This window comes from Pithys albifrons, chromosome 5 (assembly GCF_047495875.1).
Source record: "Pithys albifrons albifrons isolate INPA30051 chromosome 5, PitAlb_v1, whole genome shotgun sequence".
In the NCBI taxonomy this organism is placed as follows: Eukaryota; Metazoa; Chordata; class Aves; order Passeriformes; family Thamnophilidae; genus Pithys; species Pithys albifrons.
Window position 1 is genome coordinate 51469347 of NC_092462.1, and position 269517 is coordinate 51738863.

The 269517-nt window shown below is 40.7% G+C and overlaps 3 protein-coding genes across 13 annotated transcripts; 1 reads left to right on the forward strand and 2 right to left on the reverse strand.

Moving 5' to 3' along the window:
* Positions 1-1840: 1840 nt before the first annotated feature.
* UCHL1 (ubiquitin C-terminal hydrolase L1) lies at positions 1841-6985 on the reverse strand. The gene is made up of 9 exons (XM_071556573.1): positions 6840-6985; positions 6727-6738; positions 5837-5965; positions 4803-4953; positions 3528-3613; positions 3405-3452; positions 2957-3026; positions 2540-2598; positions 1841-2255 (listed from the first exon to the last, which is right to left on the reverse strand). Exons 1-9 carry the CDS (start codon positions 6870-6872, stop codon positions 2169-2171), a joined length of 675 nt encoding a protein of 224 aa, XP_071412674.1. The 5' UTR covers positions 6873-6985; the 3' UTR covers positions 1841-2168.
* A 13649-nt stretch (positions 6986-20634) lies between these two features.
* Positions 20635-207733, forward strand: APBB2 (amyloid beta precursor protein binding family B member 2). 11 transcript variants are annotated; one of them, XM_071556576.1, is made up of 17 exons: positions 20635-20753; positions 37927-38007; positions 79294-79390; positions 91655-91764; positions 105185-105985; positions 134065-134273; positions 139191-139253; positions 139679-139764; positions 139885-139945; positions 150966-151112; positions 161845-161972; positions 198164-198278; positions 200152-200239; positions 202065-202148; positions 202646-202761; positions 203519-203698; positions 204265-207733. In XM_071556576.1, exons 4-17 carry the CDS (start codon positions 91719-91721, stop codon positions 204430-204432), a joined length of 2292 nt encoding a protein of 763 aa, XP_071412677.1. In that variant the 5' UTR covers positions 20635-20753; positions 37927-38007; positions 79294-79390; positions 91655-91718; the 3' UTR covers positions 204433-207733. The 11 variants fall into 11 exon arrangements, with proteins under 11 accessions (XP_071412677.1, XP_071412676.1, XP_071412678.1 ...); XM_071556575.1 differs by lacking the exon at positions 37927-38007; XM_071556577.1 differs by lacking the exon at positions 37927-38007 and having other exon boundaries at positions 134068-134273.
* Positions 207734-209885: 2152 nt separating this feature from the next.
* On the reverse strand, positions 209886-232108 carry NSUN7 (NOP2/Sun RNA methyltransferase family member 7). The gene is made up of 12 exons (XM_071556574.1): positions 231959-232108; positions 226783-227142; positions 226349-226407; positions 224864-224994; positions 223716-223868; positions 222301-222484; positions 221151-221361; positions 220510-220653; positions 219861-219962; positions 219201-219318; positions 215794-215911; positions 209886-211560 (listed from the first exon to the last, which is right to left on the reverse strand). The coding sequence occupies exons 2-12, from the start codon at positions 227093-227095 to the stop codon at positions 210700-210702; spliced, it is 2394 nt and encodes a 797-aa protein (XP_071412675.1). The 5' UTR covers positions 227096-227142; positions 231959-232108; the 3' UTR covers positions 209886-210699.
* Positions 232109-269517: the final 37409 nt, after the last annotated feature.

Below are 269517 nucleotides of genomic sequence, written 5' to 3' on the forward strand. Positions count from 1 at the left end.
GCCTTGCTAGTGATGTTACACTTGAGTGGATGGGTAAGATTCATTCCTTAATGGTTCTCTTTATTTTCATCATTTGAAACTGCACCTTGGACCAGAATGTGAGAAAATAAGGAGTCTGTCACAATCATTTCCATTTTTTCATGATGCCAAAATTATGCAAATGTTGCCTTTTAGTAGATTCTTAACTTGGAAGCTTGAGCAAAAGAGTGAAAAAAGTTTATGAAACACTAAAATAACTTACATAACACAATTTATATTGCTAATTAAAACAAAAAGAAAAAAACAACAAAACTCAGAATGTTTGACTGCTGGAATCACTATAAAAATATAGTAATATCTCAGAGGTGTTTTCATGTTGCTTCAGCATTGACTGACCACAGTCATACTGTGTCAGTCACTACACAGGCACAGTTACAGCAGTTACCCTCATACTGGCCTTAAGGGCAAGGAAAGGGTGCTCTGTGGCATTAAAGCACACTGCCACAGGTATGGCATACAGTCCAGTGGGCTCTGCTCTCATGCCCCTCCTCCTCCTCCTGTATCTGTTTTTTATAGCTCTTTCCACTTGCCTGTGCTTATGCCACCTGCATTTCTTCTCTTGAAGGTTATGTTGCTAAGCAGCCTGAGCCACAGGCATGGCTCCAAGTCTGTGCTGAAGCAGGAGGCATTAGCAGAGATGCCCTCCAGGAGGCCTCCTTCCACTCTACAACTACCACTAACAGGCAGAAGATGCTGATGTAGAGAAGGACACACAGCAGACCTTTTCTCAGCCATAGCTTTCACCTACTGCTAACAGAAACCAAAAGACACTAGTGTTCAGAATTGAGGTAGACTTTGAGTTAAAATGTGTTGCAACTCTCTGCTAGCTTCAGCTATTGGGCAATTAATTATATGAGCCATAACATGGCCCAATACAAAACAACTTCAGCCCTCACCCAGCTTTACTCAATCTCCAAAAAAGCCTGGAAGCCAAAACAGCTTGCAGCATACAGAGCACCAGCAGCCATCTGAGACTGTTACCCAGCATCGTACAACATGGCTGGCAGACACAGACTGCAACCTCTTGCATTAGAACTAAGACCTAAGTTGAAGGGTGTTTATCCCTTCCTACAGCTACCTGAAGTATCAGCAAGGAGCTGCAACAGCAGCAAATGGCAACTAGACTCAGGGAAAAACAGCTTCCACAGGTCACAACTGAGGCCAAGAAATACGTAATAGAGGTTAAATCTCTTTCCATTGAATCCAAAATTTCATCCTGCTATTAGAAATTCATGTGATGTGGGTTCCTTCTTTTTAAGTCACTTTGGAAGGGACAGAGAAGTATAGCCTCTTTCAAGGTCTTTGGAACACAACCACAAGTTAGTAAACACATTTTCTAGCCAAGGATTGTATTCTGCCATCAGATTTGTTTTAGCTACAGGTGGGGAGAATACCTGTTCTAATACTGTCTCCTATACGAAACACACCACCAACTAACTCAGTGAGCATTCTGTTGCTTGTAGCACTAATATGGACCACATGAAGGTGATATTTGAGTGTTCATTTATCACACCTTACCCCTCTAAAATAAATGCATTCAGGGTGGCAGATTGCAGCTTAGGAGTTTCAAACTGGACATGAGGAAGAGCTTTACTAGAGCGGTAGTGCAGCACTGGAACATCTTACACAGACTGGTGTACCTCTCCATCCTTGAAGGCCTCCAAGACACTAGAAATTGTCCTGCTACCCTGAGGCCAACAATAATTTTTTGCTCAGAGGAGAGCTTTCAGGGCGTTTTGAAAACAAAGTTTACACAGAATGCCACACAACTCCTTTTGGAGAAATTTAGTAATCACTTAAGGCCATTTATCCAGCAGAACATTTTATTAAGGACAAGGAAGTATCAACCACCAACTCAATTAACATGACACAGATCAAACAAGCCCTGTTAAGCATTTTCTACTTAACATGTGAAAAAAGAGTCTAAAGATATCTGATGTGTCCAAACTGTTCACATTAAAACTTGAGCTCATCCTTTAGCATAAGCCCAGCTGATGTTGCTTCTGTGTATAGCAAAAGGTGGAAATAGTTACCAGAACAGCTGTGTTTAACAAGTACTGAAGCACTGGAGTTTAGACTGCATTTACTAGTGTGCTATTACACTGTTTTCCTTGCATCTCTTCAGAATCTCAGGCAGACTTGCAGAAAGCCACAGCAGAAAAACGAACTTCTCCTTTTTCACGTTCTGTAAATTGTCTGCAGATCTTAGCAGAATCCTTGGGGATAAAACAATGCAACTGTTTAGACTAAGAGAATACACTTTCTACAGAGAACAAGTCTTTGCAGTTCCTCTCTGAGTCCCACCAAGTTACCAGGCCATTTAGCACCAGCTAATAAATATCTCACTCTGGGGAACAAGACCTTTAATAGTCATAAATTTGATAGATATAAGAAGCAGATTTGTACAGCAAGTAGGTACAGCCACTATACACCAGATGCACACTTCTCACCCTTTGTAAGTCTGGCTTTCAGGAAAGAAGCAGCAAGGAAGGAGCCTTACCTTCAACAGTAAGTCATCTGAGCTTGTGCCATGGTTTACAGGAAATGGCATGCGGCCATCTGTAAAAGAAAGCCCTATCACTCAGTGTGCTTAATGCCTCTGAATTAGCAAACTGAGCAGAGTGGGCTCAAACAAGTCCATGATGATATTTGGGAAGTCACAAATTGCCAGTATATAATCTGAGATGGGGACTGAGTATTCTCAGCTCTACCAGCAAAGACATGCTTTACAAAAGGAGCCAGGCCTTCAGCGCAATCCACATCAGGTAAAATTTTCAAGTGAAGGTACACATCATGCATTAGCTCTGAGGGCCTCAGCAAACAGTTTAACTAGCACTGAATATCTTGCTCGAGCTCCCATTGCTGCTGTGCAGTCTGAAGTAGGCCCAGTCCAACCATAGAGTTTGCAAGACCTTACCCAGTTCATACAGGTGTCCATCCACATTGACAAACAGGATGAAGTGGAAGTTCAAACTGTTGTCCTCGACCTTAGAAGATACCATTAGATAAATTTCTTAGATTAAAGCTAGGACTGCAAACACTACTTGTGACTACAGAACATGAAACATCAACAACAAAGCAGCAGCAAAGGACTGAAAATTTCCGTTCAGCTGAAGAGGTCAGTGGCAAGATCTCTACAAGGTCAAGCACCAGAAATCCTAATGCAGAATCATGTTTTCAGACTGTATCTGGACTCAAATTTTCAATCCATGTTTAACAAAGAAATGCTGAACAAGTATTCAGCCACAAGTCACTCATTCTCTGTCCTCATGAACTGTAACAGCTATGTTACAGACAAAAAAGTTGTATTGCTCTATCACGTTTGTAAATCCCTTTCCCCAAAATATTACACATCCACATCTTACCCGACATTGTCCTTCTTGTGCAACCGAATTGTGGACTTCTTGTATAGCCTTAAGAGAAAGCAGATACAAGTTACTACATCCTTAAATGCTGATAGCTGTCAACAGTTTGCATAGTTTATGTACCTTATTATTTGCAAAATGCTTAGCTCTCTCTTCAGGAGACAAATCAGCTGTTTCATCAAGGAACTTCTTCAGGGCAGACCCCTCATCTGCACAAGATGATCAAGTATTTTTTTCAGTATTAGTAAAGCAACAGTGACAGTTCAGATGCAGCCCACAGTAATCAATGCTTGTTGCACCAACTGCAAGTCACTGCATTCAGCCTGTAACTATGTCCTACACAGGCATACTATAACTACCACTTGAAGTAAGCTATTTATCCAAAAGCTGTTAGTAACAATCTACACAAACAACTAGAGTGTAGTGCTTCAGAGTACACTGGATGGTTGTCTTGAAAGTCACTTTCAAATAGGATATAGCTTTTTTGATTTCTGCACATTTGGCAGAAGTGTTCAATCCTGTTCTGAAGAAATTCAAGAAAGGTTCCAGCTGTAAGGACACATAAGCATCGAGTAGCAGAATATGAGTAGTTGAAACCGTAATGCTGCCTTCAAATGAAGGCAGCACTTGCTCATGACAGTCTTACTTTGGTTTCGCAGAACATAAATTAGTAGTGCAGTACAAAGAGGCACTGAGTTCTTGTCTTCCATGAAAGATGTGCTGCATCATTGCATCACTCTTCAGGAGTGTGTTATTTCACAGAATCTTTTCAAGAAGGGCAAAGCAAAACTATGTTCATATGCTCACTATACCTTCCATATGTTTTCTTCTGAATAAGAAGAAATACCACACCATACAAATGGTTCAAGTTCTCTTGGAATAATGATAATTGCATTTTGCAGATCTCTAGTCTTCGAACAACAAAGTAATCCTTTTCTATAGGAAGTAAACTATCAAACCTATTATCTCAGCAGAAGAAGTCTACTTACAGACCCCTTATTATCTATTTGACTTCTCCAGTAAAAAGAATACATGTTATAGACTGATTTGCAGGATACTCTGAGCACATCTATTTACATTAGACATAGGTGGCCTGAAAAACTCCATCTCTTCAGTTGACATCAAGATCAATGTCAACAACTATTTCTGAACACAGTACTTCTTAATTAGACTTTGGTCAGTTCTATGTGCCCTTCTTGCATTGCTCACTAGAACAATACTTCTGCAGCTACCGAACACAAGTCAAGGTGAGTGCCCCCCTCCAAGAACTGAAAGACCCAGCGCAGCATGACTTAACTTGGCTTGCATGAAAGCCCCATGTTTCCCAATAAGCCCACACACATTCAATCTTCTGTCATAAAAATGTAACTTTAAGCACTTCAGAACATTCATACTCACCAAGCTTCACTTTGTCTTTGTTATTAGCAACTGCATGTATCAGACCAATTGTCCCACAGGAATTACTAACTGTCTGCTTCAGGAAATACACCTTGGAACTGATTTCTTGGTCCTTTATTTTCTCAGTCTGTTGCTTCCTGAAGTTCTCATGCTGTAAACATGTAACTGTTTTAAGCATTTTATTACAGCCCTATCTTTTTCTTGCACAAACTACTAGTCAGATAAGTTGTGCAGGAGAATCAATACCAGGATTGGACAAAGATTTACCCAGAAAGTCATCTTTGTGGCATAGGTCCAGTAAAGCACCATGTCTAAACTGGACTCAGGCCAGCACCTAATGGACTACCTGCATGACTCAGTCATATCCAAAGGCACTGTTCTTAGTGTTCCATCTGTTCTGTACAGTGGAAATAGCTTGGGATGGGAAACCATATAACAGTTAGGCTTTGGTTCATTGAACAGGACTACTCAACATGTCTCTGCAATAGTATGCCTTTGGACCTTTAGGTTACTTCCCTTCACAAGCCCCTTCCCATCAAAACTATGTATAATCAACTGTAAAATCCATCAATACTGACAGGTTATAATCCTTCACCTAAAGAACCTGTTAAATATACTTCGTTTCAAAGCCTATGTCCTCCTTCACTTCCCTACCATCAAGTGGATTGAAAAGATTAACCTTACGGAAGTAATTTAGGCCTCTCCAGATCCAGTGAGTCAGCACAGTAATGGAATTGCTATTCCTCACACTCAGGATTGGTCGTGTTTTTTCCTCACTCTAATACACACAGCAAAGTCTCACAGGACTATTGGGATGGACTAAGAGGCCTTGTTGTTCAGTGCATTTTAGTTCAAGTTATTTGGGGGGGGAGGGGGGAGGCGGGGCGGGCCATTCACCACAACAGCCACCTACAGCCCCAGTGCAAGCCCGATCCACGCCCAACCATCTGATGCTTGGGTGGATGACGCAGGCACACTCCTGGCAGCAGCCAGCGCTACCTGCGGCCTGTCCCCCGCGCGGGAGGGGGACCCACCTGCTCGGTGAGCGGGAACAGCAGCAGCAGCGCGCAGGCGGGGGTCGGCACGGCGCGCAGCGCCTCATCCTCAAAGCCCAGCACGTCCACGAAGCGCCAGCCGGGACCCACCCCGAGGCGGGACAGCACCTGCACGGGGCACAGAGAGCGGTGGTCCGGCCGCGACACCGCCGTCCTCGTCCCCGTCCCTGCCGGGTGCGGCGACCCCCGCCCCGCCGCGCCCGATGACACAGCACAACGCGCGGCGCCCCCTGCCGGCCAGGAGCGCCCGGGGCACGGCGCGGACTCAGCGCCCTCCGCGCCCCGGCGGGGCGGGATGCAGAGGGATGGAGGCGCCCTGCGCGCCCCCGGGGGGCGGGATGCAGAGGGATGGAGGCGCCCTCCGCGCCCCCGGGGGGCGGGATGCCGAGGGATGGAGGCGCCCTCCGCGCCCCCGGGGGGCGGGATGCCGAGGGATGGAGGCGCCCTCCGCGCCCCCGGGGGGCGGGATGCCGAGGGATGGAGGGAGGGAGGCGCCGCTCCGCGCCCCGGTGGGGCGGTATGCCATGGGATGGAGGGGAGGAGGCGACGCTCCGTGCCCGGGGGCGGAATGCCTAGGGATGGAGGGGAGGAGGCGCCGCTCCACGCCCCGGCGGGAGCGCGCCCCGCAGGTGCGGCCGCATCTCAGTAGGGTGGGATGCCGAGGGATGGAGGGAGGCGCCGCTCCGCAGGTGCGGCAGCGCCACGGCACGGGGGGATGCCGAGGGATGGAGGGAGGCGCCGCTCCGCCGGTGCGGCCGCGCCCCGCGCAGCGGTACCGCTCCACGCAGGCAGGGCAGGATGCTGAGGGATGGAAAGAGAAGTGGCGGCGCCCGCCCGCCAAACGCGGTCCTGCGGCGGCGGCAACTCACTTTGTTCAGCATCTGGAAGACAATGCACGGGGAGAAGAGTGAGTGCCGGTGAGACCCGGCGCCCCACCACCCGCCCCGCAGCCCCAGCCCCGTCTCCGCCGCCCCTCGCGCACCTCGGGGTTGATCTCCATCGGCTGCCAAGCCATGGCTGCAGGGTGGCGGGGAGCCGGGAAGAAGGCAGGCTGCGCCCCACGCACGACGATGTCCCCGCAGCAGTTCCGCTGCCGAGCCGCTGGCGACGCTGGGGCGCGGAGCCGCCCACCCGGCTCTTATATAGGGGCGGGCTGGCCCACTGCGCGCGGTGGCGGGGGGAGAGGGCGGAGCAGCGCGGGAGGCCGCGGAGTGCGGGACCGTGTCGGGGGAGCCGGGCCGGGGTGCGGGGCCGGGGCAGCTCCGCGTGTGCGGGGTGCGGCCGGTGGCGGGGGCGACCCCCTGACGTTGGTGTGGAGAAAGTGCTGGAAGTGGGCTGGCAGCGTGGGCAGGCGGCTGGCATCTCCCGGGGCAACAGGTTTCTCCTTCACCATCAGCCCAGCTCCTGGGCTCCGTTCATCCCGAAAGCCCATGTGTGCAGTTATGTACCTGACTGCTCTTCATCATTAGACTCTGCTCTGTGTGTGTTAAGCATACGATGGTTTTGACACTCAACAAAATCATTAAACACTTCTTTTTAAATTTTCAGTACTATTATAAAACCATCATGAAAATCTCCCATCTGCTGACTCTATCTGCAGTTTGAACGAACCTCCAAACCGGTCCAATAAAGCTGGTTTAAAAATAGTGGGCTTTTTATCTTTTATTCATGACCTGACAGTTTCTGTGCACAATATCTTTGGACTAGAATATGTCTGAACAAGAAAACAAAACCAACCTGCTCAAAATACTAGAAATCACGTGGACTCCAAACAGCCTTTCAGATTTTACTGGTAAACAGCCTGATGGGAGCCTTGTGGATAAGCGAGATGCTTCACAGTTGTCTTTCAAACAATGCAATTACTGAACAAAAGAGTCAGCTGAATGTCTGCAGTCTGTTTGGTTTTGATGACTTTCTTCCTTTGGTTTTCCACCCTGTTTCAGATTTGGACCCCAGTGCAGCAAAATTTCTAAATGCCTGCCTGATTTCAAGCACATTGAAATTAATTTTAGATCTATTGCACTGTAAGTTAGTGGGGAGTCATTCACATCAAGTGGTTGCATGCATACGTTTTTGAACTGAGACCTCTTCATCAACATTACTCGGTTTACAATGAACTCCTTGAAAAAGAAGCTTACAGTTTAATCTTTGAAATATGGCCATAAAAGGTTCAAGATGTGGTGTCACACTAGTTCTACCTGTAATGAGACAGTGAAGGAAAAACAGAATAGGAAGGAGAATTTTGTATTTTATGACCAAAGGTGGGATGTTTCCAGACAGGATAAAGCCTTGAGCAACCTGAGCTGATCTTGTGGCTGATCATACTTTGAGCAGGAGGTTGGTCTAGAGACATCCTCAGAGTCATTTCAACCTGAAGAATCCCATGATCCTGTGATTCAGTCTATCACAGTAAAGGGAAGAGCAGTGCATGGTGTTCAAAACCAAAGATTTTCAGGGAAGAGAGGGGAAGGTTTACAGTAAATGGCAGTATTGTTTATTTCTGCTTTTCCCCCCCTCCTCTTACTGTAGCTGAAAACAGTAGTTTATTTCTGCTTCCCCCCTCCCCCCCCTTACTGTAGTTTAGTCTTTTACTAAAAATGGCCCAAAATATTTATTTCATGTAGAGTATCTTTCACTATCTTTTTTTTTTTTATGACCAACTTCCCATGCATTGTAAGATGCAAGGATACCAAAGCAACTTGAATGAACAGGTCTAATGCTAATGGTCCCTGATATATATGCAGGAGAGACTGCATGCAGCTCCTCTGTGGGGATGGCAAAGCATACACGTCTTGCAGCCTACAAAAGAGAAGGCTAAAAAGGGCAAGAAAATCTTGTTTCTGAATTGCTCAGCAGCAAATGGTGGTTATAACTTTACCCTGCCTCAGCAATGGAACTGCTGAGATCCCTAGGTTACAGTTATCCCTGGAATGGCTCCTGTGTTTAGGTTGTCAAGAAAGACTGCAAACACCTGTGCAAGTGCAATTTCAGACTGTATGCCATGAGCAGCATACAAGAAATATGATAGCAGCAGTGTTTCTATGGGAGAATCTGTCAACTCCATCACTATGTTAACTTTAAAATAAACAGTAAGTGTAACAATAAGTAACACTAAAAAACTGCTACTGTTTCATAAAGATGTCTGTCTCCAGAGAATCATCAAAAAAGTGGGTGCTGTGTCATATGAAGTCCCCATCTACCTCCTTTCAAAGATGAAGTCTCTGGAACATCTTTCTTCAGAGCAGGTAGGTGTACCTAGCACATTTAAGCCAATTCATTCCCACTACTGCAATAAAATTGAAACTTACCTGGAGAAGTGACTGGACATACCTGTGTATTTTCTGCCCTGTCCAAATGTAGTAATAGTACTCGTGGTGTTCAACACTATGAACAAAGGTTTTGCTAAGATGTCTAATCTAGAAAGTGTGTACAGAGGAATTGTTGTTACATGTACAATCTTTTGGCAGATTTTTTTTTCTCTTAGATAAAGGACTTGGTGCCAGTATTTACCTTCTCACCATGTTCCAAGTTGAAACTTTATATAAGAGCTAGACTTACAGTTAAGGGCTGTTCCTGAGTTCAGGGGATCTCCTAACAAAAGCACCAATAACAAGCAGGGTAGTGAAGAAGGCAAAGCTGGCCTTAGACAATGCAGAGCTCCTGAATTGGAATCTGAGGTTCTGAACTATTCTTTAGAAAATAATTTCCATACTGTCCTACCAGAATTTAATCCCTGAGGTGGTCCAAGTCCACATCTGCTGTAGTATCTGCACTTGCCTAGCAAATACACTGTGCCTTATTTCTTATGACTCACTTCCCAAAAGAAGGATTCCAAACCCATCCTGGAAACTTCCTTGATTCCCTACTCCCTACCTGCAAAACAAGCAATAATTGTCCATAGCTGGCTGGTGGTGCCCAGGGCAGAAGGATGCAGGTACATGGTGGTGCGGGTGCTGAAGCCACAGGAATCCATTACTTCATGTCACCATTCTCCTGGTAACTGCCTAATTGCATTTACCCTACAGTGAGTGGAAAGTATTTGATATAATTGTGCTGACTTATTGTAAATACCTTTGCTGGCTTGGGGCTAAATCCTGCCTAAGCACAAACCCCACTTGAGGTAAATCCTGCAGTTAGAAAGCTCAGTTTGACTACAGCAGCGTGCTTGAGAAAGGTTGATTTACACAGAAATGCAGCATCCTTGAAGGGTTGCTAGGACGATATCTAAGAAGGATGTGGCCAGAGCAATGTCATGCTCCCTCTGGCATGCCTCCTGCTGCAGCAGCGTCGCTGCAGCTGTTAACTTTGTAGATCTCAACCCTAACCCTAAACCTAATGGCAGCTCTGGGCTGACGTTTGACCCAGATGAGAAAACTCAGAGGAACAAACATGACCCTGGAGCTGTAGGATTATGACTCTCTGAATCCTAACCCTAACCCTGTTTTGTCACAGATCCAAAACATATTACTATGACGTGCTATGGAGAAAACTAACTTCATCCCAGCCAGAACCTGTGCATAGTGTCGCAAGGCAGCAAACATAAAACATGACCAAAAGTATCTGAGGCCTCTGCAGGCATAGTGGGCGTCAGGGATTGTGTAAGGCTGCAATATTCCCCCTTCTCTTCTGGTAAATTGTCCAGAGCACAGCAGTAATTCCTGCACAAGAGTGCCCCAGCCTTTAATTAGAAGATGAGAGAGATCAATAGGCAAGGCAAGTGAGTGCTTTTATACCGGTCTGGGTTCATGAAAGATTTGAGCACAAAGAAAGATGTGTTTGTTTCTGAATTGCAGTCAGGTTAATTTAAATACATATATGATGAGTCTTGGTGAGTCTTGGTGACTGGAGCCCAGTATGTGGAGCAGTCTAAGTCCAATCACTACTCAGCACCTGGCTGTCAGCAGCTGCTCTCCAGATCTGTAGGCCAGGAGCTCTAGGCTGAAATGTCAAGCAGGAGGCTGGGAAGTGAAAGAAATTCAAAGCAGCTCAGAGCTGAGTTGAGAATACGGGAAAAAAAAACCCCAAATCTTTCTTTACTTCATGTAACAGTTGGAAAACTTTTGTTCTTATATTCTCTTGTCCATGAAAAGTGTATGTTTTGTCTAGGAGATGTAATAATTAAGGGCTGCTGAGGTGGAGACATGTTAATGGATGTGAACTCTCGGTCTGACCTGTGATGAAGACCAGCTGGAAAGGGTAACATAGAAGCAATGCAGAAAAAAAGGGTCAGGCTGATGAAAGGGGCTGCTCTGCCAAGGACTGACTTTGTGTGTATTGACTACTAGCCGTGACTCTGCAATTGCTCTGAACTACAGCCAAGTCCACCAGCATGCAAAGAACAAGCTCTATGGAATGTGATGGCTCTTCTGGAAGTCTGTAGGTGGAAGTGTTAAACTGCTAAAATGTAGTTTTGAAGGCTTGCCTTGAGCGTCTCAGTTCAGAAGAGTGTGGCCATGGCTTTCTTGATTTCAGATCTGTCTGGCAGGATGCTTATGACTCTTCATTCCTCTTCAAAATCATGTCTATCAAATGGTGATGGTGTCTATCAGAGGCACAGTGATAGCATACCTTGTTTCATGGTAGAAGTAGGACAGAGAGTGATTCCTTTCTCTTTTCACAAAGAAAGGCAGGAGGGACATCATTGTTGTCAAGGATGTCCTAGTTTTCAATGAAATAATATACTATCTGGTTGTGAAAGATATGAAAGCTTGCAAGACTTACCTCAATGGATAAGAAAGATAGTATATTGGCACTTGGGTAATTAGCATGTGTCTCCTTTCCCTCAAATGCTTTCTTTGACGATGCTAGCAATCCACCCTTTTTCCTCTATAGGCAGAAACAATCCATCTTTCTAGTCATGTAGGAAAGAACAATCCCTCCTTCTTTCTTCTGTCTTTGTTTTGTTGACTTAAGCATTCTTACAATTAGTGCTTTTATCTAGAGAGCTAAAATATACATTTCAAGAGGATCTCATTCTGTGCAATGTTTTAGCAAAATACACGTAATAACTAATAATAATGAATTCTAATTTTGATGTAGTACTTGGATGATCTAGGCAATGACTTACATACCTACCTCATTTTCATCCAGATTATGCCTTCCACTGATTAACAGGTGTTGCAGCCCTGATTTTGGTGGGTCTAAATGACCACCTTACAAGTTTCATTTTCACCTTAAAAGGACATGTTTTCAGCCTCAACCAATTGGAGTCAGACCACCGCACCTAGGGCGGGGTCACTTGAGGTCACATATATACCTGTGTTTTTGAATAAACTTGGGATTTGTTTGAACATCATATTGGTGTGTGCGATCTCACTAGCGTGGTCGGCAACAAACAGGCACAAGATAAAACAAGATGAGCACGTGATTTAAACTACTGGTCGTGAGAGACTTAAATAGCAGCACTTGACTCTTGTAAATACACTCTCTAGGACAACGTTATGCCTCTTCCCAAGCGTGGTGTTGTGCCAGACCATCCTGAGGTGACCCCAGTCTGCTTGTTCACTGCAGTCTTCACTTTCTTAGCAAACCTTAACCTTAGACTTCCTTTTGAACACTTGACAGCCATAGATAGCACCCAGAAAGCATTCACTTCTACTATGGGACTGCTAGAAGAGTCTACCTTAGACAGGCTGAGTTTCTTGTGAAACAAAATAATAGGCTGCTCCAAAACAGCTCCAGAGCCCTAGCCACCCTTAAGCTGGAAGAGAGTAGGGGAAAAAAAGATAAGAAATGTTGTCAGCCAGTTGAAAGGATATCAAGACAGTGACTCACTAGTACTTTTACAGTGGAAGAGATGTGCTTCGTCAAGTCTATGGGGTGCTGAGGGAAAGGCACAGTCCACCTCCCAAATACCTCTTTATGTCAGTGGTCTCCATTCTCAAGAAATAAACATTTTCAGGGAAAGTACAGAATATATGCCTTAAGGAGCTGCTGAGGAGCAATCTGGACCAAGTCTGTTGTCCCCTGCAGTCTCTTCATATGCTAGCATGGCTTTGCTGGCAATGTGAGGAGCAAATGAAGAAATTGGCTTGCCTGCTGTTGGATGAAGAAGTGAGAGGTACGGCTCTGCCAAAAGGGAATAGCAAGGACTTTTGTGTCTGTTGAAAAAAAAAAAACAAAACAAAAAAAGGGGGCTTATCCAACTTGCATGACTACAGAGGCACCTGTAGACAAGGACTCTTGTGTGAAGGGTTTTTCTGTGAAATCCTGTAACTTCTCCATTTTGGCAGAACAAACCATCTTACCGTATGTCCTGGACATTAGTTTATCTTCTTTTGGGGGGGAAGGAAAAGGGGACTAATTGTGATGGGCAGATGTAAAAGGTATTCTTTCATCCTGTCTTTTTTATGCAAATTGAGACTTTTAGCAGAATCTAAAGTAGTTGACACTTGAAATCAGGGAACAACAAAGGCACATAATAAAATTTTTTTTTTAAAAAAAATGGTTGTGCTCAGATCAGGATGTTCTCTAAAAACTCTTACTTCCATAACAAAATTGTCCTGCATAGTACAAACTACCCTGAACTCCTACACTTCAACAAGGACATTCATATCACAATATTTACACTAGCTTGTACCAAAGGATTTACTTCCCAATCTACATGTGCACACACTTGAGAAGTGTGGGCATTTTGTTGTCAGTTAGAGAATTGCCCTGATGCTGTCTCAGCTGCAGATAGTTTGTGAGAAGTTCAAGCATGGTTCTTCTGTTGGAGCTGCTTCACATGGGAAATGATGTTGGCACAGAGCTACTGTCAGTCCAGTGAGTGAAGCCGAGAGCCTGGGGTCCCTGGACTGCCTTGAGACCTGCCTGACTATCTAGTCCTATCCTATAGTGGACTGACTGGGGAAAGACATTTTCTGCATCTGAGCCAGTGTCAAACTACTTCTTCTTCATCACTCCTAAGGTCTATGGCATATCTTAGAGTTCTTAGCCACTACGTATATTTGCTGTGTAGGTCTGGCAGGCTGGTGACTCAGAGGAGCACAGCTCTGACACTTTCTCAGTGTGACCATGGTAGATAAAAAGCCTCATCGACCTAGATCTGAGCTGCTCTTCCTTCTCCACTCTGTAACAGCACATAGAAGCATTATATGATCCCTTAGTCACACTAGCAGATTGTGCTTTTTAGCCACTGAGATGTCCAAAGTCCAGCCTGTACCAATTTCTGTTAATTACAAATTAATAGTAGCTATTCACTTGTATTTACAAGTCAAGGCTTTGATTTCAAAATGTGTAAGAATGAGAGACTTAACCCCACATTAATAACCACTTTCCAGAAGTACATCTGGTAGAACATAACCCTTTGGTAAAGTTATAATGCTGACACAAAGCGTTTTACACGTGGTGACCACCCAGCGCATTCTTAATGCAAAACAGTTGTATGTGCTGCTCTTACCAGCTGGGTCATGCAGCAGTGCAGGGGCCCAGCTGCTCTGACACTGCTAGGGATGTTGCTGGTAGAAGGTTATTAGTCTTGGCTCAACTGCAAGCAATTAATACTAAAAACACAGTTAAACAAGCCCAGTTGGGAAACATCACCCCTTCCAAGCATGCCTTTGTCTAATCCTCCTGTACATCTTTAGAGGCTCCTCTGAGAGAACCAGCAGTGGGGAAAAAATGGAGGATTTTTCCCCTCTCTGGTCCTGGAACTTTTCCACACTATTCAAGGAGGAGGGTATTTCCAAACCTCCACCTTCAGAGAAGTGTTTAGACAGTGTTTGTCACTGATAGAGAATTTTTTTCTGAAGATCAGTTTAACAAGCACTGTTTTGAAGTGTTTACCCAAAGCTCATGTGGGTATGAAGAACGCCATCGTTTTGCCCTTGAGTTGTACTGTTTTAGCATTGGAGTTTAGCTTATAAAGGTACATGCTGAAACAAATCCCTGTCTCAGTGGGGAAAAATATTTAGATTGTGAGGGAAACTACACTATGGATCAGAGAAACAATGGGACTCTATCACATTCTACAGTTGCAAATATAAATGCAAAACGTGCCGCTCTTTCCCGTGTATGTTTATACACATAGGGCAAAATTTCCATTGAGTGCATTTGCAGCCTGGGCTTTTCTAGCTGCATTTAGGACATTAGACACCGGACTTTTGTCTCTCTTGTTTCAGACACAAAGCACTGGCCTTCTGCTGTTAGCAAACCTAGCATTTCCAACTTTATCTTAGCTTTCTGTACCTCTTAATGTGTATTGGTGGATGTGAATGTGTATATATGCATAACATAGAATCATAGAGTGGTTTGGGTTGGAAAGGGCATTAAAGATCATCTAGTAAAGATCACAGAATCATAGGATATTGATCAACTAGGTGGATTACCTTGTCATAAAAACCAATTAAGTTTGTGAAGCATGACTTTTCTCTCATGAAGCCATGCTGACTGTGACCAATGACTGTGTTGACCTTCATTTAATAACTCCAAGAACAATTTTCTCCATAATTTTCCCAAGCACTGAAGTGAGAATGACAGGCCTGTATCTCCTAGGGTTGTCATTCTTGTCCTTCTTGAAAACTGGAACAATGTTTGCCAGATTCCAGCCAATTGAGATTTCTCTGCATTCCCAAGACTATTCAAAATCTTTGAAAGAGGTCTCAAAACCCCTGCCATAGGCAGGGACACCTTCAAATAGACTTGGCAGGTTTCTTGAAACCCTATATATAGTATATGAGTGGGTTAGCCATCCTGGCCTGAGACATGGTTTTCCTGACTGCCTCACAGGCAGCTGTACTGATGCACCACCTTTGGCTGCCTGTTGGAAAGCAGAACCTCCAGCGAAGCACCTCCAGGAAAAGTTCCAAGATACAAGAACACCGGGGCTGAAACACAGCAACTGCTGGCAATGGAGAGGTGTTTGCCTAAAACTTCTAAGCTGTGATTTATTTTGGTCTGTTTGTACAACTGCCTTTTCAAAATATTTGTAGCCTCAAAGGCAAGCTACATTGCAAAGGCTCTGTTGTATTCCTGTTTCTCAATCATAGGAAAATTTTGGTGATCATTGTTTCAGTGCCCATCAAGGCTATAGTTCCCATTTTAAACAGCCAAGATAAGAAAATCTAGCTAGATATTAGCTTTGAAAGCATGAGCTATTATCTTTCTTTGAATACCTGTAATTATGGGCCTTGCTCTGGGGCAACTTTTCTGTATTTTTCTCCACTAGAGCCACATAAAAAAAGTCAATGGTGCTTGCAGAAAAGTCAGCTCTGAAAGCACCTACTGGCTTCTAGCACAGTGCCTAAGCAGCTGCTGTAACATATAGAAATTGCATCAATGTAACCAAGGAGTTTATATGCCTGGGGGCCAGGCCAGGCCACGTTTCCTTCACCTTGCCTGTAGGAAATCTCAATATGCCAATGTATGACAGGCAGGGAAAGGAGACATCAGAGAATTACATCTAGACAGATGTCTAAGAGATCATTTATAACTCATTTTACAATCATTCTTGGATGTAGTGCTTTGCATTCCTGAAGAGCTAGAAAGAAGCTTCAAAATTATCATTCTGCCTTGCTTAGCATGTCAAGAAATCAGAGAACTGCTGGCATACAAATTGCTCCACTTGCATTTGTTCCCATACAACCTTAATTAATGTAGTGGCAACGTGCCTGAGATAGCTAATATAGTGAACAGGAGAGGGCTCCACAAGTATAGCAGGAGGCCTTGATTTAGTTACTGGTTTGATTAAACTACAGGAGTAATCTTATCTGAGACTGATACCTCATGGTCTTTCTTCTCTAAAAATAACACAGGGATGTTTGTTCATGACAGAATTAGTCTTTCACTATATTCTTCCCCAGGAAGCACTAAGGACACAGGAATTCACAATAATGGGAGCAATACATGCTTTCATACAGGTCCTGAGGAGCAATGTGTCTGGGGGACTGAACTCTGTAAGCATGTTCAAGCCTGTAATTAAAAGTTGCATGTTACAAGTGTAATTCCTAAATCTCCCAGCTGCATGTGCACTGTGTGGTGGTTTAAATTCTTTCTGGAAAATTATTTGATTTCGTATTTAAAATGGAGAAAATGTAGCTGTGTGAAAATTGTTAAAGAAACAGTTCCAAAGAAAATTACCATACTGCTATAACTGAATTTTCCTAATTAAATTCCTGTGTTTAGGATCAATATATTCAGCAAAAATGGTATGGGTTCCTGTGTGATATGGAAGGGCAGTGGCACCACTAGATGGTAGCCTTGCTTATTTCAGGCACCTCTTTCCTACTTAATGCTGCAGGGAGAGGAACTGGTTTCTCGAGATGGGATCATTGCGTATTGTAACTATTCCTCTACACAGACTCATCATCACGGCCACTCTTTGAGAATGAAGATTTGGGAAGGGCTCTACCTGTGCAGTGGATTTTTTAGGTGAGGCACAGTATGCAGGGTACTGACCCCACCCTTTAACTCCTAAGGTTCATCTGCCACGGCCGAGCGAGCTTGGACAGTGACAGTGAAGTCCTCAGGACTAGAACCTACAGCCCCCACTATTCCCAGGAGGTCTCCCATCCAAGTACGAACCGGGGCTGAGCCTGCCCAGCTTCTGAGATTTGATGGGATCAGGCATCAGGATGGCATTTAACTGCTACATGGACTAACCTTTAACTAAAAAGCTGGTATATAGAAGAAAGCAGAGAGTACACTTGGGGGCACAGTCAGTCCTGACTCAGGGCCTCCAGACCCATGTGACACCAAAGGTCAGTTGACAATGGAGACTCCTATGGCCTGTCATTCCTTGTTCAGATGGATTTCAACCAAAATTTGTAGTCAATAGTTCACACATAGGAACAGCAAGATGATAATGAAATTATTTTGGTATGAGATGATAATATAGAAAGGCCTCTTTTCCCCTCATGTTGTTCATAAATACTATTTAGTTAAGTACAGAGCAGTAAGTGTTCCATATCAATTCCTCAAGACCATAACTGCAAAAACTGTTTTATTGAACTGGAAAAGTTAACACAATGGACTACTCTAAACCAAGAGATGGACTTCAGTTATCTTGTGGGTCCCTTCCAGCTCAGGATATTCTATGATTCCATGAAATATTTGATGAGACTTGCAGAGCCTAGGTCAGCAGTGTGCCTACCTGGAAATGTTTCCAAGAAGTGAACGTATTGAGCGGCTGTCCACTTAGGATGCATATGAAATTCCTTATTTAGATTCCACAACACTTCTTTTTTATGTCTCTGCTTTCTGCATTGCAATCCAAAGTGCATTATATAGACTATGTAACTAAATGTTAATCATAATGCTAACCACATAGTGAAAACCACAAGGCAGATTTATTACAGTTCTTATTAAAAGAATGTGAATTTCTAAGTATCTTGCCTGGGCATTTCTGCCAGGGAAATATATCTATAGCCTATTCGCTAATTATCTTGGTAACCCAACAGTTGTCCTTTATCTCTTCAGCAGATACAGTGCATATTCCAGAGAAAGTTCTGCTCCAGTATGCTGTCAAAGTGTAAAATTTCCCTCCTGATGGAGGATGTTCTTTGTTGATAAGGGAAGGACTATAATTTGAAAATGCTGGAATTGGATGAAATCACCTTTGGATGTCTCAGGAGGTTGTCGGTCCCTCTTGATCATGATGACACATTTTTATTACAGATCATTATAACTATTTGAAGGCTTAGTTTTGAATCTAAATATATCAACTAAATGTGAGTTTTAGCTTATAGAAGTGTTGCTCTTTTTAAATAGATTATAAGTCCAATTATAAGACAAAAGAAAAGATGTGGATACCACTACAAACAAGAACAATACATTTAAGAGTAAATTATTAAGTAGTATGGTATAATTTCCAGGTGCTTTGCTCTGAATTACTACATTTGCTTAATTGTTGTACATTTCCACCTAATTGTTGCTTCTTCTTGTTCATCACTGTAGTGCTTATAATTGCAAATATTTTTTTCTGTTCTTTAGGCTGCTGGATGTCAATATGATCTTCTAAGACCATAAATATTTCTGATTAAAGATGCTATATTCTGATTCATCTGAATGATTCCTTTAATTGTCCTTAGTTCATGAGTGTTCTACTGTTATCAGGAGCATAGTCTTAAAGCCAAGGAACAAAACTCATAGGAAAAATTCATCTCTTGAAGATAAATAGATTTACCATTATAAATGGTGTGATAAATTTTAAAGCAGTCTTGGGGACTTCAATAGGCCTACCAAATATGTTTTCATTTTACGAGAAAATAAGACTACTCATTTCATTGTTGTAGTAAGACTTCTTTGATATCCTTGAACACCTTTGGTCACTGCAATACAACACTATTTTACTGCTGATTGCTTTGTATCTGCTCTTCCAGGGACTTCCTAAGATTGTTAGAAGGTGTAGAAGTAAAAAGTCTGTTAGCACTTATGTGCTTTGCACAGAACTATCATCCCATGTTGAATTTTGGCTTTAGCAATGAGCAGTTTCTTTCCCTGTAATCTCAACAGCCTATCTTGGCAAAATAGACAATATCCCACATATTTGGAAGGTTTTTAAACAGAAATATCTTCCTATGGGTGTGTTCTTTTAAGTCTCACCACTAACTGTCTGGGACATTTCTGTGATTCTCTACTCACCCATCTCAAGATGTGCCTAGGGATTTATTCTCAACCTTAACCCTATAGTACTGTACACAGGTTAGAGCAGTGAAGTTTTCTGGCCTGGTACTTAACCTGTTTGTTTTGTGCAGACAAGAACACCCTGTTTCTCTCCATTCACACTGGTTAGCTGAGTTTTGAGACCCACCAGAACACAGCTGACTGGAGCGCTATGCTGATGCCAAACACACTCCATTAGTCCATCACTAGAGGGGTTCACTAAAGTTTATCAGCCACATGGGTGTTTAACCCACTGCTGTTGCTACTCAGAGTCCATATCCAGTGTGGAAAACGACCCATTCTGAGAATCACAGAAACATACAATTGTTAAGGTTTGAAAAGACCTCTAAGATCATGCACTCCAGACAGTAACTTGTCACTGCCAAATCCATCACTAAACCATGTCCCCAAGTACTACATCTATACATCCCTGTAGGTACCTCCAGTGATGGTGACTCCATCACTTCTCTGGGAAGCCTGTTCCAATGCCTGACCACTCTTTTGTTGAAGAGATTTTCCCTAATCCTCAACATAAACCTCCTGTGGCACGACTTCAGGTTGTTTCCTCTTGTCTTGTTGCTTTGTACCTGGGAGAAAAGACCAACCCCCACTTGTCTACAAGCTCCTTTCAGGTAGTTGTAGAGAGCAGTGAGTTTTTCTAGGTGGGCTTCCAAACCTTGGCTGTCGACCTCTCTGGCTGTCATTATTGCGGAAGAAGCACTGGGATACAGCAGGTGGCATTTTGGGAGCATAATTGCCACTGCCTCACCTTGATATGGGCATGACTACATTTGCCAAGCACATGCTAGATCCTTCTTTACCCCTAAGGAGAAAAAATTATTTTTCTTTTTTTATTTTCAGCGGTAGACCGGTCTCACACACAATCCCTACTCCTTCCCAGAGGTATATCTGCTCTGGAGGCTGCCGGTGAGCGGGTCACTGAAAGCCCCGGGGCACTGCCGCTCCGCCGGGGGCTGCGGAGCGGGAGCGGGGGCTGGCAGTGCCAGGCGGGGCGGGAGTGGGGGCTGCGGAGCGGGAGCGGGTGCTGGCAGTGCAAGGCGGGGAAACACCGCACAGCCCGGCAGCGGTCCGACTCCTCGCCCGGCCCCCTGCGGGCCGCGGCTCTGGGCGGCGGCCGGGGCGGAGGCAGAGGAGGGGCGGTGGCGGCCGGCGGCCGGAATCGTTTCCTGGGTAAGCGCGGCGGCTGGGAAGCGTTTCCGGCGGGCTGGCCGCATCCCGCAGCGGCTGCGGGCGCCTCGGGGCGGGCGGCGGAGCGGAGTCGAGCGGCGAGCAGGTGCGCTCCGCGGCGGGCCGGAGGGGAGGGCTGGAGGGAGGGCCGGAGGGGAGGGCAGCGCGGCGCGGCGTGTCCCGCGGCACAGCCCCCGGTGCGCGGCCGCCCGCGATGCCGCCGCTCCGGCCCCTGCCCGAGCGAGCGGGCAGGCGGAGGGCGGGGAGGGTCCTGCCGCCCTTGGCCGGGGCGGTTCCGGCGCATCCCGGCCCCGGGCGTGCGGGGACGGCGCCGGCCGGCGGTCCGCTGCCCGTCCCCGGCGCGCAGGAGCGCTGCGGTGCCGCTGCTGCTGCAGAGCTGGCCCGATCCCGGGGCAGGCGTGGGCTCTGCGCCCACGGGCGGCGAATAACTGCGGCGGCCGGGCTGGTTCTGCCGGTGGTGTCTCGGTAAAAAAGCCTGAAAAGTGGCGAGAGTGTCTGTAGAAGTACCTTTTTAAAAAGTATTAATAGTATTGTTAGAATGAGCTTTGCCAGTTCAGCTCTGTGATTAAATCGCAGTCGAGGGTTGCACGCAGGGTTGCAAATGGGAACGTGCAAAAAGCAGTCCTCGGAACAGAACACGGACCCCGTGCATCTCTCATGAAAGTTTTCATGAATTTACTTGGATCCCAAGGAGGCGACGGAGGTACTTTTCGGTGCAGCTAGAGAGAGAATGAATTCAGACAGATAAAATGGAAAGTGTAGTGGTTTGTATTTGTACTTCATTGCTTTGCCTGCTTGTTTACAATGTTTTATAATTCTTGGCTGAGGTCCTGCTTGCTAGGGAGGATAAGTGTAGTTCCTGGCTTTAAACTCAAAATAACTAAAACTAAGAAAAAAACAATCTCGCAGTGGTGATGGACTGGTAGGCTTTTTGCATTGTGGAGGCTGTTGGTCGCTCTACATTCTAAATGGTATCTGCAGTCAATTGTGCAGGATGACAGTATCTGCATCAAGTTTCAGTGCTTCACTGAAGATATGCTGTGTTGCCCCAGAAGCTGAGGTATGGGTTGCTGCTGAGCTGCTGCAGGTTTGCTCTGTCTTCTGGCTTGATGATGTGTTCCTCTAGTTTGTTCTAGATCTGACCTGTCATTGTCCTGCCATCTCTTGCTGTACTATTTTCTGAAAGACTGAATGAGTTATTTGTCTTGTGTTTAAAACTATTTTCTGCCTTCATAATTGCAATTTAGTTAAAATAAGTGTGCAGATGTCCTAGCACTTAAAGGGAGAGAGATCCTCTTATGGTGACCTTGGGACAAACTCTTGGCTGATTAATTTCCTTGCCTGGAACAGTCATGAGGAGTGTGGGTATTTTTATTCTTCCTTTACTTTACAGCAATGAGTGTTTGATGGAATACTTTTTGGCTTGCATTTTGGGGTTTTTTTTGCCACCCAGGGGAAATTGAGGTCTGGAGAGGACTCTTTGGGAGGAAGAATAATTTTAGCATGTGTTATGAAGAATATGTAACTTGGTTGTAATAAGGAGGAAGATTCTTGGCTCTGAAGCAGCATAACTGAATGTGCCTTTCCCAGCAAAACAGTCATCTAAGCACTAGATTACAAAAGTGGGAACCACTGGCTAAGAGATGGAGTGCATGACTTTGAAACGTGGATTATTTCTTTTGCTTTTCAGTTCTGCAGCTAAGTTGGGAATCAGTAACTGAACTGGTCATTTTTGGTGGAGTACTGAGTAGACTCTGCTGTGCCCTTCTTCGGGAGGGATGGGCATTTCCTTAGGAAATGCCTGAGTAGCCTAGAAAGGGCTGCTGCAGTGTTTGAGGTGGAGAGAGTGGTGACTTCAGGGGCTAGTTAAGGGACAGTTTGAGTACTTGAGATTGCCTGCTGTAAGGATTTCCTAGCAGAGATTGTGAAAATCTAAAACAAATCCTAGGTTGGTAGGTAATAGTGAGTAATCAACCGATTTCATCTGCGTCAGATAGCAAGCTCTGCCCTAAGATGTGCAGTCACACGTCAACAAATCATCCACGCTGAAAACACACTTACTCTATATCCCTTGCTGGTGGAACACAAAGTCTTGCCTTTGTTCCTGGTGCGAGCAAGGAGCTCCATTACTGGAAATGGTAGAGCAGGGGATGTGCTGGTCATTACTGACCAAGCTGCTGCTGCCTTGCTGCCATGGAGAAAGTAAAGGTGATGGTGGAGTATGTTAGGCCAGGTCACAGGCAGGAGGGATGGTGGGATGGGTGCGAGCTCCTGTGGAGTGCCAGGCACAGGTTCTCTACCCTGTGCTCTGGGTGGGACAGGTGAGGATGAAGGCTGGAGAACAGCAATGCCGACTGTTCCAGAGGAGATGAAGAAAACCTGGCTTGTTTAGCCTAGGAAATAAGGCCTGAGAGGGAATCTGATCACAGTCTGAAAATACAGCAGGGATATAAATGCTAGAAAGGGAGAGGAGCAATTTAAGCTAAGGAACAGTGTTGGCATGAGAACAAATGGATGGCATGAATAAACTTAAGATGGAATTTACACAGTTTCCTCCCTAAATGGACTGATGTTCCAGAACTACCTTCAAATAGAATAAATGGGAGCAAGCCCCTTAACTGGCTCTTGAGGATATACTGAGGAAGTTTGAATTTTGTGCTTGGCTGTGGCAGTAGGAAATGAGGCTTGGTGACTCAGGAAAAGCTTTTCCGTATGTTAACTGGATATAGATTTTCTGTGCTAGAGTTTCTTATTTTAAAAATCTGACATTCAAAACCAGCATAAAAATGCTTGCCTTACAGTTTGTATTGCTGCATCGAAAGGGTTGCAGCGTGCTTAGTGGCCACTTTCTGAAATGTTTTGCATGTCATTTTTTTCCCCCCTCCTAAATAATGTGTTGTCTAACAGCTCCATCTAATTGTGTGAAAAATTCTCTTTCTTTGAGTCAAAACTGTGCTAAAGGAGACTTTATGTTCGTGTGTGTGAGCTGTTTGAGCTTGCTAACCTTCAGGCTAAAAAATGAACTGCAGCAAACATTTTTATTTTTTTCCCCCGTGTACAAGTAATTCATAAATCTTCTCAAGAAAGGAAAGAAAGGAGTTCTTGGGGTGCTGTATAACAGACCCAGATGGTGTGAGGTGAGACCAGTGCTCCAAGCTGTACTGTGATTGGAAGTCTGGAATAAATGAAGTTAAAGCAAATTTGAAAACAAGTCTAGTTGAGCTAGTTGTGCATGGGATTTGTTTCAATTAGCTGTCATGCAGAATAGTTGAATTATTTGGCATGGTGGTTGCAGTAGTTGAACTAGTGTGAAGTCAGTAGTTGACTCTTAAAATACTCTGTGCAACATGGAATACAACTAGTTGTGGATAGTATATAAAGGGTACTGTGACTATCAGTAGTACCTTACTGCTTCTCAGAGATGTGGTGAGTATAGAAATGAAATAGCAGATGTGATGGGCCAAAGCAAGGCTTGGTCTCTCTAACCCAGTATACTGCACAGGACTCGAGCAAGCCACATTGGTGGCTGCTTTCACCTCCAAGCAGCACCTCAAATATGGCTCTGAGTGCTTCTGTGTTGTTGCCTTACCTTTGACAGAAAGTAGTCTCTTGCCATTAGAAGGGATGAGGATCTCTTGCAAGCTGACTTATACTTAGGCTGATCTAATGCCTGCTAAAATCAAATGTGAGAAAAATAACTGAGAAGTGAAAATCAGTAGATTTATGATTTGCTTCTTTGACTCACATCCCTTCTGCAGGAAAAAGGAGAGCTTGGGACATGAATAGCTAATGCATGAGGCTGCAGTTCCTCCTTTGCTTCTCCAAAGCCTCTTCCTGGGCTTATGGGTGGTTTTTTTTGGTTTGGTGTTTTTTTTTTTTTTGTTTGTTTTTGGTTTTTTTATTTATAGCTTTCCTATCTGGCACCTTGCAAAAGAATGGAATTTTCTTGTCAGCCTCTTCCTGCCTCTATTTCTGGTCTGGTGGGATCCAGACTTGATGATCAGTATCTCAGCACCTCTGTGCCTGTTTATCTGTCCCATGGTAGCTTTGGGCAGAGGACTAGTCCATGCTGTCCCCAGAGATTTAAGGAGCAGAGGGTGTGTTGGAATGCTCTGTGTGATGTCCTGCTCTAGTTTCCTAATTTTTTTCCCCCTTCTCCTTCAGCTTGCTCCCTTTTTAATCTCTTGTCTTCTACAACATTTCTTTTTCTTTTTTTTTCTCTCCATGTAAGTAGTTGTCCAAGGAAAAATAAGAACAGGATGCCCTTATTCAAAACCTCCTTTTTAGGTACTCTCTGAACCTCTGGCTGTTGTTGGCTTGGGTTTGCCAGAGTTGGGTGCAACCTTTCCCTGTTTCAAAATACTTGGTGGCTTCTGGTTCCAAATGCCTCTCTGGTCTGTCTGTAGCCCCATGGGACCTCATTGCAGCCTCTGTTGGTTTTGTCCAGGAGTGCTGCTTTCTGTAGCTCTTCTGGCTGTGTAAGGAATTCCCTCCTTCTATTTGGCTTCCTTCATGTGGGGACTCTTAGCTCCTGTGTGGCACAGATGGTTAGTGATCCTGTGTTTGTGCCACTCATGATTTCATAGGCCTCTGTCTTCCTCATCATGTTTGCTTTTGAAGAATTGCCTACTCAGATATTCTTTGTCTGGAGGCCATTCCTGACCGTAAGCAACCCTTGCCAGGAGATGATCCCAGTACTGCATGTCATTTTAGGATAGGAGTATCAGGGCAGTATATGGTTTTCAAAATGTAGGTGAGCTTTGGGACTATACAGGGAAATAACTATATTTTGTTTTCTTTCTTAATGATTAGTAATGTTTGATTTGGTTTTTGGACTGTTAGTTAATTTCATGAATCTGTGAAATTTCATGTTTCTTAGGAGCATGATCAGTTTGGAATCCCACAGTTATGTGTAGACATGGCTATGCCTTTCTGTGCATCTTCTTACATTTCTTTTGTTTATTTGCGTTAGCTTTGTTGTTGACTCAGTCTCTGAGGTTTGTATGCAATTCCTCACATCCTGGCCTTGCTACCACAATACATTTTTTTATCATCACACTTCCTCAACTCGCTGCTCATTCCCCTTTTCTTGTCTCACATGAATGTGTGAAGCAGTCAAAGTCTGAGCATGGGTCTCTGCCAAACTTCATTGGTAATGTCTGTTCACTCAAAGAAGAGGTAATGTCTGTTCACTCTTATCCTTACCCTCTTTCTATTTTCCAGACATCTCTCGCTCCACATAGGACTACTCTTTGCCTCATTTCCTCGAGAAAGCATTTCGTTTTTTGGTAAGGGACTTGGTTGACATCCTTTTGGAAATTCATACAGTTAGAAGGAATGGATGTACCTTGCCCATGTTTGGCACTTTTGAAGAACTCAGAAAGGCCGTCTCTCTTTACAAACCATGCATCCAGGTGGCCAAATTCTCTTCTTTTATCATTAGCACCAGCTGAGTTAATGATTTTCCCAGGAAAGGTGTTAGTCTTTGCAGCTCTCTATTCCCCTGAAACAGTACTGAGATTGTTGTCTCTTTTGCCACTTCCTATTCACGTTCAGCAAGGGATGTTTCAAGCGTGTGGTTGCAGAGCTCCAGAAGAAGAATTTGAAGGAAACATTGCTGAGAGTGCCCTGGGATTGCAAATGGACACTTGTTTATCTGTGCCTCATCTGAGCAGTCCTGGTTGCTGAAGTGTATTCCCAAGGGTGTAAGGCAGACCCTGCAGTGAGGCAACTGGAAATGAACATAGGAGTCAGTCCTGACAAAGGCAGCAAGCACTTGGCCTCCATCACTTGCAAGATAGTGAGTTGACCTTGTGTGGTGGGTTTTTTATGGTTTAAAAAGATGAGACTCGATTTAGCTGAAGATCTAAGGTCAACCTCAAAGTTCTGTCTGCTAATGTCAAAATCATTCTCTTTTCTTTAACTGAAATGCGCTGAGCTTGTTTCCTCTGAAAATATGTTGTTTGGATAAGCATTTAGATGGTGACTTTTATTGCTGAACAAACCTTGCATCTGAGTATAACACTGATTAGTGCCTTTTTAAAGTGCTCTGCATAACAATTAGGAAGATTAATTAGATGCAAATTTCTGCCTTTATCAGTAGTCTGCACTGCATTTGATACTGAACACTGATCTCAGATGAATGAAGTCAGCTGCAGTTTACTCTAGGAATTTATGAATGTAAACTACTAACTTGAGCAGTGCATTAAAAGTAATAATGTGAGACAGAGGAAGGTTTCCTAGAAAGTAAAATACGCAAATTTTTGCTCGTGATATCAATACTGTAAAGCCAGCTTCTGTAATTCTGATTTGTTTTACCTTATGAATAGTTCTGTGACTGTAAAGTACTTTAAGCAAACTCCTGGGAGACTTGTATTTGACAGTTTGATCTCTTGGACTTCACAATTTAAAAACCTCTGCTAAGATCTCAATGGTGTCCTCCTGTAGCTATGTCAAAATAAAGTTGTAACTCAGTGATTTATTACTATTTGGCTGTCCTTATTTTCTATAGAAAACTTAACAGGCATCTTTCACACTTTTCTTTGCTTTCCTTGCTGGATTACATTGCACTCCATTTAATGTATCCCATCAGAAAAACATTAGTTCTGTCTGCCTTTGGGAAAACCCTCCTGGAAGCACTAGTCATACTTTGGTATTATGTGCTTTTAAGCAGTTTTGCAATGTGTTTAGTTGTTTTCTTGGAGTTTGTTTTTTGTTTCCCTTTAGTGCAATGCATTTTATTTTTCCAAGGCACCAAAAGGAACATTTCTAAACTACTTCTGCAGGTTTTAAGTATGGATTATGTGTTTAAAAATACCCTTGGTTTTAATATTGTGCTAAAATAAGTTTCATGCAGTACTCTCTCACAACTGATTTTTTTCTTATGTCTGCTAGCCGGTAATGGAGGGAGTTTTCCCACTGTAATTATTGTGTGTGAAGAATAGATTCCAAAGGGAAGGAAACTGGCAGGCACTAAATGTTCCCTACCTTTATGAATTAACTTGTTTGAACAGAGGAAACTACCATAAGCGTTATATATTTTGTTGTTGTCTATTGTACAAACATGTCTTTTTCTTTCGCATTATTCTCGGGGTAGAAAGACCTCCAAACAGCTATTAAATGGCAATACTTCGGTGTGACTAATATTGTCACAAATTAAGCCTTTATTGGAAACCTCCCAAGTATAATTTCTCAGATAGCTGTAGGGAGATGCTGCTTTCTGGGCAGCTGCAGAATTCAGAAAATAAGAAACTTGACATTAAGCCATCCTATATATTTAATACAGAATTTCATTCTAAGGAACTGAAAGCAGTAGTTTGGGTAAATATGACAACTAATTCATTGCTCTCGTATTAATACTTGCCTTTTTAATTCTATTTGCAAGGAGGATTATTGTTAGGAAGAGGTATTTCTTAGCGTGGTATTGAATTGTGTAGCTGTGGAGGAAGCGGTGCAGAGAACAAGCATGAAAGATGAAAGCAAGGATGAGAAGCAAGGAAGAGAAAAAAGGAGGATTGCTCTCCCGTGGAGAACTTTGCACTTGTCAAGATTAAATTGGGATTTAAATGCAGCATAATGGAAAGACAGTTCAATTAAGTTGTTTAAATGAGTTGAAGATATATACATATAGGGCATAATCTATGAATTGTAAGAAAGATTCATCTGGAAGTAAATACAGTAGAAAACCTGGTTATTTGGAGTATATATACATGGCATTAAGGTAACCTCCAGCACCACATGATGACCTTACCTTCTTAGTGTCTTGTGAACAGGAGATGCAGGATCTTCATGTGATTTTTTAAAAAATTGTTTCCCCCTGATACTCACCTGGCTGTAAAACCTTTGGGGAATGTTAGGTCTTACCAGGCCAGATACTTAGATGGAGTGGCAGGCTGGGAGTGTCCTGGCAGTTTTGTCATGGAAAGCTGTTTTCCTGTGGAATGGCTGTCCCTGGATGTGTAGTAAGTGACTGTAGTGATGCTGCTTAGCAGAAAGGGGCACAAGGTTAAAAGTATTAGGACAGAGTTAAGTAGAGGGAGGGCGGATCTGGAGAACTGGAGGCTTTGAAGCCTATTAAAGATGTTGATAGATTAAAACCCCATCTTGATGGTACATAATTTCATGAGATAGCAGTGCATGTGGTGAGTGTGTGCTTGTGTGAAATGCCAATACCCCATTTGTGTTTTGTGTTAGCTCAGCTGCAGTGTAGTATGGTATCCTCCATTAGTTACTGTTAAATTCTTATTATGGTGTGGGACTTTTAGAAGAAATTGAAATGTTAAAAAAATTTTGCCCTTTAAGAAATAAAATTTTACTCTGATACTATCTTCTTGCAAAAGTATAGATGTAAAAGTCAACTTAAAATAAAAGAGAAATGGAACATATAGGTAAAAAGAAAGTAGAAGGTTATAAAGGTAATTTCACTTGAATCTGAAAGATAGTGAGAATTGCCTGCTTGGGAAATAACTCATATTTTTAGAATCCTGTGGGAGCCTGCTTGCCTTTTTTTTTTTCCTTCTTTCCTTCCCTCTCTGTTTGTTTTCCCATCACAATTTAATAAAACAGTGAAAAAAATATGAGAGCCATCAGTAAAGGAAGTAGTTTAACTGAGGCAGCTGTATATGAGAAGATGCGTATACTGAGGCAAACAGTATTTCTTATTTTTTGAGAAGTTCAATGTTTGTTACCTTAAAAAGTTCTCAAATTTAGGAAAAATGTTTGATGACAATTGTGTATCTGGAAAGAGAAGTATTAAACAAGAAACATGTTTCTAATCATTTGATGTTTGCTTCTTGGAAATGTTTGAGATCACACTTATTGTTAGACAACTTTATAGGCTGTAAGATAGGACTGACGAAGGATATTGAAATAACACAAAACAATGTTGGCTTTAAACATGTACTGTTACTTAAGCATGTGCAAGAGCTGCTAGCAAACCATGCTTGACTGCGTGTGTTTTAACCTTATTTGCTTTTATATTGCAAGTATATTTCCTTTTGCAAGTATGGATTTAAACATGAGTAAACATGATGGTCCTATATATGCCAAGTGTAAGAAGCGCTCTGGTAGAGATATATGACCATTTAGGGAGCAGTAATTCTTTTTTGAAAACCATTATAGGTATGTCCTAGTGTGATAAAGATGGCGCTGTTTGCCAGGGAAATTGCTTAAGTGTTACCTGGAAAATCTGTCTTTGCAGCCCAACAGCATGTCAATATTGTGATGCCCTTGTACTGAAGCATAACTCTAATGGCAGACCACAGAAAATTCAGATATTCTCACTGAGGGGTCTGTGAGGGAAAGGGGGATCAAGAGGGATGATTAGAAAGCTCTGAGGGATGTCAGTGAGGCTTAATGCCAAGGCAGTCCTGAAATGATGGGACCCTCACAGCAGTGTTAAAGGTTTGTACTTCAGAGTTATGTTTCTGTTGTTTCCTATCTTGCTTTGGGCTAGAAGTCAGCCAGCACTACTGCATGCTGGTTCTGAACTGCCATCTCCACTCTCTGGTTTGTGGACAGTGTGTAGTGACAGATGCAGTGATGTCAGTGAAGTGGTTTCACTTGTTCATTTTTAGTCAGAAAAAAGGGAGATCCCTCAGTACCTCCCTGGTCCAACCAGCAAGTCAGGAGGGGATGCTTGTTCTACTCCCTTCTTTCCAGTGATGAGAACAGCTGACAGGCAGGATATGGTGAGGTGCATCCCTAAATTTGCAACAGACCTTGCTGGTAAGAATTGTATAAAAGTGTAGCAGTGGATCTGGTGACCCTTGCAGCTCCAGAGGTGTGGCCACTGAGAGCTGCCTCTGTCCTTGCTTTGCAGTAATCCGGAGTCTTCACTGAGCAGTGTACCCTGCCGGGCTGTGGAGAGGCGCAGGAGTTGGCGGCTGGCTGCCTGCCATCCTGCAGCACAGCGCCTTGCTCTGCTGCTGCTAAGCCAGCAGGTAGGAGTGCTAGATGGGTGGAAAACATTTCATGGGATTTATCCAAAATAAATATCTAATTTTGCATGGGTGAGGCTGAAATTCTTCAGCTTCCAGAGCAGAAAAGAAACCCAGCTTCCTCGGAATGCTTTCGCAAGTTTTTGTGTGTGTGCAAAGTAAAATGATTATTTTCCTAAGTTTAAGCTCAGATTTTCCTTCCTTGAGTTCTGATGGATGTGTAGATCTATACCACTTTGAAAACCTGGTTGAAGACAGATAACCCAAACTTCTCTGAACCTTCCCCAAAAGGTTCATATTGAGGCATTTAGCTGGTTTCTTTGCTCTTGCTCTGTGCTTCTGCATAGTCCTTAAAGTGTAAATGTAGAGCTGGAAAAAATAGCACTTGATCTGGCTGACGCTATCCCAGCTTGCACTAGGACTTAAATTAAGAAATATGAGGTTCTGCTGTAAATCAGAAGTTTGAGTTTGTAACCTCTTACTTTTTGGCCCAATAAATCCTATTACTTCTAGAAAGCTGTAAAGGTTAATCTCTGTAAGTCCCAAGGATGTTTTAAATCTGTGGGTTATGTAACACATGTGCAAGAGTTTAAAATAAGACTTCTAGCCCACACAACATTCCAACTGTAAAACCAAGACTGGACAGTGTGGGGCTGATTCAGGAAATGCTGATCCAACTGCAGACCTAACTAGTGTTGAGCTTTAGCTTCTGCTGCCTGTTCTACTTTTTCTGTGGTACAGGGATAGAAAATGCACAGGTTGCTGAGGTTTGCACTAGTGTCATTAGTTCTCCCAAAGTAGTAGGATAGATACTTTCTGTGCAGTGGGGTCAGGCTCTCACAGAGAATTCTTGTCCTGAGTTTTCCCTGCTGCTGAGTGCAAATACTTGAGAACTTCAACCAGCCAGTGTTCAAGCAGGGAACTGGGCTTTCTGCATTCTGGAGTTGCTCTTTGAGCTTGAATTGCAAGAAAATGTTTTTGGTATGGATAAATGCAATGCACTTTTATGGCAGGATGTGAATCCTCCTTGCAGAAGGTGAACTGGAAAGAAGGTGTCAAAGTTCTAGATCCATCATAGTAGAGGATTAAGCTCAATTTGCATAGACTTTAAAAATTGAAAGAGGAGATGCTCTGAGGAGAGTGATGCACATACCCTGCAATTCCCAAATGAAGATACTGATGCTCCTAAAGGCTAGCTCAGGAAATGCATCTGCCAGAGGCCTCAAGTGGAGGCAAGAACTAGTTCATAAATAGATAAAGAGGAATTTTAGTTACATGGAGGAGTAAGATGATGAAATCAGCTGCAAAATGCATCAGTAAAATAAGTCTAAATCACTTGCATGCAGTTAGGCACTATCCTCAATGTAAAACTCCTCAGTGGAGCAGTGAAGAGTTGTAGTCTGTACTAAGTACAATATAAAGCCATTTAAAAATGTTGTCTAGGTTTCTCTATTTCTTCCCCTTGTATCTTTTAAGGGCAGGTGAGGGTTTATCCTGAGAGACTCTAAATGCTCAAATTTCAGAATGTGTTTTGTTTTTGCAGAAACAGAAACGGAAGTTCATGTCTAGGAGTTTCACACACAGGCTCTGTTCATATTTTCTTGGCTATTCCTGATGTAATAGTGTCTGTAGTTTTTATTATCTCTGATTCAAATGCTCTCACAGCATAACAGGGAGTTTGAAAAGGCCATGAGAGACCCTGTGCACAACTTGGCAAGTGGCCACAGCTGGTTGGTAAAAATTGATTATTAAAAACTAGTGTTTTCCAAGGGTTTGTAAGTTGAATGTGACAGGCTCACTGGTAAGCCATGTTTCTGCCTCTCTCAAAAATTGTATGTGAAAGAACCTTTTCTTTGAAACAGCAGTGCACACATGAATGCTTGACCCTTGTGGAGGCTAATGCTTTCTTACCTCAGATTGTATCTGCACACCATATGGAAAACAGTAGTAAAGTTATTAATACTTTTCAAATGGATGTTTTCATAGTTGTTAGCCATAACTAGAAAGCGACACTTGATACAAGTGCTTCAACTTAAAGCAACACAGTTCTATTAAAGGATTTTTATTTGCAGAGAACCTCACACTTTTACAAGGGTAAAGTAATGCAGCTGGAGCAGATTGGTTTTACTAGGTGTCTGCTGAGGACTGACAGAGGCAAAATACTGTAGTAAAATACCAGTGTGAGGTTTATACCCTGTGATGGGAGCAGTATTTAAAAAAAAAGGCAGCTCTGTTGGGAAGTCTGACTCACGTGCTCCTATCTTAAGAGGCACCAGAGATGGTTTCAGAAATTGAGCTTACTGTAGAATGGCAGCTCATTGTCAGAATCAAGATCAGGAAATTTGCTTGTCACTTCTAAAGAGGAGTAGTCTTTGGAGGCTTTTACATGTTCATTTCCTTCATTTGCTCATTACTTTTTCATGGTGTAACAATTTCTGTGTTTAAAACAGCCTTTTTCTTAAAATGTTTTTCTTCAAAGATAAAAGCAAAGTATTTATAATGTTAGCCTAGGATTTTAATTAGATGTTTTAATTATGAAGTTAAGAAATGGCATGCCAACAGGAATTTTTAGATCTTCTGATTTTCCTGTTGTCACATGGATTTTTCCATGCTAATGTAACTTTAGATAATTGCTGCCTTGACCCAGTTATTCTTTTTATGCTTTCCTTTCCACATCAAGTCAGACAAGCACCAACATTTCATGTATATTAGAAATGAGAAGTTTTGTCTTCAGAAATGAATCACAGGACAACTGTGGAAGGGGAGAAGGGAGAACAGCAAGTCTTGCATTTTAATTTGCATTCTGAATGAAATTGTGTAGGTAGATGCTGTATTCAGGTCCTACACATACCGATGGGGTTTACACTGTCCTCAGGCTATCCCTGAAGAAAGCTTCATCACTTCTACAGTGTGTTGTAACAGGTTGGTTTGTTTGGAGGTGGGGTCTACAATAATACAAGCTTATGGGGACCAAGTAACATGTAGAAGTTGAGACATACACAGGGGGGTTTAGGAGTACAGCTAAGTCAGACCTGCCCAGATGTCTACCTCATGTCCTCTGCATCCTTGTCTCATAAGATGCCTCATGCTATCACAAGGCAGTTGATGTGTGATGTTAGACCTGCTCCTCTTCCTCCCAGATGAAGTCCTGCCTCTCTCTGTGGTGAGGAGGTGTCCTCCCTCATGTGAGACCAAGGTTGACTTTATGTGTGAGGAAGCCCTGCATGACATATACAAAGGAGAGGCAATGTGATAGGGAATGTACCTTCAGAATACTGGTTGTGATGCATGAGTTTCTTAAACTGTATTGATTTTTTGAACTGAAAACTTCGGATGCGGGTTGCATGTTAGCAGTGATCATGTTGCCAGAGGAGGCCTGTTGATGCCGCCACTCAGGCAAGCGCCGTGTTTTGGACTTTACACCTGTGGCATGATAATTGGCTGCTGGCCCGTATTCTAAGGGCAGAAAAAGGTATTAAAAAAGAAAAAAATGGGTTTTTTAAAAGGAGGAATAATTACCATTTTAATTCTCTGAAGTAGGACTACTGGTGATACAAAAGCCACTAGTAAATTTTTCAATTTTTTTTGAGGATGATAATAGGAGCTGGGAGTGATGATAGTGTATCAGACACTTTCAGGTTGGTTTTATCACAGATGATCTCTTTACCTGAATATTCATTGATAACCATAATCATTGAGGTCCTTCTGCCTTTCTCTAGAGGAAGCCACTCTTACTTTTAACTTCTGTCATGGTTTTGTATAGATCATTAATTGCTCTTCTCTTTCATTAGGTTGCAGCCAGCCATCAGATGTGGGATCATATTATTGTCACTAAGGAACATTGATGTTTTAATTATATGTGTGCTGCACTTCTGAGTGCTGTGAAAGGGATGTTACATGCTGCTTGTGCACCCAGGCAGGTGTGGTGAGAATAGTACTTGGGATTTTTTTCTGTGAATTTTTGGGTGTATTGTATGTATTGTATGGCCAAACTTCGTGAATGAAGATTTGGGAAGGGCTCTCCCCATGTGGATGTGCCCTTCCAGCCTGCGCAGTGGATGTTTTAGGTGAGGCACAGCATGCGCAGAACTGGCCCCGCCGTTTAAGTCCTGAGGTCCATCTGCCACGGCCGAGTGAGCTTGGACAGTGACAGTGAAGTCCTCGGGACTGTCACAGCACCCAGTACTAACCGGGTCTGACCCTGCTGAGGATCCGAGATGTGACAGGATCAGATGGCAGGGAGGCATTGAACTGCCAGGGGTCGGTCCCCACTGAGACTCAAACTCACGACCTTGGCATTCAGAGTCTGGAGTGCTCTCCATTACACCACAGGACTGCCCAACCTTTTGGGTGACTGCTATTAAGACTAGCACAGGGAACTTTTCAGTATACAGAGCATTAATTCTTGCTTCAATTAAAACTGAAATACCTAACCAGTAGAGCTTTCCTTTGACAAGTTCATTCACGTGCTCTCAAATGTTAAAATTGGTTGAAATTTGGTGGCTTAATTTCATGTCAGTGAACCCTTTGTGCAAATGTATACTTGTTATCTCGGTACAGCAGTGTGGGATTGCTGAGGAAGAGGCAACTGAGCTGGAAGGTCTCACATGTCCCTTGTCCAGCATGAAACATCTCTTCTCAAGACCTGTGGCACTATTGTGCTTCCCTGCAATTAGTTGCTTGACTAATTCCCAGTGTTGGTGGATACTGTTGTTTGCAATGCCATTGGTCTGTAATGGGCATTGTATAAAGAACAGAAATTAATAGGTATATTTTGTTATGGAAAATGTGGATTTCCTTAAGGTGATGTTTGCTATTGTGAGGGAAAACATAAACTTTTAATTTCTCTTCCTCAGCAGACTGCTACTTCTTGGAGTAAGAGAAGGAGAAGCTTGGGTTGGAAAGAACCTTAAAGTTTATCTCATTCCAGCTCCTGCCATGGGCAGGGACACCGTTCACTAGACCAGGTTGCTCAGAGCCCTATCCAGCCTGGCCTTGAACACTTCCAGGAAAGGGGCACCCACAGCTTCTCTGGGTAACCTGTCCAGTGCCTCAGCACCCTCACAGTAAAGAATTCCTTCCTAATATCTAATCTAAACCTACTCTCTTTTGGTTTGCAGCTATTCCCCCTTTTCTTGTCACATGCTCTTGTAAAGTCTTTCCTTCTTTCTTGTAGGTTCCCTGAATGATAATTTCGTGGGGTTGGGAGTGTTGTTTTGTGGGTTTTTTTAAAAACTTCCACTTTGAGCAGCGAAGTGTTGTGTTTTCATTCTTTGCATATTTCTTGATTTCATTCTAGGAGAATATGAACATATTTAAAAGTTATTTATTTTTCTAAATGGTAACAGCCCTGGTATGTTTGAAGCACAGTGTGTGTGTACAGAAGAAACAGTCTTTTGGTATGTTAAGTTCTAAAACAGATAGGAAAGTCAAAAATAGTTAAAACCTTGAATGGAAGATGGGACAAAATGCAGCATAAGTTAGTTTGTTGGTAGGCTATGCCAAGTAAGTGGCCCTTTCTTTTCTTATCCCTACCTTAAAATATGAGTTAGGATACATATTTTTATTTTATCTGGCCTTTAGTAAGACATTTATTATGGCAGTTTTTGGAGTTATGAGCAGTTAAGGGTTGTGCTAAAGGCGAAATAATAGAAGAGGAACGGAGACCCCAAGGCTGGGGGAAAACTATGGGTGGATATTGCCACAAAAAAATTGGCAAACAGGAGTTAGAAATACTCAAAAAATGCATTAATCATTCTGATATTAAATGAGATGTTGCAGATATGTAGGTATATCAAGCCATTATATAGTCTACTGTAGGGGTCTTGTCTAGAATAAAATGAATTGGTTTGAAAATGAGAAGTGAGAAAGATAACTTTAAATCTCATTTGATATGAGAAGGTTCCTTGTTCTGAACACGAGCATTGGCTTTACCGCATGTAGCACCCAACATTTTGGAGGGACATGCTTTGGGATTTTGTTTCTCTTGCTTTTTCTGATCTTTCCCTGTCTCCTTTTCAGCTCCACCTCACTATGCCTTTTTTATCGGTTTTGCTTTCTGTAGTTGTATGGTACTCTTCCTTGTACTTATAGCTATGGAAAAGCTAATTGAAACAAGACTTTGCTAATTGTCTTTGGAATTGGCACAAAGGATGACTGGACTGGTTTACTCAGTCTGGAAAAGGGAAAAATGCTCTACAGTTCCTGGGCTTTGGACTGCTTGTGACTATACAGTTTCCCAAACTGTGGTTTCAATTTCCTATTTGGCTGCTTGGATCTTACCAGAAGGTGAATTCCAAAAGCTTCAACAGGGTTTTGGTTTTGCTTACTGCAAAGGCATTGGCAAGGACTTCACTCCATATGTAATTATGGTAACAGTACATTAAATACAGAAGGTTGCATACTCTGTTTCTATTTATTAAATACTATCATTATCTGAATTTATAAAGTTCATAGTCAGGTTGTGTGTAACCTGGAGTCCCCCAGATTTGGGGCTTAGTTTGTATTTTAGAGTTGTCTGTCTTAAAAATACCAAACAACCTCTTTCCTCCCTGATTTTTTTAAATGTCAGCAGAGCTCTACTGGGGGTACATGATTGTATCTTTGAATATAGTCCTGGAAAACTACAAGCAATCCTAGGAGCAGTGTTAGGAGTTTCCTTCTACCAACTTTGCCTGCTCTGTGGTATTTAAGTTAGGGGCTTTCTATTCTGTCACCGTCCCATGAAGATGGGCAGCAATGATTCAAGTAGTGTCTGTTCATGTTCCCTGATGACCTACAGAGCAAATCATGGCAGCTCTGTAAGGTCAGCGAAGAAGATCTTAGAGCAAGGATGAGAGTTGGCCTCCCTAAATACCCTACTGTATATAAAAACTTCATGTCAGCAATTCAGGATTTTATGTAGAGAGTCATTGGTGAACCTTTTATTCAGGTGGTAAACTCTGCCCTGTGTTAGACTCAAAGAATAGTATAGTAGGGAGTGAGGTTTTCCTGTCTAAAGGAAGGCATTTGCCACCCTTGCTACTGGCTTGTGATATATTGATTCTAGGTAAGCCATTGGAATTGGGGTGAGTAAGATAAGACTAACTGTGAGAAGTGCTAACTTTGGGTTGACCATGGTCAGGACTTAAGTATGGCATTGTGTATGTTTAATTCTGTAAAAGATGTTGTTTCCAACATTCTAAAAGAACCTTTGAATGAAGTAGGATGCTGCCATTAAGTTACAATAGGGATTTTGATGTTCTGGGCACTGCCAGGAAAATATTTTGTTGATTTTGCTTAGCAATATCTGATTCCTTTGGCTTTGCTTTTGTATTTTAGGCTGTACTTCAACATCTGCAGAACTTTGATTTTGACTTACTTATGCTAATGGAAAGAAGGGCTGAAGTACTTCACTCTGATGTAAGTGGGGCCTTGAACCATGTTTGAAAGGCATGTGGCTTTGTTTATACAAATTTATGCCTCCTCCCTGCTCAGATTACTACAATATCTTGACATCAGATCATTTGCATCCTGAAGAGCACAAGCCAGAGACAGCTTAGCTTTTGCTGGAAGTAGCTGGCTCTGAACTGGTTTGCCTTTAGGCTGACAGTATCTAAGGACCAGCAAGTTGGAGTGTGTTTTTGATGCTCTTTCCTGGCAGGCAGTGTGACCTTTGTAGTTTCGGGATATTGTTTTTCAGAGATATTCTTTTAGCCCTAATGGTTCAGCTGGTAGTTTTAAAAAATTGATATATGTCCAAAACCCAAGAGAAACTACTAATCTGACAAGGGGGAAGTGGACTTGAAATTATACTGGTGAAATATTGAGATAAAGATATTCTTTAATTGCAAACATTCTCTGAATTCTTTCTATAAACCATAATTCTTGTTATATAGCAGCTGCAAAACACAAGGTAGAATTTCCCAAAGTTAAAGTGTTATTGACTTTACTTCCCCCCCCCCCCCTTCCTAGAACAGATTGCATATATTATGAAGTAGGGAAGATGTGTTTGGACTCAAAAGTGTTTAGCAATGGCTTAACTGACTGGAGTGAGTTTGATATGCAGCAATGTTCAGAAAATACATGACTTTCTGTTCAAGGCAGAAGCACAGCAGTAGACAATTACTAATGGGTTTTGTGCATGGTGAAATGAGAGTAGTCAGGGAAACTGTGGCACAGAGCAGAGGAGATGTAAGCACATGTGCTGTTTGCTATTTCAGCCTGCCCTGGTGAGTTGGGCCTTAAACGTCTTTCCCCATTCTCCTTTTTTGTGTTTTGCTCCCTACCCAGGCAGTTGTCAACTTGCAGTATTATTTGAGGTTTTTCTGTACAGACCTACCTTTTAACTGCAATTAGGGTAGAACACCTCCCTCTCCAGTGGATAACCTGTGGATAGCGAGCATTGCTTGTGTCCCTGTGTGACCAGAGAAAGATTAACAAACACTTCCCTGCTGTGCAACTTTTTGCCCCAACTTGAAATGGATGAGAAAGTTCAATGGGACTGATAAGTTCTGATTTCCTCCTCAACCCAAGCAAATCATTAAATCATTGCTCTTAAATTCTCCTCACTCTATTAAGACACTCTGGTTGTATTAAAGTACCTAACTGAAGTAGTGTTTTTAGTGATGTTAGGGGAAAGCATTACATTTGGAAAAACACTTTATTCTGAAACAATTTTAAAATTATATGGAAAAATAGTAATTAATGACCAGTAAGATGGTTTGTGTTGCAGTATCAGAGCAAAGGAGTTATGAGTGTTGCATGTCTATGCTGTGAAGGTGCCTGCTTCAGTTCCTGCATAACCACATTGAGCTTAATCACGGAAGGATCTGTCTACATTGGCAGTGCTGGGGAATTTAAGACACACTAATGTCTAGTTTATGTAAGGATTCCTGCATATATTAAATATTTGCTAACTGTGCTAATGTGTTCTGGGGAGAAAAGTGGAGAGGTCGCTTAAGTAATGTTGTATAGTTGATAACAAAATAGATACACATCTGTCTTTTCTTACTGAGTCATAGATTTGAGATGTAGATGTTTTTAAGGCATTACTTTCTATAGTTCCATTTCTCCACCTGGATTATTGGCACTAGTGTTAGGAGTGCCAGCTGCAAGCTAACGTTTGGTCATGTAAGTGATATCTAGCATGGTAGATATATCTCTAGGGATCCTGTGAGAACCAGGAATTGGCACAAGGGAGATTCCTCAGGCTGGTTGTTCTTATACTTGCAGCTCAACCCTTCCTTTATTGTAGATGGTTAAGAGAAGAAAAGACTTCGAGTCAGTGTCAGTCTGTATCTCCTTGAAAGACTAGTAAACAGATTGTTGAAGAATTTACAAACAGCAAGAATTAGCAGCCTGTCAGCCTCAGCTGTCACAGGCTTTGAATAGCATGTTCTTGGGATCCTTTCTCCTTTGCCTTATCAGAACAGCCACAACGGGCATTATGCTCCTTGTAGGGTTTGCAAATACATGCACTTGCACTTGGCTCAACTCCCATTGCTGCGGTATTTTGCTTTTCCAGAGTGCCTTTAGCTGCATTTCAACACCTTTTATCAATCTGGCCTTACCAGGGCGTAGAAACCAGAAAGGCTTGCATGGAAAACCTCTGTCTAGACCCTGACTGATGCTACTTAGGTGTTTCATCATCCCTTTCTCCCAGCAGGGATCTCTTCGGCCACCAAGGTGGGGAAAACCCACCAGCTCAATGACGTGAGAGTCTGCACTGTAATGGAGAAGTTTACCCCGGTGCTGAGTGGGTTCTCTTTTAAGTTGGAATGAGGAGACTTTCTTAAAAGTTTAAGATTCTGCTTGTTCTTGAATAAAAAGAGGACTTCTTTCCTGAAGCTGCCTGATGGCCTGAAATATGTGCAGGTGGAAGTTTGATCAAAGTTTTTGGTACATCACTACCTTTAAATCCACCAAGTCTTCATGACTAAAAATTGCTTTTCATGAACTTCCTATTCAGCTCTGTAAAAGCATTAATATTGAAGTATTCTGTTCAAACTCCTTTTTTAATGTGAAAGTCTTTTTTTTTTTTGGCCTGTCGGATTTTTTTTGTCACTTGAAAATTGCACTCTTAATTTTATATGAACTTAAGAGTAAGACAGGTCAAAACAAAAGGCTAAAAATTTCTGTTCAGTTTTATTAATTTTCTGTTCCATTTCTTTTCAGACTCCCCAGGCTTCTGAAGATTTAAGCCAGGGAAACTGGGAGAGGTTATCAAGTGAATGTTTTGGGTTTAGCTCTAATCACAACCTATCTGTATCCTGTCTGCAAGTATACAAGAAAGGTGCTGCTCTTAGCTCTTCCAGGAGCTGTTGTTGTGTCCAAAAGAAATCTTACTTGAAAACCTTCAAAGACCCCATTCAGACTAAGTGTAGCTTTAGCTTCATGCTCTTTTTCAAGAGATTCGAGCCCACATCACTGAGCATAAATGAAGAGAATATGTGCACAAATCAAAGGAAGAATAACATACATCTCACTGGAGCCAGCTGCACTGTAGCTTACCATTATAAAAACTGTGTGTGGCATCCTTGCTTGTAAAAGCTGGTTGTGGAGGAGAACTACATTCTCCTTGGTGTTTATAACTGAGGATGTGTGTGTTGCATGGTTAATAGAGCAGTTTGGGAAAGGTGTTGCTTTATCTGACTTCGGTGTTGTACAGTGTTGGGGAAGTTGCAGTTTATCCATCTCTGACGTGAGGATGGTAATAGGCTTCTTAACTGAAGTAGAAGTTGCATAAATTAGTACTTCAGAAATCTTAACAACTGTTAAGATAAAAGATACGCTGTGGTTAGTGAAGGAATAACAATGAGATGAAAATGTACTATCAAACAGCTGTGGTTTCTATGATAAAGACACATGAATTGCTTCACATGAAACAAACTGCAGTTTAGAAATTCTTTTAAATATTTAAGCCTGTTTTAAATATATATTTATATTAAAATTCTGAGAGGAAGTTTTCTTTTGTCTCCCTGATGCTCTGTGAAATCCTTTGAGGGAGAAGGGAGGGAGTGCTTAGAAAGCCATTTCTGGCATTAAATGGCTTCTGAATAGGTAAGTTTGTCAGACCCTGAGTTTGGGTTTTGGGAGTTAGCATTCACAGAATGGGAAGAACTTTATTGAAGAGCAGCTGATTCCAGGTCGGCTGCCCTGGAGTGCCCTTTGTGCTCTGGCATCGCTCCCTGTCCCCATTCCCTTCCTGGAGGAGAGTCTGGCGGGATGCTGCCACCCCAGCTGGGGGCTGACCGCTCAGTAGGGCCACTGGCACTGCCACAGCCAGCGTACTGTGAAGCTGAACAAGTTCCAGTACTAGCCAAGCTTGTAATCAATTAGGCACAAGGTGAAAAGGACAAGGAAGAAAACCAAAAAGTGATAGCTGGGTGTGAAACATCAGCAGGGCTTCATTCAGGGGCATCTTTGTCTGTGTGTGTGCAGGCTGTGCCAAGGCTTTCATAACATCTGCTGCAAAGCCCAACTTGATTGTATCCCTGCATCTAATCATTGTTTGGACATTTGAGGATGTCCTCTGCTTCTAAAATAACCATTTCTGTATCTGCTCTATCCGGGGCACATGTTTACTTCCCGCTTGCCCCCAGGAGCCTCTGATCTTAACATTCAGTCTAAACCTGATTTATTCAGGTCCTTTAGCTTTGTACTTACATGATATCAACAATTTTATGCAACTTTCTGAGGAGTTGTGAAATCCTGTCAGTTTCTACTCATCGTGGTTTTGGGATTTTTAAAAGGTAAATGCAAACAGCATGAGTTAGGGTTCAGAAACTCTCCTCCAACCCTTGCTGTGCACAGTGTGAGAAGGGAAAAGAAAATCTGGAGGGAAAATCTGTTGTTATGGTAGCAGAAATAATTTCTGATTGAGACTTGCTATTCCGATGTTGCTTTCATGTTTCCTATTCGTCTTGAAAGAAGTCTGTATATGATGAATTAAATGACTTTTTAATAAGCGCATAACCAGTATCTCCAAAAACTCTGTAATTTAGGCACTTATGTGAATAATAGTACATGATATATAATAGTATGTTGCCCTGAATTTTCCAGACTTTAATAGAGAGGGCAATGATGCAAAAATGTGTAACTTAATTAGGTCTCTATTTTAGCACTTTGCAGCCCACTTTATGCAGGTATCTTTATTTGTATGCAGTGCAACTGAATCAGTGGCATAATCTTCTGAACAGTTAGGCCGCCCAATTATGATTGCAGTGAGTCTGCAGAGATTAATAAATACAAATCCTCCTCTAGATTTTGGTTTTCTTTCCATTGAGTAAAGTGTACTGGATGGAACAGTTGTGAAAAGTAATCTGGTTTTAACTTACTGGGTTAATACATATATGTATAGCAACACCAAATGCAATCTCTGTCTGTTGACCTTCTCTGATGGAGCTCTGCCTGCAAAACATTGCTTGTGTCTGAAGAGAAGCATTGGCTCTTAGCATCTCTAGAAGACAGCTGCCTTGTGGCTGCGGCTTTCCTGTGGAAGGCTGAGAAAGCTCGTGCACGGCAATCAGTGGTTCCAGTTCTTAAGTGGATTATGTTTGGCCTGGGTTCCATGAGCACTTTGTGTCCTTGCAGTGGGTGAAATTTAAGGCAAGTAAAAATGTTCTCATTTTATGTGCTTTTCCCTCCCCATTTTTCTTCCCCTTTTTTTCCATCCACCCTTCCTCCTTATAGTGTGCTGTCCACAGTGAAATGTTGTATGCAGTGGTGTACAATTTGCCACAGAAGTCATGTATTTGTTTTCCAGTTGGTGTCCGACTCAGGGTTTGCATCACTCTGTTTCTTTAAGAAACAGTCTTTCATTATATCTGAAGCATGTATTCTGTGCTCAGACTGTGCATCACACTTCCTTAACTTTCTTTTGAAAGTGCTTGTTCTTTGTATCAGGCTGTGTAAATGTCCAGACACCCGAGTGACATCCTGAAAATACTGAAAGGCCTTTGACTGTTCTGGAAGAATTGAAAATGAATTGAAAGGGTTAACTATTTTCATCAGAAGACCACTAATCATAGGCTTACATGATGAGCAACTCCATTGCATGTTTGAGTACAGATAGCTGTTGCTAGGAACTCTTTGTATGTGCACTGCTCCCTTCAAGTCTTTATTTTACTTTGATCTTAAGTGGTCTCCTTCAGTATACTTATGAAGCTTATAGATCTGGACAAGCCATCTTCGTCTGTGAGCTGTTAACTGAAGTGATTTGTCTCCCAGAGAGTAAAATCTACCATAGCCCTGCGGTGATTGTAGAGCAGAGCAGCAAGCACTGAAATGTGCCTTCTGTGGCTGGAATTGATGAGTTTGTAGGGTAAACAGTGCAGGACTTCCAGTTATATCTTCACTAATAGCAGTCATGTCTACCAGCCAGTCTTACTAAGTATTGGTAGTTCATTGGTAGTGGGAACAGGTAGGAAAAAAGGAAAGAAGTTACAAGCTACATGTCCATAAGGATTTTACAGTGATTATGTGTGTATGCAGCTCTGTCATTGGCATGTACTCCTGTAGCTCACTTGCTGTAGTAATTATCGATGAGTTACTATAATTACTGATGCTCCATCCCTCACGGCTTTATCAAAACACAGTTTGGTGGATAGTTGGAAGGTAACTGCTGGTCTTTTGCCCTAGTATGGAGAGCCTTTCATCACATGTGAGGACTAACTGTTGTGATATTGATACCAAGAGCATGAGAGGGCTTGGTCCTCATCTTCCCTTTGAGTGGAGATGATGTCTGGGCCATCAGTAAGGAGAAAAAGTGAATGGGCTTGCGCAGACTAGAATGAGTTGCATGTCCTGGGACTGTGTCTTGGCCAAAGGGACTTTTAAAAGGAGACCACGTGGAGAAGATGGGATTTGGATGAGCTGGAAGAGGTTACCCACTGGAGAGCTAACATCCTGAAAAAGCAATGACTTGGACAACAATACAGGTTGCTTTCCTAGAATAGAAAGGATAATGGTCTCCAGAGACCACTTAACTCTGAACACAGGAAAAAATTTAATCACAGTTTCTTGACTTACAGAATGGCAGAAAAAGGCATAAAACTTACTTTGTTTCAGCTGGAAAGAAATTCTTCTGGGCTTGTTTTGAGAGCAGCAAGATGTTTTACTCTTAGGACTGTTGATTTATCTAAGCTTCATGCTGGGACATTTTTTCTCTCACAAAGTACATCTTTGCCCACACAAGACTCTAAATATATGCTTTCTTAGGTGAATGGGTGAAAAGTCTTTAGCACCACATGCTAAGAAAGTCATTAAGGAATGTGGATGTTCCCAGATGTTGAGGATGCAATTTCTGAAACAGCTTTGCATAATTTATGGGAGGGTCCTATTGTGTGTATTGCATGTGGGATGACAAAAGGAAGAGGGAAGCTCTGTGGCTGGGATAGATGTCTTCGGAAAGGCCTGACGAATCCAAAGTGACATTTTAGTCAATATTTTCAAACTATGTAAGAGGTCGGTCTGAGATCAGAGATCATTCATGGGAGAGCTGTTTTTCCTTCCTGAATGGTAGTGAAAGTTAACCCTTTCTCTGAGTGGCCCATGTGTACTGTTCATGTGGAGCTATCCTTCCTACTTGCGTGAGGGTCAGGGTGCAGGGCCTTGTGGTTGTCTGTATGGTTGTCTTTCAGTGTCTTTTTGTCTCTTGGCACTGTTTGGTGCTCCCTTGTTTTCCCAACCAGACTGACTTTGTATGCATGGCAGCCATGAAAGGCAGAGATGAGATTATAGGGCAGGTAGAATCATGGAATTGTACGATAGTTAGGATTGGAAGGAATCTTTGAAGATCATCTGTTCCAAGAACCCTCCTGCTATGGGCAGGGACATCTTATCTTTCATTAGACCACATTGATCAAAGTTGCATTGAACCAGACCTTGAACACTTACAGGCATGGGGTATCCATGGCTTCTCTGGACAACCTGTTCAGTGCCTCACCACCCTCATCGTACAAATCTTCTGCTTAGGTCCATTCTGAATCTGTCTTCCTTCAGTTTAAAAACGAGCCCAGTTTCAGCAAGTACTACTGCTCCTCTGCAGAGCTCCTTCTGTCTGGTATCAGAAGCAGACCCACTGTGGACTGAGCTTCATCTGTGCCAGATAGATGGTGTGCTGCATGCTGTTTGAGGCTGGGGTGAAATGTCAGTGTAGATCAAGCCCTGTATTTTTAGTACCTTGTCAGTGTCAGGGGTGTATGTCTCCAGATGAAAAAATAGAAGCACCTCTGGATTTTACAGGGTAATCTCTCCCACTGTTGTTTTATTCTGGTCTGTGATGGTTAGAAGTAGAGCTGTGCCTTCACAGTTATTGGTAAATGAATCTTAGCAATAATCCTGGCATAGATGAAACAACTGTCCTGATCCTGGTACTCACACAAAACGTTCCATACTTGACTTCCATGACTTCCTGTAGAAATTAGTTTCTGTATTTTTACACACACACACAGCCTTTTTGTATATGCAAGCAGTAGCTCCCAGGCTTCCTTTTCCAAATGATTTACTGTCTTATACTTGGCTGTATTTCAGCAGATTTGGATTGTTCAGGAAGACAGTCTATTTCAAGGGTTTTTCAGTTCCCAGAACCAGACTTGTTACCTCTTTCTAAAAGAGGTAACCTTGCCTGGTTTGGCAGCACCTTTTAGGGTGACTAGCAGAGCATGTTATTGTAGAAGAGTCTGCACTATTGTCCTCTATATGACATTAATAAGGCTAACATTATTCTTCATCTTAATACTGTTCATGCAAAGCTGTGGAATTTGAGGTTCTCTTCTGCTGCTTTTTAAACGATGGCTGTACCTTGAACCTTTTGCTGAGCTGTTTCAAGTCCCTTTCTAGAACTTACAATTAATAGTTTAATTAAAAATCCTGTGATTTTATAGCTAGCATAAAAGCTTGCATTTCGTACACATTTGTTAATACTGAAATCTGTTGATGTTTTATTGCATGTCCATTTATGTCTCTTATTTCTCTGCAGACTCCTCGTGGTCCTGTCAGATACTGCTTTACATCAGAAACTTTCATGTGCTAAGTCTTCTGCCTTTCATCTCCCCATACTGCAGCCTTCCTTTCAGTTTGTTGCATTATGACATACTTTAGAAGACAACAACATGGGAGACAGAATGCCACTTGTCTTTTTTGTTATGCACACTGAGCTCTTACTCTCACCCTTGCTGTTGGTCTCCCAGCCAGGGTTTGATGTGTGTGCATCCCACCACCTGCCCATCACCTGCTTATCTTGGCAAGCCCCTGCTGCCTGGGGAGGTGTATGTGGCAGTCATTGTTTGCCTCCTCCTTGGTTCTGTGGGCAATGCAAAGCACGCTTCATTTCAGAATCACAGATCATTCTGAGTTGGAAGGGACCCGCAAGGATCATTGAGTCCAACTCTTAAGTGAATGGCTGGTGTGGGGATTGAATGAACAACCTTGGCATTATTAGCGCCATGCTCTAAGCAACCAAGACAACCTGCTCCTCTTTTTCAAGTACTTCAGGAACTGCTAACTGAGACAAAGCTGCTCTCAGACACCGGTGTGTCTGTTGTGGGTGGCCATGGTTACTTTGGAGAAGTTCAGGCTTGTGTGGCAGTTACTGGTGGCATTCACAGAGTAGTCCACTATGGGTTCTTTTTTGCATTTAATTAATTTTGTAAAATACATCCACATTGATACTAATATGTGTAGTGCACTAGTTAAATTATGAAGGGCAGTTCAGGTGAAGCAGACAGTCGTGCCTTGGTAACTACAGCTATTTAGGAACTAGGAAGAACAAAATTGGTTTGGCTGAAATCGTCTGAAGTGTTTTCTTCTTCGGCCAATAAATGTCAGTAGCTTTAGAAGCATTAAAAACTTGGATATCTTCCAGCCGTTCTTGTTCCTTTCCCTTCCTTATTTAGCTTTATGCCAAGAAACATATTGGCTCTAATGACTCAAACATGAGAACTCTGTTTTCTTTTATTTTTTAGTCCACATTTTATATACACATCCATATCCTGTTAACTTTTAAAAAGCCACTGTTTGGAATTTAAGCTGTAATTTTAAAACTCTTAGTTTGATTCCACTGTGTAGAAACTTACAGGAGTTAAAACTTTTGGAGAGGGGGTCCCACGTGCAGTGAGATAGCCATGCACAGCTGGACATCTAGATGGCAGATGCTCTTGGGTGCTCAGAACTGTGCAAGGAGGGGATTTCTCTCAGGTTTCTGTCTGACCTCTATTACCTCCCATCCAAAACTGGTTGTTATGGCTTAAGTATCTCTAGGTACATGACTGAAAGCATAAGCTTTGAGACAGAGCTTCACAAGTATTTCTGTGTAGTAGTCAAAACTTTTCAGGAGCTCTGCAGGGATAGTTCAGCCTTAATTTTTAATGACCCACAATGTCTTATTTTAACTCAAAATACATAGTCCCTATCCTGAGGAACTAAGGCTGTATCACTTTTTATTAAATAAAATGTCATGCCAGAGTCCATGTATGTGGTGACCTTGATGTAATGGTGTTAAGGTTCAGTTTGATAACAGCACCCATTCATGTGATGCTGTGATTTTGGTTGGTGCACATGTACCTTAATTTTTAGAGATTCATATCTGTTCTCTATTCATATGTTAAAGTACAAAACTGAGCAGCTTTCCTGTGAAACTTCCAGAACTTCCTGCTTCTGTTTTGACTTAAAATTTATGGTGTTAAAAACCACTCTTTCTGCTGTCATTTCCACAGCTGATTTTAGCCAGAATGGGAAAGCAAGTAACAGTAATAAATAAATAAACATTTAAAAAATCATCATGATAACTTTGATTTCAAATGAACATGGTCAGAGCTTCAGATTTCTGTCATTTGGTTTATCTAAAATGTGCTTTTATGCCTGCCTGTGCTTCTCCACATGTTAAGATCTTAGTGCATACATGTATAGATAGTTACAGACAGAGAGAGGGGGAAAATGAGTGTAGGATAAAACAAGCAGCCAAATAAAGACCAGTTATCTGTAACAATTGCTTGATTTGTGGAACAGTTGGAAGACTGGACCAGATAAGAGAGTGTATGTTAGTCTGAGGCAGTGTGTGAATGCTGCCTTGCTGTTCCTAATGCAAGCCCAGCTGCTGAGATCAGATGGTGATTGAGTGCTAGTCAATAATTCTGCGCATGTGGGTCAGATATTATCCAGCTCTTAATTGGTTTCTGCATACAGTGTGCTGATGGTATCCATTATCATAGAATCATAGAATTGTTTAGATTGGAAAAAGACCTACAAGATGATCCAGTCCAACTGTTAATTTAGCAATGTCAAGGCCATCACCAGACTGTATATTCCTAAGCACCACATCTACATGTCTTTTAAATACCTCCAGGGACAGTGATTCCACCACTTTGCCGGGCAGTCACTTCCAGTGGTTTACAACCCTTTCTGTGAAGAACTTTTTCCTAATATCCAGTATAATCCAGTATATATCCCCCCGGTGCAACTTGAGGCTATTTCTTCTTTTGTCATAATGTCTGTTACCTGGGAGAAGAACCTGACCTCGCCACCCTGGCTACAGCCTCCTTTCAACCTCAGCTCTCTTGCAGAGAGTGAAAATGCTCCCCTAGAACTTCCTTTTCTCCAGACCAAACAACTCTGGCTCCCTCAACTACTCCTCATAAGATTCATGCTCCAGACTCTTCACCAGCTTTGCTGCCCTTCTCTGGTCATGCTCCAGCACCTCAGTGTCTTTTCTGTACTGAGAGGCCAAAACTGAACACAGTAGTGGAGTTGTGGTCTTGCCAGTGCTGAGTACAGGAGTGCAATCACTGCCCTGTTCCTGACCACACTGTTTCTGATACAGTCCAGGATGCCGTTGGCCTTCTTGGGCACACTGCTCATGGTCTGCTGCTGCTGCATCCCCTGGTCCTTTTCCACTGGGCCGCTTTCCTGCCACTCTTCTCCAGCCTGTAGTGCTGCTTGGGGTTGTTGTGACCAAGGTGCAGGACCCAGCACTTTGCCTTATTAAGCCTCACCCATTTGGCCTTGAACCCTTGATCCAGCCTGTCCATGTCCCTCTCTTAGAGCCCTTGTGCCCCCCAGCAGATCAGTGCCCTTCAGCAGATCAGTGGTCCCACTAGGTTTTGTATAATCTATGAACTGAGGATGCACTCAATCTGCTTGTCCAGGTTGTTGATGAAGATATTAAACAAGGCTGGCCCCAACACTGAGCCCTGGGGAACACGACTCGTGACCAGCTGCCAGCTGGATCTGACTCCATTCACCACCATTCTCTGGGTCTGGCTGTCCAGCAGTTATTCACCCAATAAAGTGCTCCCATCCAAACCACAAGCAGCCACTTTCTCTAGGAGAACGCTGTGGGAAACAGTGTCAAAGGCTTCATAAAGTCTGAGCAGACAACCTCCACTTCAGTCCCCCAAAACACTCAACTTACAATTTTATGGTAGGACGTGTTTCTACAAAATTGTAGCCAACATGTAATAAAAGCATAGGAAGGGAAGAAAATTAAACCTGTTTTAACATCAGTGAAGGAATAAAAAGAAAAGGGTTAAAACAGTAAAGCAATCATTAGTGTTTGATATCTAAATGAGGAAAATGCACTTAGTTTTGTTGGAATTTTTCTTGTAGTGAATAGCGTCCTGTTTCCCTCACCTTCCACACATCATTGTTATAGATGGATTATCTGTATTTCACAGAAATGTACTGTGGCTATGGAGGAGATCTGAGCTGGTTTAATGTCATCTGGATCAGGGCCAGAAGCAATGTGCTTGAACTTGGGCAGCAGCTTGCAGCCTTGCAGTTTGGGCTGGTGCTATCTCACCGGTGAATCTCTGTGCTTTAGAGTCAGCATTGCTGATGTTTCTAATGTGCTCCTGTAGTGTAGTTGATCTAACTTGCATTGCTCTTTTTTTTTTAACATCTGCAGGACTATATTCAAAAGAACAGGCGTTACAAGTTAAAGAAAAATAATTAGCACATTTGACACCAGTCCAAGTCCAGGCATTCTGTCCTTTGTATCTTTACTTTGTAATGGGAATAAAGTTATAGCTAAACAACAAAACTTGAGCTCTACTATAGTGTTTTGTAGCACCATATATCTGAAGGTCTTTCGGACTTACTGTTTTATAAATTGGCTTTGGGTTTCTATGGGGAAAATAATACTTAAAAAATTCATCAAATTTAAGGAATTAAGATCAGGAGAAGTTAAATACTGTGAATAGTGTGTTTGAATTGTAGAAACACAAACAGGGTTGTATGAAAGATGTTAGGAAACAATCTGTTCTCTGTTACAGTTTTAGAGTTTTTCAGTGAAAAAGAGGACTTTTGTGTTTTGCACACCCTGAGGAATGTGCTCTCTGGTAGGTGGGGTACCTCTGAATGTATTAAACAACCTAATTGCTGCATAAACAAAACCACCCCAAAGGCTGCTTTCTTACTGGAAGGACTGTGCTTCTGTGGTATGCATTTCTGGCTAGATTGAAGTAGGGGTTTTTTGGAGGCCTTTTGCATCTTTTGTGGTAACCCTCTGAACAAAATATTTAGGGAACACAGGTCTTCTCTTTTGTCAGTGATCTGTTTGAAAACTGTCTGGAAGATAAGTACTTGACTACCTGTTCAAAGTGCACCTTTGACATATTTCTATGCTCTGCATTCTTAGTATAAAGGAAAATACTACTGCAGTATGCTCTTAGGATGCTGTTAGACAGTGTAAACTGTCAGTTTTGGTGGTGATGCCTTTGTTGTAGTCAAGTTTCAAGTGTTAGACTGCACTGTTAGCAGTATGGGTTGCTGCATAATCCGACTTATATTAGAAGCAACTGGATGTGTTTCTTGATTTCTGGAGAAAGTAAGCATTTTGTTCCCTGGGCTAAATTTCCTTGATTAGCTGTCAGGCTCATAACATTCCAAAGCCAGTTCTTATCTGATAATAGAAAATAGTGCCTGACTGTTTAGGTTGGTGCTGAGAAAAAAGGAAGGAAGGCTCCCTGTTTCCCTTGTGCCTTGGAGAGGCTGAGCACCTCAGGTATGTGGCTTGTGCAGTGCCGCTGAGCATTGTCTCCTCAGCTCTGCTTCCCTGCAGGGGATCAGACTAAGGGACTGATACTGGACTTGTTGCTGCATTTCCCAGCTAGCTCGTCCCAAGCAGTGACTATATATTTCTCTCGAGCTTATAGTTCTGCATGCACGTTGACAGAAATACTTCCAAAAAGCAGAATAGTTATTCTTTTAAGGTACTTCAGGGTGAAAGAATTCAGATTTCTGTAATGCTAGTATATAACTCTATATAGTATAGTATAGGATCTTTGTGGTGCTTACTGTGTGCTTTTCATTTTATAGTTGGTTTTTTTCTTAAAAGCACAAATAGAGAGGAACCAGTGCTGGCATTCAGTTCCCATTTCCTAGGGAAACTGTAGAGAGTTATGTACAACCTCAAAATCCAAGCTCCTACTGAAGAACAATGTAGCAATATGTTCTTACGTAATTCCTTATCAATAGCTGTCTTCGCATTGGGGTTTGGGGCTTGATTTGAGTATATATTTGGGGGTGGTGAGGGGCTTTTAGTCCTAGCCTGGGTTTTCTGTCATTATTTTAGTCTGACTTTGCTTTCTTCTTTTTGCTTTCCTTCTTTAATTACAGAGGCCTAACATTTGATAATCTGGGTCAGCAGAGCTGTGTGTACACGTGCTCCCTTTTCTTGGTACCTGGAGGCAAGAAGTATTTTTCCAGGAAAATTTTATTCCTTCTATTGTGTGGGGCCACAGAGATTTTGGATGTGTCTCTGCATTCTCAGCAAGTGGTTATCAGTGACATTTGAACTCCATATTAGAAGGAGTATTGAGCAGTTCAGGTATCAAGTTGTTGGATTATTTGGTTGAACAGAATGAACATGAGCTTGATCAAAACAAGTTAAAAAGATAGATAAAATATGCTGCAAATAGAAGAAAAGGAAAAGAGTTGTTTTAAAGAGCTTAATCCTTTTAGAAACATTTAGACCAAAAGCCATCCACAGTTCTGCCTCCTTGTTCCTTCGCTCTTCTGAGCATTCTGCTCTACACTGGCTGCATCTCTTTCAGTATTGGGGCCACCCTTTATTGGGGTAATGTAGATTATCGTAGCAGCAGTCGAGGAGGCAGAGACAACTCAGGCTGCAGTGTGATCAGGAGGCTCAGCGAAGAGAAAGGACTTTAGTAACAGCTTCACTTTTATCTACTCCTACATATAACATGCCAGTACACTATTGGTCAGTAGTCACCTAACACACATGGAAAGATTCTACTGGTTACAAGGCATCCCACATTCTAAAGATGCCTCTTTGGTCCTTAAGGATGCATTCATCAATCACCTCAGACCTTAAGAGATACACACACACACTGTCATCCCTACATTTCAGTAGTGGCCCCTGTGATTACAGTGCTACCTGCCAGCATGGCAGAACCTCAGGGTCATCAGGATGGCAGCTGGGCCACTAGCTCTTTTTTTTTTTTAATTAATGCATGTTACAGTGTTTTCTCTTATGATGATCTCTTTGTTTCTGTGCTGCCCTTATATGCAGAGAAAGGATCATAAATTTGTGGGGTTTTTCCTCCATTAACTCTTGTGTTCAAAAGCAGATCCCCTTGCAGAGGGCCCTTAACCACTGCAGTATTATGAGCAGCAAGGGGTTGGCTCATAATTGTATGAACTGAAAGGGAATTGGCTTTTTCCCCCCTCTGTGTTTGTATATGGTGGTGGACTGCTAAAGACACTTTATTCACATGCATATCTTTCAGTCAGTGAAGCAAACTGTGTTTGATCAAGTCTGGAGCAAGGGCTGAAAGCAGGAGGATCCTATCCAGGCTGTTGTATTGCTGCTGGTGGTGACCTTTCTACTGCTGTGATGCTGGGAGACCCAGCTGCCATCTACAACTTGGGTTAAGGTTGCTCTGCTTGGACAGAGCATGACAGTGTTAATGTCCTTGGACCTGCCCCGACAGTATACCATAGCTGAACGGTGTGCTGCTTAGGGTAGCTGCAGGAAGAGGGTGATTCACCATAACTATTAGAGGAAAAGGTGCTAATGGTCTGAAGATTCATTTCCTTCTTCTGGTGGAAATTGGTCTGGGCTTTCACAATACAGAGCCTTGATACTTATAACAAAAAACAAAGGTGTGAGGTGCCACTATGTGGTAACTCTCCAAATCACTCTTGATTGTTGTCCTTGGGACTGTTCTTCCAGAAGTAGGATATCAGCTGTCTGGGAGCAGCTGTTTTGTTCACTGTGTAGTGGCTGCTGGTTTGTGTGTTTTGGATCAAAATATGGTTAGGCATATGGATATGTCTCTTTCTTAAAGCTTCTGGATGCCTCTTTTGGCAGATCTCCCTGCTACTCCTGTCTTTTCTGAGTTCCAGCAAGGGACGGTGTGTGTCTAGTCATCAAATATGGGATGAATAGAGATGTTTTTACCCTGGCCTGTTTTGTGAGGCTGTAGTAGCCAAGGTCAGTGAGTCAAGATGGGAATCACTCTGGAAGTACAAAAAGGAATTGGCTGAATATAATGACTGTTCCTCCCTAGACCTCAGTCAGCATTCGGCATGATGAGTACGTAGGAGGTGCATTTTTAAGCTAATGTAACTTAGCAGAGGAGTAGTTTGAATGCAGGGAGGTGCCTCAGAGTGACTTCTCTGGAGAAAATGTGCTAAAGTGTGCCACCTAAATGGTGACTTGGGATTCTTTCAAATGTGACATTGAATCAACAGTGTGCCCTGGCAGCCAGGAGGGCCAGCCATGTCCTTGGATGTATCAGGCACAGCATTGCCAGTCAGTTGAGGGAGGTGATTGTGCTGCTCTGCTCTGCCCTGGTGCAGCCTCACCTTGAGTTGGTTATCACAGTGTAAGAAGGATATCAAGCTATTAGAGAGTGTCCAAAGAAGGGTTATGAAGAAGGTGAAGGATCTTGAGGGAAAGCTGTATGAGGACCAGCTGAGGTCACTTGGGTTGTTCAGCCTGGAGGAGAGGAGACAGCTCTACAACCTCCTCACAAGGGAAAGCGGAGGAGCAGATGCTGGTCAATTCTCTTTGGTGACCAGTGATAGGATCTGAAGTTGTGTCAGAGACGGTTTAGGTTGAATATTAGGGCAAGGTTCTTCACCCAGAGGGTGACTGGGCACTGGAAGAGGCTCCCCAGGGAAGCAGTCAAAACAGCAACCCTGACAGAGTTCCAGAAGCATTTGGACAATGCTCTCAGACACATGATGTGATTGTTGGGGTTGTCCTGCGCAGGGCCAGGAGTTGGACTTTGAAAATCCGTGTGAGTCTCTTTCAACTCAGGGTATTCTATGATTATATGACTTAACACGTCCAAGTGTAGATGGAGGAAGTATTCGAGAGCTTTGCAGTGTGCTTTGCAGAAGATAGTGGTAGATATTTCAGCATAGCTCATTCTAGGAAGCTTCTAAGGAAATATATGCTGTGAAGAGTGTTCCAGGAGGCTTGGTTTGGAGGTACAGAGATGAACATGCTGCAATTTTTGTTGGCAAGGAATATACCCTGGCTGACATGTCTCCTGGTAGGCACTTGTCATTTCTCCCTGTTTAAACTGGTTAGTGGCATTAGATTGGACCATGAGAGAGTTTAAGTACTCTGTTTTCCTTTAGTTATGTTGAAAATAATTGGATTTATTACATCAAGGAAGGAATATAAAATGTATTCCAGTTTCACTGTATCTAAAAAACTCTTATTTTTCAAATTTATTACCCTGTGTATGCTTTACTAGTCTGAAATAAGCATTTTAGCAAAACTGAGTGCTCATTCACTGGCTTCCGCATCCCACTGAAACTCGATGCTTTTCTGTTCCACAGAACTTCTGTTTTCTTTAAGTTTTTGGACTATTGCCTGGTGTTGCTATTTCATGCTCTTACCAGAAAGCGGTGTGTTAGAACAGGGTGCCTTTGTGTGTGCTCAGGCACCACTGTTTGGGGAGGAGGGAGAAGTTGGCAAAAGGGAGAGAGTGGCTGGTGCTTACAGGCCCCCAGGGAACCAGGCAAAGGGTGCCCATTCACAGGCCCTGGTAGTAAAGTATTCCTTCCCTGGTGTTTCTTGGCAGTTTGATTTTGGCTCTGTGAGTTGCCCAGGCTGCAAAGAGCTCCTGGCTCTCAGCGCTTAAGGATTTTTTTGGATAGTTGAAGGTGGAGTGCCTCAGCCATCCGCTCTGTGCTTCAGGCAGCAGTGAGGGTGTGGAGTTCCTGTGCTGTGGGGCTGCCCATGATGTCTTGCTTGTCCCATCGCAACAGACCGACCCTGTGCTGGTCAAGCATGGGTGGTAGGAGCCTTGTGTCCTGTGGTAAATAGGTTCAGCAAATGCTGGCTTTTGAGATGGAGCAGCCCTTGTTGGTGAGTCTTGGTAGGCAACAGAGCATTTGCCTTGGCTGACACCTCCTGCTGCGTCTGGCCATGGCAGGGGAATGCAGTAGTGGAGGGCTCTTGCTATGTTGTGTTCAGCAATTGCTTTCTCCTGGCTATCTTTGGGCTGTCTCATTACTAAACCCCCAGTGGTCTTCCCAGAGTGCTGTAGTTGTCGGAGTCCTGCGCAGTTTCACTTGGGAATTGTGCATGTATGATGAAACTCACAGCAGATGGGGAGACGACTTCCTCTCTCCTTGATAAAAATAGCCTTTGACTAAGGAGGAATTGTGATTCCTGGAACCTTCATGCACTGGGAAAAGGGGGTCCACTGGGGAGCACTTGATTTAGACTTGATCATGAGGTCCCAGAGGGTAGGAGTGTCGTACCATTTCTGACAGCCAAAATGCTGAGAGGAGAGAAGTCATACGTGAGATGTGGGAGAGGAATATTCTATTGAAATCATTTGTCATTGACAGTGGATTAATTTCTCTGAGAGTTTTGGAAATTAGTCTTGGATATTTGGAGCTAAAGGGTAGCTAACTAACTGCTGTCTGCATTTGGCATCCTCTTCAGAAATCAAGACTAGGAAAAGGAGGGAAATAAGTAGCTGAGATTACATACAGTTCTGATGTTAAAATGGACATATTTTGTACATTGTTAGAGAGGTAGATTTTTGTCCTGCTTTGCGTTCCCCTTTAAAGGAAATAAGTCACATTTTCTTTGACTTCTGATTATTTATTTGCAAAACAGAACAATTATGTTCTCCTTCCTGATGTTTTATTATCCAGAAATTAGTCCAGAGATATGTATGTGGGAGGACTTGACAGGAAAACCCATAAAGTGGTAGTGTGGATGAGAGAGCTGGTGCTGCTCATGCTGGCCCTTTAGTGTTTACAGCAAGCACAATTTGCAGTTGGACCAGCCTGGCTATAGTCTGTTCTGGAGGTGTAGGGTGAGTGGTTACTGCAGTGCATTGTCTGACCCACTTTTCAAATTTATTGGTGAGGTTTAAAAATGAACATGCTTCCTCCTGTGGTAACAGGTCTCTACCCCTACAACAGGTAGTGGTTCTCACAACATATGTGGTCCCTGATTTCTGTGTGACAGAAGGGGAGCAAACTTGTCCCTGTTTCCTCTGCATGAATTGTATTCTGACAGGTAAAATGATGTAACAGCAGAAATCCAATTTTTAGATCCAAGCTTTGTCTGGGGCATAATGCATACCAGACTGGTTATGTTATTAAATCACATTAAACAGAATAACTTAAATGAATGTATTGTTATTGTGTCAGAGAAGAACTCCATCTCAAGTCAATTAGTAAAGACTCTGCTTTATTTGAGTCCATAATGTATTTGCTTATTGCTTCTTCCTACTTAAAAAAGGATTGTAATATTTCTACTGGTTTGGACCATGGGGAATGAAAAAATTCCAAATATGAACTGCGGTCCTCTTACTTACTGGTTACCATAGAAATCTAAATAAAGAATGCTCTGCAAATAGTGTACATATAGCACTTTGACAACTCTCACTTTCTTAAAGAGACATGCCATTGTTCAGATTTATGTAGTAACTGGTCAATAAGGGCTACTGCACACATTCTGAATAAAATTGGTGTGTAAGTGCTGTATTTGTACTATTTGTAAAGTATTCTCAATATCAGAGAACTTTTTTGTTACTGTTTTTTCATATCAATATATTGTTGAGACTGGCCATGGTAAACGAGACCAGATAAAGCTGCTCTGCATTCATTGTGAGGGCTGCAAAATGCTCAAGATTTTATGGTGTATGCATGAGTCATCCACAGAACTGTTCCTATTATTCCAGTGAGAAATGCGACCCAGTGACATGCAGAGCAGCCAGCTTAAAGCTGCAGCTAGAAATTCAGGAAGCAACATGATGTCTCATTCTCTCTCCTGGTCCGGTGTCCTAGTTACAGCAGCTGGGACCAGTTTATCCCTGTGTGTGTGTAACCAAAACTGTGTATTCTATACCCTCTGGATAATTTCTGACAAACTGGTCATAATGAATCATTTACAGCAGCTGCCCAGGGCACACCTGACCCCTCGGTCTACGAGCTGGGTGTTAAAGAACACTGTGAGATAGAGGAGTGTCCCTGTCTTCACACCAATGACTCAGCTGTGATAACTCCCCTCCAGGGAGGCATCAGCACCTTCATACCCAGCCTAAGGGGTCATGTCTGCTAATGGGCCATCAAAGATTCCAGGAATATCCCATGGCTCACAGAGTATATTGCGTATTGTGAAACTTCTCACCCTGGGAGAGGAGTGGCATTCCCACCTGAACTTGAGCATATATAATCTTGGGGTTTTCTGGTATCACTCGTCAGATCCAGAGGAGAATCAGAGCCTCAGCAGGACTGCAACTGCCCCTCTCAACAAGACTTTGACCTTCATCCTCACCAACAGGTTGTCCTTTCCTTTTACTTTGCATGCAGCGGAACCACGTGGTGCTCAGCACAGGGGCTAATGAACACCATTCTGTTCGTGCCCCAGGATGCTGGTTTATACCTCTGTTTTTCATGGGTTAAAACCAAATTTTTTTTTCAGTATCATTGTATTTATTGTAATCTTTTTAGTAAATTGTGACTCTGACTTCTAATCTCTTTTGAGTTGGGTTCATTTCTCCTGCTAGTTTACCTTTAAACCAGCACATTCAGCTTTCTCACTCAACTTGTTGCCTAGCCCAGAAGTGGGGAATGGAGGTGAGGTGACTTTTTGGATTTCTTTGGCCTCTGCAAGTGGCTGACATGGTCTGACTTACAGCAAGTCAGTTTGTGGCCTAATATCTTTTCAGGAGCTCAGTGCTGTTGCAGAGTAGAGCTGCCTCAGGTTTCTTCCACTGTCCTTAGGAACAAATATGTATTTCTTATCAGGTGGGATTTGATGGTATTTTCAGGACTTCCCATTGTTTTCAGTGTAAATATTAAAACTTATTATTGGTTTTGTAAGTTTTTATCTGTTTTCACTTATCACATATAAGGTAAACCACTTTCATATTCCACTGATTTTTTTTTTTACTTTGTCTCTGGGGCTGCCTAGCTGGTAGTAGTAACCTCCTTGCAGAAAGAGAGCTAAGCATGTAAGAATTTTAAATGAGTTTCCATCTGGTGCTGGTTTTGGCTTGGAACAGGAATAAAAGGGTTTTGCATTTTTACAAAGTCGAGGATTTTTCTTCTTTCCTTTATTTCCTTCTCATAATTAAAAATGGAACCTAAAAAGCAAAATGGAAATTTACAGATTTCCAGAGCCAGGTCACTGAGCTGACCCTTTTATATTAGCATGCAGCTGTGGGCAATCAGTATCTGCACCATGTGATGGATACTCAAAGTGCAGGTTTTTATGGACAAATGAGAGCTGGTATGACTTTTCAACAGTTCCCGTGCAATGTAGCTGTACTCCTGAGATACTGTGCTCTTGGGAGTTTCTAAGTTGGCTCAACTAGTCATCTGTAATCAAATACAGTTCCCATGTGTACATCTCTTTCAGGTGCTGGATTGGATCATTTTGTGCACTACTTCTTTGTGTGTTGGCATTCCAGTAGCTACTTAACATCCTGGTGGAGGTTTGGAGAAAACCAGGCTGTGCTCCTGGATGAAGAGGTCAATGCCACTTGGAAAATTTATCTTTTTTTTCCTTCCCTTCTCAGCACTCCCACTTTGCCCCAGGAGCTGTGGCTACCTGAGGTGCTTGGCATTTGTATCTGGGTCTGTGCTGAGGCTTTTGCACATCTGGATTTTGCTGCATTTGTCCGGAAGACACAGGCAGGTGTTTAACAAATGAGATGATGCTCCACGACAGCGGTGTTTGGAGGTCTGCTCTTCTTTCTTAATGACTGTAAATATTCGGTGGGGTTGGTGCTGGTCTGTTGCTGGGCTTGAGCTCTGTGCTCTTTTGCTGCAGAAATGACCATGAAGTGTGCTTCGCCTTCGTGTCACTCTAATCTGGTCTGACCAATGTGTCTACCTTGAGGTACCTCCATAGGCAAATGGCATCTCATCTCATGGAGGACTGATGCCTGAACGTATCTCTGAAAGTGAGGAGGAATAATACAGGTATAGTTCACTGTGGATGAGACCATTTGTTTTTGAGGTCAAGAGTATCTGGGGGACATATTTATTATTTAATGGGTATTTTATAATGTTTCAAGTCTGTTTTCTTGATGTCCTGCCAAAAGAGAAATAGTTGTTTCAGTAGCAATTTTACAAAACCTTTGTGATAAGAAACTGATCTGAACTCAAAGTGATTTTTGTGATGGTTCTGCAATTTTGCTCTTGTTTTTTTGCCGTGTCCCACTTTCTAAAAACCCTATTCAGCAATTCTAGAGACTATTGGCTGTGTTTTATATGCTTGCAAAAATAGTAGATGGTGGAATTTTAGCTAAGAAATTATTTCCTTAGATTTATGCTAATACATTGCATTTCTTTTCCTCCAATAACTCATCAAAACTGAAGGAAGTTCTCACTAAAGTGTAATATGAAAAAGAAAAATGGAATTTAGGTACAATACTGCCAAGTAATTATAGTTTAGTGCACAAGTATAATATGTAGCTTGAAATACACTTACATGCATTTGAAACAATTTCAGCTGCAAGCTAATAGTATACTTTTTGACTTCTGTTTTATACATAATGTTTTGACAACTTACAGCTTCATTTTGCTCTGCCCTCAGAGTAAGTAATTTTATAATTTAATATTTATTTCATATACCTCGTTCCCACATCCTCACACTTGTTTCTTCAACAGTTACCAAAATTCAAACATTTTTAGGTTAAGAACACTGCTATTTTCCCCTCTTCAAAGGAACAGAGATTGCCAGAAAAGCGCAGAATTAATAAACTGAAGGTTGGAAAATAACATGAAAATTTTTAAAGTGTCCAGCTTCTGACTTCAAAGAGGGCAGGGAGGTCAGTGCATAACTACCTGCAGTACTCATGAGCCATGTCCATGTACATAAGACATGCCTTACCATGGTGATGAATGAAGAGGTGGGGTTATACTGCTTTCAGAGAAACAATACTGCTTTTTTTCTGTATTTGTTTATTTTTTAATTGCTGCAACCTCAAGTGTAAAGAGAAACCACCCAACTTTGCAGCCTTGTTAGGTATGTGTAATCTGTTCATTTTTGAGTACTGCAGAAATAAGAACTTCAGCTGTATGGGTATACTGGGACAGGAGTTCTCATAAATGGAAGGGCATCCTTTTAGCCAAATGGCTCTGTATAAAATGAAAATTAGTAGTACAGCTAAGCCACTAAGTTGTGGCATGAAGAAACTATCTTTATTGTTTTTGTTTGGTTTGTGGGTTCCCCCCCAACATGTTGTGTGATGTGGTCCTGCCCTCTTGTTTCAGCCTGCTCTGTGGCACTTTTTTAATGTATCACTCACTGTGACTTCAATGCGCTGTCTCAGTTCACCCTACTCCCTGTGTAGGCTCCTTAAATGGGTACCAGAACAGGCACAGGAGGATCAAGGTGTGAGAGGGAAACTTCACTTTAGCCCCCACATGGTCTGGGAGTCTCAGGATGTGCTGAGACCATCAGGTAAGTGGGAACCGCACTGAACAGAAGTGCTCTGGAAATCTGAACTAAAGCATTTCTAATGAAAGGGGGGAAGGACCTGTTTCAGAGAAGCAAAACTTGCATAGTTCCATACTTTCAGAGGCCACAGTGATAACAATTGATCAGTCTTGAGCTGTTTTTAATATCTCTTGATCTAAACCAAGAAGTTGGCTTAATTTACTGCATGTTCACTTACGACTCAACCATAGTGTAGTCAAATGAGTGAGCATTAAACCTGCCCTGTTTGAGATGTGTTGCTGAGGGAAATTGCTTCTGTGGAGTGTAGTGCTGATCACTAGTGAGCTGGTGCAGTAGTTACTCGAAAGACTATCATCTCTCTTAGGAAAGTGGTAGCTCCTTACATGGTCCAGTCACTGGCTCAGATATATACATTGTCTCATACTTTGTAAATTGTTCAATCTCAGGTTTATTGTTTTTCACAGCTACATTCCACCAAACAGAGCAACTAAATGGATTGCTCTAGAAGAAATGTGATGGAGTCAGGACCATTTGTAGACTCTTAGGTTTTCTGTGTGTTAAGATTTATTCTAATATTAGCTTTGAGCTTCACTCAAATGAAGGTATTTATTATTTGTTTATTCCTATCCCTCTGAATGTTAAACTGATACAGTAGATTTGTCTTGTTATTAGCTAGTATAAATTGCTGCTTCATTTATCACCTAAACCAAGCAATCTTTATATAGCTGCCGTTTGTTTTGTTGTAAAGGGCCTTACCTTTGCCTGAAATGAAGGAAATCATAAGAGCACAAAGTAACACTGTAGCTTAGGTTTACTGATGCTGGCATGTACTTGCACATTGTCTTTTGTCTGTGGCTTTGGATATGTTTTGCAGACTTCTAGCAAGCCTCTATTGTCCTAGAAATTAGGAGTTGAGAACATTACAAGATACGTGATTCTAGGCAGCAAACTGCATTACAGCAGTAGGCGACAGTAGGTTCTTCACTCACTCAGTGTCCCCACCTCGTGTGAGTAGGTTTGACTGAATTCCTGAAGATCCATCTTGTCTTGCAGGGGGCTTTGGCATAAGAATGGTTAGTCTTGAGTCTTCTCTGACTGTTGAGATATTTGTGTTTGTGAGTAATAGGTGACTTTGGTTTTGTTTGTTTGTTTTCATGCCTCATTTAATGGTTTATATGGTTCTCTGGTTTGGAAATTGTGGAGAGGAGGATTCCTGAGACTCAGTGTGTTAAGTTAACCCATGTTCATTGCTTAAATGCAAGATATTTTTAGAGCCAGTAAGTAGCAGTGATACTGACAACATGCCCAACAAAGTAAGATAAAATAAAGGGGAGAGGTAGAGGGGTGGTTCAAGTAAGATAGACAGCCAGGAAGCACTGGAAAGGATCTAAGTTCCTGAGTACCTAGCCAATGGGAAAAGGGACAGGGATTCCACTGGTTGGGGAAGAGTATAATTAATGGGCTTCTGTTCTGAAGAGAGTTGTACCTCCTCAGAGAGATGCACCCTTCTCAGCTGACTCATTTGTATTAATAGAGAGTTTTGCTTTAATGACTTTTTCCTCTCTCAATTTCATTAATAGGCGAATATTTCTCACAGGATGTACCTCAGTGAAGAGTCTCTAAGTGTCAAAAGAAGTTATTAATACATTTGTAAAAGGCGTTACAGGTTCTCTCTTCCAGGTTGTTTTAAAACACCTGTCAAGAAGCCACAGGTAACATATGTGGTGGTTGTGGTTTTAAGTAGGTTTGTAAGCCATCCTGCTATGAGCTTAAGCAATTTTTTAAAGGCCCGGCTCACTGTAAGTAGTAAAATAGAATCACAGACTATTCTGAGTTGGAAGGGACCCACAAGGATCAAGTCCAACTCTTAAGTCAATGGCCCACATCCTTGATCTCTGTGCTGTTACTCTGTGTTTAGCTTCAGCTATGAGGTTTCACTGGCTTAGTATTTACAGAAGTCTTGTGACACTGGTTCAACTGATGCATAAGAAAATAAATACAGATGCCTGTATTAGGTAAGTTGTAGCTAACTAACACAGCTGTATGGTTGCAAGTGTTTCTCTTTTGCTGTGCTTGAGAGGGTGATTCAGCCTATGGAAGTCTGAGGCTTATTGGCATTTCAGGTGTGCTCTCTTAGTGTCCAAATAATGGCAGTGTAATCCTTGCTGAACCACATCTCTGAACAAGAGACAGTCTTGAGAAACAGGTTTTAAATGCAAAAGAAGAATCTGATCTTTCAGCACTATTAGGTGAAATAAAATCAGTTTTTTTAAAACCTCTATAGTATCTGTCTTTTTGACAGCTGTAATCACTGTTCTTATGTTTCATTTCCTTCAGTAATCACTATCACTTTTTTCTTTTTGCATAAAACTTGACTGCCACCTTTACTCTGAACAGAGCTCTATTGTATCTATGTACTAGTGAATAAGCTGCGTTCTGTGTTATGGGGAAGGTCTGCAGTGAAAAGATGTATGTGATTTCTTTAGATTCAATTTCTAGCTGTTATTTTATTTAGTAAAATTTAGAAACAGCTTTGCTGATGTAATAGACAAATTGGAAGAAAAGTCTTTTAAAGAGTTATATTTTTTAGGAATTTCATTTGTTGTAAATACTCAAGGGCAGTACAATATTTTAAAATTTTATGGTATTTTGTATCTTAACCAGACAAAGACAGGCTTTAACTAATTTAGGTTAAATTATACCATTGGCCGTTTTGTGCATCAGAAAATTGATGTTAATTGCAAAGCAACAGTTGTACTTTTAAAATTAAAAATGGTAAACAGAATTTTTAGGCATTGTTTAAAACCAAACCTTTCCTCACAGCTGGAGAAAATGCAGCTTGGAAAGGGCAAACTGCTGTGATGTGTATTTGTATTTGGAGTTGAATGCCCTTTGTCTAATAATAAAGCTATAAAATAATTGACTAGACTGTCTGCAGTGTAAGTACAGTTTGGCTCCTTGCTCTTGGAAAGGGCAGGAGAAGGCAGGCATGGTACTGGCTGCAGCCTGGGCTGCTGGGGGGGCCCGGAGCACCTCCAGCCCCTGTGTGCCTGTATGGAGATTGATTTTGGTTGGGAGGGGCTACAGGGTTGGCTTCTTCGGGAAACTGCCAGAAGCTTCCACCGTGTCTAACAGAGGCAATGCCAGACAGCTCCAGGCCGGACCAGCTGCTGGCCAAGGCTGAGCCAGAGATGGTTGTAGCTGCTTTGGGATAACAGGTTTAAGGGTGTAAAAATCCTCTGGGCAACACCAGTAGCAATCAGAAGAAAGGAGTGAGAATATGTGAAACAGCCCTGTGGACTCCACGGTCAGCGCAGAGGGAGGGTTAGAAGGTGCTCCAGGTGCCAGAGCAGGTTCCCAGCAGCAGCCCGTGATGCAGCCCATGGTGAGGCAGGCTGTCCACCTGCAGCACATGGAGGTCCATGGCAGGGCAAGGATACACCTGCAGCCTGTGGAGGAGACCATGACAGTGCAGGTAGAGGTCATGACAGTACAGGTAGATGCCATGAAATCAGGAAGAAGGGAGGGATTGGGGAAAGATGTTTAATGATTTGATTTTATTTCTTAGTACCCTATTACGATTTGATTTACAATAAATTAATTTCCCAAAGTGGAGGTGGTTTTGCCCATGATGGTAATAGGTGAGTGACCTCTCTCCGTCCTTATCTTGAACCATGAGCTTTCTCTCCTCTCTCAGCTGAGGAGGGCAGTGGTAGAGCAGCTTTGGTGTACACCTGGTGTCCAACCAATATCAGCCTCCCCATCATGACCTGGCTTGGAAAAAATACGCTAATTTGAAGGAAAAGAGGATTGTCATCTTTTTAAGAAGTTATCCCTTCAGAATTCTTTTTGTTCATTTTAATGTCAGCATTGATCTGTCTCAAAATTAGTGAGGAGATGGTTGGGGTCATTTTTTGATTACTTGGTAGTCTCTCCTATTTTGAGAAGCATAAACATATGCTGAAATGGGGACAATGGCAGAATTGAAATTACTTAAAAGTGTTCTTTACCAAGAGGGAAATTGGTGTGACCCTGGCAAGGAAATACTGTCTCTGGTCTGCTACTGTTGGTGTCCATCATTCCCAAAACCGGGTAAACCTCCCAGGTGACTTAGGTACCATTTATTTCCTCTCTTGGGGTCTGTTTTATTTAAGCCATCATAATAAAAATCTCTGCTTGGCTTACACAAAGCACAGTCATTTCCTTTCTTGGTTGTCAGGATTCAGAGAGTTAGTGCAGTTATGGATTTTTTTGGCTTTTTAGGGTTTTTGAAAGCCTTCTTGTGAAAAAGGTGGCAACTGCTTGTGGATTTTTACCTGTTCTCCTCTTCCTTACCAGCTGTTTCTTACAAAGAAGTGGGAAGAGGAGCTGCTGCTGCTTTTTGGTTAACGCTGTGGAAGTGCCCCATCAGGTTGTGTGTTCGGTCTTTGTTAGGTGTGAGATAGACAAGTCCTTTCTCAGCTAATGTAACACTGTAGTCAAAAGACTCCGTCTTGCTGTAACTTAGCTACCCCATGCTGTTAGATTTGGCAGCTCTGATTTTGCTGACTGTAGCAGCCACGTTAAAATTGTGTTAAATTTAAACATAATTCTTCATGTGCCTGTACATTGACCACCAAAGAAGGATGTAGTTCATAATCTAATGGTCTGCTGCCAGTCAACAACCTCTGCAGTGTGTGTTGTGCATACAGGTATTCCTAAGTGGGACTTTGTCTTCTAGAGTAGCCTTTACTCTGCACTGGTGTGGCCTGACCTTGAATATTGTGTGCCATTTAGGGCACCACAATATAGGAAAGATATTAAGCCATTAGAGAGAGTCGAAAGGGGCCAATGATGATAGTGAAGGGCCTTGAGGGGAAGCCCTGTGAGGGAAGCTGAGGGCGCTTGGTCTGTTCAGCCTGGAGAAGGGAAAGCTGCGGGGAGATCTCTTTGCAGTTTACAAATTCCTTGCGAGGAGAAGAGGAAGGGCAGACACTGATCTCTTCTCTGTGGTGGCCAGTGATGGGACCCAAGGCCTGAAGTTGTGTCAGGGGAGGTTTAGGTTGAATATTAGAAAAAGGTTCTTTGCTCAGAGAGTGGCTGGGCACTGTAACAGGCTCCCCAGGGAAGTGGTCACAGCACCAAGCCTGACAGAGTTCAAGAAGCATTTGGATGACACTTCTTGGGCACATGATGTGACTCTTGGGGATGTCCTGTGCAGGGCCAGGAGTTGGACTCGATGATCCTTGTGGGTCCCTTCCACCTTAGCATATTCAGTGATTTCATTGAGTGTGATGAGCTTTTAAAAGTATTTCCTGCTGCTTTGATACAGTGATCTTGCAAAAAGGTGAGCAAAAAAGCCTCTCTCTTAGGAATACTTGCTGAATGGCAATAACTGGGTTTTTTAATAATCCTGTTTGTTAAGGCTTAAACACACAGCAGCATGCCTGTGCTATACTAGTTATGGAATTTTTCTTTTGGTAACTAGAAATAGGTTTTATTTTTTATTTCTTTTAGCAGACTGTCTCTAAGCTCCTTGTTAGTAGTACAGGCAGAAAGAGGATACATTGGAAAGACGATTGCTGATAAATATGCCAGGAGATCAGATGGCAGATGATGAATGGCATGAGCACACAGAGTTTTAAGGTGTCCTCTCAAATAAGGTTTTTAAAAATATATCTCTCTTGACATATTCTATGGAAAGTATGTGGCAGGTTTAAAAAACATCTATTTGTACATTGATTTCTCTACAGGTTTTACAAAGACCTAGCCAAATGTGTATGTAATTCAAAAGGAATATTAAAACCAACTGGCTTGAATTATGAAACCAGAGTTTAAAGTCCCAGTCCTGATGATTTCATTTGGAACAGTTTTTGTCTACTAATTGCTGCTATGAACAAAGTTTTCCTCAATTACACCAAAGCATTCACCATTGATTTAAGATTATGCTTAAATTATTGTGACTGAAAGCGCTTTTGCCCATGGCACTGTCTGTCTCCCTTAGGAGGGGATACAGAACACTTCCCTAGTTTCTGTTAAATTTTCTAAACTTCAACGACCTTTAAACTATAGTGTTGGTGCTTTTTCAAGCTTTATCTTTCTTTTTATTCCAGTACTATTATAACTATTGCTTAAACTGTTCAATCTGCAGGAACAATTCGAGCATCTGTGTCAGGTAAATGTTTCTCTGACCAGTATCCAGCGTATAGGGAATTGCGTGATGTTTTTCTTAAGTGAAACCCTGTTGCTGCTTGTTGCTTTCCACCTCCTGCATCTACTGAAACTCCCAGAGCTTCTGGGTATTGCCCAGTCTGGCTGATGTTTCTGACAAAAGGCATCTCTTTAAAAATACCTGCAACTGTGGGTAGCGAATGCCAGAAACTTCTAGATCCTTGGAGGGGGCTTTTGTGTGATCAGTGTTGGGGTCACATTTTGCTTTCTTTCCCAGGTGGCTAGAGCCAGGCAGGCTGTCCGTATGTCAGCTACATCATCCTCCTGTACCTTAGGAGGAGGATGATCTTTTTGTCTGTGCTGAAATTAGATCATGGTGTGTCTATTTCTGTAAGTTTCTGCTATGACCCCAATTAATTTTTTTTTCACCCTTCTGATTTTAAACAGTACTGAAAAAACAGTGGGCAGGGTAGAGTTGAGCACATTGGTGAGGTTACAGGTGTCATCCAAATAATTTGTACTGGCAGTGCTCTTGTCCTGTCGCACGTGCCAGATGTGACATCTTTCAATGAAGTTTAAAGGTTTGGTGAAAGATTATGGGCACGGTTTCACATCACTTTAGATTGCTCCAAAAGGAGTGTTCTAAAAGCTGATGCCAATAGCAGCTGTTAAATGGTGTTAGTCCATCTTCTTCAAGCTATTACAACACACCTTCTCCTTTTGCCTGGCACCCCTGTGGCCTTCTGTCCAAGCTGATTGATTTGAGGACCCAGCTGAAAGCTGACCCTTCAAATAAGATGCATCCTTGTGACTGTGTCTCTGTGATGAGGTGGCTGAGCCCCTCTAAAGGCCAACTGCTGCTGAAAGGGCCAGTTGGCTTAAATCAACATAGATGTAAAACTGTACAGTTACCATCACTCTGCTGGGTCTGGAGAACAGCAACTTTTACTTTCTGCAGATGAATGTACATAGAATGATTCCTTAAGCTGAGGTAAGCACTTACCTCTTTGTAGTTGGAGTTCAACTTGTTGAGTTTGGAACCCTATATTCTTACTTAAGTTCTGTGTGTATGAAATTAAAGACTGTTCCAGCTCTCATTTATGCGTATTTCCAGTTTATACAGAGCTTAATTATAGTACTAAATTTCACTATTGCTTTTGAATATGGTAATAAGTTCATTTCAAATTGAGTTGATACTTGTACATATGTATATACAGATAAACACACTCACATGTTTATCTCTGGCAGCTACTTGTTCTCCCTCAGTAGTTCTGAACAGAACCAGCTTCCTAGGTGGGTAAACTGGAAACAATGGGAATTCTTCTTGCTTTTTGTGACTTCAGCTGAGCTTTTAGATGCTTATTTCTCATACTGCTTTCTAGCAGCTTCTGGCACCATGATTAAGATTTGAAGGGTCTGATAAAGAATTTTAGTGTTTTTGACTTTCAGGTGGTCCCACTTCAGCTGTCCACGTTCAGCCATGGTCAGTGGTTGGTCACTCGCCAGGTGATTTTATTCCTAGAGGTGTAACTCTGCACTTGAACTCTGCACAAGTTCGGAGACCTCTTGGAGGTGACATGTGAGAAAAAATACTTTTAAGCTACACAAGAGTTTTGAATTTTATTTTTCACTTTGGGGCACAGACCTCTGTCTAGGTTCAGTGAAATTAGTGGCTGAAGTCCCACTGATTTACTGGGCGTTTCCTCAAGACCTTTCCATCAGTATTTCAGTTCAGTTTGTTCTATCTATTGCATGTTTTGCTTCTTGTTGTAGATTACCCTCTTTTTTATTTTTAATTTCATAATACTTTACACCTTTTGTCACAGTTTAGGATCAATACACAGACAGCTCCAGAATTTCCTGTCTGAGCCTCTCCAGCGTTGCTCTTGTGCTTCTGGACTTTATCAGTACTTATTTTGGAAGCTGTTAAGCCCTGCTGTCTCTGTTGGAGACATTACATTTTTTTGCTGTACTGATTAACTTAACTGTTTTGAGTAAATTTGACCACCTGTGGCTACTGCTGACCCTGGATTCCTGCAGTACCTCCAAGCAAAATGCTAAACATAGCTGGCATTCTTGAACTGGAGACTCTAGGACAAAGCACTGCAGTGCATGCCCAGGACAGTCCTTTATGTGGGGAAAAAAAAAACCCTGCATGTTATTCTGTCTTAAAATCAAATGGGGAGCAGTTTTGATGAGATGAGATCCCTCACACTGTATGTTGCCTCTTGATTTCTTACTAATGGGGATGGTTCTGCATGAATTAGAAAAAATTCAGTGTAATTCTCTGGAATCAAAGCCTTAGGTAAAGAGGTGGCCGGAAGTTTTAATTCATAGCCAGAAATGATAGGGATGTAAGTGAGCTAGAGCGAGGGAATGTTATTAGGAGTGAATTTTGTTGCTCCTTCTAGAGCATCTGCTAGGAACTTCTTAAATGAGTTCTATTCTGAAATGGTATTTCCGTGTTTTAATGAAAGTGGTTTAGCAATGCACAGGATATTTTACTGAAGTCTTGGCAATATTGCATCAGTATCTTAATTTCTATAGTTCGACTTTTTGGTATTGACATGAAGTGTAAATATAACCATTTGGCTGTGCAATTGAGTATGTGACATCCTGCAGGAAAATTTCTTTCCAGTTCAAGAGGAAATTTGTTGATTTAATGCAGACATAGCTGCCTTTCATGTATGTGTATGAGCTTATTTAAAAAACAAATCCCAAACACAACACTTGCTCATAAAAATCTAGGTCTGAAAACCTTAGGAATGGAGACCTTGGAAAAAAAATGAATGAATGTATTTTGGGTAAATCAATATAACAAGTTGCAGTCTTACTGTTGCTCTTTTGTTAAATAAACACTTTTAAAGTGATTGTCTTTTGAAAGAGCTTCATAATCAGTATTGGATTTTTAAAATTTAATTTTATGAGTAGTTGCCACATCAGACTTGTGAGCATGTATTGTATTTCTTGGCTGTAATCATACATGAGCAGAAGTTATTCCTGAGAAATGCCACCTTTTTTTTTCCTAAGTAGAATTGCTGAGTGCAGTCCTATGGCATGTAGTTCTTTGGATGTGATGTTTTGTCTGCAGTCGTTGGAAAGGTTTTTCAAATTAAGGATATGCTTACATGTTGCAGCATAGAATATGGCTAAACTTAGAGGAATAAACTTTGGAAGCCTGTAGGATGGTTAAGGAAAGCTTTGTGTAATGTAAAGACAAGACTATTAAGGTAAACACTGTCCTGCAGTCAGTCATGCTAAAAACAATGGGAAGTCATTGGTCCCCACAGGAAGCAAATGTGTGGTACAGGAGTTACATCTCTGACATGTAAGTACCAAATGTCTTGTCATGTGACAGCCATCCTTGGAGTTTTTCTTCAGGTGGTGATTCTCTTGACCTTTCTGTAGCTGATGATTTTATATCTTTTATCTTCTTAATTTCTCTTCCCTGGAAAGCGTATTTTTTCCAGTCGCTTCTGGAATATTTAATCATCATTTTCTTAGGAGAAAATACAGAGTCTCTTCTACCAGAGGTCTCAAATTGATTTTTTTAAAAAAAGGTAGTAAAAGTATTTAGATTAGGTTAAGGATGTTAGCCTCATAGCAGCTTTTGTGGCACAGTAGGAAAATGTATGCATGTTATTTTTGAAGATGATCAATAAATTAATCTCATTGTTTTTGTTGGGTATAATTGCATCATTAATAGATCTTCGTATCAGAGGCAGGGAATTGAGAAAATGCTGCATAACACTAGACCTGCAGTCTTTAGTAGAAAAAAAATCATCTAAATTTCTTTACTTCCTTAAGAGATCAACCCTAGATAATGAGTCAGCTTGCCAGCAATGAAGATTAATAAAGAAATACGCTAACTAAGGACTTTTTATATTAACCACCAGCTGTTCTGCCCAAGAAATATTCCAAGTACTCCTTGACCCCGTTTTGTTAAAAACAGACAAACAAGAAAAAACAAACAAACAAAAAATCCAACCCCCCAACAGTTGTTATATTTGAGATGATGGAGATAGAACAGATTTGATACGTACTTCTAATTGTGGTTCTGCCTTAATACTACTAAGCCACATATGTAATGGTCTGTTCCAAACCTGTCATAGACTTGCATTAAGATCTTTTAGTGTGGAGTGAAAAATGTACTGTAATATTTTTTTAACTTTATCCCACCCCAAACTAGAATAACAGAGACTTGTAAGGTAGATGAGATGATCCCATTCTACGAGTAAGAACCTATAGGGCAGAAAGTTTTGAATATGTTGCCCTAGTGTCCAGAATCAGAGTGATTTCTGTTAGTGCATGTTGTTGAAGTTAAAGATCCTGCAAAGCCTAATTAGGTGGCTTTGAAGCCAAAATTATGAGATCTTGTAGCAGCATCATTAAAATCGATTATGTCTAAAACTGGGGAGGGACTTTAGTCTTTATTCTCTGCCTTTTTTTCTAGTTCAGGAATTTTAAGCATGCAGTGAGAGTCTGCCAAGACATTAATGAATGCACTTTTGGTCTCTTGCTGGGTAAGTTTTTCTGTATAGATTTTCTTATGTCTATGAAAATATTGAAAAAAAATAGTATGCAACAACCCTTCTATTGGCATATTAAATCTGCAGTGTGAGTGGATGCTCAGGCTAATGCAAAAGTTGTGTGAAGGCCAGGTGTAGAGTGGTTGCCTAAGCAGCATGCTGAAAGGCAGAGTGCCAGAGGAGCCAAGTTGGCTTTGCTGAGTGCCTGTCCTGTGAGGTTGTTACCTTTGTGCCTTGCCCTGGCATTGAGGGTGTCAAGGATGCTCTAAGATGGAGCACCTTGTTGTGTGCAGTATAAGCTGTGGAGAGTACTAGAGAATATCAAGAGGTGTTGTGGAGAATTATACAGTGATAATAGTATTCAGACTAGGAGTTAATAACTTAAGTGAGTTATTGGGAGAGTTTGTACCTAAAGCATAGGTGATAATGCCTTTTTATAAAGGAGTTGACTTGCAAATTCAGATTTCCCTTCTGCCTTCATTCAGGCAGGGTTACAAGCTAAGCCTGAGTATGGCTCCATTTTAATTTATCCTGGTTTAGCTAATGCTGTGTGAAGTTACTGTCTGATGATGGAAAAGTGTATCTCTTGGGAAGCATGAACAGTGGATTGCCTTTTTGGGGATGCTGTCTCTGGTTTGTGGAGCTATTGAGTTGAACTGATGTAATATTTTAATACCCTCTTCTGAGAGGGTGTATTGCATTTCTCTTTGTGTCCCTATTTCTTCTGCAATTGCTTGTCCTGGTTTTCTGGGTTTGACTTGTTACTGCATATGCAGAACAGGAGGTGGAAAGAGAATAACTGAAAAGCATGCTTGTGCCCTGAAGGGGAAGGATGACTTGAGTTAAAATGCTGCCTCCATATCCCATGGGTATGATGTGTGGTGGAGTGACTGGATCTCCTGCATTATTCATTGCCACTGGCTTCTGTGAGGTGGGTGTTTATCACATGAATAGTTGTGCAGTGGGTTGCTGCAGAAAAGGTGTGTGTGACCTGAATAGTCATCACCCACAGGTCCCTCTCTAAGTGACAGATAAAACCTGGTCTCAAATGTGGTATGTCTGCTAGAAAGTCAGATCATTTGGAGATGTTTTTCTCTCCAGACAGCTTGTGGAGGAGCATCTTCAGTTGCTTCTAAACCTCATGGTTGGTCTCTGTCACATATATCAGCTTTCAGTTCTTTCCTTAAAAATGATGCCTGTGTAAAAGTAAATTTTATTCCTAAAATATATTTGGAAAATTGTACAGCTAGCCATGTTGCACCACCTTGTGCTAAGAATAAGATTTTTGGAGATAGATTCCAGGCTGCTTTCTTTTCTAATATATCAAGTTTCTTTGTTTCCACTTTTAAATTTTTAAAAATTCTTTGCATCTCAGCTGCTTTTCAAAGCACACTTATTTTGCTGCTGATGTGCTAACGACAAATTGTGTGTTGTGCTTTTGCAAGCTCTGAAGTTTGGGTCAGAAGAGATGAGCAAGCAGAGCCATCCGCTGGGAGGGAAGACATTCTGCGGTGGTATTTGGACTGTGCTTGAAGAGCTGCTGTTGAACAGTAATGTTCCCCATGTTGATTGTGCTGTGCTTTTGGCATTATAACCTAGAGACTGTCAGCCTCAGCCCAGATGTTTGCTCAGTTTCATAATAGCAGTAACTTGTCCTTCTTGAGAGTCATGATAGCAGTGATGCTGAAAGCTGGAGAGAGGGAGTGGACTTAGGGTCAGACAGGGAGGACACAAGGCTTCATTGTGCTGCTTGGAGGATGCCTGGTGCACTGCAAGTTGGCTATCCTGAAGTGTGGGAGCTGTATTCAGAATGTTTCTAAGATCTGCCCCTCTTCCACTGGCTTTTGCACATTGGATGTATGTGTGCTAACACCTAGCACCAGAGCAGCATGTGTCTTTCTGGAACAGCTCCTTGCCCTGGCCATCTGGTTCACCTGTAGGAGGTTGAGTTACTCACCAGTGGAAGTACCAACTCTATCATGCTGTAGGGGTAGGGTATTTCCATAAAGGCTTTTGCTGGTAGGATAGCATGATTTATGTGTAACCGTAGCAGCACAAGACAAATCCAGGTGGGCTTTTTGGGGTGCACAGTCTGACAGGACCATGTGAGCTGAAGCCAGTGCTGTGCATTGGGAGCTGTCAGCCTCTCCAAGGCTGAACATGAGTTCTCCTTCAGTGTCACCCAGTGCTTTGGTTTCTTCTGATTTCATCTCTGTGCAGCACAGTTTGGCAAAGAGTAAGACTTGAGAAATGGTAAGTCATGAAGCCAAAGGACCAAAATAACACCCTGGTGTTTGAGAGCAGTCACTGCCAATGTGGAGATCTGCATAAATGTTTTGAAGGCAAGGTGGGAAGGATTTGCTAAAATGAAATGATAGTTTTGGTCCAGAGTGGCTTGCAAGTTTCTTAGCCCCACTCCCATGTGCCTGCTTCTGTTCAAAACTTTAAAAGTAAGAACAAAAACTGTCTTTCAATATCCACTGTGGACATTTTTAATAAAAAGAATCTCTAAAATGAAAGGGACGGACTTCAGTATCCTTCCTAATTACCGAGACTTTCCCCTCTCAGTATCTCATCTGCAGTGACCCCCACTCAGTCCTCATTGTGGGGAGGCAGAAGACCCATGCCCATGTTCCTTGTTGGCCTAGGAAGACCCAAGGCTTCCACCTGCCCTTTCCACAAAGATATCCAGAATATGCTTTTTAACCTGGAAGGGGAAGAGTGGGACCCTTCCTGCAAGTAGTAGAAAAACAAATCTCTTCAGTTTTGTGGCACTTCTCAGAGTTCATAAATTAAACAGTGCCATGTGCATTTTAGTGTTTTAGCCACTGATTGTGAAAGAAATGCTTCTTCCTGACCTTCAAAAATTTGGGAAGGTAAAACCTTTTAAGTGATGCAATTTTCCTTTTGGTCCTCTAGGGCAGTAAGTGAATTGATGTGTTAGATGCTTCCTTCTGTGGATTCAGCAAAAACTGCTGCCAAGGAAGGTAAGATGCAGAGAAAGGTAGATATTAAAAGCGTAAGGGAATTCTGGAGGTGTGACAGCAGCCTTCCCCTCCACCCCTTCTTTAATGAGAATCCTCCACCTCAGTCCGATTGAAGTGCAATTTGTTAATACATCTGGCAGATTTTTTTATTAAAGGAAAACATAGTTTTGTTGGTTTTGGTTGTTGGAGGGTTTTTGGTTGGTTTTGTTTTGTTTTTTTTAAACTATTTCCAGATTAAAGCCCCTAGAAACCTCAGAATAAAATGAAGCTTTCCTTCTCTCCTCCTTTCAGAAAAACAACCAGCAGCCTGGGTTCTCCTGGTGGTTGCATGAGGATTACTGGGGGGGGGCTGTCTGATGGAGCTGAGGTAGAAACTGATAATGTGCTTTCTAGAAGGAAAAAGAAAAAATTATCCGTAGAACAGATGACCACACTGTACCTATTAATTATTGATGTTATGCTGGATAGCTTCCTTCTTGTCTTATGAAATTGGAGGAAGAGGTGAAATTTTAATGGAAGGGTAGGTAGGATCCAGAGATTCCTCTTTAAAAGACCTTTAAGGCAGATGACCCAATCTGATAATGCAAATGCAGCATGTCTGTATGTGCCTTACAGGAAACTGCAGTGTGAAAATTCACCAGTTTTGTACTGCTGTCAGTTCTCATCTCTATATAATGAGTACTGTACATGTGTAATATCCTCAGCCTCACATATAAGTTCGTAACTGCGCTTCCATTCTAAAAGCATAGGAATTGGGAAATCTGTAGATGTTTTTCAAAGGGCAGCTGGATTCTTTGTGATGTGAATGTTGCTGCTTTTACACCCTTTCACCCTGCTCTACACAGGCAGGTTTGCAGAATATCTATTGTTCTCCCTGGAGAGATGTGCCACCTTCAAGCCCAGGCTGGCTGCTCTGCCCTGCAGCCCATCTGAGAAGCTGTTGCCCAGTGGGTAAGGGGGAAGAGTTAACTATTTTTATTTTTTGTGTCAGTTTTTCGATTTAAGTGGATTTAAATCAGAGTATCTCACTTTAAGTCAATGAAAGCATCAGAGAATCTTGATGGTGCAGGATTTTTTTTTACTTAAACACAAGAACAAAAATGCAGTGTCATTGCTGAGCAACCCACCTATGTGCTTCAGGAAAAAGAGCTACTGAAGTATAAAACCTATTTTGGTACTGAATAACTCTAGCTGAAATTTGGTGATTAGGGACCTGCCTCTTGTATATTTATTCTAAATTTTAAAGTTCCTTACCAAGAACAAGGAGGTTGGAAAGGTGGGCAATCAAACCAGCTAACCTTCTTAGCTGTTGTCAGGAAGCCACTCTAGGCACAAGCACAGGCTACAACGGAGAGGGAGGAAAAAGCTGCAGTGATTCCTAGCTTGGTAAATTCCTTCTAAACCTCAAGAAAGTAGATTTGGTCTGAGTTTAGATGTTACAAATTCACAGGTAGTCTATTGGGTAGGGATCTGACTCTGTTTTGAGAGATACACAAAAGTAGGTTTTATTCCAGATCTTAAAAATTGGGAATAATTCCAAATTTTTTTCTTTGCTGACTGTTGTTCAGTTTTACTATTTCTAACTGGAATTCTGTAATGTGCTGAAGGTCAGGTTGCACACTGGCACCTGTGACATCACTTGTTTCTGAGGCTAGCTGAGGACTGGGTCGTAGGTCTGTGTCCCATGGAAATCCAAGTACCCAGAAAAACCTAATCCCACTTTACGTAGCTATCATCCCATGTTGCAAAAGAAGGAAATAGGAACTATTTAGTTTTTTAAACTAGCACCTGTTATTCCCTCAACCATCCAGTTGTTTATTTCTTAATGGTAACAGTATGTTCCTACTGTGTCATCTGTGGGCGTTAAACATTTGCGAATTTCTTCTCTAAGAAGGATATCAGTGCCTGCATGCTATCTGCCTTCCAATTTACTGCTTTTAATAAAGTCCTAAATTAATTATTCCAGCTTGCATAGGTCAGGGAGACTGAGCTGGCTCCACTGTTGGCTGTCTGAGCTTTCCTTGAAATACGAAGATTTATAAACAGGAAGAAAAAAAATTCCCCTCTTCATTCTCAAGTTGGTTTTAAGTCTGCCAATTTGCAAGGCAGGCAACATGGTAAAAATGTGGGTGGAGAACTGGACATTTTCAGGAGGATACAGAGGAAGGATAAAAACAGGGTGGGGGATTCTCAGCTGGGAAATAGAAAATATTGGGTGTGTGGCAGCACAGTTTCAGGAGTTTATGCCATCAGTCTTAATACTGCTTTTGGTCAGAGGTCAGATGTCTGTTGTTGAAACTTTGTTTTGCAATTTTCTATCTGCTGTTTTGTTGAAGAGATTGGTTATTGCAATCTTTGAGGCCCCTGTTTTGTATTTCAGGCTTTCCTCTGATCTCAGACTGATAGCTGACCCTGCCTTAGATTGGATCATAACACTGTTTTCTCTCAAGCATAAAAAACTTTTTGAGTTGCCTATTTTTTTTAATTGAATTGACTACTGTTTCTGCTGTAGTTACTCTAGGCTTGGTTTAGAACAAATTAGGTTTCATATATAGTATGAAAAGGATTAATTATAAAAATGGCTGTGCCAACACAGACATATGCAACCGTTTGATTATATTGGGAAGAAACCCCTTAAAATTATTTGAAAAGCCTAACATGTGCTTATTCTGTCGAGAAGTTTGGGGTCTGAGCATTTAACCCAGAAAGTTTTGTTTATATGAAACCCATGAATCTCAAGCAGCAGGAACCTGGTAGGTTCTTGGCTTTCCTGGTATGAAGGTGTTAACAACACGTGTTTCCTTTCACTCTTTCTTTTTTGTTCTCTGATTTGAATACTGAAATCTGATCATCTGATACAAAAGTCTGCAACTGTGCCTGCAAAATTAAGGTAGTATATTAGTTTAATGAGCATTGGTCTGTTTTCTTCCTTCCCCCTTGAAGAGCTTTTTTTTAAAGTGCAGTTTTATTATTGAAAATAAAATGAGTATATTTTCTTGATTTCTTAATAAAATTTTATATTTTAAAATTACTTCTCATCTGACTTGTAAAATGACCTATTTTCAAGTTTCCAAATGACAAGTATGTTTTTTAGCAAGAGTGCTTTTAGTTCTCTTAAATGATCTGTTCTGTTTCAATACTTTCTAGGATTTATAGTTCTTGGATTTCTGTTAAAACCAAGACGGGGAAAATAACTCTCTCTTTAAAATTTAATATAATTTGGCTTGATTTAGCATGACTTTTGCTTTAACAAATTAAAAATATTATTTAAGCTCTACAGCAGATAAGATTTGTATCTTTGGTCTTGCATATTTAGTTTCTCCAGACGGGGGAACAAATGTAAAGCTGAATAATACCCTGAATCCTAGAACACAGTTTGAGTGACCGATCTGGTGCCGCTGATGGAGCATATTTTGTTGGGGGGATAACAGCACTTCTGTCACTATGTGGTGACAATCCCAATATATTTTTCAGTACCAAATGCCATAGCATTAATGTAATAATTTGCCGAGGTGGAATGACTGTGGTGCAGCACACAGACCTCACAAAAATAAATTATATACTTGATGTCTACTGAACACAAGCATAATTGATAACATGATTTTTTATGAACATATTCTTCACTGAGCACATTATGCTGGGTTTTTTCTGAACTTGTGGCTCATTTCTGTCGTCCACGTTAATTTTCTTCATGATGTTCAGTGTGCATCGGGAAAACTGCAGGTCTGTTTTGCAGTGTGGAGGGAGAGAGAATTTGAAGTGTGCTTTGCAACGTGTTGCTGGCGTGCCTGAGCTGCCAGAGTCCAGCAGCAGTTCACAACACCTGCCTGGTTTCTAAAGATCCCTGCACTGTGATACTTGGATCCTCTGTTCTGCTTTTACTCCTCTGCATGTTGTTGAATGCAGGTGGTTTTAAGGATGTAAACTGAAGGTGGCTGCTCGGGTTACTCAGTCACTGTGTGATTCCCATCCTCCCACTGCCTTGCTGCTCCCACTGCCACAGAGCACGGCTCTGCAGGTTTCTTCTGGGAACGCGCACCTTTGCAAGCTCAGTGGTTTTCATTAATCTCTCATTGACTCTTCATAAATGAAAACTCTTAGTATGTGACTTGTTTCTGTTTTGCAGCTTGCCTGATTGCTGCAGTGACCTGAGGGAGTGCTGGTGCCCGGGGCTCCAGAACTTGTTGCTCTGCTACGGGCTTTCCATCAACGAGCTGGGAAGTGTAAGTAACCTGTTCTGTGTCTGGGGGAATCCTGTGAGGTGGGAGGACTCTTTCTGAATTTTTCTTGCCCTGTGTCTTAAACACCAGTTTTTCAGGTTTCTCCTAGCACAGAGATTGCAGGTATCTGTATTTCTGTGCAGTATTTACGTTGTATATCATGATGTTCATGAACAAAGGTGGGACTCCAGCAAGAGTTCTTGGTTTTTTTATCCATTTTTGTGGTTTAGCTGTACTGCAGCTTACTCTGCCACCTCCTGTGGGAACAGGCTACATTCATAGTAGTGCTGCTCCTCGGTGTTGTCAGTAATTCTATTTGTTAATGCAGACACCTCTGCTGGATTGCAGTGCAGAAGTGCAGGCTCCTGTGATGTATCTCAACAGTTCTGTGTGGGTCTGGGAGTGGGAGGGAGGCGCACAGCAGCAGCCGTGCTTTGTGACTCCAGCTGAGGCTGTGTGTGTGGAGGGATTTTCTGGTGCACGCTCCCCAGCAGCTTTGCTGCCGTAACTTTCCCTTCCTTCTCACGTGACTTTGCAGGCTGGGGTTGTACTTACCAGTGCCTGGCAAGCCACAGGGTTTCTCATCTTCTGAAATAAGAAAATGTGAGAAGTCTGGAATTATCTGCTTATAAAGTGCTGTTAGCTGAGAGTCTTGGACTAAGCACATCTGTAGATTTTACTGTGCCATGAAAGTAGTTGTATTGGCAGAGCCCTGCAAAGAAACTGCATTGTTTGCTAACAGAAGCAGTAGGTTTTTCCATCAGTATTGCCTTTCCACCTTCCTGAAATGCAGCAGCATTCTTCTGGGCTTTTGCTAATGTGATGCTTACAAGGGTGTTATTTTGTACAGTCCTAATTGATGGAGGAGAGCTGGCAGAGCTTTCAGTTGCATGCCAGCCTTGTAGCCACTGAGAAATCTTATGCATGCCTCAAGTTCTTGCTTTAGTTATGGGGTGCATAGCTGCAAACTCTTATCTTGTAGGTTTTCTCTTTAGCTGATTAGTTAAAATAGAGAAGATAAATGCCTGTATTTAGACATGGATTTAGAAAATAATCTTTCATGCTTCATATTACTTTTCCCAGAGAATTCCTTATTTAGAAAGAACTTCTCATCCTGGACAATTTCAGAAGTTTTAGGGTTTGGGATTTTTTTTGTTCATTTTGGTTTTTTTCCCCTAGGTAAAGCTACACTCCAGTGAGATATTGCTTATCTAAAGCAGTCATTGCACAAAGAGAATGATGGGCCTCCAGCCAGCCAGGACTAGTCTCATGTTGGTATGCAGTTATGTTTCAGTCAGTGCAGTAAAGGTGGCTCTTATGGACTTATGGAGGGGCTCAGGGCTAGTCTCGGCCTTCATGCTTTTCTTGTATGTTAATCAAATAGACAAGTGGTCCATAATACACTGGAGGCTGTGCTAATGATGCAACTTCTTTTTCCAAGTTGTTTTCATTTAGTCTCTATACCTGCTTGAGAGAGCGTCAATTCTTACATGGGAATCAAGCAGTATTCTTCTAAAACACAGAGTTACCGTGGAGATTATAAGTCAGCTCAGGCTATCAGAAGGTTCCTGCTATGTTATCATCACTTAAAATCACAGAATTATGGAACGATTGGAACTAGAAAGAATAGCTACTTGTTTGTGGAAGACGTTATTCACAAAATCAGGCTAATTTTCTGATGCTTCATTTTGTTAACAATAGGTAGTGAAGAAAACCCTTGGGGAACTTCTGCAGTTGCAGCAGGTGAATGGAATAACCTGTGCTTCTGCTCCTGATGCTATCATTATTGATCATCACTTTTGCCACTGGTAACAGCAACAAAGGATGTAGTACTGGGGAACATAAGACTTGGTTCAGCCTTTTATAGTGCCTAAGTATATGATACTTTCAAAAATAAATTCCTCGCTATATTAATAGCCGTTGTCCTCACAAACAAGGACATAGCTCTTGCCTTGAGGAGGAGAGGGTGTTGTGGAAAGGAAAGATCTGAAAAAAAATAATTGAATTGTAGCTGGTTGATTGTCTTCAGGTGGTATTTTATTGTCCCCATACTCATCTTTGTGAAAAAATGGAAAACGGTACCATGAGGTAGAAATCAACAGTGCTTTAGAAAATGTTAAATAATGGCCCTCTTAATGGAGCATTGCAATATTTAACGTGATTATTCATGGCTCAGGTAGGATTAGGAAGCATCAACAACAGCATGAAACTATTTAGATTATTCTGATAGATGTTTAATTTCTAAAAAAAATAGCGTTTTCCCCCCCAAGAATAAATTCTTCCATCAAGAAAGGTAGAATTCTTATGTGATAACTGTATGTAACAAACCCTATCTTAACTATGGCTGACCATATCTCAGTATGCTACACATGAGTTTCAAATACTTGTTCAGTTAAAAAAAACTACAAATCGTACATTATATGGTTGGTTGTCTCTTGTAGACATTATTTTTGAGCTGAGGCTAAACAAGTACTTTAACAGAAGTTCCAGTATAATTTTCATTGTAATTACTACTTTGTTAACTTTTACAGAAGTTGTTTAGTCTGGGGAAGAGGAGGGTCAGAGAGGATCTTATCACTCTTCACAGCTACTTGAAATGAGGTGGTAGTGGTGTGAGGATTGGTCTCTTCTTCCAGGTAACAAGTGACAGGACCAGAAGAAATGGCCTCAGCTTGAACTAGAGAAGGTTTGGATTGGATATTAAAAAATTGTTCCACTGAAAGCATTGTCAGGCATTGGAACAGGGAATTGGTGGAGTCACCTTTTCTGGAAGTGTTCAGAAGATGCGTGGATGTGGAACTTGGGGATATGGTTTAATGGTGTGCATGGCAGTGCTGGATTAGTGATTGAACTCAATGGTCTTAGAGATTTTCTTTTAACCTTAATAATTCTATGACTGTATGGTTCTGTTTCATTATGATACTGATACATTAATCATGTAGTTTGTTATAAAGCTATAGTTTCTGTGGCTTCCTTCTAAAAAGACATAAAAACTACTGGGGTTTTATTTCCTTATTTCATTAACTAAAAGTAATTTTTTCCCTGTGATGCTACAGAGATTACTGTTTCCAACATCTATTTATGTACTAAAATGGTGAGGGATTTTGTGTGGCTGATGAGCAACTGTTTATTCAGTAGAGGTGTTGTATGAGAGTTCTCTATATTGAATGGCTTTGCCATAAAACCTCCCAAAATGAAAAAAAATAAAAATGAGAGGTTTATTTTGTGTACCATTTGGATACTACAGTTTATTGTCCTTATAAATTCCTCATGACTTTGAATTTATTTTTTTCATATCCCTATGAGTTAAAAAGCAAAACAAACCCCAGAGGGTTGTTTTCTTGTAAAAATTATAAATTAGTTGCTTCCTACAAATAAGACTCTAGTCTTTCCTTCGGCTGAGCAGCAAAAAGATGATGATGTGAAGAGCTGTAGCAGTTGCCCAGTTTATGGCAAATTGAGATGTTCAGACACATGCTTAGAAAGCTACACCTGGAAAGCAGGGCTTTTTAAGTTGTGGACGGGGGAAATCCTGAATCATACCTCAGAAATAGTTCATCTGCTTTCAGTTATTCCTGGTTTCAACTGCTTCAGAGAAGTAAGGAAGCCAAGAAATTGTGCAGAAGGCAGAGTGAAAAATCTGTTCCCTAAATTTCTTCCAAGTCCTATTAGATGAAAGCCTTTGAAATGTGATACTCCAGATCTTACGTGTTTTTTTTCATGGGTCTTGGTATTTTAAAAAATACTTTAGACATTCTTGTTATTCACTAACCAGCTTTATAACTTTAGAGATTTTTGTCTTCTATTTTTGTTGTTGAATCTAGACTTTCTTACTAACCTCCTTGTGAATTCCACAGAAAAATTAAAACATTTAATTAAAACATTAAACACCTTCCATTCAGATTCTTACACAATTCATAATTTTAAGGTAGTTTGTTAGATGATTTTATACCATTTTGGAGGGTCATTCTTTGACCACTTTTCTCCAATATTAGGCTGGAAATTAGAATTTATCTAAACAGCAGTGGCTGCTTTATATGCGCTTGTTCCGTGTGCCATCATTACAATTCAAAGTTTTTGTTGCTTCTCTTGGCCTTCGTTTTGCTGTTAGACAAACCTTTAATAAATATCCTTGTACAAGGCAGAAATCTGTCTTCCAGTTTCCTGTATTTTCCGTTAATCCCTGCTGTGTGAGGGACCAGATGCTACTGAGTTGTTTCAGATGAGGTCTGGATGTTACCTCGCACAACCATATCGGCGTTTTCCCAGCTGTGCAGGAAAGGTTGTTACCAGATTTGCTTGCCCCCATGCACACTTCACACTGGCAGCTCAGAGTGAGTCAATACCCTGCTGATGTAGCTGGGTCTCCTTCTTCCATTATATTCAAATATTTGCATCACAGTCCAACGCTGACAGCATAATTTCTTGGTGATTCCCTGTATAAATGACCTCATGCTTTGTTCTTCATTACATTTCTATTATGTTCCTTTTCAGCACCCAGTTTTCCTTTTGGCAATTCCAGCTTTCTCCTTGCAGCAAAATGTACAAATTTTTTGTCACCAGATTTCACTGATAGCTTTTGTGTCAGGATCATTAATGACAATATTTATTGAAAGTTTCTTTTATCATCCAGTATTTTCCACTCTTTTGGTAATTTGTATTTTCCCGTCTCTCCTTATTGTGTCAAAAGGAGAAGTTTCTAGTTTTGTGCTTCCTTCTGTGCATCATGTCCATTCCCTACGTCTTCCTGATTTTACAGTCTCTGAAAAATACTTGAAAATACTTGGGCTTGTCTGGGCAACTGAAGTTTGTATACAGCATCAGAGATTAAAATCAAGTGTGGAGAAAGCCTGTGTTGGTGTCTTAGTGCCTTCCATTGCCACAGATAAAATGAAATTTTATTAAAGTAACAGTTTACTTCATTGTCATTCCTCTGTTCTAAGTTGTAAATTGTATTTTAGCTGGTTGTCCAATGGTCAGGAAGCAGCTACACACACAAATTTAAAAATATATAAAGCTTTACATATATTTGTACAATAAATATATATTTAGTACGAAAACAGTTGGGTAAACTTGTAGAAGAAACCCTACCTTGAAACATCAAAATTCAACCGACACTGCATTTGTTGCTGCATCCACTGCCACCAGGGCCCCAAGGAGCAGCAACAGTTAATGCTGTGACTGTTGCATTACAGACAAAGGGTATAATGTGCTTGGGTTAAATAAAGTAGGAAATTCTGATGGAAGGAGTGAGTATAATACATTACAAACAGAATTGTTATGATTTTGTTTTGGTATTTTGCTTTTGAGAGAGATGGATCAGACACTGTTTGGGAGAGCGATAAGGAAAGTCATGGAAGGTATCTGCTGGTGTTGGAACAACTGTTTAAAGAAATACCAGTGCAGGTTTTTTGTATTGCTTTACGATTCTCTTCTTCTGTCCTCACACCCCAGAAACCAGCTGAGCTTAGCTTTGTTATGCTCAACTTGTCTTTTGAGAGCTCTCTACTATCCATAGGAGTCAGGAACAGCTTGAAATCCCAGTCTTTGGGCAGTAGGTGGGTTCTGCTATGCTCACTGCTTTGGTGAAAGGGCAGAAGAAACATAGGGAGTTTGGATTAGATAATTTAGATTCAAATGGACAAAATGGGTAAACTTGGAATTTTTGTTTTGAGTAATAAATAATACAAAGTCATTCTCTCAAGCAAGATCTAGAAGGTGGTGATTTTGTTTTTCTGTCTGGAGAGTTGACAAACATTTTTGGTTTAGCAGATACATCAGTGTGGAGACAGAAGTTGTAGTTCATCCTGCTAGTTAATTGAGAGCTGGCAAACACAGAAATTACAACATTTTTCTGGAGAGTCTGGTTCTATTTTGTCTCAATTTTTGCATCCATTCTTGGAAGGATAGCAACAACATTGTGTTCATTCCTACCAGGAAGGAGAAAGGGGAGAGTAGTAGTGAAATGCTGCAACAGAAAACAAAAGCATTCTGGCATTTGTAACTTAAGAAGAAATAAGCAACTTCTCATTTAGAAATACTGTTTTTACCTGACAGTCAGGTTTGAAAAATATTTTTCATAAATCTTGGTGTAAATGAGGTTCAGAATATATGTTTGAAATATTGCCCTCTTGGTTTAGGCTTTACAGGGAGCTGTGTTTTACCCAGTGATGATTGCTTTGATCGTGTAATGCCTTTGCACTCCAGCACAGCTCTGCAGATTGCCAGGCTTCCTTCTGGCACGCAGCCCAACCTGGCTGCAGCCCCAGAGGCTCAGAACACCACAGTTCTTTTTTATAATGTGCAACTTTATTTCTAACTTAACAAATCCTCAGCAGTGGGCAAGGAAAATTGAAATCGTTAGCTGATACCGTTCAAACTGCTGCACTGGAGTGATTGAAGTTTACTCTATTTATAACAAACTTGCCAGTATTATAGACAGTGCTCTTCTTTGTGTTAAAATATATATGGTGTACTGTATAGTTGTACACAGAATGTTCTGAGGTTTTCTTTTACTCTTTGGTTTAACAAAATCTGCATGAAGAAAACTTTGTGTATAATGGATATAAAAAGCATGTGCGGTTTCCTGAGAAAGTGTGTATCGCCTGTGCAGGAGATTAAGGTCAGGGAACTATGAATGTCTTGAATTCAGCTTGTGCTACATGACCTGGCTGCTGTAGTACTGAGATGCTAAATTTCAGAAAAACATAGGAAAAAAAAACACAGTAGGAATTTTGTTCAAGTGACTTAACACTCATAATATCCACCAGAAAAGAGTGGGAAACAAAAGCATCCATCCCCACATGGCATATGGGAACCTCAGCTAACCAAGGAGCTGACACCTGGAAAAGATGACCAAGAATAAGAAAAGCCCTCATGAAAGAATTCTCAAGAATGGAGAAGAGGGAAAGCATCCAAGCAGAAACTTGTTAGGGGAGAAGTTAGAAGCACAAAGGCAGCCAAAAAGTATACAGGACAGAGAAGTGCAAGCAAGAATGTCTGCAGGCAACAAGAATTTGAGTAGTGAGAATTTGTTGAAAGGAGAAATGATGGAATTGCCAGGCTTCTTGGGTAGGACAGGACAGGACTTTCTAGATCTCTGAGTATGTCTGCTATTATGTCCAAGTGTGATAAATGCCCTGCAAATGCAGCAGAGCTGGAGTGCAAGCAGGACATCCCCTTGGCTATGGGATTGTGGTTGTTTTTCCTGTTCCCAGAAAGCTTTTATCCTTGTCAGCAAGGGCAGTTAATGGGAAGTGAGTCCTTTGGAAATCAAGGTGGCTCCCTGCCTCTCAGCAAAGGCGGGTGAAGGGGGCAGCCTCACCTCTTCGATGTCAGCACTGCCAGACAAAACTGGAAAGGTAGATATGGTTTCTTGGATAACAGAAGGCTTGGGAAAAAAAACCCTGAGATGAAAATACCTATTTTTTAAAAATAGTGGTGGTTATTAGATGAAGAATAGTGGTTATGAATCATTAATGACCTCAAAAAAGATCACACTTGCAATGATAGAAGATATCTGGCTGGTAGACAACACTGTGCTCTCTCCAAGAGGCAGTTTGCCTTGAGAGATCCGCATCTGATGGCTGTTCCCGGTACAGAGAATGAATGTGCTGTCATTGACTGTGCTGTCGTTGTATGTGCCTCCAGAAATCAGCAGCACAAATTCCTAATGGCCTGGCTGGCACTTTGCTCACTTGATTAAATTGTGTTTTGCTAATGTTGTCCTACAGGTGATGCTGGCAGTGGCTCATTTGAATGCAGGCAAAGTGAAAAGCAATTGACTGTGAGAGGCACATTTGCATTATATATGCAAATATGTACAGATGTACACAAAATGTGTATGTGCAGTAGAACTTTCTTATTTCAAAATGAGCCATCTGCCAGCCTTACATGCAGATTTAATTTTTTTTCTATTTATATCAGCCTCTTTCAGTATCTGAACCCTTGCTGTAGCAGGTCTGCTTTGTTTAGGACCTGTGGCCTCTGTATGTTTTTAAAGCAATGTAAGTCATTCCTCTTACACATTCCCTAGCAGGGCTATTTCCTGGTATTCAAAGCATGGCTTTAAAGGTGGAATGGTGTTGTTTGTCAGAATATCACCCAGAGAGTGATGGAATGTAATTTTTTGAGTAGTTGTCCCTTGAGAAACCATGCAATAATCTTTTCTTTCCCTACACTGTGTGTAGCTTTTCTTACAAATGCTGAGTGATAGTCACACTTGGATGAATTCTGTAGGTAATTTTCTGTCCTATCCTTTTTCTTGGCCATGTGCGGGTGGGTTTGCTGGCACAATCTCTTGTATGATATTATAGCAGCCAGTGTGAATCTACTTATATTTGTGTTTGAACACACATGTATTTATAGCAAACATTGCTTGTAGAGAACCATGGAAGGTCAGGGAATCAGCTGACTTCATAAACAGCAGCATGCATGAAAAAATAAATTTGAGTAAAAATGGCCATGGAGATTGGACTTTGTTTGTCCTCAAACAAAAGGTAATGGAGTTAGTTCAGGCAAACCGGATGCTGTGTGCCTTGTCTTGTGGACAGAATTCTTGGTTTGACTCTCTGATTGGGAAAAAACCCACCACAAGTAGTTCCAGAACTTAGTTTTTCTTTTGGTTTCAGGTTTTTTTCATAGTGTCAGAAGATTAATAGAAGTAAAACGAAACTCTTACGTAGCAGTCATAAAACCCAAGAAATGTAGAAGAGTTGCAACAAAAGAAGCTCTGTAAAGAAAATGGCGTGGAAAGATGACAGTCTCTATTGAAAGTCATGGCAGGCCTCTTTGCAAGATTATTTATGTCCTCATTATGTGTGATGATGAGTAGCTCTGTCACCACAGCTCCCAAAAAAACTTGGTGTAAGGTGAAGTGGGCAGTGCTTTCAGGTGCTCCCCTGGATGGCAGGTATGCAGTGGTGGTGCTCAGGTTTTGTTTCCATGATTGTCTGCAGCTGCTGCAGCATGGGGCTGATCACCTGAAATGAATAAGGGAAGATTGTCAGGAGCAAACAAAAAAGACAAAAAACTTCAGGCAGAGCTATGTCAAATTATGTCTTAAAGAGAAGCCATAAGGCTATGTATCCATTTATATATACGTAGTTTTAAATTTAACTAGAAAGATGTAAAAATCACTGTAAAACATTTTAAAAGCAATTTTGAAGAGAATAATGAGCAAAAAACAAAGAAAGCTGTTACAAAGCACGGTTTTTTTACAAAACAAATGGGAGTGAGCAAGTTTAAAAACTAAGAAGACCTGATCTGACATATTACGTATATTCAGATTTAACTCAGATTCATGTGGAATTGTGGATGTCTAAGTTGTGTACATTTAAAAACAAAACAAAACCTGTACATGCATGATACTTGGATTTTTTGAAAACAATGTTTGAGACCTCCTTCCATTTTATCATTCTCATGGATGGATGTGGAAAATAAGTGCTGGTTTTCAGATGCTTTAGTTATGGCTTTTGGATAGCAACAAGGTCGCTTACCTTTCTGTGAGTCCAGAAATCCCCTCGAGATTCACCTGAGTGAGTGGGTGTGCTTAAAGAAAGGGCAGGTTGCTTTGGCTAGTCTGATCACAATTCAGAAAGAGTTCTTGGGGAAAAAAAACAAAACAAAAACAACAAAAAAACCCCCAAACAAAACCCGCAACCCTGCCCCATAAAACCCCAACTAAAAAAAGTCAAAAAAACCCACCAAAAACCAAAACACCCCCCACCCCAGCCCACCCCCGCCAAAGAAACACACACACCTAAAACATAAAACCACCAAACCAAATACAAACAGCATCTTCATTTGTCTTGATCTGGATATGTCCCTGCTGGTATGTACAACCCAATATCACTATTATTTTGCAAGGCAGTTTAACTTCACTTAGTGTGCGGCACTTGCTTCTAAATTGACTTAATAGTTGGCTTTAATCCAAGATGTAAATCTTCAGAGTGTCCATTTTATACAGTAACCGATGAAACTTTTGCTATAATGAGAATATATCTTTATGTTGTCTTTTCCACTGAGATTTCTGGGATTTTAAAATGTGATATTTAATAATGGTCATACCGTTGGGTCCTCTCCTGACCTCTCCAAAGACTGGTTTATTCCCGCAGTGGGCACACTACTTCAAGAGAACTGTACTGTATTTTAGCTGTTTGAGAGCATGATTGTGAGGTTTAGGATCCTTAATTTATGTTAGGATTTTTTATTATGGTGTGGTGCAGAAGGTGCAGGGAAGGAATAGCATGTCTCAGCTGTAGACTAATATTTGGTATAATTTAGTGAGTGTTACATCTTTGGAAATGTGTACACCTTCTAGAAAGACAAAAATGCATTTAAGAAAAATAAGTAATCTTGCAGGCCCTTACATACTGATGGAATTCTTTCACAAGCTAAGGAAAAGAATTGGAAATACTGTCATCTGGTTACAGTTTTTGTTTTCCACTCAATAAATGTTTTTGTTAATCTTTGCATAGCTAAAGACTGTTCTGTTGTATTTTGTTATGAATCATGAACTGGGTCCATTTGGGATGAGAAAACATTTAGGGTTTTTTCTGCTAATAAGTATGTGTTTTAGTCTTATTCTTATGGACCAGGACAGTGGAAACAGCCATTTGCAGCTTTTTGTCTTGCGTGACATTATAACGTGTTGAATTAGTAGGCCAGCACAGAAATTTGAAAAGGTCTGTTTGGCCCATGGCAAGAGGTGTCCCATATTGCCCTACAAAAGAAATGCAGGGGTTTTTGACTGAATGTTAATTTTACTGCTTACCACTCATTTTTCATCTTAACAGCTGGAATTCTTTTGGTGGCAGGAGCGTACTATCTCATTGATTGACTGAACTTTCTCCGTTGAGGGGGGTTAAACAGGACATGTCTTGTTAGCACTAATTTGGAAAATAATGGAGATCTTTACCTGGTTTTTGCCCTGTCAGATATTCAGTCTTGTAAATGTTTATTTCAGAAGTAATCTACAGAGGCTGTAACAGGGTTATGCAGATGCATTTTAAGTAATTTTAAGCTGAAGTTGCTATGGTCCCATTCTTTCCACTTGCCCTTACTAGCTACCAATACTTGCACAACCACCATGAGCCAGTTCATCATCTTAATCTGACTGAAAATAGGTCTGTGTATGGAGTTTTCAGCTGTGTTGGCTCCTAGACTAGCTCGCCAGAGAATTGCATGGATGCCAATATGTATAAAAGGCTTATCTAATTCAGGAATAAGAGTGTGTTCTGCTCTGTCAGGGAACTGATATGTCTGAAGATTTGTGGAACTCTCCCCATTTCAGTACTGTGCTATTTCATCTCTGTTCTGATATTTCTATTTCCTGGATAGAACAAGCTTGTGCTTGTAGCTGCAGCCTGAGACAGGGAAAATCCTTAATAAATTAGGAAAAAACACTGCTCAGAATTTGTTGCTTTCCTTGGTCTTCCCAGCAAGGGAGTGAATGAAATAAGAGGAAATGTAGTTTTACAAATTGTGTGGTTGACATGCAATATGTATGTATGAGAATATGAAGGCTATTCAGGTAGACTAAGAAAAAGGTAAAGCGGAAAAGCAACTGAAATCCATATTTTACTACAAAATCCTACACTTAAGAAAGAAACAATGGGACTTGTTTTTAGATTAAAACATTTTATGCTAGTAATGTGACAGGTTCAATAGGATTTCAATTAAGACTTTCAATTTGTTATTCCAAACTGACCATAAGATATACTGTGCATTTTCTTGTTTGCTTGGGTTTTGATACTTCAGGAAAATCGATACATGAGTCAATGTCCTGCATTCCTGTAAGGACATGGTAGTTTTTGCAGACATATTCAAAGTGATCAATGTAATGTAGCACAGATAAGTTTTGCTTCTATTGCAAGCTGTTCATAAACTTGTTGCTTAATGATTGCTTCACAGAATTTAAACAACATTGTTATTAAATCTCACCTACTGGCTAAATCTATTAAAAGCCAAAAACAAACTCTTTCCTGCAGTGTTTGTTGTTCTATCTGTATTATGGGCTAGGAGAGGCTACTGTATGACTTGAGACTTCTTTGTGCCTCAGAATTTATGTGAGCTTATTAATGGAGGCCAACCAGGAATAATAAATTTGTGCTGCATGTATAGCACAACTGTTCATCTCCTCTGACAACATGACTATGAATAATTTGTAGATGTAGTTGTCCTGAAATTTGTAGGGGTCATTAGCATTTTAATGAAAAAGATACAGCTGTTGACTAAATCCTCACCTTTTTTTTTCTTCTCCCTCAGTTAAGAATTTCGATCTGTACTTGGAAAGCAGCTGACAACGTGTGGTAATGTGCTGACTGGCACTATGGGCAGGCGGTACCCAGGGGCTCACTATCGGCCAAGCAGCTCATGTATGTATGCAATTGGTCTAATTTATTGTTGCTTTGTTATGTTTGAAGGTTACTAAGCCTATAAATTTTGAAATAGAATTTGTAAGGAATGCTGACATATTCTAATCAATGCCAGCCCTCCTCTGTGTGTACCCAAATGGTAAGTATATTGATCTGTGTTTAAACTGCAAAGGTGTTTTCTAGAACTTTAAAAAGCAGCTTGTCATGTGACTTGACCAAATCTACTGCAGTGTGCTGGGTTTTGTACTGTGTTTTGTGTCCAAGTTCTTCAGCTTCATTTATTATAGGCTTTCAAAGTTAGCTGCTCTTCCTCTTCACTTCTATTCCAAGTTTTCAGTACTAGATACTTTAAAATTAACAAGCTACTTGAGCTCATCCTAATATGTCACTGTGCGCTATAGCTTCACTTACTTAAAACTGCAGCTAATATCTCCAGTTCAGATTATTTATATTCTTGAGTTCAATATTACTCACATTGGTTTTTTCCTCTGAATTTTATCATTTTGGATTATATTATATCATCTCTTGCTGAAGGTTGTCTTCTCTAACAGTGCACAGGGAGCTCCTAAAATTTATCACCTCGCTCTTTCCATAAGCCACCACACTGCAGTGGTTCCACAGTGCAGACTGTGGGAAATGAACTGAAGTACCTTCCTGGAGAGCTGTGTGGGGTAGGGCATCACTTCCAAAAGGTTGCTGCCTGCCAGTCCTCGTGCATTTTCTGTTGATCCCTCAGGCTGCTGAGGTCAAGTTGTGTAGGCGAACTTCTGTATTCCCTCTTCCTTCTGCTGTAGCAAAAGAACATGATCCCACATGGCTTTTCTTGTCATCAAAGCCAACTTAATAAGCTCTCACTTCTGTACTGTTCTTTCTGTTCCCTAAAAGGCTTCTTTGAAACCTTTAATCACTTCAGGCATCCAGCTCCACAGTTGTGTTTCTGATGCAAGTAGTAAACTGCAAGGGGATCTTATGGCAGGACAGGGACTTCCTGCAGTGGCTTTGCCACTGGACACGAGGATCTTCATGGTGAGATACTGTATTCAGAACTTGACTTGGCGGGGGTTTTCCTAACCACAAGGCTAAATCCTAGATGTAGTAAAGCATGGTTATTCTCTGCTGCACATCACAGATGTCATGAAGATAAGTTAAAATGCTGTATTAAAGTCAATTTAGATACTCTGTTTCCAAAGAGTTTTTTGAGGGATACTCTCTCCATACTAGAATGGAGGAAATAGATGTTTGTTACTGTTTTGAGAGGTTTTTGATGGTCAGTTGCAGGAGTACTGAGTTGGACTGATCCTGTTTGAATCATTTGCCATTAAATCTAGACACTGGCCTTCAAAGATGTCCCCTTGGCGTATATAGCTGGACATGATAGTCACACCCCATGCCTACGCTTGAGGCTCAGAGCTTTAAAATGATCTAGTGTAGAAGTATCTAATCAAATCCATTCCTACTTAGAGGGATCAAGTAGTGAGCATTAGAGTCTTACCAGAAGAACCTAAAATGTTTTTCTTGCTGCCTATTTGAACAGTTGCAGACAGTGAAGGAATGGAATTGTTTGCCTGGGGAAACCCTGTGGCTCCTGTCATCTGCTGGGCCAAAACTTGAATCAGAATCAATTGGCACCATAATTTCCTCTGTTTGAGGATGGACATATCGAAATATCTACTTCATGGTTGCTTTATGCTTTCGTTAAGCTAAGTTTTCCCTTAAGCTGTCAGGATTTCTAAGCGAGGAAACTTTCTTTGGTTTTTGGTTTTGTTACTGTATGATTTGCACAACTTCCTAACATAACATAAGTGTTTTGGACATCCAACAGTCATTGCCCAGTATTTGGGAAATGCAGATCATAATGAAATCTCTGATAGAAGATTAGATCTTGATGAAAGTGCTGGTAAAATACATGATTTTGCTTTTGTTTTCTTTGCATAACAATGAGTAATTGCACCTTCTCAGCTATTGTATTTCCCATTCGCCATTGTTGCAATTTTAATGTAAATCAAGGAGTTGGTGCAGCCTTAAGCTTTTGTCCCTGACTTTTATCTTCTGTCTGTACATATGCATATACCTAAATAAATCTGTGAAGGGAAGAATTAGATCTGTGTGTTGTATAGCAGTTGTATTGCTTCTTTGGTGGTGAGATAGTATTTATTTCATCCATTTATAGCATTGACTGCTGTGTTGAATAATTTCATTAATTTAATTAATAGATTGTAGTCTTAGGAAAATAGCATAAGGTTTTATATTCAAGGAAACATAATTTAAATGGAAAATGGCTTATTTGAAGCCCAGTGCTAGGAAATATATTTCATACATAGGTGCTGAAGGTATATGAAACAGCAGGGTGTGGAAAGCTGTGAATTTAACAGATGTCTGCTAGTTTAGAATTTTAAAAAGTGTACTTAAAGAGCAGTGATCACCCTTGACTACTGTCAAGAAGCAGAGGAGTCTTGGGTGTATCCCTAACTTTGTATAACACTGCTTGTCCTGATTTAACATTCCCTGGTGTGCTGTTTCATTGCGTTTTCTCTCCTGTGTTTTCCTTGTGGAAAGCTAAAGACTAAGGATGTACAGTCTCCAGCTAATGAGAAATGAGGTTTTGTAAACAGACTTCTTTCATTAATTTCTCCTGAGCTTCATTTTTATTTATATTTTTCTAATATTTGCTCACAAACCCCACTTTCCTGAACTGGCTGCAGCAACTCTTGTGAAAACATGGTTCTGTTTGTGTTGTTTAGGTTCTCAGATTTTCTTTCATACTAAGAAAATTTTTGTCTATGCACAGAGTAAAAGGGTTTTGTATGTCTAGAAAAAAACCTTCTCAAAGGGTTTGTCCATGCATGTCTTGTCCTTAGCATAACAACTCATTTATTTTAGTTAGTGTAGTGTTTTACATGATACTGAAATCTGACCAAACGTTTTGGAGAAAATGGGATTCCAGTGAGATCCTGCTGGCATCAATGCTCAAGAAGGGCTTAAACACCACCACCACCATCCAGTTCTGTGAGAGTGCTTTTTTTAATAAAAGCCCTCTTTTACAGAGGACATTGGAAGTGAGAAAGTGCAAGAATATGTGCAGTAGTTTCCAGCACTTGCTGAGTTTGAGTGTGCCAGGGTGGAGGTGCAGTCCTGTGGTGGCATGTCAGTATTCACTGGGAGAAAAGGACCCGCTTACACCTGGAACGGCAAGACCAACCCCTGCTGCCCGCAGAGAGGGCTTAACTCATCCTCTTGATTTGCAGCATGTAGAAGTGGATTTGTTTTTCTTTTTGAACAGTTAGATACCTCTTATTTAAAATGACTCAGACTAGGATCCATATGGAATGGTTAATCCATGTGATTTTGCCAGTGTAATTATTAGGGCTGACTGAAGTTTTATTTCAGAAACTTCTGTTGGAGGGTGACTTTTTTGTCCCAAGCAAACTTTTTTGGGGAAATACTGTTTTTCTGAAATATGCATAAATCAAGGATGACAATGAAAGGAAGCATCCCTTGTGAAATGGCCCTCCCCTGGACTGCAAATGGGAGAGGTCTGAGTCTTGGCTTTTCAGTATCATCTCCCATGCTAAAGCTGCTTTTATAAATAATTCAACATGCTTGAGGTTAGAGAGAGAAGGGCTGAATTTATAATCTTGGGGTTGGATTTTCCTCCAGGAACACTCACATTTTTGCTCTGCTTCTCTCTCTCCAGCTTCCCAAGGAGTGCCCATCTTAGAACTGGGGCAGTCCCTTACTGCTGGGCAGAAGTCTTTTGGTGATCCTAACAATGTTTAAGCCATTAACCATTCCATTTCAGTCTCTGACAGAAGGTTTCCTTGTAACTCCACTTGGTGTTGTGTGTGTTCATAGAGAACCATCAAGATACCAGATTTGCATCATGTGTTTGTCCCCTCTCATGGGAGCTCTAGTTCCTTTGATGTTCAACTGCCTTGTGAGTTAGCAGATAAGAAAGGGAAGCAGAGAATTTTGTCTAGTATGTCACGGACTCAAGATTCCTTCTTGCCATTCAGGGCAGTAGTACTAGTAGTTTGTTTTTCCCCTTGTTCAATGTCTTCTACAGCCAAGTTTGCTGTTTGTTGAAACTTAGTCTGCTTTTAGCCACACTTCAGTGTAATTAATATAAATGCTAGTAAGTGCAGTTGCTTTTTTTATGTTCTTCTTCCACTTCATTATGGATTGATCCATTTAGTTTATGAGGACCATAAAGCAAATACGATACTTTGATTTCGTTTATGGGCATGTGGTTTTCTTTTATATATTAGCAGTGTGGGTAGAGGTTTCTTAGCATAGTTCAACAGCCTTCTCAAGGAGCTTTACTGACTGCATCAGGCCAGGATTAAAGTTATTTCTGTATTCCAGTCCTGTAAGAACATTGCGAGGGTAAGAACATTGGTAGGGTATGGCTGTTTTAGTCATCACTTTGTTGTTCTATCAACTTAAGCAGTACTGCAAGACTTAGTTTATAAACTGTATGTTTTGAAATATTTCTGATTTGTCCTATTGAAGACAGTAGTACCTAAAAGCTACAAAAAGTAGCTTTGCGGGCAACTTTAAGCCTTTCTGAAATCTATGTCTTTGTGTACTGAACCTTATTTTAGTGCAGCTTTTGATGGAAAAACAGACTAGAAATTTGAAGACCTTTTTTGGTTTGATGTGCTCTGTGCTCTCTTTTTACATTACTGGAAGCAAGGGATATGTGAGTAGGACATGTGAGTCCAATTTTAAGACCATTTTAGCAGATGTAGTTCAAAGCGCATATTCATAGTAACCTTACCTAGGTGAGATATGAAATGTTTTCAAAGTATGTGAAACACAAGCAATCTTGTCAATTTGCAAAACCTTAATTTGCTCTTCTTAAGAGCTGGGATAGTCTCTTGCAAAATCTGGCAATTGCTCTACTCATCTCTGAGATTTGGACTCCTTGTTTTTGCTCACTGGTCTCAGCTCACTGTTAGCATTTGGAAATTATTTGTGAATACTTAGGAATTAATAAAATTAGAGAGTTTTTTGTATTGATACTCTTGATAGACACATATTTTTATTCTTTGTTTCTTTCCATATAGAATTGTAAATAGTCTGTGGAAAGATTATTTTCCAATTTTTCCATTTTCAGATTTTCATCTCGAGAGCCCAGTTTGATACTAAGTACAACTTTACAGTAAAGCGAAAACAATTTTGGTGTGGAATGCTCTTTTAAATGCTTTTTGAGATCTCAACTCTGAGGCAGTGATAATAGGTGGCTCAAAACTATTGCTACCAGTCTGCTTAATCTGAGGGTAAAACATTTCTGGTTAATCTTGATTGAGAAAAGCTTAATGTGCTACTAGCCAGAAATTGATGACATGTAGTTCAGAGGGCATATGAGGTTGTAACAGGTGAAATCATGATGCCAGGCCATCAGAAGTTTAAAATAAGTTAGTTTAAAAAGAGAAACTGAAATGTCTGCATTTATGTGCATGCAGTTAGCTGTTCTCGGAGAAGCAGATTGTTCTCAGGAGTGAGCAGTGTCGTTTCTAGGCTTTGCAGGAACAGTGAGCATTTGCAAGCTGAAAATAACAGGACCACAGACAAGATGTGTGGGAAGTAGTTACTGGTAATAATCTGTTTAACTTTTTTGTTGTGTGTATGTGTACCCATCACAGCACCTGTGCTGGAGCTTATCCATTTTGTCTGTCAGGGGCTCAGTTAACATTCTTGCTCCTTCTGTTAATAATGCTGTAAGCTATGCTCAATGTCTTTCCTACTTTTGCTGCCTGTGTCTCCTGATCAAAGAGCTTGGGATTGGATGAGCTCTGTCTAGCTTCCAAACAGCTGGAAAACTGGTCTGGACGCTGTGGGTTTCCTTAACCCTTTTAAGGAACTGATCATCTTTTGAGCGCTTCTGTTTCCTGATTTACAAGCTGTCAAATGATCAAAGTTAAATTTATGTGGGACTGAAAAATCCTCTGTTTGAAATTGGTCTGAATCAGTCTAAGTATTTTATGTGCCAAATCTGTGACCCTTGATTCCTCTCTAATATTCCATTAAGCATATGGTTAGGCTACCTGTCCTAACAAAGCATTTTAGTTACATTTTCTTTGGTGAGACAGCTTATCCCAACTTTCTGTTTCATATGACATTATGCTTTGCTTTTGGTAATTCTGGTCAGGTTTGATTGCACATTGTTTACCCTTCAGACTTGGGAAGAGTTATTTTTGGATGGCACTTGATATTGAAGTTGTAGGATATGGAAGACCAAGTCCTTCTTGCTTTATTGGTCATCTCATTTGCAGGAATTTAAGTTACAATTTCTGAGTTTGTCTGTTTAAGAGAGAATGAAGTTTATGTTTGTGCCCTGTGCATTTAAAGTAGGTTCATTTGTAAATTAGCAAATGTGTCCAAGTTATGATCTTTACCATAGAGATTGAATAGTTGAAACAGTGAAAAAAGGAAATGTTAAGACTCAGGAGTTTAATTTACACAACAGGATTAGAAAAATTACAGATGTTTATTTAGAAATGTTGCTGTGACAGAAGGTCTTATTTTCTGTGCTCCGAAGTAGCCAATAGATAAAACATACTCCATCTTCTTGCTGTGACAACACTGGTTTTGCCTGCCAGAATGTTTCACTCTACACACAAGGGAAAATCTAATTAAAGGGAGAAAATTGAATCTAGGAAAGATTTAATATGCCATCTTGTTTTTCCCTTGCTGAACACAGGATTGGTTGTAATTGCCTGACATGGTTATGCCTTATATAAATAAAAGAATTGCTCTTTATTTCTTAAAGTGATTACTTGATTTAAGAATACTTGAGTAGCATAAGATGACCCAGGCCATCCGCAATATAGAGTTTCAGTCAGATAGTCAAATTATTTAGATATATCTATCTTAATAAAATTGTAAGTGGCTTTAACCTGTTTCTTTTTGTCATTATTATTTTTATTTTTTATTGTTTTTCCTTTGTAACTGTTTGATTCTGAGAGGCATCTGTCTCTGAATTTTTGGTGGATGACTAATTTGACTGGCTTTGTGGGAAGTGGGAAGGAAAAAAATGGCAAATGGGAAGGCATATTCCACTTGGGTGCTAGAACTCATTGCAGGATCTGAAGTTTTTTTCCCTTAGTAATACCATATAAAGACAGAGCAGCATTATGGATTTCCATTAATAAGAACATCACTGGAACAGAGACAGCACTGCTGCCAGGTTGTTGCCATTGGCTGGCAGCATGATTAGCTCTAAAAGGAGAAATGTCATTATTGTGGCAGCAGGGACTGGCAGGGTGCCTCTTGGGAATGGAGGAGCCAGGACAGAAGCCTGGTTACCAGATGGTGATTTCAGCAGGGCTAGGTAAATCAGGAAATAGATGGAAATAGGAGAAACTGCATTTAGCAAGCAGGTTGAAGTGGTGATTTTATTCTGATGTGAGGATAGTTCCAGTGTGGAGGAGAGAGGGCAGCAGTGATTCCCTGCTTGGGCAGGGGCATTATATTAGATGATCTGAAGAGGTCCTTCCCATTCTTAGCAACTATAAGGTTTGTGTGGAGAAGTCTGCAGGTAGATTTGAGAGCGCTCGTGCAAGGTGCTTGCAGCCCTGCTTTTCTTCCTGTTCTTGCATTCCCCAAACTGCTCTGCCCACCATTTGCTTTCATGGCTTTGCTGAACCTGCTCTGTCTGGCTTCCAAGCTCAGTCCAACAGAGATGTCCAGAGGGAGCAGTGAGAAGAAAATCACTAGCTGTAGGCACATTATCAATTGCTCTGATCTACCACAGCACTTCATATGAGTATTTTTCTTCCTTTTTCCTTATGAAAGTGTTAGACATCACCTGGAATTTGTGTAGATATCTAGATAAGAGTGAGCATGATGACACTTGACACTAAGAAAGCTTCTGATCTTGATTCTGATTTCACCTACATCAATGGAAATCTAGACTTTATTAGGATGTTTTGAGCTGACATTTGTTTAACTATTACCATTTAGCTGGTTGTAGTTTAAGAATGAATGTTTTAACACTGGAATTCATCCTTCCAAGTGAAGGGAGTTAGCTCATGTCGAGAATTAATTGTATAATGAAGGTTCTCTCCAGCTGCCTAGGCTTTAACTGGAGCCAAAGTGTGCTGTAGGGGATGACAGTGTGTGTGGATCTCCTAAGGTCTGAGGTAATTAATGAATGCATCCTTAAGGACCAGAGAACTCGCTGTAGAATGTGTGATACCTCGTAACCAGTAAGATGCTTCCATGTAAGTTAGGTGAACTGACTAACCAATAGTGTGCTGGCATGTTATATACAAAAGTAGGTAAAAATGAAGCTGTAACTAAAAATAAAGTTCTTTTTCTTTGGTGTAAGACTTTTGATCAGACTGCAGCCTGAGTTGTCTCTGCCTCCTCTGACCACCGCAAATCTACTTTACCCCGACAGTGTGCAAGACCTTAGGCTGTAACTCCATGGCATGAATTTGTCATTAAATGTTTTGTATTCAACAGATATCCTTGCAGAAAGGAAATCTGCTTTATGAAAAAGTTTGTATTGTATTATTTCTTTCCTATGTTTCCTAGATGCAGTGACAAAAATAGTCATAAGTGCGTAGAAACACTTGGTCTCCCACTGTATGTGTCATTCATATCCAAACCAGAAACTTTAAGGCAAAATGGTCTACTTATGAGAAAATGGCCAAGGAAAGTCCCACTGCCAGCTTTCTGTTTGATTCCCTCCTGTAGAATCAACTTTGCAGACTATGCTTCTTAGTTTCATAATGCTAGATCTCATTCTGAAAATTTTCACATGAACCTGCCTTACTGCTGTGTTTACTTTTACCAGTGCTGCTGTGGTTTTCTGAGTAAGCTGTAGCTGGATAATTGGGAAAAATCTTGTGTTTTCTAATGTATTGAGGTTTTGCTGCAGTATATTGGTTAAAACTGGAGAATAGTTTTGAACTTGTTCTCCAAGTAAAGTGTACGTTAACAAAAACATAGTAGTTATTTTTAATTACATGTTCTTGTTGCTGCAGACTAGCCTCTCCCATCCTTTAATGACTGTCAGATATAATTGAAAGCTCAAAATATCCTCATTGTTATATAGTGGGCTTTGCTTAGAATGCTTAACATCTCTCAGGAGCTTCAGAAATGTGATATTTTTCTTTTGTGTTTTCTTTTGATTTTAATTCTTAAATGATCCCTCTTTTCAGATTTCAAATTATAATCTATTTCCTGATGCGTTGCTGAACGCCCCGTGAGCCATGTCAGAAGTACTTCCAGGTCAGATGCCCTTTAAAAGATTCTGCTATGCAAATATGTGAAACTTTCTTCTTATTTTTCTTCTTCTTCTATCTAGGCCCATCTTTCACTTTCATTTTGCACTTATACATGAAAAAGAGCAAGCACTTCCTTTTCTTTTTAACAGTGCCTTTTTGAATAAACTTTCTATTCAGCTTTTAAAAAACTTCCTGTAGACAATACAATGCAGAAAGGTCAATAAATGGTAAACACAAATTGGTCATGCATTGTTCTTCATTTGCAATGGCGTTTTCTCTCTCTTCCTTCTAGCTCTATAAGTTTTATGACAAAATTGAAAAACATCAGTAAAAACCATTCAAGTAATAGCATTATTTGTATTATTATGATGCTTAGAAAATTGGCACTAGTCTCCATTAAACACCTTGCAGTGGTAAAAGTGTATTAATCTATATCTGTAGGTAGGCTTCTAAATATTAGAAGTATGCAGTTGAGACTGATTTCTTTTAAAGAGTAAGCAAGTTAAAACCCTTAATGAGTTGCTCTGACGGATCTTCTACCTAAGTGCTGTCTTGAAGCACCAACAATTTAATAATGTTGTTATTCCCAGTAATGATGATGCCATAATTATTGCTAGTTTTTCACCAGAGTGATATTTTTTAGTGTAATACCCTACTTTTACTCACTTAGAACTTACCAATGTTTACCCACTTTAGCTGAGATATGTATATCAGCTCTGACTCCTGTTCTGGTTGTCTATTTGTGTTTGCTTTTCAGCAGAAGGCAGAGGAGTTGACAATACAGTGCCCTGTGCCAGTAGCATTGTCCTTGCTAGTGGCCGTGCAGCACGAAATGCTGCCTGAGAGAACTGATGGAGTCTGCCTGTGGCAATCCTGGGTGCAGGAATCCTGGTACAGGGTGTTGTCTAGCTGGTGAGGGGCACAACACCAGATTGTGTTAGATATCCTGTGGCAAAGGAGGCAGGGTGGGTGGGAAAGATAAAATAAAATATATGGGAAGGCAGTGATTGGAATTTCAGGCATTTTCTTGAAGTTTTTAATTAGAAAGTTGTGTTGTGCTTCCTTTGGGAAAAGTGATGTATTTTGAGCATCATCATGTCCTGTGTATAAGAGAGACAGGATATCACTCCTCTTCCTTACACTGTTCTACTATGCGATCTATGTTTTCTTCAGTGCGCTTAAGCATTTCCTTGCACTCTGCTGTTTTCCAGCACTTTAGTTAGTCATGGTCTGGTAGCAACTTCTACCCTTGAGATGCAAGACCTGTCCTTCCCATCTGTATTTCTTGTTCTCTTTTTGCCTCTTTTTCTCTTCCTCCCCCCCACCTTTTTCTTAGCTGTGTTTCCAAGAGCAGAAGAAAGCTGGCTGTGCGCATCCCAGACTCCGGCTGGGAGTGCATGGTGACGGCCAGCAAGCAGGCTCTTGGCCCTTGAGAGAACAGTCTGTTCTGCTCTGTGCGTGCCTTGTGCTACTGTTTGCATGTTCACTGTTCATTTGATTTGATTCTTTGATCAATGGATCACTTGAAACAGGGTCAAGAGGGGAGATGATGTCTAGTAAAAGATTAGTTTTGACATTTTTCTGTTTATGGTGATACACCAACCCAACTTAACACTCAACTCACAAACACTGTGCGGGTTGCAGAGACTCCTTAAGTCTTTGGCTCAGTCATTGATCAATGTGCCACTGTTCATCATAAGTCAATGGAGGACCATTATCAGGCAGATTAGTAAAACATAATAACTTTTGTTGCAGTATTTCTAGGACCTTATTCTTAACAATATTTTGAACATTGAAATGATGACAGCAGGGCACTGGCTAAAGATAATCTGACAGGCAAATACTTAAGCTTTATCTAAGAAGATTATTTTTTAAGAAATTTGTTCAGTGATAAAAATATTGGTAAACATTGCATGAAGCAGCTCACTTGTGACAAAGGAGAAGAATAAATTTCAGTCTTGTTCTGTATTGTGGCAGTGTATTTATTGGTGAAAAATGTAAATCCTTGTTTTAATTTGCTGAAGCATAAAGTAAGATCTAATCTGTGAAATCCCTAGACACTGTGCAGTTCCATAAGTTCTAAAGGTCAGGCAGTGGGAGGAAATCATCCTGCCCTATTACTTTACCTTTTTATGTGACTTTCAAATTATCAGACTTTTAATTGATTCAGAAAAATTACAAGGCAGCAGTCCCATCTACATAGGCTGTTTCATGTAAAATGTGTTCTTTGGTAGCATTATATATGATCAGATGTGATCTTGCTTGCCTTAGACCTGATTGGTGTTAGACAAGATGTAGAAAGTTATGTATAAATTATGTGTTTGTCTAAGAAGTAAACTTATAAAGTTCCTTTGACATTTGTGGTAGTTGTGTTTTTAAGTCTCTTATGGCTAAAATTGAAATTGTCCACGGGATGTTTGTTAACTGTCACCTAAGCTGACGGCTTTTGCACAGTGTGCTTGAGGTAATCTATTTTCTAAAGAATTGGCAGTTGGTTTAGACTGACTGATGGGCCCAGATTGAGAAATTGGCAAACATAAAAAATTGTAAAATTTAATTTAATTTCTGTTTTTTAAAAAATTTAGAAGTTGTTCTCTGTGAGTGATTTAGGAAAGAAAGGGTATTATTACTTGATCTGCTTGCTTTTCAATGAACCGGAATGATGTTTGTAAGTGTGCAGCTTTGACATCACATCAAAGAGGAGGGAATGCTTACAACTGTGCCTGCATTTAGGTAACATTGTAAAGTGCTCCTTTTCACTCTTGTTTATGCATATGTTCTTTTAAACCGCACGTATTTAATCTCTTGTACATCTCCACAGCAGTCGGTTCTGTCATATATCAAATACATAAAGATGCAGCACAACTAGCCTGGAATGATCTGTCATTGAGTAGCTCAAATTACAGCTTTTTATTCCTGGATAAGCCCCAGATACGTTTTTATGTGCAACATAAGCAGTCACTGATATCTGGGAATTAGGAACAACACAGAGAGTGTTTCATGTTGTGGCAGATAGGAGCGATTTATTAATTGGCCTCTAATTAGGTGCCAGGTATCAAACAACAGTGATTACTACAGTCTTTAAATTGAGGTGTTCATGGAGTACTTGTGCAGATTAGTGGAAGCCAGAAATAGACAGTACAGGAATAAATCACAATTTTAAAAATACATAATTTTTAATAGTCTAAAAAACTGGTCCCTGAATAAACAGTATTTTTTCATAATGTGAGCTGTGCCCCTTGCTAAAAAAAAATCAGAAACTTGTTTACAACTAGACAAAAGAACGGTATTATTTAACGGAGGAGTATGTGTACTCTGCCCTAGGATGTCTGTTTCATCCTTAAGCTTGAACTTTGTGAGCTGTAGAAATAGTGAGCCATCTCTGGAACAACACTTTTTAAAAAGTTGATTGAATTACAGTAGGATATTTTGTCCTCCTTCCCCCTCCCCGAAATTAAATAAACTGTTGTGAGATAATCTTCTCCTCCTATTCCATGACCCTCTACTTTCCTTCTCATTAAAAAAAAAACCCCACACACAACAAAACAAACAAACAAAAAACCCAAAACACACAAAAAAACCCCCAACAAAAAACAGGCAGGAGAAGGAGGGAGAAAACACTGGCAAATAGCAGAGACAATGCAGAAATGCAGGTGTTGAGTAAACAACTGACCAGCCAGTCAGGCTTAACAGCAGCAGTACTACCCTAAGGTAAAAAAGAAGCAGAATCTGTCTGCAGTCTGCTTAAAATTTCTCAAATTTCCTGCTACCTAGTGATGAGCACTTGAGAGTTCTTTCCCTCCTCCTCAGAGGCAGAGGTGAAATACTAAAATGAAATTATGGTAAGGATGATATCTGGAGTCCCAGGCATTTGCAAAGGGCACCTGTGCGGTCCCAGAACAGAATCAGACATGAAAAATCTGCCCTAAAACTGTCTTGTATAAGGTCAAGCTTTCTGCTTTCTCTCAGATTTGTGGTCCTGATGATCTCTCTGTATTTTTTTCTGCCTCTGCTTTTCCTTATCAAATAAGCTAAGCTTTTGTCTGTTCTCTTACCCACTTAGGCTGTGGTGATTTTGCTCCTGTAAAACAATTATGTAAAGTGCCACATCCCTTTACCAGAAGTCCTAGCAAAATAGTGTATATAATGAATGTGTTTCATGACTGTTTCTTTTTCTATTCCAGTCGATTCTGGGGTGGACGCATTGGCAGTGTTTATGGCAAGCAGCAGCACGACGGACGTTGTGAACCGCAACAGCCCCGCCACGCCGCCCAACACCCTGAACCTGCGCTCCTCGCACAACGAGCTTCTGAATGCCGAAATCAGGCACACCGAGACCAAGAACAGCACTCCTCCGAAATGCAGGAAAAAATATGCGCTGACTAACATTCAGACAGCCATGGGTCTTTCCGATCCAGCAGCTCAGCCCCTTTTGGGGAACAGCTCTGCCAATATAAAGCTGGTGAAGAATGGAGAAAACCAGCTCAGGAAAGCTGCTGAGCAGGGACAGCAGGATCCCAACAAAAACCTCAGTACCACTGCAGGCCTAAGTGTAACTTCTGAGAAGTTTGAAGGCAAAGAGCCAATCCCACAGGATTCCTCTGGCTGTGAAATATTACCCTCGCAGCCAAGGAGGACCAAGAGCTTCCTGAATTACTATGCGGATCTAGAGACATCAACTAGAGAGCTTGAGCAGGGCTTTGTTGCGATGGAAGACAAGTCTGCACAAAGCAACAGCCAGGCTTCTACCATTATTGTCAATGGGGACCTCCTGCCTCGGAAACAAAACAAACTGCCAAGTCCAGAGGATGGCCAGGTTGCCACAGTGTCATCAAGCCCTGAGACTAAGAAAGACCACCCAAAAACTGGGGCCAAAACAGATTGTGCCCTCCACAGGATTCAAAACCTGGCCCCAAGTGATGAGGACTCCAGCTGGACTACCTTGTCCCAGGACAGCGCCTCGCCGAGCTCGCCTGATGAAACAGGTACACAAGCAAAGCTCTTTATGGCCACTGTTTAAAAAAGCATTGATTAACTTTTCTCAGCTGGTGGCTGCAAGATGAGAGATGGCTTAGCAATATCAGTGAGAAAGTGAATTGCATCAAAATACCAGTGCTGGCCTTGCACACAGTTACTTGTCTGCTTGGGATTGCTTGGCAGCCTCTTGTACTGTTGGAGCAGGTTTAAGAAAGGCCCCAGCAAATGCTTTAGACAGGGTCCTAGAAATATAATAACTGCACCTCTTGCAAGTTTATAAATAATTACTCTTGACTAATGATTCTCTGGAGATGCTAAACTACTGATAGCTGCCTACACCCAACAAACAAACTTTTCTGAGCAGTGATTTTTAGGTTTAGCAAAGATTTTTACTTATCTAATGCACAGCTTTGTGAGTGTGCCCATTCCACTCCAGTCATTTGCAGGTGATTTTTTTTTTTAAAGAAAGTCTTTCCAAAGCTTGAGCCATTTAATTTCTGTGTTTTGTTTTCCTTTTGCAGCAGTTCTATACAGTAACTCAAAAGGTGAAACCATGGCATTTCATATTTTGGAAGCCTGGGCTTATTTGATCAGTAATGATGACTACTGCATTGGCTCTACTGTGCTTTGCAGCACATCTGTACTATTTTTAGAACTCAAGATCTCATTTACTCTAGTTAATGGACTTTGTCAAGTTTTTTTTTAATATTCAAGCCAGTATATAAAGGTACAACTTTGTCAAAAAGACAGGAGGCAATCCAATTCTCAAAAGAGCCATTGGGCTAAAGAAGCTCATCACATATGTTTTTTATTTTAAATGATTTGAGAGATTATATGGTGTTTGTAGGCCACCATGGCCAAAATTCACATGTGCATTCCATGTCAGTCATGCATGATTAATACAATAAGGATTTTTATTTTAATGTGTAGAATATTTTATAAAACAAAATCAGAAATTCCCACTATATGACATATTATGGACCTTCTGATCCTCTTTTTGATATGTAACAGACCTTTTCTGTTAGGACAGAAAATTTTTATGAAGTCACCTCTTCATGTGCAAAATGAAAAAACATTAAACTAGAGTAATTACAAATAATCTAATTAAGTAAGGGTATGGCCTCAGATTCTAAGAACTCGCAGGTTCTTTTTTTAAACAATGTATTTTAAAATTTATTTGCCACTGCATGGTGTAGGAACTCATTCAGCACTCAGGAAGGGAAATTTTTTGAGCTGTTTAGAGATGTTGGCAAGTTTGCTAAATCAAGAAACAAAGTGTTACCTGAGATGAGGTTTGTTTGTTTGCACTATGAAAATCAGGGAGAACTTTCCCCTGCTAAGTATGGGGATTTCCTTGTCTTGAAAAAAAAAATTTAAAAATGTCAATTAACAAAGCCTTCAGAGCTCACCACTCTTCTAAATCAGTAATAGTAAAGGGCTGAAAAAAATTCTCCTCTGCATTTACCGCATTAGCAACAAATGTATTATAAATGGACAGTTATAGAAAAGCAGATGTCTGGATATCTGAGTTCAGTCTCTATAAAAAAGCAGAGTTAAAAAGAAATGACAAGCCCTAGAAAACCTCAAAATTGCCTTTCAGTATCAAAGTGATAGAGGTGTTTCTTTCTCATCTCCACGGTCACTATCAGAGAGCACAGGTTAGGACACAGGACCTGCCATAGTGGATTGGAGCATTGGTTTTAAAATCCTTGTGAGTATAAGGATTCATGTACTCTTAAAAAGATCCAGCTGTTGCAACTTGCAATTCACAGACATCTATCCCTTAGGCTATCTTGAATTTACCTCCACGCTGATAAAATTCTTTTCAACAGGGGTTTCCAGTTTTTTTTCCAAAATAGACTATCAATTGATACAACAGAAGAGAGCTGAGAAATCAAATGGGGAGCTGCTCTGGATGCCAGGATGGCTTTTGGACATGATATAACAGGCCAGTTTCCCAGGTTTCTCTGCAGCTCCTTCTGGGAGGCTGAAAAGGCAGTGGGGGTATGCAAAAAGCAACACTGATAGTGTAGAAAACAGCAACACTCGCAACTGGTGCAAGTATCTCTTTGCCCCCAAATGAGTAAGGTATTAGGGGGTAAATTTTCTAGTTTTTCTCAGAGGCTCTAGCCTTTTGTGTTTGAGTGCTGTCCCCGGGCAAGTTCATCTATCTCCAGGGGTGTTTGAAGGGTGATAAAGTAAGACGTGAAATAGAAGCTGGGTATATGAATTGAACTTTCCTTTTTGAGGCAGGGTCAAGAACAGTGATTTGCACTGTAATCATGTGTGCCTTTTCCACCTCCCTTTCAAGAATTGCTTGAGTTACTGTGGTGCTGATCAGCAAGCAACTGTTGCTCACTATGCCAGGTCAAAGCCAAAAGACCTGGTTACAACAGCAAGGGGTGGAATTAAAAGTGCTGAAGGAAACCAAGTGACACTGCTTCCTGAAACCCCTTGCTATCCTTCTGCCATGCTAAAGACAGAGTAATAGTTTCCTACAAGCAAAAGATTCATCCAATGCATTTATGTCAGTGGTGGTTGACTGAAAACACCAGAGATTCCTAAGAGTCCATATCTAGTCCCTCTGAGCCCATAGAGTAGATGTGAGAGCCCATGTTTAGGACCAGGCAGGAAATAAAATCCTTGAAAAGAAAGGATTGGTTGTATCTCAGCTGTCTTGTCTGATCTGGTTTTAAACATCCCTTCAGTGGAGGTGTTGCCCCAGCCTGCTCAGGCCATATGATACAGAGGGATGTGGCACTTTCCCCTGTGGCAGATCTTTCCAGTCTTTCAGTATAATCTTTAAGTCCTTGTTCTTCCTGTGTGCCAACATGGGTAAAGGGAAGCTTTCCCAAATGGGGAGTTGTGCAGTAATCCCTTGTGCTGCCTGTCCTGGAGGTCTGTGGTTTTGGGCATGGACAGGGCTCTTCGCTGTTACTGCATCTGGAGTAGGAAGAGAGTATCGTGTGGGATCTCCACAGCTCAGTGCTCTCCAACTCTTGCATTTATGCTCCAGCAATAAATGTTAGGGACCAAAGGGCGAAAGGCATCTAGGAGAAAAATCTGCAGTACAGTTTGTCACATGACTTCCGGGAAGGGAAAAAAAATCCCCCAGTCTTGAGAACAGTTAATCCATAAAATTAGAGTGTAGTCCAGCAGATACCTGGAGAATTACTAGTGTTCAATGTAAAGATTGTTTTTAGCACTTTAGTATACATAGAAATATGACAGAAATGCTGTTTCCCTGAGAGTTTTCCTGTTGAAAATAATAATATGCTTCTTTCAGAGCTTCTGAATTGTTTTTGTCTTCCTCTTCCCTCTGGTAACATGATGTTGTTTTATGAGTTATTTTTGTTATTTTGTTTTCAGGTGGTTTTTTTGGAGTTAGGTAACTCAAAAGCCCTGAAAAATTCACTCTTAGTTGATGGCACTGAGGATCCTCATGAACTTTCCTTAGAGCAGGATACTTTTACATGTGGTTTAATGAAACGGTTTTTTTGAAGGCCTTGACCCTCTCCCTCAGTGAGGAGACAAAAATAAGACAACTCAGTTTAAACATGCAAAACAACTGACTTATTTAAACAAATGTTAATATTGCTAAACAGATATGATAGAGTCCATTAAGAACAGGGGTACTGGACACCACAAGCACAGTACAGCAGAAGAATTGTGTTTTGAGGAAACTCTTCCTTTCATCTCCAAGGAAATTAGCTGTATCTGCATCTTGACAAGAACTGCATTGATTTTATCTTCCAGATAATTTTATGAGCACTTTCAGCTGTCTAACCTTTTTGATATTCAGTGCTTCTAAAAACGAGTCTGAGGTGATTGAAGATGCAGAAAAGACCCGTAGTCAGCAAAACAATGGGATGTCATGGAGATGCTTAGCACGTGCCAAACACAGATTTTCAGGCAGCTGTTGTAGAAACAGGCAGGCGTTTGTCACCAGAGCTGATTGACACACAGCGCTACAGGCAGCCGCCCCAAACAAGCAGGCTTACCTCCCTTGGCTTCAGGCACTGCATCTCCTATGGGTCCTGTTGTATGTATCCAGCTGAATCTGCTGTCATTTGGCGAATCCGGTGAATAACCAGACACCAGCTCCAAGTGTTTTTAAAACTGCAAATGGGCCAGAACTGTTTTTAAATCACAGGGAATGCTTCTTCCTCAACTTTCAAGATAATTCCCTTAGGCTTGTTTTCAAAGGAAACACATCTTGTGTTATTCCACTATCTACCTATTCTTCCCCTCTCTCTCTGTCTCTCTCTCTCTGTCGGATTCATTGGTTTGACCAAAGTTGTATGAATTGTGTGGTGCAAGCAGCAGCAAAGCACTTGTCCCAGAGTCGAAACCTGTGGGAGGATGAGGTGATGCTAGACCTGTTTTCTGTTTGTGGCTTGCAAACATCTGTAGAAAGCAGGCATATTTCTTAATCTTTGTACCCTCTGAAAAACAGTATCAGTGGAAAATTATTTCTCCATAGTAAAGTACAATCCTCTGTGTAATAATTAATTAGAAATGGGAATTCTTTAGGAAATAAAAGGAATTCTCTTTGCCTCAAAACCAAGAAGAAAACTGAAATTTGCTTTTGCTTCCTGTTTTGTATTAATTTGAACAAGCCCCCCTCCAGGGCAGGGAATAGCCCCATAATTAGGAAAGTCCCTGAGATGTCAGACACTCGGTGCTAGAGAGCCACAGGTTTTTCTTGCTCTAGGACATTCATCCTTCATAAGACGCTGGATTATTATATTAGTTATTGGGTTGGACCAACTGTGGGAGGGGAAGGGACAGGTTGAATTTCACAGAGATGGGGTGATGCCTTGTTCCCTACTCCAGCCCCTTGGGAATCTTCTTGGGCAACCCTGGAGCAGCTGTCACTCACTGGAGAGTGGGAGCACTGCCCCACACCACATGCCCTGGAGCTCCTACCCCAGCCCCAGCACACCAGAGCACTGCCCCTTACCCCACCGTGGAGCCCCAGAGTGGCCAGTGGACCAGAAGTCCCACATGGAGGGGTGGCACAGGGACCAGAGCAGTTAAAATCAAAGATGTAGTCTCTGTGGTTGGCCCCTACCATCTGGAACACATGGAACGTGGAATTGCGTGAGACTCTGGGTGGTAGCTATAATTCTCTCTTTTCCTCTCTCTTTCTTTACTACTTCTTCCTGTAATCTCATTTCTTGATATTTTGGGTAATTTAGAGCCGGATAGGTTGGATTTTGCTAAATTATATGAGTTAGCCTGTGCTAAGTCATTGCTTTGTGAAATGCTTTATTTTGGTTGCATGTTGCCCTTTAAAATTTTGCCAAGTTCCTTTGTTTTCTAGTTTTCCAGTAAAAGTGTATTTTTGACCTCCTGAGAAAATGTGTATAGCATCTTCTTCCTTGCACTCTCTCTCAAGGTATTAAAAGAACTGAAGGCCCTTTTTACATCTCTGGAAAGCAGATATTTTAGGTGCCTTGTATATTTTTTAAAAGTAAAACCCCTTTGTTGAGCTTATAACTCAGGGCTGGGGGTCTTCCACCCTCCTTGCTTACATCAGATCTGTGGGAGGGAGACTGTGCGGGGGCAGCAGCCTCCTGGCTCCCCAGCCTCTCAGCCTTTGGCTCACAAAATGCCTTGCTTCTCCCTGGTTGAAATCAAAGGGGTTTCAAAAACAGAAGTGTCCTCTTTTTCAGGGGTGCTGCTGCCATATGCTACTGCTGTATTCCAAATGTCTGTCTGCTGCTATCTCTGAGCAAATCCAGCAGAGCAGCTTAATAGCTGGGTACAAATAAATAAGTTCAATCCAGTGCAGAAATGACAGCCATGAGACTGGCCCTTGGGGATCAGGAGCGTTGCTCTTGTAAATAGAACCTGGAATCTGAAATAACAGTATGTCTGGGTAGAATAGCCCTCTAATACAATAAAAATTACAGCAGATCATGAACTAGTTGGAAAGATTTATACCAATTGTCAGTTCTGCCTCTGATTTTAACCAGCATCTTTGATGAAATTAAAATTGATGTCCTCTTAAAAGCACTATTTCTGCTTTGCAGTACCCAACTGATACAGATAAGTATGCTATTTGCTACAGAACATGTTTTCTATGGGGAAAAAGATTTATGATAGAAGAAATACATTCAATTACACTGTGGATTAATGCAAGTCCTGTAATACTAGAGAAAAAGCATACTATCACCTATACAATTTAAGGGTTCTAGGTAAACACCCAATTTTCAGATTTTTATGAATAAGGCTCTACTTCACACCTGCTGTGCATCCTAAAGGCCTGGCAAGTTTTAATATTGAGCTGTTACTGTTTTTAATCCTTCGTGTTACTGGTAACCATGCCTGAAGAACATTGCATGTTTTATATTCTCAGACTTGATCATTTGCTGACTGGTAGGAAATGTTGCTGTATATCCCCAGTGCTTGTGTAGATAACATTCTGTATGTGGAGTAACTAACTGCATGTTCATCTCTTGCTTAGAAACAATCCCTGTAAAGGAATTTTAGGAAAGAAAAAGCTTAAGAAATAAAGTTAAGAAATAAAACCTCAAAGGCAGCAGTGTTCCCGGTATCAGAGTCTGCTGGTAGAAGCCCATAAAATAAATTGAACTTGCTAGCAAATTGAACTTGAAAGATGATTCTCTTGAGTACACCGGCCACTATCAGTTGCACCGGGAGGCTGCTTGCTGTGTTCGGGCAGTCAGGTTGGTTTTATTATGTGACTCTCAGTAGAGCTACCTAAATTCATATCTTGGATGCTTGGATAAGTGTTCTGACTTGAAATCCAAAGATTATACAATAAGGAGTAGGGGTCAGCACCTTTTGAATTGGGATAATTAATTAAAATAAGTATGTAAAAGTGAATTAATATGCTTAAATTCATGAATGGAAGGATAAATGTTTTATTAGCATCCTCTCCCAAACACTGGTTGCAATTACCAGAATTCAGGACTGTAGAAAGTATTTTCCAAGATGTGTTGCATTATCACAGTTGCAGTTTCATACTTAAATGTTTAACAAAAATATAAAGAACAATTCCTCAGTTCACCAGAGCCATTGATTTTCCTCCCCAGAGAGGGCATGATCTAACTGCCCACCTGGTGTCCCTTAAGTGCCTGGTGGTGTCCAAGACAGGCAACAGACAGGAGGCAAGAACTAGAGAAGGAACGACAGGCTGAGCAGGATGCACATTAGGTAACACTCACAGATGAATTACCCAGCTGGATAGAGTCTGAAACATCTGCCCTGCAGTGCAGAAACTAAATTTGTTTGTTTCAGAAGTGATGAATAGCTTAATTATTCAGGTACTTAACCTGACAAACTTTTTGGAAACTTCTCATGCTTTTGTAGTTTAGTGATGTACACATGTGATTCTGGATCCTCTATGTGCTCTCTGAGGTTGAATACACCTTGCTGAAAAAACACTTCTATGCCCTAGGTTTGTCAGACACAGGACCAAGCAAAGAGGAAGGGAGAACAAATCATAGAAAAAAAACCCAGAGAAGGTAATGAGAAAAAGCCAGGATCTTGATTTCAGAGGGATGGCAAGGCAGGAGGTTGCACAGAAGAAAAGACATCATATGCTGTTACCAAACTAATCAACTCTCCTTAAAAACAAACAAACAAACAAAAAAACAAACAACAAAAAACGCCCCAACTCTCAATTCATAAAGCTGTTTAAGTAATAAAATATTATGACCAAAATCGATCCAGTAAACCTCTGCTTCAGCACTTCTTAATGCTGCATAGAACTCAGGCCAAACTTCAATCCACCTGATTGATGCTTTGAAATGGGTGTAGAAATCCCTGAGGAAGGGAAAAGCAGTGTTACCTTTGAAAGGAGTCTTTATGTGCAGGCCCCTGTTCATTAAGGCAAGCTGAGAATGAGGGTATATTTTTCTAGATGGGTTCTGTGTGCTCTGAAGCTCTTTGCAGCCTGTTTGGGTGCTTGTTTGTCATCTTCTGCACTCTTGTATCTCAGCTGCAGGAGCTGTAGTAGAGGAATGGTATTGTCACTCAGCAGAACGAGTCTCTAGTCTTTACAGTGGCCCCTGAACTTTTGGAAGATTTTGCAGCTGCTAGGGAAGCAGCGATTCACCTACGTGTGTACAAGCTGGGGGTGGCTGGTGCCATTTGGGCAGGTCCCTACTTTGAAGTGATTCCTGCCTCTTTGCAGAGTGGAAACACAAAGCCTGGGCTGTGCGGTTGTTCCTCTGAACACCTGCAGTGATACCAGTCAGGCCAAGCCACAGTGGTGAAATGGTCTCCCCGCTGTTCTCATCAGAGGACAAAGCTGTTGGGAGGATAGGTTGGAAGATGGAAGTGTGACTTGGAGGCTTGTTGAGAGGAGGGACCCAGTGGAGGGAGTAGCAAAAGGAGTGTAACTGCAGCTGTGAAAATAAATGAGCACTGGGCACGAACTGAGGGGGAGCTGGATGCAAGCAGAGGTGTTCGCAGTCAGTAGGTCAGGCAGGCAGAACTAATGCAATGACAGCAACAGTAAGTGGGATGGACTAAGATTGACAGTAAGTCAACAGAAGTGGGTATTGGGGATTTTTCTTGTTCTTGAGGCTGGGATGTTACTTCACATAAGTTCTGAAAACTTTAAGCACACAAAAACAGGGGAGCTCTGGGTGAAAGTTATTTAATACTGAAGTACTGCTGAGAGAAAGTCAGATCCTACTTCAGGCCATAGTGAAAGGAGATGTTTGTGTAGTGAGGGTTACAGACCTAAATCCTGCTCAAGTTCCTTCCCAGATATGTTTGCCCCTGAGTTAGTGGCTCCTTTAGACCCCAGTCACTCAGTGCACTTGTTCCTCATGTGCTGAATTCTCACACAAGTCAGCTTTAGCTAATTGAAATTGAAATCAGCTTTAATTAATGACTTAGGATTGGCTGAATTGGGGTTGTGGGTCCCTTGAGTCACAAGTGTGCTTTTGCAAGCTTTGGTATTGTATATAGAGGAACCTATAGCATGTACCACCAAACATGGAATAGATGGTGCTGCAGGCAGCCTTGGGTTGTTCATTGCTGCTGCATCAAGAGAAGATGAGTACATTCAGAGTAGTACTGAGCATGTCCATGAGCCAGGAAAGGTCTTGTATGATAGGACTTGGCGTGCTGCAGAGACCTTGCTCTGAACTCAGTCCTTGCTTGAAAGAGGATGTATGGCCCCTGCCTTAAGGGACATGAAGCCCTTTTTAAGCAATCCCAGGAAAGCACATACATTTGCCATTAAGGCTCAATTGCTTCATTTTGAGACATATGGAGCCCCTGGCTACTCAGCATTAGGTCATAAATGTCCAATATCTGGATGTCGCAGAGCTCAAGATAATGATATTAAGTTGATTTCTTGTAGTGTCTGAGATCTGGATTTCTAAAGCCTAGCAGTGTGTGTCCTTCCATTGCACATCACATTTATCCATGACTCTTAAGTGATGAGGGATCGTTGGGGAGGGGGGGGGGGGGGGGCAACCCCAAATCTGTAGCATGTATTTTTGCTCTCTGGTCGTAGTGCCTCTGGGGCATTTTAATCCATTTTTATGTGGTGTTGTGTTGCAGGGATTGTTTTTAACTGTTACTTGTTATGTTAATTATTTTATATGTGCATCCCTTGATAGGCTGGACTAATTATTACCTAGTATGATTTTTAAGCAAAGCCTTGAAGTAATATTGCTGAAAACTATTCATGAAACTGTTTCTTAATGAAATGTTCTAAGCAGTGACAGATTTTAACTAAATGCATTTTCCTTATTGTTTTGGGTTTAATTGCTTTTGAATTGCAGTTCTGCAGGACTCAATTTATATATCAAATACTGCATCAGTTACTGACTCAGAGATTGTTGCAGGGCACTGAGGGACAGGGAAAGCACTGTCATAAAACACAAGTAGGAGCTTTAACTCTGTAGAGCACATTCCTTGTTTGCACATAACTGGTAAGATTCTTTAAGGTTATGGCTTCTTTTACTTTTTGAAAGTGGATTTTGGACACTTCTCTGAACCTGAGAAGTTTTAAGTAATGAACAAAGGAGCCTATCTCTCCTCCCCTACTCAAAATGAAAGCCAAAAAGCACAGTTCAGATTGGCCAAATTAATTTTTAAATTAGAATACATTCTCATTCAGACTATAATTTAATTTTCCTTTACTCTGCAAGAAAGAGACAGTCAAGTTACTCTGGTCATTTTTGGCTGACATGATTCTTGGCTTTGCTTAAATTATTGATTATGGCAAGGGGAGGGGCTTTGCAACGAGAACAACTAATAGAAGCCTTTCACTAAATCAATTTCTACCATTCCTGCAATGCACCTTCAGGGAGTGAGAGGTTTGCAGTCTTAAGAAGAATTTTGTCTTCAAGGAGTGGATCTTTGCTTTGCATTTTTCTAAGCTTTTACTTACAGGCAGCTGAGGAGAAAAAAAACAACACAAATCTATTTCGAGGGGTTGATTTGCAGGATGAGGGGCTATTCTGGTCTGAAGTTGAACTGATTAAATCTTGAAGTGATTGATATCTAAAGGCTTGGGGGCTGAAAGTACTGTTTCAAAAGGATGTCTCCTGAACAGAGTCAGTCAGAAAATACATCAATGTCTTGCAAGCTAGAATCAATTCAGTAGGGAATGCACTGTATGCACATGCTACTATAATTCCTGTATAGCCATCTCTCTTATTTTTTCCTGGCTTACTAGAGGATGCAGTCATCTCTGTGGTCAACATGTGGTGTTTCCTCTGTTACGTCTGCTGGCAGTTGAATGGGGAGGGCTTTTCTTTCCTCCCATCTGAAGCACCATTTCTGGTTAGACTGATTAAGTATAGCAGTGTATTTTCCCATATTTGAGTTGGAGATGCTGCACAGAAGGAGAATATGAAGCTGTTGGGACATGTATATAGCAAACTTAAAGGATGCTGGTAGCAGATCAATTTATGTTGAACTATATGGGAGCATCTATTAACTGTAAGTAGCACTTCTATTTTACTTTTTCATAGCACTGGTTGACAGAGTCACTTAGCTCTGGATATTGAATGCAATTATTTTATCTGTTAATAAAAATTCTCAGTGGAAGATCAGCTGGTATTTGACAGCTTTGGTTGCAGTATGCACACAGTGTGCAGTTAATACTGTAAAGGTATCTTTTTGAATGCTTTTTATTTCAGTAGTGAACTAACAAGTGATGTTTTAGACTTGTTATCCATAGAGCTCACCAACAGCATCAAAATTAGCATATGATCATTAATAGAAGATAGATGTTCTATTTGGTTTTTTTATTTCATGTCATAGATGAATTCTGTCTTTCATAACAATACTTCAGATTTTTGTACTTCAAATATACCCAGAGTACTTCTTTATGGGAAACTCCTCTTTCATAAGATTATCTAGTCTTACAGTTACTTCACAGGGAAAATGCAACTTCTTAAAGGAAGCTGCCCTGGGAGTAGGGTGAACATGGAAGCTGTGACATGCTTGGCTGCTGGCTGGGGTTAAACCAAAACACCCCATTCTGTGTTCCCCCCAGTGGCTTCTGTCCACATCCACTTTGTTTTTAGTTTCAAGAAGCTGGTCTGGTAAATAGTGGTGCATCCTCTAGAGCATTCCCCAGGGAAAAGCAATTTTTTGGGGTGGATAAGTGTCTCTTACTTGAGAGAGATTATTGTTAATCTGGGACAAGCTTCAGCAATCCAACATAAAACCAATTGGGTAGTGACTCCTCTTAGTTATGGTTTTCCAGGAATGATGCAGAGGGGTGGATTGTCTCTCTGCCAGAAGCAGGTAGAGATGGTATCTACATGTTCCACCAACATTTCAGGTTTACTACTTCCAAATTTTACTAACATCAGTGCAGCAACTATTTGACACTATTTAAAAAAAAAAAAAGGACAGACAAAATCTACTAATTTAAAAGTTTTATTCCCTGCAGACCACACTTGAAATAGTCTAGTAATAGTAATTACTGGTTGTATTTTATGTATTCAAATGTAGAACTGAAGCTTTATAGTGGATGAGGGAGTATATCTAAAATTTTGACTGTAGTTGCCTCTTGTTTTCATCTGCAAACCGTCCCATCTGCAGACAGGGCAGATGGACAGATGAAGTATTGGAAGTAGATGAGAGGGAAGGGAGTTGTTCCTTGATGATTAACACATGTAATTTTACATCCTCATTTAATTGCATGGGAATATTTAAAGATACCAGGCATTTATAAGGGCTATAGCGGAGATGAATAATTGCTTCAGTTTAAACCGATAAACCAATTAAAAATGAAATTAAAACAAAGTTATAAATTTTTCTTTAAACAAAGATGGGAGTCTAAAAAGAATATGTATTCAAAAGCAAGATGTAAATTTTAGGTCACTGTTCATCTTTTAGGGTTAAGCTTTCATTTTAATTTTTTTCACTTTTTTTTTGTTTGTTGTGTTTTGGTTTGGGGTTTTTTGGTGGGGTTTTTTGTTTGGGTTTTTTGTTATTGAGAGGGAGACATTCTCTGTGTTGTAATGAAAGATTTTTTGGGTGGTTTGTTTTTGGTTTTTTTTCTAATGGACAAGCTGCCATTTTCTCATGATTCCAGGAGTTGGGGTTTTAAAAAGTATCACATATCACAAGACATAAAATTGGAAAAATTTCTGTCAAAAATGCTGAAAACAAGTGTAAATTCTCAAGAGTTGTATTTAATTTCTTTCATGTTTTAAAAGTAAACTTTTTGAAAGGAATGAGCCTTGCAGCTTGAATTCCGCAGTGATGAACAAATCAACTACCTCAGGTGACAATATGCTAAAGATCTTCTGCTGGGATGTGCTTTGGGATTTTATGACTTGCTGATGGGTAAGGTGGTGGTCAAAGTTTAGAAGAGAGAGAAAACTCTCTTTGTTTTCTCCTGGTCACATTACCACAAAAGGGTCAGTTTAAAGGCCGCCAGATCAGGTTATTTTGGCATGGTTACTTTTACTTTGGATTATAATTTCACAGATGCTGTGTCAGGATTATGTGTTTTGGTGGCCACAGTCTTCTTATCTGGCCTAATTCTGTTTTCAGAAGGTGATAGGATTAACTGAGAATTTGTTAGTGCATAAACTGAATTTGTGTGTAGCATCTCACATACCGGATGTTGCTGTCATCTCTGCTGTTTCTGGCATTTTCTGGAATGCAAATAAATATGAGGAAAGCAAGACTGTAAACATTTACTGCCACAGGAGCTTTTTTGAACTGTAAGAATTGTCATGAGTGAAAGTTCGTAGTCTAAGTGGTGTTAATTACCCCTCCACAGCAATTGTCTCTGCAGCAATCACTAGATGAGATCTGCTGTTAGTTACTGCTCTTTGCAGTAGTTTGAATATGTTCCCCTTTCCTTATTCATAAGGATATTAAGACCAACTGTTGTATTTGTCTAGAAATATGTTTATATCTGTTAAATGGCTCTGTACAATTTGGTATAAAAGTAGTAAGGTCTTCCTTTTGGATACATCTTAATATAAAATTGAAGGTGAGAAATGTTTAAAGTTAATATTCAGTCCTGTAACTCTTGCTCTTCTGTTGTCATATAAGGTTATTCTGTATCTCAGGGTAGGAAACTGTATACCCTTGTATTTATGAGAACAAATATATTGTGTATTTTCCTTCTAGGAATGGAGATAGATAGATAGATAGATAGATAGATAGATAGATAGATAGATAGATAGATAGATAGTGAGATAGATAGATAGTGAGATAGATAGATGCGTGTGTGTGTATATATATAAAAATCTTAGAGGAAGTTTGGATATATTGATTTGAGAGTTCTCATATCAGATGTGGCTTTTTAATCTGACTAAGTATAAATGCTGTGGTAACTTTTAACAAAGGCTTTCAATAATGTTGTTAATCCCACTGTTTTCAATGCAAAGTAATAAACTAATTGGAAACCAGAGCTTTTACAAAACTTACAGAGGTTACAGTTCCATGTTATACATCACCACATGGCCATACCCATCAGAATTTAGGCTCATGTAGTTCTTTATGGTTGCCTCTGACAGTGATCAGTAGCAGAAACTTACAGGTTCACTAAAAACAAAAAATAGGGCCACCATAAAGTGGTCCTCCCCCTATTGTATCTTTTTTCGTTTTCAGTAGTTGATAGGTTTAGGACTTTCAGACTTGGTATGTCATTCTTGTTGTTTTCTTTAATTGCCCTTGACAGATTTTTCGAACATGAATTCTTTTAATCGTTTTTTTGTCTCACTTGTATTTCTGGCATCCGCAACATCCTGTGACTATGAACTGCATAATTTAATTATGTGTTACATGAAAAAGTATTTCCCTTTGTTATAAAATTGCTCTACAATAATTTCATTAGATTCCTATTGAATTTCTGTTTTAGGAAGCAGTAAATAACAGTGAATGATAATTTCCTTTCCATCCTTGCCTTCTTCCCATCATTCATGATTTTACAGGTTTCTGTGACATCCTTCCCTCCTCCCTGTCATTTCTTCTCCAAGCTTGAGAGTCCTACTATACTCCGTGTCTCTTCCTGCAGAAGCATTTTTATCTGTCTTTGTCTTTTCTAATTCTGCTACCTCCATTTTTATAGTAGGTCACGTGGATGTGCATGCACTAGTCCCATGGTAGTTCAATTCTATATAAAAACGGTCGGCACAAGGATTTTTGTCTTGATCTTCGTTCCTAAAATGTAATTTTCAACTGCTAGTGAGTACTAAAGTGTTATTTTAAAAAAACTTGCTGATCTTGATTCTTCCAGAGTGGCAAAAGGTAATTAATTGCCTGCCATTGTATACGAGGATTTTAAGTAGCAGATCAAAAGACGTAACAGTAAAGGAACTTTTAAAGAAATTGATAAAAAACAGAAGATGGACATCTTTGTAAGTTGAAGGAAACTGAAAAGTGAAGGTTGTACATTGAAAATCAGCTCTTGAAACTATGTGTATTCTAATCCTGTAGAATCTATCTGCAGTCTCCTGTTTGTACTACAACAAAGATAAATAGAAAAACATAAAGGGCGATCTTTTCATCCTATCTAACTGGTTTTCCAGCTTTCCAAGACCACCTGCAGCCCTCTGGCACATCCACAGATTGTGAGGTTTTCACTAAAGTTTAGCTATTGTTTTCAGCTTGGGGACGGACTGTGTTTTTGCTTGTGCATCTCTTCTTTTACTCTTTGTGACTACTTGTGATGACTGTCAGCTGTGTCCTTTCCACAGTGATAATAGAACTCGGTGGCTCATACACTGGAGATTTTGTCTGTTGTTTTACTTTGCTTTGGACTATTTATATTCTTACCAAGCAGGTGGGATTTTTTTCAGGAAGATTGTAGCTCAGGTTTCATGGTAATGAAAACTTTTCAAATTGTTATATTCTCACCATAAGCAGCTTTAATGAGAGTTTATCCTTGTTTTCAAACTAAGTATTTATTTTATTAATAGACTTTGAATCAAAGGTGGCACCAACTGCAAGTGAAATTGTGTTCTGGTTCTGCAGAACTGTCAAATTAATCCCTCCATTTTTCTCTTTCAAATGCTGTCTGGGATAGGACTGCATTGTTGTGTGTTGTGTTTGTTTCTGGCTACTGTTTTCTAACTTAGATTTACCAGAGTGATTGGTGCCACAGTTATTTTTTCTCTATTTTCTTCTAATTCTTCTTAGTGATTATATCAGAGGAACCACTTGTATCTCCTTAAATGTAGATTTCTAATCTAACTTCTATTATGTGTGTACATCCACCTCTGTGAAAAACAAATGCAAAATTTTAGTAGATATGAGAATGAAAATAATGGTATTTCTCATTCTAGATGGATGCTTTCAAAGAGGATTAACATCTTTGCATTTTCTTAATATCAAAAGGTATCTGGACAGTATGAATAAAGATTTAATAGAAAATTTATACCAATATAGTGGTATGACATACTGAATAAACTGAAGAGCTATGAAAGCCCCGTGTGATGCTCCCCTCTCCCAGCAGGGGTGGAACAACATCAGCTCCCCCGTGCTTGCACCTGCTGTCAGGTGCCCCTGTTCATAGAGCCTTCCCCCTGTAGATGCTGTGCCTTATGATTCATGTCTGGCTCTATGCATTGCACAGAAGTCTTACTTCAACTGAAGCAAAATTACTTTTGAAAAGGTTAAGGCTGTTTGGTAATGGGGGTCTTTTTTATAAGTCTCAAAGTTTGAGAGCTGTGAGGTGGAGGTGAGGAGTTCACATCTTAAAAGGCCTCCATGCAGGCTGTAGCTTCTCCCTTAGCACCTCTCTTTGCAGGCAGGCTGTAGGCCATGAGGGACAATGCATTTCTTCTTAGGTTTGTATTCCATGCTTATGTGTCTCTAACAGCAGGAGTGGATTTTCATTGTAATAACTCCTTCCTTCTCTTCAGTACTGTAGCAACATGAAATTAGTTTGAAGATGGGGAAATACTAGTTTTTTTGCTTCTATGTTGGAGAAAAACAGGATCCTTCATTTTACTCTCTAATGCACATTTGACTAAAGCTTTAAAGATAATAATCTGTTATATAGATTGTTAAAAGTAACATTTTGGTTTTTACTGATAGTACTGAACCAACTAAGTTGAGTGGGATAGGATAGGAATTACTTTTTTGCCACATTAGAAAGGGCAGTCCATCATGTAGGATGGAAGTGGACTCTGACATGTAGATACACCAAAGGATAGTGGATGATCTCTGTGCACCATTTGTGATTGGTGTTTGGGTGAAGGGAGCCTGCACAGATCCCAGGAAGTATGCAGAGTCTGGGCATGACTCCAGGAGACTTATTTAATGCATTTCCAACCTCTCCTCCTACCTCTGCCTGACTTTGTTTGAAATAGGGTTTGCACTCTCCTGCCTTACAAGGTTGATGTGAAGATGAAGTAGTCATTTTCATGGTATCCTGGAGCATGTGTTGCACTGTGTGTGGAGCCATGCATTCTCATGGACTGAGGGATGAGCAGAGCTTGCATCTGAGAGGGGAAATGACTGTTCATGCAAACTTTGCTTTTTTGTGAAGTAAAACATTTAATTTCAGATAATAACATGGTTGTAATTCAATTTTATATTCTGTTTTCATTAAATCATTAAATTCAGAAAAGATTTTCCTAATGCATTTGCACAGTGCTCTAAATGAAACTGTCAGAAATGCAGCTTTAGTCAAGCCACCATTTAAGTTGGTTGTCTGTGTCACTAGGCAACTTCACTGGCTTTTAATTAGCCAGTTGTATGCACAAAACCACTAGTGAGCATGTTTCCAAAATTTCAGACTGCGTGAATGTATTTATACAGGATATTCTCCAGAGAAGTGCAGTTCTTCCTTTCTCTACATTGTTCTCTCCTGAAGTCATTAGGCTTCATTATATTTTAGATGAAGAAAATTGCCATTTGCCTAGTGCCTGACTTGTAATGCAAATCTTTTTTCTGCAGTTTCTCTTCTAAAAGGGAGAAGAAAATGGTGACTGCTACTCAGATTCCTTCTTCCATACTCTGTCTTAAAATTCGTGTCATTCATGTTCAAGAGGCATTTGCAAACATCACTGAATTTAAACTGTTAGGGCTACAATAGAAATAGAAGAGAGGACAGAAAGCTATTCCTCAGTTGGAACAAATGCGATTGAAAGGGTGGAGTCCAAGCCTGTTGCCATTCTTTAGTACCAGGCCTTGATGGCAAGAATGTCATGGTTATCGGAGTAAGATCTGTCCATCTGTCTTTCATGGCTTGTGTCAAGGTCAATAGCACTAGCTACTAGCAGAAGGTTTAAGACACACTTGTGTCTACAGCCAGTCCCAGTGAAACAGAGAGTTACAGGTTGGAAGATATTGAACTGTAATGTTTGAAGCTTGTGAAACAAGTGTGTTAGTTGTAAGTAAAGCACTATGGTGCAGGACTTCCTTCGTGGAGAGTTGAAGCTGTTGAGGTGTTCATACTGCCTTATGCCAGATGGTGGCACAGCATCTCCTCCGGCTCTGCAGGCATCTTGTCTCTTGAAGTCAGAAGGACATCTATGTTTAACTGCTTTTCTGTCAGTATTTATAGACTGAATCTTTCTGGTTTATGTGATTGTTCCAGATTATATTGATTCATGGCCCCAAATTAATGGTCTTTCCCGTGGATGATTTGACACTAACATGCACCGATTCACTTTGAAGGGCCAGGAGAGTCACTCTTCATATTAGGAAAGAAATAGATAAATTCAGAGCTGCTACCAAAGTGCTTTTCCCTGTTTTTCTACCAAATGGTTGGCTGCTGTTGTTGAGACAGATATATTGTGTGAGGGTGAGGAAGGCTGGACTCCACACACGTGCACATTGCTGTACAGTGTGTCTGCTGGTGTGCCAGTGCATATGCTGGCTTTGCTGTGTGAGCCTAGTGGTGAATTTAGGCCAAATTAAAGGTACAGTTTGCTATGTGTTGAACTGCCCTTTAAGTAAAAGCTTTTGCCATCTAGGGGAAGGAACAGAAAAATCACACTTCAAATAAGTTAGGAAACCACTGTTGCTGGTCATAGTCTTTACTTTAAGGATGACGGAGGTTGTGGAGTTTTTTTCTCTGGACATACTCAAACCCCACCTTGATAAAACTCTGCATAACCTACTCTAGGTGAACCTGCTTTAACAAGGAGATTGGATGTTCTCCAGAGGTTCCTTCCAACCCCAACCATTCCGTGATTCTGTGGTATGCAAAATGTATTTATAAGCAAGAATAGATCACATGCGAGAACAGTAGCAAATTATTCTGACTTCCTTGGAAATTACTTGGCAGAAATCTTCCAAGGTATTCGTCCATTTTGTTCAGATAGTATCTCATTTACACACAAAGTTGGTGAAAAGGGCATTCTCTTGTATATGCTGCTCTCACTTGTTTGGGACTCCTTTTCATTAAACCCCAGAGGATACCTGCTTATTTCTTCTTGGACCTTGGGTTGGCCAGTGTGCTTTGAATGCCTCTGTGATGTCTTGCTTCTCCCACCAGTAGGATGGAGAAGAGAGCTGGAAGAGCAAAAGTGAGAAAAAGTCATGAGTCAAGATAAAGAAAGCTTAATAAGTGGAGGAAAAAATAATCATATATGAAAACTGCCACAAACACAAGCACCATCAGACCAATGCCCAGCCAGTCTCTGTCTGAGGGCAGAGAAACAGAGACAATCTCAGCCCTATGCAAGCACTGCTTAGCAGTAACTAAAGCACTGATGTGTTTTCAGCACTTGTTTTCATCACAAATGGAATACACAGTACCTTACAGGCTGCTATGAAAAAAAATTAGCTCAATTCCAGCCAGACCTAGAACAGCCTCTTAGTTGCCCAACTTGCCTAATGTCCACCAGCCCCCTAATCAGGAGATAGAGATCTTGTCACACAGTAAACTTTGTGAAAGAGCTGTAGGATGTGACTTCAGTACAGCACTTTCATTGGCTTTTTGCTCGTGCTGAGGTGATCCTTCCTTTATGTCCATCATTTCATGTTGCCACCACTGCTCCACTTGGCTAAGCAGCCATCCTTCTCCAGATGGGACAGGTCTTCCCAGAGCCTGGCTTCTACCTGGTCCACATCTTCTACCACAACAGCTCCCTTGAAACAGCAGTTCAGGTCATCTCCAAGTCTTCCTTTCTTACTTTGCCACACTGCTTGTTTCAGGGATAGGTGTTTTTGGTTGGTGAACAGGCTAGTCCTCTTGTTTTCTACCCATTTTCCAAGAAGGAATGTATAGACCTTTCCTCATAGTCTTACAGCAGTACTTTAACACTTCTTGAAGTGATGCTTAGGCAAGACTACCTGCTGGCCATCATTGGTGTGAATCATGAGAGCAGGTGATGATACCACTGATTTTGTTGTAGTGCATGCCAAATGAGGAGAAAGGTTATCTTTGAAGTTTTCTTTTTCTTAAACCTGAGCAGCTTACACATAGAGCCCACTACAGGAAATAAATGGGATAAAAATACACAAGACCTGTGTTCTCTCTATTGTGCTGTTGAATGGAGAGTGCTCCTTGAATTTTGTTTGCTTTCACTCTTCATACAACATGTACTTTCCCTCTCTTCCAGTGCCTGCCTGATCTTCAGTGTGCTTATGGGGTGGGGGAGGAGCATACTTCCTTTGGGATCAAATCCTTGATCTACTGAAGTTATTGGCATCTTTTCAATAAGACTAAGTTTCTGTGGTTTTCCTTTAGTTTTGCTTTTATTTAGATGTGGAAGACAGAAGGAAAACATGGTTGTTTCAAGATTCTGGAACTTCAGGAGAGGAAAAAACACTTTCCCCCCATCCCTCTCCTTTTTAATAAAACCTTTTTATCCTTCTGGCTTCCCAGTTCCTTTCTTGTGCTTCCCCTCGTGTGCCCAGAAGGATATTCTGTGCCAGCTCTACATTGTGCTTCATCCCTTCAGTGAAGACAGACATCTGATACAAAGCTACTGGTTTCCCACTGGTACCCAAACACTAGGAAAACATGTTGTTGGCTCCTGTTGCCATCCCATTATTTTGAAATTTTTGATGTAGGAAACTTAGCTGCAGATCTCTTATTACACACAAGGCACTTTTTGGTTTGAATTCCTTCATTTATATTTGTATCCGCTGCTGGAATGTAAGCAGTGGGAGGGCCAAAGGTTCAGAAGTGGATTTGTAGTTCTATTATTGGCCAGATTATTTTTTCAGATTTGGAAAACTCTGAAAGTATTCCTTTTTGGACCGTCATACTTCCAGCCTGAACACTGAACAATCCTTTTCAGTTAATTTTTTTACTGTGGAAATAAACTTTTGAGATGGTGGTAGACAGTCAAAGTCTGAATCAAATCCTGTGTTTGAATAGTGTACCTTTTCTTCAGAGGAGCTTTACAGAAGTAAAATTGTTACAAAACAATTGTAAGAATTGAGATAACTAAGCTAGAAGTACAAAGAACAGAGATCTCTCATCTTTATCTCTGTACAGTTATGGGTGTTTTATTACTTAACCTATTTAGATAACGTAGATCAAGTGTTTGCAAGTATTGTTGAGCCTTGCAGACAAGTGGTGTCACTTGGTCATTCTGCTACCATACAGTAAAAGGAGCCCTCCTTAGCTGGAAAGACTGACTGAAAATCTGGTGCTTCCAGTAACTCCAGTGGAGCTGCATTTGCATTAGCTGTGCATTCATGTCTGCTGCTGCTTCCAAGAAGGTGAAATGAGGTCCATATGTAGAAATTAATCCCTTAAAAAGCAAAGCATGTGTCCTTTGAATAATGCAATGATACTGCTTGGACTTCCCTGAATATATTTTCTGTCTTACTTATGACTCTGCTGCTGTCTCCCAATTTTCAAAAAATGTGCTTTTAACCTGTGAAAGAGCAAAGTTAAAATTATCCTGTGGTATAAGTGCTATTACTGTGCACCTCTCAGACACACAATTTCCAGCACTCTGATGACTCTGCCAAACATTTTTGCAGTCTCTGTTTTGAAGTCATCTTTGCTGCCAAACTCAAGCCCTTCAGGGCTGCATTTCCTCTTATTCAAGAGTACTCTTTTTGTCTATAAATTAGTGCCCTAACCTTGCTGGTTGGTGGGATTTGTTTTTATCCGAGGAAGAGCTGTGCATCCAAAATACGTATCTGTTTTTCCAAGTACATCTCCAAATTCAGTATAAAATTTATTGTATTAGACCTGTTGCCTTACTTAGGGGTGTTTTTTTTAGGAAGTAAGTTTGCTTGGCTTTAGTGAACCAGATTCCCTCATGCTCAGGCGCATGAGGGGAGAGAGGCACTGATCTGGTCCCCAGCACCTTGCTTATCATCACAACCAAGTTCGCTTTGACGTGGAGGTAGCAACTAATTGCTGCTTTTATCCTTTTTTGTTAGTCCAGAAGCAGAAAGTTTGTTTATTATGTCTATTTTAAATTATCCAGTACTATTTAAATTCAGAGAGGGAAGGAACTTGCTTGTGTTCCTTCCAAAAAGGACTGCTGAGATTTGTTGTTGAAATGATGTGGTATATCTATAGTCCTCACCAATAAAATGTCACGATTAATTAAGCATGAGCACATTGTTATACAGCCGGGTTTTAGTCCAACTTCTGACAGTGGTGGGTAGGGAGTATTGGCTTTGCTTTGTGCTGGTAGATACAGATTTTGCCAAGGATGGTGAAGAAACCAGTTTCCTAGATAACAGAATTTTAGTCTGTAGAAAATTAAGCATCTTGTTGATATTCTTCCATTCCACCTTTGTTGCAACACCCAATCAGGCCTGTTTGAACATTTTACTTCAGTGCAGTCCTTTAAAAAAAATTTTTTTATTATTATCTCAAAAATTTAACACAACTTGCTGTTAAATTAAAATATATTGTGTTGTACCTTTGCATTCCTGCTCTTGCAGAAAGTGCCTCCAGAGCTTCTGCTCTTCTCTTTACATCTGTATTTGTCTTTAAATGACTGCCTTTGGTGTCCAGTGAAAGGAATCTCTAGCTGTGCCTACAAAAGAAGGCCTGAACTAGTTAGAAGCTGTTTCAGCTTCATGGCATTTAGTCTCTAATTATGAAATATCCACAAATTACATCAGCAGAGGATGGTGCTGACATAGTCAAGAGCAGCAGCTGGAAAGCTGCTCTGCATTTAGATGCAGAGTGTGCTGTTTGCATCTGTTGTGATGCCACTGATATGGCCTGTACTTGGTGAGTGTTGACCTTGCCTTACCCAGGATGCCTCTTTTGGGGAAACTGTTCATGGCATTGCAAAATGACAGAAAAATAAATGATCTCCATTTACTGCACAACTTGGTCTGCTCTTAAAGATCCTGCTTAATGCTGTGATTTAAATTTCTGTTTAATTGAACAGGGGCTAAAGAGTGAATCAAAATGACAGCAATTTGATAATTATCCTTTCCCCTGAAACAGCAATAAAATAAGTGATAAAAGTACTAGTTTTACCACAGAGCTTGGTCACCAATTACATATGCTCTTCAGTGACTTACTTATGTTGTTTATTACCATCTCTTTTCAGTATCGTAACACTTTCCTAGATAAGCCTCAGATAGTAAACTAATTTTAACTTGAAATAAAATGTAATTATTAAAATTTCTAATTTTTACCCCAAACTTAGTATCGGAACTACTGCTACAGCATGGAATTTGTTACTGCTCTATAGCAGGTAATTGGCAGAGGTTGATGTTTGCAGAAGGATATTAGAAACAGAAATATATTGCATTATATGGAGTTTATACTGTCTCATATAGAATAAAAACTGCATTCACAAGACTCTCCTAGCCAGAATTAGCAATTATATATGACTTTGTTTATGGTTTTCTGGTGGTACATCTCTGTTGCTAGTTGTTTCAAAAGAGTGAATTAATAGTCTAATTTTCTAATGTTTTTGAAGTTTTAACTGTTCTCCTCAGTTATAATAGTACCAGGAGGAAGGCTGTATTTGTGGGGGTATTTTGTATTACTGGCTTCATGTTTCAGCCATTCAGGCAAAAATTCAGACACAACCGTGTATTTAGTTATTTTTTTTAAAAGCTATTTATACCCTTTAAAAATAGATGTGTTACTTTTTAAGGCCTTACTGACTATTTTTGAGTTTGTTCTCTCTCTTTAATTTTTAAAGAGAAATGACCAATAAGTTCCCTGTTTGTTTCCCAGGTTTTAAAAGGGAATGGGCATTGCAGGCACTCACTTCTGATCGTTTCATTTTTTTATCATTTCTCCATTCTTCTAGAAACATTGCTGTCATCGCTGTGTTGCTAAGTCTCTGAAGACATGAAGTGAAGGCTGCATGATGGGGTGCAGCAAGCAGATTCCTCTCTCTGACTTCAGAAGTCTTTGGGCAGCAGCCATGTGCCCTATCATGTTGGACCCCATAAGAAGGGACTCCATGTCCAACTCTAAGCAAGGTTTAAGTAGTGGGGAAAAATCTGGTTTCCTGATGGCCTTGTCAGGTCCTGATGTAGGAACGTGGTGGAGGCAGGAAAGCTCAATCAGTTTTCCTCAGATGAAAGGACAACTGTCACATCTTTAAGTCACATCTTTCATGTTTTTATGTGGTCTTGCATTTCAGTCCTCAAAATCCTCTACTGCATCTCCTTTATTGTGATGGTTTTTTTACCAGAATTGGCTCATGCTTCTTCTGTAATAACATCCCTATGAACTGCTCATTTGGGGATCCTTCCTCTGTATGTACATGGCTTTAAGCATCTGTTTCTAGTGAGATAAAAATCCAGCTGAAAAACATCAGTCCTCTGCGACCCATCTCTTTGTGTGACTTCCTGAAGCTGTGAATTTCTAACTGTATTTCAGCAGTCGGGTGGTGACAACCCACAAATGCCTTAGGCAGCTTTCCAGGTAGCAGCTTGTTGGTGAGGACTCACTGGCATGTGGCATGTCCATGGCACTGTGGGCAGATCTGAGGTGACAGCCACCTGCCTCCCTGTTGGTGGCTCTCACACAGTCCATGTTTGGACAGGGATAGAAAGTGAGGTGAAGGATCAGCTGCAGACTGACTGCCCAGTATCCTATGATGAAGGGTGACTTTAGACTTCATCTCCAGAGTGTATCTAGACAGTGGGGTCACCTTCTTCAGTAAGGGCTTTCTCCAGAGAAAGAGATGGCTTTCCAAAGTCTGCGGTGTGGTGTGAATCTGCATGTCACGTGTGTAAAGATGTAACGCATTCCTGTGCAGAGTTTTGAATTGGTTACATTTTAAATTAGTTTTTTCCATTGATAAGTATTTGTTTCTTTCTTGCTGTAGAAAGACGACTTACACAGATAACATTAATCAGACTTTCTTAAGAAACCCAGTGTCTGCTTTCTTGTACAGCTTAGTTTCAGTGCCTCTTTTATTCTAGTTCAGTGTTGTTTTTTCTTACTCCTGTTACTTTAAGCATTTTATATTAGAAGTGTCCAACAGTAAAGCCTTTCAGGGTGGATCATGGTTTACTTCTAATACATGTAGGTGAACCAACCCCAGTACAAAAGAGTGCATTTGTTTTGTGAATCATGCTCTAAAGTTCTGTAGTAAGCCATGCTTTCCATATTATCGGAGCAATGATACTTTCAAACCCTGAAGCTTTATAAGCAACCATGAGGTCCTGGTATGCTGACCTTTCATCAACAAGTGCTTAAAGAAAAGCATGGAAAAGGCCAGGAGATGTCAGGTAGAACTTTGCCTCCTGAGGACAACTTGGAAGGAATCAGAGAAAAGTTCCTGATCACTGTAAATCATCTGCCGCTGAAGAAGCATGAAGGACTTAGTTACCCACAGACCAGAAGGAACCATTTCCATGTAATGTTTTTACCTCCTAAACCTTGCAGACATACGAGCAATTCTCAGTTTCAGATGAAGAAGTCCAGTGTGTTCAGTTTTATTTCCTATTGGGTTTGTTTCATGCAGGTTGTTTGATGTCATGTCAACAAAGCTGGATTGATGTACAGGTTTGCATAACAAATGTGAGGAATGGTGTTCCGGTATGAACACGTGCTTCCTGCTCAGCCATGCCTATCCAATGGTCTGAGCTGAGTCCCTCTGCATGAGGAGTGCCTGCACACCAGCAATGTGCTTCTTGTCCACAGACATATGTCATAATCATTTTGTGTGGAAGTGAAGCCCTTTGAAAGTCCTGAGCTATGTTAATTGGAAAAAATCTGAGATTTCATTCCTGTTTTATTTCCAAGCATATGCAAAAACACTTTTGTGTATTTATTTTTGCTAAGTTTTCTAAGTAAATTAGTATTACTCAGCCAAGTGGAATTTTCTCATCCCAAAGTGCTCCCAGACATTTTACAATATTTCCATTCACATTTACATACAAGATCATTTTTTCTTTTCTAACTAAGTGTTGCAGAAATGTTTTTAGTTTAAGTCTCTGGGTTAACAACTTCCTGCTCTGAGTTTTGTCTGCTTTTACTTGAAAGTAATTCTTTGTTTGGTCTTTCTGGTACCTCATGTCATTAAAACAATAACAGTAAGCTGGTTTGTCTACACCTTTGGTTGATTAGTTTGAAATTAGTAGTTTAATGCAGCCATAGAATAACATTTTCCTGGCTGCATATTTGAATAGCTGTGCATGCATATGTATGTTTTTATAGCAAGGACAGAAGCCATGCCTGTCTTAAAGCAAGTACAGTAATACTTCATGTCCTAGCAATGTTGAAGTGTGGTTGTTTAATACTTTCAATGGTATGAACCTGAACTGATCTGAAGCTTTGCCTCTCTGCGTAATTAATAAATGCTTATTATTTTGCTATCTTGGCATGCATTACCCAGTATGTAAGTTCTAGGAACACTGGCATTGTTGTGATAGTTTTGAGTTTTATGAACCAGTCATTTAAACTTAACCCAGGGTATCTGAAGTCACAGATATTGCCAGACATACTTCAGTGTGATGTTTAGATATTTGATCACATTACTTCTTGCATGATGTGGTCAAATTGTTGAAAGTGTTTTGAGTTTATTTTCCTTTTATATATTGAGAAGAGTGGAGTTGAGTTGTTTAGTTGGAAAACAAAAATGGATAAGGTTGAAAATTAATAAGCTTTAAAATATGTAAGACTTTGGAGTCAGGAATTATATATTTGAATGGAGTAAAAGCTACAACAGGGGACATTTAGAAGCAGGTGTTTAGAATATTTGGGAACTTCTGGAACTGAATATAGGAATGTTGTGGATTTCAGATACTGACCCATAGGTGAGGCTCTTTACTGAATTTAAGTGAATTTATATTCTCTAGTATTTCCTCTGCACAATTTGCTTAGGTTATTCCTCAAGTGCTAAATCAGTAATTTAAGAACTTTAAAGTACCTCTGGGGAAGAAATAATCCGGTTTGTGCCATGGGGTGTAAGAGTAATTTTAAAGTTGTCATGCCATTTGCATGTCTGTTTGTATGTATGTGCATGAATGTGGGTAGCAGAAATGAGAGAGATTCAGAAATAAACACCTAGAAAGATACTTGAAGGGTAGACTAACAAGGAATTTTTAATTCCAAAAAGACATTAAGAGCAGCAATATAGCAACAGGTTATTCATCTGTTGTCTGCTGAAGGAGTTTTGAGGAGTGTCTTTGAAAGTAAGAAAGAAGTTGCTGGACTAGATGAAACACTGCTGATTGGGTATGGTGTTTCCTTTATTCTTGAGATTTTTGTCTCACTAGCTCAATTCATTGTGCTGCAGTCAGCCTTCATCATCTTTGCATAAGTGCTTGTGGAAGCATCAGTCTAGAAGGTTGGTTGTTTCTTTCTACAGCTTGATGGTCCTTGGGGTAGACCATAGCAGATGATTAATAGCATGTACCACAATGACACAAACAAAACAGTTTAGCTGGGAAGTTTAGAAGAGTACTGTCTCCCTTCCCAGCCTCTGGAAAGCATATATCCAGCAAAAGGCAACTGCTTCTGCTGGGGTACAGCTGGTTTGCACGTAAGTGGTGCCCCTGCCTTTCTGAAAAAGCAGGGTGCACTTTCCACCACTGACATCTCTTACATGCATCTATAATCCCAGGTGAGTCTGGGGTCGTCTCTAATTGCGGTATGAATTGCTGGTGCATTCTTAAATTAGTAGGAGGTTTGTTGGTAGTGCCAGTATTTCATTTCTGCATTGTCTTTGTGGATGAGTTTTGGGTGGTTTCTCTGCTACCCCATTATAAAACCAATTGAAAACAGCATGTTTGTGATGGTGGAGATGTATTGAAATGATAGCTCAGTTCTTGTGTTCTTGTTTAGAGCAAGCAGTCTTCCAGGTGTCGAAAGTAAACTTGGTGTGGTTTGTTTGGCTGGTGTTGAGGGTTTCTTTTATGATAAACTGACTTTGATTAGCAGAAATACATGCTCTGTTGCCATCCATTGAGAAGGGAAGGTGCTGTGATGAAAAGGAGAGAGTACATTCCAAATACTGCTTTCTATGCTGTGATTCAAGGTACTTGAAGCTAAACCTTACTAGTTTATATGATGGTATTGAATAGCTGCCATATTAGAACAGCTCTTCAGTAAGTAGTGCAGTTTTTTCCTCTCTTTATATACCAAAACCAGTCTTTGTCATGTTATTTTGAGCCTCAATAATTTAGTATGTTTTTCTGGTATTCACTTAAACAGGAACTAGACAACAGCAGTACCAGCTGTGCAGACTCAGGGAAGAACTGGTTATGTCTTTGTGTGATTATTTTCTTTGGATTTTCCTGTTCCCAGCAGATATATGGAGCGATCATTCATTTCAGACAGACCCAGACTTACCCCCTGGCTGGAAGAAAATCAATGACATTGCTGGGATCTACTACTGGCACATACCCACAGGAACAACTCAATGGCAGCGTCCTGTGTCCATCCCTACAGATCTCCAGGGCTCACGAAAAGGATCGCTTGGTTCCATTACTCCTTCTCCTACTCCAGAAACTGAGGTAACATACTGTGTCATCTTGTGGGCTGCATACTCTAAAGCTGAAGTAACTTTTTGAACTTGCAGATTTAACTGTTAGCTAAACTGGCCTAATAATGTCCCAAAGTGTAGCTACTTCTTGTTGATAGTGCTTCGTAAGTAAGTATCTATTTTCTGTGTTCATTTTGTGGTGGTTCTGCCTTGTGAAACACCCTAAACTTTGCATGTGTAGTATGAAATCAAACACGTCTCAAATAAATTAGACAACCAGTGACTGATGAATGTTAAATTTACGCAGTTTTTGTAGCATATAGTGAAGCATTGCTGCATTAGACAAATAGAGGATACATAAAATTTTAGCACATAATAGTAGTCTTTTGGCTGGACTCTTTGTTGGCATCTTCTTTCTTCTTGATTCATTTTGTAGGAGTATCACAAAAAGACATATGAGTCTTTATTTGAGACACTAGTTCCTTTACAGGGTGCTTTCTATTGAATAAACATGAAGTGTTCTCAAGTGTCACTCTGTACATCCTGCCAGTACAAAATTACTGTCAGTGTGTTGCAGTCAGTCTTTAACTAGAAGCAGAAAGAAATGCACACTCTCCTCTGTGTGCTAAAAGAGCAGTATGTGATACCACCTTTTAAAGTAATCATTTCAAGCACAATCCAGGGGTTTGAGTGGTGTCACATAAGTAGAGAAATAAATTCAATTATCATAAAGAAGAGTATGCTTCAAAAATTGCAGTTATTTTGGTTTAGTATGTTGGGGTGATTGCTGTGGAATTAAATACTAATATAAAATAAATTTTAGTTTAATTCTTTTTCATCCTAACTTTTCAGAAAAATGTCCACAGCTCTCTGAAATTAAGGGGAGTCTTTGTACTGTCTTTGAGTTTTTGATCAGGCAATCCTTAGGGGTTGGTTGATTGGTTTGTTTTTTAATTCACTTAGATACAACATTTCTTCTGTTCTTGATTTTGTTCGCATATGCACCAAACTAACTTAAGAGGAAATTAAGGGGAGTTAAGGACATTCAAATATATATTGTTATCTTGACCCTGAAGCTCTTTATCTTGTGTAGGCTTAAATATGTACAGTCTTACTCATTATTTTAAAAAGATTGTTCCCACATGTTCATAAATGCTCTTCATAAGGTTTGCAAACTTGACCACAACATTGCAGTTATGGTTTACATCAGTCAAGCTCCCATGGAATGTACTGTACAGCAGGCATGCTTGAAGTTATTTCTGAGAGGATTCATGGAGAAAAAACCGCTACTGTTACCATTGCAGTAGAAAACAAGAAAAAAGTCTAGAAATGCTGAATGTAAATTGCTGCAAATGCTTCCAGTATACATTCCTGTAATGTAAATGTGAGGGCTATAACTTTACCATTATTATTTTTCTTGCTTTAATTAGTGAGTTATAGACATGTTTCACAAAATCCCAGAAATTAGGATGGTTGGTAAACTGCAGAGGAAAAATGCATATTTTCATTTCAAATATTTTTCTACTTCTGCTTAAAATGTCTTCACGATTAAAAATCCATGCTTTACGTGAACAATAGTGTGTGATTTTAAATAGTGATCATTAGTTCTTGGCAGCATCATGGAGAATGCAAAATGTATGAGTTGGTTGGAGCATCATGCTGGTAACACCAAGGTTGTGGGGTCAGTCCCTGTATGGGCCATTCACTTAAGATCTGGATTTGAGCATCACTTCCAACTCAGAATATTCTGTGATTCTGTGAAGCACAGATTTTAATACAGTATAGATGTATTAAGTAAGACATACATGTGTGTGAGTATGAAGTAGTCTCATCTAGGTTTCGATGTGGCAGTTCTAATTCAACAAGGAACTTGTTTCAGCAAAGATTTATACACAGACAGTTCTATGGCAGCATCAAGACCATATACTGTGGCATAAAGGGTGATATGGAAAATAAGCACATTCCCAAAATCTGTATTAGTGTGATATCCTATGGTTATTTTAATGGTAGGTATAGGCAAAGGCATTTGTTTTTGTAAGTTTCTGCATTCATTGATAAGCATATTACCATTATTTAAAGTACTGTTTTTCTGACTGAGTGGTTATTAAGATAGAGTTGCAATACAGTACCAGCAGACTTAAAATAATGGAGTTCAAAACAGGAGTGTGAATTGGGCTCTGGATCTTGTCCACTGCCAAACACAGAAACTGCTAAAAAGGACAGGCATAGCTGGAGTTATAATGAGAACTATTAGGAAAAGTCTTGTATTTCATGAGTTGAGCTCTGTTAAAAGGGAATTAGAGGAAGAATCCTTTGCAATTCAGGTGGTTCTGAGCAGTAAGAGCGAAATAAGTCAGAGTTTGTGTTTAAGAGATAGGGTTAGGTAATGAAGTGATTTTGACAATGTCAGCTACCATGAATTTTTGGGGTTTAGTCTCTCTGCAGTTGGTACATGCCAACACTGACTCATCTCCAAATCACTTGCAGGTGATACTTGTTTCAATTACTGTTCTCTGCAAGGCATCCGAGCCCAAGTGCTCCTCTCCCTCCCTGTGAAGGATTAATACAGGTGTCTGTGATGTGATCGATCTGACACTTCACAAAAGATGTGGAATTTGACGTAAAATAGGGGCTCCTAAATGCCTTTTTCCCAGCACTACCAGTGGCAGCAGCAGTTGTGGTGCAGAGCTACCACCTCCAAGTTGGACCCACATATGAGCTGTGTACTGCTGGTTCCCTCTTTGCTGTTGGAAGCCTGTGCTCCAAGATAATCTGTTTGGAGGGGCTGGTTTAGCTCATTCCCCACATGCTTGAATTTGTATTGCTTCATTATGAAAAGTTTGGTGGGATATACAGGTTTTAGGCAGACGAAAGAGTGGAATCTAAGATTGAAGGCTGACATGGGTAGCATTTCATATCTGTCCCATAGGCTTCTGTGAATCCATAAAAATACTTTATCTAGGTCACATTTGTGAAGCATCATGTGCTAGTCTTGAGGTGAGTTTATTTGGGCTCTTTCAGCTTTGGAGTTTGTCAAACATTTAGAAACACTTTTTTCCCCTAGAGTAACACCTTCTTACCCTTTGTCTTGTTTCCTCCTTTTTTTTTCATCATTTTGTTTTATTGTGTCCCTGTCTCTTAAATGATGTAATATGCAGAAGCTTTGCTTCATTTGTTAGAATGTGGCTCACAGCTGAGGGCAGTCAACAAAGAACAGATCAAGTCAGCCATTTTTATGTTGTAGCTTACTCTGGATATTTAGCAGTATAAAAAAATGGGTCAGGAGGAATGATGTTGTAATGCATACTGATGGCAAAAAGCATTTTAAAAAGGAAAAAAATGTGAAAATGTCTTTTACACAGACTGTAAGGCATATTTTCTTTCACAAGATAATCAGTAAATTTCAACCCAGAACAATTATGGGTTAAGCATTATGCGAAAATCCTGCCAATTTAACAAAAATGCTAATAAATGCCAAATATGAATAACCTGTAATATTCCTTCCCTTCCTCTACCTCGAAAACATGAAAATGTATTTTGATTTTGCACAGCTGCTTCAATTTGATTTAGTTTTAAATGAGTCTTTTCTCTCGTGTGTTGACAAATTCATTCCTTTTTGAATCCTTGTCTTTTGTAATGTCCTTTTCCAAATTTTAGACGTTTTGCTGCCTCTTTGCCATTTCCTATGCAGAGAAAAAGCTGTAGGGTTTAAGTTTTAAACAGAGCTTGAGATCACGGCAGAGTTTGGTGAAGGTGGTTGTATCTTCTAGCCTGAATCATCCCAGGCTTGGATCACCTCTAGAAGTTCTTCTGTAGGTGACATAACCACTAGCAGCTAATAATAGAAGAGACTTGGTAGAAAAAGCTAACAAATCAATTAATTCAGAGGCATATTAGGGAAGGGGTACTCCTAGTTGTTTTTCACAAAGTAGCCCTCCAGTGGAGATATATTCAGAACACTCCTGAGGAGAGAAGTACCCCCTGCTATTAATGCTTTGGGCCATATTAACCACTTCATCTGGGCACTGGGCTGGGCAGCCTGGGAGAGGCTCATCCTAAAAGGGATGTTAATTTCAGGAATCCTTGATTTGGTGAAGCCATAAAGAGGTGTCTCTGTCTCTCAACAAAAGTCCCACCTGGCTTTTGTGCAGGACTGTGGGATTTCTTTCCTGGTATGGTAGAGGAGAGAGGCAACTCCAACATGAGCTGTTCCTCTCAGGCTTTACAGAAACGGCTGAACCTCAGGGTGTTGTAGTGCTAAAGGCACTGCTACATGCTTGATTGTACCAGATTTTTGAGAATCTTGAATGGAAAGTGAGAGGGTGGGTGCTTTGTTTGGTTTTAGTTAGTGCTTTAAAAAAGCTGCTAGACTTCTGAAAACCACTTTTTCAGCAAGAAATCTCTTCACTCATTACTAATCCTTCTTCCCTTCCTTGCCCTTTTCTCATTATTTCTCTTTAGAGATATTTGATTTTTACCTTGTGTGTATCTTATTCTTGTATATTGTTGTGTTTCAGTCTTTCTAGTTCCAATAGTCTTAGGGTCTTTTAACAAAAGTGCCATTCAAATGGAAATCCTAATGTTTCCCCTTAATTGCTGTTTACCAAAGGCTGTAGCAGCTGTGGCCAGCATTCATATTCAGATTCATTTCGCTTGCTTTTAAGATCATAGTTAAAGAGTAATTTCATTGTCTGTTCCTAATTTATATTAACTTTCCTTGTTTCAATCATTTGTTTTGGTAAGTAACTGTTAGAGGCATGTCTTCTCTCCCCTTTCCTCCCAATGCCATGGTATGGTGGAGTAAGTAGTTGAAGTTTGAGGTGATCTGTTCCCTAACCCATCCTGTAAATATCAATGCTAACAACAGTGTCTTGTGTTTTTTTTCTTTTTCTTTTCCTTTTTTTTTTTATCAATGTGCTTCTTCCTGTGTGAATAATTATGTGTCTAGAAACAGCCATGGAGTGATTTTGCTGTACTGAATGGGGGAAAGATTAATAGTGACATTTGGAAGGCAAGTATATTGTCAGATTTTAGAACCTTTAATACTATTACCCTTGTTTTTTGCATGGCAGTGGCTGTATTTTTCCCCTTTTACTTTTCCATGAATGTCATTCATAACGTAGGCCAAAATGAATGGGGGTACTGCTAGGAATGTCTAGCTCACAAACATGCTGCCTTTTCTGATCTTTCCACTTGGAATGGATTCAATCTAAACTAGCAGGGCAACGCCATGATGTAACGAGTAAGGTGCCTGCACTGAATGAAACGCAGCTTGAGAAATATATGCATGCCTCTTTTCAACTGCAGCCAGAAGTACTATCGCTTCTTTGCAGGGAGGATTTCATTTCCCTTTGAGATAAGAAGTAACATGATGGTGTAGTTAATACTATTTTAATAGTATTAAAACTATTCTAATAGCACTGCCTCTACCTCTAGGATCTGCATGCAGCCACTGTGAACCCAGACCCAAGTCTGAAAGAGTTTGAAGGAGCAACATTACGCTATGCCTCTTTAAAGCTCAGGTACGGTACTTCAGAAGTCTCAGTAGAATGACCAGCTCTGTTTTGTGTTGTGCTGTAATTTTCATATGATTTTAAGACTGATTTGGTCTTTTTTTCTTTTTTTTTTTAATCCTATGACAGAAATGGTCCACAATCTGATGATGATGATTCTTGTAGCATCAACAGTGATCCAGAAGCCAAGGTCTGTAAGAAGATCTGCAGTGGGATAATAATTAAAAATTTTGCCATTGTAAACATAAACTTGCAAGGTGCAGAATGTCTCCTAACTTTTGAAACTAACTGTACCCCTCTGCTTGATACAATGTGGATTGACCATGCACAACTAATTCAGTGAAAGGAATTTACAGATTTAAAGCTTCATTCAGTTTGGTCAGGAAAGTGTGACTTATTGTAAAAATCATGTAAGTCAGGAAATTGAATTTTAGAGCTCAAGATTCTGTTTTCCAAGTGTAGTAACTGTCGTCTTGCACAACTAAGTGAGTTTTCTGTTCTGAGAGAGGGCTCTGTTGTTTCTCATGGCTGGATAGCTTCCTGCAGCATTCAGTGACAGAATTTGCTCTTTAATTTCAAGTTTGTCCCTTTTTGAAGTCCTCTTTCTTTTTTATGTGTCTGCTTCAAGTCACAGCTAGTACCAAGAAGTTACTTTTTAGAACAAGAAACTGTGTTTTAGAAGAGAGAATGCAACCTACTTTAAGAATGCAATTAATAGAGAAAAATTACACCATTATGTCAGCAAGCACCATAATTAGATCAGAGCCTTTACTGTTGTAATCTAAGGGTTTCGAGGAGGTAGAAGCAGCAGAAGGTTTTGAGTGCTTGCATGTGTATCTCAAGACAAGATTTGTCTTGTTGATAATTTTTCCTTGTGCCTGTGTCTGTTTTTAAGGATGTATGTGAATGTCTATAATTGAAAATCCAGGTAATTTAAATAAGTGTTTTAGCTATGCCATACACATGCAGTGACTGACAGGATCAGAAGCTATTTATTTGCAGGAAGGCAGTATGTAACAGAGTTAATAATTATGATACCATTAATTATATGTTTTGAGAGAAAAAAAACTGGACACTGAGACATTCACAGAAGTAACTGAGAGAAGCAAGACAAGAAATGGAGGAGAAACTATACATGTTTTTGGCTTTTTTCAAGCCAGTTGAGTCAAAGCACCTTACCTGCTTTCTGCCTGATGTGGATGTTCCGTAGGGGCATTAGTTGACCATGTATGCGGTCCTGAGGGTGAAGCTCAGAACACTGATGTTGCTGTACAGCAGGAGAGCCTGAGAGCAGAGCTGTTCAGTTCATCTGCCTCTGCCTCAAGGACAGGAGAAGCATGGCCATATGTCACAAGGACGGGAAGTGGCCCAGAAACAGCAGGGAAGACCTTCACCTGTGGAAAATGCTCCGAGATGTTTCATTCTCACATGGGAAGGGAGCGGGAAGGATTGATTCCTTGCCATCCATTTTACCCCAAATATTCAGAGACTGAAGGAAGTCTGATAGGATTTGAAACTGATGACTTGAAAAAATCGGATTATTTTAACCCTTTAGGCTCTCCCCTGCCATATTAAGTACCTTAACTATCTTTAATTGAAGCTTCCTTTCGTGTGACAGCAAGCAGAGATACTTCATTTCAGCATAAGAGAAAGAAGCTTTTTTTAAACTCACTAAACTGTCTAGTGGAAGAATTTTTTTAAGATGAGCCATGTTGGATATCTAAAACCTATTTAAACCTATTCATGATGTTGACCAGTACGTTTAGGGGGCGGGACAAAATAAAAAACCTCTATGGCACTGAGTAATACTGGTTTTCAGCAAAGGGAACTGTGCCACCTTGTGGAACGCTGTAGTAGTTGTCTTCACCCAGAGTGTGAACTCCTGCAAAGATTGTAGCACTGCAAAAACATCAGTTTTGAGAAAAGCATGTAATATAATTCAAGTAATTCTTGTAAGAAAAGTGATTTATGCAGCAACACAGTTAAGCATTAAAAATCGCCAGTAAAGAACCAATGTTTCTCTGTACATCATGTGTTTAAGATGCAGTTCGCAGTTTCACATCCTTGGCATCTGGTCAGCTTGTCTGCACAAGGTCATAAAGGAGAAGCAGAAAGAGAAGAATTAGTACATCCAGCTCTTGTTTTCAGTAATTAATTCTGATATGAATTTCTTAAAGAGATGGCTCATTGCACTTGACAAAGATCCTAATTCTGCCTGTGAAACATGCACAACTTTCAGAAATGGGTTTTGAATTGGTACTTCCCTGGAGACAGATCGTAACCTTCCTGGTTAATTTATTGAGCAATGTGTGCTTTCCTAATTGAGTTTCAAGGAAGGTAAAAAGATGCTTTAACCAGTACCGGACTGTAAATTCCTCTGTGTTGTCTTTTTTTTCATTGTTGTAAAATATGATGGCCATGTGCAAAACTATAGGAAGGTGCTAAATTTTGTCCTCATGGTCATATATAGAAACTGAACCTCCTGAGAAACCTGTCACTGTCCCAAGGAATGGGAGGAAAACTGGAAAGCCCATTTTTTCTAAAACCTTTTCAGAATTGGCCTGTTTGGCTGATATTTGGACACACCTTTATTCTTTCCTTTTTGTGTCAAGCATGGATTTTTGAATTTCCTGTCCAGATTAGCCTTTTCATAAAAGTTTCACTTTTGCAGCCTAGCCTTATAGTTTCAGCTATATACTGATGTCTAAGAATAGGAAGAATGTATTTGCACCTGTGTGAGTACTAGACATTTGCTCCAAAAGTCTGTTTTCTACTTTAGAAACCAATAAATGCTTAGGATCAAAAAGGAAGAGAAAGAGACTATTTCCAAGAGGGATAGTGTCAGGAGGTGCTGATATCAGGCACTAAAATTCAGTGATGCACCTGTAGGTGAACAAAAACACAGCTGGAGACATGGAAAGTGAGTTGATCATGAACTCCTATGGATTACCTGAGCTTTAGGGTCTAACCAGTTGGACTTTTTGGAGTAATGTGAGGAATGTTTTTGACAAGCTGACTCATGACTGTTATGAAGTGTCCTGTAAATAGCGCTATTGAAATAATTTTACAAAATACTATGTACCCCTCAAAGATGTCTAATATCCATATCTCAGCTGCTTTTCTTGCTATGGAGATGAGTATATTTGTTTTTCTGGTCTTTTCCAGAAGCAAATATCCTGTCTAGTTAAAGGATCATTTGTAAATTATCAGCTTGGGGATGGATGTCAATCTGATTTCTGATGCAAATGAAGACTTTAGCAGAGAGGAGTTTTTGCTATGTCTAGTAATTCCAAGAAAGGATTATTTTCACACTGAAGTACATAATTTTCTCTCACAGTCAGAGTAGCTTCTAAAATTTTTGATGCAAACAGGGACTATTCAGCATTTTCCAACAGTTTAAGAGTCAACCTCAGGCTGCATAATAGTCTTCTCAGGAGCACATGAAATGCTGAAGAAAGCTTCAATTCAATTAATTTCAATTAATGGACTCAATTAATTAAATTTGAGGATTTTATTCTATCTGAAGTCTACAAAAGTAGATTTAATCTAAAATGGAAATAGGGTATCCTCAACATTTTTTATTCTGGTATTTCTACTTGCTTCTTGGCATAGATATTTGTGTCTTTCAAAAACAATCTTTGGGTTTCATTCCTGAGGAAATAGGACTAAAAGGAATCTTGAACCCGTTCCTTCTTACAGGGAACAACAATATATGATTCTATGTATTAATTACAAGTTTGTCCTTAAACGTTTTTTGCGGGGAGGGGGAGGGTGTGGAGGCAAGTTGGGGAGTGTTTCTACCTTGACTAGTCTTACTGACAAACTGATTCAGGTATTACCTTCCTTTCATGGTCAAAAACCTTCTAACCTAAACTCTTGTAGGCCATTTTTCATCCTCTTGTTCTGCATTTAGCTGTCTACTAATGCGTTTATAGCAGGTAATTTTGTTTGTTCTTCAGCTTAGTTTTATTAAAGTTAACAAGCCAAGTGCTTTTAATACTATTACCCTTGTTTTTTGCATGGTAGTGGCTGTATTTTTCCCCTGAGGCCAGGAGAGTTACCATCTTCTTAGGAGTCACAGTTTCCCTGACTGTTGTAATAGCTTTGTGTTTTCTGTCTTTAATTTTTTAACCAAGGACAATCAGATTTGTTGCTTTGGGTAGAGTTTTTCCAGGGTCTTGTAGGGTAGCTTAAAAATACTTTTTGGAAAGGTTTTGACCATGATAGCTTTCTACTTTTTCAACTCCTGGTTAGGTAATCATTGTAGTTGCAACCTAAGCCATAATTATGTGCTGATAAGAGTAAGAGCAAGAAAAGCTCTGATAAACAGTTAACAAGTGCAGAGCATTAGTTTTAATGAAATGAATGCACATGTTCTTTTCTGCCTTGAAAACTCCTGCAGGGCTTGTCTTATTTGACAGAGCATAATGTGTGCTTGTTGGGGTAATTTTTGTGTGTTGAGTTATCCTAACGGTTCAGTTACTCTGCAAGATAGACCCTAATTTGAACATCCTGTATTAGTTTCTAGTGAAAAATACGACTGCCTTTTCTTCACTGAGGAAGCATGTTTTTTAATTCACTATATTAAAATGGGACCCAAAACACCCTTACCTCAAAGCAAAGTCCATAAACCCATACCTTTAGGATACGAAGTCAAGGTATCTGCAAAGAACCTAAAATCCAAACCTCTTCTTTACAGAGAAGACTGGAGAAAATAATTAGGTGATTTTAATTTCTTCTTCAGAACTGCAGGGGGTATTAGTAGAGAATATGAGTGTCCATTCTGATTTTTTGTTCAAATTACTAGATTTTCACTTGATTCAGAAATATAATAACAAGTAAGAAATTGGGTTTCAAGAAACTCTTGAACCAGCACAGTGGTCCTGCAACATTTTCTTGCCTTAAAAGAGCAGATTTGACCTCTGGCTGTAAGTCAGTGGGAACCACTGAGACAGAAGTATTAAGCTCAAAACAAGAGAGTAACTTTTGTCATCCTACACATTAGAGTCTGTGAGTCTGGAAAAAATGAGACTATAGTGACTTGGAGAATGAGTAAGGGACTGTGAGAGCAGAAAATTCAATATTGACCTCCTCTAGAGAAGTAATTTATTGTAAAGGTTATTTTACAGTATTTGTAAAGCCCTCATATTTAATTCTACAGTAGTTTAACTTGTAATCATCTATTTGAAAGAGCATTTTTTAGTTATTTCTGCATTCTGTTGTAACCTGAATATCTCTGTGCTTGTTGTATGCACATTTTCAGCAACTGAAGGAATACAAGATGAACTCCAACAGAAAGCTGGAAATGTTGAAAAATCTTATTAGTAATGTTTTTGATTCTTAATTTTGAATTTTTTGTAGCTAGGAACTTTTATGTGACTTCTGTCAGTATTTCTCTGAAAAAATGGATGCACTGCAGTCAATTAAATGAAAGTGTTTGTTTGTTCCTTAATTGTGTAGGATCTGTTTATTCTTTTGTTACTCAGTCTAACTTTGATCTTCTCCATGATTTTCATCTGGAATCAGTGTAATCTTTCTTGATATGTAGCAGGCAAATATATTGGAATCTAATTCCTCAGAATAGAGTGGCTATAAGTTATTATACTTGATCTTCCAAAGCATAAAATAATGTCATAGTTTATTTTGAAACTATCAAAGAAAATGTAAGTGAAATTTTGAAGATTGTGTTGGCTGCATAATAAATGGTTAATTTTGTGACCTGCATGTTGTGTTCCAGGCACAAGCCTGCTCAGTGGTCTGTGATAAAAGGCCTTATTAAATACTGTAATCATTTACATATGTCTGCAGACAGGTACAACCTTTAAAAAGGAAAAGCACAAAAGGAAACAAAGGGAAACGGCTCAAAGTCCTGTAGTCTCAGAAGTAGAGAAGAAATAAGTAGCACAGATTTAAAGCATCAAGGCAAACATACTCTCAATACAGATGTTCATAGTGGCTGCCAACAGCTGTGTAATAGGAAAAATAATCTGTCCATGGTCTTGGGATGTACATTAGTTTGTTCTCAAACTGATCTTTTCTACCCACGCCCTTATGACCCATCTGTTTTCCAATACTTCTCTGCCATCAGTCATTTACAGTTGACCTCTTGTCCTCTGTTTAGCCGTATTTCCTTTGGTTTCCTTGATATTTTTATTTTCTTTAATGATTGGTACCTGCTTAGCACTTCATGGGGCAACAGCTAGAGTGTGCATTTGCTTATGTGCAGAACTTTGTCACAGTTCTGCATTCCACCCAAAGCTCCTTCCAGAATTCCTTTCGGAAAAGCTGCTGCAGAGCAGAACCCTACCCTATGGTGAAGGTTTTGCAATGCCAAAGAGCAGAAGTGTAGTCTGTGGTTTGTTCGTTTCTTCAGTCCTGAAACTCCCTGAAGTTTATATGATGTTTTGTATCAGAACTGCACTGCTAGACAGGTTTATGGCTCTTTACAGAGTTTGGATGACAGCATTTATGAGTTTGATTATTTAGTTACAGATCATTAACACGAAACGTTAATTGGATTTGCAGCCATGCAAACATAGGTTCCCCAGTACTGTAAAACCAAGCAGTGATACCTGTCTTTTCATTTTTGTTCATCTGTCTTTTCATGGAGTAGTGTGGGATAAGGTGGCCTTTTTTTCATGTGTATTTTCTTCACACAATATCGTGTGTAGCCAGGCAGGAAATGTGAAGTCCAGTCAAGATAAAAATACAAGATTATTAATATTTGATGGTTTAAATGACATTTTTTCATTCACTTCTCTCAGCCATGCAGTGTTTGTGGTAGCATCTTTGATCTTCCCAATCCCAAACAGCAGTGATCCAAACACAGTATACAGTTCGTAAATCACTTTAATTCTGCTGTATTTATCGACTTTGTTTTTCTTCAAATCGTTTTTTCTTTGCTGGCTCTCAAAAAGAGTCTGAGGGCAAGCAGATGCTCTGACTAGGCACAGAAAACTTTCTCTGTAAGAGAAAAGAAATCAGGTAGACTACCGTAAACCAAAAACTGCATTGGGATTACCTTGAAATCATGACAAGCCAATAATTATGACTTGCCAGTAATTATCTGTGAGCCTTGAGCAGAGGTGCTTAACAAACTAGCATTACCAGAAATGTTTTTTATTGAGCTCTTAGACTCTTAACCAAGAAGAGCTGCTCTCTGGTTTTAAGCTCAGCTTTGTTTGACTCTAGATGTTCGTTCTAGAAGAAAAGTGGTTGCATTAGCGAAGTTCTGTCAGGTCAAAGGAAGTACTTTGTCTCTTGGCTTGTAAATATTGGTGAGAGCCAGGAAAGCGTGATGCTGTATTAGCGTGCTGGAGGACTAGGCAATCCTGCTGTCATAACTAACTCTGCTAGCTGTGGTTTGAAAATTAGGTCTTATCTGATTGGAGACACTAGGTGGTTTGTTTCTTCTGGGTTTTGTGCTCTTGTTTTAAAGAGAAGTTCTAAGTCAAACACTGAAGGGTGTGAGGGAGAAAGCAACCAACAGTAAAACTTGAGGTGGTTCTTATAATCCAGCTACTGGCAAAATGCAGAGAGAGACAGACACTCACGCATACATGCTCAGACTTCCAGCTTTCTCCCAATCCCACCGTGTGTTTACATATTTGTGCTGAGTGAACCATGGTATATGTGATGTTACTGAGTCCTCCTCTTTTCTAGTTCTTAAATCTGCATCAAGGTCTGCTGTTACTGCTGAGTCACATCAGCAATTGTATTCACTTAACTAGAAAATAGAAGGGGTTTGGTCTTTAGGTGTATTTTGAGCAAAAGAAAGTTTCTTTTATGTATAAACATGGGTTTCCTTCTGAGTGGGGTGTTGAGTCTTTCTGGGCTTTATTGAGAGGTTTTTGTTTGCAGTAAGTCTTTGGAAAATTGGTTTGTTTTCATGAAGCTGTTCTGAAACACTTTTTTTGGGTTATGGTAAGGGCTTCTTGTGAAACACACAAACAAAAACTTGCCAGGTGCTAGAAGCCAAGGGACTTTCTCAGGCCTACCTAGCTTGGAAGCACCAAGAGACACTGAAAGAGGGAAGGGAAGCCCCGCTCTTCTTATGGAGGGAAATCTGTGCGGTAGACAAGAGCGTCCCATCCAGCACTCTGTGCTGTTACAACAGCGGACTGAAGAAATGCAGTGGATGCCACTGCTAGAGAATTTTAAACATAGAATAACAATGGCCAGGAAAAAAAATACCAAAACAGTTTACCATCTGTACTAGTAAGAGATTTGCCTCCTGTCCGTTTGAACTGATTGTCTTTCACCATTTTTTGCCTTGGAGATACACACTGTTCAGTGCAAGGACTGTATAGGTTGGATAGGGCTCTGAGCAGCCTGGTCTAATGAAAGGTGCCCCTGTCCACAGCAAGGGAATTGGATGATATGATCTTTAACTCTTCGAACCCAAAGCATTCTGTGATACTTTATTTATCCCTGTGTTCAGAAAGCAGCTAACAAATTGCAGATGTGGTTAAGATACGAAGAGTAATGAGGAAACAGTATGTTTGTTTTATATATTTAGTTCTTCACCTCTCTTATTACTTAGAAAATGTTTCTCTGTGCTAGTGTTCTGCTATTCAATTTAATATTTAAATACTTGTTAAAACCCCCCTTTCCTCTGGTACAGTAAAAATCAGTGTTTTTAAAGCTTGCAAAGATAAATATTTAATACCCCAGTGGGTATAGCAGCACTTTCAGTGAGATTCATGAGCATCTGATGTGCCAGAAACAATTCTGCAATCGTAAGATTAGATGACCGTAATAATTACTAAAAAATGGATATTTTAGTGTCTTGTTTAGTCCTGAAGTGAAGGACACCCCTGAGTGGTGACTCCTCATTGTCTCCTCTTTCACCTTCTACTTCATGTCCCTTTAGAACTGAAAATCATCACCTTCCTGGATTTGCAGTGGAGCTGGGTCAAGAAGCAGTGTGGGAGAATTTGTATGTTGATTCCCTTCTTAGCAAAGAAAAAAAAATCTGGAGGCATGAAAGGCTTTAATTTTTTACTCACACTTACTGAAGGGTTTTACACAATTGGAAAGTGATTTGCTTGTCTCATGCTTGAGATGAGATGCTTCATTAGTGACTCATTGGAGTAGGTACCAGAGGTACAGGAAGGAGGCTCTTAGGCTGGGTTTCCTGCATGGCAAAGTGAGCCTTGGATGAGTGCATTGTGCAAAATGAAGGAAGGCTGAAGGAGGGGAGACGTTTTAAAGGAAAGGAGAGAGAAACTCATTAATGTTTTTACCCACTGGTGGATTTAATTCCTCCTTTAGTTTGCCAAAGTTGACATATTATGTATATTTAAAATACCTTGGTGTTTTGGGGTAGCTTTTTTGAGGACAGTTGTTCCCAAATGGCACACCAGTGATGGTGTGTGAGCTTGATCTGCTCACTGACTTGCAGCAGATTTTAGAAGGTGGCAAATGAATATTCAGTGTCAGCTTTTGAACTCTGAAGCTGAGTTATTTACTGCATCTCAAGAAGAAGGATTAATTGGTAACTCCTGCATGGACCTGCTGTTGCTGCTGCTGGGCTGCCTGCCCGCCTGGCAGCGTGTTGCTGGAGGCAGCAGGGCTCCCAGCAGTCACCAGTGCCACCTGCTTTCCTGCAGCTTCCAGGATCATTGCTTTCCCAAGGGCCAGCAGGATGCTACCCACAGCAGAGAAAGCTCTGTGGCACAAGGCGGCAGCACTGGACAATGAGGATTGGTCTACTATTGCTGAACCTGTAGAGACCATCTTAAGCACTTGGTGTGTCTGTTAAGGTGGAACAACAGTAAGCCTCTTGTGCCCATTGCTGGTGGTGTGTTGTTGTTTGGGAGTGAGACACCCATAAATAACTCTCTGGAGGAAGTCTTGGTCTCATATACAAACTCCGGTTGACTTCCTGAGAGGTCTGTATTTGTCTCACCATAAAGCCTGAGGGCAAATGTGCATGGGGGTTTGTGGAAATAAAGAAAGATTTTTGAGTTAAGAAAAAGCGTCTTTAGAATAACAGATGAAGTTCTGAGGCCCGCTGGCAGGTGCAGAGTTAGTTCTCTGAAAGGGACCAACAGTTAGCAAAACCAAGTAAGATAAGGTTTCAGGTCGGCCTGCTCATGGGAAATAAATCTTGAGAGATAATTTTTCTCATAGCAAAAATGAACATCTGCTGAAGAGTGTCATTCACTTGACAGCTGTTATGAAGATTATGGACGCTGTGGTTCAACCTATGAGATGAGGCTATGGATGGGAAGAGAGAGATATATTGTGTAGTTCGTAGTTAGGAGGAAGAAGCTTTTCTTCTTTACCTGGTCTTTTTCTTTGCTTCATGGAGTGATTTTAATAAACTTTTTGTGTGACCACTGTGCACTGTGCCCTGATTAGTTTTCTCTCATCGTCAAGATTTACGGCCAAACTCACACACATATATGCCCACAGGGGTTTTTTTCTCAGAATTAAAGCTTTTTTATTTTCTGCCCTACTGGATGTAGGGTAGGGATGGTGCCAATTCAATTTCTCCCATTTTGTTTTGTTTGCAAAAAGCACCATATGTGCAAAGTGATGTCGTCTTGGCTTGTTCTGCCAACTGAGTGCTCTGGTCAGCTAAACTTACTTCTGCTAAAAAATGAATAATTAGAGTGTTTTGTTTTAAAGGTAATTTGTAATTTCTTCTAGAAAAAGTCTGCTTTCTGTTGTGATAGCTTATCTTTTTCTTAGTGCTTTGAATTTGTTATTGTTTGCTACCTAGTTAAACTTACCATAGAAGTGATTACAGTAATCCACAAAAAGTGTAATTTTCTGGTTAAAAGCCAGACAGTGTGTATCTCACAAGAGACATAATCCACTGGTATTTTCTTTCTTTTCAATTAGAGCTCTAGATCCCAGCTAAAATTTCAATCCTACTCTATACTTGTACTTTCTCCTTCATTTTTCTGTTTCTGAGTCCTACTATTTCCTCCTCCCTTGTTTCCTCCTTTATATTAAACAAAGGTATTTTATTGAAAAGCATTACTGTTGCCTCCACAGATAGCTTTCATGACAAGTCATGCATTCTTCTTTGTTCTTTGAATGTTTTCACCTTGCCGTTCACAAATCATGTTTTCAGTTACTTATCTTTTAGCGTAAGCCCACCTACAAGGCCTTAATTCTGTTCTGCTTCTAGCTGGAAATCTTTAACCTTAACTGTCTAGTTTCTGTTGCATGACAGGTATTTTCTGATTTCTTTTTAGTGTTTTGCTGTGCGATCGCTGGGCTGGGTAGAAATGGCAGAAGAAGATCTGGCTCCTGGAAAAAGCAGTGTTGCTGTGAACAATTGCATCAGACAACTCTCTTACTGTAAAAATGATATCAGAGACACTGTTGGCATTTGGGGAGAGGTAAGAACAGGGTGAACTTCTCCTCCTCTTGGAACATCCCACTCGTGTCATAAAGCATCTTGAAAGAGCAACTCTGTAGACAACTATATCCATGCTCTCTGTTTGGGATTTCCCTATATCAGCTGACACTGCCAAAAATTATAAAAGGATTCAAGGACAACCTTGACTTTTGTGTTCCAAACTGCTTGGGACAGCAGATGCCACAAAGATCTCACCTTCATGTTTACTTCTGTGCTAGTACACACCTGTGCAATGACAATTTTGGGGACACATAGGCCAAACTGTTGAAATTCAGTGGAAGTCTTCCTCCTGACATGAAGTTTAAAAGTGGTGCTTTAGAGCAGCATTTTCAAAGGTTTCCTCTGACAGGGGGGCTTTAAGGAAACACAGACTGGCATGGCCTATGCTTCTGAAATGTATGAGAAGATTGGGACTGGTGGACAGATGGCTTATTTTAAGATGATTATTTTATCAGTGTTTCAGAAGGAAATTAATTGTATGCCATTAGTTTGTCTTCTGGTTCCTCTAATAACTCTAGAATCTGTGCACCAGTGTCATCCACTTTTGAACGATGCCAAATTCCCACACACTGAAGGAAAAACAGAGAGCTCAGCTCTCTTCCTTGGTTTGCTGAAAGGTCAGTGCACCTTCATGGACTCAGCCATGTCTGTGCTTCTTTCTGAATTGGCAGCAAACCCAGGATAACGCAATGGGAGCTCAGGGGAAAAACTGGAAGAAGCTTGAGGTTTTATGGTGTGAAAAATAGGTGTGCTGGAGACAGATGAAGAAGTGGAAGATAATGGAGGGGTCAGTAAGTGAAACAAGAAAGGAAGAGGTAGAAGGTACAGAGGGCATAGGAGACAAAGACACAGTATAACATCTTTGTTATTTGATTGTTCATGGAACAACTTAAACTTCGGCCAAATCTTATTCTCTGCCTCTCGATTCTGTCATGTTTTCAGAAGGGTTACACTAGTGTTGATTTGCCACACAAGATTTGAATACAAAAGTGATGAAAGAGTGAATGTTGTGACTTTCTCTTGTGTGATCTAAGGAGAAATGGCACGGCCAAACAAAAAAGAAATTAAAAGGTAGACTTGTCTATTTAAGTAAAAATTTTAGGAAGACTATAGTTCAGTCTCCAAAGTTATTGTTGCAGTGTAATGCTCAAGTCCAGTATCTTGTCTGTGACCACAGCAATGCCAAGGTGCTCCAGAGCATGTGCCTCTTTAAAAATTAAAATGTTTAAAGAATCACATTTATAGTGTTGTTGTAGTTTGGGATTATTATGTAAATTCTCTCCCCTGCCACTTAACTGCCCGGGCCAGCGGTTAACAAAAGAAGTAGTTAACTGTGATCACTGGGGTGGGGGCAGGTTTGTCTCTTTTGGTTTTTTTTGGATATTCTCCTCAGTCTTGGCTCGGCGGAACGGGGGAGTGGGGGCTCCAAGGAGGCAGGCTGCCCTGCTGGTTACTGCTGGGGTTTTCCCTGGCTGTCTTGCCGCTGCCTACTTCGGATTACTTTTTCCTGCCGTGCTGCTACCTGCCTTGGATTTGCTGCTGGTTGCTCGTACCTTTCGGCTTCTTGGACGGGGAACACAGGGGGAAGAGACTGAGTCCATCTGAAAGCCCACTGCTCGTCTGTTTCGCTGGAGAGGGACTGAAACTCACTCTGCAGCCAGCGGGCTGTGACAAGGACACTTAAGTATAACCTTTTCTCCCGGAGGAAAACCTGCTGGGTTTTTGTTGTTGTTGTTTTTTTTTTTTTCCCTCTTATGGTGTTGGGGAAGTGGGTTGCACTAGTCTGTTTACATATATATATATATATATATAGCAGTTATCCTTCTTGTATTAAAATTCCTTTTCTTAAATTTGATAAAGAGTGGTGTGATTATTGAGGAGGAGGCCCCTCCCCTGCTTGTGGGTAAAACATTTTGGTTTTTCCCCTCAAACCGAGACATTTCTTGGCGCCCAACGTGGGGCTTGTAAACAAAGAAGGATAACTGCTATTTTGTGGCACCATGTGGGTCTTGAGCTTAGAGTTCATCAGGACCATCCTGTATAATATATTGGCTTTTTGTTGGTACAAATTCATGCCAAAAGGAGCGGCAGGTTTAAGTCTTATCAACAAATCAATGAGCAAAACTCAAATAGCCGCAATTATTATTGAGTTCTTACTCTGGATTTATGGTGCCATGAATTCGATGCCTTTGGATGTCATGTGGGTGGTGCTCTCCAGGCTGTTTTCCTGCCGCAACCTAAGCTGCTACCTCTGGGGATTCAGTGATAATAGTACGGACCCTTGGGAAGGAACAAAGGGGAATCTCTTCTCCCAACCCTTTGTCCATTCCCCATTCAAGTCTGCTACAACAGCTTTTGAGATGTTTAAATTCTCCCTGGATGCCAGAGATATCTTGCTCTTTATGGTTTTTCTGCAGGGTTGTATCCCTGCAGCTTACAGAATGTTTGAAGGTAGGGCCAGGGTTTTTCCAGAATGCATTCAGAAACCTAGCCCAGTGAAGGGGGAAAAGCGAGAGAATAAAACCCCTGATGCCACAGTGAAGGGAGAAAAGGATGAGGCTAAACCAGGAGGACAGGCCAAGCCTATGGAAGTTGCCCCTATTCAGAAAAGGAAATATAAGACCAAATTAGACCATCCAGCAGACGATGAGGGGGCTGCTGCACCTCCACAGCAAGCAGACCCAGAGCCTGAGATTATCACTGAGTCATTGTCATTTGATAATCTCCGTAGTTTGCGGAAAGACATTGCTCGACACCCGGGTGAGCCCATCCTGACTTGGTTGATCCGAGTTTGGGACCTTATGGGTGAAACCTTACAACTGGATGGTGCTGAAGCCAGGTTTTTGGGGGCTCTGGCCCAGGACGTGGCTATTGAACAGGTGTTCGTGAGGGAATCAAAGCCCCTTTCACTCTGGGCACGACTTCTAACGAGTGTAAGAGAGAAGTTTGTTTATAGAGAAATCCTGCAGGAACATCATATTAGGAAGACTTGGAAGACGATGGAAGAAGGAATTTTACGTCTGAGGGAGATGGCAATGATGGACGTGCTTTTTGGAAGAGGTGGGCAAGCCAATAATGACCCTGACAAGGTCAGATGCACACCACATATGTGGTGGGACCTTTCACGCTCGGGGCCAGCTGAATACACCGATTTCCTGGCATCCATGTATAGGGAAGAGAACCATGAAACAGTGGGCGCAGTAGCAAATAAGCTCCGGATATATGAAAGCATGACCCACAGCCCAACGCAGGCCCGTATTTCTGCTGTAGAGACATTGGTTGAGAGTCTCAAGACGCTGCCTGCAGAGGTAAAAGCGATCAGAGAGGAAATTAGGGAAAGTCTCCAAGTGGCACCAGTGCGAATGAGAACCTCTGAAGTCAGAGCCAGACGCCCCCCAGCCAGAGGAAGTGGACAGACCTCACGAACTGAGATGTGGTACTTCCTGGCCAAACATGGAGAAGACATGGGACGGTGGGATGGGAAACCCACCCGTGCCCTTGCAGCCCGAGTACAAGAACTGAAGGAGAATGGAAGAAGGTCAGTGAGAGTAAGTGCAGTCCCAGTTTCCCACGGGCAAGAATCTGACCCACAGGAGGGCACCTCCCAGGTGTACTCATCGAGAAAAGGTTCTGACCGCTATGACCAGGATCAGTGTTAGAGGGGCCCTGCCTCTAGCCAGGTAGAGGCACGGGACAACCGTGTCTATTGGACTGTGTGGATTCGATGGCCTGGTACATCAGACCCACAAAAGTATAAGGCTTTGGTTGATACTGGCGCTCAATGCACATTAATGCCATCAGGACATGTGGGCTCAGAAACTATTTCTATTTCTGGGGTGACAGGGGGATCTCAAGAGTTGACTGTGCTAGAAGCTGAAGTGAGCTTGACAGGGAGAGATTGGCAGAAACACCCCATTGTGACTGGTCCAGCCGCCCCATGTATCCTGGGCATTGACTACCTCAGGAATGGATATTTTAAGGACCCAAAGGGGCATAGATGGGCTTTTGGAATAGCCACTGTACAGACAGAAGGGATTGAACAATTGAACTCATTGCCAGGTCTCTCAGAAAGTCCTTCTGCTGTTGGACTGTTGAAAGTTGAGGAACAGCAAGTGCCAATTGCCACCACGACAGTGCACCGTCGGCAATACCGAACGAACCGTGATGCTGTGATCCCCATCCATAAGATGATCCGTGAACTGGAGAGCCAAGGGGTGGTCAGCAAAACCCACTCACCCTTCAACAGCCCCATCTGGCCTGTGCATAAGTCTGATGGAGAATGGAGATTGACTGTGGACTATCGTGGCTTGAATGAAGTTACCCCACCGCTGAGTGCCGCTGTGCCGGACATGCTGGAGCTCCAGTATGAACTGGAGTCCAGGGCAGCAAAGTGGTATGCCACTATTGACATTGCTAATGCGTTCTTCTCCATTCCTCTGGCACCAGAGTGCAGGCCACAGTTTGCTTTCACCTGGAGGGGCGTGCAGTACACCTGGAACCGACTACCCCAGGGGTGGAAACACAGTCCCACCATCTGTCATGGACTGATCCAGACTGCACTGGAGAAGGGTGAGGCTCCAGAACACCTGCAATACATTGATGACATCATTGTGTGGGGGGACACAGCAGAAGAGGTTTTTCAGAAAGGAGAGAAAATCATCCAGATCCTTTTGGGAGCTGGCTTTGCCATCAAACGGAGTAAGGTTAAGGGACCAGCCCAAGAGATCCAGTTCCTGGGAGTGAAGTGGCAGGATGGACGCCGTCAGATTCCAACAGAAGTCATCAATAAGATCACAGCAATGTCTCCACCTACCAGCAAAAAGGAAACACAAGCCTTCCTGGGTGCCATAGGGTTCTGGAGGATGCATATCCCAGCATACAGTCAGATCGTAAGCCCTCTCTACTTGGTAACCCGTAAGAAGAATGATTTCCACTGGGGCCCTGAGCAGCAACAAGCCTTTGACCAGATCAAGCATGAGATTGCTCAGGCTGTAGCCCTTGGACCAGTCAGGACAGGACCAGACATACAGAACATGCTCTACTCCGCCGCCGGGAATAATGGCCTGTCTTGGAGCCTTTGGCAGAAGGTGCCTGGTGAGACTCGAGGCCGACCACTTGGATTCTGGAGCCGAGGCTACAGAGGATCTGAAGCCAACTATACCCCCACAGAGAAAGAGATCCTAGCCGCCTATGAAGGAGTCCAAGCCGCCTCAGAGGTGATTGGCACAGAAGCACAGCTGTTTCTGGCACCTCGACTACCAGTGCTGAAGTGGATGTTGTCAGGACAGGCTGCCTCTACACATCACGCCACTGATGCTACCTGGAGCAAGTGGATTGCCCTGATTACGCAGCGCGCCCGTATAGGAAAATCAAATCGCCCTGGGATCCTGGAAATCATCACAAACTGGCCTGAAGGTGAAAATTTTGGTCTAGCAGATGAAGAGGAAGAGCAGGTGACACGTGCGGAAGAAGCTCCACCATACAATCAATTGCCAAAAGAGGAAATACGCTACGCCCTCTTCACCGATGGCTCCTGTCGCATTGTAGGGACTAATCGCAAATGGAAAGCAGCTGTATGGAGTCCCACACGACAAGTTGCAGAAGCTACTGAAGGAGAAGGTGGGTCGAGTCAGTTTGCAGAGCTTAAAGCCGTGCAGTTGGCCCTGGACATTGCTGAACGAGAGAAATGGCCAAAGCTTTACCTCTACACCGACTCATGGATGGTGGCCAATGCTCTCTGGGGATGGTTAGACCGATGGAAGAAAACCAATTGGAAACGCAGAGGGAAACCCATCTGGGCTGCCGATATATGGCAAGATATTGCCACCCGAGTAGAGAAGCTGATTGTGAGAGTCCGCCACGTAGACGCACACGTGCCCAAAAATCGGGCCAATGAGGAACATCTCAACAACCAACAGGCAGACCGAGCTGCGCAAGTGAAAGTATCACAGACAGATCTGGACTGGCAGCACAAGGGAGAGCTGTTCTTGGCTCGATGGGCCCATGATGCCTCGGGCCATCAGGGCAGAGATGCCACTTATAAATGGGCACGAGACCGAGGGGTGGATTTAACCATGGACATTATCTCTCAGGTTATCCACGACTGTGAGACATGTGCTGCCATTAAGCAGGCTAAGAGAGTGAAGCCCCTGTGGTATGGTGGACGCTGGGATAAGTATAAGTACGGGGAGGCCTGGCAGGTTGACTACATCACACTGCCACAGACCCGCCAAGGCAAGCGCTATGTGCTCACCATGGTGGAAGCAACCACAGGGTGGCTGGAGACACACCCAGTGCCTCACGCCACTGCTCGGAACACCATCCTAGGCCTGGAAAAACAAGTGCTGTGGCGACATGGCACCCCAGAACGAATTGAGTCAGATAATGGAACTCATTTCAAAAACAGCTTAGTTGCTACCTGGGCGAGAGAACATGGCATTGAGTGGGTGTATCATATCCCCTACCATGCACCAGCTGCCGGGAAAGTTGAGCGGTGTAATGGACTGTTGAAAACCACTTTGAAGGCGTTGGGTGGAGGGACTTTCAAACACTGGGATCAACACTTAGCAAAGGCTACATGGCTAGTCAACACTAGAGGCTCTGTCAATCGAGCCGGCCCTGCCCAATCAGAACCCCTTCACACTGTAGATGGAGACAAAGTCCCTGTAATACACCTGAGAGGTATGCTAGGGAAAACAGTCTGGATCAACCCTGCCTCAGGCAAAGGCAAACCCATTCGTGGGGTTGTCTTTGCTCAAGGATCTGGTTCCACCTGGTGGGTGATGCAGGAAGATGGAGAGACACGATGTGTACCTCAAGGGGAACTTATCTCTGGGTAAACGACTCATATTACTGTATTTGTAAACACTTAATTATTTGAAAGAAAATTTAAGTTTAATGTAGAGTATCGGCATGGAAGAGAATTTAGGGGTGGATAATGTTGTAGTTTGGGATTATTATGTAAATTCTCTCCCCTGCCACTTAACTGCCCGGGCCAGCGGTTAACAAAAGAAGTAGTTAACTGTGATCACTGGGGTGGGGGCAGGTTTGTCTCTTTTGGTTTTTTTTGGATATTCTCCTCAGTCTTGGCTCGGCGGAACGGGGGAGTGGGGGCTCCAAGGAGGCAGGCTGCCCTGCTGGTTACTGCTGGGGTTTTCCCTGGCTGTCTTGCCGCTGCCTACTTCGGATTACTTTTTCCTGCCGTGCTGCTACCTGCCTTGGATTTGCTGCTGGTTGCTCGTACCTTTCGGCTTCTTGGACGGGGAACACAGGGGGAAGAGACTGAGTCCATCTGAAAGCCCACTGCTCGTCTGTTTCGCTGGAGAGGGACTGAAACTCACTCTGCAGCCAGCGGGCTGTGACAAGGACACTTAAGTATAACCTTTTCTCCCGGAGGAAAACCTGCTGGGTTTTTGTTGTTGTTGTTTTTTTTTTTTTCCCTCTTATGGTGTTGGGGAAGTGGGTTGCACTAGTCTGTTTACATATATATATATATATATATAGCAGTTATCCTTCTTGTATTAAAATTCCTTTTCTTAAATTTGATAAAGAGTGGTGTGATTATTGAGGAGGAGGCCCCTCCCCTGCTTGTGGGTAAAACATTTTGGTTTTTCCCCTCAAACCGAGACAAGTGTTGTTTCTAGTTCAAGTAATTTCAGAAAGATTTTTCTAAGAAATATATGTTGTACATAAAAATAAAGGTTTCCCTGTTTTCTTACACCTGGGAACAGTTTTATTTAGACAATATAGCTATATAAGCAGTTAGAGATGTGTCAGTCATGGACTTTCGACTTATTGCTGATCCCAGGAGGAGAAAAACCTCAGTGTCTTTACATGTGTGTAATTTCATTCATTTTTCAGATGACTGAACTTTGATCAGCTTAAAATTGAACTCATGTGCTTTGGTTGGGTTTTTTTCAGACTTAATGTTCACATTTTCCCATATTTCTCTCTGTCAATTGCATTGTTCTTTGTAAGAAACCTTTGCAGGTTTTTAAGCCAAACTGGTGAAGAGTTTTGGTCCTCTTGAATGGATGTTTTAATTAAGGCTGCTATTCATTTTAAAAAAAAATCAGCCTGACAAAACAGTAGAGACACTGTGCTTGAATAGGTGGCTTCCGAAGTAAACTGTATTCTTAAGTTCAAAACCAACCACATTTTTCTGCTTGCAGTGTAAGGCTTCAAGAGTGATTGGAAGAGGCACGTTTTAGAGAGGAATCTGAAGAAATTGTGCTCCGTCACATATCAGACGGAGCAACTACAGCAGAAATCTATTATGAAGCTAGAATTGATGACTGCAAATAGGGGTTTTAAGATTACCTAAAGATTTACTTTAGCTAGATTTTCATGGAAGTGAAACTGGGGCTAGGACCATCCCCAGGTTTTCATGATTTAAAAAACCACAAAACAAAACACAGTAACTCTCACACCTTGGTTAAAATCATGACCTTGTAGAAGCTTTGTTACTGGCTGTAATGTGGGATTTTATGCCCTTTCCTCAAAAAGAAATTTCCTGTATATTTTGAACTTCTACTGTTCTGTAAAATCTAAAAAGAAAAACGCTACTCATCTGTTTGTGTTACTCTTTTGCAGTGCATTACATTTCTATACATTTCAATACCACTTCCAGGAAAAAGAAATATTCTTGCTCTTGACCTGTATACTGCAGCCTGTAACACTTCCTGGAGGTCTGCTGGGCTTGAGCCTCTTGCCTTTACTTACTTTCCCTGCATAGCTCTTCCCCTTCCTTATCTGGGACCATCGGATCTCTGCAGCTCTGCAGGGATCTGAGACGTTAAAGTGTGTGCTCAAGCTCCCAGACTGTCTAAATAACTTCTTTTTGCCCTATGCAGTGTTTTCATCTCTAAAATAGCTTTTGTATAATAAGGCTACAAAATTTAGCAAATACATTGTTTATGGCTACCATAACGTAGTCAAGCTATCCCTTGAGCATTGCAAGGATAATTTCTTCTGAGTTATGTTGCTTATCTGCCCATTCTACAATTTGTTTCCAGCTAATTTGGATTCAGTTTCGTTACTTTAGTCACAGTATATTTTGCATGAGGAACAGATTTTACCTGCTTGTAATAAATTCCTCTGGTACAAATATATAAGTAGAAAATGGATCCAAAAAACAATCTTGGTGACACTTGGTAGTATTCTTCACATAATCTATTTACCACTTCTGACCTTCAAGCAAATTTCTCCCACTTTCTCTTTGTGATAACTCTGTTTTCTGTTTGCTTTCCTCCTTCATCCTGATCTGCCTGGTGTCATCCTGGCTTTTGTGTTTTATTTCACATAGTTCTTTTTCTGTATGCCACTAGCAGCTCAATGCTGCTGGTTTGCTCAATTTTTGTGCATGACTCACAGCTACATCTGTTTCTGCTTCTCTAGGAGCAGCCTAGATATCCAGCCTTGCATCTCTTCCACAGCTGTACTTTTTCCATCAGGCAAAATATCCTTGTGTTGGCATCACATATACCAGGTGTCCCCTACCTGTTTCACATTCCTCTGGGCATTGTGCTGCCAGCTCTGTGTCACAGCTTCCCTTTGAATTCCTGTTAGGAGATCTGGGGTTGGGAGAGGAGGTGGGCAGTGTCAGTCTCTTGGTACTAGTCTACAAACTGTGGCAGAAGGCCCTCCTGGAGTCACATGAATGTATTTCTTAGATAGACACAAAAGTAGACATCATTAAGACTTGAGTCACTGTAATCAAGTGGTAAGAGGGTTTCTATGTCACTGTGGTCATTTTTGCAGCATTTGTCAGTCAGGAGTCAGTCCCTTTCCATTCTTTCTGATCATTTATAGATTCTGACACAACAGAGAGGAAACAAATTACTCTATATTTAGCTGATAGCTTCCACCATCTTCTCCTGATTGGCCAGAGCTTGTCTTACCTCTCAGCAATAGGTCCAGGGTCATTTCTGCGTGATCTCGTGGTCTGCAGAGTATGTGTACAGCCTCCAGGAAGAGAGCTATTACATGTGATAGGAGAGATAGCAAACCTATTGCAAATGCTAGCAATAGGGGGAAGATTAGCATTTGCAAACTAGCAGCCAAGGAAAATTGTCTCTAAATTTGTTTCCTGTGAGGGGTAAAAGCATTATCCTTGTTCTTACATGCCAGAAGAGTTAGGTAGAAATCCTGGCTCCAGGATTCTGCAGTCCATAGCAGAATTCACATTCTGGTCTTAATGCTAGGTTTTCCCCTTTAATCATTCTTCAAAGAATATTCTGTAAGTCCTTTGACACATACAAATTGTTGTCTGTTACCATAATCCATTGGTTAAAGTTTATGGAAACAAAACACTTTGAAGGAAGGAACTCTGCCTCATGAGTATATGTTTTGATATAAGCTTTCACTATTAAGACAGACTGTGACCTTTCATATATTTGAAAGAATTTACTGAAGAAATAATAAACATATGATTTGTTGAATAACTCAGTAGCTTGGCCTTGAATGAGTTGCATTTAAAATACATCAAAGCTTTTTGTGATTGGAATTGTTTAAAAACAATAGTAGAAAGAAAGCATCTTACATCTTTTTCATGCTGGAAGTACATGAACTTGTTTTCAATTCCTTTTGGAACAAACCAAAACTTTGAGTAAACTAAGAGGAAACAAGTCTGAACAGCACAGGCATAACACCTAGAGCCCAGTCAGTTTGAGAGGGGGATGTACTTTGTAACTGTACTTTGTCTGGAGTTGCAGGGCAAAGACATGTACCTTATCCTGGAAAATGACATGCTGAACCTGATTGATCCCATGGACCGCACCGTTCTGCACTCGCAGCCCATTGTGAGCATAAGAGTCTGGGGCGTGGGGCGTGACAACGGTCGGTGAGTCTGTGCTCTCCATATCCCTCTTTACTCGGTGCTATTTTGGTCTGCTGATACAGAGTACACATAATTCTGTTCCAGGGACTATGGAATTGCTGCTGTTACTTTTAAACTCTGCTTTTCATAGTGTTATCACTTACATAGTGTTTTGCTAAACCTGTATTGAACAAACCTTTCAGATTAATTCAGCCAGATGCATAAAGCTGCACACAAAACATTGTTTTCTTTCAGATATATGTAATACTTTTTCGTATAAAATCATATTTTCAAATATGTCCCTCAGTATGTTTCTCCTGGCTACGTAAAAGCATTTATTCCTGCTGGTCCAAGTTAAATGCACTACCTATCCTCTGATTGTGTGCGTGCGTTTCCACTTTCTTCAGATATTTGATTGAGAAAAAAATTAGATTAAGGAAAAAGTAATGGTTTTAAGCCATTACTATTACTTCTAGCTCTTGATGGAAGGAAGTCCCCAGGGGTGTTGCAGAAAACTAAGGTTTGTCCCTGGAATGTGACTGCCTGGGAGCTGAAGTTCTTCCTTGCTGTAGGGAGCAACCAGGAATGTGTGCTACAGGCCTTCCTGCCCTAGAGGCATTCTTTCCTTTGGTTTCCTTCCTGACTGGTCTTCCTTTGGTAATATCCTTTTTTTATCGTGTAACATTGCTGTGGAAACGGTTGTGAAAGTGACTTTATTTGGATCAGGGCAGTGAACTGTCTCCCTGTTCCACTGGCGATTTTGACCTAGCAAGAACATTGCCATCACGTGGAGTAAGTCCAGGATCTTTGGACAGTACCCATCCTGACACATGGATTGTAAGGACTGAGTAACACTTAACAAGCTGCTGCTTTTTATGTCCATTTTATTATTGCCTAATGGCCTTCTATGATGGAATGATGGCATCGGTGGACAAAGGAAGGGTTACAGGTGTCATTTATCTGGACTTCTGCAAAGCCTTTGACATGGTCCCCTGTGCAACATCCTTCTGTCTAAACTGCAGAGAGATGGATTTGATGAGTGGTCTGTTAGATGTGTAAGAAATTGGTTGGATGGTCACATCCAAAGGGTAGTAGTCAACGGCTCAGAGTCCTGATGGACGTCAATGACAAGTGATGTCCCTCAGAGGTCCCTACTGGGACAAGTGCTATTTAATATCTTCATTAATGACATAGATGAAGAGATTGAGTGCACCCTCAGCAAATGTGCAGATGACACCAAGCTCTCTGCTGCTGTTGACACATTGGGAGGATGAGATGCCATCCAGAGGGACCTTGACAAACTTGGTAATCCCGTAAGGTTTAACAAGACCAAGTGCAAGGAGCTGCACCTGGGTTGGGGCAGCACCCAGTATCAACACAGGCTGGGGGTTGAACAGATCCAGAGCAGCCCTTGGGAAAGGGACTTAGGGGTGCTGGTGGATGAGAGGCTGGACATGATCTGGCGATGTGCACTTGCCACCCAGAAAGCCAAATGTGTCCTGAGCTGCTTCCAAAGCAGCGTGGCCAGCAGGGTGAGGGAGGTGATTCTGCCCCTCTGCTCTGGTGAGACCCCGCCTGCAGTGCTGCATCCAGCTCTGGGGTCCCCAGCACAGGAAGGACCTCGACCTGCTGGAGTGAGTCCAAGTTGATTAGAGGAATGGAGCACCTCTCCTATGAGGAAAGGCTGAGATAATTGGGATAAGAGAGGTCTTAGGGCTGACCTAATTATTACCTTCCAGTAGCTGAAGGGAACTTAAAAAGAAAGATGGAGCAAGACTATTTACAAGAGCACATAGTGACGGGACAAGGGGCAAAGGGTTCAAACTGAAGGCGAGAAGGTTGAGGTTAGACCTTAGGAAGGAATTCTTTACTGTGAGGGTAGTGAGATGCTGGAACAGGTTGCCCAGGGAAGCTGTGGATGACCCATCCCTGGAAGTGTGTAAGGCCAGGCTGGATGAAGCACTGAGCAACCTGGTCTTGTGAGAGGCATCCCTGTCCAAGGCAAAGGGTGTTGGAACATGATGATCTTTGAGGTCCCTTCAAATTCAGAGGACATTCAGTGATTAGCAAGATATTTCAAGTAGTAGGAGGTTGGATTTTTTTGTCTCTGACTTTTGATGGGAAATGTCATTTCAAACCTGAAATATCTTTCCCAGTAAAAGATCTTCTGAAACTTTTTTAATTCTCCTCAAAGTTTCTGATGATAGTGCCTAAATTTTCAAAAGGAAAGGTGACCCAATTCTTTCTAATTTTTTTTTACTTTTATGAGTGACTGATGGTTGGAGAGGGTGGGTTAACTGTTTTTTAATTGGTGATTTTTGAGAGGTCTAAAAGGGGCAAATCCGGTTTGAAATGCTGGGAAGTAAAAAGGTTTTAAGTTCTTATTAATAAACTATTAGAAGGCTTTGTTTGTGTAAGAAAATGGTTGCATTGCACATTTCCCTTCAAGTCAGATTTTGTAGTGGCTTGCTAGTTAGGTCAGAAAATAAATAGAGCATCTTAAAGGGCACCTAAATGTGATGCAGCTTTACAGAGTAAAGGAAGCCAGCTTTAATTTTTATTAATTTTTTTAATAATTTTCAATTCTTTTTCCAAATACTTTTCTTTGAAAAATAAAATAATTTCATTATGTTGTTTATAAAATAAGATAACGGGTTGTATTTCTTCAGGCTGGGTACCTGCTTCTCCTAAAGACAGAACTGCTCACAGAACCATCAGTGTTTTAAGGGAGCATTTAAGAGAAACATGCCTTTTGCTATTATATGGCACTAATAATGTTGTAATCTTCTGGTGAAATGTGTCTGGGGGTGGGAGACATTAGCAGACTCTTCTAGATGAATGTAAGCCCTATCAGTAGGACAGGAGTTGTTGGGAAAGGTTGTGTGTGCGCAGGTCATTCCATCTGCACTGACCTACAGATCTGCCATGGTTACCAAAAGCTATGTAGAGAGAACAGGAAACAGCATCTCTGATGCCACTCCTGCCCATTTTCATGCCATATCTGAGGGCCAAAGGTGAATTCCAGTTCTGCTGAGACTTCTGCTGAAACCCATGTCTCAATTAAAAAAAAAAAAAATGTTTAGTTACGTAATATGTGGTCGAAGTACACGTGCAATTTTAAAAATATAAATAACAAGAATCCTTCAAACAAACCCAGTTCTCCCTTTTGGTCATAAAAATTAGAAGCTTTCTTAACTGTTTCCCTGAAAAGAGGTGGGTTTTGTGACACTGACAATACAGAGAACCTGGTGAATAAACGAATGTTTTTTCATGGTTTTGCTGTCAGTAGTGGGAATGGGCCTTTCTGTGTTCAAAGGGAACATTTCTTGTTTCTAGAGAACATGACTTTTCTAGGTTGGTTGCTATCAGTAACAACAAGAAATAGTTGATTGAAGTTTAATGTATATTGTGCTTATGTATTAAACACACAGTCAAAACCAGCCTTAATGTTTAATTTGCACAATATGTTCTTAGCCACTTTCATTAAAATCTGGGGTTTCTTCATCTTAAGAAGTTTGATTTCAGAGCTTTCCTATTGTTAACTCTTTGTAATAATTTTGAAAGATGCTTCTACAGAAATTTTGTGTCCAGAATGACTTTCAAGACTGAAGCTTGCTCTTTTTGAAATTTGTTTTGTTCCATGTTTTATCAACATATTTTTAAAAATAAGATTGTAGGAAAAGCAGTGTAGCCATTAAGTAAGTAAACTTAGACTGTGTGTGTAGTTAAATAGCAGAAGATCCAAAAGACAAGCAGAAAGAACAAACTTCTGACTGAATAATCAGATGTACCATGTGTTTGAGGTGTAGAAATGTTTAGTCTAGGAAACATGCTTTGAAGGGTAGCATAAATGATGTAGCATTTGCTGAAGAAGCACCAACAAACAAGAAAAGCGTTTGGTGACAGAAGAACATGAGCTGAGAAAACCATATTGCTGAGCTGGAACTTGCACTGCATCTCTTTTCATGTATCCATTAGGACACAGTCCTTGGGCTCATCCTGGTAAAATGGCCTATTGCTATTGAGGTGAGAAATACCAGAGCCATTCACTGACTGCAAAAGCAGCTTTCCCTGATTATGAGTTTGCCATCATCAGAAAAAAGTGAGGGGATCTCACATTGCTGCGTTGGTGGATTTTAGGCATCCACATAGTTGATGAAATCCCACTTTTTGGGGTAAAGGTTTTCCAGCAGTTGTTGCACTTTACTTTTGTTAATTAACTGTATCATCTAGTCCAAGAACCTGTATAAAAAAAATATTGGATTTGTTGTGAAAAGTAGTGTTCCAATTTTAAAATACTGTAGGAATGTGTATTTCCCTGTATTTTTATCTATTGAACCCCCAAAGTATCTGCAAGTTCTCTTTTTAACTCTCTTTTGCTTGTACTAATTTATTTGGGTAGTTTTTGCTTTGGAAGATGAAGAGGTTTTCTAATAATGCCTGACCGGATGATTTTCTAAGCTATGCCGTAATGAAAGATTGATGAAATACAGAGATCTGCTGATGAAAGTTTAATCTGAGGATGTGTCTGCTAACTCACCTCAGGCAGAAACATATTCCAGGAGACTGTAATTACTCTCTCCATACATTACATTAATATCCTGATCTCTAGAGTTTCTTATTTAACAATCCTGTGATAAGCAAAGCATTCATCATTTTTGTGTGGTGATTTTTTGTTTTGAAAGTTAGTATCCCTTGTTTTCCATTAATTAGTCGGTAAAATGTTTGATTTTAAAAAAGGCTGGAGCACCTTCAAAAAATTGTGAACAAAAGCATGTTCCCACAAATTAGTAGTTATGCATGTCTATATGTGTACACTCTGAGCCCCTGTTTGATATATATGTGGGCATTAAAGGAAAATAAATGTACTGTATATGCACAACCTTTTGGAACTTCATTTCCTAGGTGATATCTTGTGATTTTTAAAAGTAAAAACCACTGTGTTGTGTACAGTCTTGCTCTCCTTCTGTACTGAAAACAGAGCCATGGTGATTCATTTAGTATTATTTGTAACTAAAAAAAGTCCTTGCAGTTGCATGGTTTGATTTCAAGGTCAATAAGGTCACTGTCACATAGAGCTGTCACAGGTGTATTGGTGAATAATTGTTAGTGCTGTTTGCTTGTTAATGAGCCACACGTGCCATGCTTTTTCCTTGTCATTAAAAGCATGTTTATAGCCTCAGCTTACTGAAGCTATTTGCACTTGTGAGCTGCAGGACTGTATGTAAATCATTCCTCAGGTTGGATTTTGTTTCTTCTTGACTGCTGGTACATGCCCTCTGCTTTCTGAGCAAGCTCACTTAACAGGGAAGAGAGAAAAGGGAATGGCCCATCAGTTTTGTGAAAGAGTTTCTGTTAGCACATTGCCTTGAATCCTCTTAAATCTTTATTGCTCTTCCACCCATCCAAAGCCTGCCTCAAGTTTTATAATTGCCTGAAAGATCACAGTTTCTTCTCTCCTGGTGTCTTTGTAGAACAGCAGTATATCCAGCTCAAATATTCTGTAGTTACCTGGCAAGGAGCAGCACTGGTGGATTTATGAGACAGCTTTGATGGGACTGAATGTGGAACCAGTTACTGCGTACCATAGACACCTTGCATGTTGGACAAAACACGTAGCACATTTCTGTTCATGTTCTAGCTTTGTCACCATGTAGAGCAGGTTTGTTTTCACTGTAGTTTGTGTTTTCCTGGCAGGCTGAGGAGGGAGCCTGGTTACTTTTGGTTCTTAAGTGCTGGGAAAGGTACCTGCTCTGATATTGGGGTTTTCTGACCACAGGCACTCTCACTGGGCAATGTGAATAATGTCCATAATAATGCCCATTTTGTCAGGTGGGCGTGCTGGGAATCCCTTCATCTGTGTGGATGTCCATTGCCCTGCCTCTTTGAACTGCTGCTGTTTTCCTGATGCCCAGATACTGGAATAAAATGAAGCTGCGATTCAAAAAGGGGATAAAGGAAAAGAGGCCAACTGGACTGAAGAAAGTAGAACAATGGATAACCAAAGATGAGACTTGAGCTGTCTCAGAAAGGGAGAGCAGACACCTGAATGGATAGATGCCTCAGGTCAGAAGCATGTAATCCTGTAAGGCTGGAACAGAAGATAAATCCTAACAGCAAAACAAATTATGTGAGCTCTGTTATCTCGGGAGCTGTTAGGACTCTAACTAGCTGTTAGAGAAAACTATTAGGGTGATATAAATGAGAAAAATGGAACAAATCTGTGGAAAATGAGGAAGAAATGATGTAAAGTGATGGCTCAAATACCTCAGAATATGCGGAATTAAAAATAGTATGTCCTCTTGCTGTTTCAACAGTTTAATGAAAATGGCCAGTTTTCAGAGGTGTTTAACACCTGCACTGTCCATTGGCTTCTCTTGGATCTCTGCGTATTCAGTATATTTGTAAACCAAATGTCTAAATTCAGATTTAGGAACCTTTCTCTAGGGCCAGAATTCAAAATTTTCACTTGAGCAACAGTGCTACAGCAGGTTAAATACTTTCTTTTTAGTTTTGAGTGTGTGTCAAGGTAAAAAAAGGAGCGAAGTCTCAAGAACTGGTTTGTTAGAGGACAAAAAAGGGGTCAGTGGGGAAGCCTGGAAGCTGGGCTGCAGGTGCAGGGGCCCCATCTCATGTCACTCTGTATTTCCTAGCTGAGACTGTGTATTGCCTGGCTTGAGCTCCTGTGCCTGTGTTACCACATTAACATGAGACTTCAGGAGGGATACCTGGCCTTAATGAGGCAATTAAAAGCTAAGACAAATAAAGATAAAAAATACAAGTGTGGTGTAATTGGGATATCCTTCTATCTTTGTAGTTTATCATTCTTTTCAGAAAATATTTTGTATACAAGCAATGCAACAGACTTCAGTGATGCATTGTGATTTACAGCTGTGTTGTTCAGGGAGGTGTTTGAGATCTTTCTGCATTGCCCTCCCTTTCAGGTCATGATTTAATGTGCTGCAAGTTTGAGTCTTTGTCCAATTCCATGAGAAAAGCTTATCAAGCTGCACAAGATAATTAATAATAAGCTTTCTCTTCCTCATTAGAGACATGGCCAAGAAAAGCAAAAAATAAATTAAAACTGAAATGGTGTTTGCACCTGCTCTTTTGAAAAGATAATACACTTCAAAGAATGTGTAATTTCAGCTGAACTCTTAAATCTCTGGAACACCATTAATCAATATTGCCTGTTCCCTTCGGTCCATGTAACCTTGAAATAAGGACAAAACATACTGTGCGAAATCACATAAATGGGGCATAGGTGAAGGATTATACTGGAAGAAAGGGATTTACTGGCTTTTCTGACCTGTATTTTTAGCTGGGGTTTTTTCACAGTTATTTTTTGCTTTCTCCTCTTCCCTAAGCCACCTGCATCTGAATATCTTTTTATGTACGTTTTGAAGGATTTTCCCTTCTCACTAAGAAATAGCTTAGGTGATTGTTTATACAAAATTTGTCATTTATGTCCATAAGTCTGGACATTGTTGTTTGGAAAAGCAGTTTGTTCTATGAGGGAGTAATGAAACAATACAGCTGTGAAAGGGAAATCAGGAAGCTTACAGAATTAATGTATTTTCAAGCAAATTTGGTTAAGTGGGTGCAAAAAGCTGCATGTGTGCATTCATATTTTGATTCATTAAACTGGTTTGTTTAGCTTTGGAATTTAACATGAAAGACATGGTAGACTGAAGATACATTGAAATAGACCAGTATTAACTTGAAATATTATATACTTGAAACACCTGTAGTTTTGCACAGTGAATGGTTTTCCATTGCTGGTGGCTTCAGATGTGTTGGGACAGCATCCCTCTATCCTTTCTATGAAATGCCACTAATGACATGAAAAGTTATTACACATAATCACTGAGGTTGAAAAAGACCTCTGAGATCATTGAGTCCAACCTTTTACCAATCACCACCTTGTCAGCTAGACCATGGCACTTAAGTGCCTCATTCAGTCTTTTCTTAAACACCTCCAGGAATGGTGACTCCACCACTTTCTTGGGCAGTCCATTCCAATGTTTAACAACCCTTTCTGTGATTAAATTCCTCCTGATGTCCAACCTGAACCTAGCTTGAGACTATATCCTGTTGTCCTCTCATTAGAGGGTGATAAGGTCACCTCAAATCTTCCTTTCCTCTAGGCTAAAGACCCCCAGCTCCCTCAGCTTCTCCTCATAGAACTTACCTTCTAGACCCTTCACCATCTCTGTTACAGATGAGGCTTGTGAGCAGCTCTGGTGTTTACAAAGGATGGAGTCACTGTTTGATTAGCAGCTGAAAAAAAGGATGTGCTTAGGGAGAATTTCAGCCATGGAGCTATAAATATTTGGTAACCTTTGTAAAGCTTAAATGGAGAAACAGCAGTTGACAAGCATAGCAGCAGTGGATTAGCACAAGTACAGAACAGTCTTTGTGGAGCAAGGGAATTGGGACAAACACAGAAGCAGACAATTAGAAGGATTTGAGTGGGACAGTGGGACGGGAAGGGGGAAGCCCATGAAGGAGAGCTCAGGGCAGTGCTGAGGTGTTTACTTTTAAGGAAGTGGGGGAAATGACAGGAGGCTTCCCTTCTTATTGGGAAAAAAACGACCAGACAAAATGTGTCACTTTATCTGCTAGCAGCTTGAGCATGATGGTATGTCTAAACCTGGACTACAAATAACCACTGCAGTGTAGTCAGGTTGTCTCAATTAATAAGGTGATCTACTGACTGAGTCTCTGGATTAAAGTCTTTGTACAAATTTGTGCTAGAAAATCTCCACACTTTCTCTATGATTCCAACTATTAAACTGAAACATTTTAGGGTACAACTAGGGTTATCAGTGAACCTAAGTGGCTTTCACAGAGATTGCTGGAAAATAGCCTGAGATGCCTGTGAAAGTGTCTCCAGCTCAAGAGAGCTACTGACTGCGAGTTTAGGGTTAAAATCTGATGATTTCTTCTATTGTTCTTTTCAATGTATGTTAATCGAGCAGATGCTGTGTCCAGATTGGATTCCTATATGTAACTGCTGCTTTAACTCCATGGCAAAACAGTGATGCAATGGATGCAAAAGGCAGCTGCACTCCAGCTCTGTAGCTGTCAACAGAAAACATCCATCTCACTCCTGGACTCTCCACAACCCTGCTTGTTTTCAACACCCAGTTAAAAGCTTTGTTCTTAGTTCATGATCAAAGATAGTATAAACTTACCTTATTTATTTTGGATGGTCATGCATGGGGCTGCACACACAATCTCTTGCTTTCTCTCCATGGAGGTTATGCAAAGAAAACATAGCATCTTCCTTCCCAAACCAGCTGGAGTCAGTTGAAGGTGCCTGTCTTTGTTTCACTCTTTTCATCTTCAGCAGTCCCAAAATTGGACTCTTAGTTACACATCTCTCTGATACTGTATCAGTGTAGGGACTGTGTATACAGGGAGCCACCTATTAAATGAATTCTTACAGGAACTAGGTTTTAACAGCCTGACAAATAATTAAACAACACTTTTCTGCAAAAAAAACCAAATCCAAAACAAACGAACAAAAAACCCCCAAAACCCCAAAAAACTTCCCTGTATTCTTTTGTTCTCATCTCAAGACGTTATCTAGTCTAAGGTCTCTGTAGCAGATGAGAGAAAACCAAATTAGTCCACAAGTGATTTCACTCTGTTAGTCTAATGTATATTGAAACTGTTCAGTTACTACTATGGTGGACTTATAAAAAACCTTCTGAGGAGAAAAGCAATAGAGAGCATTAGACCACTGAAGAAAAGAGCAATGTTTTAAGAAAAATTGTGCTAAGACAACTTACTAAGAACACCTTGGTGGCTATAAGTTTGATACAGCTCTCAGCTACCGTGATTATAATATGTTTGTATGAACAGTAGAAGACTTTTCTGTTGTATGGTGCCTTACTTGAAAAGGTCAACTTTTTGTAAGACATGTATTTACTATGCTTATTGTTTTCTATTGTAGGCAAAATTTTGACTTCCTAGAAATTGTTATTGGGCAAATAATTTCTGAAAAAGCAATTCAGAGCAGAAACATGTCTGTGCAGTAGGAAGTATTTAATTTGATTATCTCTTTTATGCTACTTAATGAAATATGGGACATTCACAGCTTTCTAATGTAGCAAATTAGAAAGCAAACATACATTCAGAAAGTGACCTGTCTAGGGCTTCTTCCCATCCAATAGTGTATGCCAGTGTTGTACCAGAGGGTTAGAGAGAGAGGTAGGATGTTTCTACATATGCCTTTACTGCATAAAGATGTATATCTACCTATATAAACTTGCTTTTCATGTTTGCATGAGTGTTTTACTCCTGGTATCAAGAGAACTATGTATTTGTAGACCACTGGATGTCTTCTGGCATTTAGTATATGCAGTAGTAAAACAACGTACAAATTTTGTCCTGTGTTTCTCTCTCTTTCTAAGCACAGTCACAAACTTGACTAACTAACTGCACTTGAATAATAATTTGGAATGTGCCTCTAAAATGTACAAGGATGCTCTTGCTATCCATTTGCCTCTTCAATTCTTTAAGTGTCATATCTGCCTTTGTACGATTTTCCACACTTGCTACTATCTGATTGCTATTCAAATATTTATATGTAGTGTATTTTTATGTAAATCATACTATATACTGTCCTATCCATTCCATGTATTTGGAAAGTATTTTCGCTTAAGGCTTTGAATTCAGAGATTGGTATGGTTTGCTTCTTTCCTAACAGTGGCTCCACCAGGGAAAACGCCTTTGTTTGTCAATGGTATTCAGAACAATTTGACCTCTGGTAATAGGAGGTAGATTGCCTGCTGAAGTCTCCTTGATATGTGCAGGTTGATTAGCAAAAACTTAAACACTAATTTGAGCAAGCTAAAATATTTTTTCAACAGATAACTAGAGTGTCTTAAACATTTAGGGGTTTATTTCCTGATTTGTTTCTGTGTTTAGAAACTTACATTAACATCTGTATTTTTTGAAAATAAATGTGTGCTTAATGAGGTTCAAAAATCTGTATGCAATCTCTCTTTTGATGATGGTCATCTTCACACAAATATTATACATCTTCAGGCCATAAAGATAAATTCATTTTATAATTTGAGTGATGCATTAAACATAGAACTTAATTGTCTGTAAAACTTCCATGTTTTACTACTTGAAGTTCCCTTCTTCCCACCCTGATTAATTTCAAAGTTGGCTGCATGTATGTTTGTGCCCCCTGAGTTGGGCCAAATTCCCCTTATCATTGATGGGAAGTTTTTTATTAGCTTCAGCATGAGTTGGGTTAGTCCATAACTTAGAGAGGTGGACCTGGAAAACCTGAATACTGCTCAGCAAAATCAGTGTAGTACTCCGGAAGTATCAGGATGGTGTAAATGTTATTTATTTAGCAGGGCTAGTGTGGTTCTTGTACAAGAACAAAATAGCAGGTGGAAAAGTAAGCAGCCTACTATGAATTTTAGAAGAATATGAAAGATGTAGAGGTCTGCAAGGTGTCTGGCTTCAGTTCAGTATTTGTCCTGGCATTGTCCTGATCTTACGTTTAACATCAGTGAACTGAGTTTTTCCACTTTAAGACAAGAACCTGTGAAAGTGAGCTTGCCTGTGTTCTGGGATAGGTGTTACTGACACATGTCAGTGTTTGTAATCATGCTGTATTTGTCAACAAGATGTAGAAAAAGGACTTATAGATTACTTACAGAGTTATTTTTCAGTAGCTTAGACTGAAGGGTGCACCTGGGTCCTTATGGCCTGTCCTCTGCAATTGCAAGACAATCTCAGAGCAGTTAAGGTCCTTTTGCAAAGCTGATCACAGGTGTAGTTCAGTTTGCTAAGGGTGTATTGAACTGCTTTTGCTTTGTAGTTGTTGTGTATCATCAGTCTTTCTTCATTAATTAAGAAGTTTATTTTCTGCTTGTTCCTTTTTTCAGTGTCTAAAAAATTTAAAGAAACTTCACATGTGTATCTCTGACAATGTAGATATATGTTTTAAGATTAAAAGTGCCCACACCCACAAGAAAACAGATGCACTAAGAAGGACTCCTTTTCTTTCTTTCTCTTCGGGGGACACTTATTTGTATCTATTTAGGAAAAATAGCTTTTCATCTCCACTTTTGCTTAGTTACTATCAGGAACATGAGATGAATTAGACAAAGTTATCTAAGCAATTGTTCTTGCCCTCTATTCATTAATGAGGTATGTCCATGGCTTCAATGGCCTTACTGTAAAAGAGCAAATGGAATGTTGCCAACCCAGGCCTTCATAAATGGCATATTCGTTTGGTCACTTTAGAGCCTTTAGGATTCAATGTAGTATTTCAAATTTTCTTCATTCATCCTGGATGTTGGAAACTTGTTTTGTGATGTGTATGGAGATGCTCATATACCTGTTTGAATCCAGGATTTAAACTTTATGAAATGTTTCGTCACTTGCCTCTCACCTTCTCTCCTGTCTTTTTGAAAATAATAGGAAGTTGCAGAAAAATTAGAAGATTGGCACTGCTGTTGCTGCTTGCTAATTTGTGATGAAAGTAGATGATCACATTTATGGGAGGTTTTAAGCTTCTAGGCTGTTAAAAGACTAAACAAAATTGTTGTGCTCAGAGTTTTCTAGAAGGACTAATTTGTTGTTTCCTGGAAATGTCACAAAGTTTTGCTTCAGGGATAGGATGGGTGCTTCAGAATAGCAAAAGGCAGGGCTAGCTTAGGAAACATTTGTTTCTCTTCCTGTAGGCAGAAGTGGAGCCGTGAGTGCTGCAGGTGCTCAAGCTGGGGTGCAAACCTGCTTCTGCTTTTACCTCAAGTGTTGGACTACAGATCTACAGTTGTGAGCCAGCAGTGTGAGTGCCACTGCTAGGGCTGACCACCTCTGCACATGCGAAAATACACAGTGTGAATGTGTTGCTGTAATACCATTTTCCTTTTCTTGAAACTGGAACAAACTGCAACCTGAATTCAAGTTCTGTACTCATAAACTCGTTTTCTTTTTTCCTCAAAATTGTATGTATATGAAACCCTTGGATCCAGTCCTTGCACATGCTCAGGGCAAGTATGAGGATCTCAGCTACTCATAGTGTTTTGATTTCTTCAGCCCAGCCACAGCTCTGCTGGTATTACCCAGGCTGTGTGTGATAGGATACTTGGTGAGCAGCTTCTGGCCCTGCAATGGGAATATTTGATTCATGTGGGGAGAACATGATCCCATCTCTAGAGTATAAGCTAATTTCATTTACTCAGATGCCCTGCTGTTCACTGGCAGTTTAACCAGAGTAATCGGGCACGTCATTGCTGCTGAGCATGTGGAGATCTGCCCAGGTTCTTTGTGGTGTTAAATACCCATTCCCTCATTATGAGCTTGACTGAACCTCATCCCCAGTGAGCAACATAGCACTTTGGAATATAGAGCCCAGCTGTGGACCCATGAGAGGGCAACACGTGATAGCTGTGAGAGCCTGGAATAACACAGGTGGTATTTATATACCAGGCATACCCCAAAATACCCCTGCTGCCTTGATTTGGCACTTCTGGCACTGCAGGAGTTGAATTTGTCAAGTTTTCATGAGCTGAGAGCTCTTCTGGGCAGTTTTCACCTTGCCAAGGCTGGCTTGTTTGTGGTGGTTTTGTCAGTGTAAATTTGACCAATTACTTGCTGCAAGCTCATTTCTTTTGCAGCCTATAGGTAAATTGCAGTGCTGAGGGGTTTGGCTGCAAGGGCACAGCACTAGCAGGCAGTAGGAGATGGGATTTGGTGTCGTGTTTGTGCTGGAAATTTTTTCATGATGTTTCTGGTAGCAGTTGTTGCTGGGGAGAGCCTGTCAGCCAAACTTGGCAGCCAGTGCCAAGAGCTGCAACATCCATGGCTGGTCTCAAAGCTTACTGATGATTATTCTTTACAACATAGTTCATGAAAAAAGATTTCTGTGTGAGTTTCACTCTTTATTTTCAGAATACAGATACTTGGCCAAGTAAACTGGAAGGAATGAGAAACTGGACACTGCCATGCCCAAAATTCTATACCTTAAATTTTAAATATATGTTTGAATTCATATTTTTGGGTGTGATTGAGGTTTGGTAAAACTAAGTTTTGCCAGAAAGACAAACGCGAGACACAGTTGTAGTTACTAATCAAATTGTGTGTGCATAAGTGGGAAGACATTTGGCCCAGATTGTTTTTTATTTTCAGAAACTGCCTGCTGGCCAAGCCCTGTTTCTGGTGGCAGAGGTAAATCTGGTGCACTTTTCATACGTAACAACTCGAAGGAACAAACTTGGAGGAACAGAAAGTATGGGGGACTGGAAGCTGAAGTGCTGAAATCAGGGCAAGTTATTTCTCAAAACAGCAGAGCCAGCATGAATGTGTCCAGCCGTATCATTACTAAAAGGTGCATAGGCATTAAGTATGGCATTCAACATGTAACGAAATATCAAAACCAGCACAGGCTTAAATTTAGTCTGAGTTCACTTACTGGATAGCCAACTAAAAACTTGAAGATAGGGATGTAGGGATGATTTAATTATACTTTTTTACATGTTTCTGAGGTTCTGCCGAATCTCTTCCTCTCTTCATCCTGGAGGAGATCAAGGAAGAATTATTCTCTCCCACAACCTCTTCCAGCATATTAAAATGGCCAAGTCTGGTTTCTCTCCTTAGAAGCCTTTTAAGTAGGAGTCTGACACTGTTCTCACGAGTGCTGCTGTTTGTCCAACTGGAAGGCTACCATATCCTGTTTCATGCTACTGCCAAGAGTAAAAGAGGAGGACAGCAATGGAGAGGGTTGTTGTTAGAGTTACCAGATTAATTCTGTCCTCATTTTCAAATTTAAAAAAGTTACATTGAGTGCACATTGGAATCTGGATTAAAAGTCTAATGCATGTGTATTTTACGACATTGAGCAGTTTCATGTGCCACTTTGTCCATAAATATGCCCCATTCTTTACTCACAAGTTAATTCCACATTTGTATTAAGACTTTTGAGAAGTTACCTGTACAGTGCAAAATTATTGCATGGCCTTGAACTCTTGTTAGCATTGGGCATTCAGCATATTCAAGGAAGAGTTGGAACTGTTTTATCTTAGGCAGGATCAACAGATTTGTTTATTAAAGGAAAGCTTTTGGGTGGCACAGGTTGTTGCTTGAGCATAGTGGGTCCTGCCAAACCTTGTTGATGATACACAGGAGGGAAGGAAGGAATCTCCCCAGACTCACAGGGTGTATTTAAGTGGTGGAAAAACATCCTGATCCTGATGCATCTGTGTGGCAGAAGGAAGTGACTGCCAGAAAATTGTCATTAACTGCTTTTCACCGTCTCAGCTCTGCTGGTGGAAATGTCCATGGTCATGTTCCCTACTCTGCTTTCTTTCACAATAAGCTCAGATAATTTAAAGAGACTGGTTGGTGGGCATTTGCCATGTTGGCCCGTGTTCATTGAGGAGGACAGGTGTGATCCTGCAGACAGCTCTGCTGGCATATTAGAAGTAGAAAGTCCCTTGGATGGAGAAGAGTAACTTGCAGGGTGGTGACCCATGTCCTTGTGACATTATGGTTGTTCTTTGGTCAGAGTTTGCCTTTCCCCAGTCCTCCCTTTTCATCCACTAGTGATGTGCAACACTGCAGGTAACTGTGAAAGGTGAATGCCCCGGGATGGTGTTTAAGCCCCACCATGTTTTAAGTGTAGTCCCTGGAGAAGTGGCTCTTTGTCGCTGGTTGAGCACATATGATGGGGAGTTTTGCCAGATAAAAACTGGAGCTCCAGGATCATTATGTTTACTGTCACCTTTAGTGCAAGCAACACCTCTAAAGTGTGTTTACTGTTACTCTATGTGCCAGTTCTGGAAAATCAAATTATTCAATATATTTGTTTTTACAGCTCAGGGATAAATCTCAGTTGTACCATAAATAGATGTAATTTCATTGAAGTAAATGCAGGGGTACTTCTCTCGGAATGTTTAGATTTAGCTGTAAATCTTTCTTGCCTTTTAAAGAGACTTTCTTTCTCTGTTGCATGCTGCACAGAAGCATGCTGTGAATGCTTTGCAGAGTTTTTGGGAAATCGGGAGGAAGACTCCCTGTGCACTTCTGCTTTCCCCAGAAAATTGCTTCTGTCACAAAAGATTAGTGTTGGAAGTTTACAGGCTAGAAACACAATGTGTGGCAGTGAATATTTGTTAAAGGGGGAGGAGAGGCACCTCTTCTGCGGGTCCGAGCGCGGGGAGCGCGCAAATGTAAAGGGATGGGAAGGGAGGAAACGACACACCGCTGACGGAGGAGCGGTGCCTTCCAGGGAGAAGCACCCACTCACAGCTGGAGCCGGCTAACACAGGCATGCACAGTCCGTGAGGAGAGTGGGAGCTGACATGATGTGTTTCAATTCGATGCAAAATGAATGAGCTGCTGTTCTCGGGGGTATTCGGCCCCCGTTGTTGAAGTACAAGTACACGGCTGCATCAAGTGCACTTTGCATCATCTCATGCCTAGATACACGCAAACGGAGATGGGGGCCAGTCAGAGCGTTGAGTTGGGTGTTTGTGTATGACGTGCTTGGCATTTAATTCCTGTTTGCTGCAACAAAAAGGTAAGAAACTTAAAAAGTGACGAGAAAAAAACCTCAGCCCTCCTCCCCCACCAAGACAACAGTTTCACATCGGGAGTAGCCTTTGTCTGGAGCTGTATTTTGAAAGCTGTGGTCTATTAGTCTAAAGCTACTGTGTGGATGGCTGCAAGGCAAATTGCAGCTCCTAGCGTGACAAAGGCAAGTCAGATTTCTTTCCTCCAAGAGCTGACACTTAACAACCTTCAGGAGAGCAGTGTAGCAGAAATGCTCTAACAGAGAGACTGTGTGCTGAGCGGTAAGTATTTGATGCTGTTCTCCCTCTCCTTTATCCCTTCAGATGTTGCTCATTTGAGCAGTAAGCTAACTAAAGGATAGCAATGATTAATAGGTTTGGGGGACTGTGTTCAGCTCAGAATTACATGTTCCTGAACTGGCTGCAGTTACTGGCTGCATATTGACCAGCCTGATTCTGTTGAGGAGGATCATAATTTGTTTTGACTGGTAATGCCTTGAAAAGATGCTGTAGTTAAGAACAGCAGAAACCTCATTTGCTAAAGCGATGAAAACTCCCTGTTTTTCTCCCAACATACAGCGCCTGCATAATTATTTATCTGTAATCCCCAGCTAACTTCTAGCTAGGCAGTCTGGGCTTTCTGCTTTCAACTCATAACTGACAATGAGGAGTGAGCAATCTGTGTAGATCTCCAAAAGAAGTGAACATGTTTAATGACAGAAATACTACACTGTATGTGGAGATATGTACATGTAACAATGTATTTAGCTGAAGTGAAATGGTTAACAGCTCTTTTGACAGTGGAGGAAACTTCATGATTTAAATGTAATATATTGCCTTGAGGTCTCTGTGCTTGCTTAAGCCTATCTGAATTTGTAAAGAATTTGCAGCAGGAGAAATTTCATTGATTTGTTAATTGATACATAGCTTTGAATCCTTATTACACAGGATGGAGAGGGAGAGACAAGGACATTTATCTTTTTCTTTAAACTCAGCAGCTTCACTTTTCCATTAGGTTTTTTGCATGCTATGGAACCTCATTGCTCTCCCTCTTCTGTGCAGTAATTTTTGCTTTCTTAAAGGACAGCATACATTGCTGAATCTATGAGGGAAGTACATGAACTGTTCATGTCTGAAAACTATGGCTTTAATTATATTCTTGTAACTGTTGCCTTGTGGTTAATGTAATTATAACAACTTGTGAGTGAGGAAAATAGTATTATTTAGCCCTGGAGCATTTCTCAGTAAAAAGTGGCCTATTTATTTTCAAAAGGAGTTAGAAGAGAGAAAGATTTGTGGGGTTTTCATACGTTATACCAGTTAGTTGGGTTTTTTCTTTGTACAGATTAGTTTTCCCTTTTGTAGCAGGTGTGTATATATACATAAACCCTATCTACAAAGACATTTTAAGCATTGATCAGTTGCAATACAGATGGAGAACAAATAAGTGATCTGAATTAGTATTTTAGATAACTATGCTGTGTATTGAAGTTCTGTGGTATTTCTTGTATAGTTACAGTCTGCTGGGTATCCTCTTCAGCAAGGCTTTCTGGTTCATTGTTTGGAGTTTCCTGTGTTTCTTGACATGAAGTAAAACTGTTACTGTGGAGAAAGTTCTGATCTAATTGATATTAGACTGCTAGTATTGATTCAACTGCACGGTAAAGCTTTAATTTGTGTTAGAGTGCAGAGTTTTCTTCAGTGTAGTTTAATATAGGCTGAGATAACCTTATTCTCTGGGTGAAGTTAATACAGGTCAAAACCTGAAATTTGAAAGTTCTAAATCAGGGAGTGCAGAGTGTTCATTTGCTCCTGTTAGAAAATAACTGGCATGTCCCTGAATTTGGTTTAGTATCTGCCAAAGAAAACAAAATTACCTTTTTTTTTTGTAATATTTTGACATTGATGTGATATTAAAGCCTTTTCCATATGTTGTAAGAATTTTTCAAATTGAAAATATCTTTATGGTTGAATTTAATAATTGTTTAGTAACTTAAGACAGAAATTCTTCCATCCATCTGCTCTGTATAAAATGGTAGTGTAGTGATTTGGAGGGAAGGTGGCCTGCAATTTTAAGAGTAAAACTTAGTCTTTACAAAATGTGGATTTGTATAGCATGCCAGGCTGCCTCATATTTTCTTTTTATTTTAAAAATAGATTCTAACTAGATTATAGTAGTCTTCATAATATATGATTAGCAGAAGAAGGCTAGATCAAGCCATCAATTTTTAAGCAGAAATCTTCTTTGCTACCAGTGGAGAATTGCTTAAAAATTGATGGCACAATCTGGCCCACAGTGAACAGGGGATTCCTGCAGAAAGTGTTGGTTGTACTTCTACTCAGTCTGCATCCTGATGGTGGCAGGGATCCAGAAACACAAGGCCAGTCTGCTGGAATTAGTCTACTACTTGAATACTTGTTAGGGGACAAAAGGTTTTAGGACTACGTAAAAATAACAAAACCAAAAGGTTTAAAAGCTACCAAACCCTTAGAAAAATTATGAACCACAGCAATGAAGGACATGGTTATTCTCTTAGCAAGAGGGAGACTTCCAAATGCACAGAAATTAAGGCCTTTTCCTTTATTTGTTCATGTTATGTTGTTGAAGTGTAACTACATTTTACATAAACATTTTGCTGTATTAAGTGCTACTAGACTTTGGAATTACAAATTAGAGAACCAGAGTAGGGCCTCTTTTGTGCCTTTAGAGGATGTGTTCAGTCAAATACAACTGTAAATAAAGACAAAAGGCTTGTGCAATGCATCATTATTTTTAATGAAGAAAAATGTTGTTTACAAAAAATCTACAGTAATAGGAGGCAAAGACATTTCAGCTGGTTGTTATCTCTGAGGAAGAGAAATGGTCAGGGCCACTGCTGGTGGGTGTAGTCCCATGTGAGATTGTTGAAGGACCACGGAAGCACAGGCAGACCTCTGTACTTGCTTATGGTGTAGTTAACACTTAGCAGCCTTATGTTTTCTGATCTGCTAAAAAAAGACAACTGGGGAAGTTGCAGTCAGCCAGACTCCAGAGGAAGCTACAGGAACAAAGAGGTGAGAAGTGTTAATAGTGTCTTCACACAGCTGAATGTGTCAGTCACAAAAATGGGTGGGCTGTAGGCCTAACAGGTACAGGGGAGTAAACTCCTAGCTCTCCCCAGGCTCATGGGCAGTGCAGTGCCACACTAAAACATGAGCCAAGCATGGGAGTATCACCTTGACGCTTAAATACCTTGTTGGAGATGCCAACAAGAACAAAACCTCTTGGGTTTCTTGGTTGGGTTTATTCTTCATCATGTTGCAGTCTTACAGTTGCTCTTGTTGAAGTAGAAGATACAAAAGTCGCAACTGTGGAGTATTTTGAGTCCAGAACAACTACCAGTCACATGGATGGATTGGTGTGTGGGGCACTTGAGCTGCCGGGGCTCTTTGGCATGTTGTTTCAGCCCTGCCAGCTTCCCTCTGCTCAGCTGTTGAGACAGTCCCATAGGTTGGTTGTCTGCATAAACACAGCATCACCATGTCCATCTGCACAGCACATCTCCGTCCTGTGCATTGAGGTGTTCTGTTACAGAATCATAGAAAAAAGTTGCCCCAAAGAGGAGAGCAACAGGTAGCTAGAGCAGCCTGTTGCAAATACCTGGGCAGGGTTCAGGATTACCTCAGAGCCATTTCAGGTTGATAGTTTTTAAAGTCTGCAGCAACAGAGATTGCACAGCCTCTCCGTATATGTCTCTAGGGCTTTACCAGCTCTCTTGGCAAAGAAACTTGCCTTTGCTCTATTTTTTAAACCCTCCCAGGAGTGAGTGGAAGACTAATTAGATCCCCCCCATTACCTTGTCCCCAGGATAAACAAGCCCACCTCCCCTCCAGGCTGAACACACAGCCTTGCTGGCCCTTGGCTGGACTTGCACCAGATTGCCACTCTCCCACATGTATTGGTGAGCCCAAACCTGGATACATAACTGCAGATACAGCCTCGTGAGTGCCACGTGGAAGGGTGTTTATTCACCTCTCAGTGAAATCTCAGTCACCCTTCAGCTTGTAGGGTGGGCATTGTACATCCATGATCAGCCTCTGGGATGCTCTTTGCATCAGTCACTAATGCATAAAACCTGGGACTGAAAGAAGAAATTGTCTTGTACTCAAGCAATGTCCTGTCAGCTACACCACTCTGTAACTGTCTTGCCTCTACAGCATCCCTGGGCCAGGTACGACCCTCTGAGAAAATGCAGAGGAAGGCAGGGATCAGGGAGGCAGGTCCCCTTCCAATACTGTAATGCTCTGTCTCTAAAGGTGGTAATTGGAAAACAGCCTGAAATAAATGAGTCTGGCAGAAGTGATGGGGAGAAGGAGAGTGTTACTGCCTTCCCTGGGGGACGATGTCCTCTCAGGGCTCTCTGTAGGTGGGGACCTCCTTTCTCACACCTCTGCAGGCTGGAAAGTCATGGGCTGTTTTTCTCAGAGGTCTTAGCCTTTTCCTCTCAGAAATTAATCTCAAATCCTGTGTAACAGCCCTGACACAATTTTCTGGGGAACGTTTTCCCAGGTTATTGTTAGGCTCCGGCTTGATCCTTTTTAACTCAGTCAGCTTGGAAAAGGATATGTAGGGCACCATTCCAAAAGCACTTGCATAGCTGCTCTTGCAGCATTTCTGGCACTTAGAGCCATCAGCAAAATCTGCCACTTGCACTGAAACTTTCCATGTCTGCATTTGGGGCAGTTTTATTTTTTTAATCTATTTATTTAAGTTTAAAGATGAATTATTCAACCATATTTGAGCTACCAGGATGTAAAGAGAATACAGGCAAATAGTCTTCTGCATGAAAATAATTCATAAATTGCAAGACATTCTATGAGGAGATGTTGGTTTGACTGGGAAGCTGTCATTAACTGGTTAGAAGTGGGATGCAGCCTCTCTTGATTCACATGCATCCCACAGTGTGAGAGTCCTTCGGCTGGAACCCCACTTGTTCCTCACTGCCTGAGGAAATTTAGCAGCCTGTCTGCTTGTGTTTTGCTCTCATGTTCCTGAATTCCCCCCAGTGGTCTTTTCTTTTTGCTGGCAGATGCAGTGGTGATTGTTCTGTACAGTTGTATCTTGCATAATGATTGGGGAATTAACAGATCTCCCTTTCAGAGTTTGATCCAGCAGGTCATGGTTTGTGTCTCCAAGACATTTTTTTTCCTCTCTTCCCCCCAGTATATTGTGTCTAAATTACAGGACAATTTTTCCAATATGATGCTTTTCTAAGAGAGAGAAGTCTCTGTTCACTACCTATAAAGGCAGTGATTGATGGACAAAGATAATTGTGTATGTTTTGCTTCTCATACTATTTACAAACAGTGATGTATTTTCTCAGAAAGTGATACCACTTTTTCAGTTCTGATTGGCACTGAAATGTAGCATCAAGGGCATTTAAACTTGAAAGACTTCCAGTATTTGCAATGCTGAGATCTAATTTTAACTCCTTAATTTATAAAATGTTCCCAATATTTGAAGTCCTTGCTGCCTCTGCAAAGCCCAGGAAAAAGCCCGTGTAGCTGAAGCAAAGGAATGAGTGGGATTTTGGTTGGGCAGATCCACACAGGTCACCGCTGAATACTGAAGATGGGAAACTCCCAGTTTGCTGCATGGAAGGAGTGAAGCAGAGTACCCTGTTTCTTCTTTATGGTGAGGCTGTCATATGCTTCCGTTGTAAAATTTCTGGGAATGTCCATTACACTTTTAAATATGCATCATCTTTCTGACTCGACTGCTTTCCCAGTCATAGAACAGCCCAGGTTGGAATGACTATCAAAAGACTGTCTGATGCAACCTTCCATGAGAAGTCTAGCACCTTGTCCAGTGACATCCTGAAAACATTGTGTGATGGGAGGTCTATGGTGTCCCTGGAGAGGTTGCTGCAGTGAATTATTTTTCTTCACAAGGAGCCACCTGGAGTTTATTACAAGGGACAGTGGGTACATGTTGCATAGGAGACGTTTCATCTCGACACAAGAAAGAAATTGAATCTCTAGTTATGTGCATTAGCTAACCATATGCATGTTTAGTTAAAGCCTGGCTTAGAAAGCCTATGTTTATTCTGGTTGTACTTACTAAGCCATTTCTAAGCAATAGATCAATCCTTGTAAGTTTTGCAAGCTTGGTGACGTGAGATGTGTGATGGGAATTGGATCCCTTCCCTTCAGTGTGCTCTGTCTTTACTCCTGCCCTTATTACTTGAGATGGTGTAATTTTTCGACAGAGCTACTTTTTTTTCTCGGAATCAGTTACAAGCTGGGATGATGTAGGGTCCTGCATTTTTGTGCCCATGAACCTTGCTCAGATCCTCACTGGAGATAAGCCCTTCTTAAAAAAGGGAAGTTGTGAGATACATGCAGGAAGCAGGAGTGGGAGAGCAGGACTAAGCATCTCTCTTCTGAAGAACGGTTATTATCGCTGTAGAGACACTATGGATTGCATGGAGTGGTGTCCAGTATTTAAAGAGAGGTGTGCAGAAGCAGACAGCAATCCACAACCTTCCCCAGCACAGCAAACCCTTTGTGGTAACATCACTGGGAACAGTGTGCTGTCTTCACAGCACAGCTTCTGAATTGCCGTGTCCCTGCGAGCTCACCCTGCTGGTGTTTCGTGGTAGCTGGTGTGACCTAGAAAGCAGCAAGCTGTGGTGGGTGCTGCAGTCCATCAGGGAGCCCCCACCAGGGCTCAGACCAGGAGCTGTGTGGGCAGGGCAGATCTGCAGGAAGGGGAAGAAGGGCAGCCACCAGCCAGACAAGCTTGTGCCTCTCCTGCCACTTTTGACTGTGGGAAAGGGGTGTTGGGTAAGTCATGCCAAAGGTTAGTGGTTGCTGAAGTGTTTCAGAAATGGAAGTGTGTGATGATTTTATACCTCCTGGCTTCAGCTTGGCGCTCATCTGAGGTTGTTCCCCAGGCTGTCACTTCTCCAGGGTGCAACTTTCAGAGGACCCCAAGTGACCTTTGGAAAAGGCATTAAAAAAACTGAGAACAATCTTTCTACTCTTTCAGTTTGAACAATGTAAGGTTTTCAGAGCCTGAAGAATTATTCTTGGGGGTTTTTGTCAGTTTCTGCTGTAAATAGTGCTATTTTGGAAGAAGGAAGGTTCATGGACTTTCTGTGTCTATTTATGCTTTCTGCATACTACTTCCCGGACTTGTGGGTGGTATTTAAGGTTTATTACCTCCCACTGTTGATATGCCTGTGCTGCCTTGCTGAATTCAGCTGATGCCTGTTGGCTTCATTGCATGTTTCCAAAAATACAAACTTCAGAACAACAAGATTAAAAGGAAAAAAAAAGTGTCAAAGGGAAGTAGTGGCAGTATGCTTAGATACCCTGTGCTACAAACAACAGCAAACACTAAATGTACAGCACTTTTCAGCTTCCCAGGTCATCATATGTTGGAGATCTGTCTGCTTGAGTGTTTTCTAACTTGTTCTTTTTGTTTCTTCATGCCTCCCTGGATTCAGAGAAAGGTAAATTGTCTTCATTTTTCATTTTCGTGTTTGTCCTCCTGGCATGCACTAAACAATGTTGTATTGATGTGCTTATATCAGTGAACAGAAGCTCAACTTTAGTGAGTAAATTTCTATCTCTGTGTCACCTTTTCACCTTACTATTAACAGAATTGTCAAGTTGATTGGTTTGATTTTTTCCAAGTCCCAAACCCTCTAATACTAGAACAGTTTAAAATCATGTGGTGCTGAGGGTTTTAATATTTGCTTGTGGTGTTTGAGATTAAAATTTAGATGATATTGCTCTCTGGAATCTGAAATGCAAGATAGTTGTATTAAAATCTCACCTTTTATCTAAAAAATTGAAAAAACATGATACTAAGAGCATGGGATTTAAGAGCTAAGTTTAGCAAGCATTGGAAACATCAGTGTTTATTTCCTATTTGTGGTATTTGTTTTGGTTCTATGTGGATTACTCGCTTGTCTTTCAAGTTGGAAGAAAAGTTTGTTCGATTTGTTTGCATATACAAAGGGATTGTTTGGAATGCTCTACAATGCTTCCCGTTTCATGGGAGAGCAGACAGTAAGGCATTGTAGTCAGGTGCTTTGCAGCACAAGGGCTGCAGCTACTCCAAAGGCTCTTAGCAATAGAATTGCATCGCTCAGATGAGATTTGGAGTTTGTTTGCTCTTCTAAATTGCAAAAACTTGAAAGTGGGACTGAGTGGAAGGAACATGGTTTAGAGATGTGCACCATTCCTCATGTTTGCTTTGTGGAATATAATGAGAATGGTTTCCAGGCTTGACTGTTTTTTAATCAATTCTTTAGACAGTGCTGGCCTAGGGGAATGTTTGAACTTTCTTGATTGTGGCTTTGCAATCTAATGTATGTTTCATGCATATGGGAAGCAATGATCCTCCCAGCCTAACACTGGCAAAAGTGTGCTGCAAGCAGATTCATGGGTAGTGTCTGTGCACAACTGCTGTGTTCTCTGTCTGAATAATAAAGAAGGAAGCATTGCTTATAAAACAAATCACACCAAAGAGATTAACTGTTCTGTGTAGTCTGCTGTTTTCTTCAGTTAAATCTGTAATAGTGTCTGGAGCATCTCAACTTGATGTATTTCTTTATTAAATCTTTAGATATTCCTTATAAACCAAAGTTCGTGTCTTCCAATTAGATCTGGAAGATAGAAGCATTGTCAAAAATATTTAAATATTAATATGTCAAGGTCAAATTTACAGGATCTGCTGCAAAGAGGCTGTTAAGAGGTTCACAGGCATAATAGCACTTTCATTTACTTAAAGGAAATCCAGGATTCATCAGAAATGCTCGACTGGCCATCCTGAGTAGTTAAGCCACCGCTTTGCAGAGCTGCAAAAGAGAAGCAGCAACTCTAATGGCCTTAACAAATTGCCTTATTTGTGTGCCTTTTCCTTGAAAAAAAAGGTAGGAAGGCAGGCCCCTGCGTGTGCACGTTTCAAAATTGTGAAGCAATTAAGGAAAAAAAACCCACCATGAAAAATTTGTGGCGATCAAGGCAGTGGTCAGTGAATTTCATATGATCTGTCCCAGAAGTTCTGTATTTTGTTAAATCCATTTATAAAATAAGCAGAGGTCTAAACTACTGATGACCTTTTCAGCTTGCCATATCTGTCTGGCAGTTGGAGAGCAGCAGTAAGCCCTGCCTGACCCCCAAGCACCAGCAAGATGTGACATACTCTGTATGGGCTGTGTCCCCTCGGTCTGCTGGTCCTACAGGAGCACAGACTCCTTGATGGTGTCCACGGCCCATGAGATAAACTGTCCTCTTTGCCATGTGATCATGAGGTGAGGCTGGGAATAAGGACCAGCATGGAATATACATCTGAGCTGTACAGTCTGTACTGTTGTCACTGTGCTAACATAGCTCATGGATCTGGACAGCTCAGGCACAGAACTGTGCTTTGACATGACTCCTGTCAATGCATGTCTGTGGCCCTTTGCAGGAATGGAATATAGCCCTTGGTAGTAGAAAGGGAAATTGTTACCTCTCAGAACCACGTTTTTGGCTAGCGAGGCAGTGGTGGCAAGGTTGACAGGACTCCTTTCCCCACAGGAGGAGGGAAAGGAGCAGAGGAGGTAGTGAGTAGCACTGAGACCTGGAAAGCATGTCTGAGGGACTGGCTTCTGCAGCTTCATGAGGATCAGGCTGCAGGATGGGAAATTGGAGTGAAAGTTGTGCAAATGCTTTCAGGCTTGGAAGCGCTGGGCTCTGAAGGGCTGAGCCTGGTATCCAATGTATCAGCTGTGAGAGGGTTTTAACAAATTTTGGAAGCAGGCAGAACTGTAGCAATGATAAGACATCAAAGAAAAACTGGCAGCTGTGAGTTTTAGGGCCGCCAGATTAAAGCCTCCAAGTAGCACACAAAGTAACCATAGCTCCTCCTTGAGAGTTAGCAAGTGACATTATCAAGGAATGAAGCAAACAGCCTTTCAGCAGGAGATAATTTGCCCTACAAACTTCATGCATGAATTAGAAAAACAAGCTAGCTTTGTCAATGCCAGATCATTTGAGGAGAATTTAATAAATGCAGAGCTGATGTTCTGCTGCAAGGAAATCCATTTTCAAGTTGTGTGAGAACTGAAGTAAGAAAAGTCTTCCAAAAATCTCTGCTTGGGGAGGGCATTTTAACTAGTTGGATCAAAAATTAATGTCCAGAGTAATGTAGTCCTGGCCAAGTGTGCCATTCTGGGTTGTAGCTGGGGAGCAGCCAAAGAGATGCAGGAGCTCTGTGAGGGGGTGTGCTTGGAGTGAAGAAAAACTGCAAGACTTCCATGTCTGTCTAGGAATGCCAGCAACTGTCAGAAATATAGGGAAAATTCTTTCTCCCCCACATCTCTTTCAGCTCTCATCACTGAGAAGAGTACATGTTACTCTTCTGCATTGTGACTGTCTAAGAGGAATGGCAAGGAGAAGACTCTTGAAGTAGTTATTTTTTTCCTCATCCAGAATTTGATTCCGAAGTGATTGGTGTATACTTACCTGAGGAAGGGGGTTTCATTTGGAGGTTGTGGAAGGGAAGACATTGATTCACTCAGTGTCTGTCTAGTATCTAGTAGGTGAAATGGAAGACAAAAAATCCTCAGTAAATCTCATACAGATTTTGCAGCTTTTGTGAATGCTGCTTGTTTAATCTAGTGACAATTTCTTATCTTTGAGTTTTTCTCCCTAACTTTGCAAGTTCCTTGATGTGACCCTAATAAAAAGACAAATGAACGAAAGTCACAGATTTCATTTCAGCTATAAATCATTCCACTTTCTCCAATGTGCAAGAGCAGTCTGGATAAAAAAGACGAAATGTTAATACAGAGCATCTGTAATTTCTGTCACACATATTACTACAGGGTTTCTTGCACCTCGTCTTCTCTGCCATTTGTGATATTATAGTATTTACGTGTCATAGAAAAATCCCATCCAAGCATGATGTTGATGATGTATTTATCTCCTTTTCTATCTTCTCTTACTTCTCTTGCTTTTCTCCTTCTCTGCTGATTTATTCTGCTCTCATGGATGTTCATGTCTTGACAACCTCCTACCAGGGTGCCTCTGACTGCGCTCTGCTGTAGTGGTGGCTGCTCTCCTCTTTTTTATTCCTGCTGGTCAGCTGTTAGTAGGAAAGCAAGTGGAGTCTGAAGGTTATAGACTCAGGAGATGGTTTCCCCACAGCCTGGTGGTGTGTGCTCTGTGACCCTGTGGTTGCAGGAGTCTGTACACTAGTACAGACAAATCTGTCATCTTCTGTAAGCTACTCTGGATGAATTTCAATCAATTTTAAGCCAAACCCAGAGAATATAATTTTCTGGTTCAAGGATTCTTGTTAAAATTTGTAATACATAAATCTGAAAGCAATTTACTTTTTCCTACATGTATATCATTCTAATATAGCTGTTTTAAATAGCAACAATTTAGTTTTGATTGGTAAGAGGAAAAAATTTTATTTTAGACTTCAAGGCTAGTCTAGGCTAACCAAAAAAACAAAAAAAAAAGGGTTAATGCAATTCTGTATTGTTCTACAGTCCTTTGAAGAAATAAGTTTATAGTGAGAAGGTAATGGAGGTTATCCTGCTCTTCCAGGCTGTACTTAACTGGGACGTCTCCTAGGACTTTAGCATAATAGCAGCAAATGGTTATACCTGCTACTCAAACAGGACAGCATTAGCATAAATTGCTTCTAATGTGATTATATTCATACAAGGTTGAGCACCTAAATGATGCTTAGCCAGGTGTTAAATAGGTATGGCTATCTAAGGTTTAGTCAATTACTGTAGACGTTTTCCAATTAAAGAGAGTATAAGGGCAAATAAAAATTAAATTCTCTTCTACCTAGCGCCTTATATTGTCTTTGCAACTCTCAAAATTGCTTTTTAAAATGTCTTCCTCTAGTCCTGTACTCTTTCAAAATAAAGACATTTTAACTGTTCAGCAGAACCAGTCTTACCTACTCTTGCAGAAAAATAATTCTTATCTATTTTTCTAGTTTTCTAGCCTGTTTTCAGAATACTTATTTATATTCAGTTCCTGTAACTGGAAAGGTATTAATGGTTCATGTAGTATACACGTGCAAGTGGTTAAAAAATTGAAAATTGCCTACTATGCAGTACCACTTCTCTATCATCATGGCTAGGCTTTGTGAACAAAGATGTGGGAAGGGCTCTCCCCACGCTTGCTGCAAGCATGCTGGTTGCCTAAAAAGGCCAATGCAGGGTATGCAAGTCTGGTTGCAAAAGGCACAGTGGAAAGTCTCCTTAGGCAATGTTGGCAAGGAATGGTTCTTTCTACATTGTCTTGTCTCCTTGAGACTGACTCTGCGTGCGTTCTCAAAGGAAGCAGCAGCGTCGTGAATGGTGTGTCTCCATGAATGCCGATTGGAGGCCAGAGTGGACCATTGGTTAAAGTGCTGCAGAGCTGCTTCTGTGTGAGCAACGAGGGCCCTTCAGTTGAGACCTGTCTGGCATGGGAGACCCTACTGGAGGCACATACCACTGCCAGCGTAGCTCACAACCTCATGAGAGCATGCAAGCTTCTCTCCCGCGACAAGGGGGTGTCCACAGAGAAGACCACTTCTCTATGTATGGCCAAACTTCGTGAACGAAGATTTGGGAAGGGCTCTCCCCACGTGGGTGTGCCCTTCGAGCCTGCGCAGTGGATGTTTTAGGTGAGGCACAGCTTGCACGGAACTGGCCCCACCATTTAAGTCCTAAGGTCCATCTGCCATGGCCAAGTGAGCTTGGACAGTGACAGTGAAGTCCTCAGGACTGTCACAGCACTAAGTACTAACCAGGGCTGAACCTGCTGAGCATCCTCTTGTTGGGATTGGATGGCAGGGAGGCATTGAACTGCCCGGTACTGTCTCCACTGAGACTCAAACTCATGACCTTGTGATCCAGAGTCCGGAGTGCTCTCCTTTACACCACGGGACCACCCTACTTCTCTATAATCCTGTATCAATAGAAGTGGTGCATTTGTGCCATATTCAAGAGTATACAACTTTTCTCTGCAACATTTTTCTCCCACTAAACATCTTGCTTCTCTGCCCTCTGACATGGAATGAAATTTTATCAGGAGTGAAAAGACTCCAGCTGGATGAGCTGTGATCTGTTAACCCTGTGCTGGCTTTGTATTCAGCCATGGGCTTTGAAATGGCTTTTTGATTTCATTTTTCCCTTGTTTTCCCAGCAGGGTGTAAAGACCGGGAAGTGGTAACAGGAGGCATTTGCCCTTTTCCATAAATTTCTATTGTAAACATGTTACTTGGCACTTCTTTGTTACCAAAGGGGCCTGTTGCACATAAATCTCACTTAAATATTAATCAGCTTCAAATGAGCTGCAGTTTGAAGGTTTATAGATGAAGCAACCCAGAAGGGTTGTGAAGTGGAAGAAGAATCAAAGAGCAGTCTTCTGGCTTATTTGCAATTCAAGGCTTTGGACAAACAAGAAGCTGTTCCATTGTGGTCCTGTGTAGGGGAAACACAAAACTTTTCCTAAGTTTTTGTGGCTGCAGGAAGCAAATACGCTGAAATCCCCAAAGCCGTACCCTTCTACTGCAAGAGGGAGTGTGGAACTTGGTTTCCGAATGCCTAGAAATGCCTGAAGCAAGGCTGCAGGGCTTCTGCTGGCAGTGGAGGAACCAGCTGCCACCAGCCCATCTCCGGCTCTTGGATGCTGGGTGCCATGCAGGGCCACTTGTGGGAGTGCACAGGCTTCGAGGGGGCTTCCATGGATTGATAAAATCAGTAGTACTGTTTGTGCACTGTCAGAATGGAGAGGGGGGTGGTTTGTGTGCTAATTTTGATTGATGATTTGAAAACAGATGGTGCTGGCAAGGTTGTACTTGATGCAGTAGCACAGGTTTTGAAGAACTCACATTTCATACTCTCATAGTACAGATGCAGGCCCTGCTCATCTGAAGGAGTATGGATATTCACAATCCATGAATGCAATTAACTGATCTACTTTGCTTAAGGTGTTCAGGTACTTAAAGTGAAACACTGGTGTGGGAGTCTGAAACAGCACCACAAGGGTTTTATTAGCTCTCAGTACTTGAAACTGATGTATTGGCTGGGGTTTAATTTTTTTCTGTAATTGTGCTATACAGCCTTGTTTATGATTGCATACCATTACAAGCAGAAATATTTACAGCAGCTGCAGGACCAAGTGCCAGAGAGGCTCAGCAGAAGTGCTATGTGCAGCACTGCAGTATTGAGGCAGTGCTTGTGGAACCAAGGCGTGGGCCAGGTGCTCCTGGCAGCTCCTTCCCAGCACCCACCAACAATCCTGTGGGTGGGAAGTGGCATTTCTGGCACTTCTGCAAGGTGACTCAACGTGACTGGAATTTGTGACTGGAATTTCAGAGAACAAAGATGAGACATTTCTCGCAGCCTCGTGGACTTTCCAGGCCATGTTCTGGAGACTTTGCTGCAAACAGTGGAGTGTCAATATTTCTTCAGCAAGAACCCCCAGTAACAATACAGCATGGGGGATGAAGGAATTGAGAGCAGCCCTGCCAAGAAGGACTTGGAGGTGCTGATGGGTGAGAGCAATGTGCACTTGCAGCCCAGAAAGCAAACTGAATTCTGAGCTGCATCAAAAGAAACAAGGCCAGCAGCTCGAGGGAGTTGATTCTCCCTCTCCCCTCTTGTGAGACCCCACCTGGAGTGCTGTGTCCAGCTCTGGAGTCCTCAGCACAGGAAAGTCATGGACCTGTGGGAGAGGGTCCAGAAAAGGGCCACAAAGATATCAGAAGGCTGGAGCACCTCTGCTGTAAAGACAGGCTGAGAGAGCTGGGATTGTTCAGCCTGGAGAAGAGGTCTGTGGTGTTACAACCTGCCCCTGAAGGTGGGTAACTGAGGTTCTTGTTGATAGATCCTTTGGGGCAGATTAGAGTGAATTGACACTGAATGACCAGTATTTAGAGTGAGAGAGATGGCGGGTTTGTTTTGGAAGAATTTGGTTGCAGTGGAAAGAAGATATGTAGCCATTCTGGTTATTATCTATACAAATGTAACAATATAAAAGTATGAATATATCACTTAGGAAAATATATAAGGAAGAGAAAGAGAAAAAAAGGCTAAGAGTAGATAGCAGAGAGGAAAAATATCACTGCACATGGATCCAGCAATGCAACTTGATAGTTGCAATTTAGATATCCGTTGGTCAAAGTGATGGTCACAGTCTTGTTCTGTGAGGGATTGGGGAAGCCCACAGACGTAAACTTCAATGGGTTAATATATGCTCGGGTTCAGGTGAGAATGCCCAGGTACCTCCCCTAGTGGGGGGAGGGTGGTTTTACACTGACCTAACACTCAATCATGTGCAGTCCTCTGGTGGAAGGCCCCAGAAGTGAGTCTGTGGACACTTTCGGGGGTCTTTGGTTCATGACATCTTCTAAGACATGACTTGTGTTTCTCACACCAGAGCCAGTTATGCCCCATCGACGGGGATGAATACCATCAGGCCTACGTGTGAATGTCCCAACACCTCCCCTGGGCCAAAGGGGAGAGGTTATGCCTGAGCCAGCTGTGTAAGGGAGAGCATTGACATGGCAGGGCTGAAGTGGCAGGGGAGCCCTCTTGTCACCTGCAGTGTCCCACTACAGATACCACGTCCATAACACTCATCAGACTCCTTCCTGCCCTCACCACAGGTCTTACCATTCAAAGTGATTACTGAGCTGGGCTCTGTGCAGTGACTTGTTCATTTGGCTGTCATTAGCCTTGCAGGAACAGAGAAATGTTCTTACCCAAAAGCATGCAAGCTCATTACTATTCGTGGTGCCCCTCCACATTGGTAGTCTTTGATCAGAGAAGTAAATTTAGACTTGTGAGAAAAACTTAAGGCTCAGCAGACTGCCCCCAGTTCACCTCTCTGCTTTTAAAATGCAGTTGAAAATACTTCTACCAAATATGTTTCCCACTTATGGAGCATAATTATGAGTTATGTTCCTTTGCAGCCAAAATCTTTGATCCTAACAGAATTCAGTCTTCTAGTTTAACAGACTTTTCTCTCTGCAGTCCTTTGAGTCCTACCTCCACTGGGAGATAACATACTGACTAAACACATTTAGTATTATGTTACAGATTCCCTTAAGACTGAAAATCCTTGCAGTTGAGCTTGGATCTCAGATAAACTCTCTACATGATGAGACTTTCTGTGGCCTCAGGGGTTGTCCAGTGTATCAGGGAGGGGACTTGGCAGCACACTGAAGATACTCATCCTGATGTGATGATCTGCAGCACATTAGTTTACTGAGAAAGTTGAGATGTGCCAGGGCATTGCCAGAGCTACTGGTCAAAGGTTGGACCACAGTTTCTTGGGCTGTTTCAAATAGATTTTGCTGGCAATGTGTTATGTCTGCCAAGCTCTAATGACTTGCTTTGGTAGTTTCATCCCATCTTAGCTTTTATTAACAGTAAAATAAGGTTCTAACAGATAGCTGTATGGCTAACAGAAGGGGCAGGTTATCTTCTGAGTGTGTGCAACTCCTTGAAAGTGCTGGTCTTACAACTGGAAATCCTGGTATTGTATAGCCTCCTCAGGGTATGCAGATTTCTGTTTATTCTAACAGACTTTGGTACAGTGTAAGCATCTTGGCAAAACAGCACAGGATGCTCTCCCTAAAATCATCTTGTAAAGAAATGCATAAGTCACCTGTTTATCAGTCCTCAAAAGAACAGTATTGATTTGAGATAAATGCTTGTAACTGGTAATAGAAAAACATGTCATGACATGGATTACTTTCAGTGTTATTTTAAGTTAATGTAAACACAGGTTTCAGCTATTACGTCTGCCCTCTGAAACAACAGACCTTGATCAGTATTAAGGTGTGTGCAGCAGTAGGGAAGACACCAACCCAACCTAAAGAAACCGAATGAATCAAAACAAACACAATTAAAAACCTCAAGGAAGGGGAACAAGAATGAAACAATCTCACCCACGACAGGAGAACCACCAGCAACCGGAGGGACCAGACTCCAACCACCTCCCACCAGCTCCTCGGCCAAGAGAGAAGAGCCCCAAAACCACTCCCCCCCCGCTACATGGAAGACACGTGTGGAATACTTGTAACTTCCTTAGATACAATGGTTACTGAGGAAGCCATGGGTCAAACCATTACAATGCTATGTGTCTTTACTACCCTGCAAGTCATGGACACTGCCAGCAAATTTTTGCATGGAAAGTGGAGGGAAGTCTTAATGAAGTTATGGTAGAAAATCCGTGTCTGTTAAGTGAATGATGTTTTCAAATTGCAGTTAAAATATTTGTAAGGGAAGGTATTTGGACTCAAAAATGTGAAGTCTGTAATTTAGGACATTTAAAAGATGGCAGCTAAAGCGAAACACATAGAAAGCAAAGATCCAAAATGCTTATGATGTTTGAAAATTCTTCAGAACTCTTAAACCTGGCAAGGTCTCTTCAGAGCTCAGGATATGTGAGACTTAGGTGAACCAGAGCATTTCCAGAGACCTGCCCCACAGGTCTTCCAGGAGAAGCACCAGTAATGTTCAAAGCTTACTTCAAAAGGTAAAATTCTCACAGGTTTTCTGTGTGGCCCTTGGTTTCATTTTTTTCCCCAATATCTGCTAATTTTTCATAAGCTATAGGCAAGTCATACCCCCTTTTCTTAGTCTTATTACTAGAGTCTAGCTAGGAATCTTCAGCTTGCTTTTGAAATGCTGGTCTAGGAGGATACCATTCTAAAGCAAGACTTGGTACATGTATACATGAGCCAAAAGCACCATCCTTTTTCCAAGAGCAAGATTCCAGCTGGAACTCTGCATTTCTGTGATATTGCAGTGCAGCAAAAAGGAGAAACAGGCCAAAAGACTCTCGTGGACAAAGGTCTTGGAGTCAGTCTGGAGCTTGGAAACCTCAAGGCATCCTCTGTTATAGACAGCACCTTCCTGGATTATTGCCTTGTGATTTTTCCTGCAGGTCATGAGCAATTGGGTGAAAGACTGTCCCTCCCCAGAATGTCTGTGCCTTACGTGCTGGAGGGCAGTGTTGCAGCCAGTGAAAGCCAGTGCAGCCTGTGGGCTGCATTTCCCCATGCAGGAAGGGTTCAGGTGGCACCACGATCCATGTGCTGCCCTGCTGCCTTCTGTCTGTGCTATGCCCTCGTGTGTGCCATTGCAGGTTGGGATACAGTGAGATGGAGAGGGGCCTCCAGCTTCACTGTGGTTTTGCATGGTTCTGTCACGTGGAATTATTTTCAAATAGTTTTGTGTGGTTTGGTTTTTTTTAAATATTGTTCATCAAGCTTCAGGTTGCAAAGCAGTTAGATGGAACAACCACCTGTACCTGTTACTGAGCAGGCCTTACATTGCAAAGGGCTCATTCAGGGCAAAATCTAGTGCTGTTCACTTAGACCAAGGTACCGTCCTTAACTGCAGGACAGTGTTCATGTCTCATATAGAGCAGCAATCCATCTGCCACAGTCTCTCTCTCTCTCTCTCCCTGAATAGCTTCAGTATAAAATTCTTCAATTCACTGGGCATCTAAAATTAATAAAGAAATCAGCCATCCATGCTACATTAAACCCTATTTGGAATATTTACAGACTTTTATAAAAATAAATACTTTAATTAATACTAAGCCTGTGATTTAGGAGTATCATTCCTATCCCTTTACCAGTTAGAATCTTGCTGGTAATTATTTATGCGTAAAGCATTGAAAAGAGACTTCAGGCTTAAGAGGCTGTTGGGAGCTCCAGCTTTGCTTGTCTGGTTTAATTATAGTTAACTACTCAGTATAGGTCTGCTAGGGATGCAAAGTCCTAGAGAAATCTGGAGGTAACAAGAGAGTCACAGAATAGGAATGGGCTGTAGTTGCTTTGAGCACATGAAAAAGCGGAGGTGCAAGACCAGGGAACAGAGTCTGATATAGCAAGGATCGCAGCCAGGCAAAGCTGGGCTTCTTCCTGACTCAGTATATACCACCTTGATTCTTTCAGAAGAGCTCCAACTCTTAAGCAGTCAGAGAACAAGTAAACCTAAGCCTGGCACTTCCGCCGTGCTAGAAAGCTACATTGTGCTGTGGTGACTAGCCAGTACAGCAAAATAAATCTTCTGTAGGGCAGCTTTATTTAACTTTTGAAAAAATAAGGTCAGAAATTTAGGGCAATTAGTGTGAGCAAAGTTTAGCAGGTTCACATCTCCCTTAAGCAGCCAGATCTCTAATTACTCTCTGCATATTTTAAACTCTTTATACAGTCCTTTGAAATACAATTTTTCTCTAACTACAATCTTGTATGCGGTTTCTCATTTTTTAGAAGAGCTGCATATGTTTTCTGTCTTAAATTGTGATTCTCTCCCCATCTCATCTTCAGTAAGATACTTGAGTAAATTTTCCCTTGTATTTACAATTGCATTTGGAATTAAGGTTTACAACTTCAGTAAGTTGCATGGTTAAGAAGCCATAATGAACTTTTTAATTATATAAGATTAAGCACTAACTTTATATGTTTTGTGGGTAAGCAGTTTATTACATTTGTAGATCTGCTTTGTCTAAGGCATGTGTTCTGTTCTTTGAAAGCTGAGGCACATACCTGTTACATTGAAGTAGGACTTGCTGTTTTGGAGATACTACTGATTCTAATGCCATGATTTGTTTTACTTGTTTCTAATATGTCAGTTTGTTTTGTTTACACAGAGACTTTGCTTATGTGGCAAGAGACAAAGACACAAGAATTCTGAAATGTCATGTGTTTCGATGTGACACACCTGCAAAAGCCATTGCTACAAGTTTGCACGAAATCTGCTCAAAGGCAAGTGAATTTACAGTCAGCTGCATTCATCTGTTTAGAGGTCCCTGAGCCTTATACATACATGTAATCAGCAGAACTCTTCTTTTACTCTTCTACTGAGCTGTGGTGGATTTGAGACTGCATCCCTCTTTTGAAAAAATTTTAAAAATTATCATTTTGGTTTTCCTTAAAAAATGGCAATTTGCACCACAAGAAAATAAAAGTGGACTATGGGGATGAATAACTTTATCATTTTATACTTGTGTAACTTGTCCCTCCCCATGAGTCACATTTCTTCTGGAAAGGTTATTTAGGAAACTTTCAAGTTTTAAATTTCTGCTGTAGGCCTGTTGTTTGCTTCTTACATTTTGCCTTCGTGTTAGTGAATGGAATCAGTGATGTCAAACTCTTCTCTATAGTCAGTTGCACAGTCTAAAAAATTTTCATTTTTGCAACACTACAGACATGGTACTGAACTTGTTTGTGATCTTCCATGCAAGCAATGTGAGCATTTACACAGTGTGCATTACTGTAACCCTCTGGGCAGCCAAGTTGTGCCTGAGGCAGAAGGTAGCTCAGCAACTGTGCAAAGCCTGGCAGGTTTATCCTGCTTTGGGTGGCAGAGGGAGTGCCAGTGACAGCACTCGGGGAGCTGCTTTGTTTGGCCAAGAAGCTGCAGGCTGTACTTGGTGAGGTTAACACCAGGGACTGCAGCAGTGGCTGACAGGAGAAGCCTAGACTTTTTATGCTACTTCTAGTTCTCCTCCAGCTCTCTAGTTCTCACAGTTTTTTCCAGCAAGTCTGGCAGGAAAAAATGTGCTACACAGGCCCTACCATAGCTGCTTTTACCCAGTAAGGTCAACATCAAGTAAATGCTGTGATAGCCATACACAGGGATATCAGAAAGGGAGTAGAGCTGTCATGTAAATAACTATGACACAAAACTTCTGACATTAATTTGGGATAAGAGTACAAGTAAGCATTTAAAACTATAGCTAACAGGAACACAGTTAATTCAGTAATAGATGTGATCCTGATTCAGGGAAGCTCTTGGCATGTGCTGACACACTGGACCTCTTTGCTGAATCAGGGTTTCTTTGAGCTAGTGTGTATTGTTTTTCTTCCGAGGGAGTAGGAATATTCCCATGTGTCCGTGGAATAGAAAATACTTTCAGAATATAAAACCTAGGGGAAAAAAAGGAGGGGAACAGGGGAGAGAAATGTGCTAGAGGCATCTTCAGGCCGAGTGTCATCTGCTGTAACACCAGTTATCTTTATAGCTTAATTACAATGAACAGACAAAGCGTAAAGAAGCAGATAGCAGTGTTCATATATGTTCATGTATGATCTTTGTGAAACCTCTGTTAGCTTCCCTGGATACCTTCTCAGTCATATATTTATAAGAAATAATTTTGAAATGGGTTGGGTTTTTTCCTCTTTTGCTAATATTATGCATTTTGAGGGAAGAACAGGTTGTATTTTGTGTGGGATTTTTAATTCCAGAATAAACATAAAAATGGAATAAAAAATTATGCACAGCAGAAGATAGTTCAGAGAGGAACATGAATAATAAACACTCTTCTCTGTGTGTCAAATATTTATATTTCTTCCTTGTATTATTCCTCACTGCAATTTTGCTGTGGATTAAAATGGCTAGTTTTTAGTCCTTTTCCATCTGTCTTTCATCTAGGCTTGGACACCACTTAAGTGCTTTCTGTAGTTAAGGAATGGTGAATAAAGTGGGTGAAAATTAAAGTTGTTAGTTAAAAAGAATAACCTGCTTAGTCATGTGGCTTCTGACTTACTTCAGATTTCAGAAACTAGGATTGTAATAGTAAATTTGTAGTTGCTACTGTACATTTTTTTAAAAATGCTGTATTCTTACTGTCTTCAGATTATGGCTGAACGGAAGAATGCTAAAGCTATGGCTTGCAGCTCATTGCAAGACAGGACAAATGTCTCCCTTGATGTTCCTCTTCAAGGTACAGTGTGTTACAGCTGGTATCCACAGGATGGTGCTATTTTAGATACATTTTGTTTCTGATGCAGCTTTTGACAAAAGTGGAGCATGCTGGGTGGAGAGCAATCTTGTCTTTTAATTAATGTATCTGACTGTAACCTCTTCCTGCATTACTTTAATTATTTTTTATTGGTTATGTTGACAGTAATGGACTCCTACTCAGTCATGTCAACTTGTGCATTTCCTCTTTTATTTTGAAGTGCAAGTGTTGCAAATTCAGTCTTACTGGTTTTGTGGATACTGGTGAATAGAGTGAAAGACACAGTGATTGGTGTTCGTAAATATATATATAGGCAGGGTTTATTTTAGAACAATTTGGCTGCAAAAGAAAATGCATATATAGCCATTTTGGTTGGTATTATCTATAGTAATACAGCAATAAAAAGGCATAAAAATAACACTGAAGAAAATGTATAAAGAAAAGAAAGAGAAAGAAAGGATAAAAGTAGAAAGATACATAGTCACCACCTGTTGGATGCAGCAATGAGACTTGGTAGTTGCAATTCCAGTGTGTCTTGGTTGAAGTGATATCACAGTCTTGTGATGGTCTTGATCTGCCTGTTATTGCCAGCACAGTTGAGCCCCTTATGGCCTGTTTGCCCATGGCAGAGATGAATTCCTTCGGGCCATGTGTGAATGTCTTAGATGCTTCCCTGAAGGGGAGTTATCACAGCTGAGTCAGGTATGTAAGGACAAAGAAGCACTGCCCTGCCTTGAAGGGTTTGCCTTGCTTAACACCCAGCTTGTAGCCTGAGGTGTTGGGTGTACATGCCCTCAGCCCTTGGGCAGCCGCTTTGCACACTGTTAGCAAAGCATCTTGCTGATTTGGGAGCCATTAACAGTCCAGTCTCTCAGGGGAGGGGGAGAGCAGAATGAATCTGTGGGCTATGACCTCCTCCCAGCCTTGTTTACTGTGCCTTAAACCTGAGGTGGGTAGACAACAGTACCACATTTTATCTTATCTCAAGTTCCAGTCAGGAGGCTTAACTCACAGTCCAATTCCCTGAAATCCAGGAGGCATATTCTGGCAGGGACTGGGCTTCTGTGATCTAACAGTGTTTAAACCATTAACCATTTCACTCTCTCACACTTAAAACCAGAATATACTCCAGTTAATCACTTAGATTCAGAGGCTTCTGAGGTGCAAGTGGATTGTCATCCAGCTAAAGGGTCTTTTGCACACTACTGCATGGTAGAAGGAAGTTGCCTTTGCATGTCTTTATTAGTCATACATTAGTAGTTGATACTTTGAAAGTACTCCAGGAGAACATACTCCGTGTTAGCTTTACAGGACGTTATATGCTTCTGGTTCCACCAGTTTGTACTGAATATCTTACTCCTAATCCATATATCAATTTGTGTAATGGTCTGTGTAATGTGTACTGCTCAGACAGTAGTATTGATTACCTGGAGACTCTATTTAACATATTAGCAAGGATGGTATTAAAAGCAGATTCTATATTTTGCATAGTTATTTTAGTGAAATTTAGATCTGTATGTATCAGAGACCTGTTCATCTATATTTTCTGATTTTTAATAAGCCAGCAATATGATGTGACCTTATTCATAGCATGGACCAAAAATTAGCTGATGCAAATTTATTCCTAATTTCTTTAGAAATTATTGAGGCTTGTTCTTGTTTAGAAGGAGTAAAAATTTGTTTTAATCAATGTGATACCTTCAGAATACAATTACTGGGTAAACCATTTCATGTAATTGATGACATAAAGGTAGTTTTCCCTGCTGTGAATACTGATTAACAGGAATTAACTTTTGTTCCCATGCAGTAGATTTCCCAACACCAAAGACAGAATTGGTACAGAAGTTTCACGTCCAGTACCTGGGCATGCTACCTGTAGCTAAACCTGTGGGTATGTAGCACTTAAGTGTCTTCCAAAGTACCTTGCCTAAGCCCTAAAAGCTGGACTCTGGCTAGCCAAGTGAAAATGCATGATTTTTGAAAGGTAGCAACCTTGGTGTTTCAGTCACATGACTCAGGCATGAAGACATCTCATATTCAGGGCATCATATGAACATGTGTTTTACAACCAGGGTATTTTGGGAGCTGCAGTTTCTTTCTGCAGCTTTCTCTGAATATGAGCTCTGCTACTAATGAGAAGGGCCCTAGAGAAATGAAATGGTGCAGCAACTCAACAAGATATTGTCTGGGTTTTTATAAGCCAGAGACACCTGTTTTCATTTTGCAGATGAAGAAACACAACTTTACAAGATTTCCCTCCATCATTGAATTAATTTTAATAAGGAGTCCAAAACAATGTCTTCTGTTGTACAATGTGAAGATAAAAAGTTTTGTTATTGTTTACATGTTTTAATTTATTTTTCATTATTTAATTTTCTTCTCTTTTAGGAATGGATACTCTGAATAGTGCCATTGAGAGTCTAATGGCTTCCTCTAGCAAAGATGATTGGATGGCAGTTACCATGAATGTTGCTGATGCTACTGTAACAGTAATCAGTGAAAGAGTAAGGCAGACTCTTGTTCAAAACACATTTAACATAATAAAAGTGTTGAAAACCAGGAACACAGAAACACTAGTAGAGTTAATTTACGCTGGAATTCATTTGCTTATTTTGCATTGTATTTCTTTCCAGGATCTGCAGAGGCTCTCACTGCTTGTGTCAGCTTCACCTTTCTTTAGCATTGCAAGCATGTTCTCAGAAATAAATTATTAAAAGTATTCATTAGAAACTTAAATTCAGTGTTTTTCTTTCTAGGAATTTGGAGCCTAAATGTTTAGGTTAAGCCCTAAGTAACAATCCTAAATGCCAAACTGTATTACCTTATTCTTAGTATGGAAGCCAAGAGTAATACTTAAATCTCTGTAACAGAGGAAAATGTAGAGCGTTTTTCATAGAGATTAATACAGTGAAACTTTCGAAGAGAGTCTTTTATATATGCCGTTTAATGAGGTACTGAACCAGTATCTCTGTAACATACCAGTGATAGGGGACCATATTTGGCATCATTATAGCCATGTTGTTTTGTTTCTTCACAAAACAAGCAGTTGTAAAATGCACAGCATGCTCAGTGCTAATGCCCAAAGCCTTGGTTCTCCCATGACAGCCTAGAAGGGGAGATCTAGTCCAGGCCCGAGTATGCTGAGTGTATAAAGATAGATAAAAAGGAATTACAATACTGTTTCAGTGTGTCCTCCTATTTAATCAAAATTAGAAGTTGCACGGCATATCAGAGAATAACGATCATTTGATTCATTACCAGAATGAAGAGGAAGTCATGGTGGAGTGTCGTGTGCGGTTCCTGTCCTTCATGGGAGTAGGCAAAGACATTCACACATTCGCCTTCATTATGGACACAGGAAACCAGCATTTTGAGTGCCACGTTTTTTGGTGTGAACCAAATGCAGGCAATGTATCAGAAGCTGTTCAGGCTGCTTGCATGGTAAGTGACTTTCTTCAAAGGCATTTAATAGCACTTAGATTTTTTACTGCTTACATAAATACTCATCTCTCCAAACTGGCAATTATATTGATTTCAAGACAGAAACAGAACGAACAGATGAAAATAGGAATTGGTACTATGATATGTTTAATCAGTTAAAATCCAAACATTTTAAATTTGAAATGGCAGTTTAGTGAACAATGCCCCTTTAGTCATCTCTTCCCTCTTAACCTTTGCAATGTCTAAGTAAGTTAGAAATCTTTTATTTCACTACACAATTGTTACACAATCCAGTGGTAATATAGTGAAAGTAATCTTTGTTCCAGAGTAGCTGAACCTGGAAAACTTATTTTTCCGTTTTCAGATCGCTGTTTGTATGGTTTAGTATCTGTTGTGTGCTAATGAACAGTTTCTGCCCATGCATTGACAGATCAACGTCCCATTAACTTCAGCTGAGCTTTCTGTCACAGCCAAAACAGAGGTTTGACTATATATAATGAGGAGGTACTAAGAGTGTATTTGAAATTACTGGGTAATGATTGCAGAATGGTTTTGCTTTCTTGCAGTTACGGTATCAGAAGTGCTTAGTAGCCAGACCTCCTTCACAGAAGGTTCGACCGCCCCCACCTCCTGCAGACTCGGTGACTAGAAGAGTTACAACTAACGTAAAAAGAGGCGTGCTGTCTCTCATTGACACTTTGAAACAGAAACGTCCAGTCACTGAGATGCCATAGCTGCATAAGAGAAGATTCTCCTGACATATAACTGAAGATAACAGTAGCCACACTAAGGAAAATGATCTGACCATGTCTGGCCTTCCATTTCAACTGCTGATGCTTTGTCTTCGGAGAATTTACCCTTATCAAAACAATGTTAGACAAGCATGTTCTCTCATTCCTGCCACCGTCGTGTGATATGAAAAGAAGCATGAATAATTTTTTTGCTGTCAGTGAGTTACATCATGGGCAATGGAAGGTCTGTTTGATTGTAAATACATGAACATTACCTAAACTCACACAAAAAAAGAATATGGCCATGTCCCTCCCAGTGAACTCATCCTAAAGTCCTTGGAGTGAATGATGCCTGAGTTAAAGTTTCACCTTCTTGAGCTGGATTTGTCACAAACCAATCTTAAATCCCACAGCACTTTGCTGTGTTTTCAACACTGGAATGGGTACCAAGTATTAGCTACCATTGAATTATTGTAGATTAAATAACAAGTTTTATTTTTTACAGAGCTACACCTGTTAGTTTTAAACTGTTTGTCAGCATTGGTCTAGCAACCACTTTAACATCTCCCTGACATGCTGTGAATCATGGTGTCATTATTTCATCTTCTGGTTACACATTATGGTCTTAGAGAAGAATTGTGTTTAAAACCAAACCAATGATGAAAAATCCAGAAATGTTTTTAGTAATTGAGTTCCAGGGTGAGAAGCTTTTCAGCTTTAAACATACAAATGAAACTGTTGGCTGTTAAATTTATTCTCTTAAATCTGTCATTTATTCATCAGAAATACCGTTTGTTCACACAGGGCTCTAACCAATCAGGACTAAGAAAGAAATAGTGTCTTACAACTGTTATAGAAACTAAACTATTCCATACAAGTGTTCAATGAAAGGTTCAATTCAGTGTCTGGTTGTACTGTTCCCCCTTCCCCTCAGAGTTTGCTGCTGAATACTTAGCATGCCAGAAAAAGAACAATTATGGTTTTTGTTGTTTACAAATTCTGTGAAATTTATTTTACTTTCAGTACTCTTGTAACAAAGTAAGAAGAGGGTTGTTTTCTAACAGGGTAGTGCTTCAGGTGGCACAACTTGATTTCCATGCTTTTGCTCTGAAGACTTCATCTGATTGCTTTAATTTGCACATCTGCAGACCCTCACAAATCAGCCCAGCATTGACTTCAGGCTAATTTTGAAATGCAGTCATGAATCTTCAGTCTTTCCCTTTGCCATCTTCTATCTAGACCTGCAGATTGATACATATTTTGGAAATGGAACTTTAAAGATATTTTTACTAGTGTTAAAAATGTTTTTCCTCCATTTATAGATAAGTTCCAAACTGTAACTGTCTCCCAAGTCTGCAAATCTGGTCATAGTACAATGATAAAGGAACATTGGCAGGGTTGTTGCTACAATAACTCCTTTTTTATTTTACTATGCAAGAGACTGTTAAACTATTTTCTTTTTTATTTCCTTGTTTAAAGAAGTTAATGGCAACACCTGGGTGAAGTAATTTAGGAACACAACAGGAAAAGAATGATGATTCATTGAAAAATGCAGAAAAATCATTAAACTAAATTCAGCATGATGTATGAGCAAGTGTCAGATGAAGGCTAGCTATGCAACTATAGTAATTGAATTCAGCTCTCTAGAATACCCTTTGAAGAGCTGATCCTCCACCATCTCTTCATGATCACGATGCTTCACCTCAGGCACTGAAGCAACTGCTTCCCCTCGCAGGGCTCACGTTCTTGCCACCTCCTTTGCACCAGCTCTATGGCTTGTGCTGGGTGTGCAGGGAGAGCTGGAGGTGAGGAATGCAAACCAACTCACCTGTTTCAGCAGTACCAGTGGTTTAACTGACCATGAAGCCAGATCACGAAGCATAGGCACGGCAGCTTGCACACCTGCTTCTGTAGTTTCTAATACTGATCCCAATTGCCTCTGCTAGGAGTAGTGTAAAAACTCACTTCTATCAGAGAAACACAGAACTGTTTCAGTTGGAAGAGACCTTAAAGATCATCTGGTTCCAAACCCTCTGCCATGGCCAGAGACACCTCCCGCTAGACTGGGTTGCTGAGCCCCATCCAGCCTGGCTTTGAACACTTCCAGGATGACTGCCCTCAAAATGTGGTGGCTAACACTGGATCTTTAGGTAGGGCTGTGAAATTAAGAGATAAAACGTCCCCTTTTTGTCATTGTGCTAGTGATTCAAATTTTATTTTAAATTAAACATTTTGACGGAGTCTTTTTAAAGTTCCAGCTGGGAACACCATGATTTGGGATTTACAACTGTTGTACAACAGTGAAATGATTTTAAACAGTGTAATTAAATTCGGCATTGCATCTGCACAGTGCTGATTCTTCCCAAGAGAGATCTGGACTCTCTTTAACTAAACCAACACTCAGCAAACAGCAGTGTGAAAGTTGCACCAGTATGGCCAAGGCTATGAACATTTGGTTAGCTTTCACTTGCAATGTGTGCAATTGCAGGAAGGGCTGAGAAGATAGAAGGGTATTTGAAAAGCTGTATGTCACTCAACAATGTATGTTTTAAGAGGTTTGTGTCTGTTAACAAAATGTTGTTGATTTTGCAAGTATTTAAGTAGTGTGCTTAATGGTCTAACTATATGTGGCCTTTTTGCTTCAGTAGAGCTCCTTATTTTCCAAAAGATTTAATATGCACCCACCAGGTGTTTGCAGAGTCAGAGCCTAATATTTGCAAAGCCCGTTATCTTTTGTTAAACAATATATTCAGACACTCTTTCTACCATGGCCAAAAAAAGTATGTATGGGGGGGGGGGTGTTTGAGCAACTGCCACTGTTCTAGTTGATGTTATAGCAACCCTTCAGTTATCTATGCATTTTTTATAATACCTAGTGATTCTGTAGGCTGGCAGCCATGTTCACTATGCCTTGTATGTCTGATGCCATATTCTAACTTAACCTGTTAAATACAGCTTAAAATATTTTTATTTTATTTATTCTATTTTTACTGAAATATCCTGCATTATTATGTTGATGTGTTGTCGTTACCAGACATGCTCTTGTAACATTCTCCACTGTATACTATTGGTTGCCTTAAAAAAGGCAGGCTTGGTAATTATTTGTAGTCACATTTTTATTGAAGTCTGTAGAAAAATCATGTAAAGCAAAGCTGATTTCTTCATTTTTTTTCAATGCATATACTAAGTTGGAGGTAAATATCACGTGTCAGTCAGTTATGTCATTAACACACTCCCTTGCAGAAGCAAGGAAATTTGTATTCACAATGACTAAGAGATAAAAGCCTTTCTTTTGAAATCTGCAGTGCTGGCTGTAGGTTTTATTCAAGCCACTTACTGTTTCATTTAAAGGGGAGCAAGGGGTGTGAGGGATGTAAGGCTACAGAAGCCACCTACAGGATGGTTAAATGGGAATAACAAAAATTGCATGGAAGGGCACAGAATCCATGCACAGTAAAACAAGGTCGCAGTGATACACTTCCTGTGCAGAGTCACATATACCTATAGAAATAATATGCTCTTTTGTAACAGAGAACAAAAACTACAGAGTATCTAATAGCTTACACCAGTTCTGTGTCACTAAGAGTTCCACATCTCTTTTCTTTTATTAAGCATTTTGTAGATCACTTACCTAGGGATCTAAAATTGTTAGTATATCACCCATGGAGAAGAGAACTTTCTCATTTCAACAGCCAGTATGGCCTCAGCATTTCAGCATTACCATTGACCACATCACTCCTTTTTTGAGTGGGTTAATTAACATATTGCTACAACTTGTGCTGTACAGTCAGCCAAAGCAGGTTTGATTTAACAGCAGTAAGAAAGAAGGAAACACATCCACTCTTTATTAGCAGAGCCCAGTCTTAAATAAAACACCTGACTGACATAGAAAAGGACAATTTTCCCTGCTGTTGGCCACTTCCCCACATTTAAATGTTCTGAGAATAAATTTAGCTGCATAAAGTGATTGTCTCAATTGTTACTGCTCCATGAAACTGGGAAATTATTTTTTTCTGTTCCAAATGGTGGTTGAGGGAAGGGAAAAACAGGGGTGGTTTAAAGGCAATAGCAGTACAATGGAGACTTTTGCATCTGGAAAGCTGAAACAGCAGTTTCTAGTTGAAAATTACAAATAAACAGATTACAGAAAAATAGTTGCATAAGATAACAGTTTTACCGTAAAGATTCATCGAGTGTTTAACTTCATGTACAGGCATCTACCTACAAGCCATCTGGAGTCAGTCCCAGATGTTGCCTCCAGGTGAAGCTCAGTGCTTACAAAGTAAGCTGCTGATCTGCAGAGTCAAAATACCTGCTCTCTGATATTCTTAGGAAGACATCAAGATGCTAACTAGTTTAGCCTCTGTACCATTTAAAAAATGCAAATTCCCAAAAGCAAGATGAGGCTGATTGTGGGACATCATGATACATATTACATGATTAACCCAGAAATTCTGTCATCAGACATATATATATGTTTCTTTACAAGTAATTTAAACTTTAATGATGAATGATACAGATCTTGATTTTAAAAAATCATTCTCTAACTGCAGAATTTCTAAGTTTATTTTAAGCATTTAACAGTCATACTGGGGAAAAAAAACACCTTAGTGTGCATTCCTTCTATCTAATATGTAGAATCTCTCCTCCTAGATGGTTTTGAAATAAAATAATAATTTCTTTTTTTTTCCAGTTCTACACATTGCATGTGCATGGGTCTAAATCCATCCTTACAAGTTTGTTCAAAAACATGAGCAGAATTCAGCATGTTAATGGAATGGGTGAGGAGCATGGGTTGGTCACAGTGATATGCAGGAGGTGAGGGGGGGGGTCTTTGTGTAGGAAAGCTGGCTCAGATTAAAATGCTAAAAGAAATTTTTATTGATTCAGTGAAGTATCAATATGCGATGAACATGAGCCAGCTGTTTACACTGTTAGTGTAGTATCATTCACATCTCTTCTTATAAAAGCACTGCTGATCTGGCAACACTGACTGGTATAGGTGAAGAAAAAGTAAAGATGTTAAAACATTTTCTCTGGATGGATCCAAATCCAGACCCATATGTCACATCAGTTAAGATTCCATACTGTTGTTGACACTCATGGCAATACTTGCCAAGTGTCTTAAATGACTGCCGAGAGGAAAATTTCTCTTCCGGGCCACAGCTACCTTTGCCTTTCTTTATTGGTGTACTGTCTCCATGTCGTTATTACAACACTTCCAAATACAAACCAGAGTATTCTATATCTGTGTCTCCCTTTATCCTCTGCTCAGATTATTAGACTAATTATAGGTATTTTGCAGTTATTTTGTCTTTACTAGGAAGAGGGAGCAGGTTAGAAGCCCAGAGCTGTTTCCAAAGACAGGCAAACTTCTCTGTGTTCAGTTATTACTGAACTGACTAGCACTAACATTTATAAAAATAAGTTACTTTGAAAGGAGCAGCTCTTTTCAACTTGTGTTAAGAAATTGATGAAAAGCAATTATGAGCCATGATATAGTATGACATGACATTATGATGACAATTTGATTTTTAACATCAGAATATTGTAGCCATCGCTAATATTTTGAAGTACACGTAAGTATAAACCAAGAGATTAAGCCTGCGCGTGGACTTTAGTATACTTGGCCAGTTTCCTGTACAAAAGTTTGCATCTAGTTTTAGAAATAAAGGTGAGCTAACTGGCTTACTGTGCAAGGCTTGTTTTCCATGCATCAGTCCAAGTGAAAACTCACGAAAATGGTACCTAGCGCTTGTAAAGAAAAATAGCCAATTTAAAAACACAGTCTCACTTTAAAGAAATCAATCTGAAATTGATTACTCCTACAGATCTTGGTCATGATGTGGGGGTCAGATGTATGATTTGCTCTACTTTAAAATGTATAGCAAGAAGTCACAGTTTTTTGACCTCACTCCACAACAGTCTATCAGCCTTAGGCAGCTGAGCTCCACTTACTTGAAAGCATGACTACTGGAATAAAAATTACTGTCTAACAGATATTTCTACACAAATAGCCCACAACATATCTCTTTCCCACAGCAAAGTGATCCTGCATAATGATACACTGTAATCAAAGAGTACTGATGAATATACAAGAATCTTTACCTTTTGTGTAAAGGAAGAGCAAAGTTGGAAGATTTGTACAGCCATGGTCAAAGATTGGCTGGATATTTTAGACAGGGGTGGTGGAAATAATCAACCAGTTGGACCCCGCACTCCAGTCTGGTTATAGAAGTGATTTGATACACTGGGTGTGTTTCCTTGGTGTTACCACTCCGGAGGCAAAGTGATTTTTGCAGCCTTCAATACAACTCTGTTATGTAGCACACTTGCCCTTCGAGCAGGCGTCTGTCTCTCAGACACCTTGCCCAGAGGTGACAAATGAGATGTGCACTTTGGCACTTCAGGCAGAGCCCTGTGTGAATCAGGGGTGGTAGATTCCTTCAGGTGAAGGTGGCTGTTTGTTTGGTACACATTATTCTGTTGTGTGTTACTGACTGCTTTCGACACAGATACGTTACTGGCTGCTTTTGTTTGGTGCACATGCCTTTGTTGTATGTTACTGGCTGCTTTTGTTCTGCACACATGCTTTTGTTGTGTACTACTGGCTGCTTTTGTTCCGCACACCTGCTTTTGTTGTATGTTACTGACTGCTTTTGTTTGGTGCACATGCCTCTGTTGTATGTTACTGGCTGCTTTTGTTCTGCACACATGCTTTTGTTGTGTACTACTGGCTGCTTTTGTTCTGCACACCTGCTTTTGTTGTATGTTACTGACTGCTTTTGTTTGGTGCACATGCCTCTGTTGTATGTTACTGGCTGCTTTTGTTCTGCACACATGCTTTTGTTGTGTGTCACTGACTGCTTTTGTTCTGTGCACGTTCTTCTGTTGTTTGTTACTGACTGCTTTAGACATGGCAACTTCAGCCTTAACATCAGCTCCAGTTTGATGGTGAAGGGGCTCTGCAGCCTTTGGTTTACTGTCAGTACCAGTAACGTTGTGTCTACGTTGTTTCACTTTATGCTTTTTTTCCTCTTTTGGTTTTTCTTTAGAAAGGATATCTAGCAGTCCTTTTTCTGCAGCATAAGCCAAAAGGTCTTTAGCAGGCACTTTTTGAGAAGAATCTTTCTGAAAATTTCAAAGAAAACAACAATATATCTAAGTCACAACACAGAGCTGCTCAGAATTTACTTCATGAGAAAACTACAGCAGAATCTAGCAGAAGGTCACATGTGATACATGCTATCATCATCATGGCTCGGCTTTGCGAATGAAGATTTGGGAAGGGCTCTACCCACGTGGGTGTGTCCTTTGAGCCTGTGCAGTGGATTTTTTAGGTGAGGCACAGCATGCGCAAAACTGGCCCCACCCTTTAACTCCTCAGGTTCATCTGCCACGGCCGAGCAAGCTTGGACAGTGACAGTGAAGGCCTCAGGACTAGAACCTACAGCTCCGGGTATTCCCAGGAGGTCTCCCATCCAAGTGCAAACCAGGGCTGACCCTGCTCAGCTTCCAAGATCTGATGGGATCAGGCGTCAGGGTGGCATGGCCATAGTTGAAAAAATGCTAACCAAACTATTTATTTACAAAATTAAGAACATGACTGTTGTGTCAAGACACACCTGAGCATTTGCTCTTCAGAAACTTTGTTCTCTACTGACCCAAACAGGCGAGGCTCAGTTCTGGGCTCTGAACTGTACATCTCACCTGTGGTTTAACCCCAGACAGCAACCAAGCCTCACGCAGCTGCTCGTTTACTCCCCCACCAGCAAGATCAGGGAAAGAATCAGAAGCGTAAAGGCCAGATAGAGACAGGGGTTACTTGGGAAGACAAGAGCCATCGGTTCAAACGTCCCCACTTCCTCCTTCTTCTGCCCACCTTACATACTGGACAGGATGTCATATGGTATGGGATATCCCCTTGGTCAGTTGGGTTCAGCTGTGTCTCACCCCAGTGTCCCACACACCCCCAGTCTCCTCCCCAGCATAGCAATACAAAAAGCAGAGGTGGCCTTGGCTCTATGTAAGCACTGCTCACCAATTACAAACACATCTCTGTACTGTCAACCCTGTGTTCAGCACAAATGCAAAACACAGCCCCACAGCAACCACTGGGAAGAAAATTAACCCTACCCCAGCCAAAACCAGCTCACTCTCACACTGACCTGCTCTGTAATGTGTCTATAATAATGTGCATATGCATTACATATGTGTGTGTATCGGAAATAGTTACTGAAATACAGAAATACTATCAGTAACATTAAACACGAATAATCTTCATGATAATAAAAATCTTTCTTCATAATACATAAGTAAGGAATTCTCAGACTAGATTAATTATGAACCAGGTTAGCATCCAAGTATATAAAGAGAAACAATGGGGAAGAAACTACTTAAACTAGCTAAGAAAAGGGTGTCTGTAACCCAGAAATTTCAGTTTAAATTATAGAATAGAATCATAGAATCAAATAGGTTGGAAAAGTCCAAACTTTGACCTAACACCACCCTGCCTACTAGACCATGGCACTGAGTGCCACACATCCAGTCTCTTCTTAAATACCTCCAGGGATGGTGGCTCGATGACCTCCCTGGGCAGCCCATCCCAATGCCCTATCACTCCTTCTATAAAGAACTTCTAATATCTAACCTAAACCTCTCCTGGTGCCCCTTGAGACTGTGCCCTCTTGTTAGACTGCTTGTTGCCTGGGAGAAGAGACTGAACTCCACTTCACTACAGCATCCTTTCAGGTAGTTGTAAAGAGTGGTAAGGTCTCCTCTGAGCCTCCTCTTCTCCAGGCTAAACAACCCCAGCTCCCTCAGCCACTCCTCACAAGACTTTTGTCCCAGTCCCTTCACCAGCCTTGTTGCTCTTCTGTGGACTTGCTTCAGCACCTCAATGTCCTTCCAAAATTGCGGGGCCCAGAACTGAACACAGCACTCAAGGTGTGGCCTCACCAGCGCTGGGTACAGGGGAAGGATCACTGCCCTGGTCCTGCTGGCCACACTTCCTGATACAGGACACAGGACAGGATCCCATTGGCCTTCTTGGCCACCTGGGCACACTGCTGGCTCATGTTCAGGTTCCTGTCAATCCAGACCCCCAGGTCCCTTTCTGCCTGGCTGCTCTACAGCCACTGCCCCCAACCCTGCATGGGGTTGTTGTGGTCAAAGTGCAGGACCCAGCACTTGGCCTTGTTGAAAATCATACCGTTGGATTCAGCCCATCATCCAGACTGTCCAGGTCCCTCTGCAGAGCCCTCCTGGCTTCTAGCAGACTGACACTCCCCCACAGCTTGGTGTCATATGCAAATCTGCTAATAGTGGACTCAATCCCCTAATCCAGATCATCAATAAAGATGTTAAACAGGACTGGGCCCAACACTGATCCCTGGGGGACACCACTGGTGACTGGCCGCCAGCTGGACACAGTCCCACTCACCAGCACTCTCTGGGCCTGGCCATCAGCCAGTTCTTAACCCAGCAGAGAGTACCCCTGTCCAAGCCATGGGCTGCCAGCTTATCCAGCAGTATGCTCTGGGAAACAGTGTCAAGGACCTTTCTGAAGTCTAGATAGAGCACATTCACAGCCTTCCCCTCATCCACCAGGCGGGTCACCTGGTCATAAAAGGAGATCAGGTTGGTCAGACAGGATCTGTCCCTCCTAAATCCATGCTGGCTGGGTATGATCCCCTGTCCATCCTGTAGGTGCCCTGTGATGGCACTTAAGATGACCGGTTTTGTAACCTTGCTGGGCACAGAGGTCAGACTGACAGGCCTGTAGTTTTCCAGATCTTCCTTCCTGCCCTTCTTGTGGATGATTGTCACATTGGCCAACTACCAATCATCTGGGACCTCCCCAGTGAGACAGGACTGTTGATAAATGATGGAGAGTGGCATGGCAAGCTCTTCTGTCAGCTTCCTCATCACCCTAGGGTGGATCTCATCTGGTCCCATAGACTTGTGAGGATCCAAGTGGCTCAGCAGGGCACTGCTTCCTCCTGGATTACAGGGGAGCTATGCAGTTCCCCCTCCCCATCTACCATCTCAGGAGGCCAGTTGTCGTGGGAACAACCTGTCTTATTGTTGAAAACTGAGGCAAAGAAATAGGGTTAGGGTTAGGGTTAGGGTTAGGGTTAGGGTTAGGGTTAGGGTTAGGGTTAGGGTTAGCCTTTTCCTCATCTTTGGTAAATATATTCCCCTCCATGTCCAACAAGGAATAGAAGTTTTACTTGCCCCACCTTTTGTTATTAATATATTTATAAAAACACCTTTTGTTATCCTTAACAGAAATGGCCAGATTAAGTTCAAATACATAAGTACGTGTTTTCTGCCCTATGGAAAATGTTCATTTCCTGAATCACCTAAAAATTGGCCATAGGAGCAACTGCTTCTTTGCATTAGAATTTGACAAAAATTATTCAAATTAACGACCTGAAACAGAAGTGTTTCTCTGAAGGGAGATAATATGGTACAGAGTTACATAGCATGATTAGTTAAAACTTAGGGAGCCAGGTTAAAAATACTTTATATTGAAAAGAAAGGGGTCAGTAATAGGTAACTTGAAAGGCTTTTCCTAAGTGATTCTCTTACTCTTAATGAAATCTCTTTTAATTTCCCCCAAGAGACAAGCTTCTGTGAAGCACTGTAATCACAGCATGACAAAAAGTACCATAAATGACCCAAAAAGATTTTTATCTTTAATATGCAATGAAATTCTAACTAGCTGCCCTCCTGTCTCTTCCGGTTAAAAAATTCTTGCTTTTCTCAGACACAAGTGGAAAACGTTGATGCTCAGAGATGCAAACTAGCCCTTTAAGGCCTTTCCTCAGGAATTGCGCCAAGACTTTCCTCTTTACTCAGCAAAAGCCCCCTGCCCTTCAAGCCAGATTTGCATATGTCTTAGTTTGTGAAGGAAACATTCATATCTGCTTTATTCAAATTATAGTAGTATGACCCATATGGTTTAAGACTTCGTCTGCTTGGACACTGGAAAATCTTGGTGACACATATAACAAGAAATTCCACTAGACACCATTTATCATGAGTCTAATCAACCTATGCATTTCATTCCAAGGTGTGACAACAATATATTTCCTCCAGATGTTGCTGGCACTGACTTGGATCAAGGGCCTGCTCTGATCTCTAACAGCCCCAGAACACCAGGCACTTGGTGGAAGGCTGTGCTCAGCATAAAATTCCAGAAGTGGCACATCTCAACTGCTCCTTATCCTTTGTTCTTAACACAACTAAAGAGCAGCCAGGAATTTTATTTCAAATGTTCAATTTCTTGTTTTCTTTTGTGGAAAACTGCAGTAGCCATCTTCTGTGAAATTATTTTAAATGGTAACTTCCTTAGTTTACCTCTCTTTTTAGAACAGCTACAAAACAGCCACTGGAAATTTCTGATGGCTCCATTTTGAAAAACGTTTCAGTGGAAGCCTCTGAGTTGGAGCAAGTAGAAAAAACAGGAGGAATAAGCCTGTAAAAAATAAATAAAATACCAGAAAATAATATTTAAGGATGTAAAAAAAAACCAAACAAACAAGGATGCATTTAAAGTAATTTCCAAATTATGTTGTTCAATTACATAGCTTTATGTTAATTTTAAACAGCTGCAGTTCAAGAAAGGCATAAGAATTCATCTTTTTAGACATAATTGGGTTTTTTCCTGTTTGTCAATAATTCCCATTTTTTCCTATCATTAAGTATATTAACCATCAGATAATAAATATTTGTTAATATAATGAAAAACTATGTTCTTTCTCAGGTCTGCAATTACTGGGTTATCAAGTTGTCCATGAAGCTGGGGAATGATCTGAGAACATTAAGCAGCTCACGGAAGTCGTAGCACTGTTGACTTTGTGTTAACAGTAATGCTCATAATAAATAGTATATCTGTCTAAGCTAAAAACCTTAGTTTAGCAAAATTTGCTAACATAAAAATATTTTTAATAGTTGAGTGGTGTTTTTCCAATTTTACAGTTTTGCAGTGCATTGGTGGGGAAGGAAGAACTAGCCTTTTCTCATGTTTTTCTTGTATTCCAGGAATGTCTAGCTGTTAAAGAGGCCTCAGCAACTTGGCTCAAAGGCTGCTAAACTAAAGTGGTCTCAGTACAGAAAAAGCACTCCCAAAATGTCCTTTTGCATTATAGCACCCCTCCTCTTCACATCACTGAAGACTATAGGATAGAGCCCCTCCTCAGTGCTACATTAATCCTCTGGAGACAGAGCTCTATTCAAAGATGGATACAGAGAAATGCATTCAATATTTTTAAGCAATATCCTGATTTGGCTGGCTACTTCATTTCTAATGGGAAGTCTGCAAAACTGGATTTTTTTCTATGTCCCTTGGAACTTGATAGAACAGACTACAAGGCTGGCGTCCTCCTCGCATTACTAAATAAAAGTCTATGTCCTGTGACACAGATTTTTCCTTTTAAATCACCTCACTCAATGCAAAAAAGAAAAAGTGATAATCTTAATTTTTATTGATGTATATAAATTACTGTTACCAGGAATCCCTTCAATTGATGGTCTGACCCTGAAAAACTGATGCAGAAATTAACTCAAATTTGATAGGCCAAAGAGAAATGCATGAGTGGTTTAGATTCCTCTCTACACACACCTGTTTGCAATGTGTATCCTTACTCAAGGTGAAGCATTAATGATACTGTCACATCATTAAGGTAAGCTGAGCATAGCCAGTGGGTACCTGTTTGAAATCACCCTTACAACTGCACAGCCCTAGAGCAGATGTATGATCCCAACTCCAGCAGAGCCTTATTTTCTTCGGCACCACTCCAGTACTGCAGAGTAATCCCAAAAGATATTATGCACATTAGCACAACTGGTATAAGAGTTTCCTGAAAGCCCTCAATTTTATTGGAAAAGGAAATTAAGTGGATCTATGATGATCATACAGGGTGTTTTATTAGTGTAACTTTCCTCTTAAAGACACAGCTGTGAACACTGGTACTAATAATTCTGCAACAATGTTTTCTTTCTATACTGCATTGTTTTAGTCAAATAAGTTCTCTAATTCTAAGGAAAGTGTAAAAGGAATTGTTGTAAGTAGTACATGCATCTTAAATGGCTTGAGATTTCATTTTAAGACAAGCATAATCACACTATATATTTTATTTATGGTGTTCTATTACTGCTCTGTTCATGCTGGTTACTGGCAGCTTCATTGCAGCAAGAACTGTGCATGAAAATATCCAAGATACTGCATGACAGTGCAGGAGAAACAGATTCTGAAATTGTTACCCACAAAGCTCAGTCAGTCTTCTGTCACAAATACGTTCAGGTCTGCAAAAATCCTAAGGTAATTTTATTGTCCTTTTCAGGCAATCTAAGATTGCCTTGTATTTGAAAGTAAAAGTATAATTTGGTGGTTTGACAAGTTCCATGATGTTTTTGCAAAACACTGAATAGATTTTTGGTTTGCCTTTGGGGGAAGGGGAGGTGTTTTACACAAGGAGGACTTCTTTTCTAAAATAATTAAAGCTCTGGGATATTTTCTTTTTAATACAAATTCTATGAATTTATGTGTTATTTGTGTTCAATTAATGTGGAGACCATTACATTCCAAGATCCCCCCAGTTCTCCCTACAGAGTAATAGCTGCATGGAGATCAAGACATGACAGACTCACAAAATTTCAAATTCCAAAGGAAAACACAGGTTACAGCAAGAGTCTGTAGATGCTTTTTGACTAGCACAGTATCATTGGCAAGACAAACACTGATTTCATCCCACTTAGTGTAAAAATCCAAGCAGGCTGCTATTTTTTATCAGTGAATTGCAAGAAAGATGCGTTTTGTTGCACTATGTCTTAACCTTATGAATTACATACAACCTTTAAAAACCCTTTGGACTGGCCACAGTTAACATTTATCACTTTAATAATTCAAAATTTAGTTACACTGAATACCTTGAGCCACAGTAACTTTCCTTGCGATACCCAGGTTATTGCCATCATCTAAAGAAGTAGAAAATCTAAAAATATAGTATTGCTCTTCTGAGCTTTTGGCAACATCAACTTTCTTAACCTGCATCTTGTAATCAACTGTTGTATCTATGTGCAAGAGAGTGCCAAATGTTTGCATTCATCTACTGTGACTGAAAGGAAAATCCAGAAAGTACCCACCAGCCTTTTAACGATTTCTCCAGCTAACAGGGGTGACAGTTGACAGGTTTAAACTAAATATAAAATATGTAGAAAGCATATCTTTTTCATATATATTTGTATTTGGTATGATTGCACAGGATGATCTCTTAATTTAAACCCTCCTCCCCCATCTAAATACAGGGATGAGCAAGCCCACAGCAAGGTTTCTTATTCTTCTATACTATTCTCACAATTTAAGATTTAATTTCTTTTTCCTTTGAAACTGATCATTCTAGGTGAGAAGCTGAGAGTATGCTAAAAAGTACTCTTACTTCTAGTCTCCATTTTAACTTAAACTAGCTTCATTTTCTGAATACTGATATGATAAAAGCAATGGCTCTATCAGAAGAATGTTATTTCCAACCAGTGATGCTTTCCTCCTATCTCAATTTCAGATGAACAAAAATATTAAATTAAAAAGGCAATAGAATACTGCTAAGTACTCTCATAAACAGCAGAAAGAATGGCATGACAGGCAGCAAAAACTATTTTACAGATTAATTTAATGCAAGACACATATCAGTCCAGGAGACAAGAATTATGCTACATTTTAAAGTTATACTTTAATTTTTCCACAGATAAAACTACTCATTCCATACCTATACGGTCGTACTTTATCTCCTTCCACTCCAGATTCCAGTGCTTTTTTCACTACTAGTTCATTTTCTTGTGGGTAAACTGAACAAGTGCAGTAAACAATAGCTTGTACTTTGTTAACTACAAAACAAAACAAATTTTCTACAGTTCAGATTCTTCATACAGACAGTGTTTTGGTAAGGACTGAAAGCATTGTAAAAATTAGGCTTGGGTGTCACTTTTACCAGTAAAAATATCCCCCTGCATACATTAGCATGCAATCTCTTGTGTTTTTTAATAATTAAAATATCAAATATTTGCAGATTGCAGCACAAATTCAAAGCTGTATCCAGGCTTTTCACAGAGCTACCAAAGGAGAGGGGGAGAAAGCAGCAGCATGCAGATGGAGCCTGACTACATTTGCAGCATTTCCAAAGCAGAGGATGACTAAGCCATAAACCAGTTCTATACATAATACTGAAGACTATTGTATTAATGTCTGGTGAACACTAAGACACAGAAACACCTTCAGACTGGAGGAGATCATTATTCAGAGGGTTTGATTATATGCTTATTGTTAATTGAGTTATTCATGTATTTTTAACTATATAAAAAACTGGTGATAGTACAATGGAATTGATAGTACAAGGTTTTCCCAGAAACTGGAGAACTAGCACACTTACATTTCAGTGCATGAATCAACTCATTAAGCTGCCTTTCAGCAAGAATACTGAGTTTATCCTCAGACACAAATCCCTGGAAAAGGTCTCGTAGCAATCCTGCATCTAAAAGCAGAGTTCTAGATTTAGCATTACAACTTGTATCCGTGTCTTAAAATTTGGGTGTTTGCAGAAACACATCTGGTTGTTACTGGTGCAGTTAGAAGATAGGTTCTACAGATTAGAATACCAAGGAATGACTAATTTATTCACTTTTCTTCTTTACCTGTAATTACTAGTTTCCCTTATTTGATTCTGTTTAATGAAAATTGTACAGTGAACAGACTTACACAAACAGTCAATAAAGGAATGTAAGCAAATGGAAATTTATATATATATATTGGTAGCTCGAAATAAATCCTCTGCTTATAGTCTTTTTACTTAAGAAGAAACTTATATACATTTTGCTCCCCAGAATAACCCTCAAACTTCATACTACCAACTTGAAGCAGACAGAGAATTATTCAAGTTAATATATATGTTTTATAGTAATTAAAATAAGGGGTTTTTTGTAAAATGATACAATTTACTGAAGCACCTACACTGTCTAGACCACAACACTTGAATTTATTTCTACCAGAAAGCATAAGCTAGATATTGTATCAAAAGTTACCTCTGTGTTCACTTAAAATAAACTCCATTGGATTGCCAACACCCAGTCCAGAGCATTGTGGTAGCAGCAAAATAACTGTTGCCTTTTGAAGCCTTGGGTCTCTTGGTTCAAGCTCTATAAAATCTTCATGTAACAACTGAATATCTGAAAAAAAGGAAACGCCCAACAGTTATACGCTGCAAGCAAGCCTATCTACAGATGATACAGGTGAAGAGACTGTGGTCTTACACAGATTTTGGCAGGGCTAGAGCCTGCTAGACCCAGATCCTCCAAAGTATGCCCTATGGATTTCAAATGGACTGAAGGGCTAGCTAGACCCACATCATCCACTGAAAAGACAGCTAATGGGGTTGCAGAGTATTGCTGCATTCTGTTCTGATCATGTCCTCCAGATAAACTGGACAAGTGTATGTGTTTTGAATTAACACTCAAACAGCTGAAAATCAGACCAAAAGTAACAGCCAAAACACCAAATAAATGGACCCAAAAGCTCCCAGCTACCAGCAATACCAACTGCTATACATCAAGTACCTCAATGGAAAAATGGATCACGGAATTCTGATAGAATTATGCCATATTTATAGATATCACAAACATCTGTATTACAATACTTTTCACATACCAACTGTTTCAACACCTACTTTCACATCCCATATAACTGAAAATATTCCTCAGTTCTTCTTCTTTCGCTGAAGATTTCACACCACAAACAAAAATTGTGGACATGCTGTGATTTGTCAGCACAGACATATGGGCAATGGTCAGATGGGAACCTCTGTGAGCCATTATAATGTCATGACCTGCATTCAACAGTGCCTGTGCAGAGTGTACAGCAAGGCTGCGAGACTTATCCTGGAAAACAATGACACAAAAATTAAGTACAACCAGCTATTTTGGTTTCTATGAATGACAACCATCTTTTCCAAGTTAGGAAAATATTTCATTGCTTTCATTGCAAATGGGAAAGAAGTGAGAAAAAAACTAATCAGGGATAGCTGTTCTGATCACCTATAGGGCTGTCCTGTATAGTTCTTTTCACTAAGTCTTCTATTAAAGTTATATACACTGAAATGGAATATTGAATGCTGAATCACGTTTTAAGTTGGGCAATAAATTTTGAGGCTACAGTTTCCAGAAAATGAAGTGAAATCCAGTGAAAATGACAGTTTGATATGCTCCTGTCAGGTACTCAAGAATCATCAGACAGTTCAGGTAACGTGTGGTTGTGTGCTCTTGCACAGTTACTCCAAACCACCACTCTAGAACAGGAATCTCCCAACAGTCTTGCCTGGAGAGCCTAATGATGTCAAGTCAGGAAAAATACCAGTGGGGTTTATAGAGAACTAGGAACCACACCGCACAAAATACAAAGAAGTGTGATCATTCCATCACAAACATGCAGCTGAAAAGGAAGAAGTATTACAACAGCATACCACTATCTACTAATGGGGAGAAAGCACATGGAGTTACATCAAAACTTTCCTCACATTTTCAGAAGTGAGACTGCCTCTTTGATCACTTCTTGTATTTAATTTAAACAGTTTTAATATTAAATTTAAAACATTCTACTAGCTTAATTGTACCTATCAATTACAAGCATTGACATTTGCATGCTAAATTTAGTAAGTGAATCAGTTTGTAACCTTCTAATTACGAAAAATGTCCAAAACCTTAGGAGAGTTATATTGCTGCCTGACTGATTTAATAGGATAGACACACAATACATGGCCTCATTCTAATGCAATTACTTTAGTTTGCAGATGATCTGACTCAAGGGTGACATCAACTCACCTGCAGTAAGAGTTTGCAGTCCACAAAGAGATCTAAATTAAGCAATTCTTCTTTAAGAGAGGAAGGAAAAACCAATACATCATGGCAATGTTGGTCCATAGCATATGTGTAATGGTCAAAGTCTGAGACAGATTCAACCTTTGTGAGTCCCTTTGTCTTCAAATCTCGGATGACATCTTGAAGGCTGTGAACATACAACTCTGACCATTAAATATACAAGAGTTACTTAAGCAACATAGTTCACATTGATTATATGAATTTTATGGATTTCTTTTTCTATTAGTGTGTGTATACATATGCATAAATATATCGGTATAGAATGCCATGCTGCCTGCAGGAGGGGAACTTACTCTATTTTAGGCATATAAATTCTAGTTTAAAACAGGTATGTTAATAAGTCTGATAAAATAAATTAAGAAAGAAGTATGTGTCTCCAGAGGGCGATTCAAAGCATCAGAACAGAAATGTCCATGTGCTCAGGAGACATCATAGTAAATTCACTGCTGGAATGCTTTAGTTCTTTCAGTTGCTTTCATTTAGCCCAACTCAACAGATTTTAATGGCTGATAACTGAAAGAATGCTTGTGTAAATGTAATGAAGGTGTAACTGCTGAGGTGAGCAATTAAAATATCATAAAGATTTAAAGGTATATAGCAACACTTGTTTGTTGAAATGCAATTTCAGACAGTGCCATAGCCTTATATGGCACATTAAATGTGGGATGAATGCAGCAGCTTTTAGTTCAGTCTTATTTAAGGCTTGCAAAGCCACAACCAGAGTAAGACACATAATCTTCCAAGCACCAAACATTGGTCCAAGATAAGAGCAGGAAAACAAAATTCTTGAAAATGTTTTAAAATGGATTACCTGTCAAACAAACCAGGTAACAGGATAATCTGGCATGGTTCATGTATCACAGTTAGTACAGAACTGGGAACACTAGTGTAACATACATAGTAGTCTACAGAATATAAGGAGTTTTAAAAGTGTATTTTTATTTTAAGTTTACACTATCCTTACAGAATAAACACCAGGTTTAAGTATTGTATCTATCTTAACACCCTTTACCAAGATTAGAGTTTACACTAATACACCCACTTTTGAAGATGTTTCCTCTATCTTTTGTCACCAAGTGTACTCACACAGATTTTTTATTTCCTTGTTTATTAAGGACCCCCACAAGCAACAAAATAGTAAGAAAAACTGTTTCACAACCTTGTTACAGTGTTAATGCCATTACTGTAACATATAAAAACAAATGTAACACAATGGCACTGGACTAAGCAGAATTTCCTGTAGGAATTTTAAATTACTGGTAACAATATAACCTGGAAATTCTAAAACAAGCATGGAGCAAACTATATCACCTCATATGTAAAAACATCAACATCAGATGATACTTTAAAGACCTTACCTGATTTTATATGTGTTTATCCAAGCACAGAAAGGTAAAGCAGAAACCCTTTGTTCCTGTCTCCATATGGTTTCTGGTACAAAGTACTCAATTGAAAGAGCATCATGTTTGATGCGACATCGTGCTAATGCAGCTGCCAATTTGGTCCTAAAACTACAAAAACATGGTCACAAGTTTAGTAAGAACATCTCCTATCCCAGACAACAGTAGATGCAAGGTAGTAGTCCATAGCTAAGATTATTTCATTTAAATGCAGGTGGGACTGGAATTATGACAGGTGACACTCAAAAACATTAACTTTCTCAGACAGCTAAAAAAACCCCCAACATGTTTTGGAACTGCAATCTGTGGAATACAATAATCAGAAGATGTAAATATATATATGTGCAGAATGAGCATTTGATGTAAGCTGAACTCTAAACGTGAACAGAAACAACACACGTGTGATGGCAACCAGCAGACAGTTTTACTATCATTACATGAAAATGTGAGAGAAAACAATCCCAGTCTTTTCTCCTCACAAGCTTTATGTATACTCTTGATACATGATAATTCAAAGCAAATAAAAATTGTTGGTTAACTACTTCAGATATATTACTGCCATCCAGAAATACCTCGCACTTAAGATATTAATGAACTTTTTGGGCTATTCTAAATCCAGCAGCAACACAATTTTGTCTAATAAATGCCTTTAGAGTTCATCAACTTACTGATGAAAGAAATTATAAATATTAAAATGTTTATTTTATGTACCCTCTTTTTTGTTCCAATTTTTTAAAATAATATTTAACGAAGTTCCATAATAGAAATATTGCTAAATAGACCTCTTGATTCTATAACACTCGTATTCATGAACATTTATTAAATATTTAATTTCTTTCCTAAAATTGTATGAAAAAAAGTTCCAACAATGCCAAAATAAGATCAGATGCTAGCAAAATAATTCACAGTATCATGATGGGTTTTTAGCTGTATTTTTCACAACTATATAAATATGAAAGTTTCCCTTCAAACTAGGCTCTCATTAAAAATAAATAAAGCCCACTAAATTTGAAGATGAAAGACATAGTTAATAATTATTTTTAAAAGGCACTGCTTACACAAATCTGCATTTTTGCTAATACGTATCAACAAAAACCCCTCATTACCGGAACAGATAATGCCCTACTTCCTGAACTTCTTCTACATGTTCCTCTTCATCAAAAATCTTCCATGCTTCAAACTTTCGGCCTTGTAGGTCATAAAGCATCACCACAAGCAAACTGGTTAACTCATCTGGCTGCAAAGGAAAAGGAGATGAATAGCAAACCTGACACAAAGCATCCCTTACTTTTGCAAAGAGATCCATATCAAACAGCAGTCTCCCATGTAAAAGGCATTAAAAACTCCAGTGAAATGCTTATTTGTAAGAATTAGAAAGTAATTCCTTGTGGTAAGCTAATAAAACACTGAAGATTGTTTTTTTGAAAACTCAAATACATATCTTGTAAGTTATTTAGTTTATCAAAATGAAGCACATTATAGGTACACAGATAAAACACTACCTTAACAACTTCTAAAGTTACCATAATGGAAATGTTGAAATTATTTTCTCCTCATAAAGTAACTGAATAGCAAAGATAACAAAAACTTCTCTATGAATTCATCACTTGAATTCCACCATATGTAGCAACTGATACACTCAGTTGTAATAACCACACTGCTGTTGGGATTTATGCAAAATCTCCTTCACACATCTAAATGTTTAAACCACAGAGCGTTGCCTGCTTAAAGGCAATAATTAACAGCACTTCAGTTACAATTGTCTACCTCTTTCCATGAAATTCTACAGTTATGATGCCTTCTAAAATGCTCACCTTCTCACAAATATGACCAAAATTAGTTAGAAAACTCATTACTAGCGAAATACCCCCAAACACAGAATGTTAGCATGTAAGTCTCACTTCCTTAACAAAAACAAGCCAAAGATAAATGTGTTAGATCATTTGCCTGCTCAGATCAACATCCACAAATAACATCAGTTCATCTTGCAATTTTCAAAGGCATGAAAGACTAAAGTGGAAGGAGCAGCAAATCACTCTCTAGAATTTCTTTTCATGTCAAAGCAGGAAAGTGACTTGAGATGATAAACTGGACCAATTGATGCCAGTACAATATTTGTATACTGTGCAGTTTGCCCAGGAAAGGAAATGTGGGTTCAATGCATATTTTTGTCTGATGGGGTTCACTCCATGCTTTCTAACTCCAAAGGGCAGGAAGGACACATGATTTTTTTCTCCTGCTCACAGGAGAACATTGCTAGAAAGGAAAGTACATGGACAGGGACAATATCATTGAGCAAGTGCTACACTGCAGTAAAGATTATGACTCATTTTCCCACCTTCTTTCTTTGAAGGTTTTGATTCCCAGCAGTAAGGTGCAACAGAATCTCACAAACAACATATCCAGTACTTTGCAGATGGATGCTTTAGACAACTATCTAAAAAGGTGAGCAATATCTCAGTCTGAGGCTGTCATATAGTTCAAAACAACAAAGGTTATTTTGAAGAATGTTGCAGAATCCTCAGAAAATATTCTAATTACATCAATGCAGAAAATACAAAATTCATTTCCTCACAATAACATTCACCTACTATTGAATGGCATGGGTAAACACCACTATCTAACAAGATTTCTTCAAGAAGATCTTGATCTGCAAAAAACAAAAAAAAGAATATGTTGACAAGTTATGTTATGAAATCTACAAGATTCTATGGAAGAAAAAGAAAATCTTATAAATCACTAAACTGTAAGTATAAACATAATGAAAATTAAGGGCAAATTCAATCACAGACAGACGCAACTCAAAATAATTCCTTTGCATGAAAAACCATAGGGTTTAAAATTCACAAAATGATAACAACACTTCACTATATTTGAGGGATATGAATAGTCCAATAATAACCTGCAGTTTAACAAAAAGTTCCCCAGATCTCTGCTGTCGGTCAGACACTGAACACTTTACTTTCCTATGTTTTCCCTGCTACATCATTTCTGTTGGCAACTCTTGGAAAAGTGTTGTACTTACATTTTAGAGCGCTGAAAGCCAGTTCGTACGATACACGCCTGCAATGCTCATCTTTAAAAGCCAGCATGGGAGATTCTAAGTTACTGCCATACCGCACCAGCATTCTATCCTTACTCTTTACAGTATGAATGCCTTGAAAAATCTTGGCTGCATTCATGTACACAGAGTTGGGATAGCCATTCTTCTCAATCACAGTCATTGTTCTTTTTGCAACAGATGCTTTTTCATCCGAAATTTTAATTTCACTCAAGTCTGACGTAACGTTTATAATATCCCCATGTGAAGATACCAAGTTACTTTTAGAACCTGGCATTTTTCCAGCTGCTGACTGTGTAAGTGCAAGTCACAATACTGCCGCCTCTGCAAAAAAAAAGAAAAAGTTTGCATTGAATCATGAAATTTCCTTTAGCTAGAATAAAGTTTTCCCTTTGTTTTCAATATAACTTATTTTCTTTTTTAGGCTCTATCCTGCAAATATGCAAATCATCTCTATTTCCATACATCTAGCATTTTACACATTGTAGAGAAATATTTATCAGAGTTTTTGTACCTTATTTGTTTCCACCAATGCACATGCAAAGACGGGTATTTTTTTCAAAGAGGCCAGTGCTTTACAATAGATGATCCTAAACAGACTAAACATGGGGATCTGATTCTCTGTGTCTAACAGGAAGCATGACTGTTGCAGACAGAATAGAATCTCTTACTAGGAGTATCTCTTTTAATTAAAAAAACCACCACTGAAATGTCAAAGCAGGCATCATGTCTTCCAAAAACAAACCATCTTGAAAAGACTTGCAGTGAATTCCAAACATTTGTCCACCAAGCTGCATAACTGTTCTTAAAAGTGGAGAATAGAGATCACCTAAGTGTTATGTATTTAACATAATACCTGAACAGCAAAATTCTAAATGCAGGAAATCCATTCTAAAGGTTTCTAAAGGTATTATCCAACGCTCCCAATCCCACGTGCATTTCTTGAGTTTTCTACACATCCTACATAAACCGTAAAATAAAAGCTACCTTCCCCAGAGGTGGAATGGAGCTTAAAGAAAAAGAAAAATAAAAAGCCCCAGTGTTAGCTGAATGTACAAATATGCTAAAGTTCCACATAAAACACATCTAAAGTACTGCATTTACCCTATTTGCTATGGTTGTTATAACATGCATTTATGATAATGCTGAGAGATATACAAGTGAGATTAAATGTTCAGAAGAGGGCTAAGTCAGAACAATTTAAATATAGAATAAATATTAAAAAAACCCCAAACAAACTAGCCTTACTGTCTCATGAAGAATAATACAAGAGAACTGTGAGGAACTTAACAGCTTTAAGTCAGGTCTGGATCTGGTGCTGATAAATACTTAAGGACTAGCAGCACAAAACAGCAGAATTTGGGGCTTTTGCTAGTCTAAAAATAAATTTTAAACTGATACTCTGATCAAATCGAAAGGATCTTCCATTGCTATATAATTTAGTTCAGTACAACCATTCTCAAGCTTTTTCCCTGCACTTCCCAGAACCCCTCAGTGTAAAATACATGCCTCTTCCTCCCAGATCAGACATACTTGCTCAGTATCCTTTTCCTCTTCCCTTTCCTGCCCACCATCACAAAAAACCATAGTGGTAGCACGAAGGGTTGGAGGGGAAAGGAAGAACACAAGCTGTTGCCTCTCCAGCAGGCAGCCATGAAATGCCCCATTCTGAGTCAGCATTTCCCCATTTGAACTCCCTTTCCTGAATATGAATGCCAGCTCCTGTCTCCCCTCTCCAAGACCAGTACAAGTCAGTGTTCAACCAGCCCAGCGTGCTTCAGACAGTGGACCAGTGTTCCTTCCTGAATTCTGGCAGCTCATCTGGAAGACACCACATCTCATTCTCCTTCCATAGGATTTGCTCTCCAAAACTAAGAACCCTATCAGAGCAATTCTTCCTGTTTTTTTTACAGAGGCCTCAGACAAACAGTTTACTCTGGTGGGAGTTAAGCTCCAACATCCTAATGTTAGATGCAGCACTGATGGATGCATGGAACAAATCTAAGTTTATTGTATGAAGTCATACTGAAACAGAAAAAGCAGTGGTATCAAAAGAAAGCATTATGTTTCACTAGAATAAAGTACTAGATTACCTAAACCAAATGGAAACTCTTGTGCATAGAAAATAAAAATGTCATACATATTTTCAGATTCTTTTATGTGAATTTCACCAGGAAACTTGTATATGACTTCACAGAAACGTGGACACCATCCATCTAACAGGGACCTGAAACTCAAACCCCTTCTCCAGGTGCACATAAATACTCCCTTATAGAATATGTAGCAAGTGAACTATGTCTGTGGTTTCAGGACTTCAAAGACCTGCAGAGTTCCCATTACTCTTTGTGACTTTTTGCCAAAGCCATTTTTGCTGAGCCATAAGACACACCTCTATTAGGATGATGTGATGAATGTACTTTCCCAAAGACAAATGTCACCCTAATAAAGATGAGATGACAGTATTCTGCCCTATGCAGATTGCACAGCTGCAACACTGTAAATCACTGCCTGGATTACTGAATGCTGTGCCAAGCAGTGTACACCAAGCTTGATTAATATGAAGCTCAGCTGAGAAGCAGAGCTTCCCAGAGAAGAAAAAAAAAAGATCCTGCCTTTGTTTGTGGAAAAAGTGAGTTGGATTTCAAGCAGATTACTCAGCTGATGGGGAAAAAAGCTGTAAAGGTCCCAAGGAAGCCATCATACTCCTAAAACAGAATGGCCTTCAGAAGTACTTCTTTTTGTTAAGAAAATTTACATGAAACATGTATTTGTTGTGTTACAGGGCTGCTAAAGCAATGGAGATATAATGTGAGGATAGAAAAACATAAAATCAAAGTTTATAGTATTCCTGAGTCATACAAACACAAAATCAACTTTATTTGGACCCAAATCCAGCATCTCTTCATACAGTCTTAGCACACTGATGTTAAAAATACATTTTCTCAGTGATCTGGCAGACTGGAGGTACCACTGGGTCCAGCAAAGCAGAAACTTGCTTTGGCAATAAAGTTTCCAAGTTCTTGACAAAATACTGCCGCACTGTTTTCCTTAAGCTTGATGACATTTGCAAGTTTGAGTAACAACAGGGTATAAGGGAACTTAAATTCACAGGGACTAAAATTTAACAAACAGCTACTGGACAGCTGTTCTCCGTGACACCTAGAGGTCGTGCTGTAAACAGCATCTATCTCAGAAATGGTACTGGTTGTGAAACCACAGAAAACAGACAAGAAAGTTTCTCCCCACTTCTGCTTCAAAGTCATAATCCACTAAACTGATGACGAAGATCAGGACTGCTCACTGTTAAACACAACAGTTGAAAAAGTACTACCAATAGCATCACAAGGCAAAGGAGGTGCTTTTAGTGTAATTTTTCTGTGCAAAGGGATGTACAAATCTCTCTTCCAAAACAACCTGTATTGCAGATGCAGACAAATTCTCATAACACAAGTTACTGTACTCACATACAAACAACAGCAATAAAGATAAGAAGGCTGCAGACTCCAAATAGCAGAGTGGGAACTAGAGAAGAGACTGGGCAACTAAATTGCACTATACTGCTTTACAGTCAGGCAGTGCAAGGAAGGAGGCCTGGAGGCATTCACATTTCCTATCTTTTTTTTTTCCCCGAAGACTGAGTGGAGCTCTCAGCTGCTCTGGCAGGCTCTGTATTTGAAGTGTTCAACACATCTAAGACTAAGCCCACAGAAAATCCACTGGAAGCACACCTAAAGAGAACATGGGGGAGAGAGAACTAAGACTATGTGCTCATGCTCTAAGGAAGCTCTAGAGCAAGATATTTTAGTTAACCTTTTTCTCACTCCCTAAACCATTTGGGGGAAGTAGCACATCAGGCATCTGCCATGTACCCTCACAGGATGCCCACCAAATAAAACTGTCACAAAATCAGCAGGTTTAAATTGGTAGGAGAGCTTTAATCATTGCTTTCCAATACCAGAGATGCACCACCCTTTCAGCCCATAGACTTGCCAATGGAATTGAAAAAAAAATTACTTATTTAAATGTTCTCAGTTTCAAGTGAAGCTGTCCATACACCATATGGTTCTGGAATTATAAACAGCACTACATAAATACTGTATTTGTGGCACATAATATAGATCCATATGAATAGGAAATAAAAAATATGCCTCCAGTTTTTCTATGTAGTTTCATTTAAAGTGAAAGTTAACTACTGTATCATAAACAGCTTGAAGGATGGCTCCAGTTTTGACTTAATAGCAAACAGAATTATGACATTCACTGCACAGCACAGTAAAGGATTTACACACACATCTCCCTATAAAAGTCACTAATTCCTTTGTTTATATACCAACACATATAATTTTTCCATTTCTTCAGTTATCACCTTTTTCAGTAGCATCTACAATTCAGGAAAAGAGATAAGCAATGACCAGCCTCACAGCACTTGTAGCAGGTACAGCAGGCAGCCTGGCCACCCAATACCAATCCACATTCACATCCATTTCACTCCATAAGTTGGTACATGAGCACGGACATGGCTCCTTGCACACCAACAAACAGTAAATCCCTGACAGCCGTACATATATATATACATTATACATATATACACATACATATATACATACATATATATGTATATACACACATGTATGTATGTGTGTGTGTGTGTGTGTGTGTGTGTATATATATATACACACACAGTTGTTTTTGTCTTTGCAATTCTGTGGGTGGCACAGGACCCCATGTGCTTCCTAACAACAACTGTGACTGACTGACACAGAACTTCAGAGCCTCTGCTGTCCCCAGCTTCAGTCAACCAAGGTGGAGGGGAGGGAAGATCAGGAGTCAGGAAGTCAGCGAAAAGGCCATTCCCGAGCTCCGCTTTACTCAGCAGAACAGCCCAAATGGAGTCACAGGGCTGCCACAGCGGAGGGCGCTGCGGAGACCCTCTGCTCTGCCCTGCCCGGCACAGCCCGGCAGGGCTGCGGGATCCCCGGGCCGGGCAGGGCAGCGCAGCGGGACCCCCGGGCCGGGCAGGGCAGCGGGACCCCCGGGCCGGGCAGGGCAGGGCAGCGGGACCCCCGGGCCGGGCACGGCACTGCGACCCCCGGGCCGCCCGGCTCCCCTCCCCTCCTGCCCTGCCGCGGACCAGGCGCACCTGCGGTGCCGCCCTCGCTGTGCTCCGGTGGGGGTTCAGCCTGCCCAGGCCCCGCCAGCCCCTCCGCCGGGCCGGGCATGGGCGCGGGCCGCGGGGCCGGGCCAGAGGCAGCCGAACCGGGCCCGGCTCCATGCCGGGAGCAGACCCAGCTCCTCCCTCCGCGAGAGGCACAGCCGCCTGGCAACGGCACGCACCAACCCGAGCGGCTCCGCCCCTGCGGCGTCCATGAGAGGGTTTAAATGTTCCGACACTCACGTTTCTGCTTGCACCGAAACGCCACCAGTTACGGGACTGGGAGTGCCCCAAGTTCGGGAGGAGTCCCAGATATGGCGCTGGGATTTCACCTGCACTTGAAATAATCTACCTTACACCACAGTCTTGTAGTGTTTTAGCTGCCTCAACCTCTGCTTTTATTCAGAATATAATTGAAACAGGATTTAAAGTTTTCCTCAAAATTATTAAAAAATAAGGCATTTCTTGAAATTATAGCAATAGTCAATAAATCTGTAAACTTTGTTTCTGTTACATCAGTGCTGTCATGGGCAATTTTTGAATTCTCCTGAACAAGGGAAAACCCCTGTGATTGAGTTAAAATCTGTGCTAACTTTGGTGTGTCACTTGTCCCACGCAGCCCTGCCTGGCACCTCACACAGGAGTCATAGCAGAGCTGCACAAAACCTGAGGCATCAGGGCTTTGGTCTAGGTTGGCTGCACACTTAGTAAAGCTTGCTATAAACCTTAGGACATCTGTGGTTTTACAAACTGTGAGATTGCAGAGTTTTTTTGGGAACAAGCTGCACGGAAGCACACAAGCCAAAAACTTGGGTGTTAACCAGATCCCTTTCCGGTGTCAATATTATCAGGTACCTAAAAAAACCAAACTGTGACTGTGCAATCACATGCATCAGGACTAGAAAATTTGGAGAGTTAAAAACAATGTTTAGTTTGCTGATTGTACAAAGACACCTTTCTGGTCTGGATCTGCTACATGCTCCAGCACGGCTGCTGGAATTGTGAGGGCAGCAATTAATTACAAATCAAGACAAATAGGCTGGGTAAACTTTACACGGAGCAGTTCAAACAAATCTTGAATCCTTCCTGATGAAGGGGTGGAATATGTGATTAATTGGTCATGTGCATCAACAAGGCACAATGCAGTATAGATGGAGAGGAGGTTTTTGTGCTTGTCAGAAGCACCCACATTTATCAATAAAATTTAGAGGGGACAAAGTCTTCAAAGCAAAACTAAACTTTTATTTAACAGATTTAACCAAACCAGTTGTGTCTCTCTGGCCCAAGAGACAGACCCAGAGCAAAAAAGAAACAGAACTTCTTACACCCTCTCCCGGCCGGAGAGGTCCCTGCCTCCATTCCTATTGGCCAGTACTAGGAGACTCAACCTGGCCTGTCGGCCTACATGCCCAAGACCCCCACCCACCCTCCAAAGGCACCAAAAACAAGTTGAAATTGCCTTTCAAGCACTTAACCATTGGAAAAGACCTAGCTAGCCCTCTCCTCCTGTTCTTTTCCAACAATACAGTTCCTTTAGCTTCAGGAAAACCCCAGTTCTGTATCTAACATGCTGTTTATTTCATTTTGTCCCAGCAGATATGGCAGCTTTTTAAAAAAGACACAATTGGAAATTGCTGCCCAATGTCAATTTCATTTCTGTGTACTACTCTTTCACTTTGAAGTAGTTTATTTCGCTAAGAATTTTGCTAAGCATTTTCAGTACCTGAAGCTATTTGTCTTTTGAAAAAGTTAAATATGCTTTAGCGCCACCATCTTACTTCCTTTTTGTCTGTGACATTTTCAGCTACTGTCCCCTCACTGAAAGCCACCCTAAAATGTCTTCATATCTTAACTTAGACTTTTTAGCCTGTCTACTTTTGTTTCATGGAAGAGGTAAAAAAGAAACAGCATTCTATTTAGTCTGGGCCCTTTCTTCATAGACTTAACATGCTCTGGAAGCTGAGCAATCTCATTAGGGTTAATTTGATGGGAGCTGAAGTAGCTCACCAGCTTGAAGCCTCAACCCCTAAGCGGTGCATGAATGAACTGCTGACAGTTACAACATTAAGAATGAGAATAAAAGGTTACATCTCAGGGTTAAATCTCATTTTCTTCCTGCACAAGTTGTAATACTTGAGTCTGTTAGGCTAAATTGTGTCAAGTTTGGTAAATTAATTTGTTTCATTGAAGGTGAGTAATAGAATAGAAAGTTGTTGGGTTTTTCTGTGTTTAAACTATATCTACTACTACTCAAGGATTGGATATGGTAAAACTTGAACTTGGTGGCTTGAAGCTGGTACAGTGCATTGAGTTGATACTTTCATGGGAGTGAGATCTTGCTCCTGAGTGACAACTTTCAGCTGAGAGCCCACCTGCCTCTGCTTGAAGTCAGGACTCTTTTTCCTATGCACATAATTTATCCAGTTTTTATCTGTCATTTTACTGACCACTCACTCTGTAGGTCTTTCTGATCTCATTTATAATGCCTTCCCTCATCCTCACTACTCTGAATACTTTCATGTATTGGCAAACTGTCATATGTGATTGCTCCCCTACATTTCCAGGTTGTTACTGAACAAAAACAGTCCTCATATGAATTCCTACAGGACTCCACTGATAACTTCCCTTCACACCTTCCCATCCTACCTTTTCACCAATTATTCTTCCAGATGAGGACATTCTTTCTGATCCCTCTTATTTTGAAATTACAGTCCAAGTATAATAAATTATGCAAAGGCAAAAAGACAAAAATCTGCGAAACTTGTCATGCTCACAGATGTCTTATCTGGTGATATTGTGTGTGCTGATTTCTGAAACTCTGAATTTCTCAAAGAAATCAAGAAATGCTAAATATTTGATTTTTTGAAATGAAGTGACAGATACTGACATGGTATAGCAATACCTAGGACATCACTTCATATGAGTTTCAATTCATCCAAGTCTTTCACATCACAGACATTTTCATTACTCATGGAATCCACAGGAACTTGGGGTTGCTGGCTCGTGAAGTTCTTCATAATGAAAGACCAGTAAAAAATTTACCTAACGCAAGTAACAAGTCATTAATATTATGTACCAGGATGCCATGTGTAACAGGCACGTCTGCATTTAGCACCATGCTAATGGTGACCATGGAACTTGATTCTGTGGATTGTTACTCTGTTTTGATGGCTCTTTCAGACTAGATTAAATGTATGAGGAAGGATGCCATTTTTATTTGACCAACAGATCTATTATATAGCAACTTGGAGTTGGTAAGTGAACAAAGACTTCAACAGTTGTGTCCGTTTTAATCACTCTGGGAGTAATTGTGGTTTACATGAAACTGATAATTTTGTTGCAGAAATGTTTAAAAATTTGATGGTTCAAAACTGATAGTCTCTGTAATATCTTGTTTGACTGAAAGTTGTCTTTTGTTCACTTTTCAAACAATTTAACAATTACTATATGTTAAACTGAAAACCTCTAAGAAGCTACAGTGGGGAAAGACATATACAATGTTACTTTAAATTCCTTTTTTTTTTTTAACATCTTTCCTTCTTATTGAATCATTATGTTTAGTGTAAATTTCTGAAAGATTCATTGGTGCCCTGGTTATGGTCAGTTCTCCTGCCTCAGAAGTGAAAGATTTAAGTTCTGTAGCGGAGTGTCTTTCATTAAAGTTAGAAATTAATCTGAATGCAGTATAATAACTTCAACCTGAAATACTGTTCAAGCATACACAAACAGCTTCCTGGACTCTAATGTAAGCTGAAAGCATAGGACAGAGGAAATACAGTTGATAGACAAGTCTTCCTCCTTTGCTTTTCTAGTCTATTTGCAAATCCAGCCAAAAATGCAAGGATTTAAAAAAAATTTTTTTCTTACATTTAGTTTTTCTAGATTATTTAGTTTTATTTTTACAGGTAATGGTCAAATGAGTCCCAGAATTGCTAATGGTTTCAGAATTATCAACTATTCACTGTAAATGTTGCCTGGATATGTTCTGTACTCAACAACTGAGCTTTTATTTCATTTTATCCTATAACAATTACAAGAAATCTTGGATTAGTCCTTATAATAAGGAAAAAAAGAAGTTTGGTTTGGTAAGAAAGATGAGCTCGTTTAAAGGTAAACTGGTGGGAGAAATGAACCCAACTGAAAAGAGATTACAAGTCAGAGTTACAATTTACTAAAAAAGATTACAATAAATACAATGATACAGAGAAATATTGGGTTTAACCCACAAAGAACAGATGTATAACCCAGCACCCTGGGGCACAAACAGAATGGTGTTTGTTAGCCCCGGTGCAAAGTAAAAGGAAATGGAAACCTGTTGGTAAGGATGGTGATCACAGTCTTCTTGAGAGTGGCAGTCACAGTCCTTTTGAGGTTTTAGTCCTCATCTGGATCCAATGAATGGTACAAGAAGTCCCCAAATCCCAAGATTATATATGCTCAGGTTCAGGTGGGAATGCCCAGTATCTCCCCCAGGGCAGGGAGTTTGGCAATGGGTGATTTATCTCTGTTATGGGTTCACCTAGGTGGGCCTAAATTTGGGCTCTGAAGTTTGGACTAGGCCGAAGCTGTCAGCTGACTTGAGCTGGGCTGAGCTGACAGCTGACCTCTTTTAGCCAGTAACTTTGTATTCCATACCACATTATGACATCATCTCCAGGGAAGTAGGAACCAGTGTGGGAGTGGTTAAGGCAGTCGCTTCTCAGCCCTCCTCTTGGGAGGACACACGATGCTGTCCCAGGGGGGATGGAGAGGACCAGGCCCACCACTGGCTCACAGGGTACCTCAGGAAAGTAAAATGTGTTGTTCTGGGTCTTTCCTTTCTGCTTGGGTTTGTCTCCCTGGGGAATAAGCTTCTTCTTAAGTAATGTGTAGTTAGGACAGTAGAATTTGTGTGTTCGTTAAGAAGTTGAGGTGGGGAACTTGTTGCAGACTTGTGTGAGTGTATATTTGTATTCTCTTCTAATTGTTATTGTCTCTTTCTGTGAAAAATATATGTAGATTTAGTATAAATGTAGTTTGAAGTGTTTTTTTTCTTTCCCCTCTCTTTTCCTCCCTTTCCCTGGTGTTAGGAGGGAGGCTTTTCTCTCTGTGCTTGGGGGGGTTGGCAGTTGCTTATCTCAAACCAAGACAATCTCTGTGAGTCATGGCATGTTTTTGGAATTTTTGATGGTCTAGGTGTTATGGGTTTGGCCAGATGGGCCTAAATTTAGGTTTTAAAAGTCCAGCTAGGCCTGGGAATTGTCAGCTGACTTGAGCTGGACTGAGCTAGCTAACAGCTGACTTCTTCTGGCCAATAATATTGTATTCCATACCATATTGCATCATCTCAAAGGGGTAAGAGCTGGTGTGTGGGTGTGGCTTGGGCAGTTGCTTCCCAGCTGTGGTGCCAGCAAGACACTCTGCTGTCCCAGGAGGGATGGGGAGGCCCAAGCCCAGAGCACCAGCTTAACATCATGTTATCTGAGGGAAGTAAAATGTTTGTTCTTAGCTTTTCTCTCTGCTTAAGTCTGTCTCTGAAGAACCAACTTCTCTAGAATGTTTTGTAGTTAAAATGGTAGAATTTGTGTTTACTGGGAAGTGGGAAATTATTTCTTGTTATACATAACTTGTGTAAGTGTGTGTTATATTGTAGTATCCTCTTAATTTTCTCTTCTCTGTATAAATACATGTAGTTAGTTTCAGCATAAACCTGGTTTGAAGGGTTTTTTTTCCCTCTCCCTCTTCTTTTTCCCTTGGCTGGTTGGGGGGGGAGGAACCCTTTTCACCCTGTCCTGGACGGTTGGCGTTTTGCCAGCTCAACCCAGGACACTAGGTCATGACAACTGCCTATTATGCCAGTCCCCAGGAGCCCATTAGTAGACATAACCCCTCAGGCTGGGTGTAAAGGTGCTGATGCCTCCCTAAAGGAGAATTAGCTCAGCTGAGTCACTGATGTGAAGACAGAAATATTCCCATGCCTTGCAGGGTTCTTTAATACCCAGCTTGTAGCCTGAGGTGTCAGGTGTGCCCTGGGCAGTAGCTGCAAACGATCCATTATTAACAGTTCATCAGAAATGACACAGAGGGTGTAGTTTTGATTACATCCACACAGTGATAAACTGGTCCCGGCCACTGTAACTAGGACAGAACCTTATAAATTCACCACATCCATTCTTTCAACCATTTACTTTACAGCTGACAGGACCATGACTGTAACTAAGCATAACAGAGAACAGCTAACAGGAATTGGCTTGAGAGTAACAAATGCCCTGGCAGAAAACAGGAGGATAACTAAACCATTATTTAGCAATTAGAGGTGTGGACAACAAGGGAAAACTGATGATGAGGAAAGCTGAGGAAGAAATCTGAAGGTCAGAACCCAGAGTATTTGCTATTAGTAAGATGTGTAGGGGCTTGGAAAAGGGCTGGAGCACTATGAGCTGCTTTAGGGGTAATAGGAGTAAGAGACAGAGGAAACAGAGCCAAAACTTCTAGCCAGAGGCTATCAGAGAAGGAGCAGAGCAGAATAGAGGAGTTTTCAGTCATGAGGAAGCAAGGTAAAATGGCCATCATTGCATCAGTAATTAAAATTTTTGGCACTCACAACCTTAGTTTTTCAAGTCTTCAAGTATTATTATTGACTTTTTGTAAAAACACAGCAGTCAGGATATTAATAAAACATTCCTCTTCAGATACATTCATGTGTAGGTTATGTAAATGCATTTCTAGAACAAGGCAAAGCTGAATTCCTTATTTATGATGGTTATGACCTCTAGATAATATAGCAATTATTGCTGCTAACATTAAAATTCAAGAATGATTTACTGTTCACAAATATTTTTCACAGGCAGAAATTCCTGTTGGCATATATGGAAAATTATAAAAAATAATGTGTTTTAGCAAATCTAGAGTTTGACATATCCATACAAAAAAACCTCAGACCCTTTCAGATGATCCTAAAATATTTATATCTTTATAATATTATTCCTTGAAGTTAAGAACAGGACAGCAATTACTAGTACAAATATTTCCCTGTGTAATCTAATTACAGTTGAAATATAAGGATTTACCACATAAGTCGCCTTAGCTGCCAGTGTTTATAGTTGACCAAGAAAAACAGAAGTACTGCATATATTCCATGAATTCATTTGTGCAAGACAATGTTCATTTATTCAAATACTTATAAAATTGCAAAGATGTCTGCCAGGAAGATAAAAGTGATACAGTACAAAGGAATAAAGCACTGTCAGATAATTTGACACCGACACCAAAAAGCAGTAGCTATGTTGTTTGGCAAGTTGTAAGAGAAAACGTTCTTTTACTTGTCAGGTACAACACGTTCCAGTTTTAGTGACATAAGGAGCTCCTTTAATTTTCATCTTGTACATAGGTAAGCACACTTACACAGAATGGGGAGCCCTGAAGCTATAAATGCATAATGAACCAAACCTCAAAAGATTTGTTCATGTCTCTACAGTTGCAAAATAGAATTATAACCTGCCTTGTTAGTATTTCATGGAACATGTGTAAAGTGGTTCTCAACACTTTTGCTGTCTGTTTTTCTCCTTTCCCCTATAACTTTCGTTCAGAGACAATCCGAATGTCCACAACAACTGTCACACAAGCAGATATGAAGTAATGAGACTCTTTGTTCTTCTCCAGCACCCCTGCACAAGTAACACTAGACACCAGGACAGATTTAGGCTCCTGGAGCCCCACCAGCCTTCCCTCTCACCACCTGCATCCACTGAGCTAAATTTAAACACTCCTACTGAGTTCAGAGATACAGGATCAGGCTTTGTTACCCCATGCCTCTGCCCAGGTAATATCTACCTGTGGTGTCAGTTTTGAGTCCATAGGTCATTATACTGATTGCTCCAAACTACTTCCATTCTAGTCACAAGAAAATGGAAAGTATCCAGTTCTATGGGAGGACAGGGATTGTGGGGTTGTGCCTGTTCCCTCTCCCATTCTGGTGCTCCACTCTATTGTTGATATCCCTGTTATTATGATGGCAGTTTCAGTTACAGAGACCACAAATCTATGCCTGCTAGTTATGTCTGAAATCCAAATTCACTGGTGCCCACGTCTCTCCTCCGATCTTATATCTGCTATGTAAGTCATGTGTCAAGGCCAAGGGAAACTCTAAACGAGGCATTAAGGTCTCTGCAGTCTAAACCAAGTGAACACACATGCTGCTAATATCTACAAGCACCACTTTGCTGTGTTTAGTTTTATTGTTAGCATAATCAGTGATACAGCCAAGAATCTTCCCGTGCTTTTCTCCTTTTTCTGGAAGGGAATTCCAGTTTTCAAATTCCTTCCATCTGCAACTGAATCTCCAGCCCCTTACTTACAAAACTGAGTGCATCTGCTGGATAAAAGAGCTCTTACAGCTCTGCTTGTTTATACAGTGTACTTTTTAAGTACAGGGGCGATTTAGCCTTGCATTCTAGTACTCTTCCCTGTGACTTCCTGTCATTTAATAGCACACTTTTCAGCCCAGATTGTCTTCATGTGTCTCTTAGAAGTTTGTAATATGTGTTAGGCAGTGTTATAAAAAAACTGTAAAGCCTAAAAATAGGGAGATTGATTCCAGAGCTTCCAGAGTTTCCAGAGCTCTAGGCACACGTTATAGTTGTTGTTATCATCATCATTATTGTTATTGCTGTTGTTATTATATTAATGTTATTGTTACAATCCAATAAATTTTACACAATCAGGTTGTTGACTATAAACTAAGGCAGAAAAGTTTCATTTCTGTCAGGGTTTTCCTACTTTCATTGCCTACTGGAAACTAAGTAACATAGTAACTCAAAGTCTCAATTAAATGTCAACATGCTGAGTTTGCAACTTAGGATACACGTGTGTTAGAGACACCTTTTCTGATTGAGAGCATTCATCACAGTGCCTGTATGCAATTTTCTCTGCTGATGAAGCTCATTCCTGTTTCAGAAACCTTTGGCACTGCTCTTCAGATAAAAATATTGTAGAGAAATCTGTGAGTCTAACCCTCCTTGGCATGCTGCCAACCATTTTAAGGCTCAAAATTAACTTAACTCAGCCCTATTCACAAGATCAATCAGTTCCCTCTCAAATATATTTTACGTGAAACGGGTTTGTAAAAAGTATTTCTTAAGTGGTGCAATTTCAATGCAGCTATTGTGGCAGTGCATATGCATCGTCAAATCCTGTGCTAGAGATGAGGTTGCTTGATCTATTATGCAGTCACAGCAATAAGAAACACACTGTGCTCCTATTTATTGCTTTCTACCATTTGCAACTCACTTGATAAGTGCATTTGCATGAAATTGTCCGTTTTCCCCTTCTGAACACTTTGTCACTATTTTCCGGCAATCACGACAAAATAGTATGTTAATAACATGAATTGACAAGTTTCTTAGTAAGACCGTTGCATTCTCACCAATACTTAGCAAACAGAGATAATGAAAAGGCAAATTCTTAGTTCTGGCAAGTCACAGTTGCATTTTCATGTTCTTGAACAAACAGAAATGAGAAAGTCCTCCCAACCAGAAATTAAAAGAATTTAATTCACTCAACAAGCAAAGGCAATGTCAGAGTACTCATCAAAGCCAGGATGATTATGAGGAGACACAGTGGTTTTGAACCACTTTTAGTGTTCCATGTTGGTGAAGTTAAATATTGCTCAGGACATAATCTGAAATTGGAAGCAGATTGTCATTGTTTGTCTCCTGACACATCCCAGATTAGTGGCTTTTTTTTAGACCTTTTGTCTGTAAATCAGGTAACCTGAATACCCTGATGACTTTTAAGCTTGTCTTTTTGTTGTGTAACAGGATGCTGCTAGGGCTTGGAATCTGTCCTCACAGTGCCTGTCCTTTCCTGTCTTTGTGCCCCCCAGATTCTTTCAGGGAGTGAAGCACAGCCATGATCTGTTGTAAAGTCTGGCACTTCCCTAGCCTGTATCCTGCAGTTTTTAAGTGCTTTAAAAAATGGGGCAGGCTTTAGAAAACACAGTCTTCCAACTGATTTCATGCATCTAATAATAACCTCTCAGGCAAGGAATAGTGCATGTGCCTCTTGCAAGTGCTCACACTGTCAAAGCAGACAGAGACATACAAGATACAAGCTCAGGAAAACAGTTTTACAGGCTGCATATAGTTTTTTGTTCTTTCCATGCAGGACAAAGGCATCAATTCAATATTGGGATGGCCAACATGGAGTGAAGAAGACAATTTTCTTCCCTGTGGTTTTAACATAAAAGGCTTTATGGAGCTCTCACTGTTCTCATTGAGAACTGGCCCGACACTTTCTTGCATGTGATTTCATGGTTTATTTGCTTTTTTGCATTACTCCATGAATGCTGGTGATAAGTTTGCACTTTCTGAGTGGTTAAATTTGTTAATATTAATAGCTGGAGGTATTGAATGCTGTTGTGCACTACTGTGATCATATTAGCTCTTCAAGCAGAAATTTCCTGAACAGAAATAGCTGTGTGCTTATCTGTCCTAAATCAAAACAACCATTAGGCTTCCACTCAAAGTTTCACTGATTCTGCATCTGTATGCTAGTCTGGTTCAAGCCAAAGAACACTGTGTACATTAGTGTTTCACAACTTAGTAATCATTCTCAAACATTATGGGTTTCCATAGAGACTTGGAATTAGATGTGTTGCCCTTCTTAGGAGAAAAAACAGTTCTATTCAAAATACTGCAGGGGAACTACAGGAAAACATTTAAAAATTAAAGAGAAAATAAAAAATTCAGAGTATATTCCCATTTATCATAATCTTTTCCCAAAGCTTTACATATATTAATTTTTTGTGAAGCACTCATTCTGTTAACAAAGGATGTCATACCATTAACTTGCAAAATGACATAGAAGGTTGTTGCTGCTCCGTTCTTTAACTTGTTAAATCCTTCAGTGATACTATTGATCATCATAGAAGCGCTGCAGGGCCTTGAATTTTCATCTTTTTACATAGGTAAATGAAACACTAATTGTTTTATATCAATGTATTAATTGGCAATGTGAAGGCTTTGTTCTTCCTACCAGCAGTTCATATGGGCTTCTGAAATTCCCTTGCTCTGTAAAGCATTAGTGAGAGGAAAATAAAGGGATACACATCAAAGCAACTTTTTTCTTTTCTGAAACAAGACCTCAAATAGGTTTATATTTAAGTTACAGAAAGAGTCCTCAATTATTTAATCTTTCTTTTCTAATTAATTGAAATCCCTGTCTTGTTCATTCACATCAACTTAGATTCAGCAGTGTCTTACTGATCATTGCATGGACAGGCAAAATACCACATCAACTCACCCAGCTTGAATTAAAAATGTCTTTGGTACATGGAATACTTAATTTATGCAATTCAGGTGACTGACAGTTAGAAAAACTAATAAATGTTGCTAGAGCAAATGCAAAGTATTTTACTTTTGCCTGAAGATATTCACTCAGCAGATTCATGCCACTTAATTAGTGACTTAATTGACTTGAGGTATACCAGTGAGAATGAGAAATAAGTAATGATGCTAATTTCAGTGATATTCCAACGACAAACCTGAGCATGGTCTTCTTCTTACTCATAAGAATCCTTCCAGATTTAGTCTCTGAAGTTCATATTTCAAGTTCAGAGTATGAAATCCAATGACCCATTCAAAACACAGAGCAAAAATCTCATACTCTTTTTACAGATTTCAGCTCTAATATGGCTGCTTCATCTTGGCAATAGCCCCTGATGTGAAAGCTCCCAGGATGTGTGGAAAGGACATCTGTGGGGTAGGGGGCTACTCTCCTCATCTAAAAGAATTCTAGTATTGAGTCATGTTATAATTTCACTACAGTCAATGGCATAGTTAATAGTAGCTAAAACCTGATCTGATTCTGGTGCTGAATTTCCTGTGGTTCTGCTACTTCCTAACAGCATTTGGATGCTTTCAGTTTACCTTGCAGACCTCAAGCCACCATTGCATTCTGATACCTGAATTGAAACATTTGTACATTGAAATACACTGCCTTCTATTTCTTAGCATGAAAAGAAATTCTGAAATAAAAACAATACTACCAAACTGAACTTTTCCAGATTTTTTTTTAAATTAAACATTACAATAAAATTCTGTCACATTACACTGAATTTATCAGACAAAACATGTATATAAATTCAATCGAAGACATTGTCAATTTGGAAGTGTTTCATCAGACATCTTAGTTATCTGATTGCATTTATACTGTGTATCCAAATTCCCCTTGTTCTGGCATTGTATCTCTCCCTGTTGGAATCCAAGCCCTGGAGTCAAATAAGAAAATTTCCCCTACTCTTTGAAAGTGTTGGATCAAAGGAATGAGTGACATCTCTGATCTCTGAGAACAGAAAAGCATACACTTTGGTAAGATCTTGCTCACTGTTAGGAAATTGTGACTGGAGACACAACATACAGTTAAAACAGAGTTAGGGCCAAACCCATGAAGTACAGAGCTCAAACCTTACCTGCAACTGACTTAATGTGATTCCTGGTGTTAGTGTTCAGATTCAGTCCCACACTGAAAATTGCAGATCCAGCTTTTCTGTGTTTGGAAGGTGATGTTTGAACATGATAAAAATTATCAAGCTTCCTTTTAGCTAAGCTTAATTTAATCTGAGCCTTTCTGAGTCCCTCATGCCAATCTGCCTTTTTTGCTGGTTTCCTCACTCAGTGCCATCACTACTTTTAATCAAATGAAACAGCATCATTAGCTGATTCGGAAAACTCCTCAGGCATCAAGAAGATGCTGTGGAGCCAAGTGCTCGCTCTTAATTGTTTCATTCATACTGCTGGGAGAAAAGTGATCATCTGCAGCGTAGTATATCCCAAAATGCAAACAGTAAATCAGTCCCCATACATTTGGCCATGCTGCAGCTGTCATGAGCTGGGACGCAGGCGGGGGGCTGTAACTCCTGTAAAGATGCGGCTCCCCTGCCCTCGGGGGCGCCCGTGGGCTGGAGATGCCGGTGCCCAGCTCGGCATTGCCACCTCTCGGCCCAGCCCCGGCACTCCGACCCGGGATTCTCCTGGAACACCAGCCCTGCTCCATTTCCAAACAGCCAGAGGCGGGCAGTGTCACAGGCAATTCGAGCCTCCTGAAAGTGCTGCAGGGCTGTTTTTGCCTTACTCTGGCCCTGTAGGAACGCCTGGTGAGCAAGGAAGGATTGGGCACAATGGCACTGGGAATCATTGCATGTAAACCCATATCTGCCAGCATAAAGATGCTTTCATGTATGTGACATGTGTGGATTGACGTACCACACTGCAGGTCCTCACTGTGTTTTCAAATCTAAGCTAGGCCGAGGACCTGTTGTTGCACTGAGATGTCCTTACCCATCCACCTCATTGGCACTACATGTTGCCAGCTGACTTCTGGCCAAAGTTCAGTATTTCTTCATTAGCACCCAGAACAAATGGGAAGTAGCCTACAGCCTCGTTTTCCTTGCCCCAGTTTCTCCATTTATCTCACCCTTCTATATAAGCAAGAGTTGGTAAGGACATACAACATTAGTTAATCACAGAAGTAAAGCTAGGCTTAAGACATACGTTCATTTAACAAATGAGTTAGACCTAATGCTTTCTTACCACACCTCCTATCCTAGGATTTGTTATCGCTCTGTGCCAGATATCAGTGATGGAATGGCACCTGAACACTCCTTGGCCACGTCAGTGCAAAGTCTGGTGACTTAACATAAGCTGTTGCTCAAGGCGGTTCAAACTAAGCTGCAGTGTATTGCATGGATGATAGAAAGTGCCCTTGTATTTACTTCCTCCAGGAGAACCAAGAGGGGCACTCATCCAGAGGGTGGCATACACCTGGGAACTGTAGCTTTGGTAATCTCTAGTACTTTTTTCTGTGAATATTTTGTGTATGACTTCTACCATGCCTTTCACTGAGGGCTTTTAACAAAAGCGTACTTAGAACTTGGTCTTATTATAGTGCAGTGAAAGACTCATCATTTCATCCTCAACTTGCTGAGTATAAAATATTTTAACATTAAATTTAGAAAATGCACCCTCCCCTTATAATTTTACAGGTGCATTTTCTATTTAAATCTCATCAATACATCAAAATATTCAAGTGCAGAGTAGTTAATAAATACAATGAAACCAGAAGAATAAATTATATAGTTAGCTTCATATAGCTTTTCTTCTGTGCCTGATGGGATGGGTATGCCCAGCTTTACAGCAGTCAAGAAGCCATTTTAATTAGAACTTAATTTAGATTTTGTAGACCTGTGAAGTAGAAGGGAGCAAAAATAGGCCAAAAGATACCACCAACTGCAGAGAAACTCATTATGCAGTGTCCTGGTAAAAACAGTAATGTTCTCTAGCATAACCACAATGCAGAAAGAAAGCATTGCAAACTGTCATGGAAAGAGTGCTTATGTGAGGACTTCAGACCAGCAGGCATGAAGAATGTTTCTACATATTTGAACACCTCAGGAAGACATATAAGACAGAGGGGAAACCTGAACTTTCAGCAGAATTTTAGATTTCCTGCATTAGTAACTTTATATGCAGTTTTCCAAATGAAAGCTAGTTTGATGAAAATTTTGTAATAGCCTATAGCAAAGCTAAGGCTAATTTTTGGATAGTTTTTTTCCTCTGTGTAAATAGTACATACCAGTCTTTAGGCCTGCCATCTCAGCACTTTCACCACCTTTCCATTATGACAAATTTCAATGTTAAAAAAAAAAGCCCATGGGTCTGCTGTTTCTGCAATAGAGCAGAAATCACAGTGATAATTGACAGGCAAACTTCTCAGACTTTGTGTTTTCCTAGATGCAAGTCGTGAGCTGAAATTTAACTAGATTCAAAGAGCCGACTGGATAAAAGGGTCAACATTTGCGGTCCCACAGGTCACAGCAACATTTATTGCAAGGTCAATAGCTGTAATATGGATGCTGACTTTTGAGTTGCTTTTTCAAGTACTCATCAGAGTTCTGTGAAACTAAATGTTTGGGCTGATACTGACCAATGTGTGTGTCACTGTAATTATCAGTGCATTTTGGCATACTTTTTTTCTTGCTATAAAATCATCTCGGAGTCAAGCATGCAAGCCAGAAGGCAACATTTTTTCTTCAATGAGGACTAGTGGCATATAAATGCACCATTTTATTTCTGCATTATGGCTGCAAACATCTTCAGACTTTTGCCTTTATTAAATGATGAAACATTTTATTCAGCTCGGGAAAATGACTGGTGTTGGCAATTGCTTACAGCACAGAGAGCAAGGAGCCGCTCACTCCTTTTCTCTGCAACTCTGCTGCTCGTCCAGCAGGGGGAGATGCAGGAACTAGGAGCCAGTTTCTCTCTTGTAATGAAAAATACCTGGAATCATTTGTCAGGAGAGTTTCCCTTTGTCTGCGCTACTGTACAACAGGTCAAATACCGGATATTTATAAGAGATTTATTTACTATCTACTGGTTTAGTCTTCATTTTGCAGAGGAGTAAAAGGCCTATCAAGTAATTAGACAGTGTTTTCCAGGCTCTGGTGTTAAGTGCTCATCAACAGTAAATCTTTTGAGTTTCAATCGTCAGTCTTTAGCAACTGAGTATATGACAGCTGTGCAAATCCAGGTTAAAGAGGCATAGATATGGTTGAAAGGAAAAGTATAGGTTTGTTTGGCTTTTTATTACTTAGTATAGTATTTTATACAAATAGAATAGTGCAACTAAACAAAGGAAACTGAAGTGGCAGCCTAAATTAAATTGACTGTGCATGATAATAGATATTTAACTAGGGATAAAAGGGAGTTTAGATGTCTATTCAGCATGTAATGTTTTCGTGTACTTTATCTGCATAATGGTCTGTTTCATTACTAAAATGTATTCCGCCTGCTGTTGTGTCTTGGTCAATACCCTCGCTGTTCTTCATGGAAGTTTGTTTCTTATTCATTTATCTTACCATAGGACTCTGTCAGGACCAGATCCTGTGACAAGTTCTCTACATGGGTTTGATTTCATTCCTACACTTGTGCCCACAAACACTTTTGTACTTTTGGGGTAGTAGGATTGCAATTAGATCAATGGAACAATGACAGTGAATAGAAAACTTACATGCTCTAAGTTAAGCAAGTGCAAAGCTCACTCTAGGATTTTGTCCTTATTCATACCGGGTTTATCCACTGACTTCCATCTGGTTAGGTTTTGCTGGCTGTTTTGGTCATTATCTTTGGTCCTCGTTTCTCTTTCTCAGACTGTGCAGTGTCACAATGATCTTTTTTCCCCTCTCTCATTAGGTGTTTGTCAGACCAAGATTGCATTTCATTTACCAAGCTGGGCACTGTAATAAACTGGAAAATAACTGGCCAGATCCTAAAAGCATTTCAGATTGACACAAAAGGAATTAACATAAAATTATGTGATGCCCCAATAACTGGACACTTACATTGTGCTGTTTGCCTTAATCCCCTTTATAAATGTGCAATGTGCAGCTCTGGTAGAGCTTTGCATTCTGATACAGACTTCCTTCATTAGGTGTGCATTTAAACTGTGGAGCAGAAGCAGCCTTCAGGGCAGGTAGAAAATATCTAAATCTTTATCAAAGTTTGGGTTTAAATATGGGTCCAGAACTCCACAGAACTCCACTGCCTTTGAAATAGTCTTTTTTGAGTGATTTTCTCAATGCTCCCTCAAAGCTCCAGAGTCATGCTCGTGGGAGTTGACATGACAGTTTGCAGAATGTATTACTTTCCAGTCATATTTTTCTTATGCTCTTCTATCCACTGGTTATATCAGCCTGCTAAGCTCCTAAATCCAGATAAAAAAGTAGCAGAGGTGAAGTTTGTCTTATCTACCTACTTCATCACATGGTCAAAGGATACATTAGCAGCCACTTCACTGGGGATAAATTTATGTGAGTCCTGCCACACACAGCGTTGTTACAGTCAGGCTGGGACAGACAAATCTTTTCAAAGAATGGGTGAGGCAAAGCCCAGAGCTTGTTCTGGAAGCGTTTCATGCCAGACTAGGCGATGTCAGATCCTCTTTTCTTTAATCAAAAGGGTGAACTTCTAGCAGGTGTCACTGTGAACATGTTTATTTGTTTAGAGCTGCTTGATCAGATGGGAACAGGACATGGTCACGAGGGATGACCACAGAGCAGCCAGGCTGGGAGCGGTCCTTATAGAGCCGTGGAAGTCTTGAACTGAAAAGGAAGAAAATAGGAGGCTGGGCTCTGCTTCTGCCTTTGCTTCAACAGGCAGGATCACCAAGGTTCTGGAGGAGGAGGTGATGTAAGGAGGCTGCAGCTGCACATATGCCACGCTGGGGGCGATTCTAGGAACTTCCCCATATCTGCCTGCCCAAGATCCTGATGAGGATAAAATATTGTGAAATTGTTGTAGATGTTCACATTTAAGTAGGGACCTGAAGATCTAGTGGGTTTGGCATCTTTTTTATAACTTTTCTGATAACTTTTAGGTGACTTTCTGATAACTTTCCAAGGCTGGAAACAGGTAGATCCTGAGGTGTTAATCTGGTGCAGTTGCATCCTGATAACTGCATGAGCACACATGCAGTTTTGGGCATTGAAATGCTGGCATCGGAAAATATGAAAGGGAAGAAAAAGGTGGATCTACATTTTATACTATTGTGAAGGAATCAGTCTGCTTCTCAAGGTCGCCTTATATCTGCACTTTTTAAAAGTCAGGGCAACTAAATTTTTTCCATTTTCTCTGCCTGAGCTAATGTGCCTAGGGAAATGCAGGGACTCAGTCCTACTTCAAAGTCCAGCTGAGACCCAGGGATGAATGTGCACCATTATCTTCCTTACACTCATTTTTCTGGGAGCCCTTCCTTTGTTTACTCTTGCCTGAAACAAAACTTATCTGCCACCCTCTTCAGACTACAAAGAAAGTGATTTTCCTTCCCCTTTCATCACTTGTATTTTTTCAGCTATCACCTTATCTCCAGTCTGAAAGATGGGATAAGTTGTGTCTTCATTTGAGTATAGCTTCAGGCTTCTACTTAAAACATTACAGACATGATGTTTTAGGCTCCATTAAGAGCAGTGATCCTGCTCCTTGGATTTAGCTTTGAAATGTGTAGATTTAAAAAGTCCATGATCAGTAATCCTCCACCTCTGTAATATAATTATTTATTAGATTTTAATCAAGAATAAAGATCCTAAATTTGCTCTCTAAATATGTCTAGGGCTTGGACAAATTCTTTCATCACCAGTGTTCTAATTATATAAAATAGATGTGGAGGAAAACAGAAAGCATTTTCTTTCATGACTAATAAAAATGTAAGTAGATCTAAACAAATGTGATATGGTGTTTGATTTTAAAAGATAAGATATTTCTCCTCAAATGTCAGATAAACAGAGTTTGGCTTGATTTTAGCTCAATTTCACAAATGAAAGGCAATACAATGTAAGTTCATGGACTATAATTTGAAATTACTTAATGGATAACATTGTTAAGGAAATAATCCATGTATCTTTTTATATTAGGCACAGTCAACTATGTCATATTTCTGAAGGAAGGTTGCATCAAATATACATCTGTTGTTATGTTTCCCAAGCTTGTAATAAACTGGGTAGATCTAACAACCCCAAACTTCTTGGTTTTAATATGAACGAAAGAATAGTGAAAGTGTTCTTTGACACAGATTCTTGTAGTGAATGGGTATCGCCATCTGAATGGAGTCTTATTCTGGAATTTCTTGCTAGAATAAGAAAGATTAGTATGTTTTGATGGAGTATCTCTACAGAATGGTCTACACAAGGATAGAGTCCCTCCTCCTCTCACCCTGCCACTCCACCCCCTGAAAATGATAAATTACTGCTGTGTATTTACTACAGTTCTTCATTATCTTCATTTACTATGTGCCCTTTAGCTCCCTGATAGGTAATTAATGATATATTTGGTCTTGGGGTTATTTGTATTGGTAACTTTACTCTTGGGAATCTTAACTGGTCCAAACTGTATATGACCTAATTTTTCAAGTTTTTGTTAAGAGCAAAGTTATTAATCTTCAGATTTCTCAAGCTGAGTCATGCATTAATGTTCTCAAAGTAACAACCACAACTAAAATCCCTGCTAGCAATTTTTTTTAATTATGTTTGGGTGGGTACCCAACTAGCTAACCAAGACAGAGAGTCTCATGATGTGGCCTCTTAACCTTTTTTTTTACACTTGCACTTCTGCTCTGATGTCATGAACAGTACAATGCTGGCATGGTCAAAAGTATGATCATGTCCTTCAAAACTATTAAAATCACTTATGTATTCATGAAATCATGGCAAACACACATGCATGCACACATGCACACATTCATGAGGATAAAGACTTTGCAAGTCTAGTAGGAGCCACTGAAATGGTGCTTGTTATTAACTAAAACCTTACCATGCACCTAACAGCAATAATCACTACTGAACTTCAGATGCATTGTTTGTGCCACAAAAATACCAAACCACTCCTTTCTAATGTGAAGAGAAAGCGGAGCATTAACTGAGAGGAATTTGGGGATAACAATTGCAATGATTCCCAGGATGCTTTTAGTGATCCTGAAAGCTGAGGATCAAAGTATTTCCCTTTGTTTCACATTCTCACAAAGCAAATCTATAGAGGTAATTTATTAATGTATTTTTTTCCCCCTTCTTGTGCTGCAAGGAGTGTTCTGGCTTCCTGCTATTGTTGCTGTTCTCCATGTTTGTCCCTATGCCTGTGCCTGTCTCTGCCACTGATTGCTTTTGTTGGCAGGTCACATGTGCTGTGTGTTGCCACACAACTCTTTGCTCTTTAGAAAACCCTTTAACTCCACTTTCTCCTCTGATAGTACAGAAGTGTGCCAGCAGCTCCTCACTTTTCATTCTTAAACCATCCAGGCTGTGTAAGTCTCAACATTGGATGCTACCGCTTTGGAGGATTCTTTGTGGTGGTTTTTAATATAGGAGAGCAGAGCACAACCTGGATGTGGCAAAAAAGGCAGAGTTCAGAGCCGTTTCCAAAGCATTTCCATTACAAGTCAGACCCACTGCACTGAGTTAATGAGTAAACTATCCCTTCCTCTCTGTGCCTGTCACAGCAAAAATATACTGGTGTGCATCGCTACTTTAGCCCAAATTCTAGTAGTTCAGGCTTTTAACCAAGCATTAACTTTGGAGGTCTCCAGTGACAATGGCATTACAGGGGAAGATTTCTACAGATGTATATCCTCCCCCAAATTCCTCAGAGGCAGAGAGTGCCCACCTTTCCAGTTCAAGAGGAGGTGGTTAGAAATTAGTCAGAAGTTGTGAAACTGTAGACCAGCTACGACCCTCATCTGAATCCAGAGCCACTCAATGGGAAAAGGTTGCAGGAAAAAAAGGATCCCTATTTATCTCATCCAGAACTGACCAAGCAGCCATGTAGCCCCTTTTGGGGCCATACACAGTCAGGATGTCAAGAACAAGCTCCATAGTTTCACAGTTGAAAGTCTCATGGGCTAGCAAGGGCTTTGCCTGTAGAAGGTGAAATTTTTGTGCTTCCTTAGGCCAGCTTCAGTGAATCCAGTCCTTCACTGCTTGCAATATTCAGATGGTTTAGATCTTGCTGTTCTGTTCTCCAGACAAATTGTTCCATGACAAATAAATGGAAGTTGCACTTCATGACCTTTTCCCGCCCCTGCGCATGCTGTATTTGAAATTACAACTAAGTAGATCCAGGAACATCCACGTTAGTTCCTTCCAATTAGATAATAAATATATCTGTGTATGCTTCCCCTACACGTCACTATGGTCTTGCTTTGAAGTCTTGGATTAGAACTAGTACTGCACTGGTTTCCAAGAGCTTTGTGATACATAAAGGACTTGCTAATGATGCCAAATATCACTAGTAAATGCTGGATTTCACAATGCAGAAGAGATGGGCTGAGACAGGTTTCCATTCAAATGTATCATTCAGATGTGTCCTTAGGAAGCAGGAGAAGCTTTTCATTTGAAGAATCCAGGTAAACCTATCCAGCGAGCTTATACAAGCCAGAGACCAAATGTCTGCACTTCACTTTGCTCTTAGAAATCTGCATGTTCTGGTGGTAGTGAAGATGAAGACCTGCATTATGTAGTTCTCGTCACAGTTTTCAACAGATTTTGCTTAATATATGAGCTTCCATAAATATCCTAATATCAGACAAAAGAGGTATTGTTTAGTAATGTCAGTGTGAGATGAGGATTAGTATTATTTCACGAGTCAACTTTATTCCTAGATAAAAATTTTATTTCCAGTGAAATTCTGAAATTAATTTTCAAGGCAGAATTAAACTAAACAGAGAAAGTTGAACTTACGTTTTCCTGCATACTAACTCAATCTTGCACTGCTCCAGTGCAACAGAAATTCTGAATTGGACCTATTTTTAATTTCACCTCTTCTTTCTTCACAGATATAGCATCTGCTACAAGAGCTGTGCTTGCTGTACTTGTCATCTTAAGGCTTTACAATTCTCATTGTGTTTAAACAAACTGTCTGGATTCAGCCAGGAGTGGAAGAAGGGCAGAAAAGAGAAGCAGCAGGGCAGAGAGGAAGCAAGGATTGACAGTGCTTCCATACTGCCCATTGTTGCCAAAAATGGGATGAAAGAGATATGTTATCATCCATTAGGCTGTGGTTCCCAGGACATTTCTCCTGGTGACTTGTGCTGGTGCAGGCAGCTCTCTCCATCTCATTCCCACAACCATACAGTCCCACCAGCTATGCCTGCAAACCTGAAATTTTCCAGGGGAGCTGGAAAATGGCACCAGAAATAAAAACAGTGGGATAAGATGCTTATGTTAGCATTGCTACTGAAAGAAAGACCCATGGAACTGCAGGCTTACAGTGGCACCTGGGCAGCTGCAGACCTGGAAGAGGCTGTGAGAGCCTGGTGTGTCTTTTGTCTCAAACTTCTTGCTCTGTGAAAGGTGGACAGATGGTGAGAGTTTATCTCTAACAAGGTGAATATTTGGTTGTCTCTTCCATAGGACTTTTTGACTACTTTATACCATCCCAAGAATATGGAAATTAGAAGCCCCAAACAAGTCTTCCACGTAACACCCTGAAATGCTCAAGTGCTTGGTAAAAAATCTCACCAGTTCTTGGAAATAATTAAGCCACTCTAAGTCAAAATTCAGTAATACTCAGTTATACTATGACAGAATTTAACCATATTGGATCACATAACAGCCCTGTAAGCAATGAGAGACTGCTAAGCTGCTCTTATGGTACTGTTATGCCATATGAGGAAACCAGAAGTGCTTCTACATATCACTGAAGGATGTGTGCAAGCAGGCCTTTAGCAAAGTTCCAGCTAACTGCATGTGACCAGGAGAGATACCCTGAGACAGGGAAAAAATCTCATCTGTCTATGTTCATTTCATGTGTCTCCTACATGTTCTGTTTTCTGAATTGGTCCACCTGCGTGTGACCGCTTGATGTGGCTTAGCAGGAAAACCCATGCAGTCTTTGTGATGGGCTGTAGTGTACAACAGGAGCAATTCTGAGGTTCTGGGTTAATCTGGAGGTTCCCCCAGCACTCAGCTTTATTTGTCTTCTGGAGGGTGTCCCCTCCTTTGCTAGGACATCTGCCGTGGTGACCAGCAGTGGCCGAACTGCCAAATTTGAGTGATAGCTGCTGCGCAAATGGGAATCAAACCAACAATTTCAAGGAAAAGCATCCTGTCCTGAGCAATCAGATTCCAAATTTCGGGAATAATTATCTGTGAGACCTTCACAGTGAGGCATTATGCCTTTTTTTTGATTACCAACATGTTTTTCTGCCATTCAAGACTTCTAAAGCCTTTTATTTTATGGATTGCCTAATTCACTAGATATGGGAAGAAAAGGAACAGAATTTCTCGACTAATGTTTCCTGACAGTGGTAGACTTGGCATGTGTTCTTTTTCCATTAAACTACATCATTAAGTTCATTTGTCTTCTCAACTTTTGTATAGAATACTGCAGAATTTGTTAAAAGGTCTTTGCTGCTTTGCTAGATTAGTGGAATCCATACTGGAGCTGACTGAATAGCTCACTTGTCTGCCTTCCCAATCTATCTTTCAACAAATAATGCTGCTGGTTAGACATTTCCCCTATTGTTCATCAAAAATAAGTACATCTTTAGTTTAAAGTCAGATGAGTATTTTGAGGAGAGTGGATGCAGTCTGCAAAGCCCCAGATTTGAAAAAAAAAAAAAAAAAAAAAAAGGGGAAAAAAGGGTTTGTGTATCTTATGTTTTTCTTCCATTGAAATTTTCCCAAATACTTTACAAATGCTTGCTCTTGTTGATGAATTTGACGCTATTGTTCAATACAATGATGTGTTTGCAACATTGGAAAGTAATGTTTTTCTACAATGAAAGGGATATTTTGCATAGATATGTTTCCATTCTTTGATGTGGGTGAAGTGATCTATACCCAGCCAGTGCTTTGGCATGCTTTAAAAAATATTTTTTTAAAAAGAAATAAAGATCTTCTAGATTTCCTATATATTAGATCCCTTTTATTGCCTTGCAAGATGCCAAGAACATAAACAAAAGCCTGCCTATCTACGAAGAGGGTCTGTCTCATTGAGCTTTTGTTCACCTGTTTGTTTTGTCTGAGGCCTTTCATGCGAGTCATATTTCTGAATTCTGTTGTTCATGTTTTATGGGAATGGCTAACTGGTTGTACTGGCTATGCAGAATGCCTGCAGACAAAAAACCAAGAAGTGATCATTTTAAAGGCTTTTGTAAAGGAAATACTTTGAGGTCTAGCCCTACTTGACCACAATCCTTTGCATTTGGAGCTTGAGGCTCAGTGTGTCCTGTGCTGTTCCTGCGGTGTTTGGGAAGGCACAAAGGCTCGAGTTCCCTCTGTTCCACTCTTGCTCCCAGGGATTAGCACTTAATAGCAGTAACTAACCACAGAGGTCTTGCAGAGAATGAACCCTGTAAGAACAATTTGCATTTACAACACAACACCTGCTATGGCAAAGGAGCACAGCACTCTTGGTTTCGATTGCCACGTCACCCAAATGAGTTATGTCACTTTTATGTTATATGACTCATGATGAGGAAGACAAGATTATTTCCCTCTAACCTGAAGCCTGTGAGTTATATTGTTTCTGTATAGCACTGTTAAGTCAAACTTAATAGACTTGCTTTAAATAGCCATGCAGATAGGGTTTTTGAACAGTTTTCTGTTAAATACAAAGGGTTTAAATCTGAAGGGTGTTCCCTGGCCTCAGCATTGCATTGTCAGAATTCATATTCCTCTTAAGAGCTCATATTCAAAGGCAGCTGCTGCTTCTGATCAGCTCTGTATTGCCATCAAGGGAATACACCAGTGCTGATATGCACTTGTACAATCAGATGGGGGCAGGGGCAGGAAAAGAATGCTTTTAACTCTGTATCTGCCTTTTCCATTTCTGCCCAGGTAGCTTTGTCCAGCTCAGTGCAGGAAAACAGGAGGCCAGAGGTCTGTCCTACGATTTCATACAGCCACAGTGTGGAGTTTGTGGGATGATGCCCTGGGGGTTCACCTGGGATAAGGTCTGCTGTGTGTCCTGGCAGAGGGTTTGAAGAGATATTTACACTCTTAATAGCAGAAAAGCTCCCTTGCCCTGGTGTAAGGGACAAAAGGAGACAGCAGTATAGTCTCAGGGGCTTCTTATCAGCCTCCTTCTGGCCCTGACCAGATTGGTCAGACATACCACAAGGAGGTGAAAGCTGTGTGAGCGCCTTGGTAGCCTCACCTCATTCTCTCACTTTCCTGTGCAGAGCACCCCTGCCGTGGTCACTGCCTCTCTGGACAGCTTCAATGAGTGGTGGGTGCTCTCAGGGATGCTCTGCTTGGTGTCTGCCTCCCTTCAGTCTTCTACAGATCAATTTGTGTGCTTGTAAATTCTGTACCCTTTCCCTTTTTCTTCCATTTCTTATCCTGTGGAATAAGTTTTGTTTTGTGTTTTTGTGGTCTTGGTTTTAGGTTTGGTGGTTTTTTTGTGTTTGATTTTTTAGTTGTTGTTTTGGTTTTGGTTTTTTTGTGTTTTTTTTTAAGGCCTTGCCCTTCTGGGAAGGTCTTGAAAGTTTCGGTAGTGCCAGGAGCCTATCAAGTGATCTGCTGTCCTCAGTGCAACCAGGAGTTACTTGGAGAACTTGGGAGCTTAGCTGTGACCCGAGAGGTCTAACCTGCCTGGAGATAAGGTGCTGGGCTCCCAGGGTTGGCAAAAGATGAGAGTGTGGTAAAAGCTCAATTGCCCCATCAGGCTGGAGGGGTGGGAGCTCTGCTTCCTCGAGTGGAGAGGGGAGAAAATGTCTGGGCTGTGCCTGCCCTTTGCCCTTCACCAGAGTATATTTGAGCATGAGCCCCACTGGGTGTGCCTTTTAGAATAAGAGGATTCTTAGGCTTTTATTTTCTTCCTAAAACCAAGCTTTCCTCATTTTCTTCATATTACCAGTAGCTGTTTGTATTGCTTTTTATGAAACTTAGGAGTTCTATCAGAAGTTTTATATCCCAATACAAGTGTGATTTATGTTTCCTAGTAACTGTTTGGTGAGCAGTGTGGGAAAGAACATAGGAATTTTCACACAGGCAACTGTTTTCTGGGTTTTCCTGATGTTGATAATGACTGGGATTTGGCCTGTGGTTTCAGAACCCCAGGCTGGGACACACAGAAGAAAATCATAGCAGAAGGTTTTTTCCAGAATGCCTTTCTCTTTAGATACCACAAGTGATATCAGCTCCCAGACATGAGGTTTGTGTAAGCAAAAGACAACCAGCTCAGCTGAGGAGTTTGCACTGGAGATGTTACATTCAGCTGGAAGGAGTTTGTGTCTGGACATTTTCAGTCCATTGAAGCTTGGAAAGACAATTTTCCATGCAAAGTGTTTAAGACTATTAACCTCAGACAATACTGCTGGGTTTTGATATTTTTCAGGACATCTGAAAGTACTTGGGGTTGGAGAGGATACCTGCAAATTGCCTGTAGTCGTGTTTGTGCTGGGGTTTCAGTTCTTGTAGCAGCCACACATACAAGTGGAGTATAACTTGTACCAGTGCTGTGCACTGGAGTTCAACTAGTGCACATCTTCTGCAAGACCTCACACTTAAGTATGTGCCAAACTCTATACTATGACAGTGTTTTTAAAAATAGGATGGCATTATATAAATTAACAACTTTGCTCAGCAGTTTTCTGCAAATAATAGCCACTTCATTAAAAAAAATTCCTGATCAGCTTACAGCTTAACCACAGTCTCTGACAAGCATCTTTAACAACAAACCTTTACTTTTCAGGGAATGGGACTTGTGCAAAACATTAAAAGTCATGCCTGTGGCTGACATACTTTTTAAAGATCTTTAAAATTAGATGGCTCAAATATCGTTGTGGAGCAACAGTTTAAACAGCTCTTTGCTCTCATTAGGAAGGTGCCATTTTCTGAGTGGCAGAGCTTTTGACCAAGATAGTTTGTAGCAGTTGAAGTATTTCTTTATCAGCATAGTTTATAACAGTATTACCTTAGAAAAATAGTGTACTGATAGTATATGATTTAACAGTGAGCAAAAAATTATTTTGACAGTCTAATTGCTGAGCCACTGGCTTTTTCTTACACAGGCTGAGCCATTAATTTTGCATTTCTTACAACATAACTAAGCTGGCAAGAGCTTTAAGCACCATCTGTACCTGTGCTTACTTAACAGATAAAGTAGAAGCATCAGGAAATTCTGCAAATCTGAAAAAATCAAAGTTATTCAGGTGTGATGCAAAATATGTAATAGCACTCCCCATGCCTTTTGCCAGTGTGCCTTCCATCTGTCAGTATTTGTTACAAGCATTTGCAAGCAAAATAGAGGCACTTGGTCCTCATTTTCTCATGAAAGCAAACAGTTTGGATTAAGCAGGCTGTAGGATGGCTGTGTTTTGTTTAATTCAAATATGAAAGGTCCTTTAGTCCTTCTGCAGGGTCTGCACTAGCAGCAGGACCATAGTTTGGCCAGGCTCGGGAGACCTGTGTCTCCTCCACACTTCTGAGCCCAGGGTGGCTGCCCCCATGCAGAGGGGTGCAAAGCAGCTGTTGTGCAGGCATAGGTTCACTGGTACAAGGTGCTCATCTGTCACTCAGCCACAACAACAGATGAAGAAAACCCTGAAGATTGTTCATCCTCCACCTTCCAAAGGAATTTTTTGGCAGATCTGGTTATTTCATCCAGACATTAAATAGCTTTGTTTTGTCATCTCCCCATCACTACCAAAAGTTCTGAATACTCTTGTGTGTCAAAAACCAGCTTTGCTTTAGATCTCCAATAAATAAAATCAAATAGAAATCATTACAGCTTTAAAAAAAAGATTAAAACCTGTGAGCTGAAGATAAGTTGGAAACATTTATTTTTAAAAATAGCTTCTCCAGTTAACAGAATTTTAAAAAGCTTCTGTGTTTATACAGGTACCTACAATTTCTTCATTGCTTCACCAGGCATTTATGTAAGTAAATGGAGAAGACATTCATTTCTTCACACACAAAGATTCATGATGCTGTAGGGTTGAACATCAGCAGGGCATATTTTTCTGGCTTCACAAAACAAAGACATCCATCCACATTAGCTTAGAAACCTGGAGACACTTCATGCTCTTTCTGTTTTCCAGCAAAGGTTCATTCCTGGAAACATCTAGTTCTTGGAATAATCCTGGCAGTCAAAGAGGTCAAAATAGCCATTTTTGGCTGCTTTTCTTTGATGGTTTTAGGCTTAGCAGGCTGCTAGTTCTACTGTGTACCAGGCCTTCCCCTGAGGGACTTAGCAGTGGGTGCATTGTTAGTAACTGCAGAGTTTTGAATCTATAATTTTCCTCTGAACTTTTCAGTAGCAAAATATATTGCTCTTCTCCCAGTTTTTTTCCTCTTGAAATCTACATAAAATTAGAAGCAAATTCAAAAATGTAGCTCTTCCATGGTAAACAACAAAAGCCCCTTTTGAGTAGAACTTGAAACCATGTTAGTATTTCTGTATTTAATCCTTCAGACCATTTTTGCTAACTAGTAAGTAATTTTAAGAAAGTTTACTTCAAAACTTAGGTACTAGGTTTATAAGCAACAGCTAAAATATACTTTCGCTCATGCTTTGCAGTGAATGTATAAGGCTTGTCATGTAGCATTAATTCTCATGTATCATAGGTCTCCTAAGCTTTATAGACATAAACTTCCATTTTGTTTATAAATCAATAATAATAATGGTGGGTTTGACTTTTATTTTCTGTGTTCTTTTGTTTTAGAACTTGCGCAGCAGATAAATGTATGAATACCTAAAGGAATCCCAGTTCCATCTCAGACTGTCTTTTCATAAGGGGTTGCAAAAGCTGACAAAATACATGCTGTGACTTTCCTTCTTAATTTCTTATTAATAAGGTTTCTAGAAATGCACGCCAAAGATACATTTCTTATTTAGAAATAACAGTTTTATTCCAAGAGCAAATAATTACTCTGAATATTTGCTTATTCCCAAAATGTGTTTTTGTACATGAGATCACAGGACCAGTCTGCTTCTCTATACCAGCAGCAAAGCAACCTTTTTTTGCTATTAAATTGTTACATCTTCTCTATGCAAGGGTGCAGTTTATGCAAAGTTTGTCAGCAGAGAACTACACAGGAAGTGAAGGGACAGTGACAGAGATGGGGTGTACCGTGGGTCAAACACACTTTTTCCCATGGAACAAATGCAAAGCAATGACCAGGAGCAATTCTGGTAGTTAGGGACTTCACGATTCCCTCTACTCTCAGTGCAACCCCCAGGTCCTGGCTCTCCTACTCACTCCCAGCTGCGGCTGCCCCTCTGTCCTGGGCAGCATGATCTGGCAGCCTGTCTTCTGCCCATGCTAAGGAAGCTGAAAGAGAAACATTTCCAGAATAGCACAGTGGGATGATACACAGACACACAGCTCCAGTACATCATCAACTGTCTCAAGTGACGCCCATGTCTCCTACTCTTAGTATGGGTTTTCACGCCGCTGCAGCATCCCATGTGTGAGCTGCAGCTCAACAGCCTCCTGTCTCCCCGTCATTTGCCCTTCTGGTCTCTGCCGACCGGACTCCAGTTCTGTTATCCTGGGGATTCAGCACAGGTCTGTTTTCGGTCTAGTAGCTATGAGTTTCGCGAGATTACTCCCAACTGTGGGAATTGTCCCAAAATATCTCTGCTGTTGCGACTGCCTTAGCCAGCATCTCTTTGAAATGCAGGCTCCAGGTGATTGACTTCCAAGTAAGACGAGCTGAATGGGTTTAGACAGATTAACATTCTAGCAGTAAGTGGCAGTCATTCCAAGGAGCTAAATCAAATTCTCAAGTGCTCATTAGCAACAGGGGGGGAAAAACAGTAAGAAAAAAACCCTAGTTTGAGAACATTTTTTTAAAAAGCACACATTCGAGAGATTTGGTGGAAGCTTGTTTTTTCACCAGACTTTTCCTTGATGCCATCTCCCTAAAACACCAGGTCATGGGGTGCTGCTGCATGACATTTGTTTATAACACAAAGTACGAAGATGCAGTTGACCCTGGCTCACTTCCAAGTTCAGAATCAGAGCAGTAAAATTTGGCTGGCAAGATGTGTGTTAGCAATGCCACACTTCAGAGTCAGGAGAAAAAACTACCGCAGCTGCCATTTGCTGTCCAGTCTTGGAAGGACTGCTCTGCACCATGAAAAACAAAACGCAAGTCTGCTGTGATGAGTTCACTCAGATCATCCGGGGCACTGCATGTGCTTGTAATATTTTTTTTTGTTTGCAGTGTTCTAAGAGGACGTAAATCGTTGTGTGTGGGAGGTTAGGAGGACATGCTCACCACTCAGCAATCCGGACAAGAAATACCACTCTGTCTCAGGACGTGCGGGGACAGTGGCTTCATCGCAGGGTCAGAAAGGTGCCTTTCTCCCTGACACTGGCCATTGCCAAACATGCTGAGGAGGATGGCACAAGGTGGTGTGCAGCAGCCGCCCCCTGCACGACTGTCCTGTGTCCTCCTCCTCTGGCAGAGTGGCTTCCCTGCCCTCCAGTGTCCTCCCGGACATCCACTCCTTCCTCCCTCCCTCCCCTCCCCGCGCTGTCCGCTTCGCTCACTTCAGGCTTAGGAGCAAGGGTGAAACGTGGGTCTGAATCTTACTAGTGAATGGAGTAGTTTACATTAATACAAAATATTTACAGTTTTTTCTCAATCTTGTTTTCCTGAGTTCTACAAATCATGCAAACAGATTTTTGCAGCTGAGGCTGCAAAACTGCAGAACTTCACCTGTTCTCAATTAAAAAAATAATAAAAAAGCATAAATATGAAAGATTTTAAATTATTAACAATTAGTCCCATAAAATAAAATCTGCTCTAGCTGAATGCAGAGTTGAGTCCCAGTTTACCACTTACATTTTCAGAAACAGCAGAGGCAAATCCTGCCTCAGGTTCCCCTTGCTGCTTGATTTACTCAGAGAAATATTTTCACACAGCACTAATGAGTTTAAAACCCAGTGGGTTCACAGCAACGGAGTGGTGGTGAGAGCACAACCCTGAGCTGTACCCAACTACAGACTCACATGCAGGAAAGGAGGGAAACCCAAAAGCACCCTACAGACTTGAATGCTTGAAGAATGCTCCTGATGCCAGCCCTCCCAGGTTCTGCTTTGCTGCTGGTTCATGCTGGTCCATTCCCTGCACTCTTTACCTTCTCTGCACAACAGTGCTTTTTTAAGTGGAGCTTACCATTGGCACAGGAGCATCCCTGATGGAAAGTGCCTGGGTGTGCTAGCAACAGTCAGCATGAAGCCTGTATACAGACAGTTAAATACATTCCTTTGACCAGCACTCATATTTTTCAATGCCTTTTAGAAAGCTGCTTTCACTGAAGGAACAGAAAAAACCCAAACAGCAGCAAAGAGATCAAGATGTCAGGAAATGCGTTTGCTGACTTGGTGCGAAGAAAATATGTTTCTTATCCAAAATGGCAGAAGAAGCTGATAAGTCACTTGACCTTCCTTCCTTCCTTTCCTCCCATCACCCTCTAGGCCTTCTGTCTCTGCAAAGGACATCTCTTCATCCATTTGCCATCCTGTCTAGCACATTTATTAATTATTTGTTCCCTTGCATAGTCAGCTCCTTGGACTATTCAAAATGGTGAGCACCTGTTGGTTTGGCTCCTATCTCACACCAGCGGGCATGGAAAAGCCTTCTGCTTGGATCCATCACACACACACAGTGGCTATAGGTTTTTGCAGAAACAGGAGCTGAAATGATAGCAAGTGAGTTTTCTTTCTGGGATTCTGAATCTCTCTCCTATAGTTTTGATACCTTACAAACTGCAAATTTGTGGATCTAAGTCCATTATGCTTGAAAGCACTGCATTACTGCAAAAATTCCTGCAGGAATTTAAGTAATTTTGCTAGGAAATGTCATGCATTGCTCCCATGATCACTAGTACAAACTATGATCCTAATTACAACAAATCCAAACCACAAAAAGTACCTTTGTGTTTAGAATCATGTCTCTTTCCTAGTGTAAATTTTTATCTTCCATTCTCCTGTGGGTTTCTTTGATATCCTCTAAGCCAACACAGGTAAAGAACAGAGAGATGGATCTTTTTCCTACCATATCATGCATCAGGACACTACTGTCTCCACTGCAAGCATTGTGGGCACAACATGGTCTCCAGGCTCATAATTAACAGTGATTATTAATGGCAAAGTATCTGTCAGAAATAGTGTGAGAATAACTGATCATCCCTTTAGGAAGGGAGACGCAGAGGATGACTTCTCAAAGCCTCTTCCAGCACTGTGACTCTGTGACAACGCAAGAACTAAGGGCCCCTAGCTTGTTTTTCAAGTAGTCAGGTGTTTGCAGGGCTGCAGCCAACAGATAGGAAAAAAAGCAGAGCTCATTGATAGGTGTGGAAATTTCTCCTGCCATGTGAAATTTTCAGGAATATTTGACTGTTTTCTCCCAATTATTACTACAATTGTACTATGATGATAGCTGCTAATGGCAGGCTCTCTTTACACAATGATGCTTTTTGTGATAGGTGTAATGTATGGACCTGGAAATAGAGTCTGGATTGCAGTAGGTGTCCTTCTGCTTTGTTTCAACCAATGAAGTTTCTCAGCATTCAACTCAACAATATGTAGTTCTACTACTGTTTTCTTATCTGCTTCAGTGGATACAGGTTTATATTAAAGAAGAATGGGAACACCACACCTCAGAGATTTACAATTTTGTAAAGCCATTGTCATCATTGCCCAAAAAACCTAAGAAAAAGTGGAAACTTGAATGAAAATTTCAATTTTTAGTAAAGATCCTCATTTTGAAAGGGGAAGAATATTTCACCTAGCAAAACTTTTCATGATGCTGATGTGAACAGAAGTGTGATATCATGAAGCTGGTGCCACTGCAGTTGCTTGTGTGCGTAAACAGGTTTGTTCCCAGGTGGTTTTTCCTCCTAGCTACACGTTTCCTGCTCTGCTGCCTTCAGTAGCACCTTGCTGGTAGCTCAGGGGCTATTTATGCTAAGTTAGATGTCTTGACCTGAACTACATTTTGAGAGTGCTTACATGATTTTTCTCTCTCAACTTCAGCTTGTACTAATGAAGTGATAGCAGATGAGAGGGAATAGTCAGAGCCCTCTAGGCTTTTGCATGGTGTCTACCTGGAGCCTTTCAACAGGTGCTTAAAGCCTACTTCTAGTTTTCTGCACTGCCTTCTGCACACTGGGTAGAATCTATTTGTTTTGCCACCTGCAATTTAAACTGGCAAATTTTGGGGAAAGCTGTGGCTGGATGGGTATATCTGGGAAAAAAAAGAAAAAAAGGAAAAAGTGAAATGTAGTAAAGATTATGGAAGTAGGAGGGAAAAAAAAAACAAAAAAACCCAAAGTAAACCCACAAAAGCACCTTGGCCTTTGCAGTAGAAAGTGCTGCTAAAACACAGTTGTGTCGGCATTGGCCTGAGGGAAGGTGCTGCTGGCTCTGTGCATTATGTTGCTCTCTGTCTCTCCTTCTTAAAACATTTCTGTCTATAATGCCAGTAGATATTTTGGCTTTGTCAAGGTAATTATTAGCAAACCACTAATTACTAAGCTAATAGAATTTTATAAAACCACAATTAAGGCCTATAAAATTCATATAAACTCTCTACTTTTGTAGGAACAGTCTGGCAGAATCCCATTACATGGCACAAAAGGTGGCTGACTTCCAGACAGTGTAAGTCATCAGGTCTGTGGTAACTTGTACTTCTTACTACTGTTGGTAAGAGACTATTTTAGGGCACACAGATTTATTTGACCTTCCCCTAGTAAGACTAGATCAAGCCAATAGTTTTTCTTCTAGTGCATCCCATTAATCAACCTGTCAAATATTTCATCATAGTTTCTGAGCAGAAAACCTACAGTGGTTTATTATAACCACTAAAGTAGTTTATCTTATTGTCATGAATCAGCATCATATTATGCTAAGTGCTGCCAAATGTGGATCACATCCCATGTTTTGCCCCGTAGAACTTATCATCTGATAGACTTTTTCAACAGGTCTTACTCAGCATAGAGTACACCTGGACTGAACAGTTAAACAGCAAGAATTACCTTTTTTTGTTATTAGTTATTACTTATACTACATAAATATAGCTTTGTAAGTTGTACTTACTGAAAAGTAAAACCAACTGTATCTATGCCCCTGTTCATGACTGTCACAAATTCTTCCACTTACCATGTATAATCAAAAGTCATAGTTTTATTTTGACCTTGTTCTTATTCTGTATGAATCGATACATGCAATGCTAAACATTTGCTTCTATGTTAATTTCCTGAAGAACAGTGAATTGCTAAGTGTGTTGCAACTATGTCTGAAATAAACAGGTATTCAGGTATACACCGTCAGAATTTTTCACAGAGGCTGAGTGAATTTATACTATACATTTTTAATAAATTTTCAACTTGGGAGGATTTACTTGCTATTTAGAGCAGACTTGCCTGAATTCTCAGATTAAGCTGAAAAGATGTAAAAACCAAAAACATACATATGTTCATCATTAACTAACTGCAGGACACTACTAGTAAGTGGATTGAACTGATAAATATGCTTTTTCTGTAACATCACAAATCTGTATTGTACTGTTTATCTTGCTGCCATGAATCTGCAGGTGCTGGTAAGGGCAAAGGTCATCTTCAAATATTCAGATATTCAAATATTGGAACAATACACACCGTGCCACTGTTTTATGATGATCAGTTGTAAAATAATTATCATAGAAATTATCAAAACTGTATTTCCATGCTACTCAGAATATTCTTGCCTGAGCTGGTAACTCTCTCTAGGTTTCCAACTGACTTGAGGGACAGGCAGAGTGTTTTTAACTTCCCTATACCTAATTTTGTGACTACACGCTGCAAAGCCAGCTCTCATAATGGATTGTGGTGCAATTTGTTCTTCATGTGATGTGCATTTTTTGTGTGTTTTGTCCTTTTTTAAAAGAAAAAAAAAGGGCCAGGGAGGGAGAACTGAGAAAATACTGTGGCCTCAACTATTTTCCTGTCACACAGCCTTCTGTACCTCTTTCCCAGACAGGGGTGTGGGTCTTTTGTCATGTTTAATTACTCCTTCCATCCCCATTGCTAATACTTATCTCTCCTAGTAGTCTGCACCCTCTTTTTCTCTTGTGCATCACCTGTTGTTGATAACTGTGTCCTCTTTGGAGGGCAAGAAACACTCAGCTGGGTGATGAGGCTTGTCCAGCCTCAGTGTTTGGGGTTTACTCAGCAGTGGGGGATGGCAGCAGCTGCCCAAGCCCTGGGTTGAGACAACATGAGTAATGGTTGATTAAAGACGATCAAGAGCCCAATCTTACTTTTCTTTTTGCCATATCATGACCCCATGGGAATATTTTAAGAAATTACTTCAACAATTAATTTGATTTCTTGAAGGTTGGTTTGTGACATTTGCCACCCATTATTGAATGAGCTGCTGTACCAGAGTGGATATTAGAAACAAGAACAGTTTCCAAATTTGAGTATTCATGCAGAGCTTTGCTGAAAGCCAAGGCAAATGCAAGGGGAACCATAATGTCCTGCTGAAGTTTGTCTTTGGGCATATGTAGTTGCAGGGTTAGAAGGTCAAGAAGATGAAAACCGAACAGTTTTACAAAAAAGTGTCATTTAAAAGTGTTACATAAAGTGTTTTTAAAAAGAATTTTTAACTTAGAGTAGATTTAGACTAGATTTTAGGAAGAAATTCCTCACAATGGGAGGGTTGAGGCACTGGAACAGGTTGCCCAGAAAAGTTATGGAAGATGCATCCCTGGAGCAGCCTAGTCTGGTGGGAGATGTCTCTGCCATGGCAGAGGGATTGGAATTAGAGAATTAGATGGTCTCTAAGGTCCTTTTCAACCCAAACCATTCTATAATACCATGATTCTTCATGGGTGGATGGGTAGAGTGGAGACAACTGAGGGCTCAGAAGCTGCTCACTAGTGCAGAGAACAGAGAAGATGACAAGGTACAGCAGCGCAGATGAACAGTCTTACTGAAAGCCTGTGGAGGCGCCTTCTGGGTTAGCATCATCTGTTCTGCAAATAAACTGTTTCAAGATTATTTGATTTCTCTTGTGTCCAAGAAATCACACACTTAAATATTTCGTAAGTAGTCTGAATTGCAATAATTTTTCCTGATTTTGTTTTTTAAAAAAAACTCTTTAATTTTACCTAGCTATATAAATCAAAAAGAATATTAGTGCTTATTAATATAAGGCTTATGTGGAACAGAGATCTTGCGTATCTGAGTGTCCTTCCTGTTTGACGGGTTTCTTTTCTGCATTCTAGTCCTACAGCCTGTGTCTCATGTCCTGCTGGAGTTCTTTTGTCCATTGGAGGGGGGAGGGGGTTCAGCTCTCACCATTATTTTTGAGTCCCTGAGTCATTTGAGCACATTTTTTTCTGCTAACCACCCATGACTGTTACGGGTTGTGTGTGAACACCCCCTCTCTTCCACAGCTACAAATCTTCTTAGTCATTCCCCTGACCTCTACACAAGCTGACACCCAGTCAAGCACTCAAGTGCCTACAAGCACTACAGTGATATCTGATGTTGTCTCAGTGGCCTCTCAGACTTCTTCTGTATGTTAAGAGACAGAAGTTATGAATTTAGGCAGCTTCTTTTCTTTTCCTCCTCCCCCTAACCCCTTTTACAAAGATTAATAAATAGCTGGATTCTACTTGGCTTGATTTTTGTTCTGTTCTTGGGCTTGCCTCAGTACATAACGATAATTTCCTGCTGAACTGCTTCTGCTGCACTTTGCCTGTTTCACTTCCCTTCAAGAGAAGTGATTGCAGATTAAATACTAGACCAGCACTGTGTGACTCCTAGCCAGGGTTAAATCTGACCACATAAGCCTTGTGATTTTACTCAGCTTCTGATTTCACCAGCAATGGCTTCTAGTTTTGAGCCAAACAAACATGTTTGCTATGAAGAGAGAGTCCAGGTTTTCACTTGCCACCGTTCACAACATGACTCCAAGATCCCCTGTGCAAACTCTCTGCTCTTCTGATCCGAGAAATTATGAGAAGAGTAATACTACACTGAGAGGGTTTTGCCTAGCATTTTCAGGCTCTCATTTTAGTACGAGGACTACAAAACCACTTTGTATGTGTGAGAGAGCTCAGCATAATAATAATAACTGAAATGACATTGCTATTATTTTTTCTGTTCTGGAGGCAGTGCTGCCTGTGGCTCTGTGAAAGTGTGGAGCTCTCTTCCCTCCCAAGTTTTAATTAAATCAAGAGGGAAGAGGATCAGCAGCTTGTTGCAGCACTCTGTGAGTTGAGGGTTTCGTTGAGGGTTATGTAAGGGCATGTTTACATACAGCCGAGGTGCAGCATGCAGACAACCCTGAACTAAAGAACCTCAATCTACCTCTCTGGCTCCAGGAACTCCCAGAGAGTATTTTCTAGCCAAACACAGCAGGAGCATGTGGCATACATATGAATTGTGGCCACTGCCTTGAGTAAAGATGAAATAGAGCCTCTGCTATTGAAGAGGAGCATAGCTGTGACATCCCCGCCCTGGGGCTGCTGGGGGCAGAGCCCGGGCAGGTCGGGGGCCCTGGGCAGAGGGGAGCTGCTGTGGAGCCACTGTGGCTGCACCTCTGTGGCTGGGAGCTCCTGTACACAGCAAATGCAAACCTAAATTCAAAAGACTGCTTTGTACTCAACTCCCACAGGCATAACTGGCTCCACAGTGACCAAGAGCCAGGACTTGGAGGTGGAGGAGAGTTCTTGCAGTGGGATGAAGGGCAAAGAGAAACAGCAGCTGCAGTGCAGCCACGCAGGCTGCATAGCTTCTGCCAGTGCCAGGTGAGGGCACACCTCCAGGCATGTCATCCCCATCCCAAAACACAACATTGAGAAGCTCTCACTGCTGTCACAACAGACAGCCTTAATGAGGAACTTCAGAAAAAGGCACCAGAGCCTCTACCTGATACTTTTGTTTGGAGATCGTATATCTTATGTAAGGACAGCATGGAAGAGCACATGAGAATACTTACAGAAAAGCAAATACTCCCATGACCTGGACTGATGCTGCTGGAGTCATGGCAAGGCAGAGGCGAAGTGCTGAGATGGA

Excerpts from the sequence above, each read along its gene's own strand:
- APBB2 (XM_071556576.1), top strand. The coding sequence starts at position 91,719 with ATGGGCAGGCGGTACCCAGGGGCTCACTATCGGCCAAGCAGCTCAT. Across the intron at positions 134,274-139,190 it reads CTCCTACTCCAGAAACTGAG|AAACAGCCATGGAGTGATTT; the intron begins GTAACATACTGT and ends TTATGTGTCTAG. Across the intron at positions 139,765-139,884 it reads TATGCCTCTTTAAAGCTCAG|AAATGGTCCACAATCTGATG; the intron begins GTACGGTACTTC and ends ATCCTATGACAG.
- NSUN7 (XM_071556574.1), bottom strand. The coding sequence starts at position 227,095 with ATGCCAGGTTCTAAAAGTAACTTGGTATCTTCACATGGGGATATTATA. Across the intron at positions 219,319-219,860 it reads GTTGATTCATGCACTGAAAT|TTAACAAAGTACAAGCTATT; the intron begins GTAAGTGTGCTA and ends TTTGTTTTGTAG. Across the intron at positions 211,561-215,793 it reads TAGCTGTTCTAAAAAGAGAG|AAAGATTCTTCTCAAAAAGT; the intron begins GTAAACTAAGGA and ends TGAAATTTTCAG.
- UCHL1 (XM_071556573.1), bottom strand. The coding sequence starts at position 6,872 with ATGGCTTGGCAGCCGATGGAGATCAACCCCGAG. Across the intron at positions 4,954-5,836 it reads TGTTCCCGCTCACCGAGCAG|CATGAGAACTTCAGGAAGCA; the intron begins GTGGGTCCCCCT and ends ACATGTTTACAG. Across the intron at positions 3,453-3,527 it reads AGCATTTTGCAAATAATAAG|GCTATACAAGAAGTCCACAA; the intron begins GTACATAAACTA and ends CTTTCTCTTAAG.